Source organism: Hyperoodon ampullatus (genome assembly GCF_949752795.1).
Source record: "Hyperoodon ampullatus genome assembly, chromosome: 3".
NCBI classification, from domain to species: domain Eukaryota; kingdom Metazoa; phylum Chordata; class Mammalia; order Artiodactyla; family Ziphiidae; genus Hyperoodon; species Hyperoodon ampullatus.
In genome coordinates, this window is record NC_136916.1 from 177,878,787 (window position 1) to 178,123,115 (window position 244,329).

At 47.8% G+C, this 244,329-nt stretch overlaps 5 protein-coding genes and 1 long non-coding RNA gene across 13 annotated transcripts; 4 read left to right on the forward strand and 2 right to left on the reverse strand.

Annotated features, from left to right (window-relative positions):
* Window positions 1–15,132: 15,132 nt before the first annotated feature.
* On the forward strand, window positions 15,133–118,498 carry MARK3 (microtubule affinity regulating kinase 3; the record flags this gene model as incomplete). 7 transcript variants are annotated; one of them, XM_079701394.1, is made up of 18 exons in its annotated part: window positions 15,133–15,187; window positions 34,772–34,963; window positions 54,024–54,077; window positions 76,943–76,991; window positions 78,934–78,999; window positions 83,700–83,770; window positions 88,096–88,152; window positions 90,184–90,420; window positions 90,580–90,699; window positions 90,940–91,039; window positions 91,355–91,467; window positions 91,961–92,114; window positions 97,806–98,023; window positions 101,223–101,326; window positions 108,453–108,710; window positions 112,819–112,845; window positions 114,129–114,173; window positions 117,546–118,498. In XM_079701394.1, 18 exons carry the CDS (start codon window positions 15,137–15,139, stop codon window positions 117,889–117,891), a joined length of 2,262 nt encoding a protein of 753 aa, XP_079557520.1. In that variant the 3' UTR covers window positions 117,892–118,498. The 7 variants fall into 7 exon arrangements, with proteins under 7 accessions (XP_079557520.1, XP_079557521.1, XP_079557522.1 ...); XM_079701395.1 differs by lacking the exon at window positions 112,819–112,845; XM_079701396.1 differs by lacking the exons at window positions 112,819–112,845; window positions 114,129–114,173.
* Window positions 118,499–119,241: 743 nt separating this feature from the next.
* Window positions 119,242–120,333, forward strand: LOC307050162. Its single transcript, XR_013810782.1, has 2 exons — window positions 119,242–119,554; window positions 120,135–120,333. It is a non-coding gene; the product is annotated as an uncharacterized lncRNA (long non-coding RNA).
* Window positions 120,334–136,762: 16,429 nt separating this feature from the next.
* CKB (creatine kinase B) lies at window positions 136,763–139,777 on the reverse strand (the record flags this gene model as incomplete). Its single annotated transcript, XM_079699218.1, has 7 exons — window positions 136,763–137,153; window positions 137,238–137,427; window positions 137,652–137,775; window positions 138,500–138,671; window positions 139,013–139,145; window positions 139,219–139,373; window positions 139,585–139,777. The coding sequence occupies 7 exons, from the start codon at window positions 139,775–139,777 to the stop codon at window positions 136,975–136,977; spliced, it is 1,146 nt and encodes a 381-aa protein (XP_079555344.1). The 3' UTR covers window positions 136,763–136,974.
* A 6,450-nt stretch (window positions 139,778–146,227) lies between these two features.
* On the forward strand, window positions 146,228–152,501 carry TRMT61A (tRNA methyltransferase 61A). The gene is made up of 3 exons (XM_079701047.1): window positions 146,228–146,573; window positions 149,027–149,293; window positions 151,249–152,501. Exons 1-3 carry the CDS (start codon window positions 146,243–146,245, stop codon window positions 151,506–151,508), a joined length of 858 nt encoding a protein of 285 aa, XP_079557173.1. The 5' UTR covers window positions 146,228–146,242; the 3' UTR covers window positions 151,509–152,501.
* Window positions 152,502–171,361: 18,860 nt separating this feature from the next.
* On the reverse strand, window positions 171,362–172,726 carry BAG5 (BAG cochaperone 5; the record flags this gene model as incomplete). Its single annotated transcript, XM_079699716.1, has 1 exon — window positions 171,362–172,726. The coding sequence occupies exon 1, from the start codon at window positions 172,703–172,705 to the stop codon at window positions 171,362–171,364; it is 1,344 nt and encodes a 447-aa protein (XP_079555842.1). The 5' UTR covers window positions 172,706–172,726.
* Window positions 172,727–174,563: 1,837 nt separating this feature from the next.
* COA8 (cytochrome c oxidase assembly factor 8) lies at window positions 174,564–210,569 on the forward strand. 2 transcript variants are annotated; one of them, XM_079700279.1, is made up of 5 exons: window positions 174,564–174,689; window positions 198,489–198,686; window positions 199,388–199,451; window positions 207,401–207,491; window positions 210,453–210,569. In XM_079700279.1, the coding sequence occupies exons 1-5, from the start codon at window positions 174,570–174,572 to the stop codon at window positions 210,502–210,504; spliced, it is 525 nt and encodes a 174-aa protein (XP_079556405.1). In that variant the 5' UTR covers window positions 174,564–174,569; the 3' UTR covers window positions 210,505–210,569. The 2 variants fall into 2 exon arrangements, with proteins under 2 accessions (XP_079556405.1, XP_079556404.1); XM_079700278.1 differs by lacking the exon at window positions 210,453–210,569 and adding an exon at window positions 210,032–210,355.
* Window positions 210,570–244,329: the final 33,760 nt, after the last annotated feature.

Sequence of the window (244,329 nt, forward strand, 5' to 3'; positions counted from 1 at the left end):
TTAAACAATTGTTTTTCTGCATGTATTGGGATGTTCATATGATTTTTTTTCTCCTTTATTCTGCTATTTTGGTGAATTACGTTGACTGATTTTTTGACGTCAAACCAAATTTGCCTTCCTAGAATAAACCCAACTTGCTTGTAACATACTATGTTTTCAATAATCACTGGACTTGGCTTATTAATATTTTATTTAGAATTTCTTTTATCCATGTTCCTAAACAATGTAACATTGGCGTGTAATTCTCTTTTCTCATAATGACCTCGTCAGATTTAGGAAAAAGGCTACAATGTCCAACTAAAACAAACTTGTGAGTGTCTCCTTTCTTTTTTTAAAAAAACTATTTTATTCAAGTACAGTTGATTTACAACGTTGTGTTAAGTTCTGTTGTACAGTATCCTCTCTTTCTTTTCTTTGGAAGAGTTTGTGTGAGATTAGTGTTACTTCTTTTCAAAAGTTTGGTAGGACAGGGAATTCCATGGCAGTCAAGTGGTTTGGACTCCGTGCTCTTGCTGCTGAGGGCCTGGATTCCATCCCTGGTCAGGGAACTAAGACCCCACAAGCCGTGTGGTGTGGCCAAAAAACAAAAAAAAAGTTGGTAGGACACCTGGTAAAGTCATCAGAGCCTAGAATTTTCTTTGTGGGAAGGTTTTGAGTTGCAAGTTTAATTTCTTTGTTGGTTATAGGACTATTTAGATTCTCTATTTATTCTCACGCAGTTTGGTAAGGTGTATTTTTCTAGAAATTTGTCCATAGTATCTATATTTCTAAATGTATTGTTTTAGGGACTTCCCTGGTGGCGCAGTGGTTAAGAATCCGCCTGCCAGTGCAGGGGATATGGGTTCAGGCCCTGGTCCGGGAAGATCCCATGTGCTGTAGAGCAACTAAGCCCATGCACCACAACTACTGAAGCCTGCGTGCCTAGAGCCCATGCTCTGCAGCAAGAGAAGCCACCGCAAAGAGAAGCCCGTGCACCGCAGTGAAGAGTAGCCCCCGCTCGCGGCAACTAGAGAAAGCCTGCGCGCAGCAACAAGGACCCAACGTAGCCAAAAATAAATAAATTTATTTATTTTAAAATAAATAAATAAAGATTGTAAAATAAATAAATAAGTAAATAAAAGTATTGTTATAAAGTTCATAATACCCTCTTATTGCCACTTTAATGTTTGAAGGAGCTCTAATAATGTCTTTTTTTTTACTCTTGACATTGTTATCTGTGCTACTACTCTCTTTTACCGTGTTCAGTCTCACCAGAGCTGAGACTTGTAGCTTCATTCATTCTTTCTATTATGTTTGTTTTCTCCTCTGTGTTATTTCCTTTCTTCTACTTTCTTTGGGTTTAGTTCACTGTTTCTTTTAAAGCTTCTTGAGATGCTTGCTTAGGTTATAGATTTTCAGTCTTTCTTCTTCTTGTTTGAAATAACGTGTATAAAGCTGAAATAATGTGCTCTTTTGGCCATTTGGTACAACTTACCTGTAAAACTGTTTGGGCTTGCTTCAATTTCTGTAATAGTTATAGAGCTATTTCTTCTTCAGTACTGATGATGTTTTAGTTTTCTAGCAATTACTTTCATATAAGCTTTAGAATTATGGACACAATTTGTTGATAGTGGTCTCTTAATTTTTTTTAAATAAATTTATTTATCTACCTATTTATTTATTTATTTACTTTTGGCTGAGTTGGGTCTTCGTTGCTGTGTGCTGGCTTTTCTCTAATTGCAGTGAGCGGGGGTTACTCTTCGTTGTGGTGTGCCCTTAATTTTTTTTTAGTAATTAATTAATTAATTAATTAGGCTGTGCCGGGTCTTATTTGCAGCACATGGGATCTTCCCTGCGGCATGCAGGATTTTTTTTTTTTTTTTTTTGCAGTACGCAGCCCTCTCACTGTTGTGGCCTTTCCCGTTGCGGAGCACAGGCTCAGCGGCCATGGCTCACGGGCCTAGCCACTCCGCGGCATGTGGGATCTTCCCGGACTGGGGCACGAACCCGTGTCCCCTGCATCGGCAGGTGGACTCTCAACCACTGCGCCACCAGGAAAGCCCTATGCAGGATTTTTAGTTGCAGCATGTGGACTCAGTTGTGGCATGCATGCGGAATCTAGTTCCCTGACCAGGGTTGGAACCTGGGCCCCCTGCATTGCAAACGTAGAGTCTTACTCACTGGACCACCAGGGAAGTCCCAGTAGTCCCTTAATTTTTTAATCCGTGCAACACTCGTGGTCATATCCTCCTTTATATTTTCTAATTTTCTAATGTGCTATTCATGCTTTCTCTCCTTTATTCTTAGTTAACTAGGCTAGAGTTTTGCCTTTTTTCCTAGTTTTTTCAAAGAACTATTTCTTGGTTTTGTCAATTTCATTTTACCTTTGTTCTCTATTTCAGTAATTTCTGCTTTTCATTATGATCGTTTTACTTTCTTTGGGTATACTGTGTTATTTTTCTAACTACGTAATATTAACACATAGCTCATTAATTTTTAGCTCTTCCTCTTTTCTTATTTAAGCATATATAGCTATAATTTTCTCTCTAAATGCCTCTTTTGTTGTATCCCATAAGTTTTGATGTGTAAAATTTTCATTATCATTCAATTCTGTTTTCTCTTGATTTCTTTGAACTATAAATTATCCCTGTGTATGCAAGTGTGTGTAGGTTTCTGTGTTTAGGGGAGTTTTAGGAAGTTTGGGGTTTTGTTGTTGTCTGTATGTTTGTTTGCCTGCCTTAGGTCTAGATTCAAGAGTTTACTTTAACAGAATCTCTTTTTGGGCTTCCCTGGCCACAGAAACCCGTTCCTACTTATTAATATTCAAGCACATCAATTATTCATCTGAGCTTGAACACATTACACACTCCGAGTCATCTGTGCTTCTGCCCTCTTTGTGAAAGGAGGCTTTGAGTCTGGTGGTCCCACAGGGAGGGCGTGTAGGTGGGACTCAGGGCTGACTCAGAAGGCCAGCCCTGGACAACTCATGTCTGAGGTCACACGAGCCGGAACAGAATTTTGTCTAACAGCTTGGCAGGCGCCAAGCTGCCTCGCCATATCCAGCTCCTGAGCTGTCCGTGTGAAGTCAGGGATTTATCAAGATGAAATGCTAGACCTTTGAGGGTTTCACTCCTTCAATTCTGCCCTTGTTTTTGACCTGGAATCGTACTGACAGCAAATATTTTCCAAATGCAGTAGTGACAACTGCTTTCCCAGCTGACATGTGCTGAGGAATATGATGAACCATCAGAATCGCTGTGATCAGCAGATGGGGAAACAGAAGTGAGGGAGGGCAGGAAGGGTCTTAGGCAGGGCCCCTCACCAGTCAGGTGCAAGGGTGGGGTGAACTTCGTCTCGTGACAGCTACTCTCTGTCAGCTTCCCACATCAAATCCATAATGAGGGACGGAAAGGTGGTCAGTCAGGCATTAATTATGCCCTTGTGCACTGACTTCAAGACGAAGTTAAATCCATTACCAGCAAGTGAAGAATTACCTTACTTTCTTTCAAAACCACAAAAATAGTCAATATAAACTGCCTGCATATTTTAGCCACACTTTCTTGGTCATTTTGTCACTTCAAGTTGGTGATCTTGGGCAAGTTAGTTAGTCCCACTAAGCCCGAGTATAGTAGGCTTAGTAATGGCCCTCAAAATGTCAGGTCCTGGGCTTTCCTGATGGTGCAGTGGTTAAGAATCCACCTGCCAATGCAAGGGACGCAGGTTTGATCCCTGGTCGGTGAACTAAGATCCCACATGCGGGGGAGGGGGGAGGTGTCAACTAAGCCTGCGCGCCACAACTACTGAGCTCCCGCGCCGCAACAAGAGAGCCCACGCACCGCAAACTACAGAGCCTACGCGCCCTGGAGCCCGTGCCACAACTGCAGAGACAGAAAACCCGCATGCTGCAACTAGACAGAAGCCCGCGCACCACAACGAAAAATCCCTTGTGCCTCAACGAAGATCCTGCATGCTGCAACTAAGACCCGACACAGCCAAAAAAGAAAGAAAGAGAGAAAGAAAAGAAAGAAGGAAAGAAAGAAGGAAGGAAGGAAGGAAGGAAAGAAAGATACTAAAGATTCAAATCACCCAGATATAAAAAAAGTTAAAATAGATAAATAAATAATAAGCATTTATTTAGCTCAGGGATGCGTAAGTAAGCTGGGTCCCTCTGCTGATCTAGGTGGGTCTGGTTGATCTCAGCTGGGTCCGTCCACTCATGCACCTGCAGTCAGCTGTGGACTGTCTGAGGGCTCCCTAGTTTAGCATGGCCTCAGCTGTGACAAGTGTCCTTTTAAGAGAAAAACAGTGGGACGTTAGACACACAGAAGAGGAGATGGCACTGTGACTGGAGACTGAAGTGATGTATCCACAAGGCAAGGAACACCAGCAGCCACCAGAAGCTGGAAGAGGCCAGGAACAGATTCTCCCCTAAAGCCCCCAGAGGGAGTGTGACCCTGCCAACACCTTGATTTGGGTCTTCTGGCCTCCAGAACTGTAAGAGAATAAAGGCATGTTGTTTCAAGCCACTGTCTGTGGTCATAGGAAACTGACATGCCGAGACCAGGGAGACCAAGGAGGATGCTGCGTGGGGCACTGTGGAGATGCTGTGGGTGCTGCACACTGGTCCCCAGGGGAACCCACTGTCCTGCTCGGTGGATGTGGGCCGCTGGGGTTTTCTCCTGTCCAGACCCAGCTGATGCCCCTTCCTGCACCAGAGTGAGCCCAGCCTGGCAGGCCCCAGGCAGCCCCTGGGAGGTCAGAGGTGGAAGAGCTGCCACCTCTCTAGCACCTCTCACTGGCGAGTCCCTGGTGAGTCCCTGGCTTCTGCTTCCTCCTGGTCCGCTGAGGGGTTAACCACGCGAGGAAACTCAGGCTCCTTCCTCTGAGCTCTGATGAATAAGTCAACTACTCATCACTCATTTTCATTTTCATTTTCTCACTGCCCAAATTCAGGGGCCCCAGATCCTTAAGTCTGTAAAAGTCCACTGGAGCCCAGGGCTGGCTGCTGCTGGGGGTATAATCTGGGGCAGGAGACCCACCTCCAAGTGAGCTCAGACACTCTCCAGATCCCACGCAGACTCCAGGGCACAGATGGAGTTGAGTTCTGGTATCAGCGTTTACCAGCTGGGGGAGATCGGCAAACTGCTTAACCTTTAGGAGTATCAGTTTTCTCATCTGTAAAATGGGAATTCATTCACTGCAGGAGAGGCCAGGAAGATAAGAGGGAAGGCAGGCAGGCTGATGGGCTTTCCCAGATACCACAGACAGTTGGTGGAGGGTGAGGTTGGGAATACCTGTACGAGGGGGCAACCTGGGAGTCACTGGGGCCTTGTGTGGGGATGGTGGGGACAGTCTGACCTCAGCAAAAACGCAAGAGAAGGGAACCAAAGGCTGGGGGCAGGGAACAAACAAGGGTCCCCTGTTTTGTTTTATTTTTAAAATATTTTTTGCCACACATGGGATCTTCGTTGCAGCATGTGGGATCTTTAGTTGCGGCATGTGGGCTCTTAGTTGAGGCATGCAGGATCTAGTTCCCTAACCAGGGATCAAACCGAGACCCCCTGCATTGGGAGTGTGAAGTCTTAACCACTGGACCACCAGGGAAGTCCCAAGGGTCCCCTGTTTTAGAACATGGAGAAAGGCATCTGTTTGTGCCTGAGGGGAAGGGTCTGTAGGGAGGGAGAGGGTACAGAGGAAAGAGGGGCCGAGGATCCCGGGAGGGTCCAAGGAAGGTTGGAGGGGGCCGGAAGGATTTAGGCCCAGACTCCCCAGATATGCAGGGAAGTAGAAGGAAAAGGTGGCCCTCCATAGGACCCAGGGCTATCTGTGGGGTCTCCCAGCCATGAGGCATTAAACACGTGTACGGTGCAGGCTGGTGGGTGGGTTGTTGCCGCTTCTCTGACTCTCAGTGTCCTCTGGGGCAGACACGGCTCACCCCAGTGTTTGCCCTTCCCCTACTGCCCCAAGGAGCTCCAACCCAGAAAGGGGAGGAGGTATGCCAAGGCCAGGGGCCACCCCCTTCCTCCTCTGGGGGCTCACCAGCCACATGGGGTGGGGTGAATCCCACCCTTACAACGAGTTCAATCTGGCAGCTTTAAACCGGGGCAGACTTTCAACAACTGAAAATGTCCAGAAAGTTAGGAATTCAACAGAACTCCGCTGAAAACAGGGAGCAGAGAAAAACAGACTTATAGTCATGCCGCCTACTGAGTTTATATTCCTGAATAAATGTAGTTACAATAATAAGGAATTCCCTGGCGGTCCAGTGGTTAGGACTCGGTGCTTTCACTGCCCGGGGCCCGGGTTCAGTCCCTGGTCGGGAGACTAAGATCCCGAGAAAAAACCAACCAACCAACCAACCAACCAACCAAAACGTAGTTACAATAATGATAATGTTGCAAGAGGTATTACGTCTTTCTTCCCCACACTCCATTTTTATTAGATGGAAATTATGACACAAAATAGGTCCCGGGTTATTGCATTTGATGTCTGACAGCGATCTTAGAAGTAACATGTCCAAAACGGAACCAGATTTATTTCTGTCGCCATCCCCCAGCACCCTTCCCTCAACCACGTCTCCCCCATCTCAGGAAATGCTACTGGGAGCCAGCCTCAGTCCCTCTTTTTCTCTTTCCCCAAGCATCCAGTCCATCAGCAAGTCCTGCAGTCCTGACAGAGCTAAGCTCTCCCAAATCTGACCTGGCACGACCCCCCCGGCCCCAGCTCCCTCTTCACTCCTGGCTGTGCAGCAGCTTCCTCACCAGGCCTGCAGCTTCCCTCTCAGCCCCTCCACACCCGCCGGAGGGTCATTTTATTTTCTTTTTGGCCAATGTTTGTTCATGATTTTTATTTTTTAATGAAAACTGAATAGAACTGCAATTCCCCTCCTAGATGTATACCTAAAAGAATTGAAAACGGGTACTCACCCAGGTACGTGGGTACGCATGGCCATTGCAGCCCTATTCACCGTAGCCAAAAAGTAGCCAAATGGCTATGAATGGATGAATGGATAAACACAATGTGGTCTATCTGTACAATGGACTACCATTCAGCCACGAAAAAGAAGGAAGTACTGACACATACCACAATGTGGACGAGCCTTGAAAACGTTATCCTTAATGAAAGAGGCAAGACACAGAGGATCAAATTATGTCTGGTTCCATTGATATCTGAAATATCCAGAATAGGCAAATCCAGAGACAGAACACAGATTGGTGGCTGTCAGGGGTTGGTGGGGGGGTGAGAGAAACTACTTAACAGGTGTGGGTGTTATTTTGGGGTGATGGAGATGTTTTGGAACTAGACAGACGTGGTGGTTGCACAGCCTTGCCAGTGTACTAAATGCCCCTGAATTGTTCACTTGAAAATTGTTAATTTTATGTTCTGTGAATTTCACATCAATAAGTTATTTTTTTAATTGACAGGTACATCTCAAGTATTGGTCAGGAGTTGTGATACACAAACGCTCCTGTACTTGCTTCTCGTTTCCCTCTTCTTCCCCTAAAGGTAACCACTGTACCACTACCCTGAGTTTTGGGTTTATCACTCCCTTAATGTTTTTTTCAATTGTTTTACCCCCTATGTTTGCATCCTTAAACAATATGTTGGTTTTACATGTTTTTGTTTCTGCACTTTGCATAAATGGAATCATGCTTTATATAGTCTATATGAACTGTTTTTGTTCTCAAGAACTGTGATTCATTCACGTCGTTCTGCATAGTTGCAATAAAGTTCTCTCTGCTGTATACTATTTCTTGGTGTGAACATGCTATATTCTTTATTCACACAGATAATGGACAACTAGGTTGTTTCTAGTGTTTTCCTATTACAAATGGCAATGTGGTAATATTTTTATGCATGTCCCCTGTGCACATGGTCAGAAGGTTCTTTAGGGTAAATACTGTGGATGGTGTTGCTGGGTTGCAGGGGGTACACAACTTCAAGCATACTCACTGATGCCAGATTGTTTCCCAAGATGTCGATTGTATTCACTTATGCCAAGGAACCAATTTTTGGCTTTGTTGGTCCTCTGTGTGGTGTATGTGTTGCACCTCATAATTTTCTGCTCTGGTCTTTTTTATCCGTTTCCTCTCCTCCCAGCAGCGTCTTAGAGTGCCTTTCACTCCACATACTCAGCAACACTTGCTTTTGTCTGACTGTTTCTGGTGGCCGTTGCATGGTAACTCATTATGGTCTTGGTTTGCATTTGCATTAACAAATCAGTTTCAGCATTTGTTCTCACATTTATTGACCACTGTGAAGTGCCTGCTTTTATGTCTTTCCCCTGCTTTTATGTCTTTCCCATATTCATATTATGTTATTTATCTTACTAAATTGTAGACATTCTTTTTTTTTTAAGTCTTTATTTATTTTTGGCTGCATTGGGTCTTCATTGCTGTGTGTGGGCTTTCTCTACTTGTGGCGAGCAGGGGTTACTCTTCATTGCAGTGAGCAGGCTTCTCATTGCGGTGGCTTCTCTTGTTGCGGAGCACAGGCTCTAGGCGCATGGGCTTCAGTAGTTGTGGCACGAGGGCTCAGTAGTTGTGGCTCGTGGACTCTAGAGTGCGGGCTCAGCAGTTGTGGCCCACGGACTTAGTTGCTCCGCGGCATGTGCAATCTTCCCAGACCAGGGCTCGAACCCGTGTCACCTGCATTGGCAGGCGGATTCTTAACCACTGCACCACCAGGGAAGTCCCAGTTGTAGACATTCTTTACGGAGTATGGATATGAATCCTTTATCAGTTACATCTTCTCTCGATTTGAGGCTTGTATTTTCACCTTCTTGATAGTGTTTTTGAAAAACAGAAATTGTTATAGGGTGGAGGGGAGATTTTTTGTAACTGTATGTTCCTTTGAAACTTTTAAATTTTGCACCATGTGCATCTATTACCAAAAGAAAAAAACTGAATAAAATTTGAATTAAAACAAAAGAGCTAGGGAACGCCCTGGTGGTCCAGTGGTTAGGACTCCATGCTTCCACTGCAGGGGGTGCAGCTTCGATCCCTGGTCGGGAAACTAAGATCCCACATGCCACGGGGCAACTAAGCCCGCGTGCCACAACTAGAGAGCCTGAGTGCCGCAACTACAGAGCCCACGCAACACAACAAAAGAGCCCGTGTGCTTCAACTAAGACCCGACGCAGCCAAAAATAAATAAATAAATATTTAAACAAAGAGCTAGTTTCTATCACTTTACCCTGATTAAATTTTTTATTAGTCATCGTCTTGAAATTATATTATTCTTGAGTTCTTTTATATGTATCCTGTAAGTGACGCTTAAGAACTTTAACTTTTTCTGTTCACAGCTATATCCCCAGTGCTTAAACCACTGCTTTGCGTAAGGCAGGTGCTCACCTAACACTGTGGAAGAAAGGAACAGAGGAAAGAGAGTGGGGAAGGATAGAGGGCCACCCTTAAGTGCTAACACGGCTTATTATGGGGGTCCTGTGGCTCCAAGGGTTGGGCAGGAACCTATATAACGGAAGAAATATTCTCTCCTCTGACAGAGCTTAGACTTAAAAGTTATGATTTGTATTTGGGAGATTTGTATTTTGGGGGGATGTTTACTTTAATAGGACAACCCTAAAGGAAGGGGCAGATATGACGCTCCAGGAGAGAGCAGGTTTTATTTACCCACTCATCCTTTTTCTCCTGCATTCTTTTGTTGCCCATCTGTCTTTGCCGCCAGCATGGTGTCAGAGCCACCAGAGTGGAATCTGAGGGCATTGCTTTCTGCCCTGGGCAGCTTGAGCACGCCTCCTGCCCTTCCTGAGTTTCCATGTTCCTGTCTGCAAAATAGAGGCAATAATACAAACACCAACACCTTTTGTGTTGCAGCACCCCTTACCAAGCTCTTTTGTGCCCATTACCTCCTATAATGAGCTCAGTGCCCAGTGAGCTAGGTGAAACTGGACGGGAGGAGGAGTGACACTCTGACTCCCAGCCATGTGTGGCCTGGTAAGCCTTGACCTATGTCTCCAGATTCCAAGTCCTGTGCTCATCCAGGGGAGAACTGAGAAGTGCAGCTGCCCAGGAAGGAGGGTCCTCTCTGCGGTGGGAGGGTGAACTCTGCACATATATGCTGGCTATTCTCTGGGCATTATCTCCATGGATCCCCACAGCAACCATGGGTGGAAGGTTCTAATATTCCCATTTGACCGATTAAGAAATTGAGCCTTAGGACTTCCCTGGTGGTCCAGTGGCTAAGACTCTGTGCTCCCAATGCAGGGGGCCAGGGTTCAATCCCCGCTCAGGGAACTAGATTCTGCATGCCGCAAGGAAGATCCCACATGCTGCAACTAAGACCCAGCACAGCCAAATTAATTAATTAATTAATTTTTTTAAAAAAAGAAATTGAGCCTCAAACACATGAAGTGATTTGCCAAGGTCACCTAGCATTCAGGGTCATAGCCAGGGTTGAAATCCAGGGTTGAAACTCCAGAGCCTTTGCTTTCCTACCACCTCTGTTGTCTCCATAGACCTTTGGATACAGTTCTAAACAGTGGGTTTTCCCAGCTCAGAGCCGAGTGGACGGGGGAAAGGGCCTGCACAGAGAGCTCCGCTGTCAGGATATAGCAATGACACCCAACAGAAGGTCATATACGTGTGCTTCTGTACCCAGATCTGGATCTATAATCTCCAACAAATGAGAGAATAGGACATTTCAATAGCCTGGGGCCGCTCAGTGCAGGGGCAAATGGCCCTTTCTATCCCCATATTCCCCAAGGCCATCCCAATATTGCAGTGCATCATGGGAACTGATAAAAGGACTATGAGTCCTTCATAAAAGCTGAAAATTTCAGAATAGTGTGTTTAGGAAGGCTGAGAAGCCTGTGATCCATCTCAGAAACAGTCCATCCACAATTATCCTGAAAAGATACAGTACTGTGGAAGAGAGAAGGGTGAAAAATCCTTGACAGATCCATGCTGGGTTTCTAACTGGGCCCTCCTCGGAGCTAAGCAAAAGGACTAGAATGCCCTCCACTTACCCAGAACAAAAGGAACCAATCACCACTAGACAACTGGAGGGCAGAGCACAGCTTTGGAGTCCGATCATGGCTCTTCTCTGAACTGTGGCGACATGGGACAAGTTATAGCCTCTCTCTGAGCACTGGCTGACCCCTCCCTCACCGGGCTGGTGCAGTTATTGGTCTTACCATAGGTGCTTGGTGCATTGCCAATAGCGCTGGAGCACAGTAAATGTACTCAAAATGGAACTCAGTAAATGTACTATGACCTCAGGCAGCAAACATCAAGGATTCTGGGAGTGGGGGAATGCTCACTGGGAGCTAGTCTGAGAAGGTCCCATAGAAAAAGTAAGATGACAGGGCCTTGTAACAATAGGGAAGATTCAACTAGACCAGAAGCCATCCCAGGCAGAACGGCAGGGACAGGTCTTGGATGTGAGAATTCCTAAGCTGCCCGCTGGCTCTCACAGAGGAAAACAATGGCCCCAATGGGGTGAAGAAGGAGACCAGAGCAGTGAATTAAAAGAATAGCAGCATGTCTGCTCTGACCCCTGATAGGTTGGGGAGCAGCCCGGGGAAGTTGGGGAGGGTGGAGTCTGGAATGGACTTTATATTTCCCTGGGTGGTGGCCTCTAAGCATCTGTGGCCTACTTGGGGGCACACCTGTCCCTGCCTCCAGGCACGATGACCCCGGCTGTCCCACAATTATCACACTCCTTCTCTTCTTGACTTCATTTGTTCTCAGTGCTCAGCTCTCTGCTCCCTGTCACTTACACAACAACAACACACACGTGCACACACATGCTGAGGAATGGGTCCTGGATCCCAGCAGTCCCCACACCTTCTCAAAGGGGAGTTGTGCTTGTGAGTGCTGTGGTGTGATGGCCAGGCAGAAGCAGGCCTCTCCACCTCTGTCCAAACTAGGTGTGGTGCAGAGAACACAGGCCCAGGGGTCAGGAGATCTGACCACTTGACATGATAGTCTTGGTTAGGAATGCACTGGGCTGCAAGTAACAGACAGCCTAAACTCTCATGGCTTAAACAAATGCGGACTTATTTTTCTTGCATAAGAAGTCCGGAGGAGAGCAGTTTCAGGACTCGTGCAGTTACTCTTTCTTTCTGGTGCTGGGATGGGGTGGGTGCTAAACAGGTCTCCCCACCACATGCCCACAGGAGCTGTGGAGCAAGGACATAGGTCTGGGGCTTCTGAAATCTGGGCCCCATTCTGGCTCTGCTGCTAACCAGCTGTCAACTTCAGACAAGTCACTTCACCTCTTTGAGGCTCAGTTTCTCTTTTGTCCTACAGCAGCAAGGGTAGGACTAGATTACCTTCAGTTTCTTACCTCTCAGGATGACCTTCCTCCTTGACATGAAAGTGGGCACTACCTAGGCACATACACAACTTGGTATATTTAGTTACGTCTTTTCAGTTTAAGGAGGCTGAGGTAGAACCTATTTTAATATGACGATAGGAAACAGGAATGTGAAAAAGGACGGAACAAGGGATTCCAGGAACAACTTCCAGATCCTGCGCTTCCATTCCTTCCAGACCACAGATCCACAGAAGTACATATTTCAGGCTACAGAGGGTCCTTCAGACAGAACAATGTGTTGTTTTTTCTTATCTTTTCTTTTTTCTCCTCCTCTTCCTCTCCAGTTTTCACATAACATGTACGCCTTGCCTCCCATTTCCAGCTCCTTATGGTACCGTGATATCATTTGACATAAGTGCTATGAAAAGTTCAAAGTGTTTCTTTAATTCTAGCCTTTATGAAAACCAGAAGCATCTTGAGTTAAGTACAGTCAGTTTCACTTCCTACCTCTTGGCATTCACTGACTCATTATTTAATGTGTGGCTTCAGTGAAAAAAGCATCAAGGTGGAAACCTCACCCCCAGCCACTTCTCTGGCCAATGTGGAATGTTCTGAATCATCCAAACCCTTTCTCCCAGCTTCTGCCCAAGGCTGAAACCCTTATGTGGGTCCTCTGGGTGTTTTCCCAGCTGACCTAGTTGACATTCCTGTCATCAGGAGTGCCATGCTGTGTCTAAACCTGGCCTGGCCCCTGCCTACCCCTCCAGTCTCACCTCTCACCTCTTGACATTGACCTAAACCCACCATGTTGTTCCTCATCTGTACAGGCCATCCTGCTTGGCATCCCTTTCCACCCATCCTCACCTAGCTAACTCGACTCATCCTTCTAGACTCAGCATAACCACCACTCTTCCAGGAAGCTTCCTTGACCCAACTCCCTAAGTTGGGCTAAGTGTCCCTACAGGGACTCCCACAGTCTTGTGCTCACCCACATTTCACTTGAACTGTGTGAAACACACATTTAACTAACAAGAGTTCAACCATCTCTGCTTGGCCAAAGAGGGAGAAAGAGAAGGACATTTTAGACAGGGCTGTCCTTGGCCCAGTGAACACTTTCCTGAGAGGGAGAGATGAAAGCCCTGACTGCATCTTAGTCCTCGCATGTTCTTACGCCGTGAGCATCTGTCCTCTCTGGGAATGATTCTGTTGTTTAAAGACGTATATGTCTCACAGAGCAGGAAATGTCCCAGACATAGCAAGAGGAGTCACATCCTGGGGGACCAAAGGAGAAAACATTAAAAATAGAAAAAGAAAAGCAAGACATACCCACTACAAGGGCTTATCTGTTATGGAAGTTTTAGGATATGGGTTCAAATCCCAGCTTTGCGGCTAAACAACTTGGGTACTTTGGTCAAGTCATTGTAACCTGTTTAGACTGGGGATCACAAGGTGTGTCTGCCCATCTTACAGGGTTACTCTGAGGCTTAAATGAGGTAACAAATGTAATGTACCCACAAGGTAGACTCTCAGTAACAGCGTCCACCGAGCTCCGCCCCAAGGTGGAGCATCCGTCCACCGAGCATCCGACCCGGGGATGAAGAGTCTGGTTATAAATCCCCTACAAGCATTTAGGCGGTGGTCCCAGAAGGCTTCTAGGGCTCCCCGCCCCCTTCTAGCACTCTTCCTTCCGAAAGGCTTTTAGCTGGGTCCGGGTCCATCTCCCTCCTGACCGCGAGCTCCTTGAGGGCAGGACGCGTCTGCCGCCTTCGGGATGCTGAGCCCAGCCCCGGCTGCTCAGAGCCGGAGGCAGGAAGGGTGATTTGAGTCCTAGGCTCCCGGGTCACCGTTAACGATGCAGGAACTCGGCTCCTCCCCGCAGCCCCGGCCCTATAATTGTTGTTATATCTCGATTTGGGGCAGCGCGGTCCCAGCTTTTGAGGGACGCTACCTCAGCTTTTGCATACAGCAGGCCCTCGATCAACACTATAAGTATCAATGCAGCAATCAAGCTCAGGCCGCCGCCCAGGGCCGTTTGCCGGCTCTTTCACGGGTGCCGCGTGCTCTGGACGCTGGGAACCCGCCGCCCCCGCTGCCCGCCGGGACCCGCCAGCCCTGCCCAGCCTTGGGCGCCGCCCCCTCGGCCCCAGACCAGGCCGAGTCGCCCCTAGCAACAGCAGACGGGCCAGCTTCCTCGGGCCGCGCTGATTGGCCGGACTCCGGGAGGCGGCGGTACCGTCACTTCCGGCATCCGGAGGCAGCAAAGGAAGCCGAGGGGCGGCCATCTTGGGTCTGTGAGGCTCGGAGGTGCCGGGGGCGGCGGTGTTGGCGGCCACCGGGCGGAGGCTGAGGCGGAAAGCGAGCCGGAGGGAGAAAAACAGCCGCGTGCAGGCGCCGCCTCCGCAGCCCCATCCATGGTCGGCGCCCGCAGCCCGCGGGGACCTGTCTTGCACTCCACCTCCTCTACATCCTCCTCTTCTTCAGGGGCCGCCGGCGGCGCTGTGTGGAGGCTCCGGCGCTGAAATCCGCGGCGCGACGGGCGGGGGCGGAGGAGGAGGCGAGGGGGTCCGGGCCCGCGGGGCGCCCGGAGGCGCGGGGACGCCGGTGGGCCGACCCGCAGCCTGCTGCCGCCGGCCCGGCCCCGCCACCGCCGCCCGCGGGGCTCCTCGGCGCGGCCGCCGGGGCCGGGGGAGCATGAGCCCCGCGACCCGCCGGGGGACGGCCCGGGCCCGACCCGGGATCTAGACGGCCGTGGGGGAGGGGAGCCGCCCTGCCGCGGCGCCGCTCCGGAACCGCCGGGCCCTCGACGCCGCTTCTCCGGCCCCCGGGACCGCGCTGTTTTGTTTCACCCTCGCGTTGTGCAGAAGTGAAGTGAAGTAAAATGTCCACTAGGACCCCGCTGCCGACGGTGAATGAACGGGACACGGAGAACGTGAGTAACCTAGGCGACTGCCCCGGGCCAGGTCTGCGCGCGCCGTCCCCGGGAGCGCGGCGGCAGCCCTCGCCTCGCCGCCGGCGGGTCCCCAGGCCACGGCGTTCTGGGCCCGGTGGACGGCCGTGGGCCCCGGGAGGCGGCCTCGGCGGCCCGTTTCCCGAGCGCGCGGGCCGGGGAAGTGCATCCGCGATTACGCCGGGGGCTCGCTTCGTAGCGAAGCCTGAGGGCTGCAGCGTGGCCGGCCGGTGTCCTGAGAGGCCGGTGGCCGCGCGGCGGTCTCTCCGAGCGTGTGTCGGGTCCCCGCAGCGTACAGGGCTTATTTCCACTAAACTCGCGTTTTAAATTAGGTAGGTAGCTCTTGAGAGGCTGTCGGGTTAAAAACACGTTTGTGGTGTTGATTAAACGCAATTGATTGGATCGAGTGGACTTTCCGTTATGCCTCGTTATTTAAGTTGTCTCGAACTAAATTTAGTGACAGTCACTAAACTAAGTGACAGTCACTAAAACTAGGCGCGCACTGAGGAATCTTCTTGGCCCCCTTCGATGCAGCTCCGAAGCTATTCAGAAGTTCTTGGAGAGAGCTAAGACTTTGTCGAGGAGTAGCCTCGTTTCCTTACGAATCTGTTTTGAAGGAGCTGGTTAAGCACATTTCAGAGGAGGATGTGTAGTCAAGCAGCCCTGCCACGCACTGCCTAGCGGAGGGCCACCCACTCTGGGCTTAGCTTTCCTCCTTCCCCAGAAGAAGTTGGCTTAGATGAGCTCTTGGGTCCATTCTGGCACTCACGTTCCGTGATTCTGTAAAAGGAACCTTTGATTTTGTTCACGTAAACCTTTTCAAAAGGCCAGGAACAGCAAGCAGTTTTAGGGCCTGACAACTTGTAGTAGAACTTCCGTTGGAGAAATGTTGACTCTGTCCAAGTGCGTTCAGAACTCTTCTCTAGCACTGGCTTCAGGACTGTTCCAAGCTACCTGTGAGTTATCTTCTGTTAAAAACAAAAATATCTAAAAAATAACTCGCAAAGAAACTTCCCTGGCCTTTTATTTTAAGTGTTATGAGGTAATTCCTGGCAAGAAAATGCTATCATTTAGGAAAAGCTTCCTGGCTCTGCCTGTTTTCATGCTTTCAATTACGTCCTGAGACCTTGTGGCCTAGTGGTATCAAATGCCTTCATTTTAATCTTCAGAATGCCACTTGTTTGCTGGGTAGCTGTCAGGAGGTTTAATCTGTTTATGTAAACCCTGGTCTAAAGCATCCCTTCAGTATATTAAGGTGTGGTATTTAATGCTCTTTAACCTGGTAAATAAGTAGTACAGTGGTGTATGTTCCTTTACCTGAGATGGATTAGAAAGTTATATAAAAAAAAAAGATTTTCTAGTAGAAAATCTAGACTAGGTGAGTCAGTGAACTCATTTTCTCATAGACCCTTTGAAGAACCTAATTCTTACTTCATCGTTTTGTTGTTCTTTGACTACCCTGTAGGGCGGAGCGAGCGAAAAAGTGAGTTGATTAGCTTTGATCATTGACTTCCATTGCAAAATCTTACATTGAACCAGAGCAGGAGCTCCATACTTACTGAATAAACTGAAGCCAGAAACAATTATAGCAGGTTTGTGATAATGAAGGATTTACACCAAATGGGTCTTTACCTTGTTCTCTGTTGAATTTGTTGAATTATGGTGTAGTCTTTTTGTGTCGTTAGGAATTACTAACTTTAAAAACAATGTAGGGTATGGAGTATGCCTTTATTCTCATGGAATGTATTTAAAATTGAATTTTTGACAGTGCTAAAATAGAGGTTTGTAGCACATCATTGCATTAGTTCACCATGCCCTGTTTTTAACTCCGGTATTGACATGTTCTGGAAGTAGTTTGTATCTTTTACAGTGTGGTGCCCTTGTGCCAGTGTTACAGGTCTGGCATATACCATATTATTTACTTACCACTACTGAACTGCTAAGTGTTAGACTTCCTGCCAATCGAGTGATGAGGGTTCAAGAATGAATGGGAGTTCTCAGTCTGTTGGGCAGCTCTTTTGTTAAAGTTGGGTGTATTGAGATAGAACATTCACTCTTTTTAAGTGTACAGTTTGATGAGTTTTGACAAATGTATAATCACGTAATCACTATCATGGTCAAGTTAGAGGACGTCTCCATTGCCTAAGAAGGTCCCTTGTGTCTCTTTACAGTCAATTCCCTCTCCCTTCCCCCAGCCCCTGGCAACTACTGATCTGTTATCTGTCTCTATAGTTTTACCTTTTCTAGAACGTTATTTAAATGGAGTCAAAGAGCATATAATCTTGTGTGTAGCATCTTTCACTTGGCATAATGCTTTTGAGATCTATTCATGTTTGTGTGTGTATCAATAGTTCATTCCTTTTTATTGCTGAGTAGTAAGTAGTTCATTGTTTGGATGTACCGTTTTTTTTTAATCCATTCACCAGTTGATGGACATTTTGGCTGATATGACAAATAGCTTTGTCTTTATATTTTGTAAAAAGACTCTCCATTTTGCTTACCCTAGGAATCTTGTTTAAATTTTAAGTAAATATAATTGTGGTAAGAATTTTGCTTATAGATCAGGAATAATAAAAGGCAGATAATTTGCAAGAAGAATATTATCTTCATGCTAGTACACTACTCTGTTTTCATTTGTTTGATTTCCAGATGTGAGTATTCACCTTTAGCTGATAGGTGTATAAAAGATAAACTGTTTTCAAATCATTTTATTATTTTATTTTATTTTATTTATTTATTTTTGCCGTACGTTGGCCTCTCACTGTTGTGGCCTCTCCCGTTGCGGAGCACAGGCTCCGGACGCGCAGGCTCAGCGGCCATGGCTCACGGGCCCAGCCGCTCCGTGGCATATGGGATCTTCCCGGACCGGGGCACGAACCCGTGTCCCCTGCATCGGCAGGCGGACTCTCAACCACTGCGCCACCAGAGAAGCCCATCAAATCATTTTAAGACTCAAAAGGACTAGTCAAACAGTCAGACCTAATGAGGATGTTGAGGCTCAGAGAGGTGACAGGAGCTGCTGTGACTACTCACTGTTTAGCAGCAGAGCCTGTACTAGACCTCAGGTCTCCATCTCAATCCTCTCTGCTTTTTTGTGTACCAGGCTGTTTCTCATAAGCTATGTACTAATTATTCAACTAGGGAGATGAAGTTGTACCAATACACAGAGTATAATTAAAATTAGACTTTTAAAAATGTTTTGCTATGGAAATTTTCAAACAAATAAAGAGAATTTAATAAGTATTTATCAATGGTTCTCAACTGGGGACAATTTTGCCGCCCCCCCCCCCAAGTGGACATTGGACAATGTCTGGAGACATTGTTGGTTGTCACAACTGAAGAACGTTGCTACTGACCAGAAATGCAGCTAAACATTTTACAGTACATAGGACAGTGCCCCCTGGCCCCTCAACAAAGAAATATTTGGCCCAAAATGTCAAGAGTGCCAGGGTTGGGAAACCCTGGTATATAGTTAGCCCCGCCATGTACTCAACAGCTCAATGACCAGACTTCTTTTATTTGTTCTCTCCCCAAGAAGCAAGCTGAATACATCATATCATTTCATCTCCAAAGCTTTTAGAAGAGATAAAGCTTCTTTAAAAAATGTAACCTTAATCCCTTTATCATAATTTTTTAATATCAAATATCCAATCAGTGCTCGTTTCCTCAGTTGTCTTTTTTTAAAAAACACTTTGTTCAAATTAGAATAAATCTTGCTTCCATATATTATAGATGGCTAATATGTGAAACAAGATGCTTTTTTAAATTTATTTTTTAAATCTTTCACAGATGAATCTTTTTTTAAAATAAAATATTTATTTAGTTGCACCGGGTCTTAGTTGCAGCTTGCGGGGTCCTTAGTTGTGGCATGCGAACTCTTAGTTGTGGCATGCATGTGGGATCTAGTTCCCTGACCAGGGATTGAACCCGGGCATTGGGAGTGCAGAGCCTTAGCCAGTGGACCACCAGGGAAGTCCCCAAGATGCTTTTTTTTTTTTTTTTGGCTGAGTTGGGTCTTAGTTGCGGCATGCGAGATCTTTTCTTGTGGTGCACGGGCTCTTCGTTGTGGTGGGTGGGCTTCTTTGTAGTTGTGGCGTGCGGGTTTTCTCTTGTCCAGTTTTGGTGCTCGGGCTCCAGAACGCGTGGGCTCTGTAGTTTGCTGCACGCGGGCTCTCTCGTTGAGGCGTGCGAACTCAGTAGTTGTGGTGTGGGGCCCAGCTGCCCCGCCGCATGTGGGATCCTAGTTTCCCAACCGGCCTCCCTTGCATTGCAAGGCGGATTATCTACCACTGGACCATCAGGGAAGTCCCCCAAGATGCTTTTTTTTAAAGGCAACAAAGAAGTTTGCATTTTAGTTTGTGTTCTACAGTTGACTTGTATAGAGGTCATGGACAAATCCTGTTTGTGTACTGGTAAAATTAGAAATGTATTTTTCACTTACATTTCAAAGCATATGACATTTTGTAAGTAAGCCTGGGTTATTTGCCAAAAGTACCAGAGGTCCTGGAGGGCTTTGCCAATTTAGCAGCTCCTGGTGTGTGTGCACACCATGTACTTACTTATTATTAGTTAATGCAGACAGTCATCAGAATTCCTTATCTCTGTGAAATAAATAAACTGATGGTGTTATTGTCTAGCCAGCTGTTGGTTGTATGAGACTATTAACCTGTTAAGATCTGAGTGCCTGCTATGTGTATGACACTGTGCTAGGCGCTGTAGAGGATATACCTAGGAACCATATCACTCCCCTGCCTTAGGATTTCCTAGTCCCTGCAGAACAAAGCACCCTGAGCTCTGTGAAACTAGTCTGTAAACTCTCAAACTGGAACAAATACCACAGTCACCTGGAGGGCTTATGAAAATACTGATTGCCGGGCCTCACCCCCAGACCTTGATTCTACCTTCGGGGCCCTAGAGTTTACATTTCTAACAAGTTACCAGGTGATGTTGATGCTGCAGGTCCAGGAACCACACTTTAAAGAATTGGTATCTTAGTATTCAGTGAAGACTTGCTGACTAAACAGTGTTCCTTTAGATTGTATTGTGACTAAAGAAAAGAGATTTCAATGGTTTCAATAACATTTTCAGTTTCCTTGAATTTTGTTTGTTTGTTTTTTTGTTTTGTTTTTTTATGTGTGACTGCATTGGGCCTTGCTGCGCGCAGAATTTCTCTAATTGCGGCAAGCAGGGGCTACTGTTCGTTGCGGTGCGCGGGCTTCTCGTTGCGGTGGCTTCTCTTGTTGCGGAGCATGGGCTCTAGGTGCACAGGCTTCAGTAGTTGTAGCATGAGGGCTCAGTAGTTGTGGCTCGCGGGCTCTAGAGCACAGGCTCAGTAGTTGTGGTGCACGGGCTTAGTTGCTCCGCGGCATGTGGGATCTTCCCAGACCAGGGCTTGAACCCGTGGTCCCCTGCTTTGGCAGGCGGATTCTTAACCATTGTGCCACCAGGGAAGCCCTTCTTGAGTTTTTAAAGTTGGTTCTTTGTAAGGAAGTGTGGTTATGGAGAATAAAAATAGTTACCATTTTTGATCCCTAACTATATATCAGGCAACAATACTAAGTACTTTATATAATATTTCATTTAAAATATGTAATATGGGGACTTCCCTGGCAGTCCAGCAGTTAAGACTTCGCCTTCCAATGCAGGTGGGGGTGTGGGTTCGATCCCTGGTTGGGGAGCTAAGATCCCACATGCCTCGTGCCAAAAAACCAAAACATAAAACAGAAGCAATATTGTAACAAATTCAATAAGACTTTAAAAATGGTCCACATCAAAAAAATCTTAAAAAAAAATAAGTAGGGCTTCCCTGGTGGCGCAGTGGTTGAGAGTCCGCCTGCCGATGCAGGGGACACGGGTTCGTGCCCTGGTCCAGGAAGATCCCACATGCCGCGGAGCGGCTGGGCCCGTGAGCCATGGCCGCTGAGCCTGCGCGTCCGGAGCCTGTGTTCCGCAACGGGAGAGGCAACAGCAGTGAGAGGCCCGCGTACCGCCAAAAAAAAAAAAAAAAGTAATATGATTTCATTTAATCTGCCTAACTTAAGCACAACTATCTATTGAATCAAGGTGTTTGGGCGTTTTTTTTAAAAAAGTTGGTCTCTGAAGAATATTTTTTATTGGGTCAAAGTGTTTGGGAAAAGGTCTTATTCAATTACAGAGTTGTTTTCATTTCTTTTTTATGTAAATTAGATTAAGGTGGAAATTTTCCATGAGTAGAATATTGGTCGTTTTGATTGTGTAGTGCATGAGTATTTATATTGTAATTACTTATAAACGACTCATAAACAGTTTAATATAAATTAATAGTCCCTGTTATCTTTTTTTTTTCTTTCTTTTTTGCCTGCATTGGGTCTTTGTTGCTGCGCGCGGGCTTTCTCTAGTTGCCATGAGCTGGGGCTACTCTTGGTTGTGGTGCGCGGGCTTCTCATTGCTGTGGCTTCTCTTGTTGCGGAGCATGGGCTCTAGGCACTCGGGCTTCAGTAGCTGGGCTTGTGGGCTCAGTAGTTGTGGCTCGCAGGCTCTAGAGCACAGGCTCAGTAGTTGTGGCGCACGGGCTTAGTTGCTCTGCAGCACGTGGGATCTTCCTCGACCAGGGCTTCAACCCATGTCCCCCTGCGTTGGCAGGCGGATTCTTAACCACTGAGCCACCAGGGAAGTCCTGATAGTCCCTGTTATCTTTAATTTCAGAGAGAATCGTTCTGGATTCTAAAACGTAGCCAATTTTTTTTTCGTCTGTGCCGGGTCTTAGTTGCGGCATGCGGGATCTTTTAGTTGCGACATGTGGGATCTAGTTCCCTGACCAGGGATTGAACCCCAGCCCCCTGCGTTGGGAGCACAGAGTCTTAGCCACTGGACCACCAGGGAGGTCCCCATAGCCAAATTTTATCCCTGGAATTTGTTTCCAAGCTGGAAGTAAGAGTCGGGGAGTACAGCCCCTTCTGATCACCATTGGGAGGACTAAAGCAGAAATTCACTTGTCTCACATGCATTTTAAACTTTCAAAATAAACAAGGAGAAAACAAATCTCTTCCCTGGGTATCTCCCAGCTTTAATGTTGTCTTACGTAGGAATTTAAAGAATGTGCTTGGAGTTGGTCTGCAAGTAGTAATAAGGGGTTTGTCCTGACCCACATGCACCTGCCTGAACAGTAGTTGAGAGGGCAGAAGTTGGCACTGGAAGAAAATGACTTTTTTGCTGCGAGTCCAACTTTTTCTTCAAGCTAGAGTTCTTTAGCACTGCACTTTAGTCACCTGAGCTGCTTGGCCATGGTTAGTCTTATACAGTCTTATGCAGACTAGATAAGGCATTGTTTCTGTGGGTTACCTGGGATCTTGGTGTTCAGAGTTGAAGCTTGAATAAAGCTGGAGATGTTTTGTTTGTATTTCTTGCTAATAGTTAGGTGTTGCTTGGAGGTGGAGTTGAAATATTGTGGGGTTTGTATTATGCACATTTTACATGGAAATCTGTATTGGAAGAATTTAACATGAAGTTCAAGTAAGCTGAATGAAAGGTTTTATTCCAGAATTTTATATAACCCCATTCTTTCTGTAGTCAGTACCTTTATGACTTCGTTGAGTACAGTAGGAGACTAGAATGAGAGTCCTGGAGAGGAGCAGACCTAGAAGCATTTCCTAGCACAGCCTTTTGCCCTTAGCCTTGCCATTCTTTGTCCAGAAGAATAATTTAAGCTGGGCAAGCAGCTTTTGTTGTTCAAGGCACTTGAGGTGTTTTTGATGGCATCCTGTTCACGTACTGTCTCCACCTCTTTCCTTGTCTTCCTTCCCTTGTGTAGCCCTTGCCTACCCTAGGCCTGCCTTGGTATTCATAGGCACGTGTTAGCTTTACTAGTGGAATGGATTAAAGGAACTTACATTTTCTTTTCTTAAAAGAAGGTTGCCTTCTAGACATTAAGGATATTCAATGATAAAGAACCTTCTACATACATGGTAATGATATATGAATTACATGGTAATGTATTCTAGTTGCTTTTTCCATTTCTGTTAACTTAAGTCAGGTGCTTAACATTTATATCCTGCTTATTGTATAGTTGTCCTACTTATTACTGCTGTGGAACTAGCCAGTCCACAACTTAGTATGTAAAACAACAAGTGTTTCATTATACTCACAGATTTTGTGTGAGGAATTCAGACGGGAATGGTTTATGGCTGGGACTTCAGTTTGGGGGAATAACGAAAGGCTGGGGGGTTTGAGTAGCTGGGCTGGAAGATCCACATCCTAAGACCGCTTCTTCACTCACATATCTGGCACCTTGGCAGGTATTGTTAAAAGGCTGGGCTCAGGGCTTCCCTGGTGGCGCAGTGGTTGAGAATCTGCCTGCTAATGCAGGGGACACGGGTTCAAGCCCTGGTCTGGGAGGATCCCACATGCCGCGGAGCAACTAGGCCCGTGAGCCACAACTACTGAGCCTGCGCGTCTGGAGCCTGTGCTCCGCAACAAGAGAGGCCGCGATAGTGAGAGGCCCGCGCACCGCAATGAAGAGTGGCCCCCGCTTGCCACAACTAGAGAAAGCCCTCGCACAGAAATGAAGACCCAACACAGCAAAAATAAATAAATAAAAAATTAATAAACTCCTACCCAAAAAAAAAAAAAAAAAAAAAAAAAAAAAAAAAAAAAAAAGGCTGGGCTCAGCTGGGACTTAGCCATAGTGGCTACATGGGCCTCTCCAGCATGGAGACTCCAGTGTGATCGGACACATGAGGTGACTCGGTGTTTCAGCAAACAAGACAGAAGCTGCTTGCCTTTTATGACCTTGCCTCAGAAGTCATGTAGTATCACTTCTGCCATTTATTCTTTTTTTTTTTTTAAATATATTTATTTATTGGGACTTCCCTGGTGGTGCAGTGGTCAAGAATCTGCCTGCCAATGCAGGGACACACACACTCCCTGAAGAGCGTACCACTTCAGTAGTTGTGGCGCCACACGTGCTTAGTTGCTCTGTGGCATGTGGGATCTTAGTTCCCCGACCAGGGGGTGAACCTGTGTCCCCTGCATTGGAAGGCAGACTCTCAACCACTGGACCACCAGGGAAATCCCCTGCCATTTATTCTTAAAACGTTAGAGCAGTCATGGGCACCCAGATTCAAGTGGAAGGGACATAGACTTTTCCCTGTAATGGGAGGTATGTCAAAGACTTTGGGCTCATGTTTTCCAACCACTATAATAGTAACTCTTTGGGTTTGTAATCTGACCTAGCATTTTTTTGTGTGACCTTGGACAAGTTATTTAACTTCTTCATGCCCCAGTCACCTCATCTATAAAGTGGGATTGGTAGTAGTATTGACCTCATAGGGCTGTTATAAGAATAGGGTCTTCCATGCTGTGGCCTCCCTTACCTCTTTGTCCTCATCTCCTACCTCTCCGCACCCACTATATTCATAGACCCAGGTGTCTTCTTGCTGTTCTTGGAACACACCAGGGACACTCCAACCTCAGTGCCTTGACATTGGCTCTTCTTTTTGAACACTTTTCTTCCAGATATCCACGTGGCTAACTGTCTCACCTTCTCCTCTTTTCAAACATCAGCTCAGTGAGTCTTACTCTGACCATCTATGACCCTCCCAACCTCCCTAATCCTGATCTGTTTTTTTTTTCCATTGCATTGTTACCTTTAACATATTATATAATTTCCATATTTCTTATGTTTATTGTATTTTGTCAGTTTCCTCTGGTATACTGAAAGCTCCCTGAGAGCAGGAATATTTGTTTTGTTTATTGATACTATTTCAGATACCTAGAACATGCTGGTCATTTATTACAGGTGAAGAGTAAATAAATATTGGTCGAATTAGTGATTAAATGAGACAATATGTGTAAAGCATTTAGAATGGTGCCTGATTCATAATAAGTAATAGCTAAATGTTAGCCATCATTAGTGGTTTGTTTACTGGTCTTTTCATCTCTCATCTTTATGTTGTCATTTCTCTCATCTCTCGTGTCCTGTATCTTCAGCCTCTTCCCTCTGTAGTTCCAATGAATTCATCTTCTTTCTCCTTTCTTAAAACCTCAGATAGCTTTCTTAAAGGGAGGCTTGATGGAAAGAGTCTGGGCTTGGAAGTGAGAGATAAAGTGGGAGCCTAGGGCTGGGGTTGAGGGAGAGGTTCTGAAGCCACTGCTGAGGAACAGTGGACCAGATGAGGAGCCAAAAAGTAAGAGCGACAAAACATAAGAGAAGTTGGGATTTGGAGTTACAGGTTTGCATTTGAAACAGGTCACTTAACTATGGGCAAGTTAATTACTTGTCTGTGCTTCATTTTAAAATTTTTAATAATTAAAAACTTTAATTGATATAATCGACATATAACATTGTATTAGTTGCAGGTGTGCAACATAATGATTTGATATTTGTATATTTTGTGAAATGATCACCACAATAAGTCTAGTTAACAGTTAACATCCATCTCCACATATAATTACAGGCTTTTTTTTTTTCCTGTTCATGAGAATTTAAAAATCTACTCTCTTAGCAACTTTCAAATATATAATACAGTATTATTAACTATGGTCACCATGCTGTATATTACATCTTTTTTATTTAACAAAAGAGAATGACACCATCTATTCAGGGTTGTTGTGATTGAAGAAACTAACACGTATAAAGTGCTTGGCCCAGTCTGCTCCATATAATGGGGGTTCTTCAAATGTTAATTCCCTTTTGAGATAGCTTTTGTAGTGTTATTCTAGAAAACTGGATAATCTAAACTCTTTGGTTTAGTATTCAAAGTTCTTGACCCACTTCTCTAGCTTGTTGGTTTTTTTTAACTGTTCACCTATATAAACTTAACACTACAGCCAAACAATTCTCCTTGGCTGTCTATTCATCTAGCAGTTTCACGCTGCTGGTTGCCAGGTCCTGTGTACTAAGAATACAGAGATGAGATAATTCTTACCCTCAAGGAGCTCATTGTCAAGTACTTTAGTGTAGGAATTAACTAAGCTAAGCAAGGGGATGCAAGACAGAGAAGTACCAGCCTAGTCAAGAACATAAAGGTAAGAAATTGCGAGCAATCATGATGTCAAGGAACTAAAGCCATTTTTTTTTCACTGTTAGTGGCATATGAAAGAGTTGTGAGAGATGAAACTGGCTAGACTTGAAGGTTAAGGGAGGTTCCCTCCCACCCCCAATCCCCCCAAGCTTTTTAAGCTCTCCTTGTGCTGGTGCCTGGCTTGAAATGGCCTTCATCTTTCATTAGAACTCTACTACTTGTCCATCAAAGTCTCCATCCCTTTTTTTCCTTCGTCTTGCCCAAATGTGATCATACTCTCTGAGTGCTTAGAGCTTCATTGTCCAGCACATGGGGCTACTGAGCACTTGAAATGTGGCTAGTCTGAATTAAGATGTCTTGTGAGTATAAAATATATACTAGATTTCAAAGACAGTATGAAAAAAGGAATGTAAATCTTACTCTTTCTATATTATGTGTTGAAACATTTGGGAATATATTGGGTTAAATAAACTATTATCAAAATTAACCTATTTTCATGTTTTTTTTTAAAATTTATGTTATTTATATATATATTTTTGGCTGCATTGGGTCTTCATCGCTGCGCGCGGGCTTTTCTCTAGTTGTGGCGAGCAGGGGCTACTCTTCGTTGCAGGGCGCGGGCTTCTCATTGCGGTGGCTTCTCTTGTAGAACACGGGCTCTAGGCGCGTGGGCTTCAGTCGTTGTGGCTCTTGGGCTCTAGAGCGCAGGCTCAGTAGTTGTGGCACACAGGCTTAGTTGTTCCGTGGCATGTGGGATCTTCCCGGACCAGGGCTCGAACCCGTGTCCCCTGCATTGGCAGGAGGATTCTTAACCAGTGCACCACCAGGGAAGCCCTCTTTATGTTTTTTTAATGTTGCTACTGGAAAATTGCAAATTTCATGCATAGCTCACGAATCTATTGGATGGAGCTTGGAGTATTCACTCTCTGATTTTCTCATGGGGTGGAGATTGCCCCTTGTTTCAGTTACTGTTCCCCGTGTGAGCTCCCCAGCTAGATTATGAGTGTTAAAAGTTTGACACCATACTTTTCTATCTCTTTTATCCCCTTATAGTACCTGCTACTTAGTAAGTGCTTAGCATATAATTAACTGGTCAGAAGCTACCAAGTCAAAGTTTTCTTTAGCCACAATTTATTTGTGCCTTATTCTTCTGAGGATTGGTCAAGTAAATTATTTTTCAGTTTATTTCATTATTATGATAGTTCACTTGCTATGCCAATAATAAGTGTTTTATTACAAGTGAAACCAATTTGAATTTATGCATATGAACAATAATAGTTCCCCTTCCCTATTATTCATATTTTTGGAAACATTTTCATAAACGCAGCTGCAAAAGTCGTATCTTTGATCTGAACAGTGTGAGGCTGTTCTCTTGCTTATTTATTCCTGTTAATACCTCTATGTCATTTTCCTTATCCTTCCAACAGGTTACTGTTCTAACATTTTAATATATTGTCATGCGTGTACATGTACGTGTTCTTAGAAGTGTATGTTTCGTACTTTGTGTAAATATTGCATAGTCTTCTCTGTGCGTCGAATGTGTTGCTTCTAACTGCTGCATAGCACTCTGTGGTATGAGTCCCACCACATTTTACCTACTTGCTGGGGTAGACTACCTGCCGCCTCCCCCCCCTCCCCCCATGCAATGCAGCAATGAATATCTTCATACATGTCCCCTTGTGGAGCTGTGTAAGAATTTCTTGGGGATGTGTAGCTAGGAGTGGACCTCCTGGGTCACAGGAGATGTCACATAGTGCCAGGTTGTTCTTCTGGATGGCTCTGTCAGCCCACACTCCCGCCAGTAGTGCACAGGGGTTTTTGTCTCCTTGGTTCCTCCAACATTTAGAATTATCCAGCTTTCTAATTTTTTTTGCCAGCCTACTAAAGTAGTTTAATATGCTGCTTCATTATTAACTTGCGTTTCTCTATGGTGTTTAGTATGTCTGTATATTCCTTGGCTCTGGGGGCCTTCTGTAAATTGCTGCTTTTCCTTTGTCCCTTTTTCTATTTGGTTGTTGTTTATTTCTTGTAGATTCTTAGGTGTTCCTTGATTTTCTAGATATTAATCTGATGTAGGTTTTAGACATTGCATGTATCTTCTGTCATCTTTCTATAAGACCCTTATTGGACAGAAATTCTTAATTTTGGTGTAACCAACGTTTGCCTTATGTTTGTGCTTTTGAAGTTTTGCTTAAATGCCTGGCTCACAAGGATATATTCTCTCACATTTCACATTAACCTTTTATCATTTTACTTGTCACATGTAGGTTTTTTAATCCCTCTAGATTAAAAGGGAGCCTGCCTTTTGTGTATGGACTTAGGTAGGGATCTAGTTTTATTTTTCTCTGTAGACTGATAAAGTGAACCAGTTTTCCCACTGCTATCCACTCAATGGTCCATCCTTTCCCCACTGGTTTATAGGACTGCTTTCATTGTATCTTATGTTCCCATACATTCATGCCTTTTAGCTTTGTATTTTGTTGCATTGGTCTGTTTTTCTGTTGTGCCGATACCCTACAGGTTTTCTTTTCTTTAAAAATTACCGTGGCTTTGTAATATATGTAATCTACGTACCTTTATATGTATCTGTCTGTTGAACTTTTTATTTTATTTTATTTATTTATTTTTTTTTGCGGTACGCGGGCCTCTCACTGTTGTGGCCTCTCCCGTTGCGGAGCACAGGCTCCGGACGCACAGTCTCAGCGGCCATGGCTCACGGGCCCAGCCGCTCCGTGGCATGCGGGATCTTCCCAGACCGGGGCACGAACCCGTGTCCCCTGAATCGGCAGGCAGACTCTCAACCACTGCGCCACCAGGGAAGCCCTGAACTTTTTATTTTAAAATAATTTTAGACTTAAAATTGCAAGATTAGTACAGAGTTCATGTATACTTTTCACTCAGGTTCCCCTGATGTTAACACTTAAATAACCATGGTGCAGTTATGAAAACCAGAAAGTTAACATTGGTCTGATACCGTTAATGATGACTGCAGAACTAATTTGAATTGTCACCAGTTTTTCTCCAGGGTTCTTTTTCTCTTCTAAGTTCCAATCAAAGATCCCACAATTTAAGTTTGTCTGATGTTTTCTCAAAATTAGATTAGGGTTATATAGTTTTGGCAAGGATGCCACAGAAAAGGTGTTGTGTCCCTCTCAGCGCATGCTTTTAGAGGGTGCAATGAAAGAGATACATCTTGTTACTGGTTTTAACCTTGATCACTTTTCATTTCTGAACTTTTTTTTTTAACTTCTTTTTCAAGGCTGACCTGGCAGCCATGAAATATTCGTCCATGTACACTTTAGAGTAAGTTTAAGATTACTCATAAATTACTGGCTGGAAATTTTAGTTCATATTGCATTGAACTTATTGATTAATTTGGGTAGATTGTATAATATTATCTATCTAAGAGTATAGAATTCCCATTTATTCAGAGTATCTTTTATGTCTTTTATTAAAAATTTAAAGCTTTCTCCAGAGAGCTCTTATATATTCTTAATTAAGTTACTTTCTACCTACTTTTTAGTTTTTATTGCTATGATGAATACTTATTTTTAGTTAAATTTTGTGGTAGGTTACTACTGGTGTAAGGAACTGTAGTTATAGGTTGATCTTGCACCTTGCCAAGCTCTCTCTTGAGTTCTAGTGGTATTTCCAATTCTTTTGGTTTGCAGTTAGATCATATCATCTACGGATAACGACACTTTTTTCTCTCCGAGTTTTTTTTTTTTTTTTTTAATTTATCTATTTTATTTATTTATTTTTGGCTGCATTGGGTCTTCACTGCTGTGCGCGGGCTTTCTCTAGTTGCGGCGAGCGAGGGCTGTTCTTTGTTGTGGTGCATGGGCTTCTCACTGCAGTGGCTTCTCTTGTTGCGGAGCACAGGTTCTAGGCGCACAGCCTTCAGTAGTTGTGGTGCGTGGGCTCAGTAGTTGTGGCTCGCGGGCTCTAGAGCATAGGCTCAGTAGTTGTGGCGCATGGACTTCACTGCTCCGCGGCATGTGGGATCTTCCTGGACCGGGGCACGAAACCGCGTCCCCTGCATCGGCAGGCGGACTCTCAACCACTGCGCCACCAGGGAAGCCCACTGCCTAATTTTTAGTAGCACTGCCCATATTCTAGTTTTCATGGTGGATAAAATGGTTCAGGTCAATTCCTTGAGATGGAGAAGGATCAGGACTCCTTTAATCTTTTTTTCTTTTTTTTTTTCTTTGGCTGCTTTGGGTCTTTGTTGTTGTGTGCAGGGTTACTCTAGTTGCGGCGAGCAGGGGCTACTCTTCGTTGCAGTGCACAGCCTTCTCATTGCGGTGGCTTCTCTTGTTACGGAGCATGGGCTCTAGGCGCGCCGGCTTCAGTAGTTGTGGCACATGGGCTTAGTTGCTCCGCGGCATGTGGGATATTCCTGGACCAGAGCTCACACCTGTGTCCCCTGCATTGTCAGGTGGATTTTTAACCACTGCGCCACCAGGGAAGTCCCTGGACTCCTTTAATCTTTGAGATTAAACAGCTCTGAGTGCCTGTTGTGTGTTTAGTGCTGCCACAAAAAGTGGCTACTATTATGTAACTTTTTTTTTGGTCCTCAGGTTTATTGTCACCTTAGGGAGAAAAAAAAATTCATGCATGAAGTAATTGGCTAATAGTACAAGAATTCAAAATTATTTGTTAAAATGCTAGGAAATTTTTTCTTCTTTAGGGCCACTGATGGATGCATGGGAAAAATAAAATGAAGGCCGAGAAAAGGCAATTTAATTTGCTTCTGTTTGAGATAATTTTTTAGTTAAACACATTAGATTTAAAAATTTCAGGACTTTATGTATCAAACTAAATATACTAAGTTCAGTAACTCTGTTGGAATTTAACAAACATCAGATATTTCAGTCTATGAGTTTACACTCTTACGAGGAAGTACAGGTTTCTTTTGGGTTTGTATTATGATTATTTATTTGCATAAGGGTGTATTAGGTTAGGCTAGGTTATGCTGTGGTAACATACATGACCAAAATCTTAGTGTCTTAACACAGTTTAAAAAAACTGTCAACTTCATTGACTCCATGAAGAGTGATCTCCATTTCCAGGCCATTTGGTCCTGTGACCCTCCATCTTTGGACAGTGCTCTGGGTTCAGGAGAGAAGACCACAGGGCTGGAGTCAAGCACTGGCAATAAATGCTTCAGCATGGAAATGACATGTCACTTTCACTCATATCTCATTGGCCAGTCTTAGGCACATGGCTATTGGGAACCTCAAGTGAGGGGTGTGAGTTTCTCTGGGAAGTCAGTGTATTGTGGTGGATAATTGTCTACAACAAAGTAGCCAAATAGAGATAGATACAAGCAGAGTTACATCCAGAGCCCAAAGGAAAAGAAATTCTGATGGGATGCAGGGAGAGTCATGAAGGCTTCATAAAGATGGTGACAAATGACTCAAACATAAGGGAATGAGTAGGATTTTCTTAGGTTTGAAGAGAAGGAAGGGCGCTCAAACTGAGGGAGGATCGTGCTAAAGAATAGTGGATGATGTAGCGGGAGAGGAGGAATGGATTACATCACAGAGGGCCTTGAATTCATTTAACATTCATTCAGCAACAATGTATTGCACAGCTACTATGTGCCAGGCACTGTTACAGTTTCTGGGAATATCTGATAAGGAACAAAACAGGCAAAGATCTCTGTGTTCTCCTGCTGGTTACATGCTAGTGGATGTAGTGCTAAGGAGTTAGTTTTTATTATAAGTAGATTGGAGAGTATGCAAAGGTATAAACTAGATGCCTATGAATTTTAAGTTTCTGATATTTCTCTTTTACATGCAGAAGACAGTTGATTTGCATAAAAGTTAATATTTTGTCTGTTTAACTGTACCTCACTCTGTAAAACTTAATACATGAAGGGCTGAATTTATAAAACATATAAATTAGAAAGTGTATGTTTGCATTTAAAGAGCTTTTTTGACCAAAATTTTGGATAGCAGTATAATTTTAAAAACTATATTTTCATTGCATAAATAGTAAAACCACTTGACATATACCTCATGGGAACAGGGACTTTGTTTTATGCACTGCTGTTTCTAACACTCAAAACAGTGCCCAGCTCATATTTATATAACATCTATTATACAGGGCTTCCCTGGTGGTGCAGTGGTTAAGAATCTGCCTGCCAGTGCAGGGGACACGGGTTCGAGCCCTGGTCCGGGAAGATCCCACACGCTGTGGAGCGACTAAGCCTGTGCACCACAACTACTGAGCCCGTGTGCCACAACTACTGAAGTCCCCACACCTAGCCTGTGCTCCGCAACAAGAGAAGCCACCGCAATGAGAAGCCTGCGCAGCACAACGAAGAGTAGCCCCCACTCGCTGCAACCAGAGAAAAGCCCGCGTGCAGCAACAAAGACCCAATACAGCCAAAAATAAAAATTAATTAATTAATTAATTAAATTTATTTTAAAAAGTCTATTATACCTTATCATTTGATAAATATTTGAATGAATGAATAGAAGAAAGAAATTTGGGAGATAAAAATTTCCCGTAATTTAACCATGTGAATGTTACAGTGATCAGTATTTTGATATCATTTATTTAGTCATTCCAGTATTTATTAAGTACCTGCTATATGCCAACTGCTAAGGTCTAAGGAACAATAAATTACTGTCCGTTTTTATGAAACTTACATCTAGTTTGGAAATAAACATAATGGTTATCAAAATTCTTTAAAAACTGTACTCCAGCTGATGTATAAAAATTTGCGTTACAGTATACCTATTTTGTGTAAAACCTTAGTGTAATAACTTAGTTGTTATTTTAGTTTTTTCTTTAATCAAGTCCTTGTTTATAATAGGCTATGTTTTTAAATAATTTTTTAAATTTATTTATTTTATTTATTTTTGACTGCATTGGGTCTTTGTTGCTGTGCACGGGTTTTCTCTAGTTGCAGCGAGTGGAGACTGTTCTTTGTTGTGGCATGAGGGCTTCTCGTTGCGGTGGCTTCTCTTGTGGAGCACAGGCTCTAGGCGCATGGCTTTCAGTAGTTGTGGCACACAGGCTCAGTAGTTGTGGCTCACGGGGTCTAGAGCGCAGGCTCAGTAGTTGTGGCACACGGGCTTAGTTGTTCCGCGGCATGTGGGATCTTCCCGGACCAGGGCTCAAACCCATGTCCCCCGCATTGGCAAGCGGATTCGTAACCACTGAACCACCAGGGGAGACCCTATAATAGGCTATTTTATAATTAGGAAATTAGAATCTTTTTGTTATAGGAACAAAGTTGTTTAGATTTGTAACCAGTTTGTAAAAGTGTGTTTAACCTAAAGTATACATTTGCAGTAAAAAACATAGCAATTGTTTGCAAATGCAGTATTATGTAATAATTGAATAAAACAGAAGAGAACCTATCCCAAAACCTGGTACATGAGGGACAGAGATTTACTTAGAGGAATATGAAAAAGTAGATAGAGATTAACGTGGACATTCTGAAAAGGACATCTTTTGAGGACTTAAGTTGATGGCACAGATTCTTAAGCTTTTACTGTAAAATACTTGTTTTTCCTTTTTCCTTGATATGAGTGTGTTACAAAGTGTAGTTTCTTATGTTTATCACCTAGAATCAGGCTTGTTTTGACCTATAGGTAGAGAGAGAGAGAGAGCATGAGAAACAAGGGACATTTTCCTGGACAAAAAGTTGGAAAAGAGAAAAGAATGAAAGAGGTTGAAAGTGTCTTTGTAGAGTGTCGTGAGAGTGAGAGGCCTTCCTTGAGCAGGAAGGAGTTAGCAGCCATGAAAAGTAGGCAGTGGGGCATGGCATCCTTTGGGCACTAGGGGAAAGAGGAAGCACTAGGCAGCTGGCTGCTTGTACGTACAGAATTGTACACATCAGGCATTTGTATCTCTCGTACCTTTATGTTTAATATGGTTAGAGGCATATATGATTTGTTTTACCTTTATGGAGTATATTGAGTACTGTATTCATCTCTTCAACAAATATTTGTCAGGGACTACAGAGTCTGGCTGTGTCTTTAAACACATTGTTTTAAATTATTGTTAGCAGCATAGTTTAGAAGGAAGTTGGGAATCTAGGTTCTCTTTGAATTTTTCACTAGTGATGTGGCAGTGAATAAATCTCAGGGTATCCTCATCTGGTGAATGGTGATATTAGCTGTTCTGCCTGCATCACAGGGTGTGTTAAGGATAATATGTGCTGGTACCTTTAATAGCATATGAAAAAGTCAAGTTCTTTTTTTTTTAATTTTTATTGGAGTATAGTTGTTTTACAGTGGAAAAGTTAAGCTCTTTACGACTGTAAGGCAGTCCTGTTTCTCTTATTTTATGTTACAGCCACATATAGAAAATATCTCCTTTCTTTCTGAACACCCAGTTGAATTTCAACACTTGGTATTTCTCTTCTCAGCATTTTCTTGTTTTCCTCATAAATTTATATCAGGTGGGCAAATCCCTTTGAAGTGCCACATGTATTGGGATTAAAATTAAAGCAGTGATGTTTTGTTTCTTCAACTAGAGGCTCTTAAAACTTGTCAAGTACCATGGGTCTCTCGTTTCCTAATGTTTGTTGTATGTTTTATTATAGCACACGTCACATGGAGACGGGCGGCAAGAAGTTACCTCTCGCACTGGGCGCTCTGGAGCACGGTGTAGAAACTCTGTAGCTTCCTGTGCAGATGAACAACCTCACATCGGAAACTACAGACTGTTGAAAACAATCGGCAAGGGGAATTTTGCAAAAGTGAAATTGGCAAGACACATCCTTACAGGCAGAGAGGTAAATACAAATTATGCTTGATTTCTGTTAGTACACTTGCTCTGTTTAGTTCCATGTGAGAGAAAGAGAAAAAGAATGTATATATTTGGGCTAATTAAACATTTTTTTAAGAACAAGAAGCTTATGTATTAATTATGTGGGAGTTCTTTTGCTTTCTCATTTCTTTAAATGTTATAAAGATTATACTGAGTTTGAATAATCTTCTGCATTTAAAAAGAGGTAGTGTTCTTTTTCAGTGGTAAATGTATACCTACCACCACAGTAAAAATTCTTAACTTCATTATAAGCTCATGGTGCTTGAAAAAATCAGTAGTGTTGGCTGTTTTTATAGATTTATCCTCAAGAAGTTTTGTCATCTCCCCAAATATTTTTCTCATAGCTTATGTTTGATAGGTTATTGTGCAGCAAGGCACATGCTTTCCTAATTTTTGTGATGCTGGCTTTCTACTCAACCACATGCCATATTTATTAAAAACACTTCCATTAAAACTGCTACTAGGGGGACTTCCCTGGTGGTCCAGTGGTTGAGAATATGCCTGCCAGTGCAGGGGACATGGGTTCAATTCCTGGTTCGGGAAGATACCACATGCCGCAGAGCAACTAAGCCCGTGGGCCACAACTACTGAGCCTGCGCTGTGGAGCCCACGGGACACAACTACTGAAGCCCGTGTGCCTAGAGCCCATGTTCAGCAGCAAGAGAAGTCACCGCAATTAGAGGCCTGCACACCACAATGAAGAGTAGCCCCCGCTCACGGCAACTAGGTAAAGCCCACGCACAGCAACGAAGACCCAACACAGCCAAAAATTAAAAAATAATAAAAATAAGTTCATTAAAAAAAAAAAAAAACTGCTACTAGGGACTTCCCTGGTGGTCCAGTGGGTAAGGCTCTGCTCTCCCAGTGCAGGGGGCCTGGGTTCGGTCCCTGGTCAGGGAACTAGATCCTGCATGCATGCCACGACTAAGAGTCCGCAAGATGGGACTGAAGGATCCCACATCCTGAAGTGAAGATCCTGCCTGCCGCACCTAAGACCTGGCACAGCCAAAATAAATAGATAATAAAATAACTAATAGGGACTTTCCTGGTGGTGTGGTGGTTAAGAATCCGCCTGCCAGTGCAAGGGGACACAGGTTTGATCCCAGGTCCGGGAAGATCCCACATGCCACGGAGCAACTAAGCCCGTGCTCCACAGCTACTGAGCCTGCGTTCTAGAGCCCGCGAGCCACAACTACTGAGCCCGCGTGCCACAACTACTGAAGCCTGCGTGCCTAGAGCCCGTGCTCTGCAACAAGAGAAGCCACCACAATGAGAAGCCCACGTACCGCAACAAAGAGTAGCCTCTGCTTGCCGTAACTAGAGAAAGGTCTTAGTGCAGCACCTAAGACCCAACGCAGCCAAAAAAAAAATAATAATAATTAATAAATAAATATTTTTTTACGCAGCTGCTACTAAACTCCCTCCTCACATTCTACTTATGCCGTACAGAACTGTTCTGCCTTTTTTTAAATTTTGACATCATTTATTGCATTTGGATCTTTGTACCTGTAATTCCTTTGCCTAAAATACACTTCACCCTTTTGTATAGGAGTCACTTATTCTGGAAAGTAGTCATTGACAGACTCCCTTTCCCCAGGCATGGGATTCATGTTAAAAATCCTGATACTTTCCTTAGATAGCATGTTTTACTATTACAATTACATAAACAATTATGTTTTACTATTACAATTACAATTATGTTGGAATTGCTTATTTACCTGTCTTCCCCCTCTAGTGTATAGGGTAGACATCAGTACTTAATCATGTTTGGCACATGTTAAGTACTTAATAAACATTTATTGAATGAATTTAATGTTACTTTTGAAGGAAGCTTTATAAAAAAATGCTTCCCATGTACCAAAGCCTCCTGATATGTGTGCCAAGGTGGTATTACAGATGTGCCATGGTACTGATGCCTGCAGCCCACCATGCTGAGGACTGCTGGAGCAGGACCCACCCTGGGTTTGCTACAATTTGCCCTACAAATATTCCGATTTTCTGTGTGTGCTGGGACCTGAAGAAGGTTGGGGAGCATTGGTCTATGCTAACTGGAGTCTTAAGTAAAGACTGTAACTAAAAATTTGCCTCTTCACATTTCATCTCAATTTTAGTGACAGTTCCCTGGTTAAGACTCCTGGTTATAGAGATGCCTGGACTGCTTTTGGAATCAGTAAATAGCATGAGTGGGCGTAGGTTTCTTTGCTGCCCTTGATCAAAGATTTTTGAAATAAGGAACAAAACCTCTGAGTTTATTTCCCCCACCAATCTCGAGTGGTTACTCGGCCAGTTTCCTTACATAGGTAGAGATGGTGGGTTAAAAGAGGAGTGGGACAGACAGATGCTCTCCCCTTTTACATGTGTGCTGGAGTGTGGCTTACCATGTTTATATCTAGTAGGTTCTCTCTCCAGAAATGGCTTGAATCTGACTAGATAGTGGGTAAATTAAAACACTTTTTTAAAAATTTGAAATAAACAATTTTATTCTTTTTTCCCCCTATTGTAGGTCTTATCCAGAATCGTATAAAATGTAAACATTATAGAAATTCATTATGTAGAAAATAAAATTCCTTAAACTTTCTCTTCTCAAAGAGGATCATTTTCAGCACAGTAACTTTTTGTTTATTTTAACCAAAAGGGACTCATGGGACTTAATGGTAATTTTTCTTAGCAACATACTTGATCACCTCTGGATCTTAGTGCTCATAGATCTGACATTATGTTTAATGGAACGTCATCTTCCAGTGTGTGCTGGCGCCATAGTTCACCCCCGTTGGTAGGCATTGGGTGGTTTCTGATTTTTTTGCTATTACAAACGTCTGCAGTGAACGTTCTTTAACATAACTTTCTGTGCTCTTTTTAAGAGTGTTTCTGTAGGATAAATTCCTAGAAGTGTGGAGGTCCTGGGTCAGAGGGGATGAATATTTGATACTGTAATAGGTACTGCTAAATTGGTTTTGAGAGAACATTGTACTGTTTCATTAGCCCTACCGGAATGAGTGAGAGTGCCCATTTTTCTACACCCTTGCTAATATCGTAGATAATTTTTGTCTATCGGATGAGCAATAAATGGTATTTTTAAAAAAAGATTGCTTTTTCCTGATAAATACTTAGATTGATGATATTTTCGTATATTTGTGTCATTTTTATTTTCTTTTTAAAATAAGTTTCCTGTTGTATATCCTTTATCCATTTTTCTTTTCTCTTTTAAATCTTAGTGATTTAAACCTTTTCTGTGTTTCAGACATCAGTCTGATCTGTCTGGGTTTCGTGTCTTGGTGAGAAAGGTTTACTTCTAAGATTTTTTTAATTGATTCCGTTTTTTCTTTAAATACTCCTGTGGCTGGCATCTGAATGTTTAATTCATTTGGTACGTATTTTGGGGGATTAGTATGAGGTGTAGGGTTCTAATATTTTTTCCCCTATGTGCATTACTGCTCGTCCCAGATCATCTGTTCTCTCCCCACTGTTTATTAAATTCCCTTTTTGTTTCTCTGATTTAATTTATTTAGTTTTGTGCCCATATCATGGTGTTTTTAGTACTGCACCTTTTGATTGTACATTTTGATTTTTTTGGAGTAGGTTAAGTCCCCTGCTGATGATTCTTATTTTTTAAAAATTTCATTGCTCTTTTTTGCAATTTACTCTGTCAGCTGAATTTTATTTCATTCCATTTCATTCCATTTCATTATTTTGGTGGCACCATACAGCTTGCGGGATCATACTTCACCGACTAGGGATTGAACCCAGGCCACAGCAGTGACAGTGCTGAGTGGTAACCACTGGACTTCCAGGGAACACCCAGTCAGATGAATTTTAGAAATAAGTTGCCATGTTCTAAAAACAGCCTTACTGGAATTTTGACTGGATTAATTTTGATGAAATTAATTGAATTTATAAGCTGATTTGGGAGGCAGTTTGCTGTTTTAATGATACCAAGTGTTTCTATCCAGGCTTATGAAGTGTGTCTCGATTTTGTTTTTAACGTTCATAATTTTCTTCATCTGGGTTTTGCATAGTTCTTGTTATGTTCATTCCAAAGTGTTTTATAATTTTTGTTGCTGTTGTGAATGGGGTTTGTGAATATATGGGAAGGCTACCAAATTTGCATAACATCTTGTATCTGAGCACCTTTTGAACTTACTCTCATTTTGGATACCAAAATTAAGCAAGTTTATGTTATTTTTTAAATTATACATCATTTTTTCTTTTGATGTACAGTTCTATGAATTTTAACACATTTATAGATTGATGTTACCAGTACTGTAATCAAGATACAGAATAGTCCCATTACCTCAGAAAATTCCCTTGTGGTCCCTTTATGGTTGCTCCCTCCCCCATCATAACCTCCTGCAACCACCTGTCTATTCTTCATCCTCATAATTTTGTTTCTTTCAAGTCTGTCAAGTAAATGAGATCATACAGTATATCTTCTCTAATGCTTTTGAGATTGATCCAGGTTGTTGCATATAGTATTCTTAGTTCTTTTTTTAATTGCTGAGTAGTATTCCACTGTATCACTGGACCACAGTTTGTATCCACTCCTCCACTAAAGGACATTTGAGTTGTTTCCATGTTTGGCAATTATGAATAGAACTGCTATAAACATTCCTGTACAGGTTTCTGTGTGAACATAAATTTTTATTTCTCTAAGATAATTAACCCAGGAGTGGGATTGCTGGGTCATGTGGTAAAAAACTGAAGTTTTTCTAGAAAGTTGGTTTTATTACAGGTTTATTATAGTATAATATTCCTAATAGAAACTTAAAACTCTAGTCTAGTTATTATTTTTAATCACTTGGTACTGTTCTCAGCCCACTAGAGACTAAAGTTTTTCCATCAGCATTCTCTTGCCCTTTTATGGGAATGTGATGTATCTTTCCTATTGAGGTAGTAAGACCACTAAAGAAAACCCAGAGTGCTCCAGAAAGTGGTGTTGGTGATTCAGAGATGTAATTCATTCTGAGTCAGTAGGAGATAAAGAGTTACTATATATTATGGTAAGAGACAGTTTTAATTGCTGTCATTGGGATAAGACTAACAATGTAGTAGGATTATACAGTGGAAAGAATTCCCTGAAAGAAGAGAGTGGGGATAATCTATATCATGCACTTACGTTACAAGGACATTGTGAACATAAAAGATACTCAAGAAAATTTATGTGATGGAAGAATGGCATTTTTACTGAACAGACAAATTAGTTTTTGTGGGGTTTTTTTGTTTTGTTTGTCTGTTTTGTGGGGGGTGGGGTGCGCACCGCACGACTTTTTGGGATCTTAGTTCCCCGGTCAGGGATTGAATCCAGGCCCTTGGCAGTGAGAGCGCCACATCCTAACCACTGGACCTCCAGGGAACTCCTGTGAACAGACAAATTAGATTAATGAATTATAACCAAGAGAACGTCTTACATCTAGTGAACAGTTTCTAATCAAGTCTTTAAATAGAATGATTGTGGTAGAAGTCCACTGTAGATGAGACCTATCTCTCTAGGATGATTCTTAATTTTTAGACCAGAAAAACACCAAAATCCTTATTTTATATATATTTTAAAATACAGGCACCAGTCATAAAATTCATCTGATTTAACTCTTTGATGAAAATGCTACCTATTGTCATAGAAGCAGCTATCCCATATTTGGGATTTGGGGATGTTAGTTCCATCTGCTGTCTTGGTTTTGGCTAGCTTTTCACAGCTGAAGATTATTTTGGTTTTTGAAATATTGTTTGTTTTAATGTTACAGTTTTCTTTCAAGTCAAGTTTTTCTTTCAAGTTCATTTTTCCCCTTAGTTATTTTCATAGGCCCCCAGGGATCTCTCCCCTAACGTGAACTACAGGAGAACTCGCTTGTATCTGTCATTTGGTACTTAATTGAGACTGTTTTTTTTACTGCCTTAAAAAATTATTTTCCAAAGTAATACATGTGTATAGCTTAAAAAGTCAAATAATGCTAAAAAGCTTCTAACTAAAATCAGACTTTCTTTGCCTCCTCTTTATCATTCAGTACCATTAATCAAAGGCTCCTACTTTCAGTTTTCTAGGCTTGGTTATCTCCTGATTTATAATTGTAGACATCACTGACTTTCTCCTTATGGAAGATGGATATAGCTTTCTTATGATTCACTTCCACATCTACTTTGCTTTCCTCAGCCTTTCTATTGCAATGATATATTTGGTTAAAGTTAGGTTTTTTTTTTTAACTTAGTCAAGCTATGTAAATGTTGTTCGGTGTTGGACCACAATAATTTATTTTCTTATATAATTTTTTATTTTGTCTAGAATTAATTGTTGCCTCAAGTTCTGTGTTTTTTTTTAACTTTCTCATGGTTCTGTGTATTTCCTGCAAATTGATCCAACATATCTTTCAGATACCTTGCAGTACCGATGCATATGATGTAACATATTAGTTCAAGAGAGAATAGGTGGGTAGAGGTTAAAAACAGTAAGATAGTGCTTTCAAGGCACAGATGAATGGGGTAGTGGCTACAGGGAGATATCAGGCCAAGATATTTTTTAAAAGATGGGCAAGAGATTCCCTGGTGGCACAGTGGTTGAGAGTCCGCCTGCCGATGCAGGGGACACGGGTTCGTGCCCTGGTCTGGGAAGATCCCACGTGCCGCGGAGCGGCTGGGCCCGTGAGCCATGGCCGCTGAGCCTGCGCGTCCGGAGCCTGTGCTCCGCAACGGGAGAGGCCACAGCAGTGAGAGGCCCGCATACCGCAAAAAAAAAAAAAAAAAAAGATGGGCAAAATACCAACATGTTTGTCTGCTAGTGGGAATAATTTAAGAGAAAGGGTAAAAATGGTGCTTTGAGGAGAGGTGCCGGAATGGGTGAGAGGGGGTGCTAGAGGTATTGTCTTTGGATAACATGGACAGTCCTTACTGAGAAGTAGGAGGAAAATAGAGGGTACTGTGCCAATATTCTGCAGATGAGTGGTTCTATATGAGGGTGGGAGCTTGAGAAGTTTTCTTCTCATTGCAGCTCTTTTTTCAGTAAAATGGAAAGCAAGATTAGCAACTAAGAATGTGACTGTCAAGGAGATAGGAGATACTAGAGATCTGAGCAAGTTACAGTAATTAACAGGTTAGTAGGAGAGTGAATGGACTGAGAAATATAGTAGAATTACCAGGCAGCCTTAACGCTTCCCTGAGGTTACTGATCATGGATTTAAAGCGGGAATAGACAGCCTGGCTATAATTTACTGTCCAGCAACATTCACTTAACCAGACACAGGCAGACACATTTGTAGATGGTTGGGATTTTGTTATAGTAAGTGTAGTGAGATGGAAACAGAGCAAGGGCATTGATTTGGAATACCCAAGGGAGTGATTTCAATTAAAAACAATAGATTTAAGTAGGAAGTAAGTACTTGAGGGAGAAGGCAGACCATAAGAAGGTGGTGGGATCAATGGCTGTGGATCCCGGTGAGTTCAGATAGTTATTGGGATTCTAGAGTGGGTGGGTGGGAAAGGTAGGAGGAGGTGGTTAGAGAGTGGGAAACTCAAGATTAAGATCATAGTGTGTTTTCCGATATTGGTAGTTCCAAAGTCTAGAGTATAACAGTGTAAATGGCTTACCCCCCCTCCTTTCTAGCAGCTTTTTAGACTCTTCTCATTTATCCGTGCTGTTGAGAAATTTCACAGTGAAGTGCCAAGGAGTTGGTTTGGTCTTCTTTCTTTGTTCCTGGTGCTCATTGAACCCTTTCAATATGAACATTCTTATCTTTCAGTTCTGGAGAATTGTCTCATTTTATTACTTAAAAATCGTCATTCTAGAATTCTTTTTTTTTTTTTTTTTTTTTGGCTGTGCCATGTAGTTTACAGGATCCTAGATCCCTGACTAGGGATTGAACCTGGGCCCTGGCAGTGAAAGTGCCAAGTCCTAACCACTGGACTGCCAGGGAATTCCCAAGAGCCTTGATTATTTTATTTTATTTACTTATTTATTTATCTACCTATCTATCTATCTATCTGTCTTGGTTTTCTGTCTCTGTTTCTATTTTACTTTCTGAGTGATGTCTTTAACTTTATCTTCCAATCTTTTGTTTGTTTGTTTGTTTTTTTGCTGTATGCCGGCCTCTCCCGTGTATGCAGGCCTCTCCCGTTGCGGAGCCTGTGCAGGCTTCAGCGGCCATGGCTCACGGGCCCAGCTGCTCCACGGCATGTGGGATCCTCCCAGACTGGGGCATGAACCCGTGTCCCCTGCATCGGCAGGCGGACTCTCAACCACTGCGCCACCAGGGAAGCCCATATCTTCCAATCTTTCTGTTAAATTTGTTTGAGTCTCTGCATGTGTCCTCCTCCTAGCTCTTCCTTTTCTGATATTTGTCTTTGTAGTATCCAGTTCTGGTATCAATACTGTTTATTCTGTTAACTCTCTGAGGATAGTAAAATCTTTATTCTTTTTTTTTTTTAAGTAGATTTTTTTGCTCCCTACATTTTTTCTCTTTTCTCTGGGATTCTTTCTTGGTGTCTGTCTTTCATACAGAGACTTTCTTTGGAATCTGGCAACCCCTGGTTGTCTGTGTCTATTTAAGGTGGAACCATAAGAAGCTGATCAGAAGCTGGTTTGCATGTATAGGATATGTTTGACCACAGAACTTTCCTTTGGGAGCCATCCAGTGCTTTTATTGGAGGACCCAGATATCTTTGTCTTTAGATCTCTTCTCTGGGACCATTCTGTTCTCTAGGTTAAGAATCCTCTGTTCTGCCGGGGAGGAGCCATGGTCCCACCCCTCAGTGGCAGTCTGACACTTAATCTCCCCCCACCCCTTTTCATCTCCATGCCTCACTCCTGCCCTCTCCTGGGCCTGTTGACCTTGAGTCCAGAGCCTCATTGTCTTCTCCACAGAATAAGTTTACAGTCCCTTAAGAACCGGTGGTCACTGGTTTGGTTGGGGAGCAGCAGCATTCTTTATACAGACTTTTGACTTTGGAATTAGCCCAGCAGCTCCCCTGTCGCCTTTGGTCCCCTGGGACCTCCAAGTCTGGAGCCCTTTCCAAGTCATGCTGGGGAAATCACACTGTTTCTGGTTATAGTGTCCTTTCCTCTGTTGTCTCTTCTCTCTCTTTCAGAAAGTTATCGAAATAGCTTTACCGCTGTTGTCTTCTCAGCTTGTTATTGTGCTCTTGTGGCTGTCTGCTTTTATTGTCAGTCTGTGTCCTCTCTCCTACACTAGAGGAGAAACCAGAGAGAGGCCAGAGCGAAAAAGATTGAGTCTTGAACCTCATTTATCCTTGGCCTCTAAATACTCAATACCTATTTGTTTTGGAAGTGAGCAAGCAGAACGGTAAAGATAGCCTTAGTAGTCTGATAACAGATACAGCTGGAAATCATAAAGATGATTATCATGGTTTATTCTGGAGTATTTACAGTAATGTGCAGAAAAAGAAAAAACTTCACATCAACCCAGTTCCCACAAATAAAAAATCACTTAATTACATAGTTGTGACACTTTTTTTTTTATTGTGGTAAAATATAACATTTACCATTGTAGCCTTTTTTTTTTTTTTTTTTTTTTTGCGGTACGCGGGCCTCTCACTGCTGTGGCCTCTCCCGTTGCTGAGCACAGGCTCCGGACGCACAGGCCCAGCGGCCATGGCTCATGGGCCCAGCCGGTCCGCGGCACGCGGGATCCTCCCAGACCGGGGCATGAACCCGTGTCCCCTGCATCGGCAGACGGACTCTCAACCACTGCGCCACCAGGGAAGCCCATTGTAGCCATTTTTAAGTGCAGCTCAATGGCATTAAGTACATTTGCAGTGTTTGCAACCATCACTATCCATCTTCGGAACAGATATAGTCAATCCCATTATTCACAAATTCCATACTTGCAAATTCACATACTACAAATTATTTGTAATCCCAAATATCAGTACTAGCTGTGCTTTTGCAGTCTTTTTCGGACATGCACAGAGCAGTAAAAAGTTTGAATTGCTTAATGTGCATTTCCCTAGCTGAGGCCCAACAAGGTGACACTCTACCTTCTTTCAGCCTTCATACTATAAACAGATGCCCTTTTTGTGGTTATTTAGTACACATTTTCCACATTTTTGTGCATTTTGTTGGCGATTTTGTTGTTTAAAATGGCCCCCAACTGTAGGGCTGAGGTATTAGCCAGTGTTCCTAAGTGCAAGGCTTTGACGTGCCTTACAGAGAAAATACATTTGTTAGGTAAGCTTCATTCAGGCATGAGTTAGATAGTGCTGTTCAGTGTTAATGAATCAATAATGTATAGTAAATGAGGTATCCTTAAACAGAAACACACATAAAACAAGATTATGTATTGATCAGTTGATGAAAATCTTATGACCAGGGGCTCACAGGAGTCTTATTAACTCTTCCCCCCTAGGAACAGTGGTTCAGTATTCACTAGTACAGTGGTTCAGTATTCACTAGTTCAGTGTTCAGAGTGACTTCATAGAATTGTAATTACCGTGAATAATGTGAATCAACTGTCCTTTTTTTTGTGAAGGTGGAGAGTTATTGTTACTGGTGTTTTCCCCTAACAACAGATATACGGGAAGGGGTATTAGAAAAGGGTATAGGCTTTCCTCAGATGTCTGATTCTTGAAAACGTTTTTAAGAGCAGAGAAATAAGAAGCACATTGAGAGCTCTCTACATGAGGTGTGTAGAAGGTGCTGCTCGGGTGCCTGGCTTGGCTTCACAGTGGCTGGGAGGAAAGTTGGCCTTTCGCTGGGACCTTCCGTATTCAAGGCACTGAGTTATTTTCTCTGGTCAGTACTAAGTTCTTCCCGGATTGCACCCTTCTTAGAGCATACTCTAGGCTTGTATGTGCCCTGCTCTGGGTGTCTCTGATTTTTGTCCCCCAGAAATTATTTAAGTCGCTTGTCTGCTGATGCCACCTCTCCCATTCTCTTTGCCATTCTTTGTCATTTTGTCTTTATTGTTTAATTGGACTATCAGGTGGAAGAAGAGAGAACACATGTGATTAGTATGCCATCTTTAACTGAATGTCCTCATTATGGGTGTGGAGGTGATTGCATTGTTATTTTTATTCAAGTTAATTATATATTACACAGTTTAGAGAGTCAAGGCTTTTTTGTTTCTTTTTTTATGTGTTCCCCCCCCACACACACAATTTCCTAATCTCCTAAGATGGCCACTTTCAGTCTTTTTAACTGATTCTTTAGGTTTTACTTTCATATCTTTTAATAGCATGTTTTATTCTTAATTATTTTTTCAGTTTTAGGCATCATTATCTATTGACTTCACTGATTTTTTAAAGTCATCACTGACTTTTAAAAATTAACTCCTTATTGGTATATAGCACACATCCAGAAAAAGTGTAAACATTTGCTTAACCATGACCCAGGGCAAAAAGATACCATGACTTGGGCTTCCCTGGTGGCACAGTGGTTGAGAGTCCGCCTGCTGATGCAGGGGACACGGGTTCGTGCCCCGGTCCGGGAAGATCCCACATGCCGCGGAGCGGCTGGGCCCGTGAGCCATGGCTGCTGAGCCTGTGCGTCTGGAGCCTGTGCTCTGCGGTGGGAGAGGCCACAACAGTGAGAGGCCCACGTACCGCAAAAAAAAAAATAAAAAAATAAAAAAATATACCATGACTTGAACCCCAGAAGTCCTCCTTTCTACCTCCTTCTAATCATTTCACTGTCCTTCCTCCCCAAGATAACCACTATCCTGACTTCTGAAACACCATATTCTGTTTTTTTCTCTTAAAATTTTACTAGTGGAATCATACAGTGTTTATTATTTTGTGTCTGCCTCTTTTACTCCACCCTGTGCTTGTGCCATTCACCCATTTTGTTTGTATTGTTAGGTTTTAATTTGAAGTTTTATTTTGTAGGGAGCTGTTATAGTTGATAGGCTTGTTCTCCGTTGCTGTAGACTGAATTGCGTCCCCCAGAATTTAGATGTTAAAGCCTGTTTGGAGGTAGGGCCTTTGTGGAAATAATTAGGTTAAATTAGGTCATAAGGGTAGGCCCCTGATCTGATAGGATTAGTGTCCTTATAAGAAGAGACACCAGAGAGCTTGCTTGCTTTCTTCCACTTGTAAGGACCCAGTGAGAAGGTGGGCATCTGCAAGCCAAGAGGAGCTGCCCATGCTGGCACCCCAGTCTCTGACTTCCAGCTTCCCAAACTGTGAGAAAATAAATTTCTGCTCTTTAAGCTGCCCAGTCTGTGGTATTTTTTGTTTTGACAGCCTGAGCTGACTAATTTACCGTTCTTCTGGATTATTGTGTCCTCTTACAGGACTTGGGATCTTTCTTCTGCCTGCTCTTGTAGATGCTGGTGGTTGTAGATGCTTTAACACCAGTCAGGAGCAGGGTGTAAGGATCTTTTGACCAGTAGTTAATTAACAGGAAGTGGAAGATAAGGATTTTTCCTCCAGTGAGTATTTGCTGCAGGTTTGTTGGACTCTTGATTTGAGGAATGTGGGGGGGGAAGCCCTTCTCATGTGTGAGCTCTCTTTATTCCTATTTTGTAATTTTCCACTTTGCTTTAGGCGTCAGAGTGAATAAATGGAATTTCCCAGAATTTTACACAAGTGCCAGGGACACTCCTGTTTCCTTGCCTAGTGAATTCCCTTGGCTTTTGCTGTGCATGCATGCACGCACACACACACATATGCACACGCACACACACACGCCCTCCACAACCTTGGGAATGAGTCAGTGGTCTTCTCTCCAGTCTGCATCTTTCTGAGGCACCTAGTGATGCCCCACAGTTACCTCCTCTTTTGGTGACCTCGAGGTCTGAGCTCTTCTCCAGGCTCCAGCTCTGGGCCAAGGTTATTTTGGTAGTTGAGTCATCCCAGCAAGGGAACTGGAAGGAAGAGGGGATTAGGAGCTTCCCCCTCAGTTTTCATTGCCACACATACACACATCATGTTAAATGATAATGTTTCACTCTGAGGACACTTGCTTTTGATAAAATGACTCTCTTCTACAGTTTGATGTAGCTGAATGCAACACATTTTTTTTTCTGTTTTTGCTTTAGATACTTGTTGAACAGCAGTACTTGAAAATGAAAATGTATAATAACAAAATCAGAATAGAATCTTTAGAAGGTGGATTTTGAGCAGAACCAGAAGAAACTAGTGATCAAGGGGCCTGTCATGAGAATAGAAACAAAGTCTCAGAAGATCAGAGGAAAGAGGAACTGGAAAGGCAGCATTTTTGATGGATTTGGCCATGAGAATGAGGAAGAAAACAGAACTGTGGCCAGAACAGTGTTATTGAAGGGGTTTCTTCGGAAATCCCTTTGGGAGATGGAAATCCCTTGGATCTTTAGGAGATCCAAGTATACCACATAAAATTACTTATGAAAGTAAAGTTTGAAGAAAATTCATTCATTCAACTTTAAATTATTTTTTTCTTTTTTGGCCACGCCACACAGCTTGCAGGATCTTAGTTCCCCGACCAGGAATCGAACCTGTGCACCGTTCAGTGGAAAGGCAGAGTCCTAACCACTGGACTGCCAGGGAGTTCCCTCAGCTTTAAAATAATGGAATTTTAAAACCACGTTGGTATTTGTTAAAACACGAGAAACCCTGTTTCTTCACTGTTCTGTCTCCATCTCTGATGTGTGTGTGGTTACTAATGTGAGTATTCAAGGCCTCAGATCACCCCAGTAAGTGTTTATTGAATGCTTCTTGTGCACAGGTAGTGCTCTAGGGCTATAACAGGATGTCTTCTCCCCGATTGAGTTATGCACAAGGTGGTCATTGTTTGCATATTCCAGCAGCCAGTATTTCCTTTAGATTTATTTACTATAGTTTCCATCAAGACTTATATTTTCCAAATATAGAATCAGAATTTTGACTTTGCTTTTTGCAAGCACACACACTCATTAACTCTCCCCTCCTCCACCAATTCTGATTTTTTTCCTCCCCCAGTCAGGGGTGAAGGGGTGGTGGGTTCCTTGCATTTCAGGGTCAGACTCACTGGATGCCTTGCTGCAGTGTTTCCCTTTCTTTAGCTCCTTAGGAGGTTAATAGGTTCATAGGAAGTAATCAAATGGCCTGGGCAGGTGGAGGCTTTAAACCAAGTTAATCAGTTAAAAAAAAAAAAAGCGTTAATATGAATAGTGCAGCAGTTCTTGAAGTAGGGATGTGGACCCCTGGAGGTTTTCTGAGACCATTTTAGGGGGTCTGCAAAATCAAAACTGTTTTGGTAATACTATTTAAGACATTATTTGCTTCTTCCATTCTTTCTCACGAGCGTACAGTAGAATTTTCCAGAAGTATGTGACGTGTGATATCATAACAGATTGACTACAGGAGGACATAAGAGTATTTCATTAAAATGTTATTTATATTAACACTAATAGACTTTTTTTTTCCAATTTTTTTTATTGTGATAAAATACATATAACAAAATGTATTATCTTAACTGTTTTAAAGTGTATATTTCAGTGGTATTAAATACATCCATAATGCTGTGCCGCCATCACCACCATTCATCTCTAGAACTCTACATCTTATAAACCTGAAACTCTACACCCATTAAATTTCCCCTCCCCCCTCCCCCCAGCCCCTGGCAACCACCATTCTACTTTCTGTCGCTATGCTTTTGAATACTCTGGGGACCTCATAAGAGTGGAAGCATGCAGTATTTGTATTTTTGTGACTGGCTTATTTCACTTAGCATAGTGTCCTCAAGGTTCATCCATGTTATAGCAGGTACCAGAATTTCCTTCCTTTATTAGACTGAATAATATTCCATCTTATGGATGTGCCACGTTAACTTTTTCCATTAATCCCTTGATGACCTTTTTTATTTGGCCATGCTACGTGGCTTGTGGGATCTTAGTTCCCTGACCAGAGGTTGAAGCTGTGCCCCCTGCAGTGGAAGTGTGGAGTCCTAACCACTGGACCTCCAGGGAAGTCCCCCTTGATGATCTCCTGAGTTGCTTCCACATCTTAGCTACTATGAATAATGCTGCTATGAACATGGGTGCACAAATAGCTTTTTAAATCCTTGCTTTTGGGCTTACCTGGTGGCGCAGTGGTTAAGAATCCGCCTGCCAGTGCAGGGGGGGACACGGGCTTGAGCCCTGGTCGGGGAAGATACCACATGCCACAGAGCAACTAAGCCCATGGGCCACAACTACTGAGCCTGCGCTCTAGAGCCCGCGAGCCACAACTACTGAGGCCGCATGCCACAACTACTGAAGCCTGCACGCCTAGAGCCTGTGCTCCACAACAAGAGAAGCCACTGCTGTGAGAAGCCCACGCACCGCAACGAAGAGTAGCCCCCAGTCACCACAACTAGAGAAGGCCTGCAGCGCAGCAGCGAAGACCCAACACAGCCAAAAATCAATCAGTCAGTCAATCTATCCGTCCATCCATCCTTGCTTTCAGTTCTGGGTACATACCCGGAAGTGGAATTGCTGGATCATCTGGTAATTCTATTCTTAATTTTTTGAGGAACTCTGTACTTTTCTTCTTTTTAACAGTGGCTGTACCATTTTATACAGTCCTACCAACAGTGCACAAGGGTTCCAGTTTCTCCACATCCTCACAAAGGCTTATTATTTTCTGGGGGGTTTTGGCAGTAAGCCATCCTGATGGGTGTGGAGTGGTATTTCCTAGTTTTGATTTGCATTTTTCTAATGATGAGGGATGTTGAACGTCTTTTTTATGTGCTTATTGACCATTTGTGTAACTTCTTTGGAGAAACATCTCAAGTCCTTTGCCCTTTTTTTTTTTTTTTTTTTTTTTTTGCGGTACGCAGGCCTCTCACGGTCGTGGCCTCTCCCATTGCGGAGCACAGGCTCCGGACACACAGGCTCAGCGGCCATGGCTCACGGGCCCAGCCGCTCCGCGGCATATGGGATCTTCCCGGACCAGGGCACGAACCCGTGTCCCCTGCCTTGGCAGGCGGACTCACAACCACTGCGCCACCAGGGAAGCCCCTTTGCCCATTTTTAAATCAGGTTTTTGTTGAGTTTTCAGAGTTCTCTGTATATTCTGGATATTAATCCCTTATCACATATGTAATTTGCAAATATTATTTCGCATTCTGTGGGTTGCCTTTTTACTCTGATGATAGCATCTTTTTTTGGGTTCTCGGGCCTCTCGCTGTTGTGGCCTCTCCCGTTGCGGAGCACAGGCTTCTGACGCGCAGGCTCAGCTGCCATGGCTCACGGGCCTAGCCGCTCCGCGGCATGTGGGATCTTCCCGGACCGGGGCACGAACCCGTGTCCCCTGCATCGGCACGTGGACTCTCAACCACTGCGCCACCAGGGAAGCCCTGATAACGTCTTTTGATGCATAAAATTTTAAATGTCATGAAGCTTTGCCCTATGTTTTCTTCTAAGAATTTGATAGTTTTATAGATTGTAGATTTAGGCCTTTGATCCATGCTGAGCTAATTTTTGTATTTGATGTTAGGTTAAGAGTCTGATAACTTCACTCTTTTGCATGTGGATATCATTTCCCCAGCACCATTTTCTTTTTTTTTAAATTTTATTTGTTTATTATTTTTGGCTGCGTTGGGTCTTTGTTGCTGCGTGCGGGCTTTCTCTAGTTGTGGCGAGCGGTGGCTACTGTTTGTTGCAGTGCGCAGGCTTCTCACTGCAGTGGCTTATGTTGTTGCGGAGCACGGGCTCTAGGTGCGTGGGCTTCAGTAGTTGTGGCTCACAGGCTCTAGAGCGCAGGCTCAGTAGTTACGGTGCACCGACTTAGTTGTTCCGTGGCATGTGGGATCTTCCCGGACCAGGGCTCAAACCCGTGTCCCCTGCATTCGCAGGCAGATTCTTAAGCACTGTACCACCAGGGAATCTCCCCCGCCCCAGCATCATTTGTTGAATATTATTATGTTGAAATGAGTTGTTCAGCACTTATTTTTAATTTATTTTTCTTTTTAAATTGTTTTAAAAAATTATTTTAGGGCTTCCCTGGTGGCGCAGTGGTTGCAAGTCCGCTTGCCGATGCAGGGGACACGGGTTCGTGCCCTGTCCGGGAGGATTCCCACATGCCGTGGAGCGGCTGGGCCCGTGAGCCATGGCCGCTGAGCTTGCGCGTCCGGAGCCTGTGCTCCTCAAGGGGAGAGGCCACAACAGTGAGAGGCCCGTGTACCACAAAAAAAAAAAAAGAAAAAAAATTATTATTTTATTTATTTATTTTTGGCTACATTGGGTCTTCATTGCTGCACATGGGCTTTCTCTAGTTGTGGCGAGTGGGGGCTACCCTTTGTTGCGGTGCGCGGGCTTCTCACTGCAGTGGCTTCTCTTGTTACGGAGCATGGGCTCTAGGTGCACGGGCTTCAGTAGTTGTGACATGTGGGCTCAGTAGTTGTGGCTTGTGGGCTCTAGTGCACAGGCTCAGTAGTTGTGGCTCATGGGCTTAGTTGCTCCGTGGCATGTGGGATCTTCCCAGACCAGGGTTGAACCCGCATCCCCTGCATTGGCAGGCGGATTCTTAACCACTGCGCCACCAGGGAAGTCCAGCATAATCTTTAAGAATATAAAGAGCGGGCTTCCCTGGTGGCGCAGTGGTTGAGAGTCCGCCTGCCGATGCAGGGGACACGGGTTCGTTCCCCGGTCTGGGAAGATCCCACATGCCGCGGAGCGGCTGGGCCCGTGAGCCATGGCCACTGAGCCTGTGCTCCGGAGCCTGTGCTCCGCAAGGGGAGAGGCCACAACAGTGAGAGGCCCGCCTACCGCAAAAAAAAAAAAAAAAAAAAAAGAATATAAAGAGGACCAAAAAGGGCGAGAACCGTTGACAAAGAATCTTTGAACACTTTCCCCAGACTTTGACTATAGTCCCTTTCTTCAGTGGTGCTTTTTATTGGATCTGTGTTCTGAGGGACACATAGTAGGAACACAGCCTCATTGACATGGGGTGAGATCATTGGTTGTTCTGGACCTCAGGTGCAAAGCTGGGTTAATTATGTTCCCTAATTCATGGCAAAGCCTCTCTCTTCACTTATGTTTCCTTCCGTCCCCTATCATCACCCCATCCCCCCTTCTCGATATCCATAGTTCCTAGTTCTGGTTATCCGTAGTTCACTTTTTTCTTTTAATTAATTTTTATTGGAGTGTGGTTACTTTACAATGTTGTGTTAGCCTCCACTGCACAACAAAATGAATCAGCCATACACATACAGATATCCCCTCCCTTTTGGACTTCCCTCCCACTTAGGTTACCACAGTGCACGTAGTTCATTTTTAAGCAAGAAAAGACAGACTGACTAGGTGAGGATGTCGGTGCAGGGTTAGTACAACTTAATTTTTTTTCTTTTTTTTTAAGATAAGTGCATATAATTAGAAGCTGTAGCTCTTTCTTCCTATATCTTAGTGGCTTATTTTTAGTCTGCCTCACCCCTTTTTGAACCAAGGCTACCAGGTGACCCATTTGTTGCCTCTGTACATACTCATTTGGTTAGCTTGTAGATTGATCTGCAGCTAGGGCCTTTTCCTTCTCTAAGGAAGAGTGCCTTTTCCTTCTCAAAGAGCTAGTGCCTCTTCCTCTTCTCTAAAGAGCTTTTCTATTTTATTGAAATAAGATGTTTTTAAAGTTTTCAGATTCAACACCAACTTATTTGTTCGTATATTTACTCAATTAACCAGCTCCCACTTTGTGCCCGGCGCTGTGGAAAGCATTTTGGGCTGTATAAACCTATAAAAGCTATAGTTCCAGCCCTTGTATCCCAGAGTCAGATAAAATTAAAGTGTCAGAAAATAATGAATAGATTTGCTACATTGCCATGTTTTTAGAAGTGTTTTCATTGTATAATCTCTCTCCCCTTTTGGGGGGGGTTAGGAGGTGGTTTCTGGGAGACTTTTTTTCCCTGTGTCTATAGGTAACTTAAATGTAAAATGTTATAAAATACCCTTATTTGCATGAAGCCCCTCTTGTCAATTATAAAATATTTATAAAGTGTAAAATATAATTGTAACTGGTTGAGTTTTAGGTTTTTGAGGTTTGTTTACTTGCTTGCTATTTAACAATGCTACATGTCTGGGCATTTACAAAACTATTACTAATTAGTCTATAATGACCAAATTCTTAAAATCCATAAATATTAATTTTTTTTCTAGGTCGCAATAAAAATAATTGACAAAACTCAGTTGAATCCAACAAGTCTACAAAAGGTAAGATTGGTCCAGTATCCAGTATTTTTTTTTAATGATTTTCAGTGCTAATTGTCATCTAATTTGTCCATTAATTACCTCTACTATTATTTTTATTTATTGTGTTTAGTACACAGTAAAGCTTCCTCTTCCTCAAATGAATTCAACTTAAATTTAATATGGTTTAAGTGTAGTATTGTTGTATTTTTTTCCTTCAGTTGAAGATAATGATTTTTAAATGTTCTTAATAGCACAAACTGAAGGCTGTACTTTTAAGTTGAATATTCTAAATATTGACTAGAATAGAGTTGTAAAAAAGAACAACATAGTTTCATGTAATTAGTCCTAAGCAGAGTTACACATCTTTCTTACAGCTAATACTGAGATCTCTAAAGTCAGCACTTTGGCTTTCTTAAACTACCACAATATGTCTAATCAAGGAGTGATGATTAATTGATATAAAAGGAAAATATAAAAGTAAAACTAAATTGATAGTTGAAAACATGTTTGTTAATGCGCTATTGCCATTTGTATTATCTAATGTAGATCAGAAGTTCTCAACCCAGTGCATGTTAAAATCACCTGGACCTCTTTTCAGAATCCTGATGACTGGCCCATAGGGAGATTTAATTGCTCAGGTAGGGCCTGGTCATAGGTATTTCACTGGTGCATCAGTGAATGATTAATGATCTTCATAATAAGATCCTTCTAGTACCTTTTGGTTTTGCAGAGCCTTTTTACATACTTCATTTGATTTCTAGACTCGGCCTGTGGTAGCTGGGGGATACAGAGACCTAGAAATAAGAACAGGAAGTCCTCTGCCACCTAGCTGAATGTGTAACTTGACCTTGATTTGAGCAAGTCACTTAACTTTCTGGACGTTGGGCTTCTCATCTTTAAAAATGAAGATAATTTCACTAAGTGAAATAAGTCAGACAGAAAGACAGGTACCATATGATCTCATTTATATGTGGAATCTAAAAAATAAAACAAATAGACAAACAAAATAAAACAGAAACAGACTTACAGAGAGCGAAACTGTTGGTTGCCAGAGGGGAGTTGAGTGAAATAGGTAAAGGGGATTAACAGATGTAAACTTTCAGTTATAAAGTAAACAAGTCATGGGGATATAATATATAGCATGAGGAATGTAGTCAATAATGCTGTAATAATTTTGTATGGTGACAGATGGTTATTGGACTTACCATGGTGATCATTTCATAATGTATTTGATTGTCACATCACTATGTTGTACACCTGAAACTAACATAATATTATATGTCAACTATACTTCAGTTGAAAATAATAATAAAAATAACTAATTAAATGGAGACTTAATCTTCTCATGATGGATTATATTAATGAAATAATACGTATCAAAGAATTTTGTAAACTGCAAAGCAGTGCGTAAGATATTTTAAGGGTAATGCCCTATGTACATTTCTAATGTAGTTATAGTTCTAATGTTATTTTCTATTTATATCATCATAATTTTGAAACTCTGTCCGTGTGTGGGGGGCGGGGGGGGATTAAGGTGGAGAGGGAGACAGATTTTATCTTGAACTGAAAATGTTATTTAAACAAGTGGTTCTGCAGGGCATAGTGGGCCTTAAGGGCTCTCAGGGTGGCCCTGGAAGGATCCAAAAATTCCAGTCCTTTGTTCTAAAGATGAAATTGTATCCATTTCCTTAAACTCATTTCTTCATATATCTAAGGACTTGGTACTAATTAATAAGTTAAGGGTTACTAAAACTTGGTATTCAGAACTAAAATTAGCATGTAGAGAAGTTTGCTAAGGATTCTGATACAGTATTCTAATGTTACAGATCTTCCACTATTCGTGTGTACTTGCAGATAACTGGAATTCTAACAGTTTTCTAGGAAGAATTTTATCATAGTCTTGTCTTGAGTTGGTTGTGATTTTTCTTTCTTGCTTTTTTTCATTATTTTTGGTCATAGGTTTTAATTACCACTGTTCTTTTTTGTTATTATTCCAAATTACTGTTTGTCACATCATTATCAGTTTAGTACCTGGTAGGTTGTCTGTTTAGCTTGATGGTGTGATGCACATTTGCATCAGCATTAATTTTGGCATATAAATAATAAGACTTTTAAGATTTGTTTGGTATAGTTCAAGTATGAACCATCCACAAAAGATTTATACTAAAGGCAGATCTGTCCAAGTTAAATAATTTGATAAGTGTAATGTTTTCAGTTTGTAGGGCATTGTTTTAAATCATAAATCATGTGTTTGTATTCTTATAAATTAGAAGCATTCTATAAATATTTCCTTCACATTCTTTTTCGCTGAGTTCCTTTTCTATGGAAAAGTCGCAGCAGAGTGAAGTATACCTGGCATCTTTTGCCCTTGGAATAGTGGTGCTTGCAGCTTGTTTTCTTCCTCAGCACCACTCACAGTTGTATCACACGTGCATCAGGAACAGTTCTCTTTATATTGTGATTTTAAACTCTGGAGCTTGGTGTATGGCCTTAGGAGCTAACATTTACATTAAACAACATTCTGCCATCAACAATATGCGATCTTTTTGTACTGCCACTACCAAAAAAAATGTGGACTGGCTCATTCAGGCAGTGTTTGAACACAGGTGTTAAAGTTGTGTCATTTCAGAATGTTCACAATATTCTGGCTTACACACTGAATCATGTACATCTGATAAACGCATTTAAGCAAACCTGAGTTGACTGCATACTAGTAAATTGATGTTATTTTCACTGACAAGTTCTTCACTTTTCCTTTTAATTTTTCCAGCCACTGAGTGAATAAATGTTAGATTCTAGTAAGATATATTTTTCTCCATTGTTTTTGTATATCTCAATTTCTGAGTACTATCCCTGACACATTTTCTGTTCATAAATGTCTTTTAGGTCAGCCGTTAAAGAACTCTGTAATGTTGTGTACCTTTAATGGTTTTGAAAACAACAGGAGTGAAAAAAATGTTAGTCTTCCTCCTGGTTTTGCAAAGTCATTTTTAGCTTTTTTTTTTTTTCTTTTTGTGCAGTACGCGGGCCTCTCACTGTTGTGGCCTCTCCCGTTGCGGAGCACAGGCTCTGGACACGCAGGCTCAGCAGCCATGGCTCATGGGCCCAGCCGCTCCACGGCATGTGGGATCCTCCCGGACTGGGGCACGAACCCATGTCCCCTGCATCGGCAGGCAGACTCTCAACCACTGCGCCACCAGGGAAGCCCCATTTTTAGCTTTGATTTGGTTACAGATAATCTTGTTTTATTAAATTCGAGTCTGTCATTAAGAAGCAAGTTATGGCTTTATTAAGACATGCAAGTAGGGCTTCCCTGGTGGCCCAGTAGTTAAGAACCCGCCTGCCAGTTCAGGGGACACGGGTTCGATCCCTTGTCCAGGAAGATCCCACATGCCGCGGAGCAACTAAGCCCGTGTGGCACAACTACTGAGCCTGCGCTCCAGAGCCCGTGAGCCACAACTACTGAAGCCAGCGAGCCACAACTACTGAAGCCTGCGTGCCTAGAGCCTGTGCTCCGCAACAAGAGAAGCCACCGCAGTGAGAAGCCCACACGCAGCAACGAAGACCCAACGCAGCCAAAAATAAATAAATTTATAAAAGAAAAAAAAAAAGACATGCAAGTACACTAAGTGTAACCCATCTGAAGTTATTTTCTTTTCTCATCTTGGAGTAGTGTGTTAACGTAGAGGGAGTATAGAGTAATGGTTAGGAACACAGTTAAGCCAGCCTACATGGATTCAAATCTCGGCTTCAACCCAGCCTAGCTGTGTGACAAGTCACCTTCCTGGATCTTAGTTTCCCTGTTTGTAAAATGGAAATAATAACAGTACCTCTAGGGCTGTGGTGAGAATTAAATAAGTTAACATTTCAAAGCCCTTAGCACAGGGAGATCAGCTTGGTGCTTTGTGACCACCTAGAAAGGTGGGATAGGGAGGATGGGAGGGAGACGCAAGAGGGAGAAGATATGGGGATATATGTATATGTATAGCTGATTTACTTTGTTATAAAGCAGAAACTAACACACCATTGTAAAGCAATTATACTCCAATAAAGATGTTTTAAAAAAAATAATAAAAGCCCTTAGAAGAGCTGAGTGTAGTTCCTGTTGCTAGCACGTTGTAAGGACCGAGTGTTTGCTGTTATTGTGTGTCCTGCTGAATATTGGTTTTGAGGGAGAGTGGGAGGTTTTTTTTTTTTTAACTTTTATTGGCTTATAGTTGATTTACAATGTTGTGTTAGTTTCAGGTGTACAGCAGAGTGAATCAGTTATACATACACATATATCCACTTCTTTTTTTTTTAAGATTCTTTTCCCAGGAGATATTTTTTGTTTGATTTTTAAATTTTACCCTCACAGGAAATAAGTAAAGCTTAAGAATTGAATAGTAGGTTCTGGCTTAGGTCTCATAGGACTTATTTGCAGTAAACTACTTCTGATCACAGCTAATATTTGCACATTTAGTATATATTGAGTACTGTATTAGTTTGCTTGAGGTGCTATAACAAAGTTCTGTAGACTGGGTGTCTTAAACAACAGACATTTATTTCACACAGTTGTAGAGGCTGGGAAGTCCAAAATCAGGGTTGCCAGCATGGTCGGGTTCTGGTGGGAGCTCTCTTTTTGGCTTACAGAGGGCTGCCGTCTCACTGTGTCTTCATAGCAAAGTAGGGGGAAGGTACATGAGCATGCTGTTTGATGTCTCTACTTATAAGGGTACTAATCCCATCATAAGGACCCACCCTCATGACCTCATCTAAACCAACTTAATTCCCAAATGCTCCATCTCCAAATATCACATTGTGGGACAACTTCATGAGGTAAGTTCTGTTATTCAGGAAAGAGAGGCCAGGGAGATAAAGTAATCTGCCCAAAGTCCCCTAACTACTAAGTGATAGATGCTCGGGCAGTCATTTTATGATAGGTGTAGTCATCATTGAGTCGAGCATTAATGAACTCTAAATGAAAACATGTTTACCACGATTTAGGCAATAGAGCATTTGCAGTAAGCAATGTCCCAGGTATATTAGTTGGATAGGAATTCATTGTCATTAGATACTAGAGCATGTGCTTCCCATGTTCTTACACATATAGGCGTTCTCACAGTAGCCAGTCTGATAGATATCTTTTCAACTTCATACTCTGTTAGGTGAGTATTACTACCATCTTGATTTTCCATTGAGGAAACAGAGTCTGAGAAGTTGATATAGTCAGACTCTCCAGTTCGTAAGTGATGGAGCAAAGATGTAAATCTTAGTCTGACTCCAAAGCGTGGACTATTTCCACTTCATTATGGCCCCCTCCTGTGATTAAATTTCCCTAACTGAGATGGGAAGTAGCCTGAGGCTTTCTTTGTAGTAGCTATGAAGAAGTTAGTAAATAGTTTCAAGGTGGAGGAAATACTGGGTTGGCCAAAAAGTGCCTTCAGTTTTAAAGTAAAAATAAAAGACACATTTTTCATTTTCACCAAGAACTTTATTGAATAATGTATTCACCCTTTTGTTCCACTACCTTCTGCCATTTTTCAGGCAACTTCATAATTCCATCTTCCCAAAACTTTTTATCTTTTTGAGCAAAGAACTGTTTCAGGTGCCTTTTACAGTCTCCCAGGGAATTGACATTTTTTCCATTAAGAGAATTTTGTAAAGACCAAAATAAATGGAAATCTGAAGTTGCAATGTCTGGTGAATACGGCAGATGAATCAGGACTTCCCAGCCAAGCTGTAACAGTTTTTGCCTGGTCATTAAAGAAGCATGTGGTCTTGCAGTATGCTGATAGAAGATTATGCGTTCTCTGTTGACTAATTCTGGACGCTTTTTGCAAGTGCTGCTTTCAGTTAGTCTAACTGGGAGCAGTACTTGTTGGAATTAATCGTTGGGTTTTCCCGAAGGAGCTCATAATAGAGGACTCCCTTCCAATCCCACCATATACAGAACATCACCTTCTTAGGATGAAGACCGGCCTTTGGTGTGGTTGGTGGTGGTTCATTTCACTTGCCCCACAATCTCTTCTGTTCCACATTATTGTACAGTATCCACTTTTCATCGCCCCTCACAATTTGTTTTAAAAACGGAACATTTTCCTTACGTTTCAGTAGAGAATCACATGGGGAAATGCGGTCAAGAATGTCTTTTTCGCTTAACTTATGTGGAACCCATACATCAAAGCGATGAACATAACCAAGCTGGTGCAAATGATTTTCATAGCTTGATTTGGATATTTTGAGTATGTCAGCTATCTCCTGCATGGTATAACGTTGATTGTTCTCAGTGTCTCGATTTGATCACTATCAGTTTCAACTGGTCTACCCAACTGTGGAGCATTGTCCAGCGAGAAATCTCCAGCACGAAACTTCACAAACTGCTTTTGACATGTTCAGCCACAGCACCTTCTCCATACACTGAGCAAATCTGTTTTTGCGTTTTTACCTTTCTTGAAATAATAAAGCATAATATGCCGAAAATGTTTTTTTCTTCCATCTTCAATATTAAAATGGCTACACAAAAATTCACCAATTTTGTTAAGCCTTTTTTTAAATGCACTCTGATATGACAGCTGTCACACACAATCTAACAAAATTGTTTCAAATGAAGTTAAAGACAACTAAGTGCTACTAGAGCCATCTTACAGAAAAAACCAAGCGAACCTTTTGGCGAACCCAATATTTCAAGTACGAAAGAGAAGTAGGCCTTGTACCCCACCTCCCCTTCCAAACTTTGCGTAAGTCATATTTTTATGCAAATTTGTTTATTCACTCCTTCACTTAAACACTTACTAGTAAATACCTGCTGTGTGCTAGGCACTGTTCTAAGCACTGAGGGTACAACATTGAACCAAATGAAGTTCCTACTTTCATGGAATTGATATCATAGTGGGAGAGCAGCAATAAACATATATAATGTCATGTCAGTGCCATGAAGAAAAATAAAGCAAGATGTATTAACCGTGTTTTCTTATTTTTTGTTTTCTTGATGCTCTGGCATCTGGGGCCTTGCTGACCTGAGATAAGACTACTCCCCAGGGCTAGCTAGTTCCTGGAAATAGTAAGCAACTCCCCGTGAGTACACTGTTCAGATGCAAACTAACCAGTGCAGAGCCCATACTCTGAACCACCTCCCCTGTCTGGCTCTTAAACTCCAAGAGGCAATATTTCTCTGCGCTAATCATTGCAGAGCCAGTATCAGACACCTAGAGACCGTACTTATACCCAAGAACCTGCTGAACTTATTCCAGTGAACCAGTCCTCAGCCTGCTTACCCTGCCTGGACTTACCTTTCCTGTGGAAACCAGAATAAAAACTCTTCCCCATGCTTTCCCCTTGCTCCATTGGCCTTCTAACCCATCCTGGTGCTTCCTCACATGGCCCTGCATGGCACTGTGTGCCCCCTTCTTTTGGGAACTATAAGTAACGAACCATCCTTTTAATGGCACTCTTCTCCTGATCTCTTGGCTCACCATACCTGAATAATAATAGAACCTACATTTTAAAACACAGAGTGGGGACTTCCCTGGTGGCACAGTGGTTAAGAATCCACCTGCCAATACAGGGGACCACGGGTTCAAGCCCTGGTCTGGGAAGATCCCACATGCCGCGGAGCAACTAAGCCCGTGCGCCACAACTACTGAGCCTGCGCTCTAGACCCCGTGAGCCACAACTACTGAGCCCGCGTGCCACAACTACTGAAGCCTGCATGCCTAGAGCCCATGCTCTGCAACAAGAGAAGCCACCGCAGTGAGAAGCCCGTGCACCGCAATGAAGAGTAGCCCCTGCTCACTGCAACTAGAGAAAGCCCGCGTGCGCAACAACGAAGACCCAATGCAGCCAAAAATAAATAAATTAATTAAAAAACAAAACCAAAAACACAGGGTGAGGAGATAGTATGTGAGGAATGTGTAGATTTCAAGTGAAAAGCAGGGGTGCCCTCTTAGTAATTCGTTTAAGAAACGTTCTTGTTCTCCTGAACCAAGCGTTGTGATAAGAAGAGTCAGATTAAGTACAACAGACTCTGGGTGAACCCATGTGGTTTGCAGTAAAAGTTTACTTAGGCCTTTAGGATCTAAATGTTTTTTACCAAGTAATAAAGAATGGAAAGACCTTTGCAGTCCTCCTTGCAGCGTTGACATGGAGGTCCTCACTAAGTGTTCGTGGGAGGATTGCACACACAGCTTGAGGAGCAGCAACTGCAGCAGCAGTGGGCTGCCGAGGCCTGCGAGCCCATGAGAGACCCAACGCAGCCCCAAAAAATAAATAAGTTTAACTTAAAAAAAAAAGAAAAGAAAGAAATGGATCAGCAGCAATACTTTAAATCAGTCACGTTGTAACCTTCCCCAACCTGACCTCCTTCTTTGTTTCCCACCTTACAAGGTAGCCACTAACAAAAATTTTGTGTTACTATTTTCTTTATTTTTTAAATTAATTTATTTTGGCTGCATTGGGTCTTCGTTGCTGCACGCAGGCTTTCTCTGGTTGCAGCAAGCGAGGGCTACTCTCGTTGCAGTGCGCGGGATTCTCATTGCAGTGGCTTCTCTTGCTACGGAGCACAGGCTTTAGGCATGTGGGCTTCAGTAGTTGCAGCACGTGGGCTCAGTAGTTGTGGCTCGCACATTCTAGAGTGCAGGCTCAGTAGTTGTGGTGCACGGGCTTAGTTGCTCCACGACATATGGGATCTTCCTGGACCAGGAATCAAACCCATGTCCCTTGCATTGGCAGGCAGATTCTTAACCACTGTGCCACCAGGGAAGTCCCTGTGTTACTATTTTCTTGATTGTTTTTATAATTTTACCACATAAGGGTCCCTCATCAATATAGTGTGAAGATTTTAAATATTATATAAATGGAATCATGTTACTTGTGTCCTTCTCCTATTTGCTTTATTTGGCCCAAATTGTGTTCCATGTTGATGTATTTAGATGTAATTTACTTTCACTGCTATGCTCATTTTCATGGTTATATAATATCCTATTATACGAATATTTCATGATTTATGTATCCATTTTCTGTCTGATTCAGAGACATTTGGATTGCTTATAGCTATTTGTATCACAGACACTGCTATGGATTGTCCCGTATGTGTCCTGGTGAAGTTGTTTATGTTTCTTAAGGATACGTGTCCAGTAGTAGAATTATTGGTTCACAGGATATGTACATTCTCATTCATCCAAAGCAGTTGTGTTAGTTTATATTCCCACCAGTAGCATATAAGACAACTCAAGTAATGTCACATCCTCGTCAAAATTTGATTTTGTCTGATTTTTCAATTCTTGCCTATCTGATGGATATAAAACTATGTCATTGTGGTTTTCATTTGTATTCCCATGATTGCTGATGAGTATTACATCATTCATATTTTTATTGGCTTTTGTTTCTTCTTCTGTGAATTGCCTGTTCAGGCCTTTTCAGTTTCTAGTGGATTTTTTCTTAATCATTTTAGAGATTATGTATTCTGGATACTGACATGTGGCAGATATCTTCTTCTGTTTGATGGTATATGTTTTCATTCTCTGGATGTTGTCTTTTGATGAATAGCAGAATTTCTTAATTTTAACACACCTGAATTGTCAGTCTTTTCTCATATGGTTTGTACCTTTTCTGTGTTCTTTAAGAAATTCTTCCCTGCCTGGGGCCATAAAGATATTTTTCTCTGTTGTCTCAAAGGTTTATAATCTTTAATCCACCTTGAAGTTGTGCATATTGTGAAGTAGCAATCTAATTATGTTTTTTCATACGTGTTACAACTTATTGCCTTGTTTCTCCTTTTCCCACTCTTCTGCAATACAGAGTTTCCATACCAACCTCTACACACGCATACTGTGTTCTTCCAAAGTGGTTATTCTGGTTCACTTCACAATTGCTATTTTAAAGGCAGTTTTTTTTACATTTATTTTCATATTAAAAATTTTTTTTCAGTAGTAGAATGGCAGGGCTTCCCTTGTGGCGCATTGGTTAAGAATCTGCCTGCCAACACAGGGAACACCAGTTCGAGCCCTGGTCCGGGAAGATCCCACATGCCGCGGAGCAACTAAGCCTGTGAGCCACAACTACTGAACCTGCACTCTAGAGTGCACGAGCCACAACTGCTGAAGCCTGTGCGCCTAGAGCCTGTGCTCCGCAACAGGCGAAGCTACCACAATGAAAAACCTGCGCACTGCAATGAAGAGTAGACCCTGCTCACCGCAACTAGAGAAAGCCTGCGCGTGGCAACAAAAACCCAACACAGCCAGAAATAAATAAATTTATTTTAAAAATAGTAGAATGGCAAATGATAAACGGAACCCCAAAATACATGACAGGAAAAATCTGAGCTAAATTTATAGAAGCACAAGAGTGACAAGGGAGACTTATCCTCTCTCAGGCTATGTATGACACATTAAGTAGAGGGAAAAAAAGACAGATCTTAATATAGAGCCCCTCCACTAGCCCATATTACAAATTGCGCATTTTTAATTTAATTAATTTATTTTTAATTTATTTTTTTATTCTATTTTTTATTTTTCGCCACACCATGTGGCATGCTGGATCTTAGTTCCCTGACCAGGGACCAAACCCGTGCCCCCTGCAGTGGAAGTGCGGAGTCTTAACCACTGGATTGCCAGGGAAGTCCCACACATTTGTGCTTTTTTTTTTTTAAAGCATCCCTTTCTTAGGATACATTACAGTCCTGTGCCAGGAAATTATTGTGATAACTATTCAAATCTATGATGACTGCAACGTAAATGATTTCCTCACTGTTGGGCAATGCATAACTTGTGCAGCTATAAACCGTTAATATGATTAATAAGCCTGCCTAAGAGATCTTTCCAGGCTACATTTTCTGAACAAGCAATAAAAATAGAAACCAATAAAAATAGAAACAAACAAAAAGTACAAGCATGTGGAACTCGAAAACACTCTTTGAATTCATGGGGTCAAAGAGAAAATGCAAACCAAAATTGCAGTGTATCTAGAAAGTAACACTGTGTATCCGAACCTATAGAATACTGCTTTTGGTGTTCAAGAAAATTTGAAACCTTAAACACATTATTAAACAAAAAATGACAATACATTAAATATTCAACTAATAAGTTAGAGAAGGGAACAAAATAAATCTCAGGAATGAAGAATAATGTAAGGAACTTATAAAGGGCAGAAATTAGTGAATTGGAGAAATAATCAAATTATTATGAGAGAACCTTTTGTGCAAATAAACTAGAACACCTAAAAAATGGATAATTTTCTAGGAAAACGTAACTTATCAAAATTAACTCTACAAAAGAATCTAAATGCATCAGTAACTACAGAAGAAATTGAATAGTGGTAAAAAGGCCAGCTGCCACCTCAGATTGCCATATGCAGAATTTCATGATTGGTTTCTTTGAAACCTTCAGTGAATAGATCTCGAAGGGAAGCTTCCAAATTCTTCTCTGGAATTCACATACATGGCTATCAAAATGTATTAGAAACAGGGAAGAAAACTATAGTTCAATCTCACTTATAACCTCCATTCAAAAATTCGGAATTAAAGTATTAGCATATAGGACTTCCAGTTAAACATTAGTACATTTATCCTTGCTCCTTCCTCCCACTCACTAAAGAGTAGTAAAGGAATTAAAAAGGAGTGTCAAAAATAGAGAAGACTGGCAGACAAAGAATTAAACCTAGTTTGCCAGATGGAAAGCAGATGGATGAATAGTTTGTGTGTGTGTGTGTGTGTGTGTGTGTGTGTGTACACTATTATATATATATTTTTCATGTAATAGACTTAGCAAATCATAGTGAACTGAAACCAATCCTTAAGGGGAGCACTTAGGGGTGGGAATAAGTAGGCTGGTGCCAGCAAAAATCATGCTGAGTCATGCCACAGAATTCAGAAAGTTTAAGGATTAGTTCTGTTAGCTTCTTTTGTGGGTGGAGGTACACGTAGAACTGGAAACAGGATTGGCTTAAAATGTGTAACTGGGCCTCATACCACCTTCAGGCAGCCCGCCCTTCTCTGCCCCAGTAGAAATTGGGCAGTTTATTTTCTGAAGAGGCAGAACTGAAGAGTATCTAGACTTGGAGACCCTATACTAAAAACAGGGGCCCACTGAGTGGTGAGACACTCTTTCTGTCTTCCCTCTCCTTGCTTGCCTCCCAGAACTCTTTTTTTTTTTTTTCAGTACGCGGGCCTCTCACTGTTGTGGCCTCTTCCGTTGCGGAGCACAGGCTCCGGACACGCAGGCTCAGCGGCCATGGGTCACGGGCCCAGCCGCTCCGCGGCATGTGGGATCTTCCCGGACCGGGGCACGAACCCGTGTCCCCTGCATCGGCAGGTGGACTCTCAACCACTGCGCCACCAGGGAAGCCCCCTCCCAGAACTCCTTAGCCCTTCATGTGTTGCCTGAAAAGGAGATTGGAGGATTCTTCTCCAGGAAAATTGAGTTAAATGAAAATATAGATGGAGACATTTATTGTCTTTCGGTGAATCTACTTAATCTTTGACCGGTCATCCTATGGTCCAGCTTTTATATATATAACTTTTAGTCCAGCATTTTGGCGCCTCTCTTAAATATGGGAGGACAGCCAAGAATCTCCAGATATTTGAGGATAACCTGAAACTAAAACAAACAGGAATAAGAAAGAGAAAGGAACACGGGAAGAGGAAACTCAGCTACTTTAAAAAACAACAACACGGGCTTCCCTGGTGGCACAGTGGTTGAGAGTCCACCTGCTGATGCAGGGGACATGGGTTCATGCCCCGGTCTGGGAGGATCCCACATGCCGCGGAGCGGCTGGGCCCGTGAGCCATGGCCGCTGAGCCCGCGTGTCCGGAGCCTGTGCTCCGCAATGGGAGAGGCCACAAGAGTGAGAGGCCCGCATACCACAAAAAAAAAAAAAAAAAAAAAAACTATAATTATGTTTTCAAAGATTTTAAAAAGAGGGAGACGGAATGCAATAACGACCATTATATTCATGAAAGAAGAACATGGTGCATTGAGAAAGGACTGTTGGGGAGAGGGTAATTTATGGTATTGGAAAGAAATTCAATAAAGGGGTTGGAAAATAAAGTCAAGGAAATCTCTCAGAAAGTATTACAGAAGTTCATAGAGATGAAAATTAAGAAAGATACCATGTGAAATTGAGGTACCTATCTAGGAGGTCTAGTTTCTGGTAAAGAGGTGTTGTCAAAAGAACTGGGGATAGGAGGGGAGATTATCAAAGACTAACAGAAGGTGATTTCCCAGAACTGTAGGACCTGAATTTCCAGATTGAAAGGCTCAGTGCCCAATGCAGTAAATGACAAAAGACCCATAATATATCTGGACTGAATGCTAATGTACCACAGAGACTGAATCTGTGGTATATTAAAATTTAAATACATCAAAATTAAAGAGAAGGAAGAGGGAAAAAATAGGTCACAAAGAATTGTAACAGAATGTCATCATTACCATTCCACACCACTGTAAGCTGGAAGGAAATGTATCGAGGCCTTTAAAATTCTGAGAGAATTGGATATTCATGTGTAAAAGAATGAAACTGGACCCCTGTCTTACACCATGCACAAAAATTAACTCATGGATTAAGGATTTAAACAGAAGATATGAAACCATAAAGCTCGTGGAAGAAAACAGTGGGAAAAAGCTCCTCGACATTGTTCTTTTTTTTTGTTTTTGTTTTTTTTTGCGGTACGCGGGCCTCTCACTGCTGTGGCCTCTCCCGTTGTGGAGCACAGGCTCCGGACGCGCAGGCTCAGCGGCCATGGCGCACGGGCCCAGCCGCTCCGTGGCATGTGGGATCCTCCCAGACCGGGGCACGAACCTGTGTCCCCTGCATCGGCAGGCAGACTCTCAACCACTGCGCCACCAGGGAAGCCCTCGACATTGTTCTTCGCAATGACTTTTTTTTTTAATATGACACCAAAATCACAAGCCAAAAAAGTGGGACTACAAAAAACTTCACAGCAAAAAAAAGAAAAAAAAAAAAAAACCGAAAAGGCAGCCTACAAAATGGGAGAAAAGGAACCCCTACAACCAGTTGCAAATAAAACCCCAAATAATCCAATTTAAAAAGCAGCAAAGATCTGAATAGACATTTTTCCAAGAAGACATTCAAATAGCCGACAAGTGCATGAAAAGGTGTTCAGCATCACTAACCATCAAGGGAATGCAAATCGAAACTGCAGTGAGATATCACCTCAGCCTGTTAGAATGGTGGTTATCAAACAGACAAGAGATAAATGCTGACAGAGGTGTAGAGAAATGGGAAACCCTGTGAACTGTTGGTAGGAATGTAGATTGGTACAAGTACTTTGGAAAACAGTATGGAAGTTTCTTAAAAAATTAAAATTAGAGCTACCATATGATTCAGCAGTTTCACTTCTGGGTGTATATCCACAGGACATGCAGTTACTATCTCAGAGAGATATCTGAGCTCCCATGTTCGTTGCATTGTATACTCAATAGCCAAGCTAGGGAAACAACCTAAGCGTTCATTGACAGATGAATGGATAAAGAAAGTGTGAGGAGGAGTATTATTATTATATATTCTAACCTATAATAATAGGAATATTATTCAGCTGTAAAAATGGAAATCCTGCTCTTTGTGACAACATGGATGGACCTTGAGGGCATTATGCTAAGTTAAATCAGACAAATACTCTGTGATATCAGTGATATGTGGAATCTTTAAAAAAATTGAACTTATAAAAACAGAGAGTAGATGGTGGTTGCCAGGGGGTGGGGATGTTGAGGGAAATGGGGAGCTGTTGGTCAAAGGGTACAAACTTCAGTTACAAGAGGGAAAGTTCCGGGGATCTAATGTACAGCATGGTGACTATAGTTAACAAGTACTGTGTACTTGAAAGTTGCTGTGAGAGTGGACCTTAAATGTTCTCACCACAACGAAAACAACAAAATGGTAATTATGTGAGGTGAGGGATATGTTAGCTAACTTTACTGTGGTGAAGATTTCACAATATATATGTGTATCAAATCATCACATTGTACAACCTTAGACCTACACAGTATTCTGTGTCAATTATATCTCATTAAAACGGGGGGGGGACATTTCTGAGAGAAAACAATTATGACCTAGAATTCTTTTTTTTTTTTTTAATTGTTTATTTTTGGCTGCTTTTGGGTCTTCGTTGCTGTGCGCAGGCTTTCTCTGCTTGTGGTGAGCGGGGGCTACTCTTTGTTGCGGTGCGCGGGCTTCTCATTGCGGTGGTTTCTCTTGTTGCAGAGCACAGGCTCTGGGCGCGTGGGCTTCAGTAGTTGTGGCACGTGGACTCAGTAGTTGTGGCTCGCAAGCTCTAGAGTAAAGGCTCAGTAGTTGTGGCGCATGGGCTTGGTTGCTCCGTGGCATGTGGGATCTTCCCGGACCAGGGCTCGAACCCATGTCCCCTGCGTTGGCAGGCGGATTCTTAACCACTGTGCCACCAGGGAAGTCCTGACCTAGAATTCTTTACCCAGCCAAAATGTTAATCAAATGTGAAGATAGAATCAGAACATTCTTGCAAGATTTTAATCATACACTTATCCTTCCTCAGGAGCTATTGGTGGGATATTTCACCACAAGGGGGGACAATACTAAAAAAGAGAAGAGCATAGGGTCTAGAACAGGAAATCCAACACAGCAGGCCTTGAGAGCAGGACAGAGGCCTCCAGAATATGCATATTTCCAGGAGGCGAAAAGAAAGAATACGTGACTATTTGAAAGTATTTGAGAGGAGATATACACTTATGTTACAAAGCTTAAGGATGAATTAGTAAAGTGAGAGATACATAGAAAACCTAAGTGAACAAAATAACCGAGACAGTCATTAGCTCAGAGGAAATCAGAAACATTTTTGATAAATAAAAAGAATGGAAATGAATTCCTAGTGTGGCTATAAAGAATATTTGTATAATGTAAACTGAATACTTTAGCCAAATATTATGGTAACTGATCAGGAGGAAGGTGGGAAGGGATGTGGGGTGGGGGACAGGATGTAAGAGAGCTAAATCTTCACTGCCAATACTAAGAAAATAGCTAATATCAGGGGGAGGGGCTAAGAAATCATAGAATAACAGCACAAGCATGCTATTCAGAAGTAAGGTAGCAGGGACTTCCCTGGCGGTCCAGTGGTTAAGACTTCGCCTTGCAATGCGGGGGGTGCGTGTTCGATCCCTGGTTGGGGAGCTAAGATCCCACATGCCTTGTGGCCAAAAAACCAAAACATGAAACAGAAGCAATATTGTAACAAATTCAATAAAGACTTTAAAATGGTCCATGTCAAAAAAAAAAATCTTTTTTTTTTTTTTTTGCGGTACGCGGGCCTCTCACTCTTGCGGCCTCTCCCGTTGCGGAGCACAGGCTCCGGACGCGCAGGCTCAGCGGCCATGGCTCACGGGCCCAGCCGCTCCACGGCATGTGGGATCCTCCCGGACTGGGGCACGAACCCGTGTCCCCTGCATCGGCAGGCGGACTCTCAACCACTGCGCCACCAGGGAAGCCCCCCAAAAAAAACTCTTAAAAAAAAAAAAAAAGAAGTAGGGCAGCAAATACCTGAGTTGAAAGTGCTTGACATCATGAACAAGGGTTGAGGGTGGAGAGATATATTACATTACACAGTTCGACTTTTAAAACTATATGTACTACTTTTAGCAATAAAAATTAAACGTAATATTTATTTAGCCAACACTGTAATAGAACCTCATGAAGAGGATGGAGAGGGGAAGCATAAGTCTGTGTTTGGAAGGGTTTAGGAAAGCTAAATCCAAAGTGGGAGTCACAAGACAGTGTCTAAAATGGAAAATCAAGGAAGCAATATAATCTGGCATTTTAGAAATATGCAGTAAACAATAGATGAAATAGCTAAAAAAGTTGAAAGGATTGCTCATGAAAGTCAGCAAAGGAAAGAGGGTGAATTTGAGTAAGGACCCAACATTTTCTGCTATGGCAGACAAAGGTCTTATTTCCATACTATATAAAAGGTCTTGCAAATCGAGGAGAAACAGGAGTATATAACCTAATAGAAAATAGTCAAAAGATACACTCAGGCAATTAGTAGGACAGATGGTCAATATTCAAGTAAAAAATGTTTAATATCTGAAAAGATAACGTTTTTTCACCAGATTTGCAAAAAACTGATAATACATATTATTGGCAAGAGTGTAGAGAATGAGGAACTCTGTTATTGCTGACATAGTTTAAATTAATATATATTTAGAGAGTAATATAGCACTAACAAAATTTTAAAAGCTTGTATGCTCTTTGGCCCCCCAATCTACTCCGCCAATATATTTGCATAAGTGTATGAGGATGTATATATACAAGGATGCTTGCTCATTGTAATGTTACAACAGCAAAAAGGGATAACCTACATGATATCAGTACAATTCTGGTTAATTACACTGTAGTACACCCACACATATATCTCCCCCCATCTATAGACAGCTCTTCCTGGGTAGGAGATAGGTCACTGCCTTTGCCTAGTGTTAAACAAATGGTCTTTAATAGTGCTCTTTTCTTCTCTGTTATTTGTTAACTTTCCTATTCTGTTGTTTATTTTAATGTTAGGGTGGTTCTGAGAGCAACTAAACTCTCTTTAAGCTCCTTAAGTTTTGCCTTACTGTGCTGGCTGTCATATTTGCTGGACTTTAAAGATATTCCCTGGAAGACTTGCCTGCCTTTCACCCATCAGCAGCCTTGGCCCACACTATGAAAAGGAATAGTAAACTCTCTTCTTGTTAACAGTCCTCAGAATACAGCAGTTTTCTTTTTCAGTAATTCCCCTTTTGTCAAAAAACACTTTTCTTTGTTTATTCTCCACCTTTTTCTTAAAATTCAGATTAATTGGAGGAGAGGAGATAGATACTACAGTTGTGGTTCAGAGTTCAAAGGACAGATAAAAGTATAGAAGGCAAAGTCTTCATCTACCCCTTGACTTCCATCCATCCAGGTCCCTGCCCTGGGGCCACCAGTGGCATCAGTTTCTATTTGTTCTTCTAGAGGTATTCTGTTTATAGAAAAGCAAAGACTTTTTTTTCCTTTTTCACATCAGAGGATTTTGACAGTTCTTTCTCCACGAACTCTTTGGGCTTTTGCTAGGCTCTCTCCCTCAGTTTTGTCTGAGAGGGTCTTTGATTTGTTCTTTTGTTCAGCAGAGGTGCTGTGATCAGTGTGGTAAGTGAAACAAAGGGACATAATGAGGAAAAAAGCAGGTACATCATCCTTCTCTCTTTCCTTCATGAAGTACCCCAGAGATGTTCCAGGGTCTGGGAAGCTGGTTACAAACAGAGGTTTGTGACCCCACTTGTAGGTCTGTGGTAGGCATTAGATTCCAGTGTCTGGATTTCATTCTGTCACTCTGGCTGCCTTTTCTGAGTCTTCACTGTGGGCCTCAGCTCTCTTCTCTCTGAAATGCTTGTTCATTGATAATTCTGTTTTTTCATTTTACAGTTAGGTGGTGTCATTTCCTTCCAAGGATACTATCCCTATGCTAATAATTCTACAAAATTTATCTCTAGCCCAGACTTCTTTCCTGAGCTTCAGACCCAAATACTAAGTACCATGCTATGCTTTCAGTATCCTCACTTAACTGCCCCTCACATGGCATGTCCAAAGCCAGACTCACCTTCCTCGCTGCAGCTTGAGTCTTCTCTGTCTCAAAGTGGCCCCCAGATTCACAAACTTGGGTGTCAGCTTCAACTCTGCCTCCCTCTCCCTTACCCCCTGAATGCTTCTTACCTGTATCTCCTTCTCTTCATCCAAGGCAGCTAATAATTACTCACAATCTTGATTTATAGTTCACCTCTTTCCTAGTAAAGAAAAGGTTGGCGATTATATTCCTGTCCATTCTTTCTAACACATGAGTTGTCATCCAGCGTGTCACTCAGCTGCCATGAAAAGCACAGGCTCTCAACCTTTGGCCTGGTCATTCTGTCTCATACCTGTATATCTGGAGAAGCAAGTCTGAACACTTTGGTCATGATGATTTAGATCACAGTTTAATGACTATGGTAACATCTCACCCCACCCTCTGCTGTCTCTTATATGCTCATTTTATTTTTATATCAGTTGGTAAAATTGTTTTTTCCCAAGGATAATTCATGTACATGCTCAGTACAGGCTTTGGGGACATTTCTTTACTCTGTAGTACTGTAGGCTTAGTGTGTTTAGTGTTCTCGTCACCAGGGTCCGTGTCTTTGCCTTTAGAGATGTTTGTTCTCCTATCTACCAGTTCCTAAAGGACATAAAAATGGGAAGATGTGTAGAGGGTGGAGATTAGTTGATGAGGAGAGAACTCTTTCACTTTACACATTTCTGTGTTATTTCATTTTATTTTTTACAACTAGCATCTGCATAAGGTTGAAAGGGAATGTAGAGAAATAAGATAGTAGAAATAGGTGAACATCTTATTTAAATGTCCTTTTATAGTAGCAAAACTTTAAAAAATACGTTGTACAATCCTAGTAGGGACTTTGCTTAAAGTTCATGTTTTCTTTTCAATAAATTATTTATATCCAAATTTATCTTCAGCCATCAGGTTCACAGTTGATACAAATAAATGAAATCTCTGGCATTTTAACCATATATGCAAATTGTCAACTTTTAAAAAAATTCTGTGCCAGTACCCACCTGTTGCTCTGGATTTTTCTGTATTGCCAGCTTGTAATCTGTCGGTTGTTTTACTTGTACATTTCAAAGGTGGCTGCTTGGACTCATGAGATGAGTGTGGACTCTGGAGTCAGACACCTCAGACTCTGGGCTCCGGCACGTGTTAGCTGAGAGAACTTGATCGAGTTTCTTAACTTTCTTAGTCCTCCTCTCCTGTACACTGGAGATGATCGTAGTCACCTGACAGAGTTGGGAAAATTAAGTTAGAGGATCATAGACTTGAAGCATCTAGTGCTGAGCTTCAGACAGAGGTGACACTTGATCACTATTAGCTTTTTGCTTCCTCTCCCCACCCCCTGTGATTAACTTGGTATAGAGTTTATGACCTCATTTCTACCTGCCGTATAATTCTGATAGAGGTGGGTATGTAAAGTGACTTTGGCAATACCCTGACACCGTCCTGCTGGGGAGCCTTTGGCTCTTCTTTCTACAGCGTAAGCTCGTACTACTCATCCTTCTGTCTGGTGCCACTCACCTTTCCTCTGTTTTCACAACGCAGCCCTTGGTGTGACCTCTGCTGTATGTAACTCAGGGGGTTTCAAACTTCAGTGTGTTACCGGTAGTATACTACTACTCTCTAAAAATTACTCCAAAACTTAGCAACTTAGAACCATGTGTCATCTCACAGTTTCTGTGAGTCATGTGTTTGGGAGTGACTTAGTTGGATGGTTCTGGCTCAGGTGCTCTCAAGACATTTGGAGTGAGAGCCACAGATGCAGCATCCAAAGATTTGATTGGGGCTGGTGTATCTGCTTCCAAAAGGCCCTCTCACCTGGCTCTCGTCCAGGGCCTGCAGTTCCTCACCAGCTGTGGGTATGAGTCTTCATTTCCTTGCCATCTGGGCCTGTCCATTGAGGTGCTCAGTGTGCTCATGACATGCAAGGAAGTGATCTGTGAGAGCAAGGAGGGAGTCCCCGCGCCTTTTACGACCTAGTCGGTCTCTGAAGTCCCCTCACCATCACCTCTGCCTTACTCTGTTCATTAGAAGCAAGTCACTCAGTGCAGCCCCCACGCAAAGGGAGGGGTATTAAGTTCTGCCTTTTGAGGGGAGGATTGTCAAAGGATTTGTGGACCTGTTTGAAAACTACCGCACCTGGGGTGGTGGTTGAAAGGTGAGATTCTCAAGGCCCATTTCAGATCTAGTGATGGGTAGAGCCCAGGAACCTACAGTTTGCACAAACACCCTAATGATTCTGATGCTGGTGGCCTGAAGCCCACACTTGGAAACCCACTACTCTGCCAGATGGATCACTTGGTCTTCTTTAAATAGGCTTAATTGGTTGCACCTCCCTGTCTTTGCTCACATACATGGAGCACACATAGCCAGCCCATTTTCAACTACATAAATCCAGTTACCTCCATGGTGCCCACTACCCCAGACATAAGTGAGCTCTCCCTCCCTTGAATCCCTGTAGTGTTACATTTTGTTCCCCTGCTCTTTGGTTCTAATCACTTCGGTTCTGATGTTTTAGTGCCGCACTGCTAGTGGGATTTTAAAAAACAGTCGCTTTCATTTGACCTCTCTCGCCAGCAGAACTACGACAACCCTGTGATAGGCATTCTGCTACTCAGGATTTCAAAGCAGTGTGGTCATTAGAATGCTGAGGAGCCTGGCTCAGACCACACTTCTTGGTAGTTAGTGCTTTCCTGCAGGCATTTGTCAAACAAATGAGTTCCTGTTGCGGGCCAGGTTTGGTTTCAAGGATGCAGTAGTGAAGGGAGACAGATGTGCTCCCTGTGGATGAGGACACAGCAGTGAACTGGTCAGCAGAAATGTATTATCAAAACTTGAAAGACAGTCTAGGAAGGAAGTAAACAGATTGCTATGATGTAAAACAAAGGAGACCTACTTAGATGAGGTTTTTAGAGAATCTGCCTGAGTCTTGAAGGATGAAAAGGAAAAAAGACTCTAAGGAAGGAAAGAGCTTAGTATGTTCTAATATCTGAGAGAAATCAGGGTGGCTGGAGCTGAGGTTGGAGGGTAGGCAGAGGCTGCCATGGCCGTGGTCAGGGTTTCATTCTAAATGCAGTGTCCTAAGCTGTGTTAGTATGATATCCAACTTGGCACTCTTCTAATTTAGCATTTGTAGAAATAACTGGGAGGTTCAAATTATAGCTACAAGTCCAACTATGATGGATTGGAAAATGAGATTCCTGTGTTAGCTTGACAGAGGGAAATTAAGAAAGAACTCAAGCCAGAATGGTTGTCAGGGAGGCTATCTTCTCATCTCAGAACAGAAAATGTGGGAATGACCACAACAGCAATAGGAAGTATTTATGTTGAAGATAAAAGTGCTCCTGCCTTTAGGGATGATCCAGTATTCTAGACAGGAAGGCTCTTCATCTTGATTACATGTTTTTAAGCTCTGAGCTGTCTGTAGGTCAGATACCATGCCTTTCAGCTGTTAGCTGCTGATTCAGTTCTAGATCAGACCTGGTGGACGAGGACAAGCGCAGGGAGAGCCCCAACTTCCTTTTCCCATAGCCAGCTGCTGCTCGTTTCCCAAACCGCTTTCCAACCTTGCCTCCTGTAGGCTGTATAGTATACTGGGTGCTGGGAGACTGGTTCTGGCCATATTCCCCATGGAAAGATAGTAGGACCTTGGAAGATCTTTTCCTCTCTTTTTCTGGTTTCCATTTGTTTGCAGGAGGGTTGTATAAGATGACCTCTAAAATTCTCTTATTTTCTGAAATCTCATATTAGCCCAGGCCCTAATGCTGTGACCCGCCTCTGAACTCACAGCATGTGTTTGTGCTACAATTTACTATTTCCCCTTATTCTGTGTGATGGGTAGTCAGCTTGAAGTGGTTTTATTCAAAATCTTCTTATAGAATTACTTGGAATTATCATGATGCAGTTCATTGTGACTATACAAGTTTTGATTTGCAGAATTAGAACCCCTAGGTAGTTATTGAATCAGACTAAGTCTAATCACAAACTACTCCTGCTTAAATCTGATATCTGTGTTCAAGATAGCAAAATATAATTCAAAGTATAATTCACAATAGCAAAATATCATCCTCTTCTGGGACCTCTGCTTTTTCATAAGATAAAATTAAAGTATTTAGTATTAGGTAACAAAACTACTTCATAATTACCCTGGATTTCCATTTCTTAGATGTGGACTACTAAACATTATCAGTGAATCAGTTATCTAAGAGAAAATTTACATTTATATTGCAACCATGGAATATAAATATATCTTCATTAAATATATATATAATGTTTAATAACCTGTGTTGGGGGAATTGTGTGTGTGTTTGTTTTTTAGCTCTTCAGAGAAGTAAGAATAATGAAGATTTTAAATCATCCAAACATAGGTACTTTCTGCTTTCTTAAATACTTTTGAGTCTAAATGCATTCTTGAAAGTATGTCATAAAGCTAAACATATATTCCAGGAGTGACAGGAGATTTCTTCCCTTCTCCCAGCCCAGATATACTTTTAGAATATATATGTGTATATATATAGTGATCATTTTTGTTAACTTTTTGAAATTACTAAAGATAGGTTAAAAGATTAATGTAAAGCTTTAATTCAGTAGAAACAGATGTAATCAGTTTATAATTTTCTAATTTTTAATATATTAGAAAATGTCATAATTGTCCTTAATTTATAGATAGAGAAGAGGAAATTATAGTAAGTTAGAGTTACGATTTTCAAAGGTGTAAAACTTTCTGCTCTAGCTGTGTTCCCAAGAAAATACTGGTACATTGAATCATATTTTAAAAGACATAGGAAACTAGCTAGCCAACTCTGGATTTCAAATTCCAACTTCCCACCAAAAAAATACTGCCAAGAACTAGCTAACTTAAACCTTTTTGTTTTGTTTTTTAATTACTTATGTTGTATCCTGATTAGAGTTCTCTATACTTACTACTAAATGACATATCTTGGAAAATATAAATTTCTAAAATTTAAATTCCCATTGGATTAAAATAGTTTACACAGGAGAGCCAATATTTGCATTGGAATTTTACTTTATTTTATTTATTTATTATTATTATTTTTTTGGCCGGGCCACGTGGTTTGTAGGACCTTAGTTCCCTGACCAGGGATCGAACCCCAGCCCCCTGCAGTGGAAGGTAGGAGTCCTAACCACTGGACTTCCAGGGAATTCCCCTTGCATTGGAATTTTAGAAAGCTGTTATTTATATGTTGATGGTTTACCAGCATATATGCCTTAAATTTCTTTAAATAATTTTTCTTAACAGCCTGAATATATATCATCTTAGAAATGATATGATACTTTCATTCACCAGTTCGACAAACACATCCAGTACTGTGTAAGGTACTTTATTTGATCTAATACTCTGTGTTAAAGCATCAGAAAATAACCCACAATATAAGAGATTAGCATTCTCCCTCCCTGCTCCCTTTTTTGCTAAATTTAATTGTAAAGTATGTATTACCAAAGTAGATACAGGAGATAGTGATTTGATAGCTTGAGAGATTAACTTCAGTTTCATTTAAAAATTTTATATTTCTGATTGATTTGTTATGGTTTTATGAATTAGCAGTAATAGAAATATTATTTGTATCTGTAACAAGAGACTGCTATAGTAGTCACACTGACCCATTGAAAATAATTCTTTTTAAAAAGTTCTTTTCAATTATTTATAGTATAATCCCTTCTACTTTGTCATCTCTGGCTTTAGAGTAGAAACAAAGGAACCTCCTTAGGAATTCCCTGGCAGTCCAGTGGTTAGGACTCCGCACTCTCACTGCCAGGGGCTCAGGTTGGATCCCTGGTCGGGGAACTAAGATCCTGCATGGCACAGCCAAAAAATAAATAAAAAATTTAAAAAAATACATCTTTAAGATAAAGAAAAGAAACAAAGGGACCTTGTTCTCTGAGAATTGTGATAAGTTTCCCAAGCAACAGAAGTCTCAAGTCTTATATGTATCCTAAGCCATAATGACAAGTGAATGGACTTGCACTTCTAGGAATAGAACAGATATAGACGTAATACAGGATGAAATGAGAGCAGATACACTTCACTAGACTGCTGAGTGCATCCTGAAGTTACACCGTTTGAGCACCCAGAAACTATGTTTATTTTTATGGAATTCCATGTTTTTATAAAATCTTTTCTGCTGTTGTAATATATTATAAATTTTCCTAAAAGAATTTTGTAGCGGGCCAGCTATTAAAATCTTTAACAGGAAAAAGTTACTTTTTGTAGTTATAGTTTATATGTACATAGTACTGTGCATATGGACATTTGTTTCTTTTTCTCCTGTATCTTCTCCCCTCCCCTAGTGAAGTTATTCGAAGTCATTGAAACTGACAAAACACTCTACCTAATCATGGAGTATGCCAGTGGAGGTAAGAAATTTATAAATTGTTTTTCTTTCTTTTTTCCCTTTTAGAAGAATACACAACCACACAGCCCACACGGATAATTGTTAAAGTTTCATTTAACATTCAGAATCATAATACACTAGGATGAGAATCAGGAAGGCTTATTCCTAGCAGTTCTGTGGGTTGCTATTAAGTGTTTCATTATTCACATCATTAATTGATAATATGCAAATACTTGGATTTTTTTATTATGATATAAAATTTACTGTTTTAACCATTTCAAGTATATAGTTCTGTGGCATTAAGTACATTCACATTGTTAACCATTATCATCATCCATCTTCAGAACTTTTTCATTTTCCCAAAATGAAACTCTGTCTCCATTAAACAGTAACTCCCCATCCTCCCTCCACCCAGCCCCTGGCAACCACCATTCTGCTTTCTTTCTGTATGAATTTGACTACTCTAGGGACCTCATATGAGTGGGATCATACAATATTTGTCCTTTTATGACTTCCTGTTTCACTTAGCGTAATGTCCTTAAGGTTCATCCATTTAGTAGCCTATGTCAGAATTTCTTTCCTTATCAAGGCTGAATAATATTCCATTGTGTATATATAGCACATTTTGTTTGTTCCGGTACTTGAATTTTCAAAAATATCAGTGCATTAGCCTATTTGAAATAAATGTGTATTGCATGTTAGATGGATGTCTTTATCAGATTTTTATGTCATTGGTGTCCATCATTTCCCAAGGCCAGAAATGGTGGTCACCGTGTTTATGGTTAGACTTCCCTAAAATAAAGATTAAGGACTGGTAATTATTTGCCTATAAGGTTGTATACATGTAGACATTTTTATGAAATGAATGTATATCGCTGTTATCTTTTACAAAGATTCTTATTTTAGGGTTATGGTTGGGCTATGCTTGTAGTTTCTGGACTGTGTGTGAGTTTTCATTATTTGTGAAAGGCAGAAGCTTTCTTGTTTGTGTGTTCCCTGTCTCTAGCATAGTGCCTGGCACATAGCAGATACTCAGCAAATAAGAATTGAACTGAATTAATTAAATTATAAACTACTGGAGACATACTCTATTTAACTCTACAGTATAGATTAAATTGTTTTGATTATAGTAGAGTTTTGTTTTGTTAGCACTTTGATCCAGGATGCAGAACCTGGAGACAGAAAGTTGAATCACAGCCTCACTGTGGTGAGTTAACCATTAAATAAAAGATTGTAAACCTGTTGTGGGCAGAGCAGGCACACCCCTGGCACCACTTTTTCATACTCCTAGTTCATTATTAGTTGTGTGTTTCATCTTTTAAATGTGTGGTTTGAGAATTTAGTTGGGATTTTCGCAGTTGAGGAGCAGTAGGAAGAGCTGAAGGTTAATTGTAGAACCATAAGTCTATACGGAGTTCGAATGCTAGCTACTCATCTTACGGTTCATAATCTTTTCATTTGTGTAGCCACTGCAGTGTACAAGTGCTTTTTTCTCTTACCTGGTCTCCTTTGACTTTCACAATGCCTCGGTGATGTGGCCAGGCGGTGAGCGATGGGCTTTTACCCTTGAGGAAATGGAGGCTGGGAAATCTCACTGTGGTCATGTTGCCAGGCCTGGAGCCCAGCCTTCCGACACCATATAGCCTCTGCTGATTGGTCAGTCAGTCACGGCTTTCCGTTCCCATCTATTTTAGGTACCAGGGTCCTAGAGATTGCTCTTTGTAGGAGAAGTCAAAAACATCTGAGAAGTGTCCATCCAGGAAGAGGATGGACTCCAGAAAAGACAGACATGGAGTCAATCCAGCCAGTGCCTCTCATTGGCAGTGTGACCTCATAAGTTACATGTCTCTGAGCTTCTTACTGGGCATGGGAGCACAGCCCTCCTTTGAGGGCTCGGTGCCATTGCTTAACATTATAACAGCACTGATTGGTGGTGGTGGTGGTTTATTGGCTTGGGCCATTTGTTTTAATCAGCTCAACAAAGCACCATCTCCAGGGCAGCTGTTTTATTGTTGATACATTTGCCATTTTGAACAACAAACGTTTCATTAAATTGGCTACCTAGGGACTTCCCTGGTGGTCCAGTGGGTAAGACTCCGTGCTCCCAATGCAGGGGGCCCAGGTTCCATCCCTGGTCGGGGAACTAAATCCCACACGCATGCCACAGCTGAGAGTTCGCATGCTGTAACTAAGAGTCTGCATGCCACAACCAAGAAGCCTGCATGCCGCAACTAAGACCCCACGCAGCCTAAATAAATAAATAAATAAAATTTTTAAAAAATGGCTACCTACTCCTCCCCCGCCTCGTATTTTTCAATTTGGTACAATCATGGAATTTTAGAATTGGAAGGAATCTTAGAAGTCATCCAGGGCAATTGCCTGATTTTTACAGATGAACCTAAAGCTCTGAATGGTTGTTCTATGCCAGTGGTTTCATCACTGGTTATAGTGGCAGGACCTGAACTAAAACCAAGGGCCTTCTGAACTGTCCTGTCCTGTGTCCTTTCATCAACCACATGGGCCGTGACCTGAGCAGGGAGAGCCACTGTTTGCAATTTTTTCTCCTAATAAATAATAGCCTTTAGAGGTTTTCAATTCAGCTGCTTAATCTGAGTGTTAATGCATTTTTAATAAGGGGAAAAATAAGAGATCTGGGTTGTATTCCTGGTTTATAACTTAGTGACTGTGAGTTTATGGTTCCAAAATCTCTTAACAGGTTTATATTGCATTTGAATTTTAAAATATTTTAAAATTATATTGACAGACTTGGACTTTATCTGTGTGACTCTACAACTACTGGGTTTAATCCATTACGTTTTTCTAAAAAGTCAAAACTGTTCCATATGTTATGCACGCATCTTTGTTTTCACTTTTTAACTACTTGTTTTGACATAGTATATTATTCTGCAAATAGAAAGGTCATTCTCATAGAAAATACTGACATTTTACTGAGCTGATATTTAATTTTATAATTCATCATAGTTAAATGAATTGTGTAGTGTAAATTAACAATAGGTAATTCCTTTTAAAAGATCATTAGGTAGTCAGTGATAACTTCAAAATATTTATACCCATTTAATATTTTAAAATTTATTCAAATTTAGGGCTAAAAGTTTAAGTCAGAGATATTAATGTACAGTTCAGAATAACCTCTTCCTCAAAAATATTTAAGTCCTGAAACTAAGCACTTTTTAAGTCTCAAAATATTTTAGTTAACTGTTGTCACTAAGCTGATGGAAATATTCTTTATTTGTATGAAGTAAATGTGATTTTTTTCCCCAAACACATTTTATATCCAATTTGCTAAATTAGTACTCTTTGTTGATTTCAGAGGTGTTTCTTTATTCCAAATTGATAAGCAATTGGCAGTACTGATAGGTTCCTTGAAATGTCACTTCTCTTCCCTGAGGAATTAATACTGTGTAAACTACCACCTAGACGTCCACCAGTGAGTTCTGTTGGCTTTTCCTTTGCACTGTGTCCTGAATCTCCCCACTTGTCACCACCACGGCCGTTTCCCACTCTCGGCCCAGCCACCCTCTTTCTTGTCCTGAATCCTGTGCTCTCCCCAGTTGGTTTCCCGGTCCCTTCCTCAGCCCTAACCCTCTTCTCCCTCTAGCAGCCAGAGTGATCCTTCTAAGAAGCCGGTCATTTCATATTCTCCTCTGCTTCTCCTCTCACTTAGAACAGCACCCACAGGACTCTTCTTGATCTCGCTTCTCCTACCATCTCTGTGCTCGTTCACTACCTCCCTTTTCCCTTGTTCACGCTTCTCCAGCCTCGTGGCCTCCTTGCTCTTGTCTCTGTCTAGAATCTTTCTCCCAGATAACTAGTGTCCACTCCCTCATAGTAGTCAGCGCAATGCTTACACACACAAACACACTTCCTGTTTCTTTCCCCTGACTTTTCTCCACAGTACTTTTTATCATCTGATATACTGTATATTCATTTGTTTGTTTATTATCTGTCTACCCCCTCCTAGAGTGTAAACTCCATGAGGAAAAGGACTTTGCTTTGTTTACTGCTATGTTTCCCCAGAGCCTAGAACGCCTCTCAGCAGTTAGTAGACACTCGATAATTATTTGTTGAATGAATGAGTATATTCAGGAAATGCTTTTTTGTCATGGTCCTATAGTGAAGACATCTTCTTTTAACATAAATAACTTAACCATTTTAACTTTCACTTTTCATTGCCAAGTTTTTATTAAAGCATACTGGAAACATAACCTTTAAAATAAAAGTTGTATAATTTAAACATATGAGAATTTAATGTTAAGGCTTATCTTTAGCTTCAAAGATTTTATCTATAAACTTTGCCTATAGTTAAGGCTAAGTTAGTTCAGATTCCACATATTTCTGTTTATCTTCATACCTATATTTTAAAAATTAAAATTAGAGCGGGCTTCCCTGGTGGCGCAGTAGTTGAGAGTCCGCCTGCTGATGCAGGGGACACGGGTTCGTGCCCCGGTCCGGGAAGATCCCACATGCTGCGGAGCGGCTGGGCCCGTGAGCTGTGGCCACTGAGCCTGCGCCTCTGGAGCCTGTGCTCCACAGCGGGAGAGGCCGCAACAGTGAGAAGCCCGCGTACCACAAAATAAACAAATAAATAAATTTAAAAAAATTAATATTAGAGCATTGCTAAAAGTGAAACATTTTCAGTTTATGGGAAAGTTAATGCTCAGAAGTAGGACTTCTGCTTACTTTTATTTCTCTCAATTATAGGTGAAGTGTTTGACTATTTGGTTGCACATGGAAGAATGAAGGAAAAAGAAGCAAGATCTAAATTTAGACAGGTATGGATTGCTGCACCTTTAATTTATTGATTTAATACGTTTTCTTGCTTAAACCCTAAAGCAAACAAGTGTTTGCCTCTATAAATGTCATAAGGCCCATAGGATGGATCAGGCTTTGGCCATTCAGTTCAACACAACAAAAATTGATTAGTTTATTTAGTGCTTTCATGCCTAAGGCACTGTGCTAGAGGCAACCATGGGTTCTAGTTCTAGCTTTGTAATTGAAATTTTAGTCCCACTTTTTTTTTTTTTAGTCCCACTCTTAACCTTAGTTTTTTGACAGTTGAGCCTTAAAAAGCAAGAGCCTTGCAAACACTTGAGATTGCATTAAAGAAAACCATTTCCAAGTTTTTAGCAAGAAGTGGCACAATCCCAAAATTCATTATTAGTTTTGTCTTACATAAGCCAAAACCAAACAGAACTTAACCTGTGAATTAATGGCTTACCTTCTTGCTTGCTTTACCCCATGGCCTTAAAGAGACATTCATTTTAATAAATAGGTTTTAAGCATAAAGGTGACTTAACTCTCTAATAACAATTACTATTTATTGATTGATCATTACCTGCTAAATATTGGGATAAGTGCTTTACCTACATTAATGTAAATCTTGGAGCAGCCTTGTGAGTAAAGAGTATTATGCCTGGGGCTTCCCTGGTGGCACAGTGGTTGAGAGTCCGCCTGCCGATGCAGGGGACGCGGGTTCGTGCCCCGGTCCGGGAAGATCCCACATGCCGTGGAGCGGCTGGGCCCGTGAGCCATGGCCGCTGAGCCTGTGCGTCCAGAGCCTGTGCTCCGCAACAGGAGAGGCCACAACAGTGAGAGGCCCGCCTACTGCAAAAAAAAAAAAAAAAAAAGAGAGTATTATGCCCATTTGCTAAAGATAAGGAAACTGTGGCACAGGAAGACTAAATAATTTGCCCAAAATTTGATGACTGGCAAGTAGGAAAGCTACCATTGAGTCAGAGACATGTCCTCCGACTGCAGGACTAAAATCCTTCATCATTGTGATGCGGTCTTCCTTAGATTAGGAATCAGCAAACTCCTTCTGTGAAGTGCCAGATAGTAAGTATTTTAGGCTTCGTAGGCCATACAGTCTGTTGCAACTATTTAACTCTGCTGTAGTAGCACAGAAGCAGCTTAGGCAATATGTGAATAAATACACTCATATGATTGTGTCCCAATGATACTTTATTTGCAAAAACAAGTGGTGGGCCAGATTGAGCCTACAGACCATAATTTGCCCACCCCTGATTTAGATTAAAGGAAGGAGCAGGTACTTTATTACTTCTAAATTAACGCTGTCCTCCCATAGTTTTAAGTTCTGTATTTAAATGGCAGTATAGCCTCATTTCTCTCAGAACCTTTAAATGTTTGTTTTATTAACATTTAAGGTTGTTAAGGTTGAAGTATAGATAGGAGTCTTTAAGGGTTTCACAATATTTAGAAAGGCAAGTTTAACCGATTTTCAAGATTTCTGTTAACAGTTGCCTCTTTTGATTTGCTTAGTCTAGTGTTTACAGTTAAGGACTTACAAATAAATTTCTTAACTTTTGCTGTTGCTTAAATTTAATTTGATTTAAAAGTACTAATGGTACTTTGAATTAAAACCTGTTAGATATCAAAGTTGAAATTGACTTTGGCCATCATTTAAATTCTCTGATCCTCAGTTTTTCTAGCTATAAAAAGAGGAAGTTATACTTGATTAATTCTGAAATCCTTTGCAGTTCTGATATCATTTTATCCTGTGGTCTGTGGAAGGAAGCTCAAATTTCTCTTTATTACAGAACAAGTCTGTTTGGCCCTTTCCATAACTGTACTCTTAATTTTTATAAATTGGCCACCTAAAAGTCAAGATTTTTTTGCCTCATAAAACTGAAATTCCTTCGCACTCAGATGAATCTATCTGACTTGCAAATGTTTATGCAAATATGATTTATTGACTGCGAGGAAAAGGCTCTTGCCAGCCGGCAACAGCAGGTTTGAGCCTGGACTTTCTCCAGGGAAGCAGTTCAGTGCTTAGACCTGTCCTCTCTTCGTCCATCTCCGCCCATCCCCCAGGTGGGGTCTGACTTGTCAGGGATACTTGGACATTTATCACGCAGCTTCTTATCTTAATTTCCTGCAGAAATTCTGAAGCATTATTGGGGGCACCTGTTAGTTGGTCCAGGAAAGAGAGTTTATGTACTTGTACAATTACTGGCTTGGTTCACAGTGCTTACAATTAATGTAATCTTTTCTCCTGCCACAGTGTTTCCTTAAGTCCACTTACTAAACCTGGAAGGATCAGGCATATTGGTGCTTCCACTTTTCTCTGTTTCTAATTGCCATGCCTTCCAAAAGTTTATGTCATAGTTACTTTGATGAAATAAAAAGTTTTCCTATTTATTACAAAGAGAAAGGTGTGCCACACACAGAGTACACTATGCTTGATCTGTTTTCTGTCAGAAATAGGTCCTTCTTTCCATATGCATCAGCAGATGGCTTTCCCTCTTCCCATTTCCTTCCCCACTCTCATCCTTGTTACTGTTTATGCTGTTCTAATTTATGCTGGCTGAGCTCTCATTCTTTTCAAAGAGAGAGAAGAGGTTCCTGGCTCCGCCTTCTTCCCTCAGCTCTTTCTGGGTGGGTTGCTGGTGTTGCTGCCTGTGTTCTTTCATGTGTTGCTGGAAGTGAATTAGGCGTGCATTCTTATTTCACCTGGGAAACATCTGGGTTGTCAGCCTTCTTTGGAAATAACTGCTTTTACCTTAAAAGCAGAACACAAAAAAGCAATAATTGAAAGTTGAGTACTTTCAGGTTATTGTGGCATCAGGTTAGCTTTGAGCTGTTTGGAAGTAAAAGAAGAGAAATTCTCTTTGAGAAAGGGTAGGACATTGTCACATCTGATTCGGAAGCAGAATTTGAGAGAAATCTCAATATGGGGGCCGGGTTGGGGGGAACAGGGAAAATTTGATCAGGCAGAAGTAAGGTAAAATTTACCGATGTCCTTCCTAGGCAATAAACCTGTTACTTTGAGGGAAACAAATCTATTGATATTTCGCTTTCCCAGTTTTCATGCTGACAGAATATAGAACAGCGTAATTGTTAACAGATGCTCTTAAAACTGATATTTTGGCATTGGAATTTGTGTACCTTTAGTTGATTTTGAGTGGGCTGGTCTTCTGCATATGAAGCTGCTTAGTGAAGCCCTGATTTTGGCATCATTCCCACCCTAACCCCAGCCCAGCTTATCCTTGCTGCTAATTCTGAACCAAAATAGCAACCAATAGAACAGCCCTCTCTGAGTTTTTGTGTCCAGTGTAGTTACATGCATGTTGCTTACAACAAAGTTGATGATGATTTGGAGAAACAAGCAGTATTTTCATTATAACCCCAGTTTTATAGATGTGTAATCATATATATTTAAATACACATATGTAATACCAAAGTAGAGACTAGAGGCAAATGCACCAGAACAACAGGAGATGTCATCTCTATTTGCTGGTTATAAAAGCATATTGTTGTATGTACTTTTCTGTATTCCCTAAAGTTTTTATAATAAGGATATAAAAGTTGTATAATTAGACAAGGAGACTTAAAAATTGCTAGTAAGTGTGAAATTTCAGTAGAGCAGTTATTTAACAGTACCAATCAGGGAATTCCCTGGCAGTCCAGTGTTTGGGACTCCACACTTTCACTGCCGAGGGCCCAGATTCAATCCCTGCTCGGGGGACTAAGATCCCACAAGCCGCACAGCGCGGCCAAAAAAATAATAATAATAACAGCACTAATCACAGGAGTAATCAAAAGTTGGCTAAATGGAAGCACATCATTTGCTGAGAGTAGGAGGGATTCTTCTTGATAAAGCACATCATAGTTTTCGTTGTTTGTAGTTCACACACATCACAACATTCATCCTTCCAGTTTACGGAAGAGGAAGCTGGTCCTCAGAGAAGTGAAGTCAGTTTTGCTGTCCTTGAACCTACATTAGCCAAAAGGAAGAGAGTGTTGTAGGGACTGGCTGGGGAGAACCAACCTGGATAAACACCCAGCGCCGGTAGTCCATAACTGCCGGCTTGGTTTTGAGTTAACGACGTGGGCATGCAGAAGTTGCACCAGAGCCTTCTGATCTGGGGCAGGGCTCAAGAAGAGATTCTCTAGTTAAAATTAGAAAGAACAGAACAGCCTCACTTAGGTCTTCTTGCACTCACTCTCAGTCTCTCCAAATTGAAAAGTTCAGAGCATGAGAAAATTATATTTAGAGATCCACGCAGACATTGAAGTGAGTGCTCACTGAGTATTCTGCACCAACGATGACTAATAACCTTACATCTCTCCTGTCCAGATAGTGTCTGCAGTGCAGTACTGCCACCAAAAGCGGATCGTTCACAGAGACCTCAAGGTGAGTCCTAGTGCCCTTCCTAGTGACACTTTCCTTGTGTGTGCTCAGTTCTCCCAGTGCTCATGACACAAAGGAGGCATAGATTAGACTGTGTTATTAAATTTAAAAAAAAATCCTAAGATATATTTTACATTTCAATTAAGTCAGCTCATAGTTGGTCTCTGGAGAAAAATCATCCTACCACCAAACAGATGGGGGCCTCCAGAAATGCACGTTCTCACCTGGACAGTGTCCGCAGTGCTGCCTGGCATCCTTTTCTGTTTTTCTAGTCAGCATTCTCTCCTGTTAACAGCAGTGGTATTTAAATGAGACCTACTTCACGGTTCTCCACCTCTGCCCACACTCCTGGCATAGGATAAGGTTTCCTATTTCACAGAGAAAATAGAAACACCAGGCAGAAACTCCCTCTTTCCCAGCTGCACCTGCATCCACCCTTAACCTTTCAGGATTTCCCTCTTGTTACAGGACAGCGGGGTGCCTCTGCTGACCCTGCCTCTGTGTTCTGGGTCCTGTGTCCCTCCAGGGGCTGCTTCACTCTGTTTGCTCCCATCTCTCCCTTCTTCATCCGCCCTCTCTCTCTGCTGGCGTGTCACTAGCAGCATGTATAAAAACATGCTCAAGTTTATACCCTCTTTTACCGAAAAACCTCCCCACCCCGATTCCCCTTCCTGGTACACCCTTTTTTTCCTCTTTACCTTCACAGCTGCATTTCTCTAAACACTGTTTAGATTCTCTCTTAACTTGATATTCACTATTTTCTCTCCTCACATAACTGTTATCAGTTTGCTTGTTCTCTGCTCACCCACCCTTGCTGCATTCACATCCACTCCAGTAGCTGCAGTGGCCACCTATATGTTGATGACCCCCAGATCCATTCCTGCAGCCAGAGCTCTCCTCTAGGATTTAGTGTCTAGCTGACAAAAGGACACCTTCACCTCAGCATCCCTCAGGTAGCTCGGGTTCAGCAAGTTCAACACCTAAACTCTTCCTTCCTAAACTTGAATTTTTATTTCTCATTGTGGTGACTGTCCTTCAGGTGCCTCTCTCTCCTTTACTCTGCCGTCCACTCAGACCCCAGGTCTTTTTGCTGCTGTTTCCTGAGTATCACTTGAGCTCACTCTTTTCTGTCCCCACTCACACTCTCCTAGTCCAGACCACCAGCATATCTCGTACCTGATTACTACACTAGCCTCTTGCCTGGTCTTCCCTGCTTCCAGTTTTGCCTCTTTCTTCCATGTCTGTTTCCTACATTGTAACCAGAATGGTCCTTTAAAAACACAAATAAGATTGTCATTTCCCGGGCTTCCCTGGTGGCGCAGTGGTTGAGAGTCCGCCTGCCGATGCAGGGGACACGGGTTCGTGCCCCGGTCCGGGAAGATCCCACATGCCGCGGAGCTCTATATATCCAGACACTAATATGACACCTGGTGTGTAACTGCCACCTGGTAAATGTTTGTTGAAACAAGTGGAAAAGACTGTGATCTCTATCTTGAATGAAGTTTAGGATGCTCCCTCCTCAATAATAGCCATTATACAGCTTACTTAGCAGTGTTTATGAAATGTGGCTATCCACCTAAAGCGAGTATCTATATTTTAAAAGCCCCTTATTCTTAAAAAGCTCTTTAAAGATGTTATTGATCATGGACATTTGCTGTATAATTAGTGCTAGAATCGGTCTTTACAGTCGGGCCTCCATATCCCCGGGTTCTGCATCTGTGGCTAAGGAGGGCTGGCTGTACTATACCGTTTTGTATGATGATGGATTATGGTATCCACAGGGGGTCCTAGAACAGTCCCCTAAGAAGGCTGAGGGATGACTACACCTCATATCTGTTACTGGTTATTAATGCTGAAAAATGAGGAATTCTGATTTAGCTCCTATTTTTTTTGTCTAAAAAGAATGTTTTCTTATTCATTAGGGTATATTAACTTTACATCATTACAAAAAGCTTTTGTGAAATGCCTGATTCTGTCACAGTTCTGATTATATTTTGGTTAAATTTCATTTTTGTCTTGGTGTTTTCCCTCTAGGCTGAAAATCTATTGTTAGATGCTGATATGAACATTAAAATAGCTGACTTTGGTTTTAGCAATGAATTTACTGTTGGCAGTAAACTGGATACGTTTTGTGGCAGTCCTCCGTATGCAGCCCCAGAGCTCTTCCAGGGCAAGAAATACGATGGGCCGGAAGTGGACGTATGGAGCCTCGGCGTCATTCTTTACACTCTAGTCAGCGGGTCACTCCCCTTTGATGGACAGAACCTAAAGGTATAAGAAGTGGTTGCATCCATGTTCTTCAGAAAGCTAAAAGGATTTTATAAAATGATAAGAGTTAATGTGTTAACGTTGTTTCAGTGGGGTTCTTGGAGTTCTTTTTTAACCTAAAAGTTGACTCACTAGTTTTCTTTCCTCTCTGCCTCCCCAAAGGAACTGAGAGAGAGAGTATTAAGAGGGAAATACAGAATCCCTTTCTACATGTCCACAGACTGTGAAAACCTTCTCAAACGTTTCCTGGTGCTAAATCCAATAAAACGAGGCACTCTAGAGGTAATCACATAAGTGGAAATAAGGAACAACTTTGGAGCGTCTTTAAAGTATTTTTAGAACTTTGCTTGGTTTGTATGATGTATTGAATATTATCCTGGGGTTTTTTAGGTAATATTGAGACATTTTTTAAAAGTTATCCTTTGAGCCAAAATCGATGAAATGTTGAAAATAAACTTTCCTAAATATTGTGATTATTAGAATGTTTCATTTTATGCTGCTAATGAACAGTTCACCTTTCAGCAAATTATGAAGGACAGGTGGATCAATGCAGGGCATGAGGAAGATGAACTAAAACCATTTGTTGAACCAGAACTAGACATCTCAGACCAGAAAAGAATAGGTAATTATTCTGTGCCTGCATGTTCGTGTATGTACAAGTAACATATTTCTGTTTTGATTCATACGTGTATGCCTAAAATGGGGATAATGGGAAGTTAAGCATAAGTTACATGAATCAGCTTATATGTTTTGTCATATTTAGGAACTTATCTGCAGTTTCCTGTAATAGCACTCAGTAACTCAGAAATAAGCCAACTGCCCGTTTATGTTAGAAAATGTGTGATCTTTTGGGTCAAATAAAGGAAATTATTTTACCCTGTAACATAATGATTTCTTAACCAAACGAAACACATAAACTATTATACCCTTCTTTTAGATATTATGGTGGGAATGGGATATTCACAAGATGAAATTCAAGAATCTCTTAGTAAGATGAAATATGATGAAATCACAGCTACATACTTGTTGTTGGGGAGGAAATCTTCAGAGGTAAGAATAATCAGATAAAAACCTACAATATCCTTTTTGTGAATTATTAGCTCATGTAAACTCTTAGGTTTTTTTTAGTGTGTATAACATTTGATAATATTTTTAAATTTACCTTTAAATAACTAACTCCTATGGCTATTATGAGATACTATTTTAACTTTAAGATAATAACCTTTAATAATTTGGCTTCCATTAAGTTAACCTATAGTCATTAGTAGTTTTTAAATGATGTAAAGTATCAGATGAAATAAATAGAGCGTTTTAAGTTTTTTGAAAAAGCCTGGAAGGAAGAACATAAATACTTATCCTTGTGTGAGTTTTTCCAACAGTCAGAAAAATACTTTTGCCTGAGTTTAGGGTTGTCATTTTTGTACACTGATTCTTCTCTCTCAGTGAACTACTTATGAGAGGTTTGTGTATTGTAAGTTTAGTTTCATAATAAACCATTTGGGCTCGTGTTGTGGTTTGCTCTGTTTTTCTCATTTTCTCTTAGCTGGATGCTAGTGATTCCAGTTCTAGCAGCAATCTTTCACTTGCTAAGGTTAGGCCAAGCAGTGACCTCAACAACAGTACTGGCCAGTCTCCTCACCACAAAGTACAGAGAAGTGTTTCTTCAAGCCAGAAGCAGAGGCGGTACAGTGACCATGGTAAGTTTGAGACCATTCCAGTGTGTTCTCTCAGAGTCTCCCGTTAACCAGGAGGCCTCCTAACACTGGGAAGCATCCTTTTGCTTATGGACTACGGGGGTTGAAGTTGCTTGATTTCCCTTCTTGACATTGCAGGACAAAGCAGTCCTGCAGGTTCTGGCATATTTATCTCAAGCTCTGATCTCCTTGGTACACTCAGTAAGCTTTTTTTTTTTTTTTTTTTAATTTATTTATTTTTGGCTCCTTTGGGTCTTCGTTGCTGCGCGCGGGCTTTGTCTAGTTGCAGCGAGTGGGGGCTACTCTTCGTTGCGGCGTGCGGGCTTCTCATTGTGGTGGCTTCTCTTTGTTGTGGAGCACGGGCTCTAGGAGCACGAGCTTCTGTAGTTGTGGCTCGCGGGCTATAGGGCACAGCCTCAGTAGTTAGGGCGCACAGGCTTAGTTGCTCCGCAGCATGTGGGATCTTCCCAGACCAGGGATGGAACCCATGTCCCCTGCATTGGCAGGCGGATTTTTAACCACTGCGCCACCAGGGAAGTCCCTCAGTAGGCTTTTATTGAGTAAGACCTGACTGCGTAGAAGCCTTAGCCACATGTGACTGTTGAGCACTTGAACTGTGGAAATGATTTTCAATTTTGTCTCAGTTAAATTTATAAAGCCATGTGCAGCCAGTGGCTACCACATTGGACAGCGCAGCCCTGGAAAATGTATAGTATCCCAGTTTTGCCTTAATTGGTTTAAATTTTTGACCTGTGTCTTTCTCAGCCACATTCTAGCTGTTGGTATGTCTAACCACCCTCACTCTTAAAAGTTTTCACCATAGAAGTGAATATTTCATGAGACTTAAGACCCTAAAAGATATGCTTACCAAACTTGACAGTTATTCTACCTTCAAGGCAGCCCCATTTGTTGGAATCCAGAGACTCTAGTAGGTGTGTGTTTATTCACATATTATTATTTCCTTTAATTCGAGCGTGCAGGAACCGAATTTATGTTGGCCTGGTCCTAACTTTTAAAAATACATCCTCACATGGAACACACGTTCATCTCTTTGTTCAGTTCATTTCCCTTCTCTGGACTTTGTCCACCTCCATTCTTTCACCTTGAGATGTGGCACTTAGAATTGCACAGAGTATTCCAGGTGTCTGCAGCTTTGGTTTTGTACCGAAAGTGATGACACTTTGGTTTCCATTTCTCTCCCTGCTGCTGCTGCCTCTCTATTTGGTTTGGGCCAAAGCAGCACATTGTACTGACACTGTCAATAAACTGTCTATTTGTCTGCTATTTTCTAGGGTATAACTGAGAGCTCAGAACCTGTCTGATGCCAGGATTTGTGCAGGTGGCATTTGTAAACCAAGTGTTGATCTGGGTCTCTGTCTCTTGTGTTCATATTAGTTGCTTACAAGGAGGGGTTTTCCGTGTACTGCAGAGCAATTAGCAAAATGCCTACGTGTTGCTCTAAATCAACCAGTTTAAAGGGGATTGTTCCTAAATCGTGGAAGAAACCTGGTGGTGGAGTTTTCTCATGTCCCTTTCCCCAGCTCAGAAAATTTTAGACCTAAAAAGAGCTCACCAAACCCCCATATTAGCAATAAGGAAATAGGGCAAGAGAGCTCACCAGGTCTTCTGAAGTTAAATAGAAGTGGGAACGCCTGAGACAGACCCAGGATTCCTGGCCTCTGGTCCTATGGCTGTGTCCACTAACCCGCCCATTACCTCGTATAGTAGTGCTTTTATAATAATAATCATCCTTCTTTCTTGGAGCCTCTGATATTAAAAAGAAGTTCACAAAAGAATATTTCCAGAAATTCTGTATATAGAAAATCACTGACCCAGTTCCACATTCTTTGGGGATGAAGATAGTGATCAGCAAGAAAAAAAAAAAAGATTTGATTATGCCTCTGGCACTGTTCATTTAAGTGCTGAAAATGAGATAGGTTCCAAATAATGAAATCTAGTAAAGCACATCCACTTGGTACCAAGTGAAGGCAGACAAGCCTGTAGATAGACCAACTTTTAGCTTGCCCTCCCACCCCATCTCATCTCTCCTCTTGTTCCCTACCTCTGGATGCCAATGATTTATATCTGCCTGCTTCTGTAAAATCATAACTTAATTTTTATTTGTGTTTCTTAATTTCAGTCCCATGTGTGAACTCCCCTGTATGTATGTACATTTTTTTCTAGGAAGGGTGATCTTCATCAGATTTTCAAGGGGTTCTTTTATTTAAAAAAAAAAAAAAGAAAAGAAAGTGAAGAATCACTGTTCTATTAACCAGTCAGTGGTATTGGGGAGGTTGGTAGTGATCAGAAAAAAAAATAAATTTGCATCCATTTCTCACATCTTATACAAGGTTGGATTCCAATTGGAATAAAGATGTAAATATTAAAAAAAGAAACTGGGGCTTCCCTGGTTGTTCAGCAGTAAAGAATCTGCCTTCCAGTGCAGGGTACTCGGGTTTGATCCCTAGTCGGGGAACTAAGATCCCACATGCTGCAGGGCAACTAAGCCCGCATGCTACAACTACTGAGCCCACGTGCCTCAACTAGAGTGCACATGTGCCTGCGTGTCAATGTGCTCTGGAACCTGCACGCCGCAACAAAAGATCCATCATGCTGTAACGAAGATCCCACGAGCCACAACTGAGACCCAACGCAGCCTAAAATAAAATACAAAATATATAAATAAATTAATTAAATAAAAATTATTTTTAAAAAAAATCATATTTTGGGGAATTCCCTTGCGGTCCAGTGGTTAATTAGGACTCTAGGCACTTTCACTGTTGTGGCCCGGGTTCACTCCCTGGTCAGGGAACTAAGATCCTGCAAGCTGTGCGGTGTGGCCCAAAATTAAAAAAGGAAGAAGAAGAAGAAAAATCACATTTTTGCATGATATATCCACACCACAGAACACTACTCAGCAATAAAAAGGAACAAATTATTGACAAATACAACAATTTGGATGGATCTCAAGGGAATTATGCTGAGTGGAGGGAGACAATCTCAAAAGGTTACATTGACTCCATTCACATAACATTCTTGAAATGACGGAATTACAGAGATGAGAACAGATTAGCGGTTGCCAGGATTTAGGGAAGGGACTTGAGGTGGAAGATAGGTGGCTGTGGCTGTGATAGGGTCGCCCACAAGGTCCTTGAGATAGAACTGTTCTTCGTCTTGACTGGTGGTGATCACATGAACCTGCACATGTGATTAAAGTGTGTAGAGATGAATACACACGCACATAACACACAGTGCAAGTAAAACAGGAGCAGTCTGAATGAATGAGGTCAGTGGGTTGTATCAATAACTGTTTCCATGCACAATCTCAAATCCTAAAATGAAAAAAAAATCTTTTAATTTTCTAAATAGCAATAATAAGTGTTTCAAAACAAATTGGTAGTAACCCTAAAGATTCAGAAGGTCATTAGATGTATCATGATACTGAGAGGAAAGAGAAGTATTAAGGGTAGTATCACCCTATACTTGGCTGATTCTTTGTTTTATATGTTAAAATAGCCAAACTGAGAACTTGATTGTTGTTCTCCCATAAATCAAATCTTTGTTTACTTTTAATTCAGTTCTAAATAGAGTTACCATTATTTATTTATTTACCACACCATGCAGCTTGTGGGATCTTAGCTCCCCAACAAGGGATCGAACCCGGGCTCTCAGCAGTGAAAGCACAGGGTCCTAACCACTGGACCACCAGGGAATTCCCTAGATTTACCATTTGGATTTTTGTCCTAGAAGTAGCTTTTCTGTACCCCACCCCATCCATTTTTTTTAATAATTTATTTTTCTGTTGAAGTATAGTTGATTTACAATGTTGTGTTAATTTCTGCTATACAGCAGAGTGCCTCAGTTATACACATATATACATTCTTTTTCATATTCTTTTCCATTATGGTTTATCTCAGGATATTGAATATAATTCCCTGTACTATACAGTGAGACCTGGTTGTTTATCCATTCTATATGTAGTAGTTTGCATCTACTAACCCCAAGCTCCCAGTCCCTCCCTCCACTGCCCTCTTCCCCCTGCCATCCATTTTTTAATAGACCTAAAATATAAAGGCTTTTCTACCATAAATGATGAGCATTTGGTGCTGTTCCTTAAGATTACCACTGGACGTCATATATAATGAATATACTAGTTATCTCGTTCATTTCCAAAATTCTTTGAACTCCGAATCTCCTGTGTCATCAGAGTCTCTAGGTGATTTACTGCAGGACATCAGTTAATTGCCCACCTGGGATGTCCCTAGGCACCCTCCTCCTGGGAGGGGGTCTGACCGGGAACATCCACCCATGTCCTCCCTCTCACTTCCATGAGAAACATGCTTTCTTTTGCTTATACTGCCTCTGCCTCTCCTTGTCTACTCAAATCCCTGTTTACCTAGAAGATTATGAGTGCTTTAAAAAAGATGCAAGATAGGGCTTCCCTGGTGGCGCAGTGGTTGAGAGTCCGCCTGCCGATGCAGGGGACACGGGTTCGTGCCCCGGTCTGGGAGGATCCCACATGCCGCGTGGCGGCTGGGCCCGTGAGCCATGGCCGCTGAGCCTGCGCGTCCGGAGCCTGTGCTCCGCAGCGGGAGAGACCACAACAGTGAGAGGCCCGCATACTGCAAAAAAAAAAAAAAGATGCAAGATAAAACTTCAAAAGAAAGAGCCTGTAAATCTGTACTGTTCTTTTCTAAAAGGTGACAGCATCTCTTAAACAAAAAGGATGAAATTCACTCAGATGTATAGATACCAGGTGAACCAGTTCATTCTGCATGATGTGTGTGCATCAAGTTAGTTTGATTATTTATCTGTCCAGTAACACCCTGTGAACATGTTTCAGAAAGACAACTATATAAGCATATTAGTTAAAAAAAAAAAATTTTTAAAAGTAGAATGTTAGAGACTAATAAGTGAAATTTAAAAATTGAATTCAGGACTTCCCTGGTGGTACAGTAGTTAAGAATCTGTCTGCCGGGCTTCCTTGGTGGCGCAGTGGTTGAGAGTCCGCCTGCCGATGCAGGGGACACGGGTTCGTGCCCCGGTCCGGGAAGATCCCACATGCTGCGGAGCGGCTAGGCCCGTGAGCCATGGCCGCTGAGCCTGCGCGTCCGGAGCCTGTGCTCAGCAACGGGAGAGGCCACAACAGTGAGAGGCCCACGTACTGCAAAAAAAAAAAAAAAGAAAGAAAAAAAAAAAAAAAAAAAAGAATCTGTCTGCCAATGCAGGGGACGCGGGTTTGGGAAGATCCCACATGCCACAGAGCAACTAAGCCCGTGCGGCACAAGTACTGAGCCTGCGCTCTAGAGCTTGCGAGCCACAACTCTTGAAACCTGTGCACCTAGAACCCGTGCTCCGCAACAAGATAAGCCACTGCAATGAGAAGCCCACACACCGCAACGAAGAGCAGCCCCCACTCGCCACAACTAGAGAAAGCCCACGTGCAGCAACGAAGAGCCAACGCAGCCATAAATAAATAAATTTATTTTAAAAAAAAGTGGTTAGGTAATTTTAAAAAAATAAAATAAAATTGAATTCATTGCATAGGGAAGACATTATACATGAATGAAGATTTCTACTGTCTTATATTTTCTTAGATGAATAGAAATCTTGGGTCATCTTATAAAGTGTTCATTTTCACAGGATAAAACAAAACTATATTCTGACTTTTAAAAAGTGAACTCTGTATTTTAGCTGGACCGGCTATTCCTTCAGTTGTGGCGTATCCGAAAAGGAGTCAGACCAGCACTGCAGACGGCGACCTCAGAGAAGATGGAGTTCCCTCCCGGAAACCAGGCGGCAGTGCTGCTGGAGGAAAGGGAGTTGCTCCAGCCAGTCCCATGCTTGGGAGTGCGAGTAATCCCAACAAGGCGGATATTCCTGAACGCAAGAAGAGCTCCACCGTCCCCGGTGTAAGTATTGTCGGACTGTAGGGCAGGCTAGGGTTGTAGGATTGAAATGATAAGACATTTTGCTCCTGTTTGTTCATCTGCCTACAAAGCCCTACCCACTGGGCCACCAGGCACAGTCTCAGCCTGTAAGGATCACTTGCTCTGTTGCACGTATTTCTTGTTGAGCCGTATCCCACTGGATGAGTGATCAGATCCTTTATGTCAAGGGCTGTTTTTAGTGACTCCATAAACATCTGCTAAACTTCAGACTGTATCAGGTGCTGAGATATGGAAAGACGTCATAATCTAACAGAGGAAATGAATAAAACCAAATGGGGACAGTGCAGACAGGTGGTGGCAAACAGAAACCTGATGGAGTCTGTACAGGGCACTGTGAGCTCTGACTGCCAGAGATTTGGTGTTTGCCCTGCATCTCAAAGGGCTCTATCGATACAGAGTGTTGACTGAGTCCTTACCATGTGCCAGGGACCATGCTGAGTGCTTTTTCATGTATTAGCTAAATGTTAAAAGTGAAGAAATTGAAGAAAAGTTAGGTAATTGTCTAAAATTATACAGCTAAACTGAATCCGTCCGTCTCTTAATCCCTGCCCTGAACAAAATCTCCCTAGGAAGTAGGTAGTATTTGTTAAATTGAATCTATTCAGTTTCAGAAACTTCTTGGTGAATTGAAATGTGTTCTCTCTGACCTAGCATAGTGATTATTATTCTTAGCACTCCAAAAGTAATTTTTTTAATGATTTGATGTTTGTATTTATTGTGAAATGATCTCTAAGTCTAATTAACATCCGTCACCATACACAGTTACAGAATTTTTTTCTTGTGATGGGAACTTCTTAGATTTACCCTCTTGGCAACTTCCAAATATGCACTACAATATTGTTCACTAGAGTCACCATGCTGCACATTGCATCCCCAGGACTTATTTATTTTATAATTGGAAGACTCAAAAAGTAATTTAAAAAAGAATTTGCAGAGAATGAACAATTTTAAGCATATTCTGTAACCACATTTTCCCCTAAAAGTTAGCGGTGATAAAGCCTTCCCTCTACCCTAAAGAAACCCCAAACTGAGGAGCCCACATGGAATCCGTGCTGCTCCCTTTGGCCGGTTCTTGGGGAGGGGCTTATAAAGGAACCTAGAAGGTTTTGTGTGTTCCATCCTTTGACATTGTGCTTTATCAGAGTAAACGCTGTGTGGAAAGGTTTTTTATTTGGCTTCCTAATGCAGTAAAATTGGATCGTCATTCCATAGCCCTGCAATTTAAATTCAGCCTCCAATTTTTGTTGACAGTTACCAGAAGAAGAAAAAGACTTTGTTCCCTGCCTTCTCATAACTTCCATTCCTTCACTCTATTCATCTGCACACCCCCCTTTTGAAAGTATATCCCAAGCATTATTAGCCACTCATATATGATTATTTATAAAGGAAAGTATGTTATTATAATTTTCTCCCATTTGTTTTCAGCTTCCCTATACATGATCTGCTCATGCTGTATTAAAGGTGGCTGCTTTTATCTTTGTTTTAAAATTGTTATCTGATAAAAGTTTTTACTTGTGACTTTTGTTCCTTGCTTTTTAATTTTGAAAGTATTAGCTTTTTACAAATTGATGTGAAATTCACATGACATATAATTAGCCATTTGAAGCATACTATTCAGTGGCATGTAGTACATTCACAGTGTTGTGCAGCCTCTACCTCTCTCTAGTTCTGAAACACTTCAGAGCACCCTGTGCTCATTAAGTAATCACTCTCTCCAATCCTCTCTTCCCCAGCCCCCGGCAACCAGTAATCTGCTTTCTCTCCCAATAGGTTTGCCTATTCTGGAGATTTCATATAAATGGACTTATACAAGCTTCTTGTGTCTGCCTTCTTTTACTCACCATAATATTTTCATGGTTCTTCCAAGTTGTTGGGTGAACTCATTCCTTTTTATATGCCACAGTTTGTTTACCTTCTTACTCGTTGATGGACATTTAGATTGTTCCTATCTTTTGGTTATTATAAATAATGTTGCTGTAAGGATTTGTGTACAAGTTTGTGTACTGCACCTGCCGTATTTGAGTCTCTATTTCTCCACATCCTTGCCGATACTTGTTATTTTCTGTTTTTTTTAATTATAGCTATCCTGGTGGGTGTGAAGTGGTACCTCATTGTGGTTTTGATTTGCGTTTCCTAAATGACCAGTGATGTTCAGCATCTTTTCATGTGTTTATTGGCTATTTGTATGCCTTCTTTGGAAAAATGTCTATTCAAGTCCTTTGCCCATTTTTATTTTTTATTTTTTGGCGGTAAGCGGGCCTCTCGCTGTTGTGGCCTCTCCCATTGCAGAGCATAGGCTCCGGACGCGCAGGCTCAGCGGCCATGGCTCACGGGCCCAGCCGCTCCGCGGCATGTGGGATCTTTCCGGACTGGGGCACGAACCCGTGTCCCCTGCATCGGCAGGCGGACTCTCAACCACTGCGCCACCAGGGAAGCCCCTGCCCATTTTTAAATTGGGTTGTTTGTCATCTTGTGGTTGAGTTGTAAGGGTTCGTTATATATTCTGGATATTAAACCTTTACCAAATATAGGATTTGCAAATGTGTTCTCCTATTCTGTAGGTTCTCTTTTCACATCCTTGATAGTGTTCTTTGATGCACAAAAGTTTCTTATTTTGATAAAGTCCAGTTTATTTTTTTCTTTTTGTTACTCATTTTTGTGTGTCTTATCTGAATCTCTCGTCAAATCCAAGGTCATGTAGATTTACCCGTCTTTTTCTAATAGTTTTACAGTTTTAACCCTAATATTTATTTTTTTATTTTTTTATTTTTTGTTTTATTTGTATATTTACCGTATATTTATAATCCTTGCTTTTTAATTTTTTACTTTGAAAGTATTACCTTTTAAAAATAGTGGATCTCTCTGTCTGCTTTGTTTTAAATAATCCATGAGTTATTACTCTGTAGATTATTATAGCCAGCTTTTCAAAGTCACTTTACCATAGCCATTTTTCATTATTGCAGAAACATTGGAGGGTAGGAAGGAGGGTGGAGGTTGCTGCCTTTATACTCTTCTCTGATCTAGTGACCAGTACTGTTGATATTTTAGTGTAGGTTTATTTAAAGAGTATTCACGTTTATTTAAATTAGGTGGGGGTTTTGTCCTATTGTACTATACTTACTAAATAGTTTAAGACCAAAATGCCCTTTTTTTTTAATAGAGTAATACAGCATCTGGTGGAATGACGCGGCGGAATACTTACGTTTGCAGTGAAAGAACCACAGCTGATAGACATTCAGTGATTCAGAATGGCAAAGAAAACAGGTATGAAATTTTACCTGTTTGCAAGAAAATTTGTTTTTCCCAAGAGAAATGGAAGAATGATATTTGCTTCTCAGTTTTTATAATCAAAATTCAAATAATAGTGGTAAGTATTCGCTAATGGTAAGTTAAATTTGAACGCAGAGTTTTAGTGAGATCCTAGAATTCCAAATTCCTCTCATTGTCCAGAGCTTATCCTCCTGGCCAGCTGTGTGTGATGACTGGAAGGGTTGAGTTAAAGCAGGGAGCTTTACCAGAGGAACTAGATGGTAAGCTATGGTTTAATTGTAGAATTATGAACAGGGAAATGGAGATTATTTTGTGCATATGAATAACTTGAACCAAGGCTGGAAGGGGGAAGGACGAGGACCTGAGACTGGGAGCCACACCTCAGGGAGATGTGGAGCACCTGGTGGGGTGGGTGAGCCTTCAGTCAGAGGTCAGCAGTGTGTCAGAGGGGCATGGTGGATGCGTGGTAACACAGTCTTCACCTGAAAAGGACACACTGGAGTATCCCAGAGACATGGAGAGTGCAGTCTTCTGAATGAGTTTAATCTGGTAGAGAGGCAGTCCTACAGTGGATAAGCATGATGTAAAATACTAACAAAGTAATGTGTCAGTAAGGAGTTAGATCATGCAAACAATTTTCTTGGGGTTTCAAAATAAGAAACAGAGAAGTGGGATTAAGTACATCCAGAAACCATGGAGGAGAGCTAAGTTTGGGCAGAGGGAAAAGTGGGTGGGGGGAGTTGGATTGGTAGAGTAGTTAAATATATTCTGTATAGAACAAATTTCCCAATTGGGCATGATTTTCCTTCTTTCTTTTTGGAAAAGTAGTATAAAACTAGATTCAAAATGGTGAGCTAAGGTCAAAGTGAGCAGATAAAGTTCTGGAGTAGAAATCCATAAAATAAATTCACATCGTCTTCCATTGTCCCCTGGCCTCTCTGAACATTGCTTGGTCATATCGCATTCTCATGTGTAGCATCAAGATTGTTTTTCCTCTTTTTCTGACATTTACTTTTTGAAATTGCATTATAAGATTTCTGTTTCCTTTAGATCTCATCAGTCAAATGAAATGTTTGATCAGTAACTTATATAACAACCTAAGCAAAAATTCTTCGATCCTCTTCTGTCCTTAAAACCAGACTATTTTATCATTCCCCTCTTCCACAGACCACTTATGTTTGAATTGACATGAAGGTAAAAGCTTACTATGTGAGATTACATTCATTTTTCAGTGAATTTTTAGAAATATTTACATCCTGGTATTCTGTCTTCTGATTCCTATGTATGTGCTTGTTTTAACATTGTCTTTTTCGTATGATTAAGAACTGTTAATAATTTGAGTAGAGCAACTGGGCTAGATAGCTTATAAATTAGTGATTGATATATTTATTTTTTAATAGTGGTCTATTTTTTGGTAAATTTTCTTTTCTTACAGTTATTTTGTTAAATCTGTCAAATTTCTTCTAGTTCAAAGTGATTGAATAGGAGATATCAGAAGACTTAGAAGTTTCTTTCTTCTTCTTTTTTTTTTTTTCCTGGCCTCATGGGATCTTAGTTCCCTGACCAGGGATTGAACCTGGGTCCCCCACAGTGAAAGTGCTGAGTCCTAACCTCTGGACCGCCAGGGAATTCCCAAAAGTTTCTAATCTGTTATGGATTTTAGTCTATGGAACTAGAAGAATGTTGTTTCATGACCCTTCTTTTTACAGATTCTTCCCAATTGTTGAATTATTCTGTCAGATCCCTTTTGAACTTTAGACTATACAATTCTCTGAGGTGCAGAGTCAGGCTTTTATTAAAAGGCTGTTAAGACCAAGATCTCGGTCTGCTGCCTGGAGTTGTGCTTCTGTGTCTGCGTCTACTCCTCTCAGTCTCCTTCCCCACAGTTCTTCAGTTCACTCTTTGGAAGTAGTTTTAGGAATGCTCTGATTGCTTTGGAGTCGTTACCTGTCTGTGTTCTGCCTGCAGACGCCTTCCTCAGTGGGGCTACCTCCTCCTTACACCAACCTGGGCCTTGTGGCATCTGTCAGCATCAGCTCTTTAAATGCTTTGCTTCTGAAAGTGTTGTCTTTATCTTCAGTCACACAGAGCCCCCAGCCACACAAGCTGGGGCCCATGATTTTAATAATATCTGGATTTTCTTTTTCTGTCTTACAAATGAATTGAAAAATTGTGGGAAAATATTGGAGGTTTGAGTGCCAAACTGGTGGTCATATTTTTTACTTCCAGTTAAGGAAGGCATTAAATGTGACAACTTTCTCACCCTTAAAATAGATGCTTGAGTCATAAATTATGCACTGAGCCTTCTCTGTGCGCAGATGACTTCTTTGGCAGATTGTTGCTTTTTCCTCTCCCATATATATCTTATTCCTTGACTACAATACTAGTGAGGTACAGGATGCCTGGATCTATGTTAACTTCTGAAAGAAGGACATTAATTCCCATTTTAGCCAGAATGTTCTGACATGGGATAGATGTCATATCAAACAAATTGAAAATACCTTTCCTTTAATAACAGTAAGTGGATTAGAATTTTAGAAAGATTATCAGGCATAGACATAAAACCAGAAGATTAACAGCAACTTCACACAATTTGAATTTTAAGAAATCATACTATTTCTGTAAGTTAAGGTTTAAAAAATGATTTTTTCCTTGTACCCAGAACTACTAAATACGTAACGCAGTTACTGTTCTGTTTATGTAGGTTCCTGTGGGGTCTGTGAGCTATGGCCATCATTTGTGCCACTTTTCTGGGGGAGAAATTTTGTCCAACTTGATGCAGCCCATTGTGATGTTAGGGTTGTATGTTGTAAATAGAATTTTTGTGAGTTTGTACAGACTTGGCATTCGGCAAACATTTATTGAGTTTACTGTTTCCTAAATTGAGGTGCTAGGCCTACTTTAGAAGTCAAAAAAACCACATCTGTTTTGTTGCTTGCTTTGTGGAACTCGTGATGTGACATGATTAAATTTCTAAAGAAATAATTCATTTAATTGCCTTTAAGATTATGTAAAAATTTAATAATTTGTAATGAATATATCAATTTACACTTCCTTTTTAAGAAGGTCTTTGACTCTAAGGAGGGTCAGTTTTTTGTTGCAAAGTGTCTGTCCACACAATCTTGCCTCCACTGTCCAGCCAGGGAGCAATGGCCTCACGGGGAATAGACTGAGCATCTCCCTGCTCTGGATAACGAAAGCCATTTCCTTATCCAGAGTCTTTGGGACCATTTATATTCTCCAGGGAAGATGCCAGATAACCCCTGCCTCCTCTTCTGCCCCTGCTTTTTTTTTAATGCATCTATTGATCTTAGCTCCTAATTTGGGCAAGAGAACATCAGCAGCTGGGCAGGGGGATAAAGTGTTTGACGACTCTTGACCTGCTCAGAACAGGTAATAGAGCACAAAAGACAGTTGTATTTATCTGTAACTTATTAAAGTAAAATTATATGTATCTATGTGTATGTATGTCTGTACGTGCATATTGGAAACAACAAAGCATTTCTTCAGATAGTTGAATCACTTAGGACTCTCTGTGTTGCAGGTGACAGAAACCCAGTCCAAACAAGTTTAAATTTAAAAAGGCATCTATGAATTCCTATAACTAAAAAAGTCCAGGGATAGACTCAGGGTTCATCTCATAGTTCTGCTTCTTCTGCAGGAGTTCCTTGATGGACTCAGCAGTATCCACCTTGACATCTTCCCACACTCAGCTCTGCTCAAGCAGAAGCCCTGGGGCTGTCTTCTGGGGCCCTGTTGGTCTGGCTCTGGCCATGTGCCCATCTCTTAATCTGTCACTGGCCAGGGTAGCTGGGAAAGTCTGGGGTGGAGTCAGCGACATCGAGAGACCAAGAACCTATTTCTACCGAAACAGAATTCAGGTGTTTTTGCCAAAAGGAAAAGACTGTGAGAAACACGAAAGTGAATCTGTGTTTAATCTTTATAAGCCACTCCCCCAAGTGAGAGGGCAGGATTGTCAAACAGAAACGCAGAGACAAGCAGATCTTCTTGAGCAGTTTATTACAGAGACCTGTCTCCTTCATATTGGGACTGTTAGAATTCCAGTGGCTCATTTCATTAATGTACCTTTTCAGTTAGGAGACCCCGGGGACACGATGAGATTGCAGGCCGTGCTTCCAGGGCGCATGAGCAGACAGGAGTCACTGCGGTACAGTGTGGTGTCCAGTAGCAGGTGCCTGCACTGAATACATAGAGCGGAATGAGTCACTCCTGATGGGAGAGGGCACCGGTGGAGACTTCGCGGAGGGAATGACCTCTGGGTTGAATTTTGATGAAAATAGAAAGATGCCAGCTCTCCAGACACGGAGAATAGCTCCTGCAAAAGTTCTTTGACCTGATGCACGACCAAGCGACTGCACATCATCAGGTGGGCCCGAAAGTCTAGTTCCGGGAGGTAACAGTGGAAGGTCAAGCCTGGAGAGGTGGCAGGGGCCGAGCTGTGGGCACCTGAGGATGCTACTTGGATGCCAGCGTGAGGAGTTTAGACTTTATCCTGAAGACGCAGTGTGCTTTTGCATGGTTAAAAGCAGATGAGTGACAAGGTCAGGTTTGTGCTTTAGAAAGTTCACAGCTGTATGGTGGACAGATTGGAAAGTGTGGAATTGGAGACCAGTAAAGACAGATGACTTAGGACTGGGCCTGTGGGAGAGGGGAGGCGCCGCACAAAGACCCTCGGAGTAGAGGGGGGGAGGCCGGGCTCGCCGAAGTGCTGTGAGGCAGTTGACGCCAACAGGATGTCCCAGGTGCTCTGGATGTGGGGCATGAGGGAAAGAGCCTGATGTTGCTAGGTTTCAGGTTTGAAAGGATTTCTGTAGAAAGTCACTGAAAGAGTATGGTCAGAATTCTAAATCCCTGATTATCTTTTTTTTTTTTTTTTTTTTTTTTTGGCGGTACGCGGGCCTCTCACTGTTGCGGCCTCTCCCGTTGCGCAGCACAGGCTCCGGACGCGCAGGCCCAGCGGCCATGGCTCACGGGCCCAGCCGCTCCGCGGCATGTGGGATCTTCCCGGACCGGGGCACGAACCCGTGTCCCCTGCATCGGCAGGCGGACTCTCAACCACTGTGCCACCAGGGAAGCCCCCTGATTATCTTTTAAAGGAAAGAAACTGCCCCTTTGAAATTCCAAGGACATGATGACTGAGCTGGAATTAAGGATGGGGAAACTCCCTTAGGTAGTTTTGTCCCATAGCTGTCTGTGCCAGGTGAAACTGCAGACATGTAGCCACTTCTGTTACTCTTTTTCTGTCTATAAACAGTTAATTCACTCTTATTAGTTTTCCCACCTTGAAAAATGGGGCTCTGTTGACCCCTTAGGAATTCTGAGTGTTGTTTATAAAGAAGTGAAAGTCCTCTGAGTAGGAAGGTTTTAACAGGATACTTTTTAAAAATAAATTTATTTATTTTATTTTTGGCTGCATTGGGTCTTCGTTGCTGAGCACAGGCTTTCTCTAGTTGCAGCGAGTGGGGGCTACTCTTTGTTGCAGTGCGTGGGCTTCTCACTGTGGTGCTTTCTCTTGTTGCAGAGCACGGGCTCTGGGCGCTTGGGCTCCGGTAGTTTGTGGCATGGGGGCTCAGTAGTTGTGGCTTGCAGGCTCTAGAGCACAGGCTCAGTAGTTGTGACGCACGGGCTTAGTTGCTCTGCGGCATGTGGGATCTTCCCGGACCAGGGCTCGAACCCGTGTCCTCTGCATTGGCAGGCAGATTCCTAACCACTAGCGCCACTAGGGAAGCCCAACATAGGATACTTTGATAAATACAAACAACATAGGATATTTAAACAACATAGGATACTTTGATAAATACAACTAGTTACTACTATACCTGTGATTTTACTAGTCCATTTAAAATAGGACAGTGTGCTTTGGGAACAGGTCAAGAGCATAGTGTGCTCATATTATAGATTCACTTTGATTTGAATGGAGGCATCTCTTTTAGGGTAGGCTTAATTTTATACATAGCTCGGAAGAGTTCGTCCCTCTCACTTAAATATTCAAACGTGTATGATGTTATTTTCTTTAAAGCTGATAAACTTTTTAAATTGCTGTTTTAGAAAAAGCAGATACAGATTAGCAGTTGCTCCAGAATCCCCAAAACAGGTCTAAGAGATTTTTGTTCCTTGACAAAGACGAGATGGTTTGGGGAGGAAGGTTATATGCTTTGAACAAGAGTTGCTCTTTTTGTCACTAGTCCATCATACTGTTGTTTCTGCCTCTGCCTGAACCCAAACCCCCTCCCAGCCTGATGGAAATGTTCGCTTACGCAGCTAGCCCTGCCTCTGTTTGTAAGACATCTTCCACCTGTCGGCTGCGACATCACAAGTCGATGTCCATGTCAGGCTCTGGGCGCCCCAAGATGATGTTACCTCCAATAGACAGTGAAGGAGATAACTTCAAGGCTATGTAAGAAAAATGCACATTTCTTGTGAAACTAATGTGTACCCACTGCTTCTTAATTTTGTGCTGTGGATTTTATAGTCCAAGATTTTGTTCCAGTTGTCTACAGAGTGTCCTTCCTGTGTGTGGTTTTAGTTCAGCACATCCTGTCTCATGGTGTCCCTGGTCATCTTTGTGTCTTCATGCCTTTGCACACTATAAAGGGTGTAAGAAGTTCCCCCTTCTTTCCAGGTTGCTTTCAGCATGTAGCATTTTACAGCACTTATGCCATTTTTGTGCTTCCAAAACTTTTTAGTTGCCTATTCTTCAGTTTCACCTGCATAGCCTTTATTTCTTTTGTATTGGCAAGGTTCTCTGCATGTAAGCAATTTGAGAGGGAAGCAAAGGAAAAAAAGCTTGAGTTAGCTGTTCTTTGTTCTAGAATTTCCCTGCATTAATCTTGTCCTTGAAAATATGTGTGTACTGTTCCCTTAAACTCCATGAGGTTTTGTTTGATTATGTACTATTCCTTTGGTACCCTTTGCCATTTAACTTACCTTTTGCTCCTAAGTCCTCTAAAATACCCCTTGGGTCTGGATTTATATAACTGGTTTTCTCCACTCTATATCAAAGGTATATTGTGATTGTAAATGTTTGTGTGCCATGTTTGCTACAAAGCCAGGGTTTTGTGAACAGAGACTAAGAATCTGTCATTTTCTGATCTCAAAGCACTATTCCTGACCAGAGAGCTCCAGTTGCTTCAACACACAGTATTAGCAGCGCCACCACCCCAGATCGAACCCGCTTCCCAAGAGGCACTGCCAGTCGTAGCACTTTCCACGGCCAGCCCCGGGAGCGGCGCACTGCCACGTATAACGGCCCGCCTGCTTCACCCAGCCTGTCCCATGAAGCCACACCATTGTCGCAGACTCGAAGCCGAGGCTCCACTAACCTTTTTAGTAAATTAACTTCCAAACTCACAAGGAGGTAAGTGCCTAGGTGGTGCTGGTTGGTTGGAGCAAACACAAGGGCAAAAGGAGAAGTGTCATCTTCCTCGTTGTGTGAAGCCACTGCCCAGATGCTTTTCATTTTGTCTTTAGCTGACATTTTTCTGGTTTGCATATCTAACGCTATACTTTTAAAACCTTTCAGAAGAGAAATTACAGAGCTCAGAGTCTTTTCACAACACTAAAAGTTCTCTAGCACTTGGGAGGTTGTTGTTGTTTAATTACTTTTCCTTTTAATCTCACATCTCTCTACATGGCGTGTGCACTTCAGTTTAGCAAAACCCCAGATCCAGTGTAGTCCAGGGGCTGGCACCCCATAAGTAGCCACTGAGGAAGACGTGTATGGTGTGATCGTCCCTAGACACGGAGGAGAGAGACATTTCCTCTTCTCTTGTTGCATTCCAGTGTCGTTGAGGAGCACTAAGTTTCTTTGAGCTTCAGTCTTGAAATTGTTCTCTCTGTTGGCCTGAGTTATAATGAGAACAAGGTAACATTCTGTATTGAATAGTTTTGGAGATAAAATCCTTGCCTTATTCTCAGGAAGAAGCTAGTATCTGGTCCTGTATAAAATCTTTTGTATGTCCTGTAGACTGTCAGTTGGGGCCTTGGGAAATCTCTAAAGGTCCCTTGAGGTACTTTTTATTTCCAGAATCTAGTTTAGAGGTTGCAAAGCCTAGAAACATTGGCTGCTATAAGAGGAAAAAGAAAAGATACCACTCTGCATTATAAGCAAAGGCACCTTTAACCAGGACCACACCCAGGAAACCTGAGAGCCCCTGCAGTTCCAGGACACCCAGAGGAAATTCTTTGAACTTAAGCCTCTCTGGATTAGTCTGTCCGAAGTGTCCTGCAGGTTTTGCCTGTTACAGACCCTCTGATTCATCACTTGTGTCTTCTTCACAGAACAACAGTGGGGTCTTCCCAGAGTCTAAAATGATACACGCCCTCCTCCTCCTCCTCTCTTCTCTGACTCCCTGTGGCCCATTAGCCTACTGATCTGTTCCGTGCCGTCTTCTTTATTTAACCTATAAGCTAAATATCACTTTTCAGTCTCCCCCAGTAATTTTATTTTAAATCAGTCATCTAAAACTCAGACAAGTCACGTTAAACTGTCTTTCCCCAGATGATCTGTTCATTGTCAGGATGTCAAATACCAGCTTAGGGAGGACTCCTGATACCCACTGGCATTGACTAGAGGTCAGAGGAGTCCAGGGTTTCTGGTCCACCCTATTACTCTCTTAGACCCTTTGCTGAGACGTCCCATCCCGGGCTGGGCAGAAGAGCAGAATGGTCTGAAGGGCCTTGCCAGATTTGGGGCACCCATTTGTGGCCAGCAATAAAGACAATGAGTTCAACCCAAGAAGAGTCTGATGACCCCCAAAATAACGCACTGCTTCCTTTCAGGGTCATCCCAGGTGCTGTCCCCAGCCTCCCTTAGCTCCTTCCTTGGAGCCTAGGCTGCTTAATGTCAACTGATATTTTGCCCTCTGGTCCCCGAGCACAGAAGGGATGTGTGGCAGTCAGGTCTGTCTAAGCTCCAGTCACAGGACAGTCAGCTTTGTGTCCTTACACTTTGGTCAATAATGGGCTCTTTTTTTTTTGGTTTTTTTTTTTTGGTCATCTTAATACTATCATTGATAAAAATAACATCAGCCACAGTATACTGAATGCTTCCTATGTGCTAAGCTAAAGAGATGTCTGTAGATTTATAGATATAGGAATACTCATTTTATATACATAAAAAAGTATGTGTGTATGCACACACATGCATTCTCTCTCACACACTCATTTAATCTCCATAATCTACCCTGTGGAATAGACATTGTCCTAGTTTCATAGAAGAAACTGGAGGCAAGGTTCAGAGAGATTAAGGCACGTGTTCAAGATCCTACAGCAGAAGAGTGCTGAGTCAGACCCGTGGCTCCAGAAGAGCCTTGAACCCACTATGTAGTGTCCCTGGCAGAAAACGGTAAAGCACTTGTTACAGACGTGAGTCCTTTTCCCATATTTTCTAATTAAATTTATTTCATGTATTTGAATTGAAATTGAAGGCTGAGGCCTCTTGTTAAAAATATTCTAGGGCCTCCCTGGTGGCGCAGTGGTTGAGAGTCCGCCTGCCGATGCAGGGGATACGGGTTCGTGCCCCGGTCTGGGAGGATCCCATATGCCGCGGAGCGGCTGGGCCCGTGAGCCATGGCTGCTGAGCCTGCGCATCCGGAGCCTGTGCTCCGCAACGGGAGAGGCCACAACAGTGAGAGGCCCGCGTACCACAAAAAAAAAAAAAAAAAAAAAAAAAAAAAAAAAAAATATTCTAGAAGGCTGAGGCTTCTTGTTGAAAATATTCTAGAGGGGGTCATCTGATTTTGTAATTTCCACCCCAGAATTTTTACAGAAAGTCTTCTGTTTGTTAGTTTGCAGACTGAGACCTGTAGCCCCCCTTGGTGCTGTACTTCAGTTGTGGTCAGTTCATTCTTAAAAGCAGTCAGAGTCCTTGCTGCCGCAGCATCAGCTTCTTACCCTCTCCTAACAATAATTGTGAGGGTTAAAGTTCTAGTGCAGGAAAGCCTCAGGTGTTGGCACGTAGATGCCGCAAGGAGACCTGCTGTGACGTGGTGGGACTGGCATCAGAAAACTCGCCCTCTGCTCCTGGCTGTGCCCTGGATGTTGTGAGAGCTTTAGAGAGCTGTGGGCTCAGGGCGCCCAGAGTCACCCATACTCTGCAGGCAGGACAGCCTGGGCACAAGCGCAGGTGCCTCTGTGCTCCTGGGAGCCATCCACGTGGCCCCAGGGCGGAGTGTGAGAGCCTTAATCCTGCAGCTTCCTCCTCTTTATACCTCAAGGGATTTAAGGGAGGAAGAGTTAAGAAAATCAGTCCTATGGTACCTGAGCAGCCCCCTTGACTTTTCTCAGGTAGAAAATTCGGAAATGAAAATATGTTTTAAAGGCCTTTTAATCAGTTTTCACGTGCATGAACTTTCCTTACTGTGTGTAATCCTGCTGTATACTACTTTTGATCTGATTATGGAGTGGTTGGCAGTTACCTCCAGTAGTTAGATACTTTTAAAATTGGTAGGTATCTGAAGCAATGCAAAAGTCATCCCAAATTAGGAAAAAAAACAACGAAGGAAGTTATTAATTCAGTCAGCCCTCAGATACATTTGAGTGCCTCCTGTGCTCTGTCTCAGAACTGAGATTTAGAAAGAGCTTGACAAGCCCAGCTCACACTCACCCAGGAATGCTTATTGCGTGATCATACAAGCCTGAGCCATAGTTTGAAATTTCTTTTGTCAAATTCTGTTCAGCACAACCCAAGCATCTCCTTAAATTTTTTTTTAATGAGCAGAGTCACTTCTTATAAATACAGCTCATTCCATTTATTACATAAAACATAAAAATGAACCCCCCACTGTTGTCTTGTCATTTAATTTTCATTCATTTTGATATCTAAAGCTCTAAAAAGTCTACTTCATTTTAAACTCCCAGTAACTTATTACAGTTCTGTATGTCAGTTATATCATAACTGGAAGGGAAAAAAAACCTAACCTCCAATGACGTTTTTTCTTAAAAAGTGATTTATATGAAACCACTGTAACAGACATTCTGTTAATGTCTAAATCATCTTCCTGAAGTAAGTAATGATTCTCTTCATGGGTAAATATTTTTACAATGAAATGTTTAATGTTTCTGTATAAGGTGATACTTTTGTTCATAAGATATTCTGAAGAAAGTTGAGGAATGTTACTTTATTTCTAGTACATTGCAAATGGCTTTAACACAAAATGTTGAATTTTATTATCTTAAGGTGTACCCATCTGAAGAACCTTAGAACATTTAATTATAGTTAATGTCAATATTTACTGCTAAATTTTTTCTTACAAGTACAGACTTTTTATATTTCTGTTTAAAAGATCACATACTCAATTATTTGTGATAATTTTACTTTTTCATCAAATGTCGCTGTTTCATTGTTCATTGGACAGGAGAGGAGCCCTGTTTTACTTGCTGTTTTTTGTTCTATCTGTAATTGACTATTTAACTTGTGCAACTCGTTTTTGTTAATTTTTTTTTTTTGGCTTAATTTCTTTTAGAAACATGTCATTCAGGTTTATCAAAAGGTAGGATTTATATATACACATTTTTTTTTCAATCCTCACCCTGAAATGGCTCCTGCAATTAACATCAGGTTTGGCTTTCTAGCCCTGTTTTTTTTCCTTAAACACTAAACTTTCTGCTGAGAACTAAATACTTCTTTGAAAGGAAGCTGGAAAGAAAGAGATTAACTCTGTCAGGCATTTTTAAAGGGACTGTGGCACCCATGTAACAAGAGGCCTACGCATGCTCTGTGCATTTTCTTCCTTTGGTAGAATTATTTAGCATCCAAATAATTCTGTCTTCATACTAATAACACTTAGCATGCTTCTGTTTGAAGAATGAGATGTTCAGTAACAATGTGCAAATCACGATTAGCCTCACGCATGCAGACGGTAAGTGGTGACTGTGTTAGCTGTCGTCTTTTATTTCATGAAGGATTGCATCAGCAAAAGGCTTTAAAATGACAGATAAATCAGCTAATATCCTGATACTGGAAATAAATGTGAAATTCACACCTACAACCTCATTTGTTGGGGTTTTTCAGAAATTAAGACGTGGGCAACTGTATAGCAGAAACGTTTTAATATTTTCCAAGAGTTGAAGAGTGAATAGTATTGTATCTAAAAGGCACTTTCCACCAACCTCTGAAGAAAGTATGTCTCATTTTTACTTAAAGCACTGTCGTAAATGTTATTCTTACTAGGTAGATAGTTTTTTGATGATGACACTCAAGAGACCAGAGCGTTGCTCACTGTCTCAGGGTGCACACACCCTTGAGGGAAAAGCTGCCACTGCAGCCACGTCGGGCCTGCTCCTCTCAGCTCACCAGCGGGCCAGCTTATGGGTTTTTACGTGGAGGCCACCAGTGGGTCACGGAGAGGCTTTGTTCACGTGCGCTCTTTATCAGAAACCGTGGGAAGAGTGCTTTCTTCCTGTGGGAAACTCCACTCCATGATTATTTAATTGGAAACCCACTATACTTTGGGTAGTGATCAAAAAGAACACCTCCAGTTGAAGGCCGTGAGTGTGCGCAGATTCCAGACCTGGGCAGGAATACCTGTTGTGTATGTGAAGCAGGTGTGCAGCCAGCCTCCTGCACGGCCTTCATGAACACATGGGGATGGCCTCTGGCAGAGTCACACCTACAAGAGTACGAGTTTTAATAAGCTCAGCTGGTGACCAGAAAGTGCTTTGGATTTGTTCATTTTATACTGTCTGTGTTTGTATTTGGGTTGGTCGTGTACTGGTGTGTAAGATATCTTTTCTCTTTCCCACTTCTCTGTGCTTCTGCATTCTATTCATTGAGGCTTCCAACTGAATATGAGAGGAACGGGAGATATGAGGGCTCAAGGTGAGGGAAACTATTTTTACTTAACATATTTTATAGGTATTTACCTCATTTCTGTGGCAGAGGCAACACCCTTTTCTGAACGTTCTGCATCTGTCCCTGCTCCAAGTGGAATTGCTTAGTGCCACCAGCAGTATGTGGTCAGGAAGCATTGCTGCTGCCGTTGGCACCTGGCAGCCACATGAGGGCGCTGGAGTGCTGCAGCCACCTGCTGGTGGAAGCCTCTGGTCCCAGCCCCACCTGGGTTCTCACTGGTGTTTGGGTGTTAAAATATGCATTCCTAGGCATAGGAACGTGGGATTGCCATTTGAAAACTGTGACCAGGTAGCCTGGACCTCAGCAGCAGATCAGCCAGTGGCCTAAAGCCATTTCAAATATAGATGCTGTTTTGGGACTACAGTTATATAAATTTGAACATTAAGTGTAATTTTTCCTCTTTTTCTTTTTAATATTTGTAAACTCAAAGCTGAGCAGAAGTGACTTTACTTTCTAAAGTTTGATATTAAGTTGACTGTGTTCCTTCCTTTACCACCTCATTGTTCCACTTCCCTTTCCTAAGGCAATAGTGCACAACTTAGGTTATTTCTGTTTCAAAAATTTGAACGAAAACTTCATGCCATGGATTAGTTTTCTTTTGCGAGACACCTGTATATCCCCTTGTTCAAATGTAAATGTTCCCTTATGCTTTTGAAATAAATTTCCTTTTGTAACTAAAAAAAAAAAACAACCGCATTCCTCCTGCCTGAGCTCTCCTGACCCGAGGTGAGGTCTGGGAGTCTGGAGCATTGTCGACCTGGTGAGACCTCCTGGCATAGTTCTAGTCTCAAGGAAGGAAAGCAGAATATTTAGGAGAATTTTTTTTTTGGCCGCGCCATATGGCTTGTGGGATCTTAGTTCCCAGACCAGGGATTGTACCCCGGCCCTGGCAGTGAAAGCGCCGAGTCCTAACCACTGGACCTCTAGGAAATTCCCTAGGAGAATGTTCATATCTCAAATTAGATGTCTTTTTTTTTTTTTTTTTTTTTTTAAGAATGATTATGTAGGGAATTAAGTGGTTAGGACTCTGTGCTTTCACTAGGTCCCAGGTTCAACCCCTGATCGGGGAACTAAGATCCCACAAGCCGTGCAGTGCGGCCAAAAAAAAAGAATGATTATGTAGTTGAGTGTTTTGCTTTTAAATTTTCTGTACCTGTCATTGCATGGATCTGGCGGCGGGGGGAGTCACCAGCTGGGCTCAGGACTCTAGATTTCTTCCACTTGTGCCCTTTTTTATGACAGTCGCCACCATGCTGTTTCAGGTCCTTGTTAGCCCATTTCCTCTCTTCCTGGTCTTTCTAAAACACAGCTCTGATCATGACTACCCTGAATGAAAACCTGCAGCTGCCCCATCGCTTGGCCAACCGTGTCCATATGAGGCCCTGTGTGGCCTCAGCAGCCCCCGTTTCCCACACACACAAATCCCTCAGTTGAGCCAGAAGTTCGGGGTGAGAGTCAGGCAGCATCCCCCCGCCTGCCCTTGAGCAAGTCTAGCTGCCCTGAGCTTGTCTCCCCAGCCGTGGTTGGGAGGGACTAACAGAACCCACCTCCTGGTGTGCTGAGGATCAAGGGCTCAGTACATGCCAGCAGCTGTCTTGTGGGGTGAGACTGCGCCCTCAGCTCCAGCCCGTGGGTACCTTCGATTTTGCCCTCAACTCATTCTGTGCTTTCCATACCTCCTTGCCTTCCACCTAAGAGATTTCCTCTGCTCTAGACACAGACTTTCTCCCACCTCTGTCATGTTGAAATCCCGTGGTCTCTTGTAGGTCTTCTCAGATGCCATTGCCCGCCCCGCCTCCCCCCACCCCCCCACCCCCGGCCTTGCCCTCCGCTCCACTCCTCCCTTCTCTGGCGCTCCTCCCTTCAGGCGGCTCCACCTCTCTGGGACTCTAGCTGACGGCCAGTGCCTTACCTGTGCTATTGCTGTTTCCTTGTGTTTTAGTCTTTCCTCGCCTGACCCCAGCTTAGAGAGCTTTTGCTTTTTTTTGTAACCTATTTAGTATTTAACAGCATTTTATACTTAGGAAGCTTTCAAACAGTTTTGGTAGGTGTGAACCAAACTGAATATTCTGTTAGCAGGTGGCTGACAGGGAGAATTATATACACAGTAAAACCTACGGCCTGCTCTCAGTTCTGATGAATTTGCCATAGGATTGAGTGTATTGAACATACATACACTGTGAGTTTTTAATGCACAAGCCTGTTAGGTATTCACCCTCCTAATTGAGAATGTCAGTAACGGTTTGTGGCAGTAATGATTAAATACCGCAGAGCAGTGACATGGTAGATGCCTGTTGGAGTTCCTGAGAGAGCCGTGCCTGGGACCACAGCCTGCACCTTGTGAATCTGTACAGTTTGCATTCAAACTGGTCATTTCAGTGCTTGGCAGCAAGTAAGCCTCAACATTTCATTTTCCTATTTCAGTAGTAAGGTAGTGTCATCTAAGAATTCTTTTTAACTGTGAAATTGGAAGTTTAAATTAACAGAAGGAAAAGTGCTAAGGTGGTGGTAGGGGACTGAGAGAATGGCCCACCCCGTTACCTAGCTCTGCTTAGCATCTGGAGCTGTTTGCCGGGAAAGCGATTTTCAACTGTGTTGAGTCACTGGTTATCCTGAGTAACAGTTACAGTGGAGGTTATGATGAATTGAATCTTTTAAAATTGTGGTAGGAGGGCTTCCCTGGTGGCGCAGTGGTTGAGAGTCTGCCTGCCGATGCAGGGGACCACGGGTTCGTGCCCCGGTCCGGGAAGATCCCACATGCCGTGGAGCGGCTGGGCCCGTGAGCCATGGCCGCTGAGCCTGCGCGTCCGGAGCCTGTGCTCCGCAACGGGAGAGGCCACAACAATGAGAGGCCCGCGTACTGCAAAAAAATTGTGGTAGGAGAAGCAGCCAGGCCGAGCAGACCTGGTGGCTGGGCTGCTGCCACCACCTCCCTGAGCTGGCCTGTGAAGGGCCCTGCCGGCACCTTGCCGCTGGCAGCCAGCCTGGATGGCACGGGCTGGGCTCTGGAGACGTGCTCAGCTAGCCTCCACTTCGCCTCCTCCCAAGGGTTCTGTTTAACACATTACTTCCTTAGTTTTCACTGGATGACTGGTGGAGACTTTTCGGCCAGGTAGATTTTTTACATCTGTGGCTTATGATTGGGACTGGAAGGGGGTTGTGGAGAAATAGGTGAGTACTTCTTAGCAAAGGAACAGACTACCAACCATGAGCCCATGCGGGAAGAACGCGGAAGTCATTTATTATGCTGTATTGAAGACGTTGGTCGTGAGCTGGGTAGAGGAGAAGAGGTGGGTTTTCCTGTGCAATTAAGAATAAACCTGCCACTGTGCCTTTCAGTCGCAACATATCTGCTGAGCAAAAGGAGGAAAACAAAGAAGCAAAACCTCGTTCCCTGCGCTTTACCTGGAGCATGAAAACCACTAGTTCCATGGATCCCAATGACATGATGCGGGAAATCCGCAAAGTGCTGGACGCCAATAACTGTGACTACGAGCAGAGAGAGCGCTTCTTACTCTTCTGTGTCCACGGCGACGGGCACGCGGAGAGCCTTGTGCAGTGGGAGATGGAAGTGTGCAAGCTGCCAAGACTGTCTCTGAACGGGGTCCGGTTTAAGCGGATATCAGGGACGTCCATAGCTTTCAAAAATATCGCTTCCAAAATTGCCAATGAGCTAAAGCTGTAACCCAGTAATTATGGTGTAAATTAAGTAGCGATTTAAAGTGTTTTCCTGAACACTGATGGAAATGTATAGAATAATATTTAGGCAATAACGTCTGCATCTTCTAAATCATATTAAAATATAAGGACGAGAGCACGCCTGGGAACGAAAGTTGGCCTTTTTTCTACGAATGCACTACATTAAAGACGTGTGACACGTGTGCCCTCTGTCTTATTTCCATTGCCCTGAAAGTCAGCGTGTGACATCCATCTCCACGTGCCTCCTGTCTGTGCGGGTGTGAGAGTGGACGGTGTGTGTGTGAAGTAGTGCTACGGAAGCATCTCCTTACACTGGCAACCAGAGTTGTTACGAGTACCTCTGTGGGAGATTATTTGGTGCTAAAACATTAAAATTGCCAAGGAGGAAAATACTGAATTACTACTAAGAATTAACTTTAAGACTAGTTGGTAATTAATGCAGGTTTACAGTTCATGCCTGTGGTTTTGTGTTTGTTGTTTCGTGTTTTTTTTTTAGTGCAAAAGGTTTAAATTTATAGTTGTGAACATTGCTTGTGTGTGTTTTTCTAAGTAGATTCACAAGATAATTAAAAATTCACTTTTTCTCAGTAAAATCTTGCATTGTCTCCTAATACTGTATTTAAGACTCAGATTAAGGCAGTGACTTAAAAGTATGTGTTTTTGCCTCCACCACCAAGTTGAACAAAAGCAAATGGAAAGTGTGCGAAGGCCGGGCCAGTTTTTCCTTAGCGTGGATCCCAACATTTTGTGATTTGTAGCATCTTTTTTCCCCAAAGGCAATAAAGGGAGAAGATGGCCCTCCTGGTGACCTGAGCAGGATGGGAGTCGGGAGTGGCTGTCAGCCTCAGCCTCGGGAGCCCCGGTGCGCCCCCGTGTGGAGAAACGCCAGGCCTTGGCAGTTCTGGGTTTGTTCTCCATGAAGTATGTAATTTTCCTCTCTTGTTCTTTGTGATTCAGTACCTGAATTAGACTCACAGCCGTTTCCCAACATCTACATGGTTACATAAAGAGGGTAATGAACTCATCAGTCAGTTTGATGCTTTAATCTCACGGGGATATTATCACATTTATTGGTGTGCTGTTTGGGTTCTGGGTTTGTCGGTGGTGGTCCAAGCATGAAAGTCTGGACAGTCACTCAGTCACCAATACTTACTGTCTGCCACGGGCAGAGCACTGTTTGGGGTGTTGGGGATACACCCCTAGCCTCTGAAAGCATATGTCCTAACAGGAGAGCAGTCAGTAAGCAATAGTACAGTATCTAGTGTGGAACAAAGTGGTAAGTGGCATGAACAGCGTCCCAGGGCAGGGTCAGGCGTTCCCGAGGTCCTGGGGCTCGGGTGGGGAGGGGTGCAGCAGAGTGGCTGCGCGGGAGGCGTCCGCGCACGTCTCCCGGAAGAGGATCTGGCCGAGGCCGGAGCGCAGCAGCAAGCTGGAGCAGAGTGGAGGGCGTTTGGTCGGGGTGGCGATGGGCCACGGAGGCGATGCAGATGTGTTTTCACTCTGAGATGGGAGCAGCTGGGGGGTTCCGACAGGAGAAGAAGAGTGGCCTCAGGCTTTCAGACGCTTGTTCTGGAAGCTGTGTTGCGAATTCATCCCAGGGCGTGAGGAGAAGCCAGAAACGCCATTTGGAGGCTGTCGGCCGTAATTAGGTAAGAGGTGATGCTGCCCTGGTGAGACTGGTTGGATTCTGGGTATGTTTTGAAATAAGAGTCAACTGCATTTACTCCTGGATTAGAAACGGGTAAGTGAGAAAAAGCCAAGGATGACTGTCTAGTTTTTGGCCGGAGCAGCAGAAAGGAGAGGGTTGCTGCCCATGAAACAGGACGGGTTGTGGGAAAGTTTGGGGGTGGGAGAACAGGTTTGGACGCATCGAGTTTAAGGTACCTTTACACACAGGTGGAGACTGGGGAGAGACCCCAGGAACCCTCGGCAAGTGAGAGAAGCTCATCAGAGCAGAGGAGAGGACCAGTGCTGAGCCCCAGAGACAGTGCCTGGGGAGGCCGGGGAGAAGAGGTGGGCCTGGCGGGAGAGCCTTGTGGTGGGAGGAGTGCCAGGCCTGTGGTCCCCAGCCAGGGTCAGGGAAGGATGGAGGGGTCAGTGCCCTTTGACCTAACAATAGAGCCGGCCATTTTCACCTTACTGGTGCTTTCAAACCTTTGTGATTACGGGAAAAAAAACAAAACGAGTCCCCTTCTTTTTTCACTTGAGGCATTTTCCTTTCTCCTCCAGACCCATCCCCTTTCAGCATGCACTTTTCCGAGAGCTCAGTGTGCACGGCTTCCTGTGCAAGATGGCCCTGCAGGACCTGCGGGGGTGAAGCGGAGCTCTGCCAAGCAAAGGTGTGGCTGCAGCCGAGTTTCTTCTGATCCTGTTGCCTTGGACGTGTTTTAAATTGTTTTCAAGGACAAATTAAATACTAGAAGTTAAACTCCTTTAGGAGAAATTAGTTTACCACGTGCCCTAATGAAATGGCCACTCTTTATACAGACACAAATGTTCATATTATTTTTGATTGCTTATTTGTCATAAGCCATATCTGCATCTTAATATGTTACTGATCCAATGAGAAATTGTGTGTGTTTGTAGTACCAATATTCACCTGCAGAAGTCATCTGAACTGGTTGTATGCAAAAGGCTCTATTGATGAAGGTTTGAGTTTAGTGGCAGCATAGGTAGTGTTACCTTTACTGAAGTTAAAACATGAAATCTCATCCATTACTGAGGGGCCCATGTCCTTCCTTGAGATACTACATCCTCAGGATATGGCATTTTTATTCTTCATACAGTGAATTTTTTTTACTTTATTTGGCTGCGTTGGGTCTTAGTTGCAGCACGCGGGATCTTTTGTTGCGGCACACAGGCTCTTTGCAGCACATGGGCTTCTCTCCAGTTGTGGCACGCGGGCTTCAAACCACACAGGCTCAGTAGTAGTGGCACACGGGCTTCAAACCACACAGGCTCAGTAGTTGTGGCACACGGGCTCTCTAGCTGCACACATGCTCCAGAGCGTGGGCTCTCTAGTGTGGTCCGCGGGCTTCAGAGCTCACGGGCTCAGTAGTTGTGGCGTGCAGGCTCCAGAGTACGTGGGCTCTCTGGTTGAGGCACACGGGCTCAGTAGTTGTGGCACGTGGGCTTAGTTGCCCCGTGGCACGTGGGATCTTAGTTCCCCAACCAGGGGTCGAACCCATGTCCCCTGCATTGGAAGGCAGATTCTTAACCACTGGACCACCAGGGAAGTCCCCTATGGTGAATTTTGAAAGGGAATATTCTAGAGTACTTTGATTACTTGAGACAAAGCCACACTTTTTTCCTCATTCACTTCCCTGGAATCCCTCAGAAGTGAGGTGAGGTACCTGGCGAGGCAGTACTACTGGCTTTATTTACCTGACAATCCGAGTGTTGTCTTACTCTTGAAAATAAGGCTTGTCTTCCAGTTAGGTCAACTTTCCTCTCACCTAGATCAGGCAGATCAGAGGAACCAAGACAGCGTTTCTTAGTGACGTGCCTTGTTCGCAGGCTGTCCTTCCGTTTCTAAAAGTGAAGACCCGTGCGGAAAACTGTGAAGAAACATGACTAACTTTCAGAAGCACAACTGTGATCGCTTCCACAGCATATGTTTCTCCAAAAGTCTAGAGAACGATGATGTTTAAAAGAAAAATCTCCCTCCATGTGCAGTATGAACAAGTTACTGTTGCCGTGGAAACTGTCCCTAGAATACCCTCTCCCGGCAGTTCTTGCTCAATGAGTGATGCTTGGTGACCGTGGGATCCACGGGGCACTGGTGGTTTCCGTGAGCAGCATCAGGGAGACACAGGGACGTGGGAGGCATGTCTGTGAAGTGCTGTCTCTTCTGGTCTGGCTCAGGCAAGAGCGGCAGCAGGAGGGAGGGCTTGGATCAGAGGGTCCGAACTTGGCTTTTTTGGGGTTTTGTTGTTGGGCTGTTTTTTGTTTTTTATTACTAATTTGCCATGGGACCCTTTAGCTCAGCAGCCACTTCTGAATGGGGAGGGAAATGGCTGCTTTTGAAGGGAGCGATGTACAGAGGGTGACATGCCTTGCAGGTGTCCTGACAGTGCACAGGTGATCCAGGTGTGACTGTCCCGGAGCGCAGACCCCGGCTGTCCTGGCCAGTCCTCGAGGAGGCCAGAATCCAACAGCTTCCTGAGTTGGTCTTGGTTTGCCACGTGGAGAGACCAGAACCCAGCCAGAGGTGACGCTTCCTCACAGGCAGTGCTCGCTGCGTGGTGCGGTGGCATCCCAGTGTGGCTGCCCGGCCGCTGGTGAGATTGGGGGATATGTGACAGAGCAGCATCACAACCCTCAGAAGTCAGAAAGTGGGACTTCCCTGGCGGTCCAGTGGTTAGGACTCCACATTCTCACTGCTGAGGACCCGGGTTCAATCCCTGGTTGGGGGACTAAGATCCCACAAGCTGTGTGGCACAGCAGGGGAAAAAAAACACAAGCAGGACATCTGGGCCAGACTTATGTCCCCAGGGAAAGGAGCTCACCTGGTGAGGAGGAGATGTGATGTGTGTGGAGAATGGGTTGTGGTGGGAGAGTCCGAGACCTTTCTTTGTGTCTGGGCCAGACTCGGGGGGTGGCTTTAGGGCCCGGAACAGCAGGGTGGGCATTGCGAGGAGGCCTTTGTGAACTCAAAATAAGAAAGTCCTCTTCCAGCAGGGGAGCCCCTGGCCACAGCAGGGGCGCTGAGCCTGTCCCTGCTAGTTGCTGCAGCAGGGTCTGCGTGGCCAGGAAGGCTGGGGCAGGACGGATTCCGAAGCAGGACCTCGGGATTCCCTCTAGACAGACTCAGAGCCCTGTTTAAAAGTGAATTGGGCAGCGTGGCCTAGAGGCGTACGCCCTTGACCTGGGCAGCCTGGTGTCCAGATTCCAGCTTCTGAACCTCAGGTTTCCTCCTCAGAAAGTCAACATGTTGTAAGAGTATCTCACTCTGGGTTGTTGGCAGGGTCCACCAGGCAGCCAGTGCAGAGCAGGACGCCTGGCAGGCGTCTGGAAGTCAGCAGGGCGCACAGGCACAGGTCCTTTTAAAGAAGAACACCAGCCAGTCCTCTTCTCTTCCTTCCCGGCTTGCCCAAGGCACAGAAGTCCTTGAACAGCACACTCTGGCTCTCAGGAGGGTACACTGCCCTGCCAGCATAGACCTCATAAGGACATTCCCCCAGTGTCTAAGGTGTAGAGTTCTGGGCTCAGAACCTGCTGTTAGGAAAGTTGACAGGCCTGTGCCACCACCTTCCTGGCCGCAAGCCTTTGCCGGTGTCCCCAGAGGACAGGGAGGAGCAGCAGGCCTGGTGTGAGCGCGCAGACAGGAAGCCGACAGCGCCGCCTCCACCGAGGCCGTCCCCGGCCTCTGCAGGCCTGCTTGCCCAGCCCCGCCCTCACTGTCTGCTGCTCCTGCCGCCCTGACCGTCAGCGTCACTCACAGATTTGTTCTGTCCCTTGTCTCCTGCCCTGACTAGAACGTAAGCCCTTTTCTTGATGTAACCCGGGTACCTGGAGTAGTGCCTGGGACACGGCACAAAATAAGTATTCATTGAGCGATGAGGATCAGGGTGGTGATGGAGCGCGCGCAGGAGAGGTCTGGAAGGCACAAGGCAGCTAGCTGTTCATGAGTTTCCCCTGTAGCTGCCTCTCCCCCGACGGCCCAGGCTGAAACAGGCAGCAGCTGTGGGAAGCCATGTTTGGTCTGTACAAGGCCCATCCTACTTGGTGTCCAGCAGCTCTCCGAGCCTGTCCTGTTTTACAGACGAGGCCCAGAGGTGGGATGAGAATGGAGCCCACAGTCCAGGTGACCGGTGCACTATTCTCTTCACCCAGCTGCCTGTATAACCGATGCCCATATGGTGTCATTCAGCTCAAGTGGGGCTCAAACCGTGCAAGTTCCTGGGGATGTACAGGAGGAGGCCCCGCATCGCATGACATTTGCAATCGGATGTGAAACTGCAAGTTGAAACGCTTGGCTTAGCACCATACTCTGTCCCACGCCACAGAATCGCTCGGTCAGTGTAGCGTTTGGATTTCAGGCCACTGAAAGAGTAGTGGCCTGAAGGTCGGCAGTGGGTGTGAGCTGTGTTCAATCAGGTGGCCCGTCAGGTTCGCTTGCGTGTTAACAGTGGCCCCCGCTCTGACTGCTTGTCATGAGCAGGAGCCTCCCACAGAGCAGGGTCACCTTGGGGTGGAGGCCAGACCACGCTTGCCGAGACGACCTGGATCTCTTGGGGTGAGGGCAGGGGAGACTGGGGGCCATGTCGGGCGCTTCTGATGCCATCGGCGTTGGTTTGGTCGCCTTGCTGATTTATTTTGTTTTTTGTGGTGGTTTGTGTGATGGGGCTGAGTGGTTGCACATTCTGAGGTTCTCACATCCTCTCCCAGCTCCCTGGATATTCATTCTTGTGGCTTCTAGTTATGGTGATAAGTAGAGGCCTTCCTGGGGGTGTCACCAAGAAAAGAGACGACCGATCATACCACGGCTCTTCCCTGTGCCATTTGTACGTTCCTGCTCCCTCTACATCCCACCCACTTAACCCATCTCTGAGTGCTATTTTAAGCCAGAATCGTCCCTCACGCAGAAGGGAAGTCTGCAGTTGCTCCTCAGGAGCTTCTCTGGTTTCTGCTGGGCGCCTCCAGTGCCAGCGGGCTGCGAGGAGTTCGGGCTGGGTCTGCGGTTCCCGGATGCACAGCAGCCTCCTGCACCGCCCTGGGAGCCTCTCCTGCTCTCCTTGACTAGCGTTTAACTGGTCAAGGCTCAAGTATCTGAAGATAAAAATTGTATTCCCTCCCTGAAGTTTGCTTCTCTAAGTTAGACTGCCCCAGTTCTTTTCAGATGTTTCAGGACGAGATGTGAAGACTTTCTATCATGGTTTTTATGTTCATATATTCCTTCATTGACATTCATGCTTGGGGGCGTTTAAGGTGGGACAGCTACTCTGGAGGGCCCTGTGCTGAGCTCTGGGGATCCAAAAATAAGGCAAAACCCGTGTCCTCTAGCAGCACGTTCTCACAGGAAGAGGTACACAAACAGAACCTTGAAACCTGGTATGGCCAGCGCTGCAAGAAGGAACACCAGGGCTCGGGGCTAGCAGGAAGCCCAGTCTGGGTGGAGGAGGCACATAGAGATGACAGGTATGGCCTGAAGCCCCCCAAGTCTGCTCAGTGGAAGAGGAGGGCGTAGCGTGTACAAAGGCAGGCACGGAGGGCCCATCCCATCTCCAGCTCGGGACATGTGTAAGGGCAGCAGTGGGTCTGGCGTGCTGCCGGACAGGCTTTCTTGTCGCCATCCCAATAAAGCACGTCTCAGACAATGCACCTCTGTTCTGTTGAGGGGACTTAGGGCCAACACTTCCTTAGGCAGTGACGTGGCAGGCTTCGGGGGAGAGTTCTGCTGCCAGACCAAATGAGACCCTGCTGCCCTGGGAAGCCAGGTCCCGGGGACCAGAGAGGAAGCATCCTAGTGTGGGGCACCTGGCTCACCAGCTCTTTCCAGAGCCGAGGTCTGCACCGACTTGCCCCCCCCGCCTCGGGAGGGAACTGCCAGCAGGCGTGGGGAGGTGTGAATACTTTCTCAAAGCAGGCATGTTCTGCATGGAGATAAGCTGGGAAGTAGGAGCATGTGTGGTCGGGTTCATTAGCGTGGCACCAGGAGTCCTTTGGTAGAGGGTGCCCCTGAGAGCCATGTCCCAACACCAGAGCTGTGGGCTGCTCCTCCAGCCCCAGACGCACCCCATTCCCTGAATGCACCGTGCAGCCTGGGGGCTGCTGTGCTGGTCCCTCCTTGGCTCGGGTCCCCAGGCCAGTCTCTGCTCGTCCTTCAGCACCCAGCTCAGCTGTCACCTGCTGCCCCCAGTCTTCAGTGTTCTCACCTGCAGCCCACCTGGCTTCTCCTTGTGTCTCTGGCCCTCTCCCCTCCTTCTTTGAGCTCTAGAGGCTTGGCATGGGCTTGTCTCATGGCTTGTCACATACCGACTTAGCCTGTGGGTAGAGGGTGGGAGTTCCTGTTACCCTGAAAGGCTGTGCAGGACATCCTCTTGTCTTGACCTCGCTCGGTGTGTAGGGCACGTTTTGCTGGGTTGTTTCCCAGTATCACAGCATTAATGAATTGAACCAAAACACTGGAACGGGACTGGAAAGGCAAAGGCATGTTATCCTATGTCTTTGATGCTGGGGAATAGAGGAAAGCCATCAGCATCTGGATCCTCCTTTCTGGTCTTGAGGAAGGAGGAGGAGGCGGGACCTCTGGCCCCGACCTCTGCTCACAGCATCTCCTCTCCAAGATAGGCACTGGCGCCGTGACTGCTGGTGCGCAGCCCAGGTGGCCCCTGTCAAGCAGAGTAGACAATTTCAAGTATGGATGAGTACGGACCACCTTTATTCTTTTTTGAAATTGTAACGCTACTTAATGTGTTGGGCAGTTGGTGGGTCAAAAGTATTGACAAAACTAGACTTTTCACTCCAGTGAAAATTTGATAGTTTTGTTTATTTGCTAAATGGTGTACTTCTGTAGTAACCTGGGCATGTATTGATATTAACACAGACCACCCGTACCAGAAATAGGAGCAGCCCAGTTTGGGTGAGGTGGGATGAATGGGGAAAAACCCAAAGCCTTACCCCATAGCCAGTGTTCTCTGGAGATTCACAGTGAAACCATTGCATGATGGGGACTAGGAGAAGGACGGGTGAGGGCTGAGGTCCTTCCTGGTTTTGCTTGTTTGTTTAAAAGAGAGAAGGGGTTTATTCAGGGAGATAAGTACTCCATAGACAGAGTGTGGGCCATCTCGAAAGATGAAAGAGGCACCAGGGTACGGGGTTGTCAGTTTTTATAGTGGTGGGTAATTTCATAGGCTAACAAGCGGGAGGAGTATTCCAGCTATTTGTGGAAAAGGGTGGGGATTTCCAGGAATTGGGCCACTGCCCACTTTTTTACCTTTATGGAACTGTCATGGCACCTGTAGGTGCGTCATTTACCTTCCTGATGTGTTTCAATGAGTGTATACTGAAGCTCAGTGTCCAGTGGAAGTAGACTCTTCCGCCATCTTGGACCAATTTGGTTCTAATCAGTTTATGTCGTGTCCTGGGGCTGTGTCATTCTTTTAAAGGTTGTGTCTGGCCCCCTTCCTGTCTCATTCCCCTCTCAGAGATTTTACTCCCATAATCTTATGGGAAGCAGAGGGGCAATGGTCTGCCTTCTGTAGCTGCTTCAGGGCTGAGTAGGGTCATTGACCCTGCTTATCAGGGAGTAAAAATCTCTAGATGCCTGATCTAGGGGGTCCCAGGGGTTGGGGGACGGGGGCAGCTTCTTGCTTTGAGTTGGTATGGGCTGGAATCCTCGCATAGCCATCATCTTGATGTGGAACTGTTGTAACTGCTTCCCTAGCCTTTCTATGAATCTTTTTGAAGATGAAGCACTTTTGTAACAGCATCAGAGTACAATAACTGTCTATAAATGACAAAAGACTTAAAAGGCCGGACTTCCCTGGTGACACAGTGGTCAAGACTCCATGCTCCCAGTGCAGGGGGCCCACGTTCGATCCCTGGTCAGGGAACTACATCCCACACACATGCCGCAACTAAGGAGCCCACCTGCCACAACAAAGACCCGGCGCAACCAAATAAATAAACTAAATAAATATTAACAACAACAACAACAACAAAAGGCTTAAAAGGCATGGTTAAACATCTGATTACAGTGTAATTGATAAAGAAGCTTGGCTATTGTTGTGACATAACAATATTTTAAGGTAACAACTAGAACTCTAGCTTTATACCAGGACATACCCAAATTTTAGAGACTTTATATAATTTTTAGAATGTCTATATTAATAACATTCATCCATACAGTATATTTTTAAGTAGCTTTATGGCTCGTGTGATAATGCTTTCTATGTAATTCAGCATACTAAATAATACTAGTTTGGGACTTCACTGGTGACCCAGCGGTTAAGAATCTGCCTTCCAATGCAAGGGACGTGGGTTCGATCCCTGGTCGGGGAACTAAGATCCCACATGCCACGGGGGAACTAAGCGTGTGCACCCTGGAGCCCACCCAACACCACTAGAAAGAAGCCTGCACTACAACGAAAGATCCCACGTACCTCAACTAAGACCCAACGCAGCCAAATCAATCAATATTTTTTTAATAAAATAAATAATACTAGTTAAATATTTCTCTCTGAGATGCCTCAGGAGCCCTCTAAAGCATCCCAAAGTTAGCTGAAAGTCAAAAGAACTTTGATTACCATTTGAATTTGGGAAGTTTGTCAAAAAGTTTTAATTAAAACACTTGATCAAGTGTAAGATCATCGGTCTCTGTGAGACAATACTAATTTCTTAACCAAAGTTACAAGAGATCTCAAAAACAAATACCACTTAAAGACAATCTGTTATCAAAAGCGACATTCCAAGAAAACTTTTTTCTCTTAACAGAAAGAAAAACCAAATCCAAGTCTTACCTTAGCTTACTCCCAACCAAATCCATTTACCCAACTAAATTCAATCCAATCTTAGAAAACCCTGATCGTGCGTAACTCTTTTCAGTATTTTTTTCATTCCTCACACCTTTTACTGAAAACACATATCTTAAATTTTGTTTTTTCCACATTGAGTTATTTTTCTTGCTGACAAATTTGCAATAGATATAAGGTCTAGTAAACCTAGGTTCAACAGAAGTATTATACTTAACATTGATGACTCTAAAGACATGTCTATATTAAACCAACAAGCTTAAGCCACCTTCAATACCAGATATCAGTTTAGTACTAAATATTTTCCAGATGACATGAACCTGAAATTCATTCTGGCCAGATTATTTTCTATTTCTGAGCATTTATATAAATGCTTAATTTCCTTTAAGTCAATTCAATAGAGCTCTTTTACGAATTAATTTTTGGCAACACCACACATCTACAACACACATATAGATACAAATGAACACACAAACAAACACAGAGGCCTCGTAGTTCCCATTCCAAAATTTCAGCCATGAGTCAGGTACAGCAATGTAAAATCCATCAGTCTATAAAAGAGGTTGGATTAAAATTGAGTTTCTGAAAAAAAAAATGGGTTTCTGGCAGATGGAACAAATCAAGCTCACTTATCTAGATGGCTAAACCCTTTCTACTAATATTTATGGAAGGTGTTTTAAGATTTTTATTTGTCCTTGGCAAGTTCCAAATTATTTATGCCCCTTTTCAAAATTTGCATTTTAAAAAGATGGCAGAGGGACTTCCCTAGTGGTCCATGTTTATGACTTCGCCTTCCAGCGCAGGGGGTGTGGGTTCCATCCCTGGTCGGGGAGCTAGGATCCCATATGCCTTGCGGCCAAAAAATGAAAACATAAAAAACAGAAGCGATATTGTAACAAATTCAATAAAGACTTTAAAAATGGTCCACATCAAAAACTCCTTAAAAAAAAAAAGATGGCAGAGACAAGAGTTGCTGGTAGGACATTTGCATCTCACAGGCACAGGCATGTTCCTCCTAGGTTTCCCCTTTGTTTAATACTTACAAGCCTCTTAAATAGGGAAGGTTTTGGGAGTGGTAAAAGGATTAGTGGGTTTTGGATTATTTTTGGAGCCACACCTCGGTTCCTGTTAAGACTTGATTTGTAAGACAAGGACAGTTTTTTGTTTGTTCTTTTAAAGAATTGGGTGGCTACCTCAGTGATATTGAAGGACTGATATACCCATTCACCTATGTTGGAATGTTTTACTTTTCCTTATCTAGCTTAGGGGAGAAGCCCTCCCCCCAAATCCCTATCAGGTATGGTTAGTTTAGTCAGAACAGTGGCCTCACATTTTGGTAATCTATTTACACACAATTTTGGGGATCCTCCCTGGGTTTAAGAAATTTTTAAATTATGGCCCTCAGTCCGGCCTTTGAGGAAGCTTTCCTATAACCTCACGTGATCCCATTTTTACAGATAGCTGGACAATTTTTAGCCCAATTTTTTCACTCATTCCATTCCTATTCTGTAGGCACCCTCGACTTGAATTTTATAAGCACACACAGTGGAGGCATTCATGGCATTACAGTGTCCGGATTTGCCCACTCAAAGGAAAAGTGATACTGGGAGTCTGGGAGCGGGGGAATGCAGAAGAAAGCAACCTTTGGTTCTAGCACTGTGAACCAGTTCAACAGCCCGTAGTTTTAAAACTTGGATGGGGTGGAATGGAGACCTCCTCTCACTTGGGACTGAAGCACGCTCCCCTGGCCAAGAGTAATTGTTTTTCTTGGTGGATGCCTGGAATTTAGTAAGCAAGTCCATTTCCCAACAAGGGAATGGGGCACTCAGGCATGAGCAGCACTTGGTTTGGGGCTTTCCATCAATCCCCGTTATCTTACAGGATTAGGAGGACAGGGGTCCAGGGAAATTAGCACAGAGTAGGCAGTCTCCATATCTAATAAGAAAATACCTTTCCTACCTGCCGCGTCAAGGGTTACCCAAAGCTCCTCCGGAGAAGTGACCATGTGTCACTGGGGAGCTGGGGAGGGTCCCGGGTCCCCGGCCCTGTCAGTCTTTGGTCGTCTCAGCCATCGTTGGTCTGAGAGCCCCGAGTCCCCTTCGGCACTGGGGGCAGTCCCGCTTCCAGTGGCCCTCTTGATCTATCGTGCAGGGTCCTGGTGGACTTTTCCCATACAGGGAGCATTCGTTCTTCCAGTGGCCCTCTTATCCACACTTAAAACAGATCCTTTTTCAGTGAGACAGTGGCTCTGATCCAGGCTTCCTGGATCCTGTCCTCACCATGGGTCTTTGCAAGGGTGGGAAACCCTGAGATGGTGCAGGGGTTAGCACCTCTGCCAGTAACTGTGCTTTTTGCTGTTGTCCCTGAATCCTTTTTGTCTCTTCAACCCTATCTGTATTGTTAAATATTCCGAACGCCAAATCCATGAGCTGATTTATGGGGGTCTGGGGTCTCCAGCTCCCCAGATGGGGCATTAGGGGTAAATGGTCTGGAAGACTGTGGCCCCCTCAGAATTGGGGGAGGTAGGAGTTCCTGGTTGTGGACCCCAGGGAAGTGGACTCATAAGGGGTCATCTAAAACATCAGGCTCCCGTGGGGGAAGAAGGCACTTGGAAAGGGGTGTGAGCCAGGCACACCCGGCAGGAGTTCTTTAGACCTGGATTATGGAATAGGGTCATGAACATTTGGATGGATGGGACTTCCCCTCCATTTACCTTTCTTTTTTTTAAATAAATTTTTATTTTATTTATTATTTTTGGCTGCGTTGGGTCTTCGTTGCTGCGTGCGGGCTTTTCTCTAGTTGTGGTGAGCAAGGGCTACTCTTCGTTGCAGTTCGCCGGCTTTTCATTGCAGTGGCTTGTCTTGTTGCGGAGCTCGGGCTCGAGGCGCATGGGCTTCAGTACTTGCGGCTTGCAGGCTCTAGAGCTCAGGCTCAGTAGTTGTGGCGCACGGGCTTAGTTGCTCCACAGCATGTGGAATCTTCCCGGACCAGGGCTCGAACCTGTGTTCCCTGCACTGGCAGGCAGATTCTTAACCACTGCACCACCGGGGAAGTCCCTTTCCTTTTGCAAAATAAGTCCAGCTGCAAGATGGATTATAATTTAATGACCCAAATTTTTTTGCCAGATCTCTTGGTCCCCTAGTTTGTACTGGGGCCATGCAGTATTGCAAAAGAAAATTAATTTCTTTTTTTCTTAAACCATCTTAAGTTTTCCCCAACTAGCTAATATGCATCCTAGCAGAGAGTCCTTCGGGATGCTTGTAGTTGCCCCCATTTTTTATTGGGATGTCTTGACATGACAGGGGTCTGATTGATCCTGGCCAGATGGTAGTCATTTGTTCTGGCATTCTCCCAGTGTCAACAGTCAGGTCCCTGAGAGCCACCAGCCAACCTGAAATCTGCCAGGTTGGTTAGCCTGAGGACGCCCCTTGGATTAGTCAAGGAAAGGAACAAGAGTCCCAGGACCTAAATCCTTCAGAGACGGAGGGAGGAGACCTAGGCCCTGAGCCAACTAAACAGGTTAACTTTATCCCTGAAACAAAAGAAAGAGAAACAGATAGAGCCGGGGGCCTCCAAGGAGGCTCAAGGACCAATAGACAGTCCAGGAAGTCAGGAGAGGAGGATATAAGAGGAATCCAGGATAGGAGGGAAGGTGTGCGGCCACACACTTCCTCAGAGAGGCTCGTAAGCCCACTGAGAAAGGTGCTCGCCCGCTGCCTCTGCTCAGGGGTTGATGAAGTCCGCCTGTGACCCCCACGAGAGAAGTGCTCGCCCACACTTCCGCTCAGGGGTGTCTGGGCTCCCCACGAGATGTGACCCTTCAGAGGGAGCATGACGCCCAGCTTGGTATCAGTTGACGAGGGGGTTGAAATAAGGAGCATACTGAGTGGGACCAGGAAGGTGCACAGCAGGCCGAGTGCGGACGTGCAGAGGGAGCTCTGGGTCGGACCGGGATGGCGGATGGGAGCAAGTCTGGGGGTGTTGGCGCCACTGCCGGCAGTCTCTGCTCACGTGTGTCCCATCCTGACTGAGTGCACGCTGGCTGGGAGGGGCCCAAAGCCAGGCTGTTTCTAGAGCCATTGGTCTCAGTTCCAACTAAATTCCTGGGCCAGCAGGCACCAAGCCAGGCCTGACATTGCAGTGGGATGAGTGTGTAGCCAGGCAGGACCCCGCCCCAGTCCCCATTGCCAGGTCAGGAGTGATACTGGCTGTCACACGTGTGCACCAGGTTAAACACTCGAGGGTGTTCCACCCGCCGGGCTTGGGTGCCCCTTGTCTGAGGTGGCCTCTGAAGCATTTTCCCTGCAGCCCCGGATGCCGCAAGAGTGTCTTGGAAATGTGCTCCTCTAGCTGTGCAGTTGTGTGCCAGGCTCAAAGCCAGGGTTTTGCTACGAAAGCAGAAGGGGAGAATGCACAGAGATTTATCAGCAACAGGAGGGGCTGGAAGGAGCACTCTTAACCTTTCTGGGTGTTCAGCTTAATTATTTAGGTTGAGCCTTAGATTTTGACAAGACCCCAACTCTGGGAAAGGTGTGCAAGTTAGAACTTCTGAAACCAAGCAGAACATCTTCACTTCTCTGTGTCTTTAGCAAAGCAGAACCAGCTATACAAAGACAGATTTGGGGGAGAAAGGTAGAGTCCAGATGCTGGGAATGGATCCCTGCAGAAAGCCTCTAGCCAGACTTGGGAACCGGGATTTTTGTCATCCAGTTCACATGTGAAAAGCCTCAACCCTCAGCAGGGTCAAAAAGCCTTGCTTCTCCAAGCTGAAATTCTGTCCCCTGTTCGTTGGAAACCTCACAGGCAGCAAGATGACTTCTTGCCAATGAAAAGATGTTTTCCTTTGTTACCTGTGGAGTGAGTACATGTGTGCCCCCGAGGGCGCTTTATGGGGCTTTGGTGTAGGCACCAAGCAGCTCCAAGGAGAAATGCAGGATGAAGGACCTTCCAGGCAACTGCCACCAGTTCAGCTACCGAGAAGAGCAGCAGGTCCTGCACACTGGACGTCTGAGATGTTCTGAAAGGTCAAAGAGCAGTGAAAAGAGCCCAGGACTTCGAACTGGGTGGGCTCGCTGGTGCTGACCCCTGAGCCAGTTCACTGTTTCCACCCCAGGGGTGGGGAGAGGCTCACCCAGAGCAAATGGGGGTGGTGGCGGTGAAGCCCTGCAGCCCCAGTGGTCTCCCACCAACTGGGACACATTAGAGAGTTTTTTTTAAACCACTCAAAAGAATTTGTTTCAGCTATTTATATAAGTAATATGTGTTCACTGTAGGAAATTTGGAAAGTAAAGTATAAAGAAGGAAATCACCTGTTACCCCACCACCCACAGCTGACTACTGTTGTTCGGGATTTTTCCATACGTGTTCTGTGTGGGATCCCAAGAGTACAAGCTGTTGTATAACCTGCTTTTACACTTCTGCTTTTTTTCATCATGTCACCGTCTCACTGAGCTCCCCACGTTGCTGTCGATGCCCGCGTGGCGCCACATCGAGGGAGGGAGGTGGCCTGGTTTTTTAACAACCCTTTATCGTTGGAGTCCTGACCAGCTCTTCCCTGTTCTAAGTGACTGCATCACTTCATTATCTCTGTAGGGCAATGGTTCTCGAAGCAGCTCAGGGCCAGTTTGGCCCCCCCGGGGACACTTGGCAATGCCTAGGGACATTTTCTTTCCATTGTCGCAGTCGGGGTGGGTGATACTGCGGCATCTGGAGGTTGGAGGCTGGCGATAGTGCTGAGCACCCGCAGTACCCGGGGACCGCCCCCCTCCTCCCGCCAACCGGCTGTCGGTGGAGAAGTCTCTTGGCTGGGCCCCGGCTGCGTCACAGGTGTGATGCTCTCACTGGCGCTGGTCGGTGTCCTCCATCGAGACAGTGAGCGAATGCGAGTGTGTATTGTCATGTGGCGGGGCATTTCTTAGGCCTTCCATGTTTGACCGTGGTTTCAGGAAAATTAAAACCACCATGTTTAGAGGTCTCTTGAATCCAGAGGAAAGGGGGAGAGGTTGTAGGGACTGTGGCTGAAGGGTCCATGGGCTGCTGAGCAGAGGTGCCCTTGCTGAGTGTATGGTCAGCTCTGTCTTGTCCTAAAAAAGAATTAATGCAGCTTACAGCTTACAAGCGTGCATTCAGTACAGCCAGGTAAAATAAATGAGAAATAAAGTGAGAAGTAAAAGTGAGGCAAAGGGAAAATGGGGGGGAGGAAAACAAGCGGCCTAGGGGAGCAGCAGTGGGTTTGAGATGGCGTAGCTCTGAGCCTGTGGAAGACGCTTCCCCCCAGGGTCCCAGGGAGCTGTGCCTGTCCTGCTCGCTTGACCAGGTTTCCGAGAGCCCAGGTGCTGTGTGTGCCCCACCCCAGCTGCGGGCGAGGGCAAGAGGGCGAGGCTTAGGCCACTCCAAGGGAGTTGGCGTCCCTGCACCAAGCCCTGAGAGGCCTGCGCAGGTGGTGAAAGGGAAGTGTTGGAACATTCTCCCATCAGGAAGTGACGTGCCTGCCTGAGCAGGGACCTCAGGTACCCGTGCACACGGGAGGGTGGCTTCGGGACAGCCATTCCTGAGCCTGCACCCCTGGGCTCAGTCCAGGCGGTGGTGAGGGGGCCTGAGCAAGGAGGAGGTCCTTCAGCTGGAGGGAGCACGGGCAAGGGCCCCGGCGTGGGCGCGGGCAGACGGGCCAGGAACCCTGCTGGCCCCTCGGATGGTAGCGGCACAGCCAGACTGGGCAGCTCCGGCACCAGCTGGGGGAGGCCACCCACTGTTCCCGCTGTCTCCTGAGCTGCCCTCAGCCTCCCCTCTCTGCAGGGCGAGGCCTTCACAGAGGAGGGGCACACCTCCTGTGCTCGTCACAGCCCTTTTTACCCTGAGTCTCCAGATTCTACTAAGCACTGTCTGGCCTGGCCCAGCCCACACTGGCTGGAGGGGGACAGTGGCTGGAGGAGGAAGCTGAGAAAAGGGGCCCCCTGCCTGATGTGAGCCCCTGACCTGGACCTTCATGGCAACAGGGCCAGCCCAGAACTGGCCTCAGGCCCCCAGGCCAGTCAGGGACCCCAAGAGGGGGTGCAGAGACCCCTTCCCTGCCGGTCTTCTGCACCTGGGGGCCTGCCCCCTTATGCCCAGCCTATCCAGGTGTTCACTCACCCAACCTCTGGGCCCATGCCCCCTTCCCTGGCAAAGGCTCCTGAGAGCCCTCCCCAGCCTGGACACCGCCTGGATGGGCCCCTCAGACCAAGCCTGGCCACTGAGGAAGATGCCAGGGCGCACCTCCTCCTCCACTGCTGCCCCACCAACCTGCTTGTCCTGGGCCTCGGGGTCTGGGTTGACAAGCTGCCCCTGGGACGTGAGCGCCCACAATCCTTAATGGGCAAGACTGCCCAGTCCAGGGCGCGGAGGCCATGCCTGGCTTCTCCCAGGTGCAGGATAACCTCAGGAGGACTGTGTGGCTGATGCATGGGGAGTTGGGCATTGCAGACCCCGATGGGGTTGAGGAACGGGAGGACAGAGGCGGCCCTGGCCAGCAGGTGGCAGCACAGACTGTCCGCAGAGCTGAGGAGCTGGCGAAGGAAGACGAGCCCAGGACCCTGGCTGGCTCACCCGTCCCACCCAGGGTGCCCACCCATGGTGGGACCCCCAAGTGAGACCAGATGGGGACAGCAGCAGCCGGGAGGTGGCTGGGAAACAGACCAGAAGGCCATGTCCCGAACAGCCCCAACCTCCTTCCTGCTCGGGGACCCTCTGGTGGGGACCTGCCATGGGAGGCCCAGGGACTGGGGCACCTGAGGGTCCTGGAGAGGAGGCTGCAGGGAGGAGGGGGACTGACGGGGCCCTGGGGCTTCCTGGAAGGGGCTGGAGGGCTAGGCTAGGGGCGAGCAAGGGGACAGTTCAGCCTAATGGGAAGCTGGGAGGGAAGGAAGGGGAGGAGAGACATTATTTAGGAGATGGAGTAGGTGTTGAGGTGGGAGAGGGAGCAGCTGCCTGCAAGAAGAGGAAAAGGGTTTGGGGGGAAAAGGTACCAAGTTTCTGGGCTCCTGCCCTCCCCCCAGCGTCCACAGCTCCCCCAGGCTACAGGATGGGGCTAAGCAAAGTGCCAGGCTCCACGCCCCAGGCCCCCAAATCCTTTCGATGCTCAGGCTGGGGCTCTGCCACCCCGGAGCTCCTCCCCCTTCTTGTCCCTCCCCCACCAGCCCACCCCAGGCCTGCAGGGAAGCCAAGCAGACAGGATGGCGGAGAGGCTCATGGAACAGGACTAGGTGGGTACAGCAGGGTGCCTGCCTCCTGCTTACTGCTGTCCCAGCTTACAGTGAAGCACAAAGGGCAGACCCAAGACTCAGGCCTCGGAGCCTGGCTGCTGAGCCCTGAGCTGCCCCTGGAAAGGGGAGGCACCACTCAGACTTTGGGCAGGCCAAAACCCTAGTTTATTTCAGCATCAGCAACATCTCAACCATCACAAAAATAAACTCTACCAAGGGCAACAGAAGTCTCTACAGCAAGGCTAAGGGCTCAGTCGCCAAACGGCGAGCCTCAGGGGTGCATGGTGGGCACTGCCCGGACAATAAGTTAGGAAGCAGCAGGGCTGGAGGTGGTGGCAGATGCAGGCCAGGGCTTCACTTCTGGGCAGGCACGAGGTCATCGATGGCCTGGCCCTGCTCCAGCCGCTGCTCCATCTCGATGAGCAGCTTCACGCCGTCCACCACCATCTGCACCAGCTCCACCTCCGAGAAGCCCAAGCGGTCTGCGTTGGAGACGTCAAAGATCCCGCCCACGGCAGCCGTGTCCACACCGCCTGGGGAGACAGCCAGGTCAGCAGGGCTGGGGGGGCGGCTGCCCCGGCAGAGAGGGGTGCCTGCAGGCCCCCCACCCCACTCACCTGTGCCTCGCTTCTGAAGCCGCAGCCGCTTGAGCACCTCCGGGAACTTCTCGTGCTTGCCCAGGTGGGGCAACTTGATGTGCACCCCTGCCCGCAGCCCTGTGCCCAGGTTAGACGGGCAGGTGAGGATGTAGCCCAGGTGAGGGTTCCACATGAATTCGTAGTTCTTGGACTTGAAAAGCGTTTCAATCTGGAGGTGGAGGTGTGACAGGGGAGGCCTGGCTGAGACACCCCCCAGGGGACCAGCTGAGACCCGGGAGCCCCCCGCAGGACCCTGAGGCAACTGACACCTGGACTCCCCAGGAGGTTAATGGGGCACCTACATCTCTGCCTGAACCAGGGGGCCTGGCCCTGCCCACTCCCTGGCACCCAGCCCCCACTGTGCCAGCCCAGGTTGCGGGGGCCAGGCCTGACCTGGGTGAGGCCATTGCAGAAGCGGGTGAACACCTCCTTCATGTTGCCCCCCTTCTGCATGGAGATGACCCGCAGGTGGTCCTCCTCGTTGATCCACACCAGGAAGGTCTTATTGTCATTGTGCCTGGGGGAGGGGCACAGTCAAGCCTCCTCCCTGGACTGTGGTCTCAGGGCACATCCAGAAAAAAAACCCTAGGGGGTCCCCAGACCGGAGGCACTTCCCAGGTCCCTGGGGTACTCATCCCAGCTGTACCCAGGACTCCAGCCCTGTCAACAGACTGGGGGCACGGAGGGAGGCCAGGACAGCTCAGAGGGGACAGAAAGAGAGGCCTGAGCTGCTTCCCCAGCTTGCCCATCAGGTACTGTGTGGTCCCCCCCACCAAGGGGATAAGGGGCAGAGGCAGCCAGCACAGCCCCCCTACAGGGGGATGCGCTGTAGCTGGGCGCGGAAGCCCCACGATACACGCACAGTGTGAACAGGAGCTTGTAAGCTCTCCTCCCCCACCGCCCACTCGAGGAAGCGTCTGCGTCACCCAGCACCTGACTGACTCCCCGCGGGGAAGCGGGTGGGAAAGGAGAGAAAACAAGTAGCTCCAGCTCCCCAGAGGGGGGTGGAAGAGAAAAGCCAACACGACTGGTCCCCCACCTCTAAGATCCTGAGAGGCTGAGGCCTCTACTAGCCGGGGTCCTTCACTTACCTGCGAGGTCAAGGTCACCTGCGAGGAGGCCTGGGTAGCACCAAACCCATCCCAGGAGCGCGGCCCCTCCCTCTTCCTCCTCAGCCTCACCAGGGAGAGGACCAAGGCGGGGAGTGGGGACCCGCGGGACGGGGGTTGGGGAGTACGCACCAGATGCCGCGGGCATCCGGCCAGTCGCGGGCCATGCCCGAGGCCAGCAGCAGGGGCGACACGGGCTTATCGAAAAGGAAGTGGTCGTCGATGAGCTGCTGCTGTTCCGCCTCGGTCATGCTTTTGAGCGCATAGTACCTCCCCGCCAGGTCACCGTCCAGGCTCGACAGGGCTGCGGAGGGGCGCGCTCAGGAGGACAAGCGGGTGGGCTCCTGTCCCACACCGCCACCACCCCTAGCGACACGGATCCGCCCCACCTCCCCGTGCCCGCTCGGCTTGGCTGGAGTCCAGTCCTCCCGGTCTGGGCGGCGGGCCGAGCCGGTGACCCGGCCCAAGCCGACCCTCGCCGGGCCCCAGGACGCTGTAGGCGCGGGGCTGGGCCTCGGTCCCTCCGGGAAACCGGAGCCAGAGCGCAGATAAGAGCGCGGCGTCGGCGGCTCGGGTGACTAGTAAACAAGCCGGCAGGGGCCGGGACTGGGACCGGGAGTGTGGCCCGGCCAGCCCGACCCTTACCTTCGACGGCGAGCTTCTCGATGGCGCGGCGCTCCCCGCGGCTGCAATGCGGGGGGAGGCAGAAGCCGCGGATGCTGCGGCCCGTGCGCACCCGCGAGCTCAGCACGTAGTTGGGGTCCAGGTCGTCGCCGCCCTGGGGGCCAAGCAGAGGTGAGCTCCGGGAGACCCCTCCCCAGGCCGACCCGCCGCCCCGGGCCGCCCGGCACCTGCAGGTTGTCGGGGTTGAGGTCGGTCTTGTGCTCGTCTGTGGGCTTATAGCCGCCGTGCCGATCCTCAATGATGGGGTCAAAGAGCTCCTTGAACACGTCGTACGACTCCTCATCGCCAGCCACGCAGCCCACGGTCATGATATAGGGGTGGCCTGTTGGGGGGGCGCGGAATGGGGACAGTGACGTCACTGCCAGGCCTCAGCGAGCCGCTGAGGACCCTACCGCTGTGCGCGGGAAGAGGGCGCCCGGACTTTGGCCCGAGGGGGGGACTGGCATGGGGAGGGGGGGACTCTGGATCCCAGCCGGGGGTTGTCCCGCGGATACGGCGCTGGCACCCTGACCCCGGGACTGGTGTGCGCGTACCGGGGTTGTCCACGCCGGTCTGGATGACGTCGTCCAGCGTGAAGCCGCTCGGCGTGCTCTTAGCGCGCAGCTCGGCGTACAGCTCGGGGGTCAGTACCTTGGCCATGTGATTGTTGTGGCCACTGAGGTCGGGGTACTCGTCCTCGGCCGGGAAGCGCAGCTTCAGCGTGTTGTGGCTGTTGGAGAAGGGCATGGCGGCGGCGGGCTGCGGGGAGACGCGGGGGTCAGCGGGCACCCGAGGCTCCGGGCCTCCTGGGAACCTGCTCACCACCCAGGGACCCGGGCACCGGTCGCCCGGGACGCGGCCAAGGTCAGCGGGGTCGGCACTGCGCGCAGGGGGCTACCACATCGCCCAGGACCCCCGGCCTAGCTGGCGCGCCCGCTCCAGGCGGCGGGCCCCGGCGTGCCGGGAGCGCGCGACGTCGCGGCCCCCGAGCCCCCTCCATGCGCAGCGCCCCTGCCCCGGTGCCCCGCTACCCACCCCCACACCCCCGCCCTCGGGCCCACTCACTGAGCAGCCGGACGAGGGCGGGGGTTCTCGGTCGGTCGTCAGCTCAGGGCGCGGCGCAGGCGAACAGCTGCCGCTCCGCGCTCCCGCGGCTCTTAAGGGGCGCGACGCGGGCCTCCCATTGGCCGCTATTTATAGCCCATTCATTCCATTGGGCCGCGCTACGGGGTGGTGCCGTCGCTTTGTCCGCCGCCCGCAGCCCCCCAAAGCCCCCCCACCCCAGGCAGCCCACCCCGACTATCCCCTCGCCGGGACCCCGCGCAGCCCGCCTACCCCACCCCACGCCCGCCCAGGATCCCGAAGCCGGAAGACATTCTGGATTCCCATCCCCCGCCCCCCCAGCCTGCCTCCGAGCGGGAAACCGAGGCAGGAGGGCCACCAGGCCCTTGAGGACGCTCGGGCTTGTCTGCACCATGGCTCCTGCCCTCCCTCGTCTTGCCTGTCCCCGCGGTGGTTGCGGCGAGGGGCCAGGCGAGGGCGTCCAGGGCTTCCACAGCAGGTACTGCCAGACCCCCGCCGCCCCCCCTTCTCCCGCCCCGTCCGAGCTGGCCCCGAGCCTCCGACCTTCTCCAAGGTGCCCGGGCGGTCTTGGTGCAGCGCGAAGGCGCTCCGGAGGCCTGGCTGCGGCCCAGCCCGGCGGCACCCTTTGTGCCTTGACCTTGGGCAAGTCCCCGGGCTTTGGGGCGTCTGAGCCAGACACCCCGGGCCCAGCCCCTCCTGGTTGATGCGGAAGTACTCTGGCTTTGCCGGGGAGTGCACAGTCTCAGAGTCCCCAGACCCCAGGCCCGTGCCCTCTCTGCAGGGGACAGGTTCATCTCCCCACCCCACCCCCAAAGGCAGTCCTCGGAGACTTTTGGCAAAGACTGGAGGAAATGCTAACAAACAATAAGCACATGTGAGATTAAAAAAAAAAAAAAAAAAGACACTAAAAATCAGAATCACGCAAGTTAAAATAACGACTATGCCTTCCACTAGCCCCAGCACACCCAGACTGGCAAAAAAAAGAAAAGATTGATACCAGCCAGTGTTGGCTATGGGTTGGAATGTGGGGAGACAGGCATTCACACGCTGCCTGCAACTGTGAATTGCTACATCTTTTTAGGAAAGTAATTTGGCAGTATCTATTAAAATTTTAAATGTTCATACTCCACGACCCAGCAATCACACTTCTAGGAGTCCAGCCTATAGACAGTCTCATTTCTCTTTGCAGATAGACCAAGAGATGTGTAGTAGGAGAAACAAACACAAACAAACCCGGATATAACACGATGCCCATCACTTGGGGCCTGGCTGGGGGTAGGGAAGGCATCTCCCCAGTGTGGAATATTATACAGCTATTAAAAAGCGTGAATTGGAGCTTGTGTGGTTGATGTCCATCATATGTTGCTTTGTGAATGAAGCAAGGAAGGGGGAATACCCTTATCTATGTGTATATTTAACAAAATCCCTCCAGGACTGCACAGTGTGCTCTGTGGGCAGCAAGGTGAACCCTGCTGCGGCTGCTGCGAGAAGACTGGCTGTGAGCAAGCAGCTAAGTGAACAAAATACCATCCGGAGATGGGAGGAGATGGGTCCTGGGGGGGCTGGGGCAGAGCGGGCATTGCAGCGTGTCTGGTGCCTCTGAGGAGTGGGCACTGGAGCAGAGGGCGAGCAAGTGCCTCTGCCTCTGCCTGCGCGCTCTGTCCCCTGAGGTTACTGCGGAGATACTCCTGCCTCTGCTCTTGCTCACCTTGGCGTGTTCTGACCTGCTCGCAGTCAGCATTTTTTAGACCCATGAAACAAGCCAAGGTAAAAAGGCAAATGGGTCTGGACTGGCCAGACAGCAGGTGTCCCTTAAGCCTGAAATTCCTGCATTCTGTGCCCCCTGCAGCCCCTTCCCCTAATTTTAGAAATATCTGCAGCTGCCTTTCCCAGTTCTCCACCCCAAAGGCCTGATGGGCTCAAGTTTCTGTTTCTAGAAACAGAGCTGCTGGTCCTGGAGGCCTATTTGGCTTTCAGACCCCAGCGGGTGGAGGGGTGGCATTCAGGGCCTCCTCTTTGTCTGTAGCCTCTGCAGCTTCACAGAAGGCCCCCTTCCCCTCCCCTCAGGCCACCAAGGGCCTGACCAACTTGGGAGAATGGGGGCAGGAAAGGACCCCTGCTCCCCTTTCTCTCCACAAGCAAGGTCCACACTGGAGAGGTGAAGTCCAGAGGCTTGGGGTCTTGCACAGGGCCAGGCCCTAGGGATGCTCCTGCCTGGGGCTCCAGCAATCCTCAGCCTTTGGAGATGAGTGTTTTGTCCTAGTTTTGCAGATGAGCAAAGGGAAGATCAGAAGGAGCGTGATGGGGGACCGGGTCAGAGGTCTGGCAGTCCCTCAGCAGTCCTGGGGCGACTGGCCCTGTGCTAACCTGAACTGGGGCCCACCCTGAGGACCCCCGGCTGGCCAAGCCTGGGCTGGACTCAGTCTGATAGCGCACATGGTCAGCAGCTGTGATGGGGGAAGTGGGGAGGGGGCCTTTGAGGCCTTTAGACCCAGAAGTCAGGGTGAGGCCCCCCCACCAGGGAGGGGCTGCTTGGGAGCCTGGGTGATCCCAAGCAGGGGAGCAGGAAGGGGGCCAGGAGGGTACCGGCCTCCACCTCATCAGGAAGAACACTGCCCCCAGCTACACTTGCCCTCGTCTGTGGACCCTCCACTCTCCCTAGGGCCCACAGGAGCTGGTTTGGCCGCGTCCAGGCAAGAAGCTGGGTGACATCACCAGGCCCATTTATGGTCCAGGTTTCTTGGAAATCACACCTGGTTATAAATTAACCACCTGGCCCTGGAGGGGGTGGGGAGCCTCAAAGGAGTCCCTGGCCTTTCATCCACAGAATATGACCCTGCTCAGCAGGGCAGGCACAGAGCTGGGCAGGTGGAGGTGAGCCAGGTAGGAGGGCAGGGCCAGGATCCAAGCAGGGGACGCGAGGCCATCCTCAGAGTCTGTGCTCAGAGTGCAGCCAGGGTGGGCATTGCTTCCTCCTGGTGCCCTGTCCCTGAGCTCCGCAAAACCCAAAGGGGAAGTTAGTCAGGATCAGAAAAGGGGCAGGGGCTGCTTTGTGGTCACAGAGCATGGTGGGGCAGGAGACTGAGCTGGTCAGGGAAGAGGAGACCTTGGGTCACCTGATCCCTGCCTGAGATGAAAGCAGAGCAGCCTCCCCCAGTGGGCATCCTCAGGGTCTCCCTTTCCTCCAGGGCCTACTTCCTGCCAGTTCCCAGCTTTCTTCAAATCTGCCACTAGTTCTCTGAAGCCAAGTTTACTGGCTTTAAATCCCAGTCCCACTTTGGACACATTGGCTGTGTGATTTTACGCAAGTTACTTGACCTCCCTGAGCCTCAGTTTCCCCATCTGTAAAGTGGTGGTCCCTCTCTCACAGGATTGTGGGGAAGACTCAATGTGATGACACTTGGCTGGGCTCATACAGTACCAGTTCTTTTTAGGGGGGGCCCCAATATATAAACTCTGCCCTGGGCAAAGTACCCACCTGACCTGGCTAATCAGTTGGTGCTTGAGGACTTAGGCTGATGGGGCAGGCTCAGATGGACAGCCCTGGGAAGGCTGCTTGGAGGAGGGGGCAATGGAGGAGCTGGCCAGCCAGCCACAGAGAGGCCAGTGGGAAGTTGGGAGTCCTAATTTAGGCTCTCAGTAGGCACTCAGCCGCTGAGTAGCTGCAAGCCTGGGGAAAAGGAACCCCCATGAGAAGTGGAAAGTTGAGATCTCCCAGGACAGCGAATAGGGGGTGATTCAGGCTGGTGCAAAGTCACCTGGAACAAAGGTTGGTGAGCCGTGGATGGAGCTGGGTTGTCTCAGTGTCGAGAGCAAGAGGCAAGGGGACAGTGATACAGCCACACAGGCAGCTGGTGGCCAGAGCACTGGCCCCACAGGGACAAGAACCCACAGAGAATGGGAGGCCACCAAAGGCCCCTCACCTTCTTCCTCTGGGGCTCCAAGACCCAGGTCCAGTCAGGGCAGGGGCATGGAGGGGCTGAAGCTAGGCACCTGGGTCTCCATCATGGGCTCTGTGGTCCACAGACACCCTCGCCAGTCCTGGCCCCAGAGGAGGGAGAGTTCAGAGTGCCTCAGGTTGGCAGGGCTCTGGGAAGGGACTGGCTCTGTAGGGCCTGGCTACTCCCATTTGCCCAGGGTGGAGCAGCCTGGGCCTGGGAAGTGTGGCCTAGGGTCATTGCTAGCTGGCCCTGGGTTAGGGCTCAGGCCTCAGGGTGGCTGGGTGGGCTGGGGTCTCTATCCCTCTCCAGTCCCCAAGGCTAACAGGATAAGCCCTGGCCCACAGGGACCTGTGTGCTGGAGGAAAATAGTCCATGTCCCCTGTCCCCCTCCCCCGCACACACAGTCTCCAGAGGAACCGGTTCTGAATCAGCTCTGCTGAGACAGAGCAGGGCTGCTGCTTCCCTTTTCGGCCCCTGTCCTCCAGCTGCCCCTCCCCCTGTCCCCTGCTCAGGCCACTGGCCCTGTCCTCACTGACCGACCCCAAAGGGAGCACAGTTCACCCAGTGCTCATTGCACCCTGGGTTCCAGGAGGGGACACAGGAACCCCTCCCTCCTTGAAGCAGCTCCTGCACTCCGGGAGACTGTGCCCCTGAAGAGAAGGCAGGCCGGGGCTTCCCTGGTGGCGCAGTGGTTGAGAGTCCGCCTGCCGATGCAGGGGACGCGGGTTCGTGCCCCGGTCCGGGAAGATCCCACATGCCGCGAAGCGGCTGGGCGCGTGAGCCATGGCCGCTGAGCCTGCGCGTCCGAAGCCTGTGCTCCGCAACGGGAGAGGCCACAGCAGTGAGAGGCCCGCATACCGCAAAAAAAAAAAAAAAAAAAAAAAGAAGGCAGGTCAAGAAGAGGCAAGGCCTGGGCCTAAGGCCACTTCTGCAGACCTTTCCAGGCCACCATCTCCTGCTCCTCTGGTTGACCCTAGCCAAAGCCTTCTGGGTCGACCCTCTCATCGGCGATTCCATTTTCTGGAATTTATCCTGGGGCCCGTCAGAGGTGTTCCCAGAGCGGTTTGCAGTGACAAAATGTCCACGGCAAAGTGTCCTCGTAGGGGACTTTGCAGCTCGCCTGGGCGGCCCTTCCGGGGACTCCGGGGCTGTCAAAAGCCTGCGGAACGGGGCCCTGCCCTGTTCCCAGCCTTTATCAATAGCGCCCGTAGGAAGAGTCTGGAAGGACTGCAGCAGCTCGGCGGCGGGACAGTGGGACTTTCAGTTTGTCTTTTGCACGAGTAGATATAAAGCAGAGTCCGAGCACGAGGCGCGCTCCGGTGGCTGCGAGGGACGGCCCGCGGGTCCCAGGAGCCCGCGCGCGAGGGGGCGGTACTCTATGACGTCATCGGCGGGCGCCGCGCACCAGGCCGGAGCCGGAAGTGCTGTGGCGGTGGCGCGGGGCCACGTGCAGACCCTCCGGGAGTCAGAGCCCGACGAGCGTTGCCGGTGAGACTCCGCAGGGCCAGGGTGGCAGTGCGCGGGTGGGGGTCGCCCTGCCCTTCCCTGCAGCCTCCCATGGCCGCCCCCAGCCCGGTGCCAGCCTGGCCTGAGCCTCCCCTTGGCTCTACACAGGCCAGGCCAGTGTTTCTGTTTACTGCCCCCTGCACGTTCCCAGCCTCTGCTTGGGAGCCCTTACATCTGCATCCCCCCGCCACTTGTCTGCCCAGGAGCCCGCCATAGGGGAAACTGGGGAGGGGGGGTTCTGCCTGGCCTGGAGGTGACCTCACGGGCCATTTGCAGCTCTCCTCTAGGTAGCCGCTCTCTCATCCTACAGCTGGAGAATGGGAACCAAGCTCCTGGAGAAGGGTGATGAGAGAGAGGGTCAGGCCCTTACTTTGTGGGAATCCTTGGACCCCTCCTCTGCCAGTGTAGGGCCTCAGTTTCTCCATCTGTGATTTGGGCTGATGGCTTTTTTCTTAAGACCACACCAAGCAGGGCTTCAAATGTCAGGCCAGGGTGCAGCCCTATTGGGCTGTCCTAATGGACAGTGCCAGGGACTGAGCCAGCTACTCCACCCCCATTGCTCAGAATCTGGGCCTCACAGCCTTCTCTCTGGACCCCAGGTGCATATCCTGCCTCCTGGCCCCCTTACATGTTCATGCCGACACACCTCCCAGGTCCCTGGCACCTGCCAGACAGCAACACCATGAGCTTCGTGGCGTATGAGGAGCTGATCAAAGAGGGTGACACAGCCATCCTGTCCCTGGGCCATGGTGCGATGGTGGCAGTGCGTGTGCAGCGTGGGGCCCAGACCCAGACCCGGCACGGCGTCCTTCGGCACTCAGTAGACCTCATTGGCCGCCCCTTCGGCTCCAAGGTGACCTGCGGCCGAGGTGGCTGGGTGTACGTGCTGCACCCCACCCCCGAGCTCTGGACCCTGAACCTGCCGCACCGCACGCAGATCCTGTACTCCACCGACATCGCCCTGCTCACCATGATGCTGGAGCTTCGGCCGGGCTCTGTGGTCTGTGAATCGGGTGAGTTCTTCAGGTCGCCTCAGTTCAGGAAGGTGGAGGTCAGACCCACTGTCCAGACAGCCTCCAGCCTGCCCTTCCTGCGCACAGGCATTCTTACTCAACTTCTGTTTTAACAGGGTCTTTCTTGGGGGGCTGACCGCAGGGAGTGAGGGCAGAAGCAAGGAGGCCGGTCAGGAGGCTGGTGCTGTGCTCTGCGTGGGAGGTGATGGGACTGGACCGAGGCTAGCCCGCTGGGGGAGCTGGTGCCCAGGGGCGATCCTGCTTGTCGAGGCGGGGTGGGGGGTGTGAGCGCTGCTTGGCGCTGACCAGGGTGCTGACAGTTCGGCAGAGGGGGCCTGGCCTGGCAGTCCCTGACGGCTGCGAGTGGGAGCCCCAGGCCCAGGGCTGAGAGGGCCCCTTCCTGGAGGGAGACCAGGGCTGCTGCAGGGTGCTCACTGGGGGTGAGGAGGCGGCCCAGGCCGGCACCATTGTCACTGAGCCCGGAGCCTGGGGTGCAGATGGAAGTGCCTGAAGGCAACTGTTCCCAGCCTCTGCACATGTGTGCGCCCGCGTGTACACACACACACACACGCAGGTGCTGGGGATTGAAGCATGCAACCTAGCCAAGAACAGCCCAGGCCCAGGTGTGCCTAGATTTCCAGCCTGTTTTTCGTGGGCCGGGCATCTGGGTTCCAGAGTCACGCAGAGTTCCCAGTAGCACTGCTGCCAACTTTTGGAGGCTTCAAGCCACCTGCATCCCTCTCTTTGTCCACATAGAGGGCCTCAGTTTCAACATGCGGGCAATTGGATGGTTCTTTTTGCCCAGCCAAGCACTTTGAAATGGGGAGAGTCAGATGCAGAAGCTGGGCAGTGAACGGGTCAGAGAGTGGGTGGGGCCTGGGCAGAGGCTGACTGCTGAGCACCAGGGCGGCTGGGGGGCGGTGGGCGGGATTCAGGGCCAGCTCAGCCCCTGCTTCCCCCTGCGCAGCCACAGCCAGGGCCTCGCTCCACTGGGCTGAAAAGTGCTGTCAGTGAGCGTGCTTCCGGGCTCCTCTGATGTGCCAGCGTCCCTTCTAGGAACCGTGGCTACAGCCGTGACAAGACAGACCAAGTTTCTGCTTCTCAAAGGGGACAGACAGGGAGCCCACTGTGACCGTTTTGGTGTTGTTGGTTGCTGGGGGGCTTGGGAGACAGGGCTGCGTGTTTGAGGGTGACTCAGAGAGGAGTCCCTCCAGCTAGGGGTGTCAGGGAAGACCTCTCTGAGGAGGGAGCAGTGAGTTGAATGTGGTTGAATACGATGGGAAGGCGGTACCAAGAGCCATAGGGGAGGGTCAGCCCAAGGGAGAGCCTTGCAAAGACCCTGCGCGAGGGACCATCAAGGAGACCAGCGTGGCAGGAGCAGGGATGAGGTCAGGGAGGAGGTGGGTGCTGCTCGGGAGTCACGAGGAGTCCGACTCCGCCGTGCGTGGAAAGGGCAGAGGCCTGGTCTGACCGAGGCGGGAGAGAATCCGCGGCTGTGTCGAGGTGGACTGAAGGCGGGGGTCAGGGGCTGTTACGGGGAGCCAGGAGGGGGGCCTGGGCGGCACGGCAGGCAGGTGGGGAGAAGGAGTGGCTCCTGGAGAGATGGGGGAGGAGGTGCAGGAGTTACCTGCGGGGGAGGGGAGGGCTCCTCCGTGGCGTCTGGCTGGGCAGTCACGTCACCAGCTGGTTCGGGAGGCTTGTCAGGGAGTGGATTTGGGCTGGATCGGCTCCAGCTCTGCACCTGTAAATGCTGGGCGGGCGCTGTTTGCGGTCGCGGGGGAGGTGATCTGTGTGCAGTGGGCTCCTGGGCGGCTTCGTGAGGCCTGGCGCCTGGAGCAGCGAGGTGGGGGAAGGTCACGGGGGGTGACCGGAGGACGCAGGCCCGGCCAGGTGCTGCAGGACAGGAAGGCCGGCAGAGGGGCGGCCCGTGAGGCTGGGGAAAAACTGAGAGAAGGTGACGTGGGGGGCACGTTGGTCACCGTGTCTCTGGTCGTGCAAGGTGAGGGCAGAGCTGCACCCCGTGTGGCGGGATTGGGGGGGCAGGAAGATGGACTGACCTGAGTCCCTCGGGGAGCTTGGGCCCAGCCACCACGTGGGACAGTTCCAGTCCTCTTGATCTGCTCCGCACAGAGCCTGCAGGGCCGCGGGCCAGTCCCGGTCCCTCTCGGGACCCGTCTTCGGGGCTCCAGGTCTGTGCAGCAGAGTCTCTCCAGAGCTGGGGGTGGGCAGGGCTGCCGCCCTCCCCGCTGGACCCACGGCGGACCTCGATGATCAGTCAGCTCCCTCCTCTCCCCCCCGCCACACGTACAGCCTCCGTGTCCCAGGACCCCTCAGGGAGCTCCAGACTGGTGCCCGCTGGTAACCCGGGGTCGGCTGACCTCGTGGGCCCTTGGTGGGTCCCTCAGGGTGAGGGTGGGCTCGCTTCCCGTCTGACACCCGTCCCGTCCCGCTAGGCACCGGCAGTGGCTCCGTGTCGCATGCCATCATCCGCACCATCGCACCCACGGGCCACCTGCACACGGTGGAGTTCCACCAGCAGCGGGCGGAGAAGGCTCGGGAGGAGTTCCAGGAGCACCGCGTGGGCCGATGGGTGACCGTGCGCACCCAGGACGTGTGCCGCAGCGGCTTCGGCGTGAGCCGCGTGGCGGACGCTGTCTTCCTGGACATCCCCTCGCCTTGGGAGGCCGTGGGCCACGCCTGGGACGCCCTGAAGGTCGAAGGTGAGCCGGGGCGTCTGGGAGGGGTGTGGCCAGGCCGGGGCCCCTTTCGGCCTGAGCGGGGGGTGGGTCAGGGCAGCGGGGGAGTCGTGGGGAGGTCGCCCAGAGAGAGGGTGAGGGTGAGAGGGGTCAGGGCTGGGGAGAGTGGGGCTCCACCTGGGCCCCTGCCCCTTGGCCTGGCCCCGCTTCCACCCCAAGGTGGGAGGTGGCTCGGGTCCCTGGGGAATGTGGCAGCCCTGCCTGAGTGAGAGGCGGGGCCTGCACCCCTGGGCATGCCAGAGGTCAGAGGGCAGCCCCTCACCCCAGCCGGTGCCTGCAGAGTCTCCCTTCCCCACCCGCCACAGCCAGGCTAATGCGCCCCTTTTAGGGAAGATGCTAGGTGCAGAGGCGGGAAGGTCGGCTCCGAGCCAGGAAAGTGCTGGCGAGGCCCTGGGTTTTTCCCTTTTCTGGAGAAGTTGCTGGCTCGGGCAGCCGGGCCCGTCCTCCTGCCCACTGAGCGGTGCAGCACGAGGGGGCGGGAGAGGCAGGGGGCGGGAGAGGCAGGCCGGGGCGCCCCAGGGAAGCCTGCGCCTTGGAAAGACAGGCGCCGAGGCCCAGCTCTGGCAGCAAGGCGGCCATAGCGTCCCAGTGGGGCCCCTGCCCGCTGGCTCAAGCTCAGCCCCGGACTCCTGTGTCCTGGTCTCTGCTGAGGTGGCCTGGGGCTGGGGAGAGGGGCAGCGCTGGCTTCCCCACACCTCCTCCCCCTCCGGCTTTGCCCCCGGGACACCAGCGGGCCCAGGCCTCGGTCCCCAAGGCCGCAGCCGGTCGCGCAGCCGTGGGTGAGCCCAGGCAGTCCCTGCCCTGGGCTCCCTCCTGCCGAGGGAGCCATGCCGTGTGTTGTCCCGTCCCCTCTGCCCCGCTAAGCCCCGTTCTCTGGATCTGCTTGTTCTGGCCCAGAGGCTCCCGACTTCCTCGTGGGTCTGGCGTTTCTCCAGCTTGGCCCAGTGAGGTGCGGCCCCGGGCTCTCTGGGCCTCTGGCTGACCAGCAGGCTCAGGCCCCGTCTACTGGGGGGGCCCTGTTTCCTTGGCTGTGTGCACAGGGGTTGGGTCCTCTCTCGGGGGTGACCCTGTGCCCTCTGGGTTCATGTCAACTGCACGCTCTGCCTCCAAGCCCAGGCCACCCAGCTGACCGCCTGGGGGTCTGTCCCAGGTCCCAGGTGTGGCTGCGGTGACCAGGCCTCAGGGACCTCTGGGGGCTGGCCTGGGCCACATCCCTTCCCCTAGCCAGCCTGCCGGATGCGTGGGCGAGCCCTGGTGGGAGGCGGCAGGAAGGGGCTGCGCTCCCGCGCCCTCTCCCTCACCCTTGGTCTGTGGGGCTCCACTCAGAGTAGGCGCCTCGTGTTCCCAGGAGCGGGCGACAGCCTCTAATTTCCCGTGACTGCCGCAGCCCCCGCCCCCCGGGCTGCTCTGTATGGTTGAAGCTGTTCAGGCCCAGCACTCTGGCAGCTGCCGTGCCAAGGCTCCGCACTGGCCACGACCCTCAGCTGCCTGGTGGGAATCAGGGGTGGCGGTGCCCTCTGGAAGCCCAGGGGGATCAGGGTGGTGGGCTGGGCCCGTGCCGGCACGTGAGAGGGCTTTGTTCAGGCAGGCCCTGCCCCGTGGCTGCAGAAGAGCTTCTGCCTCCGGGCCCCGGCCCGGCTCCTCTGTTCTGGGGCCGCAGCTCTTCGTGGCCAGAGGGCTTGGTGGGGGCTTCACGGCCTCGGACCCCAGGGCAGGGGTCAGGGCATCCACCCTCCTCAGCTCTCACAGTGGGGTCTTGCAGCGCCCATTCCCGAAGGGACTGGGGGTGCATTGCCTCTGCCCTGCAGTCCCAGGCCACAGACCCCCGGGCCAGAGGAGGCGGGCAGGCGGGCAGGCGGGCCGGCAGGGCTCTGGGGGCGGCCTCCTGCCCTCTGACCCCGTGTCCTCCTCCCGCGCAGGCGGGCGCTTCTGCTCCTTCTCACCGTGCATCGAGCAGGTGCAGCGCACGTGCCAGGCGCTGGCGGCCTGTGGCTTCTCGGAGCTGAGCACCCTGGAGGTGCTGCCCCAGGTCTACAACGTGCGCACCATCAGCCTGCCCGCGCCCGACCTGGGGGCCAGCCCGGGCCCCGACGCCGGCCCCTTCCGCAGCGGCATGCCCATGAAGGAGACCGTGGGCCACACCGGCTACCTGACCTTCGCCACCAAGACCCCGGGCTAGTGAGCCGCCCGCCAGGAGCTCCAGGGAGCTGGGAGCCCCGCGGGGCCGGACGGGGCGGCGAAGCCCGGCCAGAGGCTGCCTTATATGGTCGGCGGGTGCCTGCCGGGGCCTGTGTTTGTTTAGAAACCTACGGACGCAGGGTGGGCGGGGCCGGGGGCCTCCCGGGTGGCTGAGTGGGGCTGCCGTGGTGGAGCAGCGTCCGGCCCCTGGGGAGGGCGGCCTCCCGCCCACGCCACCGCCGTGGTCAGCGTCCCCGTCCTCCTGCTCTTTGTTGCCACTCAATGTCTCCACTGCCGCCGTCGGCTCTTCTGGATGTTGAGGCCCAAGAGTGCAGGTGGCGGGGCGCAGGTCTGACCCTTCCCAGGTGGCCCCAGACGAGGAGGGGGGAAACGGAGGGAGCAAAGACCCGGAGGAGGAGGGCCGGGGACCCCCACGGTCCAGCTGCCCGGCATCTGAGGCGACCCTGCTGTGTGGCCTCAGGCCTGACCCCACCCCTCTGGGCAGGGCACAGACCGTGTGGGCATGTCCCCAGGTTCCCGCTGGCAAAGGGCCGGGGCAGCCCCGCTGCTTGGCTTCTGCCTCCGGGAAGCACCTCTGCGGCCCTGGCCCAGCCAGAGCCCTCTCGTGTCGATGCGTGCGAACACAACAGCGTCATGTAGGGAAGAGCTGGGCAGGGCGGGAACGTGCTTCCGGTGGCTGGCCCGTCGGGTCGGAGCCACTCGGTGCCCCTGCCGCTCACAGGAGCTGCAGGGAGTGCACCCAGGACGGAGGGGGCGACGCCAACCCTGCCCTGGCCTGCTCTCCAGCTCTGGTGCGCGGCTGGCGTCCCTCCCGCCCTGCTGCTCAAAGGACCTGGGTGCCTGCCCTTGGCCTCAGCTAGCCATCAGGAGCCTCGGTGACCCCAGGTCGGCACGAGAGCCCCAGGGTACCAGGCTGGCCTGAGGCTGGTCCCCGACCACCCCTGGCAGAGAAATAAAATACTGTTGCCCCTGCTGTGCTGACTGGTCCACCCTGGTGCCCCACGAGGCCAGACCTCCACTCCCCACACCAGCATCCAGGCTGGACCTCCCTGCACGTGGCCCCCCGGCCCCTGCTCCTTCCTCTCCCAGGGCAGACACCACAGGGACTCTGGACTCCAGGACAATGGCCTGGGACATGGTGGACAAAGGGGCAAGTGTGTGGCCACCCCCACCCAGCTGCAGAAAGGGCCACTTGTTCCTGGGAAGGGTGGGGGCGGGGGAGGGAGAGAGTCCCTGTCTGTGTGTGTGTGTGTGTTTCCGTCTGTCCGTGTCCGGCTGGGCCTTCTGTCCACAGCCCGGCCTGGGCACCTGGGTTGCCTCTCGTTGCCTGAAGGGCCCAGAACTCAAGAAGGACCTCCCAGGCTTGCTGTCCTGGCCCCAGGCCACCACCCAGGCTTTGGGGGTCCTTGGAGGGATGCCAAGTGAGGTGGGCCTGCAAGAGGACCAGTCTCCTGGTGGCAGCATCACAGGGCCAGGGGCGTCTTCTGTCTTCTAGTAAGACCTGTGTCCCCTCAGAGACCCTAGGGTCCCTAGAAGCCCTTGCACTACTCCAGGGGTCATGTCCCCCTTCAAGGACCTGTCCTGCCCTCTGACCAAATGCCTAGTCTGGGGACAGAGGAGGGACCTGGTCTTTCCTTGGCCTTCAGGAAAGGCCTGTGAGGTGTCTGATGTAGGGCATAGGCCTCTGCAGGCCTGGCTCTGCCTGTTCTCCAGGCGGGGCTTCGGCTGGCACGCTAGACTGTGGCCCTGGGTGAGTCACTGGAGCCTGCACTTGGGTTCGTGTGAGCTGGAAGGGAAAGCCCAGGATGGATGAAGGGTGGAGGGCCACCAGGGTAGGGGTCAGGAGACCTGGATCCCTGTCCATGCTCGCAGTTGCACGCACAGAGCTGCTCTCAAGTGTGGGGCCCTCCAGCCCCTTGACTGTCTGCCAGGCCCTGCACGGGAGCCCCCAGGGCTCCACTGGGCCTCTATCCCATGCCGGGGGCCTCAGCCTGGAGCCCCACCTGGCCCCAAGCCAGCAGTGAACTCCTGCGCATCCTTCAAAGCCCCTCAAGTGTCTCTCAGTGCTTCCCACTGCCCCCCACCGAGGCAAGAGCGTCTTGCTCAACCACGTCTTCTGCTCCCACATGTCCCAGGCTGGTGATCACCCCTGTAGGGCTGCCCCTAGCCTGGGAGCCCCTTCAGGCAGACAAGCAGAAGCCAAGCGGCCCCACAAATTCTGCAGATGGGGACCTTGACACCCGGAGAGTCAGGGCCAGGGTCCGTGGTGAGTGAGTGATCAGCAGGTCACTTGGTCACCTCCTCGAGGCAGGAACCTAGGGCTGGTCACAGGACCAGGATTCACCCGGAAAGTCCCCGTCCAGCCCCAGACTCCCACCTCTGGCCTTCAGTTTTTCCTCGGAAATTCCTGCGCCTGCCCAGCCGTGGTCTGAGTGGCTGAGACATGACACATCGACTCCCCCCGCTGTAGCCCCTGCTCCCAGGTCTGAGCCCGGGAAGCAGATGGCCACTCAGACTCACTCACCTGCCCTGAGGGCCCCGGGCCAGGATCCCACCTTCGGTCCAGGATCAGGGCCTGCCTCTGGGGCTGTCTCCAGCCGCCTCCCCCTGGAACCTCCCGGGCTTTGCCCCCGCAGCCCCAGTGTGAGCTGCTGCTGTCCTCCCTGTGCTTCACCGTCATCTGCCTTGGAGGGGCTTGTGCCCTTTGCCCAACCTGGGGCAGTGTGGGCTGGGGGCTCGGGGCGGTTGTTGGATGGGTGTTGGTTGGTTCAAGGGATGCCAGGCCCCTGGAGGCTGTACCCTGTCTAGCAGAGGGCGACAAGGAAGGTCATCTTCCGCATGAGGACAAGTCGGGGGATGGGCTTCCCCACATCTGCCCCCGCCAACCCTGCAGTCTGCAGGAAGGCCCCCCTTCCCGTCCCCTTCTCTCTGCCTCCATGGCCTCTGTCCTCCCAGGGCTGCCGGCTCTCCGGCCTCTAGTCTGCGTGCTGGAGGGCGGGTGGGCTGCGTGGGACCCTGGCCCAGGGGGATGATGCAGCTCCTACCCCATCCCAGCCCACTGCACAGGGAGAGAAACTGAGGCCCAGCAGGGATAAGGCAGATCCAGGCCTCCTCCACCCACCCACCCAGGACCTCCCATATCTGACACTCTCCCACCCGTGTGGTTGTCTAGGGTGTGACCACGGAGGCCAAAGGGGACTTGCTGCTGCAGTCATGGAAGGCTCCTTGGAAGAGGCGACGGTCTGCAGGGTGTGGAAGGGCTGGTGGAAATTGGAGGCGGGTGAGCAGGAGGCCCCAGGCAGGACAGCTTCCTGCAGGCCCAGGAGAATGAAATGGAAAGCGTCAGGAGAGGCTGCTTTGGAGCCCCAGGCTGGTAATGCCTGCTGTTTGCAAGGCTGCTCTGAGTACAGGCCAGTCACGGGACCCAGTGCTCTTGGGCCCACATGCCAGCCTGGGGGTGTCCCTGCCTCCTAGAGGGGCTCAGGTGAGAGCGTCCCTGGGTTGGCCCTGCTGGAGGTCTTGGCTCCCGATGCCCCCAGGAGGGAGCGTGCAGGTGGGGGCCCAATCCTTAGGACCATCCTCTTCACCAGCCTCGGGCGCAGCCAATGGGGGCCGAGCACCTGCCAGCAGACCCAGACCTTCAGGGCAGCCTGGCCTGCCCGCGAGGGCTCCCCGGAACCAGGCACACACTGCCGGTGAGGAGTGCACGGCTGGAGCAAAGCAGGGAGGGGGGGGGGCGACAGGGAGGCCTCACCAGGGCGTGGCCTCTGCGGTCCCGGGGGAACACGGAGTTTGGACTGGGCCCTGCAGTCAGCCTGTCCTCAGCAGGGATAACCAGACCCCGCTCTGCCCTCTGGAGGATGCACTTAAGGGCTCGGGCTCCGGGTCTGCCGGGGTCACATCCTCCCTCCTCCCTCTGGCGCCACGTTGACGAGTCCCTCCCTCCTTCGTGCAGAGGTGAACACAGTGCCTGCCCAGTGGGGGGATGGGGGTGGGGGAAGCTGCCGCCATGAGAATAAGTGTCGTGTCAACGTTTGGACTGTGGGTGTCCACAGAATGTCGCTGATTGTGAGCGCTAGTGGGAAACACTGCCCTTTCCAGGAAGACCCCTGGCCTTACTTCGGATTCCAAGGCCAGAATTTGGGGGCCACTTATGAATCTGAGAAATGTCCTCTGCACTTTGTGACACTTGAATAGCTTTTTGCACCTCCAGGGGCACTTGAATAGTTCATTGGAAGACTTGACATTGAGACTTTTCAGGGAAATCCAGCTCATCCAGTCACTGTGCTTATAGTTAGTTGTATAATAAAACTAAAAACTGAGAACATTGGGCTGTGCACAGGCAGATGGCACTCAACTGACCTCCACAATTTTTGCGACACGTGTACGAGTTAGCTGTCACCACAGACGTGCTGCCTAACAAATAATCCCCCCAGCCCTAACACTCGGTCTTAAAGCAGCAGCCAGTCCCTCTCTTGGGTCTGCAGCTTGGCTGCTCCTGGCCGACCTCTGCCAGGCTCGTCCACGTGTGGGGGCTGAACTGATGTCAACTCTGCCCTGCTCCACCCTTTCCTCGTGGGACCGTGGCTCTTCTCACGTCCTGTGGCTCAGGCGCAGCAGGGGCGAGCCTGGTCATGCAGGCGTTTTTTCAAGCCTTTGGTCACATGGCCTAACCTCAGATCCTGGTGGAGAGAGAGACCCTGTGATTTTAGGGGAGGAGCTGCAGGGCTGCCGGCACAGGCATGGGGGCTGGGGCTTGCAGGTCCTCAGCCAGCCGGGTTGAGACAGCCAGGCTCGCCAGCCTTTCTTGCCCTCCTCTGTGTGTGTGTGTCTGGGTCTGGCCGCAGGATGAGGGCATTTCCTTGTGTGTGTGTGTGTGGCCGCGGGATAGGGCATTTCCTTGTGTGTGTGTGTGTGTGTGCGCGCGCGCGCGCGCCCAGCCACAGGATGAGGGCATTTCAAAGTCAGCCTGCCTCCAAAGCAGCAGCGTTGGCGGGAGGGAATAACTCCGCTCCCACCAGGCTGAGAATAGCTCAGAATTGGGTCACGCTCCCCGAGAGCTCCGGTCACAGCCTCCAGCCTTTGAGGATAATCAGCTTTCTCCCCGACATCTGTCCCTGCAAAGAGGAGGGCAGGCCGGGTGCGGGCACATTTTTAGAAGAAGCGGAGGGGATCGGGACGGGGCGGGGAGCCTGTTAGTGGCTGGCCCCTTCCGTCCCTCCCCCGCTTCCTTTGCTGTCCCCGCTCCATTCATGTCCCCTGCCTGGCAGGCCACTTCCACCCTTCCTGCCCACCCTGCCACTTCCCCCACTCCCTGGGACCCATCAGCCCTGCCCAGGGCCAGGTGATGTGAGAAAGCTCCAAGGGTGCCCCCACCCTCCTGCCCTGACTCCTTCCTGGGCTCTCTTTCCTCCTGTCCTGGGTAGAGGTGATGGTGGGGAGTGGGCGACCCCCGTCTCCGAGGATGCAGGAGGCTCAGGTCTCTCCAGCCTTCAGGCTCTGATGTCCTGCTCGCCACTTGGGCCCAACGCGGAGTGCAGCCCCTTGGCTTCCAGAGGAACTGGAATCTCTCAAACTGCTCTTTTCTTTCTTAAAACAAAAACACGCCTTGATGAACTTAAGCGGCATGGTAATGACTATGGAAGCTTCCAGCACCAGCTACCTGGCTCTTTTCTTTGAGGCTGCCCTGTTGTCAACAAGAGCTTACTTTCCCCTCCCTTTGGTTGGAATGTTTGTGCCGATGCCCCAGGCCCTTCTGGGATCACTGTGTCTCCCAGTGGCTCCATCGCAGAGGCCCCTGGGCTCCCAGATTGAGAGCAGCAGGGGACAACAGGGCAACGCGGTGCGGGCACTTCTTTTGGTTCTGATTCGAACAAACCAAATGTTTTATTTTACAAAATAAGACAGCTGGGACATTTGAAGGCTGAGTGGATGTTTCATGGGTTTAGGAATGACAGCTTTTTCAGGTGTGCTAACGATACTATGAAATGATAGGGTGGCTGCCATCTGACTCAAAATAACCTGGGTGGGGGGAGGGGGAGGGAGATCCGAAACCCTGGTCCCCTGGGACCAGGAAGCCTTTGGGATTCTCTCTACTTTCACCTTTCTTTGACGTTTTCCATGATACAGAGTTTTGTTCTGTTTTGTTTTAAAGAAGAAATGCTCCAGGCCACTTAACCATTGCTTTGCTCTTGACTTCCCAGCCCTGGAGGAGGTCAGCCAGATCAGTGCCCAGAGTCACTGGCCCCAGCCTCCCCTCCCAGGACCACCAGGCTCCTCCTACATCAAAGTTGGTGGTGTGTCCCTCGGGTTCTCCAGCACTGGGGGCGGGGGCAGCAGTTCACGCGCTGTGGGGCAGGAGAGAGACACAGAGGGTTGGTCCCCTGCAGGGGCAACGGTGAGCCGTCCACTCTCTGCTCCCCTCAGCGTGGATCCAGTGGCCACAGACCCAGGAGCCAGCTTGCTGTGGTGGAGCCTGGGCCTTGGGAGCGGCTCCCAGCCTCGCAGGGTGGGAGGGGGAGGGCTGCAGGACGCCCTCACCTCCTGCCTCGGAGGGGGTGCTGCCCGCTCCAGGAGACGGCCGCTCCTCTGGCCTCTGCAGCTCCAGACAGCCACCCTGTGTTGGCTTCCAGACCCTCCCGGTAGCCCTGTACCCGCTTCGTCCACCCTGCTGCCACCAATAGGCCTGACTTCATGCCATGTGCCCAGAAGATAACTAAGGGATTCATTCGATTGCAGCGTAATTCCCATACAAGGATGGGCCCGTTTTACAGTCCAGCTCCAGGAGTGCTAGACCCACGTATGCACGCCTGGACCCCCGCTGTCCCTCCCTGGTCTGTCCCCGTGCCCATCCCAGACGGACACCCAGCTGCCTCCTGTCACTGTTGTTACATTTGCCGATAGAATGAATCTAAATGGGCGAGTGAACCAGGGGTCTGAACACAGCCTCTTTCCGTGGTGTCAGGGAGCACCGACAGGGCCAGCAGCGGACACACGGCTCCGCAGGACCCAGGCTGCTGGGCACGCCGATGGGAAGGCTCCGAGCCGCTGGACACACTCGGGTGAGCAAGGCGAGGGCCCTGCCGAGGAATGCGGGTGGCCGCCTGTGGGGCGGGGGCTGCGGGGGCGACAGACAGAGGCTTGTTGCTAAGCTACGGGCACAATGGACATTCCCGGCACCAGGCAACTGGGACAGAGACCGCGGGAGGAGGATGGGGGGCCCAGGCCACCCCCCCCCCCCAGCTCTGCTGTCCCCCAGGACGTGAGGCACACGCTGCCCGGCCCCTCGCGGCCTCCGACACCCAGGCCCACTAGCCGGGCACCCAGTGGGGAGGGTGGCCAGCACGGGCTTCTGCAGCTCAGGCTGGCCCAGCCCTCTGTGTTGGCCACCTCCTCTGGGCCTCTGTCTCCTCTGACCGTACTTCCTGGCCGGTCCCCCCAAGGCTCAAGTGTAGGGCTCTCACGGGGTCCTGGGTGGAGCTTAGAGGTTTTGGTGGGCCTCCGTCCCCTCCCCAGCCATTAGGCTCGGCACCTCCGCTTTTGGCCGCACCTGGCCAGGGCTGGCTCTGCTGGTGGCCACGCCCGGCAGGGCCCCAGACCCCCGGCGGCTGGCCCCAGTGTCCAGCGCGGCCTCTGTTTGTCTGGGACAAGACAAGGGGTAGGTCGGCTCCCTTCGGGCTCCACTTCCTCCCTCCGTGGAGAGACTGCTAAGGAGCTCTGGGCCCAGGGCCGCCAGCTGGTGCCCGGCGGCGGGGCTCGGCGGCCCTTCCCGCCCCTCTGACGGTCATCAAGCTCCTGGTCCGGCCACCGGGCCTTGGCCCTCACAGGTCCTGCATCCAGTGGCCCAGGGCCCCCTCCACCAGGGCGGCCGAGCCGCCAGGTCCCCCGCAGCCCGAGAGGCAGACATCCCAGGAGCCCACCCAGGCCTGTCTCCCACTGCACAGCGCCAGGGCCCCAGCTGAACTGCGCAGTCCTCGTGGGCCCGACCATGTCCAAGCTCTGCGTCCACAGGTACGGTGTTGGAGTCCACCAGGCACCGTCTCTGCACTTTCTCAGCTTTTGTCTCTGTTCTCTGCTACCCTGTCTTTGCTGACCCCACCACCGGGCCGGCCCCCTGGCCCCTGCCCAAGGAGGTGCCCAGTGCAGTCTGGAGGGGGGTGACTCGCCCTCACTGTGGACGCTTGCCGGAAGGGTGAGGGTTTCTCCCAGCCCCACGGTGGGGGGCTGGGTGGTTTGGGGCAAAAGACTTGCCCTCTCTGAGCCTCAGCCCCCCACCCCCTGTGGAACATGGGGTACGCCCAGAAGCTCCCTGGCTGGGCTTAGGGGGTTTCCCGCATGGGGACGTGCCCAGGCCTGCAAGCCCCTCACCCCACACACACACATGCACACAGGTGTATGCACACACATGCATGCACACACATGCACAGAGATGAATGCACAGGTGCACGTGCCAGGCGTCGTGGGATCCAGGGAGATAGTAGTTTCAGAGCCCCCCATGCCCGAGCCCACCCCAGGGCGCTTCCTTACGCCGGCCTCATGGTTCCCCTCCCCCTCCTGCAGCCCTCCTCCTTGAAGCTTGCCTGCCTGTCCTGGGACCCAGACAGACAGCTGGACACGGACCCTCCCACACCAGGCCAAGACCCGCCCCCCCAAGAGCTGCCTGGGCCCAGCAAGGTGCCCGGGGTGGGGTCTGCACCTTATCAGGAGCAAAGCCAGGGGCGGAGGCTGTTCCCCTCTCCTCCCCTCCCCCACTCCGTCCACTTCCCAGGGAGGCAGCCTGCGCCTCTGCAAGGCCGAGCAGGGGCCCCTCGGGGTCTCTTCTAGGCCAGAGCTGAGGACAAAGAGGCAGCTGCCAGCAGGGCGGATTGGGGGGCCTCGGCCTTTGTGAGCACAGGGCCCCTCCTGGTGACCTCACCACCGGCCAGAGAAGGGCCCTTTCTTCCCAAGGCGGCCGTTGGGAATCTGCCTGGGGACAAAGCGGCTGCCCGGCAGGGGACCAGTGAGGGGCTGCCCCCCCATGGCATAAATTAGGGGGCTGAAGTGGGGGAGGGGAGGGCAGGGCGGCTGCAGCTGGTGCCCGGAGGAAGGCGCGCACAGACGGCCACGGAACCCCCCTCACACACCGGTGCGTGAGCTGCCCCCCTCCGAGGCTCATTCATTCCTCCCTACTCCTTCATTCATTCCACACGTGGCCACTGGGCACTGGCCCTGTGGACGCAGAAGAGCATCTGGAGGAGGAAGGAGTGAATGGACGGGTGATGGCTGGGGCTCCCAGTCTGGAGGGGGAATTGGGACAGCCAGTCACCATGGTCCCCAGGCTCCAGGGCTGGGCAGGGAGCTAGTCCCTCCAAGCAAGTGCTCGGGACACCCATAGCTGCATGTCTGTCCCTGTGGGGAAACCAAGGCCCAGCAGGTGGCCAGGCCTGAGGTCACAGAGCAGCCTCTCAGCCTGGCCGGCTCCCCAGGTGAGGTCAGGAGGACATCTGGTTTTCAATGAGATCAGTGGTGTCGGGTGACATCCGCCCCCTGTGGGGCCCAGGGCTCCACAAGCTTCCTCACTGCCTTGCTGGCCCGTGGTCCTCCCTCTTCAGGGCACCTCCCCTGCACCAGAGATGACCCCTGGGTGAGGCCTTGCTGGGTCAGGTGGCCCAGGGTGGCCAGTGGTGGCAGGACATGTGGACATCACAGATAGTGCCCGGCTGGCACAGGTCACCCAGAGAGCCCCTTGGGCTGTCCCACGGATGCCCCAGATCTCCTCTGTGGCCTGCTGAGCCCCGCTGGGCAACGGAGACACCTGCTCCCATCCCTGAGGCTCTGAGTGCACCAGGGCCCCAGGCCGGGCAGGCTTCCTGCAGGCGGAGGCAACAGGGCAGATGGCCCTGAATGTCAGGCCGGGTCCAGGAGGCATGCACAGGAGACCTGGTACTGTCGGCAGGGCTTATGTCAGGCCCAGGGGGTCTCCTTCAAAGAGTGACAGCCCTCTCCACCTGCCCCACCAGCCATGAGTAGGATCCGGCCCTGCGTCCTGTCCACACTGAGCACAGAGGCCGAGAGGGTGTCTGAGCGTGCGGAGGGCACCAGCTCCGGGTTCCGTCCCCAGGGCTCCTGGCCCCACCTCCCGCCCAGATGCTGTCCTGACCTGGGGGACTTGGCCTGAGTTGTTTGGTTGGGGCCCGTGCTCCAGCAGCACAGAGAGCTCTGAGATCCCTGGTCCGGAAACTCCCAAAGCCCTTTTGCAACCACTGGGGCCAGAGCCCAGCAGGAGACAGGGAGGAAACTTACGCAACCGAGCACCGACTGGGTGCTGGACATTTCTGTCCTCCCATCACCCCCATTTATGGATGAGGAAACTGAGTCTCTGTGGCTGGGGAGGAGACCAGGAGGAGGCCTGAGGCTTCCAGGACACTGAGCCCCCAAAGGCTGGGGCGCAGCCTGAGAGAGCCCCTCACCCCCTCCCTGGAACAGGGAGCTAGCAGGGCGGGGGCGGGCTGTAAGTAGGCCAGCGCTCTGTGCAGCGTTGCTATGGCGCCGCCGTTGCTGCTGTGCAGGCTTCCTTCTGGGCCCTGTTCCCAGGACACCTCGAGCTAGCTGCCAGGCGCCCCTCCCCAGCCCGGCCAGGCCCCGTCGCCACTCGGGGGCTGCTCCCAGCCTCCGAGCCCTCCTCTACCCCCGGGGCCTTGCCCGCCCGCAGGCTGCCGGGGGGAGGGGGCCGTGGCAGAGCGTCTGTCCCACCTCGTCTCACACACAGCACACACAGCCTGTGCACACGCTCACAGCACACACGCGCGGCCACACGAGGCACTCGGTGAAGGTGAAGCTGCTGGAGCTCCGCCTCACAGTGGGAGGTGGGCTGCAGCGCAGAGCTTCGGCTCCAAGGCGCCCCCGGACTCCGCGGGGCTGCGAAGCCCGGAGCTGGGCCTCAGCGGCCTTGGCGAGGGGCCTCCTCTAGCCTGGCTGCCCTGCTGAAGGAGCGGGGAGGGGAGGGGCTCTTTGGGCCTAAGGGGCAGACCGAGCCGAGCAGCAGCGCATTCGCTCGGGCCGCCTCTGGGCCCCGCTGGGCTTCCTCCACACACCACGGCGGCGGCCGTGCCCACCCCGGGCCCCGTGTGTGCCACGCTGGACTCAGCCCCGCGATGAAGTGGCTTTCACCGCCCGCTGCACAGGCAGTGGCCCGGGGAGGCCCTGGTGGGTGGGCAGCCGCCATGGCCGGGGCCCCGCCCGCCTCCTTCCCGACGCCAGCTGACGTCAAGGCGTCGGTGAGGGCGCTGACCCCAGGGTCCCGGAAGCCCTGCCGGCAAGGACCCAAGCGGGGGCGGGCAGGGAGGGGGCACGGGAGCCGAGTTCCCTGGGGAGGGCCAGGCGGGAGGGGCCGGGGGGACTCCCAGGCCCCCCTTCAGGGTCCCAGCTGGGCCCTAGGAGCTCCCCCTCCCGGTCTGACGCCAGGGGTCCTCACGGCCGCCCGCTGTCTGTGCAGGCGCTGGCTCCTCGCCAACAGGAGGGCCTGCGTCCTTCCGACCTGCGTCCCTCCGACCTGCGTCCCGCGGTGGCGGTGGCGCCGTGGGCACCCGCGTCCTTGGGGTGAGCGCTTTGCCTGTTAGAATCCCAAGGGCACGGGGAAAGGCCCTAAGCTGTTAGCAACGGCGGCCCTTCCGCACAAAGGCCCGAGGCTCCCCGGTGGGGATCCTACCTCTGCGCCCCCTGCAGCCTCCCCAGCCCAGCGGCCAGCAGCGCTTGAAGCTGTGTGAGGCGCTCAGGGAGCGCTCGAAAGGCAGAGCTGGCTCAGGGCAGAGGAGAGGGGCTCTTGAGAGGCCCCCAAAAGCTTCCTTGGGCAGGGGCGTGATGGAGGGGCGAGTGGGTGGGCCGGAGCTGGGAGCATGCTGGGGGTCCTGAGGGAGAAAGGGCAGGAGGCGTCCGACATCAGGGGCGGGGGCGGGGGAAAGGTTCTTGCTCCTGGCGCTGAGGTGACAGTGGCACAGAGGCTTGCCTTGGGCACAGGCCAGGCTGGAGGCCGGGAGGGACCCCTGCACCCTGGGCCACCCACCAGGCCCCATGGCTGGAGCTGCTGCTGTCGCCCTCACACCTGCCCCGCCTTGCTGCTGCAGGTGGCATGGGGCCAGAGGCCTGCTTCACACGGCGGCAGAGACCTTTGCCTGGCGCACGTCACCTGAGCTGCCCTGGTTGCTGCCAACACAGGCCCTGGGAGGCCTGCAGGGGGGAACGGAGGCCTGGAGAAGGACAGGGCTCCTTGAGCCCCGGGAGCACCGGGGGAGGCCCAGGCAGGGCGAGGACCAGCCCTCCTTCCCACTGCCCACAGCAGCGTTTCCTGACCCCGAGGGCCCAGACCCCCGGCCCGGGCTCGCCTACCTGCTACTGATTTCCAGTTCCTCCCTTCTCTTCGGTTTCCACTGACTTCCTCGGCCCTCCTGCCCTAGACCTCAAAACACAGGAGCCCCAGTAGAGCCCGGGAACAGAGGATGGGACTGGGATCAGCCAGGTCAGCAGAGGGGCGGGGGGTATCTGTCCCAGGCCAGAGCGCCTTGGGGCCTGGAGGGTCAGCACACGGGGCAGGGGGCAGGATGTGGCATTTGGCTTGGACGTGAAGGTTGAGCTCAACTGCCCAGGAGGGAGGGACCAGCGTGCGTAGAGATGGGGGCGGACTGCAGGGCTGCCAGGCCACCCAGCTCCACCCTGATGGCGCGATGCCACATGAGCTGTGGGCAGGTGGGCCGACCCGGCCTGAGACGGTCCTGCTGGACCCCCAACTCCGAGGAGTGAGTCAGAAGCTGCGAGATCCACAGGCCTCCACAAGGGCCCATCAGAGCGCGTGGTCGCGGCGTGACGGGTCATGGAACCCAGCACGAGCACCACGCACAGCTCGGGGGCAGAAGCCGTAGCCAAGCGGCGCCGCGGCCACCTGTCCAGCATCCCGAGGGCAGCTGCGCGGCCGGCGCCCCTGCCTGCTGCCTGCTGCTCCCTCCACCCGGGCGGGTCCTGGGCTCCGTGAAACTGGGCCGCGGGCGCCGCCTGGCGGCCGCACAGCAAAACAAAACTGGAGGGCGGGCCGCGGAGGGGAAGACCACCCTCCAAGGTCAGGGGCCCAACGTGGGGGCAGGTGCGCCGCGGTGCGGGTCGGGCCGTGCGGAGGGCCGGGCCGTGCGGTGGGTCTATCTAGGTCATCCTTTTCCACCCAGCCGGGCAGGCCCCGCGCACAGTGGGGCTCACACAGGCCTCTAGGGATCTCATCTGGAGGGACCCCCCCAAGGGGCGCTCTCTCAAGCTGGCCCAAGCACAGGCCTAGCACCTGGACGGCCATCCATGGCAAAAGTCACGGGGCCTGGCTTGATGGAGCTGCTGTGGGCTGGGCCTGGCAGGGTCTCCCCAGAAGCACCCAGTCTCAGAAGTCCACCTGAACCTGGCTCTCTTGTTTTTGGGGAGCCTCTGGTCTAGGTGCAATCCTGCCTTGCCAGGCACACATGGCTCCCCCCATAGCCAGCAAGGCCCTGTGGGATCCAGCCCTGCAGACTCTCACCTGACTTCTCACCTGGCTACAACCACGGGGGCTGCTGCACCCCAGGGCCTTTGCACAGCTGTTGGTCTGCCCTCACACTCTTCCCCCGGCCCTCGCATGGCCCCTACCTCCGGGGCCACCCTGATAACCCTGTTGGTCCAAGTTGGCCCTGGGACACCTGCCTTTCTTTTTTTTTTTTCGGTACGCGGGCCTCTCACTGTTGTGGCCTCTCCCGTTGTGGAGCACAGGCTCTGGACGCGCCAGGCTCAGCAGCCATGGCTTACAGGCCCAGCCGCTCCGCGGCATGTGGGATCCTCCCGGACCGGGGCACGAACCCGTGTCCCCTGCATCGGCAGGCGGACTCTCAACCACTGCGCCACCAGGGAAGCCCCCTGCCTTTCTTTTGAGTGGCTGGGTCGGGGATGAGTGCCAAAAGATGCCTTTTTCTGAAAAGATGGAACCTGGGCCTCCCAGAGAAAATAAGGCATATGGGACCCTGAGAATGGCCTGGGCCTGCCTAAGCTGGCCTGTGGGGGAGGGCAGCATGATGAGGCTGTGGACGGTGCCGACGAGACCTCAGGCTCAAGAGCCAGGCCCATGGGACGTGGCTGGCTTCTGTGCCTGCCTGTTAAATTCTCTGCATACTTCTTTCCATTTTCTTTTTTTTTTTTTTTGGCTGCACTGTGCAGCTTGTGGGATCTTAGTTCCCCGACCAGGGATTGAACTCAGGCACTCGGCAGTGAGCGTGTGGAGTCCTAACCACTGGACCGCCAGGGAATCCCCCTGATTCTAAACACTTTGTGAAGCCATCTGAAGGTCTGAGATTTTCCATTACTTATGCAGCAAGTGTTTTGGGGAATATGTCTTACGTGCCAGGAGCCAAGGACACTCTTTCTAAAGAGAAGTTCAGCCAAAGGGTGTCCGAGCGCCCACTGCTGCCTGGGCCCGAGGCTGCAAGGATGGAGAGAAGCTTCTGCCTCGGAAGGCGCCGCGGCCGGCGGGGGGGTGACAAGCCCATGGGCCCCGAGGGATGCGGCAGGGGAGCGGGGGCCAGTACCAGGCCACGCCGCTGTCTCAGGGATGGGGCTGAGGTGACAGAACCCACCAATGGTGGCTCGCCCCTCCACCCAGCTCCACATCCTGAGTCTGCTGGAGGATGAGGTGGGACAATCACGTGGGTGTGAGGACCAGGAGACGGGAGGCTACAGGGAAATGGCGCAGGAGTTTAAAGCGTTAGTATACAAACAACATCAGCCATCTGCTGTGACCGGTTCGGTGTTTCTCCAGTGTTTCTCCAACTGGGAGTCACGGGTGCCTGGAGCTCCGAAGGTCTGTGAATCCTAAGCGGGGGAAATGCCAACTACACTTGAACTGGCCGAGTTCTCAGACCCTCCGGACGCCTTCCCGCCATCCAGCCTGCAGCCACGCTGATGAAATCAGAGCCCCTGGGGTGGGACCCTCCAGGTAAACCCTGTGCTTGCACGTACCCTACTGGGCTGTCCTGTCCTCCCGGTTCGCCATGCGGCCTCGGGCAGTGCCTTGGGCAAGTGATTGCTGTAGAGTCCACATCTGTGAAATACACTTACCAAAACCTGCCGTGGAATGGTTCCCAGAGTTTAACATGCACCTGAGACGTTTTGCCCAGGGCCTGGCACGCAGGAAGGTTCACTCAACGATGGCTTGAAAAATGTTTAAATGATAGCGGAAGCAACGTAGGACACCCCCCGACCCGCATCAGACACTCTGACAGCCGGGCACCTGCTGACCTGCATCCGGGCCCCGATGTGGGCCTCACTCGCCATCCAGTTAGCGCTTCTGCGCCCTGGAAGTAAGAACCAAGTTTGCCAGTGCTGTGCTGCTCAGCCCCTGTGCGACATCGCTGCCCCGCGCTGGGGTTTCTCCTGTCTTGTTCCTGACCAGCCTCGGGGGGTCCCTGAGCCCTGTCCCTCAGCCTCCCTGGCCCATGGCACTCACGGTCTCTCTCCAGCGCTCACAGAGGGCCTGCCCTGCTCTCCTGACATCCTGGAGTTTATGCCCGAGATGGATGCGGGACAAGCGTGTCCTTTACCACTTCCACGCTGGTTGAGACACAATAGGATGGACATTTCCCAACCTGGGCACCGAGCAGACAGCAAGAGCTTGAGAACAGTTTTTTTTTTTTTTAATTAATTTATTTATTTTTGGCCGCGTTGGGTCTTTGTTGCTGCACGCGGGCTTTTCTCTAGTTGCAGTGAGCGGGGGCTACTCTTCCTGCGGTGCACGGGCTTCTCATTGCGGTGGCTTCTCTTGTTGCAGAGCACGGGCTCTAGGCGCGTGGGCTTCAGTAGTTATGGCGTAAGGGCTCTAGAGTGCAGGCTCAGTAGTTGTAGCACACAGGCTTAGTTGCTCCGCGGCATGTGGGATCTTCCCGGACCAGGGTTCAAACCCGTGTCGCCTGCATTGGCAGGCGTATTCTTAACCTCTGTGCCACCAGGGAAGTCCTTGAGAACAGTTTCTAACGTGCATAAGTAACCCAAGCCTAATGGGGCAGAGCGCATCTTGCTGGGTGGCAGAGAATTAAAAATGTCAAGTTTCCTGTCTTTTTAACCTGTGCGATTTGTTTCTCCTGGCGGCTGGCCTCTTACACATCACACACCTGCACGGCAGGGCTGACCGCGCTGCTTCTCCACTTGGATCACCGGAACACGCAGGCAGAGAAGACAGAAGCGGGCCTGTAGGAGGAGGCGGGGAAAAGGCAAAACCAGTTGCTGCCACTAGGTAATGGGTTGTAATGGGTTTACGACAGACAACTGCCAAAGCGAGGGTGAGCTGCGAGGGGGGTGAGGGAGCCCGAGGCAGAACAGAGCATTTTGGGAAATGCTGCAAGGACCAGATGGTCAGAGACACACGGCCGCCGGCCAGCTCAGGCGGCAGAGCACGAGACTCTCGAGTGGCCAGAAAAACATCTGCGTTAAGATGAGCTTCCACAGCACAACACCTTACCTCAAACCTTTCCTCCAGGGAGAGGACCTTTCCAGAACGCCTCGAGTTTCCCCTCCTGCGAGTAAGGGCAGCTCCTGTGCGCTTGGCCCACGGGCACCCTCCCCAGGGAAGCAGCATGTGAGGCCACATCTGCTCCAGGTTCCCTGGCCTCCCCACTTCCTGGGTTGTTTACGGGGGCACAGTTACCCCTTCACCTGCCACTGGATCCCCGTCTGTGCTCTGCGCTGCAGCACCCTCACATCGCTGCCCCCGACTGGAGCCAAGGAGCCCTCCCCCGGGCCTGGCCTGCTCGGGGGCACCTAAGTCAGACAGTACCCAAAGGTGAAAACATGACGACAGGACTCACACCTCAGACTCATGTCCTTTCTCCACTGCAAAGGGAAGCTAAGAGATTTTTTATTTATTTCATCAATAATTAAGGGTATACTAGTATGTCTATCTCAAAATAATACTGAATTATTTAAGACATGGTATTACAGTAGTCACACAGTTCATGGGGCGGGGACGAGAACCAACACGCTGGAATGACACACCTGAATTATACGTCAAAATCAGTGTGGCAAATTGTTCTCCAATTATTCTTGAGAAAAACACTGCATGAGTTAAAAGCTAAAAAGCTTTGCTTAAAAAAACCTGTGTGAACAGGGTAAGCTTAGACCCTCCAAAACCAGATTAAAAACTGGCAAAGTAAAACAAATGAGAAAAACTGGTTAAACTTTTCAAATATACTAAATTATGTCAAATATACCCAGGCAGTTTAGCAAAATAAAGCATTAAGTTGTACTTAGTAGACATAGTCATTATATTTATTTTCTTAACTACTTCACGGTAGGCTGATTAATCTGTTTGGATAAAGAATGACCTGAAGGCAATGCTGACTGAATGGAAGGTAAAGAAAGCAAACATTCCCAGCCAATTTTTCATGAACATGGATTATACAGTTTAATGCAGACCCAAGGCCAAACATTTTTAGGGGGTAGGTTTTACTTCCAGTACAGAGTCTCTTCATGTAAGATCATAAAAATACAATACAAAGTGATGAACCCAAAATACATGCAGCAGCCCACATTAACACACACGCCTCCTCATGAGAGGCAGTAGCAGCTAAAGCCAGTATCGCTGGGGCTCCTTATGGGAACCGAATCATCAGGTAAAAGGAACTAGAACAGACTGAAGACAGGGAGCGTCACTGCTCAGCACTCAAGGCTGATTTGGTTATTTCAATGACCAAAACAATCCCCGTGAGAAATCCAACATGACCGTGGACCGGCTCACTACCCTATACTCACCCCCGATGCACAAAGGTTAGCAGTTTTTGGCATCTCTGCGAGTTATGGAAAACACTGCTGGAAATGAATGCTAGAGGAAGACCTGCTTTCAAACAACAATGGATACTCTGAAAGGACAGGCTAACATTTAACTTTCAAATCTGAAATTAACGTGAAGCAGTGGGGCCTGGTGCAGGATGTGTGTACGTCTGAAGTGAGTTGGAGTACAGCCTTGATTCCCCAGTGATATAAGTATGCCAACAGTGCTCGAACTTAAAAACTCCTCAAGATTTCAAGAGCACCCTAAAATTATGATACAGAATAGCAATCCTGAAACGACTTCGGTCAGCATGAGCTACCAATAAGCTGCACTGAAAGCCCGCTGGACGTGCAGGTGGAAGGCTCACGGCCCAAAGACCTCTGATTGCCCTTTGACCCCACTGTCCGATGAATCTAGAACATTTCTAGTAGGAAAGACATATCAAGGGCTTTTAATTATTGGGCAGTACTGAGACAAAGTGAAAATTTTTTAGGGCTACACGTTTATCATCTTTTAGGTATTTAGGGCTATTCCTTTATCCATTTTATTTTTAGCTGTTTCCAAAGTTATCAACTTAATATCTCTGAAAGAAAATAACAAATTACTATAGAGCTCAAAAGATGTATTCTAATACGATTATTTTGAGAGCTGACTACAGAGTAGTCTGTTAGTTATAATACTGGGGCAGCAAGTTATCAAGGCACTTCAGAACTCTGGGAAATTCTTTTGTTCACATTAACAGGCAACTGGTAAACTTGGATCCTCAAAAACTATGTCCAGAAATATGTATACCCTTTAGCAGAAGAAAAAAATTTCCTGCACTGATAGACTTTACTGGCCCTTTCAGGCACTAGAGAAGCATCCATGTGCCAATAACATGAGCTAAGGAATGCAGCAGGTGCCCGGAGTGCAATGTCTGCAGGTGCAGGGAGCTGATGCTCACTTCCCCTGAACAAGCTTCAAAGAGCGGGTCTTGCAGGGCTGCTGACAGTTTCTGCTCTCATACACTGTAAACCAGCTGGTCCTGCAGGGCTGCTGACAGTTTCTGCTCTCATACACTGTAAACCAGCATTGGGAATGTTTAACAAGTTTGTCCCTTATGCCGCCTTGAACGACAGAAGAAGCCCATTACGTGCTACATGCAGACATTTTTGCTTATTTTAGCATAACCTGATAATTGGTAATTTCCACTTTTCATTATCTTACTATGGGTGTGGGTGTTTCCTTTTTTTTTAAAGGTCCATTAACTTCATTTAAATGTTCCCATCCTTAGTAATTTCTAAGGGAAATTGTAAGTTGAAATTTTACAAACAAAAACAACTGGAAGGTATCAGCTGGTGCTTTATCCTTTCTTCAATGCAGTCTCAAAGGTGTTTTCGCTATTCATTTTCATAATTTTATTATGTCATACACAAAAGACTCCCCCTCTAAATGCAGAGTACAGGAGAAAATACAGTGTATTTCAAACAAAAAATGTTTATGAAAAAACCCACCATCCAAAAAAAACAAAAAGACTCCCACCCTATTAAATTGGGTGGGACCAATTGGGTTTTATAAATGAAAAAAATCCTTCTGCTTTATTTAGCATAATAAAACATATCATTGTACCGCATTTGTGCTTGGACCTTACTTCTATTTAACCAAAAATTTCCCCCTTCCTCATAATTGTCCTGGTATTTATTATGTAAGGTTATGTCTATTCTAGATTCTGAAATATCTTCATTTTAACGCTTGAACAACCTGTTAAAACTGTTTTAAAAGCTGCCCCTGTTCCATTTACTGATTTAAAAAGAAACAACAAAAAACCACACCACAACATAGTGATACAAATGGAAAAGTTACTATGTCATAATATTTGTTTTTCAACATCAAAAGCAGCAGAGATACTGAATTTGCTTAAATCATAAATACTGAGATTGACATACGCATGTATAAATCACATTCAGGCTCAGCAAACTGAAAGCTCTCTATACATACACAGACAAATATATATAAAGTGCAAAATAAGAATGATCAACCGTGGGCTCTCTGGCGTTTTAGTACTCCCACTCATCGGATTTCAAGTCGAGATAGCTGAGAATATTCTGTGCAAGCTTCACCGCCTGCTTCCGGGCAGCCTTGCACGTCTCCTCTCCCTGGGGGTCCACGGCGTCCAGGGCGAGCAGCTGTGTGGTGAGCAGCTCTTCCAGGCGGACGTAGTTCTTATCATTTCGGCTGCCGTCAAACGAGAGAACTTCCCCCTGGATCTCTGACAGGTTTCCCAGGACGTTCCAGACGGCTCTGTGTGAGGGGTGCTCCGCACAAACAAACAGCTTTCTTTTCTCAAGGGCTTCCTTCAAGTCGATGTAAGTGATGAGGGTCTGAACTTCAATCACCGCTCTTCTCCTGGCTTCCCGGATGCAGGGGTTTTTTTCAAGACTTACCTCATCCAACTGTCCAATCAAACCCTGCAGTTCTGTTTTGGAGCTCAGGTACAATTCTGAAGGATTCTGTGCTTGAAGAAGTTCGTTTTTTATTTCTCTCATTCTCTCGAGGACCTTTTCTATTTTTAAAATGGAATGATTCTGCCCCAGGTCAAACGCACGAGTGGTATCTGCTTCCTCTTCTAAATCCAAGTACTTCAATAACTGGTTGATATCTTCCACGACCTCCTTCCGGTAATTTCTGATTTCTGTGCGCCCGCACACGTCTAAAGCATCCAGATCAGCCATCAGCCCCGAGAGCACACAAGATAAGTGCCTGCAAGTCTCAGTACTGTTCACTCCCATAAGAAGGGCAATCAGAGTGCCTCTGGCCTTGTTCACTTCACACATCACAGAGTTAATTTTGGCAACTGAGGGATGCGTGTCCTCAGAAAGCGGCAGGGAAGGCTGCTTTTTCACACAGTCCTCGATAATCTCCTGCACTGCACAGATTTTGGTTAAAGTGTGATACCGGGCTTTCCGCAAGGAGATCTTGCCTCCAGTCTTAACGTGTGTCAGCCTCAAAATGACATCCTGGATGCCTTCTTCAAACTCATCAGTTACACAGCTGCCTCCACTATAAAATGGCACAATCTTCTCTTTCACTAGGGACTGGGCTTCTTTAAAAATGTCCTCTATTTCGATCCTGTGTGGGTGGTTTGCATTCTGCTCCAACTCTTTGAGAAGACGCTCTGTCTCCTGTGCTGCCCTCTTCCTAGCTTGCTGAATATCTCCTTTTCCTTCAGTATCTACCGAGTCTATTTCAAAAAGTTGTTTTGTTAGAATCCTCTCCAGTTTCTTGTAATTCTTGTCGTCTGACAGACCGCTGAAACCAATGACTTGCTGTTCTATGCTTTTTACCTCCTTTTGGATCTCCTGAAGCCTACTAATAGAAGGATGTTGGTTTCCCATCTCCATACTTTTGTTGTGTTCAGTTTCACAAGCACTAAAAGATGACAAACATGATAACCTATTACACCACAAAGCCTGCAGAATGGTGATCATATATGAATTCATTCTACAAAGATATGCTTAAGAAATACGGCTTGTTATTGCGATCCCAAGGACAGTCACACTCAAGTACGGAAATTAGAGTGACTAATCAACTCCCTCTCCTGAAAATAACCTAAACATGACAGCGATTGAGACCGGGGTTACTGCAGTGGGGAATATGAGCCGGAGCTCCGGACCTGGCAAATTCAGTTTCCTCAGTCATCAAAGAAAACGGCATATGCCTTCATAAGTATGCCATGAGGTTGAACCATCAGCTTGGAAAAAGCACAAGTACCTTAGGTCTTAACACTGGAAGCTGGTTTTTGGCAAGGGCAGGGCACCTCTGCGGAATGTAAAACAGCAGCTCTTCTAACCTTCCAGACGTCATGGGTACACTGAAGCAACCCCACCAGGCCAAAGTGCTATGCCTAGTTTCAGGAAAAGGAACTAAGCAAACGGAGCTGGGCCACGGAGACAAACACCAGGGGTTCGCAGACACGCCCCAAAGTCCCCGCTCTACTTCTCCACCCTTTAAGCACTTGTGTAAAGAGACCCTGTTTCTCGCCCCACCCTCTTCATACCTCACAAATGCTCCCTGCACAGGGAGGGCGACTGGGGTTCCGTTAAAGGCACCGCCTTGGGCTTCGGAGGCCTAGTACCGCCCGGGCCCTATCATGCTCCTGGCCTCCTCCAAAACACACCCCAGGGGAATGAGACAATTCTGACGATTTCATTCACCAGCCTCGCTTTAAGGGTCCAGAAGGGCTTAACGCATTTTTTTTTTTTTTTTAAACGCTCTTTCACGGGAGGGGGATGGATGCTCAACCGAAACTAATCCCCTGTGGGTGGCCGAGCCCAGAACACGCCTCTGGAAGCCCGGAAGAGCAGGCTGCCTCGACTGTTTCCTCCTCTCTCGCCCGGCCCTCCCAGCACTTTACCCAGCAGCGGTCTAAGCTGGTTTGGTCTTGGCTTCCCGTGGGTGAAGTGGCCAGATGGAAGATCGACCCTTTACGGGGTGCGGCACCGGAGCTGCGCCCCAAGCTGCATCTCTCTCCCCGTCCCGGCTAGGTCTGAACGGGGCAGCCAGGGAAGGGGCCGGCGGTGGCAACGGCAGCTACTGGCCGCAACGGCCGCTCCGGGCGTCTCGCCCGGGCCCCACGACGCGCCCGCCAGCCTGACATCACAGTGGCCCGTGGGGGGAGGGACGGCCGCGCTCGGCCGGGCCACGGGAGCCGGCGAGAAGGGAGGGAACTCGGGCCCGGCCGGCTGCGGGGAGCCCGGCTCCGAAACTAGGCCCGGCCGCGTCTAACCCGGGGCGGGGGTGGCGCCCAGGGACAGGGGTCACCCGTCCGCTGGCAGCCCGCGCCGAGGGGAGACCGCGCGCCCCCACCCCGCGGAGGCCTCCGCCCTCGCTCACCTGCGCCGCCCGCGCCATCGCACGCTTCGCCGCCAACTCCCCGTAGTCCTGCCGTCGCCGGGCCCCGCAGCCCCGCCCCAGGGCCGAATACCCCCCGCACTGGGAAAAAGTCCTCCGGCGTCCGCGCTGCACCTCGACCCTTGCTGAGCCCGCCGCTAGCCGCCTAGCGCAATCCCCTGGAATGCCCGCGCCCGAGGAGCTGCCACCGGTCGCGCTCGCCCCGTTCGGCCGCCCACGCAGCCTGTCACATGCAGGGCAAGCTCATGGTCGGCCGAGTCGTCCCCTCCCGCGGGCTTTGCGACCGTGCCGTAAGGCAGCCCCTCGCACCGTCGCGACTCCGCTGTGCGTCGCGGTAGCCGCCGGACGGCAGCCATGGCGGCCTTGCGACCCCCGAGGACGGTCCTCCTTCCTCTCTGCCGCCCCTTCTCCGGCGGCGGCTGCCAGCTCGTCCCCGAGCGCGGCGGTGAGCGCAGGGATGCCGCGCCGAGCCGGGTGAGCGTGGTTCCCGGAGAGGTTGGGCCGGGTGTGACCGCGAGGGGCGACAGACCCGAGCCGCGCCCCTCAGGGACACACGTGGGCGCTCACCGTGCGTTGCCGCACTGGCGGCCTCGGCTGAGCTACCCGGGAGCAGGGTCCCCGAGCCGGCACGGGCCTGGCGCGGAGCAGCGTACGCGGCGTGGGGGGACGGGCGCGTGGAGAGTGGGGAGGCCCCGGCACCCCCAAGTGTCCTGCGTCGCCGCCACCCCGGGGCTGTTGACAGAACTTCTGTTAAATAGAGCAGAGTCAGCTAGGAAGTTTACACGTACCTTATTTCTTGTCGAGGATAATTAGTCTTTACATTCAAAGAGCTGTTGATAAGCATAGCGTGTGTGTGTGTGTGTGTGTGTGTGTTCGCGCGCGCTTGGCCTCGTGCAAATTATTAGTGCTTTTCGTCAAGTGATGACAAACTATCGTCATATCTTGTAGGACTTCCAGTTGAACGCTTTTTCTGGTTTGGAAACTGTGTGTGCATATATGCATGTTACTGACCAAAGATGCACAAAGATGAGTATCTTTAGCAGCAAGGGGTGGCGAGCAGTTTTTATAAATTGCACTGCTTTGGGGAAGGATGTTTTGCTTGAGGGAGCCGTAGGCCTTCATTCCAACTGTCACATGAAAATTTGGACTAACGGTGTGGAATGGGCTGCAGGTAGAATATTTAAACGAAGCCTAAAAATACTGGACCTCCCTGGCGGTCCAGTGCGTAAGACTCCGCTCTTCTACTGCAGAGGATGCGAGTTCTATCCCTGGTCGGGGAAGTTCCGCATGCCGCGCGGTGCAGCTACCCCCCCGCCCCAAAAAAAGCATACAAAAACTAACGTTTCATTTGCCAGCAGGCTAAGGAGCGAGGCTGGCAAGCATCCTTTAAACGATAATTAAAGAAGGATAAAAAGAGCCTATTAAGAATTCCAAAACGTGCCTGCCTGTAAATTTTCATTTATTTTGGTCTGTTGCTATTAGCATGCTTTTATAAATGCAGCTTTGAAGTTCTGTCTGGTTTACAGTTTAAACCGGGAGTTACCAGGGCAACTGGGCACCTAGACCCCAAGCCTCTGGCTCAGTTCCCTCATACAGTGGCCGCAGCCCTGACTTCTGTGCCTAGAACATAGAAACCCACCAGCATCTCAGTCTTTGGGCAGAAAGATACTCAACAGGTATCTGAAAATGCTCTGGGAGGGCAAACAACATCAGCCAACAACTGCCCCCAGGGTGAGGACTTAGCCCAACTTCTTTTGTGAACAAGTGCTGGAAAAAAGAAAAGCACCCACACAGGGCTTTCTCTGTTGACATACGGCCTTCTGTTAAAGTAAGCCTTACTGTGGGTCTGATCCTCGAGATGAGACCTCTGCCTTTTGCAGTCCAAGTGACAAGGACCCGGGGCTGCGCAGCTGTTGGACTGCCTACACCTTTGGAGGCGATGATGCCGATGAGGCTGAAGGTGGAGCAGCTGACCCATGAGTCAGAGCAGACCTTCCCCGCTCTAGCCTTACGGCTTGTGTTGTTGTTGTTGTTGATTTATTTGTTTGTTTATTTATTTATTTATTTGCGGTACGCGGGCCTCTCAATGTTGCGGCCTCTCCCGTTGCGGAGCACAGGCTCCGGACGCGCAGGCTCAGCGGCCATGGCTCACGGGCCCAGCAGCTCCGCGGCATGTGGGATCTTCCCGGACCGGGGCACGAACCCGCGTCCCCTGCATCAGCAGGCGGACTCCCAACCGCTGCGCCAGCAGGGAAGCCCTTGTTGTTGTTTTTTAGAATGTGTTTCCCATTACGCTAGGTTTTGGATGGGACGTTAAAGAACAGTTCTTTCCTCAGGGCAATTTGTGTTTCCTATGTAGTTGGCCCCATCTTTGTGTGCTTCCTGAGCACACAGCCGGTTCTCCAGGTAATTAAATTCCTGCAGCAGAGAGAGATTGTTGTCTTTCAGGCTGTGATTTTAAATATTTTTTAAGGTCTTCTTAAAAGTCACAGGTCCTAAACCTTTTGTTTTCTTTATCTAAAGAGATATATTTTAATCCTGTATTTCTAGTTCACCCTATGTATTTTCTCATTCTTTGTTCTTCGCTTGCGTTAAGGAGAACTGCTTTTAGGACCTACACAATTTATTTCCCTCTCTAATCTCTGGCTACCAGTTTATTATTATTATTTATTTATTTATTTTTTGGCCATGCTCTGCGGCTTGCAGGATATTAGTTCCCTGACCAGGGATTAAACCTGGGCCCTCAGCAGTGAAAGCGTAGAGTCCTAACCACTGAGCGGCCAGGGAATTCCCTGGCTACTGTTTTTTTTTAAAAATAAATTTATTTATTTATTTTTGGCTGTGTTGGGTCTTCGTTGCTGTGCGTGGGCTTTCTCTAGTTGCGGCGTGTGGGCTTCTCATTGCGGTGGCTTCTCTTATTGTGGAGCATGGGCTCTAGGCGCACAGGTTTCAGTAATTGTGGCACACGGGCTCAGTAGTTGTGGCACACAGACTTTGTTGTTCTGCAGCATGTGTGATCTTCCCAGACCAGGGCTTGAACCCGTGTCCCCTGCATTGGCAGGTGGATTCTTAACCACTGTGTCACCAGGGAAGTCCCTGGCTACCGGTTTTTAATAGAAAAACATTATAGAACTTAGAGTTAAGCACCACTTTTCCTTCCAAACCCAGATTAAACTGAGCTGTCAAATCAGGAGTTATCTAGCTGCTTTGTACCTGCTTATTCCTTACCTTTGTTGTTTATGTCATTGGTTTACACCTTTGCCTGCACATTTGGAATGATGTGGAAGACTAAGAAATACCAGGGCCCACCCCCAGAGATTTTGATGTGATTGGTCTGGGATGCAGCCTGGGCATCAGGATATTTACTTATTTTCTTAATTTGTCTAGTTGTTTTCCCCCCAGCTCTGTTGAGATAAAACATAAGGATTCTCTCTCTTTTTTTAAAAAATAAATTTATTTATTTATTTATTTATTTATTTTTGGCTGCATTGGGTCTTCATTGCTGCACATGGGCTTTCTCTAGTTGCGGTGAGCAGGGGCTATTCTTCGTTGTGGTGCGCGGGCTTCTCATTGCGGTGGCTTCCCTTGTTGTGGAGTACGGGCTCTAGGTGTGTGGGATTCAGTAGTTGTGGCTCGAGGGCTCTAGAGCATAAGCTCAGTAGTTGTAGTGCACCTCTCCGTGGCATGTGGGATCTTTCTGGACCAGGGATCGAACCCCTGCATTGGCAGGCAGATTCTTAACCACTGTGCCACCAAGGAAATCCAAACATCAGGATTCTTTTTTTTTTTTTTTAATTATTTTTGGCTACATTGGATCTTCATTGCTGCGCGCGGGCTTTCTCTAGTTGCGGCAAGCGGGGGCTACTCTTGTTTGCAATGCGCGGGCTTCTCATTATGGTGACTTCTCTTGTTACGGAGCACGGGCTCTAGGCACGTGGGCTTCAGTAGTTGGGGCTCGCGGGCTCTAGAGCGCAGGCTCAGTAGTTGTGGCGCACGGACTTAGTTGCTCTGTGGCATGTGAGATCTTCCTGGACCAGGGCTCCAACCCGTGTCCCCTTCGTTGGCAGGCAGGTTCTTAAGCACTGTGCCACCAGGGAAGCCCCAAACATCAGGATTCTTAAGGGCAGGTCCAATAAGTTCACAAGTCAGGGAACCACGGTTACATTATATGCATTAATATTTGCTTATAGTCCTGAATTCCGTCACGTTTATACTGATAGTAAACGTTTATCAAGCACTTGCATGCACTCTTCTGAAAACTTTACATATTTTACCTTATTTAAGCTTCAAAATTCTGTCCAGTAGGTGCTTTTATCATCCCCATTTTATAGATGAGATTGAGTAATTACTTTTCAATAATTACTTACTTTTACAGTAAGATTAAACAATTTCAAGATCATAATGCTTGCACTTAAGGAATATACGTGTTATAGTTCCTTTATCCAAAGGATAATGAATTAAAATTTTTCTTCTAGTAATTTTTAGATGAACAAAACAGAGAAACAGGCCCTCAGCATGGAGAGGTAATATTTGCAAATAACAGATAATGGAACTACTGGTGTCACGTTTTGCTTACATTTTCATTAAGGAGAATGATCTCCAAAATCCCCAAGTTTAGATTTGGAATAAACCTCATAGGAAGAAGTTGAAACTCAGGATAAATGAAAAACTGGTGAGAGAGCTAGTCATTGAATTTTAAGGTTAACATGGATATTTCTAGTATTTCAAAGGCTTTCAATAAATAGTTGGAAAACAAAGCTGGGGTGGGAGGACTTAAAAACCATGCAATTTAACTCTGTTATCATAAAGGTGAGGAGATTGGGACCCAGAGATGTAAAGTGACTGGCCTGCTATCACAGAGCAGAGTCAGGATTGAAATCAGTGTTTTCCCACTCTCAGTCCAGTGTTCTGACGCTACCAAATGCTTCTTCTTCACCTACTGAAACAATTACGTGATTTCCCCTTGTTCTGTTAATGTGGAGAATTACTTTGATTTATTGATTTTCTTTTTTGGTTACTTATGGGAAATTTAAAACATGTACAAAGATAGAAGAATATAAAGAATTGCTGGGTATCCAGTACCCTGCTTCTACAGCTATCCACTCATGGCTGTTTATTTCATCCTTACCCCCATCCAGTCCCCCTTCCCAGATAATTTTATGCCAAATAGCAGACATATTTCATTTGTAAGTATTTCAGTATATATCTTTAAAAGATACAGACTTAAATATATGTACATATATGTGTGTGTGTGTATATATATATATATATAACATAATACCATTGTCACACCTAAAATATTATAATTCCTTAATCCCAGCAAATTTCCAATGTTCAGATTTCTTCAGCTGTCTTAGAAATGTCATAAATGTTTTCTTTTACAATTTGCTTGTATCAGCATCCAAATAATGTCTACACATTGAGATTGATTAATATTCTTTTTGTTTTCTTTCAATCTATAGGGTTTGCCTCTATCCCCTTCCTTCTTTTTTGGAATTTTTGAATTTTATTTATTTTTTTATACAGCAGGTTCTTATTAGTTATCTATTTTATACATATTAGTGTATATATGTCAATCCCAATCTCCCAATTCATACCACCACCACCACCACCACCACCACCACCACCACCACCACCCCTCCACTTTCCCCCCTTGGTGTCCATACGTTTGTTCTCTACATCTGTGTCTCTATTTCTGCCCTGCAAACTGGTTATTCTTTACCATTTTTCTAGGTTCCACATATATGTGTTAATATACGATATTTTTTTTCACTTTCTGACTTACTTCACTCTATGACAGTCTCTAGATCCATCCACGTCTCTACAAATGACCCAATTTTGTTCCTTTTTATGGCTGAGTAATACTCCATTGAATATATGTACCACATCTTCTTTATCCATTCATCTGTCGATTGGCATTTAGGTTGCTTCCATGTCCTGGCTGTTGTAAATAGTGCTGCAGTGAACATTGGGGTCCATGTGTCTTTTTGAATTATGGTTTTCTCTGGGTATATGCCCAGTAGTGGGATTGCTGGGTCATATGGTAGTTCTATTTTTAGTTTTTAAAGGAACCTCCATACTGTTCTCCATAGTGGCTGTATCAGTTTACATTCCTACCAACAGTGCAAGAGGGTTCCCTTTTCTCCACACCCTCTCCAGCATTTGTTCTTTGTAGATTTTCTGATGATGCCCATTCTATCTGGTGTGAGGTGATACCTCATTGTAGTTTTGATTTGCACTTCTCTAATAATTAGTGACGATGAACAGCTTTTCATGTGCTTCTTGGCCATCTGTATGTCTTCTTTGGAGAAATGTCTATTTAGGTCTTCTGCCCATTTTTGGATTGGGTTGTTTGTTTAATATTGAGCTGCGGGGCTTCCCTGGTGGCGCAGTGGTTGAGAGTCCGCCTGCCGATGCAGGGGACACAGGTTCATGCCCTGGTCCGGGAAGATCCCACATGCCGCAGAGCGGCTGGGCCCGTGAGCCATGGCTGCTAAGCCTGCGCGTCCGGAGCCTGTGCTCCGCAACGGGAGAGGCCACAACAGTGAGAGGCCTGCATACCGCAAAAAAAAAAAAAAAAAAAAAAAATTGAGCTGCATGAGTTGTTTATATATTTTGGAGATTAATCCTTTGTCCATTGATTCATTTGCAAATATTTTCTCCCATTCTGAGGGTTGTCTTTTCGACTTGTTTGTAGTTTTCTTTGCTTTGCAAAAGCTTTTAAGTTTCATTAGGTCCCATTTGTTTATTTTTGTTTTTATTTCCATTACTCTAGGAGGTGGATCAAATAAGATCTTGCTGTGATTTGTGTCAAAGAGTGGCCTTCCTATGTTTTCCTCTAAGAGTTTTATAGTGTCTGGTCTTACATTTAGGTCTCTAATCCATTTTAAGTTTACTTTTGTGTATGGTGTTAGGGAGTGTTCTAATTTCATTCTTCTACCTGTAGCTGTCCAGTTTTCCCAGCACCACTTATTGAAGAGACTGTCTTTTCCCCATTGTATATCCTTGCCTCCTTTGTCATAGATTAGTTGACTATAGGTGCATGGGTTTATCTCTGGGCTTTCTATCCTGTTCCATTGATCTATATTTCTGTTTTTGTGCCAGTACCATATTGTCTTGATTACTGTAGCTTTGTAGTATAGTCTGAAGTCAGGGAGTCTGATTCCTCCAGCTCCATTTTTTTCCCTCAAGACTGCTTTGGCTATTCGGGGTCTTTTGTGTCTCCCTACAAATTTTAAGATTTTTTTGTTCTAGTTCTGTAAAAAATGCCACTGGTAATTTGATAGGGATTGCATTGAATTTGTAGATTGCTTTGGGTAGTATAGTCATTTTCACAATATTGATTCTTCCAATCCAAGAACATCGTGTATCTCTCCACCTCTTTGTGTCATCTTTGATTTCTTTCATCATTGTCTTATAGTTTTCTGAGTACAGGTCTTTTACCTCCTTAGGTAGGTTTATTCCTAGGTATTTTATTCTTTTTGTTGCAGTGGTGAATGGGATTATTTCCTTAATTTCTCTTTCTGATCTTTCATTGTTAGTGTATAGGAATGCAAGAGATTTCTGTGCATTAATTTTGTATCCTGCAACTTTACCAAATTGATTAGCTCTAGTAGTTTTCTGGTGGCATCTTTAGGATTCTCTATGTATAGTGTCATGTCATCTGCAAACACTGACAGTTGTACTTCTTCTTTTCCAATTTGTATTCCTTTTATTTCTTTTTCTTCTCTGATTGCCATGGCTAGGACTTCCAAAACTATGTTGAATAAGAGTGGCAAGAGTGGACATCCTTGTCTTGTTCCTGATCTTAGAGGAAATGCTTTCAGTTTTTCACCATTGAGGACGATGTTGGCTGTGGGTTTGTCATATATGGCCTTTATTATGTTGAGGTAGGTTCCCTCTATGCCCAGTTTCTGGGGAGTTTTTATCATAAATGGGTGTTGAATTTTGTCAAAAGCTTTCTCTGCATCTATTGAGATGATGATATGGTTTTTATTCTTCAGTTTGTTAATATGGTGTATCACATTGATTTGTGTAGATTGAAGAATCCTTGCATCCCTGGGATAAATCCCACTTGATCATGGTGTATGAGCCTTTTAATGTGTTGTTGGATTCTGTTTGCTAGTATTTGTTGAGGATTTTTGCATCTATATTCATCAGTGATATTTGTCTGTAATTTTCTTTTTTTGTAGTATCTTTGTCTGGTTTTGGTATCAGGGTGATGGTGGCCTCACAGAATGAATTTGGGAGTGTTCCTTCCTCTGCAATTTTTTGGAAGAGTTTGAGAAGGATGGGTGTTAGCTCTTCTCTAAATGTTGATAGAATTCACCTGTGAAGCCATCTGGTCCTGGATTTTTGTTTGTTGGAAGATTTTAAATCACAGTTTCAATTTCATTACTTGTGATTGTTCTGTTTATATTTTCTAATTCTTCCTGGTTTAGTCTTGGAAGATTATATCTTTCTAAGAATTTGTCCATTTCTTCCAGGTGGTCCATTTTACTGGCATAGAGTTGCTTGTAGTAGTCTCTTATGATGCTTTGTATTTCTGTGGTGTCCGTTGTAACTTCTCCTTTTTTTTTTTTTTTTTTTGGCTATGTTGGGTCTTTGTTGCTGCGCGTGGACTTTCTCTAGTTGTGGTGAGCGGGGGCTACTCTTTGTTGTGGTGCGCAGGCTTCTCATTGTGGTGGTTCCTCTTGTTGCGGAGCACAGGCTCTAGGTGTGCAGGCTTCAGTAGTTGTGGCGTGTGGGCTCAGCAGTTGTGGTGCATGGGCTTAGTTGCTCCGCAGCATGTGGGATCTTCCCGGACCAGGGCTCGAACCCATGTCCCCTGCATTGGCAGGCAGATTCTTAACCACTGTGCCACCAGGGAAGCCCTAACTTCTCCTTTTTCATTTCTAATTTTATTGACTTGAGTCCTCTCCCTCTTTTTCTTGATGAGTCTGGCTAAAGATTTATCAATTTTTTTTATCTTCTCAAAGAACCAGCTTTTAGTTTTATTGATCTTTGCTAATGTGTTCTTTGTTTCTATTTCATTTATTTCTGCTCTGATCTTTGTGATTTCTTTCCTTCTACTAACTTTGGGTTTTGTTTGTTCTACTTTCTCTAGTTCCTTTAGGTGTAAGATTAGATTGTTTATTTGAGATTTTTCTTGTTTTTTGACATAGGCTTGTATTGTTATAAACTTCCCTGTTAAAACTGCTTTTGCTGCATCCCATAGGTTTTAGAAAGATTTTTTTTTTTTTTTTTTTTTTTTTTTTGCGGTATGCGGGCCTCTCATTGTTGTGGCCTCTCCCATTGCGGAGCACAGGCTCTGGAGGCGCAGGCTCAGCGGCCATGGCTCATGGGCCGAGCCGCTCCGCGGCATGTGGGATCTTCCTGGACCAGGGCACAAACCCGTGTCCCCTGCGTCGGCAGGCGGACTCTCAACCACTGCGCCACCAGGCAAGCCCTTCCCATAGGTTAACTTTTTTTTTTTCCCACCAAATGTATTTATTTATTTATTTATGGCTGTGTTGGGTCTTCGTTTCTGTGCATGGGCTTTCTCTAGTTGTGGCAAGCGGGGATCACTCTTCATCGTGGTGCGCAGGCCTCTCACTATCGTGGCCTCCGTTGCTGCGGAGCACAGGCTCCAGACGCGCAGGCTCAGTAATTGTGGCTCACGGGCCCAGGTGCCCTGCGGCATGCGGGATCTTCCCAGACCAGGGCTCGAACCCGTGTCCCCTAGCATAGGCAGGCAGATTCTCAACCACTGCGCCACCAGGGAAGCCCTCCCATAGGTTTTAGATTGTCGTGTTTTCGTTGTAATTTGTCTGTAGGTAATTTTTTATTTTCTCTTTGATCTCTTCAATGATCTCTTGGTTATTTAGTAACGTATTGTTTAGCCTCCATGTGTTTGTGTTTTTTACGTTTTTTTCCCTGTAATTGATTTCTAATCTCATAGTGTTGTGGTCGGAAAAGGTGCTTGATATGATTTCAATTTTCTTAAATTTACTGAGGCTTGATTTGTGACCCAAGATGTGATCTATCCTGGAGAATGTTCTGTGTGCACTTGAGAAGAAAGTGTAATCTGCTGTTTTTGGATGGAATGTCCTATAAATATCAGTTAAATCTATCTGGTCTATTGTGTCATTTAAAGCTTGTGTTTCTTATTAATTTTCTGTCTGGATGATCTGTCCATTGGTGTACGTGAGGTGTTAAAGTCCCCCACTATTATTGTGTTACTGTCAATTTCCTCTTTTGTAGCTGTTAGCAGTTGCCTTATGCATTGAGGTGCTCCTATGTTGGCTGCATATATATTTATAATTGTTATATCTTCTTCTTGGATTGATCCCGTGATCATTATGTAGTGTCCTTCCTTGTCTCTTGTAACATTCTTTAGTTTAAAGTCTATTTTATCTGATATGAGTATAGCTACTCCAGCTTTCTTTTGATTTCCATTTGCATGGAATATCTTTTTCCATCCCCTCACTTTCAGTCTGTACGTGTCCCTAGGTGTGAAGTGGGTCTTGTAGACAGCATATATATGGGTCTTGTTTTTGTATCCATTCAGCAAGCCTGTGTCTTTTGGTTGGAGCATTTAATCCATTCACGTTTAAGGTAATTATCGATATGTATGTTCCTATTATCATTTTCTTAATTGTTATGGGTTTGTTTTTGTAGGTCCTTTTCTTCTCTTGTGTTTCCCACTTAGAGAAGTTCCTTTAGCATTTGTTGTAGAGCTGGTTTGGTGGTGCTGAATTCTCTTAGCTTTTGCTTGTCTGTAAAGCTTTTGATTTCTCCATCAAATCTGAATGAGATCCTTGCTGGGTAGAGTAATCTTGGTTGTAGGTTCTTCCCTTTCATCACTTTAAATATATCATGCCACTCTCTTCTGGCTTGTAGAGTTTCTCCTGAGAAATCAGCTGTTAACCTTATAGGAGTTCCCTTGTATGTTATTTGTCCTTTTTCCCTTGTTGCTTTCAGTAATTTTTCTTTGTCTTTAATTTTTGCCAGTTTGATTGCTGTGTGTCTCAGCGTGTCTCTCCTTGGGTTTATCCTGCCTGGGACTCTCTGCGCTTCCTGGACTTGGCTGGCTATTTCCTTTCCCATGTTAGGGAAGTTTTCGACTATAATCTCTTCAAATATTTTCTCTGGTCCTTTCTCTGTTCTCCTTCTGGGACCCCTATAATGCTAATGTTGTTGCGTTTAATGTTGTCCCAGAGGTCTCTTAGGCTGTCTTCATGCCTTTTCGTTCTTTTGTCTTTATTCTGTTCCATGGCAGTGAATTCCACCATTCTACCTTCCAGGTCTCTTACGTGTTCTTCTGCCTCAGTTATTCTGCTATTGGTTCCTTCTAGTGTAGTTTTCATTTCAGTTATTGTATTGTTCATCTCTATTTGTTTGTTCTTTAATTCTTCTAGGTCTTTGTTCAACATTTCTTGCATCTTCTTGATCTTTGCCTCCATTCTTTTTCCGAGGTCCTGGATCATATTCACTATCATTATTCTGAATTGTTTTTGGAAGGTTGCCTATCTCCACTTCATTTAGTTGTTTTTTCTGGGGTTTTATCTTGTTCCCTCATCTGGTACAAAGTCCTCTGCCTTTTCATTTTGTCTGTCTTTCTGTGAATGTGGTTTTCCTTCCACAGGCTGCAGGATTGTAGTTTTTCTTGCTTCTGCTGTCTGCCCTCTGGTGATTGAGGCTATCTAAGAGGCTTGTGCAAGTTTCCTCGTGGGAGGGACTGGTGGTGGGGAGAGCTGGGTGTTGCTCTGGTGGGCCGAGCTCAGTAAAACTTTAAACGGCTTGTTTGCTGATGGGTGGGGCTGGGTTCCCTCCATGTTGGTTGTTTGGCCTGAGGCGACCCAGCACTGGAGCCTACCTGGGCTCTTTCGTGGGGCTAATGGCGGACTCTGGGAGGGCTCACGCCAAGGAATACTTCCCAGAACTTCTGCCGCCAGTGTCCTTGTCCCCACAGTGAGCCACAGCCACCACCACCCCGCCTCTGCAGGAGACCCTCCAACACTAGCAGGTAGGTCTGGTTCAGTCTCCTATGGGGTCACTGCTCCTTCCCCTGGGTCCTAATGCGCACACTACTTTGTGTGTGCCCTCCAAGAGTGGAGTCTCTGTTTCCCCCAGTCCTGTCTAAGTCCTGCAGTCAAATCCCACTAGCCTTCAAAGTCTGATTCTCTAGGAATTCCTCCTCCTGTTGCCGGACCCCCAGGTTGGGAAGCCTGATGTGGGGCTCAGAACCTTCACTCCAGTGGGTGTACTTCTGTGGTATAAGTGTTCTCCAGTTTGTGAGTCACCCACCCAGCAGTTATGGGATTTGATTTTACTGTGATTGCGCCCCTCCTACCATCTCATTGCAGCTTCTCCTTTGTCTTTGGATGTGGGGTATCTTTTTTGGTGAGTTCCAGTGTCTTCCTGTCGATGATTGTTCAGCAGTTAGTTGTGATTCTGGTCCCCTTCCTTTTTTTAAAGCAGTTTATCTGGGGCTGCTGAGGGGAGTGTGTCCTTTGGAGTTTCTCATAGTCTGGATTTTGCTGATTGCATTCCCATGGTGTAATTTAACATGGTCCTCTGACCTGTGTGTTTCCTGTAAACAGACAGCTGCACTCTAGAGCCTTGACTTCATGTGGATTTGACTTTTTTATTTTTGAGAAGACTACTTCATTGGTTATTGATTTTCTGATGTTAAACCAATCTTGCACTCCCAGTATAAACCCAGCTTGGTCCTGATGTAATGGCCCTTTTGTGTACTGCTGAATTTAGTGTGCTGATTTGTCTAGCATCCGTCTAGAATGACAGGCTGGGGGCTCCAACCCTCCAGAAGGGAAAGGCTTTCAGTTCCCATCCCAGGAGGGTTAGGACTCTAGACCAGGAAACACGCCGAGAACACTGAATCTGGCCAACATCTGTTCCTTTCATTGTTACCCGTTGGTTTCCCCAGTGGCTGGCAGTGAAACTTTAACTCACAGAGGAGCTTTGTGTTGTGTACAGGCACTTCTGGGAAGGAAGGCACTGGAGAAAAAGGTCTCCCACTCCAAATCCCGGCTTCCAGAAGGACAGGCCCCAGGGTGGGAGTGTGCTGGCAGAGCTCTGGAGCCTGCTGCAAGGCAGAAGGGATGGAGAGCCAGGCTGGGCCTGCAGAGCTGAACAAGGAGAGGCCTGGTGTGGGGCTGCCCAGCCTGGCAGTTTACAGTTACAGAGAAAAAACTGGAAGGTTCATCACCACCCCACCCCCCAGTAATGAAAACTCAGTGTGACCAGTAAGAGCATGTGTGGTCCTCCGCGGAGCTGTTAGGTCCGGCACGCCTTCCCGCGCGCGCACGTGCCTGCCACTCCAGGCCTCAGGAAGCTGTGCACTGTATGCTTTTGCTGTAAAAACCATAAATTATGGTAATTATTCAAACCTCAAAGGGATTCTTTCTTTTCCTCCCCCAAGCCCCTTCCTCTCCCTTTTAAATAGCAGGTCTTGGGTGAACAAAGACAATATATGTTTATGGGGAGAGTAGAAGGACTACTTCTGCCATAATTGAAGATACAATCTCTCAAATTACAGTGGAAAACTGAGGATGATTGAAGGAGTTGGTTCACGGAGTTCACATATAAACTGTAAAGTAGTTTATAAGCAATAACTAAAAGATGCGTATGGGAAAGTAACTGAATACCCCAGCTCCTCTTTGAGCTTGCCTTGTTACGCATGGGCAGCTGGGGTGGCTTCTTTAGCATTTCTTGGTAGGGAACCTGTAAGAATAGATGGGGTACAGTTCTGGGAGATAGTAAAGCAGGTAAACAGGTGCAGTTAGGGTGGAACCGACGCCTTTGTCTCCTTGCTGCTGGCAGAGCTGACGTCTCCAAGGGGTGTTGTGCAGCCTCCCCAGCTTGGAGGAGGGGAAGGAACCCCATCGTGCAACAGAAGTTCACAGCAGGGGACCCAGGCTGGCTCCGTTTCTGTCTCCACTCACTGGATCCCTTTGTGTGAATCACCTTCAGTTTCTAAGAATATCTGAATACCACAGATGCAAAGGCTGTGTGGGAAAAGTCCAGAAATATTTGCAGAAAAGTAGGGTTTTTTTCTTAAAAGCTTTTTTAAAAGGAAAATGTGGTAACCATATATTATTCTTAGAATGATGGATAAAACATTAAAGATCTATGTGTTACGGTCCTGCCTTTCTTTTTTTTTCTTTTTTTTTTTTTTGGCAGTACGCGGGCCTCTCACTGCTGTGGCCTCTCCCGTTGCGGAGCACAGGCTCCGGATGCGCAGGCTCAGCGGCCATGGCTCACGGGCCCAGCCGCTCCGTGGCATGTGGGATCTTCCCGGACCGGGGCACGAACCTGTGTCCCCTGCATTGGCAGGCGGACTCTCAACCACTGCGCCACCAGGGAAGCCCCTGCCTTTACTTTCTAAAAAGGATTTTTTTTTTTTTTTGCGGTACGCAGGCCTCTCATTGTTGTGGCCTCTCCTGTTGCGGAGCACAGGCTCCGGACGTGCAGGCCCAGCAGCCATGGCTCACGGGCCCAGCCGCTCCGCGGCATGTGGGATCTTCCCGGACCGGGGCACGAACTCGTGTCCCTTGCATTGGCAGGCAGACTCTCAACCACTGTGCCACCAGGGAAGCCCTAAAAAGGATTTTTAAGTCAGTCTAGTATCAAGTTAGTATATTTCACCCCTGCTGATGAGGAGCATAGTTTCAGGTCTTAGGTAGCAGATCAGGATGCCTTTCTGCTAGTGGGGCCCTATCACTTTCACACACGAAGGATGAGTTCAGTCCCTTCTTGGGGACTTGCTGGCCCTTCATTTAGAACTTTCCACTCTGGCTGTGCCTCTTACGGCTCAATTTTGCTTCCCAGTGACAACAAGAGAGACACTCTTTTTTTTTTTTTGCGGTACGAGGGCCTCTCACTGTTGTGGCCTCTCCCGTTGCGGAGCACAGGCTCCGGACGCGCAGGCTTAGCAGCCATGGCTCACGGGCCCAGCCGCTCTGCGGCATGTGGGATCTTCCCGGACCAGGGCACGAACCCGTGTCCCCTGCACTGGCAGGCGGACTCTACCACTGCGCCACCAGGGAAGCCCAAGAGAGACACTCTTTAGAAGAACTAGACAAAAGTAAAAATGGTCAAAGATAAAGATGTTTGAATCTGCAAGAAGAAATGAAATAGCCATGCTGAACTAGTCAGTAGGGTGTAGTAGTCCGGTGTGGAGTGTGAACTGGCCACGCAGAGGTGACAGCTACGTCGAGGCTTCTCCCCGTCTCCCGCTGTCCCTCTCCAGCAGCCGGTCAGCCTGGCTTTCCACTTCCCCTGCAGCTCTGACGTGTCCACCTGCAGCAGTGCCTCCCTGTTCTTCCACCACGTGTAAGTCGCACTCCAGAACACGCAGCCACTCAGTGTGCTTCTGCTTCTCTGATTATACAGCCTTTGAGAGTTTCCTGGAAAACCTAGAAACTCGTCAAGAACTAGCAGTTACATAAGGAACACGCTTGGCGGTGTTGCCTTCTGGCTCCGTCAGAACTTCTCAGCGTTCTGGTGCTAGTTATCAGTGATTGCCATATCGAGTTAAACTTTGCTAGGGACTTCCCTGGTGGTCCAGTGGTTGAGAATCCACCTGCCAATTCAGGGGGCGCGGGTTCTGTCTGTGGTTGGGGAACTAAGATCCCGCATGCCACGGGGCAACTAAGCCCTCCTGCCAGTTACTGAGCCCATGCGCTCTGGAGCCCGTGCGCCTCAACGAAAGATAACATGCTGCAGCTAAGATCCGACACAGCCCAAAATAAATAAAATAAATAAATAAATATTAAGGAAAAAAAAACTTTGCTAGATGTTTCTCCACCAAATCGTTCATGTAAATCAAGCTTTTTGAAGATGAAGGGATTTCTCTGCATAAGCATAGAGAAAGTGAACAGGAAAGATTTTTTTTTTTTTTTTTTTTTTTTTTTTGGCATTACGTGGGCTTCTCACTGCTGTGGCCTCTCCCGTTGTGGAGCACAGGCTCCGGACGCGCAGGCCCAGCAGCCATGGCTCACGGGCCCAGCCGCTCCGCGGCACGCGGGATCCTCCCGGACCGGGGCACGAACCCGTGTCCCCTGCATCGGCAGGCGGACTCTCAACCACTGCGCCACCAGGGAAGCCCAGGAAAGATTTTTTTTTTTTGTGGTACGCGGGCCTCTCACTGTTGTGGCCTCTCCCGTTGTGGAGCACAGGCTCCGGACGTGCAGGCTCAGCGGCCATGGCTCACGGGCCCAGCTGCTCCATGGCATGTGGGATCCTCCCGGACCGGGGCACGAACCCGCGTCCCCTGCATCAGCAGGCGGACCCCCAACCACTGCACCACCAGGGAAGCCCGGGAAAGATTTTTAACAACTGGGAAGAGCATTCCTCCAACTAGTGCTTGTTACGACCAGAGAGATGCAGTTCCTGCCCCCATGGGCTTGCAGTCTAGTGGGGGAAACATGTGTTTCCTCACGTCGCCAGGGGCTCAGGATGCCCTGGAGATGCGCCATGGAGCCTGAAGCCAGTGAAGGGGACGAGATGAGAGAGGGATTCAGGGAGAACATAAGCAGAGTTCCCGAGGACGGTCAGAAATCAGCTGTCCTGTTATTAAAGGACGTTCCGGTGGGTGGACGGGGAAGCCGAGATGGGGCAGGCCTGGCCTGCTAGACCACAGTGAGGATTGATCCTGAGGGTAATGCGTAGTCACTGACGGCTTTTAAGGGAAGAAGTAGCACGGTTAGGTTGAATGATTTGGAGCGATCGCTCTGGCTGCAGTCTGGAGAATCGGTGGGCGTGGGGCGGGCTTCTGGAGGCAGTTGGAGCTGCACGCACTAGCTGACTGCAGAACTGAAGTGGAGCCTCCAGCCTGCCGCCGAGGCCCGAGGCCCGAGGCCCGGGGCAGCTGGCACAGGAGGTAGTCGGAGCCGCTGCAGCTACAGCTGCAGCTGTTTGAACCCTTCAAGGGCCTGGTGGGAGGGTGCCAGAGTTAAGTGCTGCTTGGGCCTGGAAATCTGTAAGCTTATTCCCTGGGCCACAGAGAAGAAGGCTTCTCAGAAGATAGTACTCGACTCCCTTTAACTTCCATCAGCTGTGGGCTCTTGCGTCTTCTGCAGCTGTGAGAAAAATTCATCTTAATAAAAATGTTTGCCTCAGTTATGAAATAAGCTAGCATGAAGCACGAGAAGGTTTTAGTTCTAACAGCTTCATTCTCCAGAAGTCTGAAGATAATAAAAGAAAAAGTAAAGTATTGGAAGCAGCAGAGCCTGCTAAAATTCATTGCTCAGAAATGAGGCTAATTACACAGAATTCTTATGGCAAAAACTGCACACAGAATTTTAGAAAATATTTTAAGATTTTCTTTTCCTTACTAGTTTTCTAATACACACTTATATTTGCTTGTTTCTAGATGACATTAACTACAGGAAACAAACTTTTTTTATTATGTTGATAATTTTGGACGTTCTGTTAAGTTTCTTGTATATCCTCATAAATATCTTTAGGAAAATTAAAAACATTTTTAGGCATTTAAACTAATGGTGTAAATTTTAGCTCTCTAAAGAGTACTGAAGGGACTTCCCTGGTGGTCCAGTGGCTAAGGCAACGCGCTCCCAATGCAGGGGGCCCGGGTTCGATCCCTGGTCAGGGAACTAGATCTCTCATGCTGCAACTAAGAGCTGTCACAGCCAAATAAATATTTTTTAAAATAATAAAATAAAAATAAATAGTACTAAAGGGTAACAAAATAAGCCACCCCGAAATAGGCCACTTTGGCATAAAGATTATTTTGCGCTAAAAGCACTTGAAAGACAGCAGGTGCAAGAGGGGCACTGTGACCTCCCCCTTTTCTTCCTTTAGGCAGGAGACAAACCTCCCGCGTGAAAGCCGCCCTTCCTAAAGCAGGAGCGAAACGTGTTCTTATCACCAGAGAGTGACAGAGGTCTGTGCAGACGGATCTTGGTAAAATAGCTCCTACCTTCCTTTAGTCCCTCTTCCACAGTGGCTACTTTTTTTTTTTTTTTTTTTTTTTTTTTGCGGCACGCGGGCCTCTCTCTGTTGTGGCCTCTCCCGTTGCGGAGCACAGGCTCCGGACGTGCAGGCTCAGCGGCCATGGCTCACGGGCCCAGCCGCTCCGCGGCACGTGGGATCTTCCCAGACCAGGGCACGAACCCGTGTCCCCTGCATCGGCAGGCGGACTCGCAACCACTGCGCCACCAGGGAAGCCCTCACAGTGGCTACTTTTTGTTCAGCCTGGTATATAGGCAGTTGGGCTATCTGCTTTTTGGGGTCTTCATTTTCCTATGGGTGCTCCCATGTGTACATAAAAAAATCTATATGGTTTTCTTTTGTTAATCTGTTTTATGTTAGTTTGACTCTCAGGCCCGTTTAGAGACTCTCAGAGAGGAGAGGGAGAGTTTGCCTCCCTTACTAAAAGTTGGATTATAACTGTCTCTGCTCCTGAGGTTATTTGCGTCTATCTCTACCATACCTGGATGGCAGAAATAACATATATGGTATTTCTGCACATCTCTTCCCAGCTCCTTGTTCAGTAACATCACGTTGCTAGCTTGAAGTTGTCCATGGTGGAAGCCATCGCACTATGGAAATTGGCAAATTCTCCAAATCAGGGCTTGACTTACTGTTCCGTTGATTGTCCAGACTCAGGAAAGTGAAGGATAAAATGTTAGTACACCTGACCCTTGAACAATGCGTGTTTGAACTTCGCGGATCCACTTAACGCTCAGATTTTTTTCTGTAGTACTATATACTCTCAGGTTGGTTCAGTCTGCAGATATGGCACCTCTGGTATGGAGGGCCGACTGTAAAGTTGTGTGCAGATTTTTGACTGTATGGAGGGTCGGCACCCCCGACCCCTAAGTTGTTTGAGGGTCAACTGTAATGTGAATTAAATTAAGAAGTATACCTTGGGACTTCCTGGTGGTCAAGTGGTTAAGACTCCATGCTCCCAATGCAGGGGCCTGGGTTCGATCCCTGGTCAGGGAACTAGATCCCGTGTGCCGCAACTAAGACCCGGCACAGCCAAATAAATAAATAAATACTAAAAAAAAAAAAAAAAAAGTAGTGTATCTTGTCGGTTGACATCATATTGTGAATAAACCAAACTGAGAAAATATTCTTCCAGTATTTGAAAGCTGTTATCCATTTCATCAAAGAAATCATTTGTGGACTTCCCTGGTGGCGCAGTGGTTAAGAGTCCGCCTGCCAATGCAGGGGACACGGGTTCGAGCCCTGGTCCAGCAAGATCCTACATGCCGCGGAGCAACTAAGCCTGTGTACCACAACTAGTGAGCCTGCACTCTAGAGCCCGCGTGCCTAGAGCCCGTGCTCTGCAACAAGAGAAGCCACCGCAATGAGAAGCCTGCGCACCAGAACAAAGAGTAGCCCCCGCTCGCCACAACTAGAGAAAGCCAGTGTGCAGCAACAGAGACCCAACGCAGCCAAAAATAAATAAATAAATAAATTACAAAAAAAATCATTTGTGTCCTTGACAAATAGGTGAGGTCAGTAGGTCTTGTTCACCCTACTTCTTTTTTTTTTCTTTTAATTAATTAATTTATTTTTGGCTGCGTTGGGTCTTCGTTGCTGCACGCGGGCTTTCTCTAGTTGTGGCGAGCGGGGGCTACTCTTTGTTGCGGTGCGCGGGCTTCTCATTGTGGTGGCTTCTCTTGTTGAGGATCACGGGCTCTAGGCGTGCGGGCTTCAGTAGTTGCGGCATGCCGGCTCAGTAGTTGTGGCTCACGGGCTCTAGAGCACAGGCTCAGTAGTTATGGTAGACAGGCTTAGTTGCTCCGCGACATGTGGGATCTTCCCGGACCAGGGTTGAACCCGTGTCCCCTGCATTGGCAGACGGATTCTTAACCACTGTGCCACCAGGGAAGTCCTCTATCAATCTTTTTTTTCCCCAGTCAAATGCTGTATTCTTTTACCTAATCTGTCAAGGGTCCTTAAAATTTTGAAATTTTGTTTAAAAGATAGTTTTCTAGAAACGTTTTGAGAGTCTGAGGGAATCATATGTACTTTTCAACATTTCCTGCTCATCACTTATTCTAGACTCAAAATAGTTTTCTAAATAGTAAGCATTCCTTTTTAAAATATATATTTATTTATTTTGGCTGCGCTGGGTCTTTGTTGTGGCCCTCGGGCTCATCTGGTTGTGGCGCTTAGTTGAGGTATGTGGGATCTTAGTTCCAGGGATTGAACCTGGGATCGAACCCGGGCCCCCTGCATTGGGAGCGTGGAGTCTTAACCACTGGACCACCAGGGAAGTCCCAAAATAGTAAGCATTCTAATGCTGAGCTGAACATGCCACAGATTTTTAATAAAATATTATACATGCCAGTGTTGTCCTAAAGGCAGAGCTATAATGTGTTATAACTCAGAAACTCTGTGTTCTCAAATGTAAGAAGAAGCTTTTTGCATGAGTGGATGTCTCTGCATATTTTGTAATATAACTTGACCTGCTGAACTCTGGGCGGTGATGGTAGAGCGGATGTAACCTGCTCAGGTGTTCTCTGTGGTCTGAACTATCCACGCTAGGTGGCTACACCAAGCTTTGTAACCCACTTCCCGACCAAACCCGCTGCTATCCTTGTCATGTTTTAAATTCTTCCTATTTTTAGACTGCCTAGGAATTTAGAAGATTTAGGAAGGTCATAGCATCCCAGACAAGGAGAGGGCCGCTGGGTAGTGCTGCATTTAGCACAGTCTCCTTCAGTTAATGCCACGTTCTTGGGACGCTTGGTGTAGGTTGGTGGTGCTTAGTGGCCGCTGTCAAAGCGAAAACTAACTGACAGTGTTTCCTGAGGAGTGACTTGGTTTCCTTTCTCAGTCTACGCTTGGTTCTTTACTCTAATTGTCCAGGCTTGAGTCCAGGGACCGGAAGATGGTCAGACCCGCACCAGGGAGAGGAGCGCTGAGGACTGTCCACCAGGCTGAGCTTCCGCCTCGCGTCTCCTTTGCTCCCCTGGTGCTCTTACCACGTGAGCCACTGCACAGAGCACAGCTGCACCTGGTTTTCTGCACTAATTTGTGAAATTATTAGCTATTAAAGCTACGTTTTTCAAATGAAATTGTCAGTAAGCTGCTTACTGATAGAAAAAGAGCTGCAAACCCTGCATCTCTATTTTTAGTTCCTTGGAAGTTGCAGCTTATAATGGTGATAGTGAAGTACTGAAATATCCTAAATGAAGGGCCTTCTAAATGCAAAAGAACTGTTAATTATGTTCAATATAGTAATTTTTTATCTTCGTAAGCTTTACCACTCTTTTTTTTTTTTTTTTTTTTGCGGTACGCGGGCCTCTCATTGTTGTGGCCTCTCCCTTTGCGGAGCACAGCCTCCGGACACGCAGGCTCCGGAAGCGCAGGCTCAGCAGCCATGGCTCACGGGCCCAGCCGCTCTGCGGCATGTGGGATCTTCCCGGACCGGGGCACGAACCCGTGTCCCCTGCATCGGCAGGCAGACTCTCAACCACTGCGCCACGAGGGAAGCCCTTACCACTCTTTTAATTGACTTTATTGAGGTGTAATTAATTAATTTGTTTGTTTGTTTGTTTATTTTTACGGTATGTGGGCCTCTCACTGTTGTGGCTTCTCCCGTTGCGGAGCACAGGCTCCGGATGTGCAGGCTCGGCAACCATGGCCCACGGGCCCAGCCGCTCTGCGGCATGTGGGATCCTCCCGGACCGGGGCACGAACCCGTGTCCCCTGCATCGGCAGGCAGACTCTCAACCACTGCGCCACCAGGGAAGCCCTTACCACTCTTTTAATTGACTTTATTGAGGTGTAATTAATTAATTTGTTTGTTTGTTTATTTTTACGGTATGTGGGCCTCTCACTGCTGTGGCCTCTCCCGTTGCGGAGCACAGGCTCCGGACGCGCAGGCTCGGCAACCATGGCCCACGGGCCCAGCCGCTCTGCGGCATGTGGGATCTTCCCGGACCGGGGCACGAACCCGTGTCCCCTGCATCGGCAGGCGGACTCCCAACCACTGCGCCACCAGGGAAGCCCGAAGTATAATTTATATACAGTAAAATGAGTGCACCCATTTTGAGTTTGATGAGTTGTGACAAATGTGTAAATCTGTGCAGTCTCCACCCCAGGAAGATCTAGAGCATCACTCCAATCCCCTCCACCCCTCACTCTGGGCTACCACTGATCTGATTACTTTTTCTAGAATGTCACATAAGTGGAATCACATAGGACGTCCTCTTCGGTGCCTGGCTCTTTCGCTCTGTATGTTGTTTTGAGATCTGTCCGTGTTCCACCTGTCCGTGGCTCACTCCTCTCTGCTGCTGAGTAGTCTTCTGGTTGTTTCTGGAGGGAGGACTGGCGGGAGGCACTCCGATGTTCCGGAGGTAGAAGTCGTGCTCAGTAGAGCTTCTGCTTTTTTAAAATCGGAGGACAGTTAATTTACAGTGTTGTGTTACCTTCGGGTGTACAGCAAAGTGATTTAGTTATACATTTTCCATTATAAGTAGAGCTTTCTTTTTTAAAAATAGGGTATAAGGGATTTCCAAACTGAATGTTATTTCCCCCCATGGATTGTGGTTACATTGATCTTTTAACAGACAAATGGATAGTTAGTCTTTTGATTACTCAGCTGATCTCTTTATTTTAATATCAGGTTTATTGAAGTCCAGTTCACATATAGTAAAATTCACTCCTGGCAGACATGTACGCCACAATTCAAGATATCGATCAGTTTCACCACCCCAGAAAATTCCTTTGTAGTCACCCCCTTTCTCCACCCCAGCACCTGTCTTTTCCAGGATGTCTTGGGAGTAGAATCATCCAGTGTGCACCCTCTTTGGTGTGGCCTCTTCAATCAGCATAGTGCCTTTGAGATTCATCTGTGTTACCTGTAGTCTCCTCTGTTGTCGAGTAGTGTCCGTCACATGTATGTGCCATGCTGTGTTTTTCTGTTCATCAGTGGACGGGTATTTCAGCTAAATCCAGATTTTGGCAGTTATACATAAAGCCACTTTAAACAGTCATATCCAGGTTTTTGTGCGAACATGTGTACTCATGCATCTTGGATAAATAACCTGGGAAGGGGTTGCTGGGTTGTATGTTAGGTGTGTGTTTAATTTAATTTTATTTATTTATTTATTTATTTTAGATGTTGGGGGTAGGAGTTTTATTAATTTATTTATTTATTTTTGGCTGTTCCGGGTCTTTGTTTCTGTGCGAGGGCTTTCTCTAGTTGTGGCAAGCGGGGGCCACTCTTCATCGCGGTGCGCGGGCCTCTCACTGTCGCGGCCTCTCTCGTTGCGGAGCACAGGCTCCAGACGCGCAGGCTCAGTAGTTGTGGCTCACGGGCCCAGTTGCTCCGCGGCATGTGGGATCCTCCCAGACCAGGGCTCGAACCCGTGTCCCCTGCATTAGCAGGCAGACTCTCAACCACTGCGCCACCAGGGAAGCCTGTGTTTAATTTTATAACGGACTGCTGACTTTTTTCCCAAGTGGTTGTACCATTTTGCATTGCCATGAGCAATATTTAAGAATTTGATTGTTTTACGTCCTTGACAGCACTTGTTTTGGCAGATTTTTTTTTAGCCATATTAATAGGTGTGTAGTGATATCTCATTTTGGTTTTGATTTGCATTTCTCTAATGACTAATGATGTTGAGCATTTTTTATGTGCTTTTATTTGTCATCTATATATCTTCTTCGGAAACTTTTATTTAAATATTTTGCCCATTTTTAAATTGGGTTGTGTGTTTTCTTATTATGGAGTTTTGAAAAGTCTCTATATATTCTAGAAACAAGTCCTTTTACAGATTTGCATGTATTTTCTCCCAGTCTGTGGCTTGTCTTTTCATTTTCTTAATAGTGTCTTTAGGAGAACAGAAGATTTTAACTTTGGTGAAGTCCAGTTCATCTATTTCTTATTTTGTGGATTGTGCTTTTGGTGTTGTACGTAAGAAATCTTTGCCTAATCCAAGCTTGTAGAATTTTTACTGTGTTTTAGAAGTTTCATAGTTTTAGATTTTACATTTTACATCTTTGATCCATTTTGCGTTAATTTTTGTATATGATGCAAAGCACAGGTTGACATTCTTTTTTCGCCTTAGGATGTTGAATTATTCCAGCACCATTGTTGAACATGTTTGGTGTAGTATTAATGTGAATGCTATTTATTATAGTTCTTTTAATTTGGATATTCCCTGGCACATAGTCTTAAAAAGAGGAAGCTAACAAGCGTCTTTAATAAATCTGGGCTGTTCATTTTATAATACTAGAGATTCTTAAAGTTGTAGAGTAACCCCATGCGTTTTGTTAAAGGTCTCAAGATTCTGCCCTCCAAGAAAATCTTGCCATGATTGGATAGGACCCCCAGATAAATATTCAAACCTTCGACCTGTTCATTTCTACATCCCTGAAAATGAATCACCATTGGAACAAAAGTTAAGAGAATTAAGACAAGAAACACAGGAATGGAACCAACAGTTCTGGGCAAACCAGAATTTGACTTTTCTTAAGGTAAGTTTAGGTTTCAGGTCAGAATGAGAAATAATACAGTTGACCACTTGGGGGTGCTAAATCTTTAGCCTCTGCTTTGCCTTTCAGTTATTTGGCAGCATCTCATTGCTTCCCCGCCACACATATGTATGCGTAGAATTTTTAAATCGGTATGTAACTGTAAAGAAGAAATATTGATCATTCACAGAATCACAGATCTTGAGACGTTCAAGGAAGTAAAGGGAGCAGCAGAGCCAGAACCAGAACCGCAGGTCCCACATGTATATACGCTTGCGTGTGTGTGTTTATGAAACTATGGTGTCTGGACGTGTTGTCATTCTTCCTGAGGATTCAGGATTCTTAACAGCATACTCATCAATAAACTACGAGAAAGGAGTATAAATATTCTAATCCAGAAAAAAGACTTAGGTGATGCACGTTTATCCATTTGGGCAGGCTAAGTCACATGGAGTCACATTTATCTTACTCTGTGGATTTATAAACAAACAGTGCCTCCCAGAGGTTACTAAACATCTCATTTTCAAATCCTATTTCAAGCATGAAACTTTTAACTAAGTTCAGATGGTTTAAAACAGGCTTTGAGATGGGCCACTTCTCAGGAAATCCACATCCAGACTTCTCCAGAGCACTGAGAGCTGTGTCCTAGCCAAGGAAAAGCGGAAAGACGAAGAAAGGGGATTCTGATAGCTGTCTTCTTTTAGGAAAAAGAAAAATTTGTTGACTCAAGACTAAAAGCCAAAGGCCTGGAACTGAGAGCTGAATCAGGTGAGTGAGTTCTTTTTCTGCCAATACTGGTTTTGTTTGAGTAACTATACGAGAAGGTGTGAAGAAAGAGTATTAGGGCCTCCCTGGCCGTCCAGCGGTTAAAACCCGCACTCCCACTGCATGGGGCGCAGGTTCCACCCCTGGTCAGGGAACTAGATCCCATGTGCCTCTCAGCACAGCCAAAAAAAGAAACGAAAAAAAAAGAATGTTGAATGAAGTAGAGAAGCTCAGGGGGCAGGCCGTGGCTCCAGGGGCAGGCGCTGTGAGGCCACGTCCTCAGTGGGACGTGGCTCCAGGGGCAGGCGCTGTGAGGCCGCGTCCTCAGTGGGATGCACGTCTGTCCTCCTCCCGCTCCCTCTCCTGTCTTTGGGTGAGGTCAGCCCTCTCGTCATATTGGGTCATTCTGATCGATGACCTCTTTCTGACCTTTGGGCTTATATCCGAGGTCCCATGGTTCAGCAGCCTCTGTCTCTTCTGCCCTGGCTTCTCTTCCCTGCTTCCTGATGGCAGTTCATGGTCCCACTGGCCGTGAGCTGGAAACTGCAGAGTCATCCTGGAAGCCCCTCCCCACCCCTTCATCCTTCATCTCTCCACCAGATTTACCTCTTAGGTGTTTCTCAGCACCTTTGCTACTCCCTGTCCTTTTTTTTTTTTTTTTTTTTAAATAGATTTATTTTTATTTGGCTGCGTTGGGTCTTTGTTGCTGTGCACAGGCTTCCTCTGGTTGTGGCTCGCAGGATTTAGAGCGCAGGCTCAGTAGTTGTGGCGTACGGACTTAGTTGCTCGGTGGCATGTGGGATCTTCCCAGACCAGGACTTGAACCTGTGTTGTCTGCATTGGCAGGCAGATTCTTAACCACTGCGCTACCAGGGCAGTCCCTACTCCCTGTCCTTTAAACATGGCTTTAATTCAGGCTCTTGTTAATTCTCTGCCTATTGCAGTACCTTCCTAATTGGTTCCCTGGCCCCCAGTCTTTAAATCAGGGGTCATCAGACTTTCTGTAAAGGGCTAGATAGTAAATAGTTCAGTCTCTCTGGGCCATATGGGTCTCTCCTTCAACTGGTCAGCTCTGCTGTTGTTCTGTGAAAGCAGCCATAGAAAATACATAAATTAATGGGCGTGAACTTGTCCCAATAAAACTGTATTTACAAAATAAGCTGGTAGGCCAGATTTGGCCTACAGGCTGTAGTTTAGCAACTCATGCCTTAAATCCATTCTTTGCAGTGTAGCCAGTCTGTTCTACCCAAAATGCAGTTCTGACAGTTGCCACTCAGCTTAGGTTCTTAGATTTCCTGGGACGACAGGGTGACAACCAACAGAGTGACAGCCGTGCTCCTCCTTCTGGATTGGAGGCCTGCCCGGCCCCTGCCCGTTTTACCTGTTTTGCCTGTCCCTCTGCCTACCATGCTGTCCTTTCTTTTGGATGGAGAATCTAGTGCTCAGAATAACCTTCAATCATTTTCTCTCGCTGTTGATGTTCGGCCTGAATAAGCTTTTGTTCTATTGGTTACACAGGTGTCTCCTGTCAGAACATTCTGTTGGAAAATCTGAAATCGTTGACCCCCAAAGCCAGGTCTTTGTTGGGCTAAAGCACCGTGACTCTCCCTGCTCGTGGTAGCCTTGCCTGGGCTCACTAGAATAGAGGTCTGGGGAGGATGGAGTTAGCCGCATGCTGGGCCCAGTCCTATGCTGTCTGCTGCACGGGCCCCGCTGAGGGTCTGGGAGGGCAGGAGTGAGCAGGAAAGGGTGCTGTGTCCTATCAGTTTTTGTTTGTTTTTTGGTTGGTTTTTTTTGGGGGGGGCAATAAATATTTTAATTTTTGTTTTATTTTTATGGTGACAGACAATTTTCAAGTTTATTTCCTTTTTTTTTTTTTTAATACAAAGCTAAACCACAAACAGGTACAACCAAGACATTTTATCTCCCATTTACACACTCCCATTGAATCCTCCTCCCGTTGGCTGACCGCTGAGCAGGCAAGTGTGGGGTGAGGGGAGGACTTTCTTAGGTAGCCCCGTCCTTAGGCCAGGGGCGGGGACACCGAGGCGAGGACAGGCTGTCATCCCGAAGCACAGAATGAGAGCCCCGACTTCAGGACTGTGCCCTTTGCACATATGTTCTGTTTTATTTCCCACGGTGAACCAATGAAGTAGGTACTGTTACTTTTACCATTTTGTAGATGAGGATCCCGAGGACGAGTTGTTTGACCAAAATCACAGAGTGAGTAAGTGGAGGGGCCTAGGTCCTGACCTGGAGAGTGGGTCCCAGGGAGGCCCACGGGCCACTGTCTTCTGTGAGTATCATGGATTCCTACTGATGGCGTTACTGAGCGTTGAAAGACGGGCCTTAATTAGATTTCAGATTAGTTTGGTAAGAAAACAGGGAAGAGTATGTTGAGGAAAGGACTCGTGAAGGGAGGTGCCCGCTCTGTCAGCTGTTTAAACACTTACCAGGCTGCAGTGATGGAGATGGGGGCAGGGGGACAGGTGGGTCACCCCCGGGGGCCAGAGCACACATGTGTGATACCTGAGTGCAGGGGTCTCGCAGAACCCAGGAAAGAGGAGTTTCGTTTAATAAATGATGTTGGAGAAACTAATCATTTTAGGCCCAAAAGGATAAATTTAGATTCATGCTCCCTGTAATACAAATGTATTCCAAACGGATGAAAAAGTTAATTATTAAAAATCAGTTGTTTATGGAGTAAAAAGTGAAGTACATCGCTCCTAGTTGTAGAAAGTCTAACAATAAAAGTGACCCTCCATTATCTGGAGGAGTGATGATTCCCTGAGCTTGACAGTCAAGGTAGAAAGATTCAAGAACGTGAAAACTGACAGTGTCTGGATTAGTCAGGACTCCCTTTGATCTGTCCTCCTGGAAAGGAGAGTCTGCTGAGGGGACACGAAGTGGCTCAGACCCAGGACCAGGGGAGAGCCGGGCCCAGGCATGGCCCGCAGTCAGATGCGGGCACCAGAGGGAGCCCAGGGCATCCTCCCTCCTCTCGTTTCACCTCCTCTCTACCCCACTGCTGCAGCCTTCTCTTGCTGTAAACAGGCCTTCTCCACCTCTCAGTTTATACCTCCCAGGTCCAGGGAAGTAGCCAGACTGAGGCTCTGCCCAGGCGGGGTTCTGCTGGAGGAGTGAGGCTGCTCCACAGACAGTGCCCAGCAAACCCGAGGGCCAGGCAGGGGGGTCCACGTCCAGGAAACGCATTGAACGTGAGCAGCACGTGGCGGGAGGTGTGTGTGGCAGAGATGAAGAGGCGTGTGGACTTTATGAAAAGCCTTAACAACTTTGTAGAAATAACAAAACACCTGCAGATGAATAATGTGACTACAAGAAAAAGACTCCTCAAACTAAATTTCACAGTGTGTATTAAAACAGCACCTAGGCCTTGTTTTATGCTTACTGAACTCAAGGACATGTTTTTGCAGCTCCTTTTCCAGAAGGATTTGGTTGCATGAAGTACGCATATGCCAAGAAGCGGGGAAATTATGACCACTGCATATCTAAGAATTCATCCTATAGGAAAACATGGGAAGAGTTCACTCTGTGTTCCTTGCAGCATTGACTTTCATTGCCAAACAATGGGGAGTATCTAAATATCCGGTCATTTCAGATTAGATAAGGCTGTGGTGGCCCCCTGCGCACTGGATGTTCACTGGAATATCCTGCAGCAAGTCTAGGAACATCACTGACTTAATTTCAAGCATGAAGAGTAGATACCGTGATGTCAGCGCTGCCTGCCCCCAGATGAAATCTCGTGTAAGGCAGGCAGTGCCGTGGGAGGGTTCTTGCCTCTAGTTTCTTGTACTGCTGAAGTGTTTATGCAGCTGGAGTGGGGTGCCATCAGGATGGATTTACTTTAAGTCAGCTGGTATTTAAGAAACACCCACTCGGTTTTCGGTAAATGTGTAATAAACTAGATTGTCTGCCTGTCATTCTTAGTATTTCTAAAGTTCAGTATCACATTGCAGCGTTGACAGATGTGGAATCTGAAGTACTTAGCAAACATTTATGGTGCTTCTGCTTTATGCTGAGCGTCTCCTGGGAATGTTTGGGCAGGACACCAAACTAGACCAGTGGCTGAAGGTGGCACCCCGACCTGTCCTTAGAACCCTGGGGCGCCTGCTGTTCTGCCAGCAGCGGGGACGCGTGCGCCCCTCTGTGCCAGGCCCGTGCCACCTGCCGCCCCGACCGCGACTCCGTTTGTCTGAGGGCAGCCTTCTGAGGTGTGCTGTTGTGACCCGCGTCCTGGAGCCCGGGGAAGCCACAGTCCGGCCACAGGGCCGGCGGGGGACGGAAGCCCGGCCTGTGGAACCGCTGCCTGCGGGGCCTGGAGGACACGACCCACCTGCTCAGCTCCTCTCGTCCGTGTGAGAGGCAGGGGAGGCCGGCTGGAGGGCGCACACGCCTCTCCCTGGAGGACCGGCGGAACCTGCTTGCGTGCTGGCCCCGCTCCCTGAAGCGGGAGCTCCGTCCCGGGCGCCCTCGTCGCGCTCCAGCCCTGCCTGCCGCTCCCCTCCCGCACTCCGTTCCACCGCGTCTCTGCCTCTCCACACCCTTCGTCTGCTCTGCCCACGCTGCTCCCTTCTCTGCCCCGTGGAGTCCCAGCTGGCTGTCACCGTCCCTGGGAGCCTTCGGCTTCCCTCCCCTCCTCAGGCAGTTGGTTGTCCCTCTCTTTCCCCGATCAGCATCCACCCCTTGATTGATTCCAGGTATTTATTGAACACCTGCCACAGCCCAGGCTAGTCCTGGGGACCAGCTGGGGACGAGACAGAGCCGCGGCCTCGCCGTTGGGGAGCGGACCTCCTTGCGGGGGCCGGGAGGGTGACCAGCAGACGAGCAGCTCGGTGAACGCGCTCCGCACTCCCGGGGTGTTGACCGCGGGGGAGAAAGAAGCCGGCGGGAGGGGCGGGGCGGAGCGGCGTTTCAGCAGGGGCCCTGGGGAAGCCCTCTCTGGGGGGCGCGTCGGGGGAGGTTGGGAGCGGGTCTTCCAGATGGAGGTTTCGAGGGGCAACAGGAGGCTGGGTCAGAGGAGTGAGGACACGTGGACTCGACTCTTCACTCAGGCGGCGGGGGTCCAGGTGACACGTGGGGCCCTGCTCAGGCCGGCTGGGAGGCGGCCCTTCTGCCTTTGTGGGGGACAGCCATGCTTGTACGGTGCGGTCTGCGTGTGCCTTTGGGCTGTGTGAGTTCAGGGTTGGCCACTTTCCCTCCTGTTTCTGTAAACACGTGCCCTGGGGTTACCTTCCCAGCCCTGTCTCTGTCTCCCAAAAATCCTGGTGCAGTTGAAGTGTCAGCATCAGCTTTGCAGCCAGGAAACACGGCCTCTGTCTGGAGTCCTGGCGAGTGGACTGACCCCTGGGGGAGCCAGAGCGGGGGCCTCTCTGTTTGGGGGCGCTCTGCACGTGCAGGGACCCCGGGTGCGATGCCTCTTTGGAGCTCGGGGCTTCTAAGGCAGACGGCTCTCTCCCCGTGGTCTCCTTCCTTCGCCCCGAGCCGCTGCAGGGTGTCCTGAGACTGGCCCCTCGCCTGCTGTACCGTCCCGAGTCACAGGGGGCCCGACTGCCCGCTTGGCAGGCTGTGGTTCCTGTCCTGTGTGGCCTTTCAAGTCTCGTGAGAGTGTGGAGGGCGGGGCAGCCCTGAGGGTGGGCGTCACGGTTGGCATCTCCTACCACAGAGGCTACCAGGTCAGTCCGTGTGTGTCACCAGTCCCCACCAGCACCTAGTGTGTTACTGGGTTCAGTGTGTGCGCACGGACTCGGAGTGGCATGGTTAGGCTGCTCCCTGCCCCGGGCTGCGTTCTACTTAGGAAGCGTGTCGTTTCCCTTATGCTGATATACTGGTAGCTCACAGTCTCCACTCAGAAACTTCAGAAAGCATTGGCCTGTGTGTGCTGAAACACATCGCACACCTATGCATATATCAATTGTGAAGAAAACTAGTTACACTGTAACCATCAGGGTCCAATGGTAGAGGAAGGTATTTTTCCCCCTTAAGTCTCTCTTTCTTTACTGAGATATAATTCACGTACCGTAAAATTCACCCTTTTTTTTTTTTTTTTTTTTTTTTTGTGTCACGCGGGCCTCTCCCATTGCAGAGCACAGGGTCCGGACGCACAGGCTCAGTGGCCATGGCTCACGGGCCCAGCCGCTCCGCGGCATGTGGGATCTTCCCAGACCGGGGCATGAACCCGTGTCCCCTGCATCGGCAGGCGGACTCTCAACCACGGCGCCACCAGGGAAGCCCATTATTTGCCATTTTTATATCTCCTTTGGAGAAACATTTATTCAAATCCTTTAAAATTGGGTTATTTTAAAGGATTTAATTGGGTTATTTCTCTTTTTATTGTTGAGTTGTAAGAGTTCTTTACATACTCTGGATATTAGACCCATATTAGAAGGATGATTTGCAAATATTTTCTCCCATTCTATAGGTTGTCTTTTCACTTTTTCAGTAGTGCCCTTTGAAGCACAAAAATTTTAAATTTTGATGAAATCTGGACTTCCCTCGTGGTGCAGTGGTTAAGAATCTGCCTGCCAACACAGAGGACATGGTTTCACTCCCTGGTCCAGGAAGATCCCACATGCCACGGAGCAACTAAGCCTGTGCACCACAACTGCTGAGCCCATGTGCCACAACTACTGAAGCCTGTGTGCCTAGAGCCCATGCTCTGCAACAAGAGAAGCCACTGCAATGAGAAGCCCATGCACCACAACAAAGAGTAGCCCCCGCTCGCCACAACTAGAGAAAGCCTGTGCGCAGCAGTGAAGACCCAACACAACCAAAAATAAATAAATTAAATTAAATTAAAAAAAAATTTTTTTGGATGAAATCAATTTTTTTCTTTGTTTGCCTGTGCTTTAGGTGTCATATCTAAAATGCATTGCTTAATTCAAGGTGATGAAGATTTGCACGTGTTTTCTTCCAAGAACTGTATAGTTTTATCTCTTACATTTAGGTCTTTGATTATTTTTGTTTATGGTGTGAGATGGTGGGATTCAGCTTGTTTTTTTTTTACATGTAGATATCCAGTTGTCCTAAGCATCGTTTGTTGAAAAGACTATTTGTCCCCATTGAATTGTCTTGGCACCCTTGTCAAAAATCACTTGCCCATAAATGTTTGGGTTTAGCTCTGTTCTATTGATCTATAAGCCTGTTCTTCTGCTGGTATCACACTGTCTTGATTACTATAGCTTTGTAGTAAGTTTTGAATATAAGAAGTGTGAATCCTCCAACTATGATTTCCTTTTCCAAGGTTGCTTTGGCTACTGGGTTTCCTTGCATTTTTATATAAATTTTAGGATCCACTTACCAATTTCTTTTTTGTTTGTTTTTTGTTTTTTGTTTTTTTTGGCCGCACCACACAGCTTGTGGGATCTTAGTTCCCCAACCAGGGATTGAACCCGGGCCCTCGGCAATGAGAGCGCAGAGTCCTCACCACTGGACCACCAGGGAATTCCCTGTCAATTTCTGGGGTGAAAAAAAAAAAGGCCAGCTGGGGTTTTGGTAGGGTTTGTGTTGAATCTGTATGTCATTATGGGGGAGTGTTGCCACCTTAACGGTATTAGGTCTTTGAAACCATGAACATGGGATGTCTTTCCATTTATTTAGGTCCTTCACTTCTATGTTTTGTAGTTTTTAGTGTGTAAGTCTTATACTTCCTATCTTAAATTTATCCTGTCTTTCATTCTTTTTGATGCTGTTGTAAATCATTCTGTTGATGCTGTTAAATTTATCCTGTCTTTCATTCTTTTTGATGCTGTTGTAAGAATTGTTTTCTTAATTTTGTTTTCAGATTGTTTATTGCAAGTGTACAGAAATACAGTTGATATTTGTATATTGATCTTGTATCCTGCAACCCTGCTGAACTCATTTGTTAAGTCTAATAATTGTTTGTAGAACCCTTCCCCTTAATTCTTAATGTTTAAGTTGAAATTAATTTTCAGGTCAAAAAGCAACATTGAATGCAGAAGAAATGGCTGACTTTTACAAGGAATTTTTAAGTAAAAATTTTCAGAAGCACATGTATTACAACAGGTGGGTGTCTACGTTTTTCCTGAAAACTTGAATATCACAACCATATTCTAGGATTATTTTGCTATCTGAATTTAACATTTGTGTTTATATTAAAGGTAGAAGTTGCTATCAACTTAGTTTTTGCACTTTTAAACAAAATTGACAGCTTAAAGTTATTCGCATGGCAGCCCTAAAGCAGCTTGCACCCCTAGTGCGTAGACAGTGGGTTTCCTGCACTGACTGGATTCCAGGGTAGCCAGACGAAGGAGCATGTCTCTTGGTAGAAGAATGACAGCTAATGCGGGAGTGCTGGAGCTAGATCTGGGCCTGATCACCCTGCAGCTGCTAACCGCTGGGCAGCAGGGCTGATGGGGGCTTCATAATGGACGGGTCGGGCTGATTGCACCTGAACCCCCGGCGCCTATTCACACCGTGCGGAGCGGGGCAGCGGCCTGCGTGCACCTCTGTGAGGTGTCCTCACCAAACAAGGGGACTGCAGTCTGGCAGGCCTCCGGGTCTCATACCAGGTTACAGGAACAAGATAAAAGGGTGTGTTGGGGGGTGGAGAGAGCAGTTCACAGACCGTGCTTAAATCGTAGCCTGAAGATACAGTCCCAGATGTTGGAAATTCTGCAAGACAGACGATCCAGTTTCAACCAGTAACTAGGATTAAAAAAAAAAAAAAAGGACAGCTTAAAGTTACTTGCATGGCAGCCCTAAAGCAGCTCGCGCCCCTGTGCGTAGACAGTGGGTTCCACACAGGGGGAACTAATATTATAGAATAAAAGAGACTTCATGCCGTGTGGGGACATTGTTTGGATCCTAATACAGACAAACCACCTATGAAAAGGTATTTTTGACAGTCAGTCAAAGGAAACTGAACAGTGACTGTATATTAGGTTGTATAGATAAGTTATTGTTCATTTTATCAGATACAGTGATGGTATTGTGGTTAGGTGTTTCTAAAGAAGGTTTTGACGATACATAGTGATGTGTATTCCCAGGTGTGACGATAGGACGTGGCGTTTGAGATTTGCTGTGACCTTCATAGGGCAGTGGCCACGCCAGATGGGCAGGTGGGGCAGGGTCTAGACAGTGGGTTGATCGTCAAGTCTGGAGGAGCTCTCGCGTGACACTCAGGCATGAAGCCCAGTCCTGCGCGTCCAGAGTCTGTTGCTAATGCTGTCATGTGTCACTCTGAACTAGCTGAGTTATTCAGTCAAGCCAGTATTAGTTAGGTTTCCCTGGACCTTTGATTTCTGGTGTGGACACAGCATGTTCACATCTTGCTTCCTCTCCGGTAAGCTTGATGTTTTCCGTGTGGCACTCGGAGTGGAGAGAAGGTCGGACAGCAGTGGAGCCTGAGCGCTCCCCCTCTGTGCCCGCACCACCTCCTGCCCCTGCTTTCCTTATGGAAACAGGAAAAGCTTAGTTTGTCTTTTCCACTACACTTTATCAGTTCAGGTTGTCTGTATCAGTGGAGTGGAATCTGGCTTTTCCCTAATAACCTAAGAACTTTAATCTCGGTGGGATACCAGTTTTCTTTTTTCTGGAAGCCTTTTTTATTTATTTAGGGCATTGCTTCCCATTTATAGCGTCATTGAAGTGGATAGAAATGTAAGGACCGGTCTCACGTGGAGAGGGGTTTTCTATCTAGCTGTGCAAAGGCTCCAGGAAACGGGCGTTTTTACCTCTTGCTAGTGCTTCACTTAAGCCCTTGATTATTCTCCATTCTTCTATGCTGAGATCCAGTCAACCATTTGAGTCCAGTCTGGAATAGCAGTTCCATGTTCCCTCATTAGCTCATTTGGACGAAAAGCATTGGCACTTGTTGGCATTTCAGCTTCCAAGGGCTCAGCACTGAGAGTCTGGAATGTGTGCTTTCCATTGTGGACACTTGCCAAGTTTTGCCCATTCAGCTGCTGACAATGTGGTGAACTTGCAAGTTCTGACATGTTCTTTAGAGTAATTCACAGGCAAGTGAGCCTATGACAGCGTGTAACTCCATCCCAGTATTTGTATGAGAAGTTCTGGAATGATCCCTGTCGAGACACAAGTTACCCAAAAGTTCAGATCATCTAGAAAAAGAAGATATGAAGCTTGATGATGTTGGCACTTGCGATAAGTTAGCTTCTCAAGATGGAGTACTTTTGTCATGTGCTTCTTATGCAATTAAGGTGCCAAAGCCTGGAGGGTCCCCACTGAGTTCCTGCAGAGCCTCCAGTCCTTTTCTGAGAGGTTACGCCCCCATCGCTCTACAGTTGTGTCTCCGAGAGAATGCCACTGGGCTCTGGGGGCCCCAAGGCTTCTGAGAGCTCTTTCTGTGTCTTCTAGCAAAAACTGAGGAAGGCTGCAGCAGCCTCCAGGAGTGGGAAAAGCGGGGTCGGGGTGCACTGGGCACATCAGCCTGATGAAAATCCAGGTGGAAGGCAGGCAGGCTTTTATGGGCAGTCTAGCTTTAAAGAGGGCAGGAAATGGCAGAGATGGTGGGGAAGGGTGGAAGAGGAGACAGTTCGGATGCCTGAGCGTGGGTCATGTGTGCTTGTGCTGTTCTTCTTTAGGGACTGGTACAAGCGTAATTTTGCCATCACCTTCTTCATGGGAAAAGTGGCCCTGGAGAGGATTTGGAACAAGCTTAGAGTGAAACGAAAGAAGACCAGCAATTAGGAGCCCACCCTGACCCACCCGCCCAGCGTCTAAGTTTCCACGAGAAGCAGCTGCTTATAGGAGCTCGTTGTACGAGGGCTCTAAGACCTGTGTGGGCAGGGCAGGCTGGGAGGACGCGGGTCCTGGTGCGCTGTGGCCCACGTGGCTCCGTCCTGACTGTGGATTCCAAGCTGGCTCTTGGCAATGGAAGTGATGTTAAATAAAACCCAAGCACTGTGTGCCTGTTTTCTGTGTTTTTGAATTACACCAATTTGAAAGAGAACAATATAAAGAGATTAATAAAGTTTCACTTGAAAAATTTGACTCTACTGATAGGAATGTTTTGGAAGCTGGCTGCAGTGTTACCACGGCCTCACCCGACCAGTGAGCCCTGGTTATTGGAGGGCCCCGGGTCCAGGCCCTGATGAAGCGCAGCTGTCCAGGGAGGCGTCCGGACACAGACCCGGAAGCAGGTGCGGCTCCTCCAACAGACCCCAGGGGACTTCTCTCCATTTATTCCAGGGAGGCAGGGCCTGTTTCCAAGGCTTTCCGGAACAGCTTGCTGTGGCTCATGTCCCTCTGCTTCAATTCTTATAAAATCAGCATTGTTTGAAATAGGATTATGTGGTTATAAAATGATGAGGCTGTCTTTGTACTGTGTCCTGGAGCTGTGGCGGGGAAGGGGTGGGGGGACCTGCCTCAGCAGCGGGGAAGTGGCCTTCAGAGCCAGGGCACAAGGTGACCTCTGAGGACAGATGAGACATCTGGATTTTACCAAAAGCCACTTGGCAAGCAGTTTTTTTTTTTTTTTTTTTTAGAAGATGTTGGGGGTAGGAGTTTATTAATTAATTTATTTTTGCTGTGTTGTGTCTCCGTTTTTGTGCTAGGGCTTTCTCTAGTTGTGGCAAGCGGGGGCCACTCTTCATCGCGGTGCGCGGGCCTCTCACTATCACAGCCTCTCTTGTTGCGGAGCACAGGCTCCAGACGCGCAGGCTGAGTAGTTGTGGCTTACAGGCCTAGTTGCTCCGCGGCATGTGGGATCCTCCCAGACCAGGGCTCGAACCCGTGTCCCCTGCGTTATCAGGCAGATTCTCAACCACTGCGCCACCAGGGAAGCCCCTGGCAAGCAGTTTTTATTCCCAAACGGGATGTGACAGTAGAGTCGAAAGGCTGGATTTTTTCTGTGGCTTATAAACTGCTGCCACCGAAGATGATTTCCAAGGAGAAATTCCAGAGACCAGAGGAAGCACATTATCCCACCCCCACCCCACCCCACCCCAGGCTTTTAAGGGCCACGCAGATGGATGAGGTTGATGCTGAAGAGGAAAGCTGAGCGCTGGGCGCCACTGAGCGCCGTGGTTCCTGGCGAACACTCTGCGGTCCTGTGCGGTCTGTCAGCTCTGTGGGCTGTTAACCCAGGTGTCCATGGAGGTCCCCAGGGAGTGGAGTGCATGCACCAAGCAGCGTGGGACACGAAGCTTCACAGAAATAACCCCATCTCACGCATCACGCCACTGCCTCTGCTAAACACAACCTGTCACCAGCACATGTGACACTGTGCGTCTGCAAAGGAACGCCAGCACAGTTAGGGGACCGGGTTGGGCCCTGGTTCCATATGAGTGAGCCCGCAGGCATGAACTGTTCTCTAGCTTTTAATTCTTTTTTTTTTAATTAATTATTTTATTTTTGGCTGCATCGGGTCTTAGATGTGGCACATGGGCTCTTCGTTGTGGTGCACGGGCTTCTCTCTAGTTGTGGCGCATGGGTTCCAGAGCACGTGGGCTCTGTAGTTTGCAATATGTGGGCTCTAGTTGAGGCTCGAGAGCTCAGTTGCCCCGCAGCATATGGGATCTTAGTTCCCCAACCAGGGATCGAACCCACATTCCCTGCATTGTAAGGAGGATTCTTTACCACTGGATCACCGGGGAAGTCTTTCTAGCTCTTTTTTAAAAATGTATTTATTTTATTTATTTATTATTTCTGGCTGCATTGGGTCTTCATTGCTGCGTGCGGGCTTTCTCTAGTTGCGGTGAGCGGGGGTTACTCTTGCGGTGTGCGGGCTTCTCATTGCAGTGGCTTCTCTTGTTGTGGAGCGTGGGCTCTAGGCACACAGGCTTCAGTAGTTGTGGCACGTGAGCTCAGTAGTTGTGGCTCACGGGCTCTAGAGTGCAGGCTGCAGTAGTTGTGGCGCACGGGCTTAGTTGCTCCGCGGCATGTGGGATCTTCCCGGACCAGGGCTCGAACCTGTGTCCCCTGCACTGGCAGGCGGATTCTTTTTTTTATTTTTTATTTTTTATTAGTTTCTGCTTTACAGGCGGATTCTTAACCACTGCGCCACCAGGGAAGCCCTCCCTTTTTAAAAAAAATTTATTTATTTATTTTATTTATTATTTTTGGCTGCGTTGGGTCTCCATTGCGGTGTGCGGGCTTTCTCTAGTTGCAGCGAGCGGGGGCTACTCTTTGTCGCAGTGCACGGGCTTCTCATTGCGATGGCTTCTCTTGTTGCAGAGCACGGGCTCTAGGTGCGCAGGCTTCAGTAGTTGCGGCACACGGGCTCAGTAGTTGTGGCTCGTGGGCTCTAGAGTGCAGGCTCAGTAGTTGCTCTGCGGCATGTGGGATCTTCCCAGACCAGGGCTTAAGCCTGTGTCCCCTGCACTGGCAGGTGGATTCTTAACCGCCATGCCACCAGGGAAGTCCTCTTTCCCTGTTTAACCCTAATAGCATATTGGAAAGTCTGCCTCTGGGAGGTCCAGGGGAGCGTCTTTGTGACAGGCCTGCACAGAGGAGCCTTCCAGAGCAGACCGGTCTACCCAACCCCGCCTTCTGGCCTCAGCGTCCTTGGCCGTGATGACACTCACCTGACAGAACCCCTGGGCGCATTCCACGTGCCTGTCGGGTCTCCTCACAAATGGGGAAATTAGTGACTAATAACACTCAAAGGGGCTAGTTCCCAGGCACCTCAGGGCCTCTGTGGGGGGAGGGCGACTGGAAGGCAGCCCCTGTAGTGAGTGGGAGTCGAGCATCTGCACCGGCGGTAGCTTAAGCAGGAGGTGCCTGTAGGTGGATGTTGACACACGGGGTCTTCGGGGATTGCCTCTCCCCGAATGAGCCCGCACACCACTCCTGCGGCCGGCAACCCCACACGGGCTCTGGAGGACACGTCGCAGCATCGGCTGCAAAGAAGCTTTGTGCTGTGTTCCGATCTTCCGTCCCTCCCCCGAGGACACAGGCTTGGCGGGCCCTTTTCCAGCCAGCTCTTCAGGCCACTTCCACGCCGGAGGAGGGCGCACAGCCACGGAGGCGCCTGCACAACAGGCTTCCTGTCCTGCACATTTGCAAAGACTATTTTACACTTCTGATTAGTGGGGAAATCATAGAACTCATGGGAAATTGTATGATAAAGTTTTGTGTGTGTGGATTTTTTTCCCCACTAGCATTGCTTTTTTGCTACTTCTGAAAACAGAACAACAAATAGGCATATTCTGTTGACAATTTTTAAGTTAAAAATTTAAGAATGCCTCTGGTTGGAAAGTTGGGACAGTGCAGGGAGGAGCAGACAGCAAAGGAACAGCCTTCCTTTACGGGGAATCAGTTTCCCAAAGGGGAGGCTGTGCGTTCTTGCTCAGCAAGGCCGCCTGACTGGGGTTTTGGCGCCGGCCGTGCTCTCTCTTCCTCTGGGGTGCGGCCAAGACCACTGGGGAGGCCTCAGTCCTGTTAGATTCCCTCTCAGCCTCCATTGTACCCATGTTATTCTTATTTCAAAGTAATTGCCTTTTAACAACTTCCAGGCCTTCTGAATACATGCTCTGGCGCCTCCGTTTCTTCCCAAGGTGTTTGCATCGTGGTGTCTCATCTGCCACAGCTGGGAAAGCCCAGTGCTTCCCATGGGCCCTGGGCGTACGCCGCCAGCTCTTGGCCAGCTGCACGCTGCCCACCCGTGAAGGCTGTGGGTGAGTGGGAGCGTTCGTTCATCCCGCAGATACTGAGTGCCTGTCCGTGCCAGGCACAGGGGCTGTGATGGTGAGGACTTGTTGTTGCTTCTGCTGCAGCGCTTACAGACTAGCAGGATTTAAGGTAGGAGAAAAAATTAGTCACGTGATGAAGAACCCATGAAGAGTATTTTATGGAATCACCTGATCTGATTTGCATGTTTATATTCCAGGTTAACCATAGATTTTAATTACATTCCTTCAATTGCAGAAGCATCTCTACTTAAAATGTACTGCAATTATATCTAAGTGCTAGTTAATTAACATTTTCTCGCTGGTATCACAAAGAAATAGCATCGTAAAGTTGATAGCCAAATTTTACCTTTTATTTTTATTTTTTAACTTTTTATGTTGGAGTACCGTTGATAAACAACGCTGTGTTAGTTTCAAGTGTACAGCAAAGTGGATAGCCACATTTTATTTTATTTTTTATTTTTTATTTATTTATTTTTTAAATATTTATTTATTTAATTGCACAGGGTCTTAGTTGTGGCATGTGAACTCTTAGTTGCAGCATGCATGTGGGATCTAGTTCCCTGACCAGGGATCGAACCCGGGCCCCCTGCATTGGGAGTGCGGAGTCTTATCCACTACGCCACCAGGGAAGTCCAGATAACCACGTTTTAAAACACGGGACTTCCAGTGGGGACGTACAGACAGCGACGTGAGCCCTGCTAGGGCACTGTCCCCCTCCACACCTTCCATCTGCTCGCCGAAGAAGGCACCTCTCATGCCTGGTCCCTGTCCTGACCTCGGGGGCCTCAGGCGCAGCCTACAATGCCCTCACCCCCTGATTGGCTGGCAGACTTGCTTGTGTTACAAGACTTGGCTCCCCAGAAAAACTTCCCAGGGGGCCTGCCCCTCAGCTCTGCTCAGGAGACTTGCCCACCTGAACGGAGCTTTGCCGTGTCCATGGCTGGCGAGTGGCCCAGGGCACTGCCCCCCGAGCCTGCAGGAAAGGAGGGAGGCTGGAGGAGCAGCAAAGGGTTTACAGGCCAGGCCCAGAGAGGGCTGTCACTCATTTACCTTCCGTGGAAGCAACCCTTGTAGCTGAGCAGAGGCGAGTTGGGTCAGGCTGGGGTGCTGGTGACTCTGGACGTGCCCGCTACCCCTTGCTGGGAGGCGCTTCTCTATGGCATCCCTCTTAGGAAGCCTGATCCCTGTGCAGGGCGCCCTCCTCTCGGAGTGGACGAGCCTCACCTCAGAGATACCATAAGTCCCAGAGGCCGAACGGAATGAAGAGTAATTTTGTGTGAGTATGTGTGGTAAAATACACATAACATTAAGTTAACCATTTTTTAAGTGAACAGTTCAGTGGCATAAAGTACATTCACATCACCACCATCCGTCTCCAGGACTTTTTCATCTGAAACTCTGTCTCCATGAAACACTAACTCTCCACCTCCACCCCCAGCCCCTGGCCCCCAACAGTCTGTGAGTCTGACTGCCCTGGGGGGTCTCATCCGTATTTGACCTTTTGCGATTGGCTTATTTCCCTTAGTGTGACATACTTAAGGCTCATCCATGTTGTAGCAAGTGAAGACAGTTTTGTTTGCCATCTCAGCTCTGGCATCTAAGCCCTCTGAGCCTCAAATGCACTGTAGACCGAGAATGGTGAGCCCTCCAGCAAAGGGCACGTGATGGTGTTCCATTTGGGGTCCTGTGAAGACAGTGGAGTCCTTGCTTATTCATTCATTCATTCATTCATTCAACAAATGCTCAGAAGCACCTGCTGCGCGCCAGGCCCTGCTCTCAGCCCTGGGAATGGAGCAGCCCTCATGGGCCGCCCTGCCCACCCTGTGGCCCCAGTGCCCACATGGTGAGGACAGCCACCCTCGTTGCTGGGCAGTGCCCCTGCTCAGACAGTCAGCTCACCTCACTGGTCTTCCAGGAAAGTCATTTCTTTCTTTTCATGCCATTGAAAATGAATTGATCAATCTTCCAAAAATGTTCAGGCTGCATTTGGAGCTGCTTGGCTATTGATTTGCGGTGATGATTGTCTTCACTGAGTCCTGAGTTGGTCCTTGGGTGGAAAAAGTACAGGAAGAGCTGCCGGAGGAAATGATGAGATGGATGGACGAGGTCGGTAGGTGTCTTGCGGTGGTTTCTATCCAGGTAACTGGGGGCTCTAAGCTCCCCCAGGCCCATCCCCCCTTCCCCCCTTCCCCTCACCCCAGCACACACACCTGAAGACTTGAGTTTATCGTCCAAACAGATCCACAGTGTGGTGCAGGGTGGGAAGATTAACACAAAGGAAGCCAGAGCTGTGGTGGAGAGGCCCTTGAGAGGCGCTGCTTGCTTGCTTGCTTGTCTCTGTGCACACGCAGGCACACACACCCGGGGTCCACCAGCCACAGCCAGACGGAGGAGCAAACAGCTGTGGGCACTGGCTTGTGAAGATTTGGCCCATCTGCCAGGAAAACCAGTAGGCAAAAGAGATTTTATTTTAAAAAGAAAGCAGGGAAAAATAAAAAATAAAAAAATAAAAAGAAAGCAGGGACTTCCCTGGTGGAGCAGTCGTTAAGAATCCGCCTGCCAATTCAGGCGACATGGGTTCAAGCCCTGGTTCAGGAAGATCCCACATGCCATGGAGAAACTTAAGCCCGTGCGCCACAACTATTGAGCCTGCGCTCTAGAACTCGCAAGCCACAACAACTGAGCCCACGTGCCACAACTACTGAAGCCCACGTGCCTGGAGCCCGTGCTCCACAACAAGAGAAGCCACTGTGATGAGAAGCCCATGTACCGCAATGAAGTGTAGCCCCCGCTCGCCGCAACTAGAGAAAGCCCGCGCATAGCAATGAAGACCCAACGCAGCCAAAAATAAATAAATAAATTTATTTTTTAAAAAAGAAAGCACAGCATCCTAATGTGTCCCTGGTGCCTCCCCAGGCCTGGCCACAGTGGTCATATGTCAAGCATGGCCCTGGCCTGGGGAGCACCCACTCTGGTAGGGATGTAGCAGGACACCTGGCAGGGCCCCCGGCACAGACCCAGCTGCCCTGCCATGGCTGGGGGCCTTCTACGTAGAAAGCAAGACCTCCCATCAGCTGAGGTCCTGCTGCATCTGGCTACAGACTCCAGAATCTGAGCATCTGGTCATGCAGACATGGGGCCCAGAGGTCACCAAGGGACGTGACTGCCCGGGCCGGGGAGGTGACCTTCATCCCCGTCGTCGCGCCCCCGCCCCGCCCCGCCCGGTGCTCGCCATGCTGCCTGGGGCAGAGTAGGCCGTGGACACAAGCGTGCTCGTGATTGCACTTGTAGCGCCCCGGACCCCTTTACCGAATAATAATAACAGTAATAGTGAGCAAGGGTTATTGTCTGCCAGGCACGGCTCCCGCAGCTTTATTCAGGTGGCTTCCTGGCATCCTCAGAACGGCCCTTGGAGGGTTCTGGGGCCCCTCAGAGCACAGGGCGAGGCGGGTCAGGCCAGCACAGGCCCCTGCATCCAGGGGCAATTTGGAATCAGATCTGCTCTGGTTGGCCCGGCCAGGTCCTGGGCCCGCCCCCTGGCCTATCAGATGCTGGCAGGGAGGATGGATGCTGCGGAGCCCGAGTTCCCAGGTGTCCTGTTAGGTCAACAATGCGCGGAGGCTTGCAGTCACTGCTGCAGCGCCGGGGGGTCGTCCGTGAACAAAACTGGCAGACATCCTAGAGCGGGCAGACGTGCATGCGGTAAAGAGTAAATCGTACCAGGTGCTCAGTGCTGTGGGAAAATAGCAGGCAGACTAGGGAGTTTGGGAAGGAGCAGGTGGCAGGGGCGCCTGACCCGGATCCGGGCAAGAGTGACTAAGGCCCTGGGGCTGCAGCGAGCCCGGCAGAGCCAAGAGCAGCAGGACGGCCAGCGTGGTGGCACAGCGGGAGCCATGGAGGAGGAGGGTGGGAGGAGACAGGCCAGGGCCTGGCAGGCCACCACGCAGACCCTGGCTTTTCCCCTGAGTGCTCCGGGGAGCCACCGAGGACTCTGTGTAAGGGAGGCCGTGGCCTCCTCACTCTGCCAGGGGGCCAGGGCAGCGGGGGAGCCCCACGTAGGCTACTGCCGGGACTCGGGTGGCTCTGACCAGCGGGGCAGCCAGGAAGGCGGTGAGAAGTAGCCTGTCCAGTACAGGAGCCACTAGCCATGTGTGGCTATTTACATTTCAGTAAATATAAAGTCAAGTTAAAAACTCAGTCCCTCGGTTGCACTAGCCCCTGTCAAATGCCCAGTAGCCACGTGTGGCTCGTGGCTACTGTATTGGGCATCACAGATGTGCAGCATTTCCATGGTCGCAGCAAGTTCTGTTAGTGCTGGCCTAGGAGGTGCCGTAAGGCATGTTCTTCCTTCTTTGGTCCCAGAGGGGAGTTTGGAATGTGTGAGTGTGGGCTGGGCAGCAGGTGGGCCAGGACAGAGCTGAGAACTGAGGAGGGGGATGCAAAAGGCTGTGTCCCCAGGAGGACAGGTGGGCCGTCCAAGTGAGTCAGTACCTGACTGAGCGGGGAGGGGATCCAGAAGATGCTCCAAGCCAGGCACGGCCCCCCCGGCTTTTCCCAGGATGTCTGGCAAGAAGCACTGCAGCCATGGCCACATGGTAGCAAGCACTGGAGATGTGGCCTGTCTGAGCTGAGCTATCTGTAAGCATAAGCTGCACCCCAGATTCCAAAGACCTAGCGTGAGAAAAGGAATGCAAACTACCTCATAATTTCTTATATAGGTACATGCTGAAATAAAATTTAGATATATTGGGTTCAGTAAGATATATTAAACAGCCTTAAAAAGAAAAGAGGGGCTTCCCTGGTGGCGCAGTGGTTAAGAATCTGCCTGCCAATGTAGGGGACACGGGTTCGATCCCTGGCCCGGGAAGATCCCACATGACATGGAGCAACTAAGCCCATGCACCACAACTACTGAGCCTGTGCTCTAGAGCCCACAAACCACAACTACTGAGCCCATGTGCCACAACTACTGAAGCCCGCGCGCCTAGAGCCCGTGCTCTGCAATAAGAGAAGCCACTGCAATGAGAAGCCCACGCACTGCAACGAAGAGTAGCCCCCACTCGCCTCAACTAAAGAAAGCCCTAGCGGAGCAACAAAGACCCAGCACAACCAAAAATAAATAAAATAAATAAACTTAAAAAAAAAAGAGGACTTCCCTGGTGGTGCAGTGGTTAAGAATCCACCTGCCAATGCAGGGGACACGGGTTTGAGCCCTGGTCTGGGAAGATCCCACATGCCGCAGAGCAACTAAGCCCGTGCACCACCACTACTGAGCCTGGGCTCTAGAGCCCACCAGCCACAACTACTGAGCCCACGTGCCACAACTACTGAAGCCCACGCGCCTAGAGCCCGTGCTCCGCAACAAGAGAAGCCACCGCAGTGAGAATCCTGCACACCACACCGAAGAGCAGCCCCCACTCGCTGCAACTAGAGAAAGCCCGCGTGCAGCAACGAAGACCCGACGCAGCCAAAAATGAATAAAAATAAATAAATTTATAAAAGAAGAAAAGAAAAAGGAAATTCTGGCCCATGCTGTAACATGGATGAACCTCGAGGACAGTGTTTAAAGTAAAATAAGCCAGACACAAAAGGACACATCCCATATGATTCCACTTACATGAGGTACCTGAAGTAGTCAAACTCATAGAGACAGGAAGTCGAATGGTGGCTGCCAGGGCCTGGAGGAGGAGAGGTTATTGTTTAATGGGTATAGAATTTCAGTTTGGGAAGATGAAAAAGTTCTGTGGCGATGGTTGTACAATAATGTGAATGTACTTCATGTTCCTGAACTGTACACTTATAGTAGCTAACAGTAAATTTTATGTATATTTTGTCACAATTAAAAATAATTTTAAAAATTTTCTGATAAAATTTGCTGAAGAAACAACAACAATATATGTATATATCTTTTTCTTTTTTTTAAGATTTAACTTTATTTTTGGCTGTGTTGGGTCTTCGTTGCGGTGCATGGGCTTCTCATTGCAGTGGCTTCTCTTGTTGTGGAGCACGGGCTCTAGGCGCGTGGGCTTCAGTAGTTGTGGCGCGTGGGCTTCAGTAGTTGTGGCTCGTGGGCTCTAGAGCACAGGCTCAGTAGTTGTGGCACGTGGGCTTAGTTGCTCCACGGCATGTGGGATCCTCCCGGACCAGGGCTCGAACCCGTGTCCCCTGTATTGGCAAGTGGATTACTATCCACTGTGCCACCAGGGCAGTCCCTGTATATATCTTATTAAAGTAAATTTCCCCTGCTTCTTTTTTTTTTTTTTTTTGTGGTACGCGGGCCTCTCACTGTTGTGGCCTCTCCCGTTGCGGGGCACAGGCTCCGGACGCGCAAGCTCAGTGGCCATGGCTCACGGGCCCAGCCGCTCTGCGGCATGTGGGATCCTCCCAGACCGGGGCACGAACCCGTGTCCCCTGCATCGGCAGGCGGACTCTTAACCACTGCGCCACCAGGGAAGCCCTCCCCTGCTTCTTTTCATCTTTTTTACTGTGGCTACTGGACAACTTTAAATAACACTGTGGCTCGTGTTAGCTTCCTGGTTCTGTGAAGAGCCTGACCGCCCTGGTGGCCCCCCAAAGATGTGTCCACATGCTAAGTACCTGGAATTGTGACCTGATTTGGAAGCAGAGGCTTTGCAGAAGTAATTAAGATAAGGATGTCAGGATGAGATCATCCTGGATTTAGGGTGGGCCCTCAATCCCTTGACAAGTGTCCTTAGAAAGGAGAGGGATACTTGAGACAGAGACACCCAAAGGGGAAGGCCACTCACAGACAGACACAAAAGTTGAAGTGATGTGTCTTCAAGCCAAGGACCTCAGGAGACATCAGAGGCTAGAGAGAGGCCTGCGACAGCCTCCAGAGGGAACCAGCCCTGCCCACACCTTGGCTTCCAGTTCCGGCCTCCAGAGAATACACTTCTGTTGTTTTAAGGCCTAGGTTTGTGGTCTCTTGTTCCGGCAGCCATGGGAGTCACACGCTGATGGGCTCCAGACTTAGGGTTAGAGAGGAGAATGGCAGGAGGCACGTGTGGCACGTAGGATGAGGTTGGGTCGCTGTGCAGCCCTGGAAAAGGGGAACGAGATTATGTCTAACGGATCAGCAGATTCTACAATGAACCGATAGGTGAAAATTTCCAGAGGCCCTGCTAAAAGCCTCTTCCTGAATCTATTCTCCAGAGGCGAGAATGTGGGTAAAGGCTTCAGTCTTACTGCAGCACCCAAGTGGGCACTCGACTTGGGTCCAAGGACTAGACCTGAGTTGAGGCCTCACAGCCAATTTCCACACTCGAGCCTCAGTGTCTCCGTCTGCAGGATGGGATGGTGCTCCCTGCCCTGGCTGGCTCTTGGGGAAAGGGTGTGCCAGCACATGGGATAAGGGTGGCCTGTGGTTGCTAAGCTTCCCTACAGATGGGGGTCACGGGTGCTGAACGAAGGTAGAGGCCAAGGGTGCAGCATAGATGGACCAGGTCAGCCCAGCCCAGGCGGGCTCACCCCAGATCTTCTGAAGGCCGGGTGTTTTCCTTTTTAGCCTGTTGCCGTGATGTATCCACTTGCACATTTCCTTGTTCAGCGCCTGTCCCCTCTCCGCTCTGTCCCGCAGAGCTGAGTGGGGCCTGACACCGTCAGAGGCCCATCCCAGGGCACTGAACGCAGGCAGGGCTGAGAGCCCTCCCTGGGTGTGGGTGGCCTGGGTCTGCCGTGCTCGCAGGTTTCCTCAGGCCTGGCCTTTTCCTCTGCACAGGTGACCAGCGCAACAGACATCCTGGCAGGGTGGGAGTGTGTTGCTTCTGCTCCTGGGGGAGACCCTCTAAGCCCAGCTTTGGCCAGCCTCCGCCCCCAGCTCCCTTTCTCAAGTCACGTGATCCCAGCTGGGCCAACATGCAGGTGATTCTGGTGGGAGGAAATAATTGACCCTCTTCTCCCAAGGGTGACTGAATCCACCAGATCACATGGGGACCAAGAAGTCTACTAAGAGAGGGAAAACCAGCGTGAACAGTGCTCACGATTGCACTTCGTATATAGGCAGGCTTGTCTGGCAGCCAGGGGTTTGGGGGAGGAAAGGGGGAAGTCAGTCTGGAGGGTGGTTCATGGGGCCTGGGAGGTTCAACAAGCCTGACAGGCTGAGCCGAACCGGCGAGCGCGCAGAAGGTCTGCTTGGAGGCTCCCCACTGCACGCCACCCCACCCCGGGGAGACGGGCCTGGGTGAGCTCAGAGAGCCCCCGGAGAGGGGACCAGCTGCCCCCAGCCGCCAGTCCCCGCCCCCCATCCTGCGGCAGCATGCTCCCAGGGCAGCCCCCATAGGCAAAGCCAAGCAGTGCGAGGTGTTCTCCTGGCTAGGGGTGGGTCCTGGGGGGCTTGGGACCTGGGAGATGGAATCCCAGTGAAGCCCAGGGCATTGCTGATGGGTGGAAGGTGAGGGTCTCTTTCCTTCTGAACTGTGAGGTTCAAAGATGTGATGTCTGGAACTGGTGCAGCCATTTCTGCTCCTACAAAGAGAGCCAAGCTGAGGCCTGATCACACCCTGAACAGAGGCAGAGGGAAGAAAGCCGCAGGACACAGAGCCCCCTGCCTGATGGTGGGATCCCGAAGTCCAAGGGCACCCGCAGGTGGAGCAGGGGAAGGGCGAAGCCGACTAGGATTCCCACCTGGGACGTGTGAAATCAGCACCTGGGGTGTTGATTGTTTCCTCGTTTGTTCATTCGTTCATTCACTTGTTCATTCATTCAGTCCCACTGACTGAGAATCACTGTGTCCAAGAACCTGAGTGAGGCCTGGGGTGTGTGGGAAGGAGGAGGGGCCGGAAAGAGATCGAGGTGGGGTCTGTGCTCCCAGAGCACCCATAACAGCTTGGAGACAGCCTGGTCTTACTGGACGAGGCTGACACCGTGGAGAGGACGGGAGGAGGCTGAGTCCTGGAGGGCGCGTCTGGGCACACGCACGAGGCCAGCGCCATCAGGCATCCAGAGGTCAAAGTCCCCAAACAGACTCCTGTTCGTGGAGGGGGGCTGCAGCCTGTGCTGATTCCAGGACAGACTTGGCACCTGCGTGGCTATTTTTGTCTAAAAATGAATAAGCTACCCATCTGGCCGTCTGAGGAGCCCCAGATTTGTGTCCTTGAGCAAGTCCACCGCCACCCTCGGGATTGCAGCTGTCTCAGGTGAAAAGAGGGGGTGGCCAAGTTGTGGGCTTCTGGGCTGTCAGCATTCTGCACAAGCAGGGCCTTATGGGGAGGGTCAAGAGAATCTCCCCCTGGAAGGGCCTGGCGACCTGCCTCCAGGGCACTCTTGCGTGGGGAGTGCAGAGCTGAAGCAGCAGAGTCCCTGGGAGAGAGAAGGACTGGAGGACTGCCTGGAGGAGGCCAATTGCACTGGGCCATAGAATGTGGAGACAAGCGGACAGGGGCAGGGAGGTGAGAGAACACGACACGGTCAGTGGAGGCCGTGAATCCACCTGTGACCTTGGGGGCTGGGGGCACAGGCCAGCCGGGACAGCAGCCCAGGCCTTGGAACCTCCTGCAGCCCTTCAGGCTCTGGGCACTGCGGTAGACGCCCCCCAGAAGGAGAGAGGAGCAGAGGGATCTCGCCCCATGGTGTGGTCGCCGTGGGAGACTCTGGCTGAGCCCCTTCCCCTGGGGGTGGAGATGCCCCCAGGCTCTGCCGTCGGTCAGCTGCCCCCCAGGGATTGGGGTGAAACATGGGACTGGCACTCCTGAGCCCCTTTCTCACCCACCAGCTCCTCACAAGGTTCTGGGGCCAGATGGACAGCGTGATTACGCCCACGTTGCAGGTGGATAGACTGAGCCGGCGCAGGAGTGGAGCGGGGCTGGGTCCTGCTCTCCTGATTGCAGGAGAGTGTAGCCCCTCACAGGCCACAGTTCAGTACTGAACTCAGTTTCTCCTCTTTGCCTCCTTCCCTCCCCCTTTAACGCTTTCCGTGCCAGCCTCTTGCTGCACGCGTATCAGGATGGGTGTGCCGTGAGGATGACCTCACCTCAGCTGTGGGGAGGGAGGGTCCTGCGGGGGCTGCACTCGTAATTTGTGCCCCTCCGTCCCCAGGTGTCAGGACCTCCCGAAGGGCCATGAGCACTAGAGGAATGGGGCCACGTTGGGGGAACCGACGTAACGTCAGGGAACAAACCACCTCAAAGCTCAGGGCACATCCAGGGTGGCTCATCTGTGCTCCTCCGTGTCTCAGAGGCTGGGGTGACACCAGGGCTGGGGGCTGGCACATGTCTGACGGTGATGCTGTCTGTCAGCTGACTGTCTACACAGGCTTCTCTGTGTGATCCCCCCACGAGGCTGCTTGGGCCTCCCAGCAGCATGGCGGCCGGGTGCCAAGAGGGAGCTTCCCAGGAGAGCCGGGTAGAGGCAGAATCATCTCTTAAGACCTAGCTGCTCGTAGTGTCACACGGTGTCACTTCCACTGTACCACAAGCCTGCCCAGATTCAAAGGGAGGGGGCGGAGACTCCCCCTTTTCTTGGGAGGAGTGTCAAAGTCACTTTGTAAGAAGAATGGGAGGGAGGGACATACCAATGCTGCCATCTTTGGAAACTGTAAGCTGGCTCTGTGGGGGGGGGGCGCACGGTCCTAAGGCCACCTGCCCTACCCCTTACCTGCCTTCTCCCCAGAGATGACAGCTGGTGTCCCCTCCTCACTGTTCACCACACCTCCAATTCCTGCACATTTGGAGCGCATATTCCAGTGGTTTTTTTTTTTTTTTTTTTGCGGTACGCGGGCCTCTCACTGTTGTGGCCTCTCCCGTTGCGGAGCACAGGACCCGGACGCGCAGGCTCGGCGGCCATGGCTCACGGGCCCAGCCGCTCCGCGGCATGTGAGATCCTCCCGGACCGGGGCACGAACCCGCGTCCCCTGCATCGGCAGGCGGACTCCCAACCACTCCGCCACCAGGGAAGCCCCTCCGGTGTTTTTAATCATTACCTTTTGAACGGCAGAATCATTGGCCTACAGGTGTCTTGTGACGGGACTTTGCACCTGGTGGCGGGGCTGTCACTGAGGAACGCTGTCCCTTCCCTGCAGGAGGCTTGATGCTGTCCAGCAGCCGCCTCTGCTCAGCCAGCACCACCCTCCCCCGTAATCCAAGTGTGGCACCCCCGGTGGTACCTGCTGGGAGGTACTGGCTGTCCTTTGTTCCAGACCGTCTCTTCAAGGATTCTGGTGTAGCAAATCTCCCTGTGTGGAATGCTCATACAACACTAGTGGGGTGTAAAATAGTCAGTCACGTAGGAAACAGGTCTGGAAGTTTCTTATGAAACTAAACATACCCCTACCCTATAGCCTAGCGGTTCCATTCCTAGGTATTCACTGGAGAAATGAAAATATAGGTTCCCCAAAGATTTGTATGAGAAAGTTTAGATCGGCTTTATTCATGCTCACCTAAATGGAAGCAGCCTAAGTTCCCATCAACAGGGGCAAACAAACATGCAACAACACGGAGGAGTGCGAATCTACTAGTTGTGTGAAAGGTGCCACACAAAAAGGTAGCTCCTGTATGGTTCCATCTATGTAAAATGCTAGAACATGCAAAACTAATCTACAGTAAACACAAAGGAAACAACAACATACAACAATGGTTGGGGGATTGCCTGACAAGGCACATGAGGGGATTTTGTGGGGCGATGGGAGCTTTCCATGTACTGATGGGGCTTCCAGTTACGCAGGTATATGAGCATTTATCAGAACCCATCAGATGGTCTCCTTAAGATGCGTGCAGTTTACGTTGTGTAAGTTTTCCCTAACAAACAAGCAAATAATGAACTCCATTCAGCATTCAGGAATGCTGGGGGCCCTGGGCACTCCTGCGGGGTCAAAATTCCCCAGCAGGACCCAGGCTTCAATTCCTCTGCATCAGAAAAAACAAATGTGTACGAGGGAGGCTGAAGGAGGGGGCAGGGCTTCTCCCTGCAGCTATCCCTCCCTCGCCCACCTCCTCCCCAGCCAAGGTGCTGCTGTTTCCCGTTTGTCTGAGGGAGCAGTTCCTGGAGCTTAATTAATGCTAACAGCTCGAGCTCTTTAGAGGAAAAGCACCTGGAAATCTGATAAATGACATTTTCAGAATCGAAGCCAGAGACCAGAGAGGGTGTGACCTGCCACGGAGAGCAAGGCAGGCCGCTGAGACCAGTCCCGGCCCAGGTCTGGATGCCAGGCTGCCCCTCCCAGCGGTTGCGCTGGCCACTTGTTCCCGAGCCTGGAGAAGACCCGATGATGCCCAGGCTCCTCTGTGCCCAGACTGTGGGGCGGGGCCCAGGCTGAGTGTGACGCCCAGGCTAGGGCAGGGGGCGGGGAGGAGTGTGGACCCGAGAGAGGAGTGCGGGCTGTGGGCGCTGGATGTGGTGCGGGGTGCGCAATGGGGCCAGCAGGGAATTGGGGGGTCCTGGCCGTAGAGCCTGTGTTTACCCTCCCCCCTCCCTGTCCCTCTGCGGGTGCGCAGCCCCCTCTCTGGCCTGGGCCGACCAGATGGGTCGCCCCTCCGGACTGAGGACGCCACCCAAGTACCGCTTCCTGGCCCCTCCCCACTGCCATGAGCAAGCAGGCTTCCTTCCCTTCCTTCTCCCTGCCTGCCCTCCCTCTCAGGCACTCACAGACTGGGGCCGGCCCCCGCTCCCCGAATGCAGACCTCTCAGGATCAAAGGGAAATCCCCAGATCCCAGTCTCCCCCAAAGGGCTGTGCCTGGACACAGACATCCACAGACATTTACAGTAAAAAGATGGCTGCTTTATAACCGTGGTGACATCCCGCCCCATTCTCCACTGGAGACAGAGGATTGTGTGGTTTGTTGGGCGCTGGGCTTTCCTTCCGGCACTTCCTCCCCTGGGACCGTCATCTGCTGGGTCCTTCCCACCTGCCAAGTGAATGTCCCTCTTGCATGGGGTCTCCTGATCCCTGCCGCACCTGGCCCAGCCTCCTGTCTCAGCTCCTGTCCTGGGCTCACCTGTGCAGGGGCCCCTCATTCTCCCATTGCCCAGCCTCGCACCAGACAGTATTGGTTCTCAATAAATACTGGTAATGGAATGAGCGTGGGCCACCCTCCTAGCTTATCTCCTATGCCCTGGTGCCTGCGAACCGCAGGAGGTTGGCTTGTGGATGTTTCTGCTGTTCCTTGACCAGGGACCTCAGTCACAGCTTCATCTGGGCCCTGTAGGCTGTACTGCAGCCCTAACCTCTGTTTCGACCTATAGGCTGCCTGTTGATTTCTCAGGTTTTGGAACAGGGGAGTGAAAGGTGGGAAGCAGACAGAAATAGATGAGGGCAGAGAGCATGGCAGGAGGATGGAGAGACAGGGACAGGCAGAGAGAACGAGGAGGAGGCGGCTCAAGCCACGTGCGCTGCCTTTCCAAATGGAAGAGACATACATGGGAGTGAGGAGGGAGGCCGCTCACGTCTCTCGCGTCTGTGGGAGGAACCCCTAGTCCTGCCCTAAGGGGTCGGGGGAAGGGCCCAGCTCTGGCCAAAGATCCCTGCTGCCCCCCAGGCACAGCCCCACCCCTCCAGGACCCTGGTTGGCCCAGCAGGCTGTTGGCTACAGGAATGTGCAAGTGTGTTTGCTGCCTCTAGTTTTCTGGGGAAGGACAGATAACGAATGAATTTGCGGCCCCGGAGTAGCCCTGATGAGGGTTCCCCACCACAAAGGCATCAACTCCTGGCTCTGCCAGTGCCTGCACAGAGAGGCCCAGGGGCTTCCATTTGATTCCTAAAGCCGAGTTAACCCCTCTTTGGGAAGCAGCAAGCAAACCTTGGAACTAGCAGGACCTCAGCTGCAACATCTGTAAAACGAGAGAGCAGTGCTTCTCTTGGGAGTTACAATGAGAGTCAGAGGATTGAAAGAGGCTGAGGCTGCTCAGGGGTTCTCAGGGAGGACGGCCGCTTGTTAGTCGCAGCGTGAGACCCCGGGTGAGGACGGGCGCTCCATCCCGCCGCGCTGAGAATGATGGTGCATCGCAGTGCTTCCAGGAGGGTCCCTGATTGTGGTCGATGATCGGCCTTTTCTGTTTCCCTCATCACTTCAGATTCATTGCTGCCTGAGGACTTTTGCCTGGAGTGTCCCCCCCGCCATCCCCGCCGGCTTTGCAGTTGGCTGCTTCCTATTATTTAGGTCTCAGCTCACCCCACCACCTTGCCTCTGCCTGTCGCATCATCTTACTTCAATTCTCTGCCGAGCACTGCACCAGAAAGAGCAGGCATCTTATCTATCCTGTTTACCAGTGCATCTTGGCTTTTATCATGGTGACCATGGCAGTTCAACAGATATTTGTTGAGAGAATAAAAGACCAAGATAATAGAGCCTGAACAGAGCGGCAGCAGAGGGGATGGACTAAAGCAATAGCAAAGGGGTAGAATCTTGGCCACCCATCGGAAGAGGGCATAAGCATCTCAGGTTCCTCACTTGCTGGCATGATGAGTGAGTGGAAGGAACAGTCACTGAGCCCAGAGCTCAGCCCACTCCTCCCCTCTCCAGAGCACTTCAGTTACAGCTGCCTGCCATGCTCAGCCCCAAGGTGGTTGCTGGGGAGCAGGTGACATCCAAGCTGCAGTGCGGCCCAATCACTAACGGAATATGGAGGGGTTGTTTGACTCTGATTAACTGCCTCTCTCTCTCTCTCTCTCTCTCTCTCTCTGCCCAGTAATTGCTGTGTCACCAAGGATCTTCCCCACTTTTAGCTCAACTTTGCATTTACAAATGAAAGCAAAGTAACTGGACCACCCTCTGAAAATCTAGGAGCATTTATTTCCCAGGTGACTGGGTCATCTCAGGGTTAAAACGGCTGCTGATGCTGGGGTGGTAGCATCTGAAAAACACAGCAGTTTAAAAGCGAGTGTGGGGGGGACTGGCACAGGAACCCCTCCTGGTTAGTAATGCCACTTGGGGCATTCGCAGACACCTGGGGAGGGGGTGGGTCTCCCAAACTGGTGGCAGGCGAAGAAAGCTGAGCCTTGCCCACTGAATCAGCAGGCATCCTCGCAGCTGGCTGCTGAGTCAGGCCTGCAGAGCCCCGATGCAGCAGGATGGGGCCCAGGAGCACTCTCTGACCTGGAAGTACTGCCCTTTGGGTTGGGCTGGAGGTCGTGGCACTGCGCCCAGGGGTGTGCCCTGGTGATGGCTGCCCGTGGGTGGGGGGGCGACAGCACCTCTGCTCTTGCCAGGCAGTAGAGGTTAAGCATCCCACCCTGCTTATGAGCCTGAGGTGCGGTTCCTGCGATGCCTTTGTGGCTGAGGGGAGGGCTTGGAAAGTGCCCTTGGACTCTGATCCTTGAAGATCCGATGGCCCAGGGGCGAGGGAACGAGATAGGAAAGGCGTGGGGACTGGGGGGGGTCAGGGTCTCGACCGAAGACTCCAGATTGTCCTGGCGAAAGGCCTCCTGGCTTAGGCTAGCGCCTCAGGACCCTTTCCTTTGGAGGCGCTGGTGAGAGCCCCCCTAGTGGGTTCTGGAAAGATTTAAACGAGCACATAAATATTATGTGAATAAATATTATTCCTGATACATGAAAGCAGGAGACGGCCGCGCCCGCGAGGGAAGGGGCCGGACGCGGTGCTGACCGGCAGCGCTGGGCCAGCGCCCTCCTCAGGCCACCTTCTGGCCCTGCCCGCGCGGGGCCGCCCACGGAGGCGGGGAGCCGCCCTTCTCCGCCCCCAGTGTGGCCCACGGCAGCCAGCCTGGGAACGCATCTGGGTCCAGGAGGCCCACTCCGCCGGGCCCCTGGTTCCCGGGCCGCCCCCCTGGTTCCCGGGCCGCCCCGCCCACAGGCGGCGGGGCAGGGTGACGTCACGGTGGCGCGCGGCATTGTGGGGCGGGAACGCCGAGCTGGGGGAGGGACGCGGAGACGCCATTTTCGGCGGCGGGAGCAGTGGAGTCGGAGCCGGCTGGGCGGCGGCTGCGAGGAGGAGCCGCGGGGCACAGCGCGCGTGGGCGGCCGAGCATGCTGCGGGGCGGCCGCGCCGGCGCCCCTCGCTTGTGACCGCGGCGCCGCACCTGAGGCGGCCGAGGCGACAGCCCCGGCGGTCCCGCTCGGCGCACGCGCCCGCGGCCTCCCGGTGCTGACAGCGCGAGCGCGCGGCCCCGCGGGAGCAGCACGGTGAGTCGGCGGCGGGCCCGGGTCCTCCGGCCGCACCCGTGTCCCTTCCCGCCCCCGGCCCCTCCCGGCCCCTCTCCGGCCCTCGGGCCTCCAGCAGGTCTGTCCCCTTTCTCCCCCGGCTCCGGCTGCCGCCCAGGACCCAGGACCCCGGCCCATCCCCGTCACGGCCCCTTCAGGTTCGGGTTCCCTCCGCGTGCCCATCTGGCTCCGGCCCCTCCCGGCCCCCCGCCCGGCCCCGCGTCGCAGGCTCGGCCCCGCTGCGGGCGGGGGCGGCCGCCCTGGGAACAGCTGTGGCCCCGGGAGCCGCGCGGCGGGGGACGGGAGGGAGGACGCGGCGCGCGGGGAGGGGGCGGCCGGCCCGGCTCGCTTTGTCCGAGTCCTTCCCTTTCCTTCCGGCCCCCGCCCTCTCCCGCGGCACCGCCCAGGGCGGGCGCGCCTGTCACGCTCGCGGGAGGTCGGCGGTTCGGAAGCGTGCGGGCTGCTTCCCGAGAGTCCGGCTGGACCCCGCCTGCCCCGCGGCCCCTTTCCTCTAACGGCCAGACCCGAAACGCCTCATCCTCAGTGTTCGCCTAGGCTGGAGTTGCTCCCACTAAACTTGTAGCATTCCGGTCCTGGAATACCTACTCGGTTGTCAAATTTGATGCACCTCTTTCCTTAAAAATTTAAAATAAAACATTAAAAAAGTGAATGCCTGGTGAATTGGATGGTTTTATAACTTAAGGTTTGTAGATCCAGGCAATTTGGTGTTAGAGATTTTGTACTGTTGCTGCTTTTTACTGTTTTGTTAAACAGCACATTCAGAGTTTACATATTAGGCGTTTGTTAAGGAGAACTTGAAAAAATGATCTTCTTTAGAAGTGTGAGAGCAGAAAATTTGTGATACACCATTTAACCTGCTGTGTGAAGGGGCCGTTGGTTCTTTGAGCCTTTGCATTAGTTAAGTGCAAAGGCTTTTTTTGTAGAGCATGACTAAGCCACTGATCAGAATCATTAGCTCAGAATACGTTGGAATAGTTCAGTGAATAGTTGCATTAGAAATTGGAACAGCCTCCTTAAATCTCATATTCTTATTTAGGATGACCCTCTTTTAGGGACTGGCAACAAGCCTTAGTTAAGGTGGGAAATTTGATTCATTGTTCTGTTTTCTAAGTACCTCTAAGAGTACAGTGATATTAAATACTAAAAGTTTCAGATTGTGTGGGATTATATGTGGCTGGGGAGGACCCTCTCTTAAGAGCCAGTTTCTCCAAGTCATCTAAGAATGCAGCCTCATGTTGCAGTGGAGCCTGGCAGCCCCGTTGTCACTGAGGGGCGTGGAGGACCTAGGGTGGTAACCTCACGGCAGCCTTGCAGGTTCACCTAGCTTGGCAGTGTCTTCTAACAGTACTGTAGACAGTACATAATAAAGGAAGAAAGACATGCGTGGGAATCGCCAGCAAGGAGGAGGGAGGAAATGCCACTGGGGAGAGGCACATAGTATCCTAAATATTGCAGAGTAAGTAAAAACTCAGCTGCAGTTACTTAAATTATATATTCTTTTAAAAAATTATACCTTAAGCATGTTTCATAATGTTGAAAGATAGGTAAGTCAGTGTGTAGCTTTCCATGTAGGGCTATAAACTATTTCAAAATATAATTGTACAAAAAGAAAACTAGAAGTGGAAAAGTCAGAAGTTAAATAAAGTGTAGGATTCGTATAACCTGGAAACCTAAGTGAAATATGATAATAAACCAGAACTTTATTGACAAAGAAGTGATCAGTACAAAAGTACTGATCAAAAAGTACAGGGAAGTTTTAAGTGTCAACTTCGTGGTATAGGATAAAAATGGTTAGCCTATAAAGATGTGAAAGCAAGGTCTTAAATGTCTGCTGAGAACCAGCTGAATGGCAGGTGCTGTGCCATGTGCTGTGTCCTGGAGGAGCTCACAGTCTGGTACCACAGATTAGATTGATACCACAGATTAGATTGAATGCTGTGCTGAGTGCTCTGAGGAGGTGATTCTGGCTGGGAGACGTGAAGAAAAGTGGGGTGGGACTGGGAGTGGCGGTGGTGCAGATTGGGACTGGGTGAGAATGAAGGATGAGATCAGGAAAGGTGTGTCTAGGGAGGGCGGAGCTTCTGAGTTAGGGCAGGGCAGTAGGCACAGAGGCACAGATGAATTAGAGAAGGATTGATGGGTTAGGGTGGTCCTGACTTGGGGCCTGAGTGGAGTGGGGGAAGGGTGGGGCTGTAGGCAGAAGGAGACTATAGGCAGTTTTCAAACCCAAGTCAGCTGCTGAAACCGAAGTGGGATCATGTCACTCCTCTGCTGGAGTTCTCGCCAGTGTCCTGTAAGCACCCAGCCCGTCTTCGCCCCCTTGTCTTCCGACGCTTGCCCTCACTCAAGCACGCCCAGGCGCATTCCGAGCCTGCTCTTCGGGATATCATTGTGTCCTCACTTCCCCACACTCCTTACCACTTCTCACTATCTGTACAATATTATATTTTCTTTTTCTTTCTTTTTTTTTTTTTTTTTGGCCACATTTCGAGGATTGTGGGATTTTAGTTCCCCGACCAGAGATTGAACCCAGGCCCTCGGCAGTGAGAGCTCGGAGTCCTAACCACTGGACTGCCAGGGAATTCCCTACTTAATTATTTTCTTATATAGTTTATCTGTCTCCTCCACTTAACATTCAGTCTCCACAAGGGCAGGGTGGGGATTTTTATCTGGTGTATTCAGTGTCAGTGCTTGGCACATAATGTGAAGGAATACATCTAGAGTCACTTCCTTGTCTCTAACTTGGGTGACTCACTGGCAGGTGACACCCACCACGATGGGGAAAATGGGAGGAGGAGACAGGTGAGTTTGGGTTTGGGTAGGTTAAATCCACGCTTGTGGGGCGGCCAAGTGGATTAGTGGTCAGTTGGAGATTCAGGTCTGGAGCTCAAGACAAGATTTAGGCTGGAGATAAAGATTTGAGAGCTTCCGACACTTGCTAGAGATTGCGGAGTGGCCCTAAGGGTAGGAAAGCCCTGGGACATAGGGAAGAGGAGGAGGGCAGTATCAAATTGGCTAAGAGGTAAGGAAAGATTTGGACAGGAAAGTCTATTGGATTTGGTTCTGGAGGGCTATTTGTGACCTTTTAAACTTTTCCTGAGGATATTGCTTTCCAAGACCGGAGGACTAATTCAGAGATGACCTGCATTTTTTTCTCCCGAGGTATCCTTGTGTCATTCTGCCCTGTAGCCTGCTTGGTTAACATACGCTTAGATCAAAAATGAATTATGTTTTTATTTTTAACTAATTTTTGGAGGCAGATGAAAGCAATCTCAATCTATGCTTTTAAATATGCTTGGTATGTTGTTGATACTTAATAAAGCAGATATAAGTGAATATCACTAGAGCAAACAATTTAAGCTAAGTGCATGTGTAAAGTAGAAATTATTTCCTTGGTTCTAAAATATCCCAGTTACCTCAACTTTTTTTTCTTTTTTTTTTAAAGGTTTTTTGTTTCTTGTTTTTTTTTGATGTGGACCATTTTTAAAGTCTTTACTGAGTTTGTTACAATATTGCTTCTGTTTTTTATGTTTTGGTTTTTTGGCCATCAGGCATGTGGGATCTTAGCTCCCTGACCAGGGATCGAACACGCACCTCCTGCATTGGAAGGTGAAGTCTTAACCACTGGACCGCCAGGGAAATACCTAACTCACCTCAAACCTTAGATTGTTCCCTGACTTCGATGGCATAATGTGGAAATTTATGCTCCAGCCTCTTTGAAGTTATTGTACTACTACTGATAAAACTGATAATAGTGAATTTAGCACTGTACCGGGTAAAATTGGTACAGCAATCACCTCTATCCTGCTGTTGAGGAAATTGAGGATTAGAGAGAGCAAGTTATGTAAACCAGAGGTATACAGCTGGTTTAAAGCCTTTTAATTCAAGGCTTTTTGCTTGTACACTTCAAGCTTTGACCACCTTGCTATCATGAATCACAGTAATGCTAAGCTCAGTCTTCCAGTTACCTTCACCTCGGACGCCCTTGCCCCATGTCTTCCGTGTCAAAAGCCCAGGTGATGCAGGGTGGTCATGGTCACTCCTTGGGGTTGCTGTCTAAAGTATAGTGTTTCGGGTCACCTTGTTGGTGTTGTAGTACTTGTGTCCTTCAGAGAAGCTGCCACAGGCTCCGTGGTCAATAAAAGCTGACTGAATCTTCATTCTTATGGTGAATATGGTGGTGTGTTTTCTCTTAAATTCACTTATTCTGTCTAAAAATTATTTGTATTATTGACCAAATGGGAAAAATATGTTAATTTCTATTCTTTTTAGATTGTGGTTTAAAAAACCCCCAAATTCACCATCTTAACCATTTTTAAGAGTGTAGGTTCGGTAGTCTTAAATGTATTTACATTGTTGTGCAGTAGATCTTTGGAACTTTTTCATCTTCCAAAACTAAAACTCTGTATCCGTTAAATAACAACTCCCTATTTCCCCCCATCCCCTTAGCCCCTGGCAACCACCATTCTACTTCTGTTTCTATAGATTTAACTACTTTAGATACCTCATATAACTGGAGTCATACAGTATTTGTCTTTTTGTGACTGGCTAATTTTCATTAGCATAATGTCCTCAAGATTCATCCATAATTTCTATTTTTTTTAACTAAAACATCATTAAGTTCTAAAGCTTTTTTTGTGTGACATTTATGTTAATTTTCTATTTACCATACAACAAATTACTGCAAATTTAGTGGTTTAGAACAGTAATGTTTGTTATCTCACGGTTTCCTGGGTGACGGGTTCAGGCATGGCTTGGCTGGATCCTCTGCTCAGGGCTCACGTGGCTATAGTCGTGTGTTGGGCTGCTGTTCTCTTCAGAGCTCAGGATGCTCTTGCAAGCTCTTGAGGTGGTGGCAGAATTCAGTTCTTTTGGTTGTAGGACTGATGTCCTGGTTTTCTTGCTGGCTGGCTGTCAGCTGAGGGCTGCCTCCCGTAGCTCCTAGAGGTGGCCTGCACTCCCCTACCAGCAATACTGACTTAGTTCCATAACCATAGGTTCTGTCTATTCTAGAATTTCATGCAAATGAGATTAAACAATACATGTATTTTTGCATCCATCTTCTGTAACTCAGTGTAACCATTTAAAATTCAGCACATGCGGGACTTCCCTGGTGACGCGGTGGTTAAGAATCTGCCTGCCAATGCAGGGGGCACGGGTTCGATGCCTGGTCCGGGAAGATCCCACATGCCTGCGGAGCAATTAAGCCCGTGCGCCACAACTACTGAGCCTGTGCTCTAGAGCCCGCGAGCCACAACTACTGAGCCCGCGTGCCACAACTACTGAAGCCTGCATGCCTAGAGCCCGTGTTCCACAACAGGAGAAGCCACCGCAATGAGAAGCCCACGCACCGCAACGAAGAGTAGCCCCTGCTTACCGCAACTAGAGAAAGCCTGCGTGCAGCAACGAAGACCCAACACAGCCAAAAAATAATAAATAAATAAAATAAATAAATTAAAAAAAAATTCAACACATACAATAGCCTGCGTCAGTGATTTGTTCCTTTCTATTCCTGAGTACTGTTCTCTTGTGTGGCTCGACCACAGTCTAGCCATTCTCCTTTTGTTGCGCATCTGGCGTGGGGAGCACTCTTTCTTGTACAGGACTGTGTGGACGCACATCTTTTTTTTTTTTTTGGCCTCACCCCGAGGCATGCAGAATCGTAGTTCTCCAAACAGGGATAGAACCTGTGCCCCTTTTCCCCCCCTGCAGTGGAAGCATGGGGTCATAAACACTGGACCTCCGAGGAAGTCCCACATGTTCATTTCTTTTGCATAAATGCCTAGGAGTGGAATTGTTCGTAGGTTAGATGTAGGATTAACTTTTAAAGACCCTGCCAGTTTTCTAAAGTGGTTGTGCATTTTACACTCCCACCAGCAGTGTGTGTGTTCCAGTTGCTCCATGTCCTCTCCAGCTTTTAGTGTTGTCTGCTTCATCTTAGCGACTGCAAGGCTGTAGCATCTTGTGATGGGTTTAGTGAGCATTTCCCTGGTGACTAATGATGATGAGCACTTATTCACATATTTACTGGCCTTTTGTATACCTGCTGTTGTGAAGTGTCTGTTAAAGTCTTTTGCCCATTAAAAAAATTGGGTTGTCTTTTTGTTATTGATTGTAGGAGTTCTTTATGTATTTGGGTACATGTCTTTTGCCATATGTTGGAAATATTTTTTCCCAATCTGGGGCTTAACTTTTTTGGCTGTGCCTTTTAATAATTAGTAGTTTTGAATTTTTTTTTTTTTTTGGGGTACACGGGCCTCTCACTGTTGTGGCCTCTCCCGTTGCGGAGCACAGGCTCCGGACGCACAGACTCAGCGGCCATGGCTCACGGGCCCAGCCGCTCCGCGGCATATGGGATCTTCCTGGACCGGGGCACGAACCCATGTCCCCTGCATCGGCAGGCGGACTCTCAACCACTGCGCCACCAGGGAAGCCCAGTAGTTTTGAATTTTGATGAAGTCCACTTTATCAGTTTTTTTCTTTTATGGTTCCTGCTTTCTGTTGTCTTCTCTGTTTTTATTTCTATTTTTTTATATTTATTTATTTATTTGGCTGTGCCGGGTCTTAGTTGCGGCACACCAGATCTTCATTGTGGTGTGAGGGATCTTTAGTTGCAGCACGTGGGATCTAGTTCCCTGACCAAGGATTGAACCCAGGCCCACTGCATTGGGAGCACAGAGTCTTAGCCACTGGACCACCAGGGAAGTCCCCCTCTCTGTTTTTAAATTATTAAAAATGTGTGCTCATTAAGGAAAACTCATGATACAGAAAGATGTAAAGGTGTGAGTTGCCTCTTTCTCTTTTTCCATTTCCTTTCTCCTGAGAACTCATTTAAAAATTTTTTTAAATTTCCTTTCTTTAGGAAAGAAAATTATTTCATGTATGTTATTGATTAGCATTTAAATACGTGAACTTAGTCTTATGGTATTATGTTAATCTGCTGACATTTTTCATTTTGAAATAAAAATGTTTTTTTTTTAAACCACAGAATGAATACTTTATATTCTTTTGCCCCAGTCACCCATACCACCCTCTTACGTATTCTCTTAGTCACGTCTGATGAAGTTGTTTTTCCTTTTTGCTTTCTCAACCAAGGACTTGTAATAGAGACATCTGCATCATTTGGGCTCACTCACCCTTGTTTCAGGAAAACGCATGTTCTCCCATATTTTCATGTAGTACCCTTCCCTGTAGCTTCTCATACTTAAAATTTGTATGTGGAGAGATGGACCTGTGGTCCCACAGCAGATTAAAAGACCTCAGTGCACTCCTGGCCCTGGCCTGGAGCGCTGCTCGGGGAGAGGTAGGCACTTCACCAGCTGGTGGGGGATCTGGCCGCCTTGTAAAGTTCTTTCCACAGGTGGTGTGGTTAGGTTATCATAGAGTTAGCGGATCTCTGTACGCAGAGGTGGCCCAGTGCAAAACAGAACCACACTCAGCCTCAACTTCCTGAGCAGGGCTGTGGGGAAAAGTACCCGGAGTTCTGACTGCCTTTATTTCTAATTCTGCAAGGGCATCTACAGTAGACTCACCCAAGAGGCAAATACAAGCTTTTGTTTTATCCAGTGGATTATAGTTTTAGGATGGAAACAAATTCAGAATAGGTACTGTAATTATGGAGTCTTAAATTTTAAAACATTTCACTTTATAGATTTTTCTGATTTTTAGGCCAGCAGGATTTGTTCATTCGAGTTCATTCTTGTGACCCAAGTTTAGAAGAGGAAATAAAAGGGTTAGATAAAGTTAGATTAGATCAGAGGAGATACCATGGTTCTGGCAGAAAATGATGCAGTCGGTAGTTTCCCTTGGCAGGCTCTGGAGTTGTAACTCTCGGTTGTCTCTGTCAGTTCATAGCCCAGAGATGAACTTTCTGGTCAGGAGGTACCTGATAGAGCACATCCTCCCTCGAGTAGATTATAGTGATTCTCAGTGGGTAAGGGCAGGCCATGTAGAGCTGGATAAAATATATTTATTATTATAATATGGTATTATATTTAGAAAACAAATTCACTATTGTAATACAAACCACGAAGGGGTTTGACATTTGCATTTTTATCCAAAATGTCATGGTTTGAACAAGATTGAGACCCTGCAGGAGACCTTTTTGGATTTTGCTCAAATATGAACCTTAACTTTATTATATAAACTGGGGGAGTGACATACCTCCCTGCTTACCCTCTCCTGCCCCCACCAAAACAAAAGTGAACCATCCCGTGGAAATTCTCAAATTGTATTTCCCTTTGAGTCTACACTGTATAATTTTTGTTCTGAAATTTCAGAACCAAAAAGTGTGTATATTTTTACTTCTAATATTACCATTGATTACCTTTTTAGTTGCAATAGGTAACGTATTGTGTATTTAGACATTTTTAAATACCTTGAGAAGAGCTTGAGATTTTTGTTTATCAAAAGGGGAGCATAGGATAAAAAGATTGAGAAATGAAGCTTTCTGTGACTCCTTGATAGATTAGGTCCCAAAGTGGGGTATTGTGTTTTTCTTTGATCTCTATCATTTAATTAAAAAAAATTCTGGTTGTATTTTACTGAGATATGATTCATGTATGAAAAAATTCACAGGGTTTTGCAGCCATCTGATTCCAGAACATTTTCATCACCCCAAAAAGAAATCCTGTACCCGTTAGCTGTTACTCCCCATACTCCTGTCCCTTTGGCAACTACTAATCTACTTTCCGTCTCCATGGACACTTGATATAAATGGAATTGTGCAACACGTGGCCTTCTGTGTCTGGCTTCCTTCAGTCAGTGCACGGTTAGCTACGTTGTATCAGTATCTCGTTCCTTTTTATTGCCAAATAATATTCCACTGTCTAGATATACCCCACTTTGTTTATCCATTCATTAGTTGATGGACATTTGGGTTATTCCCACATTTTTAGTATTATGATTAATGCCAAAATATTTGTGTACAAGTTTTACATTTGTCCAGCATTTTATTTTTTGGACCATTCATGTGTAAGTTTTTACATAAACATGTTTTCAGTTTTCTTGGGTATATACCCAGGAGTGGGATTGATGGCTCATTCATTTAATTTTTTAAGTTTTGACACTTGTATCATTTCACCCACAACACACTGTAATCTTGGGTTCCAGGATACTGAATGTCTTAGTCCATTCAGGCTGCTCTAACAACATACCATAAACTGGGTGGCTTATAAACAACAGGAATTTATTTCTCATAGTTCTGAAGGCTGGGAAGTCCAGGGTCATGGTGACAGGAGATTCAGTGTCTGGTGAGAGCCTGCTTTTGTTTCATAGATGGTGCCTCCTTGGGGGAAAGGGTGAGGGAGGTTTCTGGGGTCTTTTTTATAAGAACACTAATCCCATTCATGAGGGCTCCACCCTCATGGCCTTCCCAGAAGCCCTACCTCCAGATGCCATCACCTTAGGGGCTAGGTTTCAACGTATGAATTTGGGGGGATACAGACATTCAGATCATAGCACTGAATATTTCCCTGAATACAACTTGGGTTGTTTTCTACAGACTCGTTAGAGACTCTCTACTTGCTTCTCCTCACTCCTGCCCTCTACATCAGGACCTTCCCCGTGCCTGGTGCTCATCAGGGCTTGTGTGGAGAGATGGGTCTGGCTGGCCGCCAGAGTTTCCCACTGGATCAGCTCAGATACCTCCTGGAAAAACATCTCAAATGTGATTTTCTGCTACCAATCTTTGCTAGGTAAAGACCTCCGTGTTCTTCCCTCCATCTTATTTTTCTGTGCCACTCTCTGCTGTGTTTATAGGAACTTCATTTCGCACTCAAGAACTGTCAGAATAACTCACATTTCTTTCTTGGCTGTTATTCACTCTGCATACAGATCTGCTACTTTTTTTCCCCACGTTTCTTATTATAATTTTTTTTTAAATTGTTGGCTGCGTTGGGTCTTCGTTGCTATGCACGGGCTTTCCCTAGCTGTGGCGAGCGGGGGCTACTCTTTGTTGTGGTGTGCGGGCTTCTCATTGCGGGGGCTTCTCGTTGCGGAGCACAGGCTCTAGGCGCGTGGGCTCAGTAGTTGCGTCACGCGGGCCCTAGAATGTGCGGGCTTCAGTAGCTGCAGTTCGTGGGCTCAGTAGTTGTGGTGTGCAAGCTTAGTAGTTGTGGTGCACGGGCTTAGTTGCTCCACGGCCTGTGGGATCTTCCCGGACCAGGGCTCGAACCTGTGTCCCCTGCACTGGCAGGCAGACTCTCAACCACTGTGCCACCAGGGAAGCCCGGTTTATGGGTTTTGGGAGGGAGACCCCTGAGCCCAGTTTTGGACTGATGGCTGATTCTAGGGCTGGGCTAGGGAGAATACAAGATGGTCCTGGAATGTCCTACAGTGACAGAAAGTGCTCGAAAAATAAAAGGATGGGCATGTCAGTGGGGCACAAAAGAAACGGAAAGAGCTCCCGTGGCCAGAGCGGGAACAGTCGGAGCAACAGAATAACTAGCGTGTCTGTTGTGCGCCTGCCAGGGCTGTGCTGGTCGGCGGAGCCGCCTGGAGGCTCACTCAGCAGCAGGGGTGGAGGGAGGCTGAGGGCTGACAGACTGGGATGGCTGACATTAGAAATCAGCGTGACCTCTGCCATAACCCTCTCAGCTCTCTACTGTGATGGGCTGCAAAATAGTGTTTCCTCAGAAAGGTAGTTTCTAGATCAAACTTTAGTAGGAGGTTTTTTTTTTGGTAGCGTCCTGGGGCTTGTGGGATCTCAGTTCCCCGACCAGGGATTGAACCCAGGCCACGAGAGTGAAAGCCTAGAATCCTAACCACTAGGTCACCAGGGAACTCCCTAGCAGTTTCTTATTTTAAACATATCTTTTTTTAAAAAATAAATTTATTTATATTTATTAATTTATTTTTGGCTGCGTTGGGTCTTCGTTGCTGCGTGCGGGCTTTCTCTAGTTGCGGTGGCTTCTCGTTGCGGAGCACAGGCTCTAGACGCGTGGGCTTCAGTAGTTGTGGCACACAGGCTCAGTAGTTGTGGCTCGCGGGCTCTAGAGCTCAGGCTCAGTAGTTGTAGCACACGGGCTTCGTTGCTCCGCGGCATGTGGGATCTTCCTGGACCAGGGCTTGAACCCGTGTCCCCGGCACTGGCAGGCGGATTCCCAACCACTGTGCCACCAGGGAAGGCCTCTTGTTTTAAATAAACTCTTACTAGTCTTTTCTTTCAGTTCTCTGCCATCTCATTCATGGAATGCTCTGTACCTTCACCTGTATGCCTACATTATATTCTAGTTTCTCGTGGGTTTTTTAACCTTTAATTCTTTATGCAATATGGAATTTATTTTAGTGTATAGTGAGGGTAGGAATGCATCTCCCCCCCGCCCCCCAAATAGCCAGTTGTCTTAGCGCTGTTTTTTATATAACCCACCTTTGGTTATAATGGCTTAGCTTAGAAATAAGAGAGCTATGGAGCAGTATAAATATATGTGCCATTGTGTGCTTCCCTCTGAAGAAGCAGCGTGCACAGTTGAATCCATGTGATGGTGACTTGGATGGGAGATGAAGAAACTGTCACGATTGAGGCGTGCCAGAGGAGTATGTGAGGTGTCAGCCGGGGAGATGGAAGATTTGGAGAGTCCTATGCCTGTTACACAATATTTGAAACGTTATCTTGTGGATGTGATAGTAAATGTATTTTGTGTTTATTTTAGAGGGAAGAAGTTGGCTCAGTGGGTAGAAGTTACAAGGAGGGAGATACCAACTCAGCAAAAGGAATAACTTTCTAACTAAATACTGGAACAATCTAACAAGGAACTGACTATCTTACAGAGTAGTGAGTTATAGGAAGTGTGTCTGCAGACCTCGAGCAGTCATTTATTAAGGAAGTTCCTGATTCCTTGTCTCCCGGGTGGGAGATTGCATTGATCACTGAGTGGTTCCTGTGTGTCTGTCAGCCGCTGTGCTTAGTGCCCCATCTACACTCGCCCATGTTCATAAAAGCCTGGTGAGGGAGGTCTGCTAACCACTGAGACCCCAGGAGGTTTGGGGACTTCGCCCGTGCTGCGGTGATGGCTGGTGGCAGAGCCAGGTTCCGTCCTGTCCACAGCACCTGTCATCTCATTTCTCAGGAGAGCTGAGTGCCCCCCAAAAGCATTTGGGTTCTCATTTTCTTTTAAGAGTAAGTTTAAAAGAAAACTGCTTTAAGCGACTCTTTTTTTGGTGTGTGTGTGTGTGTGTGTGTGTGTGTGTGTGTGTGTGTGTGTGTGTACACGCATGCATCCAGATAACATTTTTGTATTCATCACTCTTGTGTATGGTTAAAGCCATTACAAGAGTCTGTGAGCACGCAGTGCCCTGGGGCCAGTTTTGTTACATATTCCTTAAGGAATTAAAATTGGGTTTCTCTAAATGTATTTACTTAATTGAGGCATTCCCTCAATTAAAGTGGTAAGTCTTTCTCATTTTGTTTTCTTTTTTACCTACCTAAGTCCTGCCTTTTGTGGTTTTCCTACTTTTGTATAAACACCGTCCCCCTTTCTCTTTTATGCCAACAAAAGTGCCCTCTCTTCCCTTTTCAGCCACTGCTGTAACCTGTAGAGGCGTGACACTGACCATCTTTATAGCTGGACAGAATTTAACCTGCAGAGCTATGACTTACTGCCCATTCATGCCCCAAGAGCCTTGGTTTTCCGGAGGTGATTTGAGCAGTGAAGTCGTTGCCATTTATTACTAGGTCTACAGACTCTCCTCTGCGTCCCTTTGGGTTTAACACTGCTGGGAAAGACTGAGAAGTTGCTGGCGAGGTGTTTGGCTTTCTGAGCAGAGGCGTCGAACCTTGGGCCAGCAGAGGGCTGGGAAGTAAGTGCTGTGGGTCTTGATGGATGGCTCCGTGGCGCGGTCACTGATGCCCTCCTCCCTCTCCTGACTGCTGCCGTGGCTGCCTCACCCCAGCTCTTGCCTTCAAAACGCAGGCGTGCTGTAGCCTCACTCCTGTGCGTCTCTCGTCTTATCACCGTGAGCGTGCCTGGCTCACAGCGACCTGCAGCCCCGTGCAGCTGCTCACAGGCAGCAGGAGCGTGCACATCCCTGCCTTGCCCGTTGCCAGCAGTGCCCCGTGCCCCGCGCTTCGTCTAGAGAAGATGTGCTCATTTGCTAAGAACAGTTCTCCTGGGGGTGGCGGTTGCGGGTCGTTTCTTTCGAGTAGCTGACGTCCCCTCTCCAGTGGGAGTGCTGCTGCCCCCTCACCCCCCATGCTCCCACCGTGAGTCCTGTCACCTGTAAAGCGTCTTTAGCTCTGGGTGGATGTGTTCATTTACTTGTCTTCTTACCTGCATGTCCCTGAGGGTGAGGCCCTTGTCACCCTGTGTAAGCCAGGGCCTCGCTCAGAGTATGTTGTAGTAAAACACTTCTATGGTCTAGGTTGGGGAAGAAGAGAATAAACGTTGCATCGTTAGGAAATAATACATAAATGTGTCGCTGCCAAAAGTGGAGAAGGAGTTCTTCATATTGGGTTTTTTTTCTTTCTCTAGGGACACCAGTTCTGGGAAGTGAAGCGTAGGCAGTGCTCAGATCCACACCTTAACCTAGTGGTATTGAGTCCTGTTCATTGGAAGCTGGTTCTAAAATGTTTCCTTCATTCATTCAGCAAACATATATTTAGCGTTTACTGTGTGACAGGCTGGGAATATAGTGCTGAGCAAGACAAATGAGGTCCCTGCTCTCCTGGAGTTTGCAGTGCAGTCGGAGAGCTATGAGATAAATAAGTATGTAACAAATCTAATAATACTGCACGGTCAGGTAGAGGAGTCGCCTCTGTTCTTTTGTTGTTTTCTGGGCTCTTTGTGTTACGGAGGTGGATTTCTGAATAGTCCTACAGACAGCTTCTAAATTTCCAAAGTTTAGTCTTTGTGTTATGCAAAAAAATCAGTTTTCCAGTATGAAACTGGGGGTACAAGGACAGATGTGACCCTGTTACCAGCTGCTTGCAGCCTTCAGTCCCAAATCCTGGTGCTACTTCCCCAGAGTTCCCTGGTGGTCTAGTGGTTAGGATTCTGCGCTTTCACTGCCGTGGCCCAGGTTCAACCACTGGTCGGGGAACTAAGATCCCACAAGCCACGCAGCGTGGCCCCCCCCCCAAAAAAAACAAACCAACCACTGCTTTCCTTCCCCCAGCATCTATC

Bases quoted from the DNA above. Each gene is read 5' to 3' on its own strand.
- TRMT61A (XM_079701047.1), top strand. From the start codon at position 146,243: ATGAGCTTCGTGGCGTATGAGGAGCTGATCAAAGAGGGTGACACAGCC. The intron at 146,574-149,026 runs GTGAGTTCTTCA...CCGTCCCGCTAG, and splicing joins CTCTGTGGTCTGTGAATCGG to GCACCGGCAGTGGCTCCGTG. The intron at 149,294-151,248 runs GTGAGCCGGGGC...CCTCCCGCGCAG, and splicing joins GGACGCCCTGAAGGTCGAAG to GCGGGCGCTTCTGCTCCTTC.
- COA8 (XM_079700278.1), top strand. From the start codon at position 174,570: ATGGCGGCCTTGCGACCCCCGAGGACGGTCCTCCTTCCTCTCTGCCGC. The intron at 174,690-198,488 runs GTGAGCGTGGTT...GTTTTGTTAAAG, and splicing joins GGGATGCCGCGCCGAGCCGG to GTCTCAAGATTCTGCCCTCC. The intron at 207,492-210,031 runs GTGGGTGTCTAC...GTTCTTCTTTAG, and splicing joins AAGCACATGTATTACAACAG to GGACTGGTACAAGCGTAATT.